Source organism: Falco cherrug, chromosome 19 (genome assembly GCF_023634085.1).
Source record: "Falco cherrug isolate bFalChe1 chromosome 19, bFalChe1.pri, whole genome shotgun sequence".
Classification (NCBI taxonomy): Eukaryota; Metazoa; Chordata; class Aves; order Falconiformes; family Falconidae; genus Falco; species Falco cherrug.
In genome coordinates, this window is record NC_073715.1 from 4121801 (window position 1) to 4355313 (window position 233513).

The 233513-nt window shown below is 56.1% G+C and overlaps 8 protein-coding genes and 2 long non-coding RNA genes across 29 annotated transcripts; 5 read left to right on the plus strand and 5 right to left on the minus strand.

Annotated features, from left to right (window-relative positions):
* The first annotated feature begins 59166 nt into the window (after positions 1-59166).
* Positions 59167-62030, plus strand: LOC114014946 (uncharacterized). Its single transcript, XR_003558667.2, has 3 exons — positions 59167-59205; positions 60441-60504; positions 60763-62030. It is a non-coding gene; the product is annotated as an uncharacterized LOC114014946 (long non-coding RNA).
* Positions 62031-64623: 2593 nt separating this feature from the next.
* Positions 64624-76090, plus strand: LOC106630927 (uncharacterized). 5 transcript variants are annotated; one of them, XR_008729907.1, is made up of 4 exons: positions 64624-64936; positions 66791-67729; positions 69348-73218; positions 74369-76090. It is a non-coding gene; the product is annotated as an uncharacterized LOC106630927 (long non-coding RNA). The 5 variants fall into 5 exon arrangements; XR_008729908.1 differs by having other exon boundaries at positions 64624-64816; XR_008729909.1 differs by lacking the exon at positions 64624-64936 and having other exon boundaries at positions 67468-67729; positions 69348-72155; positions 72856-73218.
* Positions 76091-77370: 1280 nt separating this feature from the next.
* GLI1 (GLI family zinc finger 1) lies at positions 77371-99305 on the minus strand. 2 transcript variants are annotated; one of them, XM_055696582.1, is made up of 13 exons: positions 99033-99305; positions 87776-87871; positions 87161-87327; positions 86891-86986; positions 85462-85657; positions 85058-85223; positions 84849-84947; positions 84582-84722; positions 83808-83957; positions 83144-83308; positions 82444-82692; positions 81984-82263; positions 77371-81628 (listed from the first exon to the last, which is right to left on the minus strand). In XM_055696582.1, exons 3-13 carry the CDS (start codon positions 87255-87257, stop codon positions 79356-79358), a joined length of 3912 nt encoding a protein of 1303 aa, XP_055552557.1. In that variant the 5' UTR covers positions 87258-87327; positions 87776-87871; positions 99033-99305; the 3' UTR covers positions 77371-79355. The 2 variants fall into 2 exon arrangements, with proteins under 2 accessions (XP_055552557.1, XP_055552556.1); XM_055696581.1 differs by having other exon boundaries at positions 84849-84950.
* A 5914-nt stretch (positions 99306-105219) lies between these two features.
* On the minus strand, positions 105220-108304 carry LOC102052757 (inhibin beta C chain-like). Its single transcript, XM_055696792.1, has 2 exons — positions 107926-108304; positions 105220-107071 (listed from the first exon to the last, which is right to left on the minus strand). The coding sequence occupies exons 1-2, from the start codon at positions 108224-108226 to the stop codon at positions 106311-106313; spliced, it is 1062 nt and encodes a 353-aa protein (XP_055552767.1). The 5' UTR covers positions 108227-108304; the 3' UTR covers positions 105220-106310.
* A 6921-nt stretch (positions 108305-115225) lies between these two features.
* Positions 115226-118689, minus strand: LOC102052930 (inhibin beta C chain-like). Its single transcript, XM_005435748.3, has 2 exons — positions 118164-118689; positions 115226-116582 (listed from the first exon to the last, which is right to left on the minus strand). Exons 1-2 carry the CDS (start codon positions 118507-118509, stop codon positions 115840-115842), a joined length of 1089 nt encoding a protein of 362 aa, XP_005435805.2. The 5' UTR covers positions 118510-118689; the 3' UTR covers positions 115226-115839.
* Positions 118690-119437: 748 nt separating this feature from the next.
* R3HDM2 (R3H domain containing 2) lies at positions 119438-181019 on the plus strand. 15 transcript variants are annotated; one of them, XM_055696623.1, is made up of 25 exons: positions 119441-119579; positions 146384-146503; positions 154323-154521; positions 155667-155708; positions 157435-157521; positions 159028-159154; positions 160258-160336; positions 161098-161157; positions 161829-161969; positions 162383-162491; positions 163679-163774; positions 165297-165328; positions 167855-168087; positions 171026-171243; positions 173320-173409; positions 174043-174285; positions 174907-175033; positions 175463-175698; positions 176121-176275; positions 176605-176705; positions 177447-177616; positions 177798-177942; positions 178030-178130; positions 178623-178707; positions 180319-181019. In XM_055696623.1, exons 2-25 carry the CDS (start codon positions 146406-146408, stop codon positions 180660-180662), a joined length of 3318 nt encoding a protein of 1105 aa, XP_055552598.1. In that variant the 5' UTR covers positions 119441-119579; positions 146384-146405; the 3' UTR covers positions 180663-181019. The 15 variants fall into 15 exon arrangements, 14 of the variants coding, with proteins under 14 accessions (XP_055552600.1, XP_055552598.1, XP_027656201.1 ...); XM_027800400.2 differs by lacking the exons at positions 119441-119579; positions 146384-146503 and adding exons at positions 120254-120378; positions 123406-123674; XM_027800403.2 differs by lacking the exons at positions 119441-119579; positions 146384-146503 and adding exons at positions 140398-142506; positions 142611-142669.
* Positions 181020-182092: 1073 nt separating this feature from the next.
* Positions 182093-186838, plus strand: STAC3 (SH3 and cysteine rich domain 3). The gene is given in 16 exon segments (XM_055696873.1): positions 182093-182212; positions 182980-183049; positions 183433-183691; positions 183839-183936; positions 184227-184302; positions 184389-184480; positions 184604-184670; positions 184949-184998; positions 185143-185246; positions 185755-185794; positions 185796-185807; positions 186034-186090; positions 186092-186130; positions 186132-186173; positions 186420-186473; positions 186475-186838. Coding segments are annotated over 15 exon segments (1104 nt in total). The 5' UTR covers positions 182093-182212; position 182980; the 3' UTR covers positions 186520-186838.
* A 14515-nt stretch (positions 186839-201353) lies between these two features.
* Positions 201354-208028, plus strand: NDUFA4L2 (NDUFA4 mitochondrial complex associated like 2). The gene is made up of 4 exons (XM_005435740.3): positions 201354-201459; positions 205469-205557; positions 207343-207403; positions 207654-208028. Exons 1-4 carry the CDS (start codon positions 201403-201405, stop codon positions 207708-207710), a joined length of 264 nt encoding a protein of 87 aa, XP_005435797.1. The 5' UTR covers positions 201354-201402; the 3' UTR covers positions 207711-208028.
* Positions 208029-208823: 795 nt separating this feature from the next.
* On the minus strand, positions 208824-213826 carry SHMT2 (serine hydroxymethyltransferase 2). The gene is made up of 12 exons (XM_055696749.1): positions 213702-213826; positions 212410-212607; positions 212227-212306; positions 211804-212004; positions 211639-211720; positions 211262-211384; positions 211014-211153; positions 210612-210777; positions 210440-210539; positions 210033-210188; positions 209416-209523; positions 208824-209239 (listed from the first exon to the last, which is right to left on the minus strand). Exons 1-12 carry the CDS (start codon positions 213723-213725, stop codon positions 209112-209114), a joined length of 1506 nt encoding a protein of 501 aa, XP_055552724.1. The 5' UTR covers positions 213726-213826; the 3' UTR covers positions 208824-209111.
* Positions 213827-214001: 175 nt separating this feature from the next.
* NXPH4 (neurexophilin 4) lies at positions 214002-229133 on the minus strand. The gene is made up of 2 exons (XM_055696828.1): positions 229010-229133; positions 214002-215635 (listed from the first exon to the last, which is right to left on the minus strand). Exons 1-2 carry the CDS (start codon positions 229055-229057, stop codon positions 214868-214870), a joined length of 816 nt encoding a protein of 271 aa, XP_055552803.1. The 5' UTR covers positions 229058-229133; the 3' UTR covers positions 214002-214867.
* Between the last annotated feature and the right edge of the window lie 4380 nt (positions 229134-233513).

Here is a 233513-nt window from a genome sequence, read left to right on the forward strand (position 1 = left end):
TCTTCTCATTTGACCACTGGAAAAGAGGGATCACATGGATGCAGCACTAATTCCAGGCACCAGCCTTGGTGATGTCATGGACACATCACAGTGGGGACTGCTCGTGGTCGGCCACCTCACAAAGGGGTCGGTGACACGGTTGCCCAGCCCCAGGCATAAAAAGGGCTCTGCTGGCTCAGACTGCCAGACAAGGCAGGTGAGCGACAGCTGCGAGGAGCAGGCACCGAGGGGAGGGCAAGGGGGCTGAGGCTGCCCACAGGAATGGAGTATGACTTCTCTTTTGTTGTTTCTCCTGGGAATTACAGCCAGACTCTTGGAAAAGGACGCAGCAAGAGCACGGCTCCTGTCCTTTCTCAGCTCATCACTCGGCGTGAGAGTTCTCAGCGTTCTACAGGACACATAAGACGATCCTGGCTTCTACCCCATCCTGGTTTTTGTGGGAGCCTCCCAACACCATAGGCAAAGGTAGCTTCACAATCCTCTCCCCTGCGTAGCCCAGGGCTGGCCACCAGCCCCGGGGATGTCCCGTCCCGTCCATGCCACAGCAGGCAGAACAGCAGCAGTGGTCCATGTCATGGTGGCTAAGGGACAGCCTTGGTCCAGGGCAGGTGTTGCCTGGCTGTCTGGGATTCATATGATAGACAGCCTTGGCACAAGGCTGGCCCTGTTCCAGGCAGGGAAGCTAGGGCTGCTCATGGTGATAGAGAGTGGCTGCTGAGGTCCTTGCTTCTCCTGTCCTTGACAGCCACACCTTGGATGAGAGCACTACCACACAATGGCACATTCCTGTGGTCTCCCACCACAGGGAGAGAGCTCTCAACACTGCAAAGGACAGATAAGACAGCCCTGCCCCCCTACGCCATCCCGGACCTGCAGGGAGTCCCCCCAAAACATGGGCAAAGGGGGCTCCACAAAATTCTCCCCTAGGAAGCTGAGGGCTGGGACACAAACAAGGCCCTGGCCCAGCACTGGTCATGTCAGGGCGATGTCACAGGGGGCCAACTGCTTATGCTGGTCAACCTTGCAAAGGGGATCGTGATACGGTTGGCCCCAGACGGCTATAAACAGGGCCGCACAAGACCAGAAATGGCAGAGGAGCAGATGGGCAAGAAAACGCTGAGAGGCTCCACAACACCAACAGTATCAATAGCCAGTCTTGACTACAGAGACAGTCACAAGATGCCCACAGAGGTGGGCAATGCGACTGTTGTGCCACCCCCCTTATCTCTACTCCATCCAGGTACCACGGGAAGATCAAAGGTGCCCACAGCCATGGATAACGGGAGCATCAGAAGACCCACCTTACCCGCACCCCGTCATCATCCAGCAGGCGACAAGAAGGTGCCCACAGCCATGGGCAAAAGGAGGGCTACAGCACCCACCCTGCCCTTATGCCACCCAGCTCCCACGGGCAGCTCAAAGGTGCCCACACACACGGATAACGGGAGCACCACAAAACCTGCTGTATCTGTACCCCGTCATGCTACAGACAGCCAGAAGGTGCCCGCGGCCAAGGGCAAAGAGAGAGCCGCACCGCCTGCACGATCCACAACCCACCCTGCTCCCACGGGCAGCTCAAAGGTGCCCGCAGCCAGGGGCAAAGGGGCCTCTGCAACAACCGCCACCTCTCTACCATGCCGGGGTCCCACAGGAAAACAGAAGCAACACGCAGCTGTGGACAAATGGATCCCTGCAACACACACGTTATCTCTATTCTGTCTTCATCCCACTGTCAACAAGAAGGTGCCCACAGCCATGGGCAAAAGGAGAGCTACAGCACCCACCCTGCCCTTATGCCACCCAGCTCCCACGGGCAGCTCAAAGGTGCCCACACACACGGACAACGGGAGAACCACAAAACCTGCTGTATCTGTACCCCGTCATGCTACAGACAGCCAGAAGGTGCCCGCGGCCAAGGGCAAAGAGAGAGCCGCACCGCCTGCACGATCCACAACCCACCCTGCTCCCACGGGCAGCTCAAAGGTGCCCGCAGCCAGGGACAAAGGGGCCTCTGCAGCAACGACCACCTCTCTACCATGCCGGGGCCCCACAGGAAATGGTAAGCAACACGAAGTCGTGGACAAGGCGACCTCGACAACACGCACTGTACCTGTTCCCTGTCTTCAACCCACAGACAACAGGAAGGTGCCCACAGCCATGGGCAAAAGGAGGGCTACAGCACCCACCCTGCCCTTATGCCACCCAGCTCCCACGGGCAGCTCAAAGGTGCCCGCACACACGGACAATGGGAGCACCACAAAACCTGCTGTATCTGTACCCCGTCATGCTACAGACAGCCAGAAGGTGCCCGCGGCCATGGGCAAAGGCAGAGCTCCAGCACCCACTCTATCCTCACCACGTACAGCTCCCACAGGCAGCTCAAAGGTGCCTGCAGCCGTGGACAAAGGGAGAGCTGCAAACCCCAGTGTTCCTCTACTCCATCCAGCTCCCACAGGCAGCTCGAATGTGACTGCAGACACGGACAACGGGACCACCAGAACACACATGGTATTTGTACCCCGTTGTCATCCAACAGCCAACAGGAAGGTGGCCACAGCCATGGGCAAAGAGGGCGCCGCACCACCTACCCGATCTACACCCCATCCAGTTCCCACAGGCAGCTCAAAGGTGCCTGCAGGATTGGGCAACCGAGCTTTGCAGCAACCACCACCTCTCTACCATGTCATGGTCCCACAAGCAGCTGGAAGGAACACAATACCACGGACAAGGGGACCTCTGCAACAGCCACTGTAGCTGTACCCTGTCATCATCCGACAGACAGCAAGAAGTACACACAAGAGCATCTGGAGTTCTAGATGAAATTCAATCATTCTTCTCTTTATTCCTTCCAAGTATTTTCGGATCCTTGGATGAGAGCACTACCACACAATGCACATTCCTGTGGTCTCCCACCACACGGAGAGAGCTCTCAACACTGCAAAGGGCACATAAGACAGCCCTGCCCCTCTACGCCATCCCAGACTTGCAGGGAGCCCCCCAAAACATGGGCAAAGGGGGCTCCACAAAATTCTCCCCTTCTCTTATTCCTTCCAAGGATTTTCGGATCCTTCTCTTTACCTGACGGAATCCTTACGTCACGGAATCCTGACGGAATTCTGTTACAGATACCGCTTTAATATTTTTTCCTGAAAACCAAGGTTGCCTGAGAAGACAGTCCAGGCTGTGGGACCTATGGCAATTTGGAAGGACAGCAACACAGAGAGAATTATTTGTCCATTTCTGTACCTCACAAGCACCAGGAATTAATGAATTCCCTATTTAGGGAATTAAGTTGTAAATGAAGGGTTAGACTGAAATAATTCAGGACATTTCCTTCAAAGACCGAAGTATTCCTTTAATAAATCGCTACTGGTTTATATTACCCGACACAAATGCATCTGGAGCTAGGTTCATTTTCCTCCAGTCCTGTCACAGGCACGTGTCGTTTGTCCTAAGAGAGGTCTCAGGACTAGTTTTTGAAAGGGAATCAGACAGCTGAGGTTATCTTTGTCCCAAAGAGTCACTCCCTAAGGGAACACACTGGAGAGACACCATAGTGGAACGACCTACTGCTGGCTGATCCCAGTAAAGCTTCCAACTTGCCAGCCAGCGAGAGGGCTGGAGGGGCACGGGAATCTGGGAGGGGACACGGCCAGGACAGCTGGCCCAGACTAGCCAAAGAGGTATTCCATTCCGTATGACGTCATGCTGAGTATATAAACACTGGGGGAAGAAGAAGGAAGGGGGGGACATTTGGCATTATGGCATTTGTCTTCCCGAGTAACCGTTAGGCGTGATGGAGCCCTGCTTTCCTGGGGATGGCCAAACACCCGCCTGCCCATGGGAAGCAGAGAATGAGTTCCTATTTTGCTTTGCTTTGCTTGCGTGTGTGCACGGCTTTTGCTTTACCTATCAAACTGTTCTTGCCTCAACCTTTGAGTTTTACATTCCTTTCCAATTCTCCTCCCCATCCCTCTGGCTGAGGGGGAGTGAGCAAGCGGCTGCGTGGTGCTTTGGTGCTTGGTTGCCAGCCGGGGTTAAACCACGACACACCCCCAAGTTCATGTACCAAGCAGGACGTCCCATGATATGGAACCTCCCTTTGGCTAGGTTGGGCCAGCTGTCCTGGCTGTGTCCCCTCCCAATGTTTTCTGCCCTCTTGCTGGCAGGGCTTGAGAAACTGAAAAGTCCTTGACTTAGTATAAATATTACCTAGCAACAACTAAAAACATCAGTGCGCTATCAACATTGTTCTCACGCCAGAGCCACAACGCAGCACTGCATTAGTTACTGAGAGGAAAATTAACTTTATCCCAGCTGAAAACAGGACACCCTCACAGTGGAAACGTGTTTCCTGAGGTTCAGAGGGAAACTCCTGTGGTTCAGCTGGCACCTGTTGCCTCATACCCTGTGAATTAAAGAGGATGCAACAGTGTGTAGCGAACCACACAGGTCCGTGTGTTTTCTTCCAGTGCCCAACTGAAGGGCAAGGCACAGGGCAGTGCCAGGCAAACACGTTGGTTCATTTCAGGGACAGACAACTGTCTTGCACTTCACGCAACACTGCCAGCCACTCCTGGGTGGACGGCTGGGCAGCGTGACAGGTCTTCAATGCCAAAGTTCTGAAAGATCACCTTCCCGGAAACTCCACAAACTTCTTTCTTCCAGAATAGCCTTCAAACCCACAAATCTCAGCAAGTACCACCCAAACTCTTCAACAGAGAGCAGTGAGTAGGACCTGCTGCTTCTAACCCCCCTTTAACCTCTGCTGAGCTGCTGTTCTTCACATCCTACAGCTACTTTATTTGCTTCCCCAGCACTACGGACTCTTGTTTTCTGTTTAGTTTTCATTCTTTATTCAGTTGTGTCTTCTCATTTGACCACTGGAAAAGAGGGATCACATGGATGCAGCACTAATTCCAGGCACCAGCCTTGGTGATGTCATGGACACATCACAGTGGGGACTGCTCGTGGTCGGCCACCTCACAAAGGGGTCGGTGACACGGTTGCCCAGCCCCAGGCATAAAAAGGGCTCTGCTGGCTCAGACTGCCAGACAAGGCAGGTGAGCGACAGCTGCGAGGAGCAGGCACCGGGGGGAGGGCAAGGGGGCTGAGGCTGCCCACAGGAATGGAGTATGACTTCTCTTTTGTTGTTTCTCCTGGGAATTACAGCCAGACTCTTGGAAAAGGACGCAGCAAGAGCACGGCTCCTGTCCTTTCTCAGCTCATCACTCGGCGTGAGAGTTCTCAGCGTTCTACAGGACACATAAGACGATCCTGGCTTCTACCCCATCCTGGTTTTTGTGGGAGCCTCCCAACACCATAGGCAAAGGTAGCTTCACAATCCTCTCCCCTGCGTAGCCCAGGGCTGGCCACCAGCCCCGGGGATGTCCCGTCCCGTCCATGCCACAGCAGGCAGAACAGCAGCAGTGGTCCATGTCATGGTGGCTAAGGGACAGCCTTGGTCCAGGGCAGGTGTTGCCTGGCTGTCTGGGATTCATATGATAGACAGCCTTGGCACAAGGCTGGCCCTGTTCCAGGCAGGGAAGCTAGGGCTGCTCATGGTGATAGAGAGTGGCTGCTGAGGTCCTTGCTTCTCCTGTCCTTGACAGCCACACCTTGGATGAGAGCACTACCACACAATGGCACATTCCTGTGGTCTCCCACCACAGGGAGAGAGCTCTCAACACTGCAAAGGACAGATAAGACAGCCCTGCCCCCCTACGCCATCCCGGACCTGCAGGGAGCCCCCCCAAAACATGGGCAAAGGGGGCTCCACAAAATTCTCCCCTAGGAAGCTGAGGGCTGGGACACAAACAAGGCCCTGGCCCAGCACTGGTCATGTCAGGGCGATGTCACAGGGGGCCAACTGCTTATGCTGGTCAACCTTGCAAAGGGGATCGTGATACGGTTGGCCCCAGACGGCTATAAACAGGGCCGCACAAGACCAGAAATGGCAGAGGAGCAGATGGGCAAGAAAACGCTGAGAGGCTCCACAACACCAACAGTATCAATAGCCAGTCTTGACTACAGAGACAGTCACAAGATGCCCACAGAGGTGGGCAATGCGACTGTTGTGCCACCCCCCTTATCTCTACTCCATCCAGGTACCACGGGAAGATCAAAGGTGCCCACAGCCATGGATAACGGGAGCATCAGAAGACCCACCTTACCCGCACCCCGTCATCATCCAGCAGGCGACAAGAAGGTGCCCACAGCCATGGGCAAAAGGAGAGCTACAGCACCCACCCTGCCCTTATGCCACCCAGCTCCCACGGGCAGCTCAAAGGTGCCCACACACACGGACAACGGGAGCACCACAAAACCTGCTGTATCTGTACCCCGTCATGCTACAGACAGCCAGAAGGTGCCCGCGGCCAAGGGCAAAGAGAGAGCCGCACCGCCTGCACGATCCACAACCCACCCTGCTCCCACGGGCAGCTCAAAGGTGCCCGCAGCCAGGGGCAAAGGGGCCTCTGCAACAACCGCCACCTCTCTACCATGCCGGGGTCCCACAGGAAAACAGAAGCAACATGCAGCTGTGGACAAATGGATCCCTGCAACACACACGTTATCTCTATTCTGTCTTCATCCCACTGTCAACAAGAAGGTGCCCACAGCCATGGGCAAAAGGAGAGCTACAGCACCCACCCTGCCCTTATGCCACCCAGCTCCCACGGGCAGCTCAAAGGTGCCCACACACACGGACAACGGGAGAACCACAAAACCTGCTGTATCTGTACCCCGTCATGCTACAGACAGCCAGAAGGTGCCCGCGGCCAAGGGCAAAGAGAGAGCCGCACCACCTGCACGATCCACAACCCACCCTGCTCCCACGGGCAGCTCAAAGGTGCCCGCAGCCAGGGACAAAGGGGCCTCTGCAGCAACGACCACCTCTCTACCATGCCGGGGCCCCACAGGAAATGGTAAGCAACACGAAGTCGTGGACAAGGCGACCTTGACAACACGCACTGTACCTGTTCCCTGTCTTCAACCCACAGACAGCCAGAAGGTGCCCGCGGCCATGGGCAAAGGCAGAGCTCCAGCACCCACTCTATCCTCACCACGTACAGCTCCCACAGGCAGCTCAAAGGTGCCTGCAGCCGTGGACAAAGGGAGAGCTGCAAAACCCAGTGTTCCTCTACTCCATCCAGCTCCCACAGGCAGCTCGAATGTGACTGCAGACACGGACAACGGGACCACCAGAACACACATGGTATTTGTACCCCGTTGTCATCCAACAGCCAACAGGAAGGTGGCCACAGCCATGGGCAAAGAGGGCGCCGCACCACCTACCCGATCTACACCCCATCCAGTTCCCACAGGCAGCTCAAAGGTGCCTGCAGGATTGGGCAACCGAGCTTTGCAGCAACCACCACCTCTCTACCATGTCATGGTCCCACAAGCAGCTGGAAGGAACACAATACCACGGACAAGGGGACCTCTGCAACAGCCACTGTAGCTGTACCCTGTCATCATCCGACAGACAGCAAGAAGTACACACAAGAGCATCTGGAGTTCTAGATGAAATTCAATCATTCTTCTCTTATTCCTTCCAAGTATTTTCGGATCCTTGGATGAGAGCACTACCACACAATGCACATTCCTGTGGTCTCCCACCACACGGAGAGAGCTCTCAACACTGCAAAGGGCACATAAGACAGCCCTGCCCCTCTACGCCATCCCAGACTTGCAGGGAGCCCCCCAAAACATGGGCAAAGGGGGCTCCACAAAATTCTCCCCTTGTCTTATTCCTTCCAAGGATTTTCGGATCCTTCTCTTTACCTGACGGAATCCTTACGTCACGGAATCCTGACGGAATTCTGTTACAGATACCGCTTTAATATTTTTTCCTGAAAACCAAGGTTGCCTGAGAAGACAGTCCAGGCTGTGGGACCTATGGCAATTTGGAAGGACAGCAACACAGAGAGAATTATTTGTCCATTTCTGTACCTCACAAGCACCAGGAATTAATGAATTCCCTATTTAGGGAATTAAGTTGTAAATGAAGGGTTAGACTGAAATAATTCAGGACATTTCCTTCAAAGACCGAAGTATTCCTTTAATAAATCGCTACTGGTTTATATTACCCGACACAAATGCATCTGGAGCTAGGTTCATTTTCCTCCAGTCCTGTCACAGGCACGTGTCGTTTGTCCTAAGAGAGGTCTCAGGACTAGTTTTTGAAAGGGAATCAGACAGCTGAGGTTATCTTTGTCCCAAAGAGTCACTCCCTAAGGGAACACACTGGAGAGACACCATAGTGGAACGACCTACTGCTGGCTGATCTCAGTAAAGCTTCCAACTTGCCAGCCAGCGAGAGGGCTGGAGGGGCACGGGAATCTGGGAGGGGACACGGCCAGGACAGCTGGCCCAGACTAGCCAAAGAGGTATTCCATTCCGTATGACGTCATGCTGAGTATATAAACACTGGGGGAAGAAGAAGGAAGGGGGGGACATTTGGCATTATGGCATTTGTCTTCCCGAGTAACCGTTAGGCGTGATGGAGCCCTGCTTTCCTGGGGATGGCCAAACACCTGCCTGCCCATGGGAAGCAGAGAATGAGTTCCTATTTTGCTTTGCTTTGCTTGCGTGTGTGCACGGCTTTTGCTTTACCTATCAAACTGTTCTTGCCTCAACCTTTGAGTTTTACATTCCTTTCCAATTCTCCTCCCCATCCCTCTGGCTGAGGGGGAGTGAGCAAGCGGCTGCGTGGTGCTTTGGTGCTTGGTTGCCAGCTGGGGTTAAACCACGACACACCCCCAAGTTCATGTACCAAGCAGGACGTCCCATGATATGGAACCTCCCTTTGGCTAGTTTGGGCCAGCTGTCCTGGCTGTGTCCCCTCCCAATGTTTTCTGCCCTCTTGCTGGCAGGGCTTGAGAAACTGAAAAGTCCTTGACTTAGTATAAATATTACCTAGCAACAACTAAAAACATCAGTGCGCTATCAACATTGTTCTCACGCCAGAGCCACAACACAGCACTGCATTAGTTACTGAGAGGAAAATTAACTTTATCCCAGCTGAAAACAGGACACCCTCACAGTGGAAAAGTGTTTCCTGAGGTTCAGAGGGGAAACTCCTGTGGTTCAGCTGGCACCTGTTGCCTCATACCCTGTGAATTAAAGAGGATGCAACAGTGTGTAGCGAACCACACAGGTCCGTGTGTTTTCTTCCAGTGCCCAACTGAAGGGCAAGGCACAGGGCAGTGCCAGGCAAACACGTTGGTTCATTTCAGGGACAGACAACTGTCTTGCACTTCACGCAACACTGCCAGCCACTCCTGGGTGGACGGCTGGGCAGCGTGACAGGTCTTCAATGCCAAAGTTCTGAAAGATCACCTTCCCGGAAACTCCACAAACTTCTTTCTTCCAGAATAGCCTTCAAACCCACAAATCTCAGCAAGTACCACCCAAACTCTTCAACAGAGAGCAGTGAGTAGGACCTGCTGCTTCTAACTCCCCTTTAACCTCTGCTGAGCTGCTGTTCTTCACATCCTACAGCTACTTTATTTGCTTCCCCAGCACTACGGACTCTTGTTTTCTGTTTAGTTTTCATTCTTTATTCAGTTGTGTCTTCTCATTTGACCACTGGAAAAGAGGGATCACATGGATGCAGCACTAATTCCAGGCACCAGCCTTGGTGATGTCATGGACACATCACAGTGGGGACTGCTCGTGGTCGGCCACCTCACAAAGGGGTCGGTGACACGGTTGCCCAGCCCCAGGCATAAAAAGGGCTCTGCTGGCTCAGACTGCCAGACAAGGCAGGTGAGCGACAGCTGCGAGGAGCAGGCACCGAGGGGAGGGCAAGGGGGCTGAGGCTGCCCACAGGAATGGAGTATGACTTCTCTTTTGTTGTTTCTCCTGGGAATTACAGCCAGACTCTTGGAAAAGGACGCAGCAAGAGCACGGCTCCTGTCCTTTCTCAGCTCATCACTCGGCGTGAGAGTTCTCAGCGTTCTACAGGACACATAAGACGATCCTGGCTTCTACCCCATCCTGGTTTTTGTGGGAGCCTCCCAACACCATAGGCAAAGGTAGCTTCACAATCCTCTCCCCTGCGTAGCCCAGGGCTGGCCACCAGCCCCGGGGATGTCCCGTCCCGTCCATGCCACAGCAGGCAGAACAGCAGCAGTGGTCCATGTCATGGTGGCTAAGGGACAGCCTTGGTCCAGGGCAGGTGTTGCCTGGCTGTCTGGGATTCATATGATAGACAGCCTTGGCACAAGGCTGGCCCTGTTCCAGGCAGGGAAGCTAGGGCTGCTCATGGTGATAGAGAGTGGCTGCTGAGGTCCTTGCTTCTCCTGTCCTTGACAGCCACACCTTGGATGAGAGCACTACCACACAATGGCACATTCCTGTGGTCTCCCACCACAGGGAGAGAGCTCTCAACACTGCAAAGGACAGATAAGACAGCTCTGCCCCCCTACGCCATCCCGGACCTGCAGGGAGTCCCCCCAAAACATGGGCAAAGGGGGCTCCACAAAATTCTCCCCTAGGAAGCTGAGGGCTGGGACACAAACAAGGCCCTGGCCCAGCACTGGTCATGTCAGGGCGATGTCACAGGGGGCCAACTGCTTATGCTGGTCAACCTTGCAAAGGGGATCGTGATACGGTTGGCCCCAGACAGCTATAAACAGGGCCGCACAAGACCAGAAATGGCAGAGGAGCAGATGGGCAAGAAAACGCTGAGAGGCTCCACAACACCAACAGTATCAATAGCCAGTCTTGACTACAGAGACAGTCACAAGATGCCCACAGAGGTGGGCAATGCGACTGTTGTGCCACCCCCCTGATCTCTACTCCATCCAGGTACCACGGGAAGATCAAAGGTGCCCACAGCCATGGATAACGGGAGCATCAGAAGACCCACCTTACCCGCACCCCGTCATCATCCAGCAGGCGACAAGAAGGTGCCCACAGCCATGGGCAAAAGGAGAGCTACAGCACCCACCCTGCCCTTATGCCACCCAGCTCCCACGGGCAGCTCAAAGGTGCCCACACACACGGACAACGGGAGCACCACAAAACCTGCTGTATCTGTACCCCGTCATGCTACAGACAGCCAGAAGGTGCCCGCGGCCAAGGGCAAAGAGAGAGCCACACCGCCTGCACGATCCACAACCCACCCTGCTCCCACGGGCAGCTCAAAGGTGCCCGCAGCCAGGGGCAAAGGGGCCTCTGCAACAACCGCCACCTCTCTACCATGCCGGGGTCCCACAGGAAATCGTAAGCAACACGCAGCTGTGGACAAATGGATCCCTGCAACACACACGTTATCTCTATTCTGTCTTCATCCCACTGTCAACAAGAAGGTGCCCACAGCCATGGGCAAAAGGAGAGCTACAGCACCCACCCTGCCCTTATGCCACCCAGCTCCCACGGGCAGCTCAAAGGTGCCCACACACACGGACAACGGGAGAACCACAAAACCTGCTGTATCTGTACCCCGTCATGCTACAGACAGCCAGAAGGTGCCCGCGGCCAAGGGCAAAGAGAGAGCCGCACCGCCTGCACGATCCACAACCCACCCTGCTCCCACGGGCAGCTCAAAGGTGCCCGCAGCCAGGGACAAAGGGGCCTCTGCAGCAACGACCACCTCTCTACCATGCCGGGGTCCCACAGGAAATGGTAAGCAACACGAAGTCGTGGACAAGGCGACCTCGACAACACGCACTGTACCTGTTCCCTGTCTTCAACCCACAGACAACAGGAAGGTGCCCACAGCCATGGGCAAAAGGAGGGCTACAGCACCCACCCTGCCCTTATGCCACCCAGCTCCCACGGGCAGCTCAAAGGTGCCCGCACACACGGACAATGGGAGCACCACAAAACCTGCTGTATCTGTGCCCCATCATGCTACAGACAGCAAGAAGGTGCCCGCGGCCATGGGCAAAGGCAGAGCTCCAGCACCCACTCTATCCTCACCACGTACAGCTCCCACAGGCAGCTCAAAGGTGCCTGCAGCCGTGGACAAAGGGAGAGCTGCAAAACCCAGTGTTCCTCTACTCCATCCAGCTCCCACAGGCAGCTCGAATGTGACTGCAGACACGGACAACGGGACCACCAGAACACACATGGTATTTGTACCCCGTTGTCATCCAACAGCCAACAGGAAGGTGGCCACAGCCATGGGCAAAGAGGGCGCCGCACCACCTACCCGATCTACACCCCATCCAGTTCCCACAGGCAGCTCAAAGGTGCCTGCAGGATTGGGCAACCGAGCTTTGCAGCAACCACCACCTCTCTACCATGTCATGGTCCCACAAGCAGCTGGAAGGAACACAATACCACGGACAAGGGGACCTCTGCAACAGCCACTGTAGCTGTACCCTGTCATCATCCGACAGACAGCAAGAAGTACACACAAGAGCATCTGGAGTTCTAGATGAAATTCAATCATTCTTCTCTTATTCCTTCCAAGTATTTTTGGATCCTTGGATGAGAGCACTACCACACAATGCACATTCCTGTGGTCTCCCACCACAGGGAGAGAGCTCTCAACACTGCAAAGGGCACATAAGACAGCCCTGCCCCTCTACGCCATCCCAGACTTGCAGGGAGCCCCCCAAAACATGGGCAAAGGGGGCTCCACAAAATTCTCCCCTTGTCTTATTCCTTCCAAGGATTTTCGGATCCTTCTCTTTACCTGACGGAATCCTTACGTCACGGAATCCTGACGGAATTCTGTTACAGATACCGCTTTAATATTTTTTCCTGAAAACCAAGGTTGCCTGAGAAGACAGTCCAGGCTGTGGGACCTATGGCAATTTGGAAGGACAGCAACACAGAGAGAATTATTTGTCCATTTCTGTACCTCACAAGCACCAGGAATTAATGAATTCCCTATTTAGGGAATTAAGTTGTAAATGAAGGGTTAGACTGAAATAATTCAGGACATTTCCTTCAAAGACCGAAGTATTCCTTTAATAAATCGCTACTGGTTTATATTACCCGACACAAATGCATCTGGAGCTAGGTTCATTTTCCTCCAGTCCTGTCACAGGCACGTGTCGTTTGTCCTAAGAGAGGTCTCAGGACTAGTTTTTGAAAGGGAATCAGACAGCTGAGGTTATCTTTGTCCCAAAGAGTCACTCCCTAAGGGAACACACTGGAGAGACACCATAGTGGAACGACCTACTGCTGGCTGATCTCAGTAAAGCTTCCAACTTGCCAGCCAGCGAGAGGGCTGGAGGGGCACGGGAATCTGGGAGGGGACACGGCCAGGACAGCTGGCCCAGACTAGCCAAAGAGGTATTCCATTCCGTATGACGTCATGCTGAGTATATAAACACTGGGGGAAGAAGAAGGAAGGGGGGGACATTTGGCATTATGGCGTTTGTCTTCCCGAGTAACCGTTAGGCGTGATGGAGCCCTGCTTTCCTGGGGATGGCCAAACACCTGCCTGCCCATGGGAAGCAGAGAATGAGTTCCTATTTTGCTTTGCTTTGCTTGCGTGTGTGCACGGCTTTTGCTTTACCTATCAAACTGTTCTTGCCTCAACCTTTGAGTTTTACATTCCTTTCCAATTCTCCTCCCCATCCCTCTGGCTGAGGGGGAGTGAGCAAGCGGCTGCGTGGTGCTTTGGTGCTTGGTTGCCAGCCGGGGTTAAACCACGACACACCCCCAAGTTCATGTACCAAGCAGGACGTCCCATGATATGGAACCTCCCTTTGGCTAGTTTGGGCCAGCTGTCCTGGCTGTGTCCCCTCCCAATGTTTTCTGCCCTCTTGCTGGCAGGGCTTGAGAAACTGAAAAGTCCTTGACTTAGTATAAATATTACCTAGCAACAACTAAAAACATCAGTGCGCTATCAACATTGTTCTCACGCCAGAGCCACAACGCAGCACTGCATTAGTTACTGAGAGGAAAATTAACTTTATCCCAGCTGAAAACAGGACACCCTCACAGTGGAAAAGTGTTTCCTGAGGTTCAGAGGGAAACTCCTGTGGTTCAGCTGGCACCTGTTGCCTCATACCCTGTGAATTAAAGAGGATGCAACAGTGTGTAGCGAACCACACAGGTCCGTGTGTTTTCTTCCAGTGCCCAACTGAAGGGCAAGGCACAGGGCAGTGCCAGGCAAACACGTTGGTTCATTTCAGGGACAGACAACTGTCTTGCACTTCACGCAACACTGCCAGCCACTCCTGGGTGGACGGCTGGGCAGCGTGACAGGTCTTCAATGCCAAAGTTCTGAAAGATCACCTTCCCGGAAACTCCACAAACTTCTTTCTTCCAGAATAGCCTTCAAACCCACAAATCTCAGCAAGTACCACCCAAACTCTTCAACAGAGAGCAGTGAGTAGGACCTGCTGCTTCTAACTCCCCTTTAACCTCTGCTGAGCTGCTGTTCTTCACATCCTACAGCTACTTTATTTGCTTCCCCAGCACTACGGACTCTTGTTTTCTGTTTAGTTTTCATTCTTTATTCAGTTGTGTCTTCTCATTTGACCACTGGAAAAGAGGGATCACATGGATGCAGCACTAATTCCAGGCACCAGCCTTGGTGATGTCATGGACACATCACAGTGGGGACTGCTCGTGGTCGGCCACCTCACAAAGGGGTCGGTGACACGGTTGCCCAGCCCCAGGCATAAAAAGGGCTCTGCTGGCTCAGACTGCCAGACAAGGCAGGTGAGCGACAGCTGCGAGGAGCAGGCACCGAGGGGAGGGCAAGGGGGCTGAGGCTGCCCACAGGAATGGAGTATGACTTCTCTTTTGTTGTTTCTCCTGGGAATTACAGCCAGACTCTTGGAAAAGGACGCAGCAAGAGCACGGCTCCTGTCCTTTCTCAGCTCATCACTCGGCGTGAGAGTTCTCAGCGTTCTACAGGACACATAAGACGATCCTGGCTTCTACCCCATCCTGGTTTTTGTGGGAGCCTCCCAACACCATAGGCAAAGGTAGCTTCACAATCCTCTCCCCTGCGTAGCCCAGGGCTGGCCACCAGCCCCGGGGATGTCCCGTCCCGTCCATGCCACAGCAGGCAGAACAGCAGCAGTGGTCCATGTCATGGTGGCTAAGGGACAGCCTTGGTCCAGGGCAGGTGTTGCCTGGCTGTCTGGGATTCATATGATAGACAGCCTTGGCACAAGGCTGGCCCTGTTCCAGGCAGGGAAGCTAGGGCTGCTCATGGTGATAGAGAGTGGCTGCTGAGGTCCTTGCTTCTCCTGTCCTTGACAGCCACACCTTGGATGAGAGCACTACCACACAATGGCACATTCCTGTGGTCTCCCACCACAGGGAGAGAGCTCTCAACACTGCAAAGGACAGATAAGACAGCCCTGCCCCCCTACGCCATCCCGGACCTGCAGGGAGCCCCCCCAAAACATGGGCAAAGGGGGCTCCACAAAATTCTCCCCTAGGAAGCTGAGGGCTGGGACACAAACAAGGCCCTGGCCCAGCACTGGTCATGTCAGGGCGATGTCACAGGGGGCCAACTGCTTATGCTGGTCAACCTTGCAAAGGGGATCGTGATACGGTTGGCCCCAGACGGCTATAAACAGGGCCGCACAAGACCAGAAATGGCAGAGGAGCAGATGGGCAAGAAAACGCTGAGAGGCTCCACAACACCAACAGTATCAATAGCCAGTCTTGACTACAGAGACAGTCACAAGATGCCCACAGAGGTGGGCAATGCGACTGTTGTGCCACCCCCCTTATCTCTACTCCATCCAGGTACCACGGGAAGATCAAAGGTGCCCACAGCCATGGATAACGGGAGCATCAGAAGACCCACCTTACCCGCACCCCGTCATCATCCAGCAGGCGACAAGAAGGTGCCCACAGCCATGGGCAAAAGGAGAGCTACAGCACCCACCCTGCCCTTATGCCACCCAGCTCCCACGGGCAGCTCAAAGGTGCCCACACACACGGACAACGGGAGCACCACAAAACCTGCTGTATCTGTACCCCGTCATGCTACAGACAGCCAGAAGGTGCCCGCGGCCAAGGGCAAAGAGAGAGCTGCACCGCCTGCACGATCCACAACCCACCCTGCTCCCACGGGCAGCTCAAAGGTGCCCGCAGCCAGGGGCAAAGGGGCCTCTGCAACAACCGCCACCTCTCTACCATGCCGGGGTCCCACAGGAAAACAGAAGCAACACGCAGCTGTGGACAAATGGATCCCTGCAACACACACGTTATCTCTATTCTGTCTTCATCCCACTGTCAACAAGAAGGTGCCCACAGCCATGGGCAAAAGGAGAGCTACAGCACCCACCCTGCCCTTATGCCACCCAGCTCCCACGGGCAGCTCAAAGGTGCCCACACACACGGACAACGGGAGCACCACAAAACCTGCTGTATCTGTACCCCGTCATGCTACAGACAGCCAGAAGGTGCCCGCGGCCAAGGGCAAAGAGAGAGCCGCACCGCCTGCACGATCCACAACCCACCCTGCTCCCACGGGCAGCTCAAAGGTGCCCGCAGCCAGGGGCAAAGGGGCCTCTGCAGCAACGACCACCTCTCTACCATGCCGGGGCCCCACAGGAAATGGTAAGCAACACGAAGTCGTGGACAAGGCGACCTCGACAACACGCACTGTACCTGTTCCCTGTCTTCAACCCACAGACAACAGGAAGGTGCCCACAGCCATGGGCAAAAGGAGGGCTACAGCACCCACCCTGCCCTTATGCCACCCAGCTCCCACGGGCAGCTCAAAGGTGCCCGCACACACGGACAATGGGAGCACCACAAAACCTGCTGTATCTGTACCCCGTCATGCTACAGACAGCCAGAAGGTGCCCGCGGCCATGGGCAAAGGCAGAGCTCCAGCACCCACTCTATCCTCACCACGTACAGCTCCCACAGGCAGCTCAAAGGTGCCTGCAGCCGTGGACAAAGGGAGAGCTGCAAACCCCAGTGTTCCTCTACTCCATCCAGCTCCCACAGGCAGCTCGAATGTGACTGCAGACACGAACAACGGGACCACCAGAACACACATGGTATTTGTACCCCGTTGTCATCCAACAGCCAACAGGAAGGTGGCCACAGCCATGGGCAAAGAGGGCGCCGCACCACCTACCCGATCTACACCCCATCCAGTTCCCACAGGCAGCTCAAAGGTGCCTGCAGGATTGGGCAACCGAGCTTTGCAGCAACCACCACCTCTCTACCATGTCATGGTCCCACAAGCAGCTGGAAGGAACACAATACCACGGACAAGGGGACCTCTGCAACAGCCACTGTAGCTGTACCCTGTCATCATCCGACAGACAGCAAGAAGTACACACAAGAGCATCTGGAGTTCTAGATGAAATTCAATCATTCTTCTCTTATTCCTTCCAAGTATTTTCGGATCCTTGGATGAGAGCACTACCACACAATGCACATTCCTGTGGTCTCCCACCACACGGAGAGAGCTCTCAACACTGCAAAGGGCACATAAGACAGCCCTGCCCCTCTACGCCATCCCAGACTTGCAGGGAGCCCCCCAAAACATGGGCAAAGGGGGCTCCACAAAATTCTCCCCTTCTCTTATTCCTTCCAAGGATTTTCGGATCCTTCTCTTTACCTGACGGAATCCTTACGTCACGGAATCCTGACGGAATTCTGTTACAGATACCACTTTAATATTTTTCCTGAAAACCAAGGTTGCCTGAGAAGACAGTCCAGGCTGTGGGACCTATGGCAATTTGGAAGGACAGCAACACAGAGAGAATTATTTGTCCATTTCTGTACCTCACAAGCACCAGGAATTAATGAATTCCCTATTTAGGGAATTAAGTTGTAAATGAAGGGTTAGACTGAAATAATTCAGGACATTTCCTTCAAAGACCGAAGTATTCCTTTAATAAATCGCTACTGGTTTATATTACCCGACACAAATGCATCTGGAGCTAGGTTCATTTTCCTCCAGTCCTGTCACAGGCACGTGTCGTTTGTCCTAAGAGAGGTCTCAGGACTAGTTTTTGAAAGGGAATCAGACAGCTGAGGTTATCTTTGTCCCAAAGAGTCACTCCCTAAGGGAACACACTGGAGAGACACCATAGTGGAACGACCTATTGCTGGCTGATCTCAGTAAAGCTTCCAACTTGCCAGCCAGCGAGAGGGCTGGAGGGGCACGGGAATCTGGGAGGGGACACGGCCAGGACAGCTGGCCCAGACTAGCCAAAGAGGTATTCCATTCCGTATGACGTCATGCTGAGTATATAAACACTGGGGGAAGAAGAAGGAAGGGGGGGACATTTGGCATTATGGCGTTTGTCTTCCCGAGTAACCGTTAGGCGTGATGGAGCCCTGCTTTCCTGGGGATGGCCAAACACCCGCCTGCCCATGGGAAGCAGTGAATGAGTTCCTATTTTGCTTTGCTTTGCTTGCGTGTGTGCACGGCTTTTGCTTTACCTATCAAACTGTTCTTGCCTCAACCTTTGAGTTTTACATTCCTTTCCAATTCTCCTCCCCATCCCTCTGGCTGAGGGGGAGTGAGCAAGCGGCTGCATGGTGCTTTGGTACTTGGTTGCCAGCCGGGGTTAAACCACGACACACCCCCAAGTTCATGTACCAAGCAGGACGTCCCATGATATGGAACCTCCCTTTGGCTAGGTTGGGCCAGCTGTCCTGGCTGTGTCCCCTCCCAATGTTTTCTGCCCTCTTGCTGGCAGGGCTTGAGAAACTGAAAAGCCCTTGATGTAGTATAAATATTACCTAGCAACAACTAAAAACATCAGTGCGCTATCAACATTGTTCTCACGCCAGAGCCACAACGCAGCACTGCATTAGTTACTGAGAGGAAAATTAACTTTATCCCAGCTGAAAACAGGACACCCTCACAGTGGAAACGTGTTTCCTGAGGTTCAGAGGGAAACTCCTGTGGTTCAGCTGGCACCTGTTGCCTCCTACCCTGTGAATTAAAGAGGATGCAACAGTGTGTAGCGAACCACACAGGTCCGTGTGTTTTCTTCCAGTGCCCAACTGAAGGGCAAGGCACAGGGCAGTGCCAGGCAAACACGTTGGTTCATTTCAGGGACAGACAACTGTCTTGCACTTCACGCAACACTGCCAGCCACTCCTGGGTGGACGGCTGGGCAGCGTGACAGGTCTTCAATGCCAAAGTTCTGAAAGATCACCTTCCCGGAAACTCCACAAACTTCTTTCTTCCAGAATAGCCTTCAAACCCACAAATCTCAGCAAGTACCACCCAAACTCTTCAACAGAGAGCAGTGAGTAGGACCTGCTGCTTCTAACTCCCCTTTAACCTCTGCTGAGCTGCTGTTCTTCACATCCTACAGCTACTTTATTTGCTTCCCCAGCACTACGGACTCTTGTTTTCTGTTTAGTTTTCATTCTTTATTCAGTTGTGTCTTCTCATTTGACCACTGGAAAAGAGGGATCACATGGATGCAGCACTAATTCCAGGCACCAGCCTTGGTGATGTCATGGACACATCACAGTGGGGACTGCTCGTGGTCGGCCACCTCACAAAGGGGTCGGTGACACGGTTGCCCAGCCCCAGGCATAAAAAGGGCTCTGCTGGCTCAGACTGCCAGACAAGGCAGGTGAGCGACAGCTGCGAGGAGCAGGCACCGAGGGGAGGGCAAGGGGGCTGAGGCTGCCCACAGGAATGGAGTATGACTTCTCTTTTGTTGTTTCTCCTGGGAATTACAGCCAGACTCTTGGAAAAGGACGCAGCAAGAGCACGGCTCCTGTCCTTTCTCAGCTCATCACTCGGCGTGAGAGTTCTCAGCGTTCTACAGGACACATAAGACGATCCTGGCTTCTACCCCATCCTGGTTTTTGTGGGAGCCTCCCAACACCATAGGCAAAGGTAGCTTCACAATCCTCTCCCCTGCGTAGCCCAGGGCTGGCCACCAGCCCCGGGGATGTCCCGTCCCGTCCATGCCACAGCAGGCAGAACAGCAGCAGTGGTCCATGTCATGGTGGCTAAGGGACAGCCTTGGTCCAGGGCAGGTGTTGCCTGGCTGTCTGGGATTCATATGATAGACAGCCTTGGCACAAGGCTGGCCCTGTTCCAGGCAGGGAAGCTAGGGCTGCTCATGGTGATAGAGAGTGGCTGCTGAGGTCCTTGCTTCTCCTGTCCTTGACAGCCACACCTTGGATGAGAGCACTACCACACAATGGCACATTCCTGTGGTCTCCCACCACAGGGAGAGAGCTCTCAACACTGCAAAGGACAGATAAGACAGCCCTGCCCCCCTACGCCATCCCGGACCTGCAGGGAGCCCCCCCAAAACATGGGCAAAGGGGGCTCCACAAAATTCTCCCCTAGGAAGCTGAGGGCTGGGACACAAACAAGGCCCTGGCCCAGCACTGGTCATGTCAGGGCGATGTCACAGGGGGCCAACTGCTTATGCTGGTCAACCTTGCAAAGGGGATCGTGATACGGTTGGCCCCAGACGGCTATAAACAGGGCCGCACAAGACCAGAAATGGCAGAGGAGCAGATGGGCAAGAAAACGCTGAGAGGCTCCACAACACCAACAGTATCAATAGCCAGTCTTGACTACAGAGACAGTCACAAGATGCCCACAGAGGTGGGCAATGCGACTGTTGTGCCACCCCCCTGATCTCTACTCCATCCAGGTACCACGGGAAGATCAAAGGTGCCCACAGCCATGGATAACGGGAGCATCAGAAGACCCACCTTACCCGCACCCCGTCATCATCCAGCAGGCGACAAGAAGGTGCCCACAGCCATGGGCAAAAGGAGAGCTACAGCACCCACCCTGCCCTTATGCCACCCAGCTCCCACGGGCAGCTCAAAGGTGCCCACACACACGGACAACGGGAGCACCACAAAACCTGCTGTATCTGTACCCCGTCATGCTACAGACAGCCAGAAGGTGCCCGCGGCCAAGGGCAAAGAGAGAGCCACACCGCCTGCACGATCCACAACCCACCCTGCTCCCACGGGCAGCTCAAAGGTGCCCGCAGCCAGGGGCAAAGGGGCCTCTGCAACAACCGCCACCTCTCTACCATGCCGGGGTCCCACAGGAAATCGTAAGCAACACGCAGCTGTGGACAAATGGATCCCTGCAACACACACGTTATCTCTATTCTGTCTTCATCCCACTGTCAACAAGAAGGTGCCCACAGCCATGGGCAAAAGGAGAGCTACAGCACCCACCCTGCCCTTATGCCACCCAGCTCCCACGGGCAGCTCAAAGGTGCCCACACACACGGACAACGGGAGCACCACAAAACCTGCTGTATCTGTACCCCGTCATGCTACAGACAGCCAGAAGGTGCCCGCAGCCAAGGGCAAAGAGAGAGCCGCACCGCCTGCACGATCCACAACCCACCCTGCTCCCACGGGCAGCTCAAAGGTGCCCGCAGCCAGGGGCAAAGGGGCCTCTGCAGCAACGACCACCTCTCTACCATGCCGGGGCCCCACAGGAAATGGTAAGCAACACGAAGTCGTGGACAAGGCGACCTCGACAACACGCACTGTACCTGTTCCCTGTCTTCAACCCACAGACAACAGGAAGGTGCCCACAGCCATGGGCAAAAGGAGGGCTACAGCACCCACCCTGCCCTTATGCCACCCAGCTCCCACGGGCAGCTCAAAGGTGCCCGCACACACGGACAATGGGAGCACCACAAAACCTGCTGTATCTGTACCCCGTCATGCTACAGACAGCAAGAAGGTGCCCGCGGCCATGGGCAAAGGCAGAGCTCCAGCACCCACTCTATCCTCACCACGTACAGCTCCCACAGGCAGCTCAAAGGTGCCTGCAGCCGTGGACAAAGGGAGAGCTGCAAACCCCAGTGTTCCTCTACTCCATCCAGCTCCCACAGGCAGCTCGAATGTGACTGCAGACACGGACAACGGGACCACCAGAACACACATGGTATTTGTACCCCGTTGTCATCCAACAGCCAACAGGAAGGTGGCCACAGCCATGGGCAAAGAGGGCGCCGCACCACCTACCCGATCTACACCCCATCCAGTTCCCACAGGCAGCTCAAAGGTGCCTGCAGGATTGGGCAACCGAGCTTTGCAGCAACCACCACCTCTCTACCATGTCATGGTCCCACAAGCAGCTGGAAGGAACACAATACCACGGACAAGGGGACCTCTGCAACAGCCACTGTAGCTGTACCCTGTCATCATCCGACAGACAGCAAGAAGTACACACAAGAGCATCTGGAGTTCTAGATGAAATTCAATCATTCTTCTCTTATTCCTTCCAAGTATTTTCGGATCCTTGGATGAGAGCACTACCACACAATGCACATTCCTGTGGTCTCCCACCACACGGAGAGAGCTTTCAACACTGCAAAGGGCACATAAGACAGCCCTGCCCCTCTACGCCATCCCAGACTTGCAGGGAGCCCCCCAAAACATGGGCAAAGGGGGCTCCACAAAATTCTCCCCTTCTCTTATTCCTTCCAAGGATTTTCGGATCCTTCTCTTTACCTGACGGAATCCTTACGTCACGGAATCCTGACGGAATTCTGTTACAGATACCGCTTTAATATTTTTCCTGAAAACCAAGGTTGCCTGAGAAGACAGTCCAGGCTGTGGGACCTATGGCAATTTGGAAGGACAGCAACACAGAGAGAATTATTTGTCCATTTCTGTACCTCACAAGCACCAGGAATTAATGAATTCCCTATTTAGGGAATTAAGTTGTAAATGAAGGGTTAGACTGAAATAATTCAGGACATTTCCTTCAAAGACCGAAGTATTCCTTTAATAAATCGCTACTGGTTTATATTACCCGACACAAATGCATCTGGAGCTAGGTTCATTTTCCTCCAGTCCTGTCACAGGCACGTGTCGTTTGTCCTAAGAGAGGTCTCAGGACTAGTTTTTGAAAGGGAATCAGACAGCTGAGGTTATCTTTGTCCCAAAGAGTCACTCCCTAAGGGAAAACACTGGAGAGACACCATAGTGGAACGACCTACTGCTGGCTGATCTCAGTAAAGCTTCCAACTTGCCAGCCAGCGAGAGGGCTGGAGGGGCACGGGAATCTGGGAGGGGACACGGCCAGGACAGCTGGCCCAGACTAGCCAAAGAGGTATTCCATTCCGTATGACGTCATGCTGAGTATATAAACACTGGGGGAAGAAGAAGGAAGGGGGGGACATTTGGCATTATGGCGTTTGTCTTCCCGAGTAACCGTTAGGCGTGATGGAGCCCTGCTTTCCTGGGGATGGCCAAACACCTGCCTGCCCATGGGAAGCAGTGAATGAGTTCCTATTTTGCTTTGCTTTGCTTGCGTGTGTGCACGGCTTTTGCTTTACCTATCAAACTGTTCTTGCCTCAACCTTTGAGTTTTACATTCCTTTCCAATTCTCCTCCCCATCCCTCTGGCTGAGGGGGAGTGAGCAAGCGGCTGCGTGGTGCTTTGGTGCTTGGTTGCCAGCTGGGGTTAAACCACGACACACCCCCAAGTTCATGTACCAAGCAGGACGTCCCATGATATGGAACCTCCCTTTGGCTAGGTTGGGCCAGCTGTCCTGGCTGTGTCCCCTCCCAATGTTTTCTGCCCTCTTGCTGGCAGGGCTTGAGAAACTGAAAAGTCCTTGACTTAGTATAAATATTACCTAGCAACAACTAAAAGCATCAGTGCGCTATCAACATTGTTCTCACGCCAGAGCCACAACGCAGCACTGCATTAGTTACTGAGAGGAAAATTAACTTTATCCCAGCTGAAAACAGGACACCCTCACAGTGGAAACGTGTTTCCTGAGGTTCAGAGGGAAACTCCTGTGGTTCAGCTGGCACCTGTTGCCTCATACCCTGTGAATTAAAGAGGATGCAACAGTGTGTAGCGAACCACACAGGTCCGTGTGTTTTCTTCCAGTGCCCAACTGAAGGGCAAGGCACAGGGCAGTGCCAGGCAAACACGTTGGTTCATTTCAGGGACAGACAACTGTCTTGCACTTCACGCAACACTGCCAGCCACTCCTGGGTGGACGGCTGGGCAGCGTGACAGGTCTTCAATGCCAAAGTTCTGAAAGATCACCTTCCCGGAAACTCCACAAACTTCTTTCTTCCAGAATAGCCTTCAAACCCACAAATCTCAGCAAGTACCACCCAAACTCTTCAACAGAGAGCAGTGAGTAGGACCTGCTGCTTCTAACTCCCCTTTAACCTCTGCTGAGCTGCTGTTCTTCAGATCCTACAGCTACTTTATTTGCTTCCCCAGCACTACGGACTCTTGTTTTCTGTTTAGTTTTCATTCTTTATTCAGTTGTGTCTTCTCATTTGACCACTGGAAAAGAGGGATCACATGGATGCAGCACTAATTCCAGGCACCAGCCTTGGTGATGTCATGGACACATCACAGTGGGGACTGCTCGTGGTCGGCCACCTCACAAAGGGGTCGGTGACACGGTTGCCCAGCCCCAGGCATAAAAAGGGCTCTGCTGGCTCAGACTGCCAGACAAGGCAGGTGAGCGACAGCTGCGAGGAGCAGGCACCGAGGGGAGGGCAAGGGGGCTGAGGCTGCCCACAGGAATGGAGTATGACTTCTCTTTTGTTGTTTCTCCTGGGAATTACAGCCAGACTCTTGGAAAAGGACGCAGCAAGAGCACGGCTCCTGTCCTTTCTCAGCTCATCACTCGGCGTGAGAGTTCTCAGCGTTCTACAGGACACATAAGACGATCCTGGCTTCTACCCCATCCTGGTTTTTGTGGGAGCCTCCCAACACCATAGGCAAAGGTAGCTTCACAATCCTCTCCCCTGCGTAGCCCAGGGCTGGCCACCAGCCCCGGGGATGTCCTGTCCTGTCCATGCCACAGCAGGCAGAACAGCAGCAGTGGTCCATGTCATGGTGGCTAAGGGACAGCCTTGGTCCAGGGCAGGTGTTGCCTGGCTGTCTGGGATTCATATGATAGACAGCCTTGGCACAAGGCTGGCCCTGTTCCAGGCAGGGAAGCTAGGGCTGCTCATGGTGATAGAGAGTGGCTGCTGAGGTCCTTGCTTCTCCTGTCCTTGACAGCCACACCTTGGATGAGAGCACTACCACACAATGGCACATTCCTGTGGTCTCCCACCACAGGGAGAGAGCTCTCAACACTGCAAAGGACAGATAAGACAGCCCTGCCCCCCTACGCCATCCCGGACCTGCAGGGAGCCCCCCCAAAACATGGGCAAAGGGGGCTCCACAAAATTCTCCCCTAGGAAGCTGAGAGCTGGGACACAAACAAGGCCCTGGCCCAGCACTGGTCATGTCAGGGCGATGTCACAGGGGGCCAACTGCTTATGCTGGTCAACCTTGCAAAGGGGATCGTGATACGGTTGGCCCCAGACGGCTATAAACAGGGCCGCACAAGACCAGAAATGGCAGAGGAGCAGATGGGCAAGAAAACGCTGAGAGGCTCCACAACACCAACAGTATCAATAGCCAGTCTTGACTACAGAGACAGTCACAAGATGCCCACAGAGGTGGGCAATGCGACTGTTGTGCCACCCCCCTTATCTCTACTCCATCCAGGTACCACGGGAAGATCAAAGGTGCCCACAGCCATGGATAACGGGAGCATCAGAAGACCCACCTTACCCGCACCCCGTCATCATCCAGCAGGCGACAAGAAGGTGCCCACAGCCATGGGCAAAAGGAGAGCTACAGCACCCACCCTGCCCTTATGCCACCCAGCTCCCACGGGCAGCTCAAAGGTGCCCCCACACACGGATAACGGGAGCACCACAAAACCTGCTGTATCTGTACCCCGTCATGCTACAGACAGCCAGAAGGTGCCCGCGGCCAAGGGCAAAGAGAGAGCCGCACCGCCTGCACGATCCACAACCCACCCTGCTCCCACGGGCAGCTCAAAGGTGCCCGCAGCCAGGGGCAAAGGGGCCTCTGCAACAACCGCCACCTCTCTACCATGCCGGGGTCCCACAGGAAAACAGAAGCAACACGCAGCTGTGGACAAATGGATCCCTGCAACACACACGTTATCTCTATTCTGTCTTCATCCCACTGTCAACAAGAAGGTGCCCACAGCCATGGGCAAAAGGAGAGCTACAGCACCCACCCTGCCCTTATGCCACCCAGCTCCCACGGGCAGCTCAAAGGTGCCCACACACACGGACAACGGGAGCACCACAAAACCTGCTGTATCTGTACCCCGTCATGCTACAGACAGCCAGAAGGTGCCCGCGGCCAAGGGCAAAGAGAGAGCCGCACCGCCTGCACGATCCACAACCCACCCTGCTCCCACGGGCAGCTCAAAGGTGCCCGCAGCCAGGGACAAAGGGGCCTCTGCAGCAACGACCACCTCTCTACCATGCCGGGGCCCCACAGGAAATGGTAAGCAACACGAAGTCGTGGACAAGGCGACCTCGACAACACGCACTGTACCTGTTCCCTGTCTTCAACCCACAGACAACAGGAAGGTGCCCACAGCCATGGGCAAAAGGAGGGCTACAGTACCCACCCTGCCCTTATGCCACCCAGCTCCCACGGGCAGCTCAAAGGTGCCCGCACACACGGACAATGGGAGCACCACAAAACCTGCTGTATCTGTACCCCGTCATGCTACAGACAGCCAGAAGGTGCCCGCGGCCATGGGCAAAGGCAGAGCTCCAGCACCCACTCTATCCTCACCACGTACAGCTCCCACAGGCAGCTCAAAGGTGCCTGCAGCCGTGGACAAAGGGAGAGCTGCAAACCCCAGTGTTCCTCTACTCCATCCAGCTCCCACAGGCAGCTCGAATGTGACTGCAGACACGGACAACGGGACCACCAGAACACACATGGTATTTGTACCCCGTTGTCATCCAACAGCCAACAGGAAGGTGGCCACAGCCATGGGCAAAGAGGGCGCCGCACCACCTACCCGATCTACACCCCATCCAGTTCCCACAGGCAGCTCAAAGGTGCCTGCAGGATTGGGCAACCGAGCTTTGCAGCAACCACCACCTCTCTACCATGTCATGGTCCCACAAGCAGCTGGAAGGAACACAATACCACGGACAAGGGGACCTCTGCAACAGCCACTGTAGCTGTACCTTGTCATCATCCAACAGACAGCAAGAAGTACACACAAGAGCATCTGGAGTTCTAGATGAAATTCAATCATTCTTCTCTTATTCCTTCCAAGTATTTTCGGATCCTTGGATGAGAGCACTACCACACAATGCACATTCCTGTGGTCTCCCACCACAGGGAGAGAGCTCTCAACACTGCAAAGGGCACATAAGACAGCCCTGCCCCTCTACGCCATCCCAGACTTGCAGGGAGCCCCCCAAAACATGGGCAAAGGGGGCTCCACAAAATTCTCCCCTTCTCTTATTCCTTCCAAGGATTTTCGGATCCTTCTCTTTACCTGACGGAATCCTTACGTCACGGAATCCTGACGGAATTCTGTTACAGATACCGCTTTAATATTTTTCCTGAAAACCAAGGTTGCCTGAGAAGACAGTCCAGGCTGTGGGACCTATGGCAATTTGGAAGGACAGCAACACAGAGAGAATTATTTGTCCATTTCTGTACCTCACAAGCACCAGGAATTAATGAATTCCCTATTTAGGGAATTAAGTTGTAAATGAAGGGTTAGACTGAAATAATTCAGGACATTTCCTTCAAAGACCGAAGTATTCCTTTAATAAATCGCTACTGGTTTATATTACCCGACACAAATGCATCTGGAGCTAGGTTCATTTTCCTCCAGTCCTGTCACAGGCACGTGTCGTTTGTCCTAAGAGAGGTCTCAGGACTAGTTTTTGAAAGGGAATCAGACAGCTGAGGTTATCTTTGTCCCAAAGAGTCACTCCCTAAGGGAACACACTGGAGAGACACCATAGTGGAACGACCTACTGCTGGCTGATCTCAGTAAAGCTTCCAACTTGCCAGCCAGCGAGAGGGCTGGAGGGGCACGGGAATCTGGGAGGGGACACGGCCAGGACAGCTGGCCCAGACTAGCCAAAGAGGTATTCCATTCCGTATGACGTCATGCTGAGTATATAAACACTGGGGGAAGAAGAAGGAAGGGGGGGACATTTGGCATTATGGCGTTTGTCTTCCCGAGTAACCGTTAGGCGTGATGGAGCCCTGCTTTCCTGGGGATGGCCAAACACCTGCCTGCCCATGGGAAGCAGAGAATGAGTTCCTATTTTGCTTTGCTTTGCTTGCGTGTGTGCACGGCTTTTGCTTTACCTATCAAACTGTTCTTGCCTCAACCTTTGAGTTTTACATTCCTTTCCAATTCTCCTCCCCATCCCTCTGGCTGAGGGGGAGTGAGCAAGCGGCTGCGTGGTGCTTTGGTGCTTGGTTGCCAGGCGGGGTTAAACCACGACACACCCCCAAGTTCATGTACCAAGCAGGACGTCCCATGATATGGAACCTCCCTTTGGCTAGGTTGGGCCAGCTGTCCTGGCTGTGTCCCCTCCCAATGTTTTCTGCCCTCTTGCTGGCAGGGCTTGAGAAACTGAAAAGTCCTTGACTTAGTATAAATATTACCTAGCAACAACTAAAAACATCAGTGCGCTATCAACATTGTTCTCACGCCAGAGCCACAACACAGCACTGCATTAGTTACTGAGAGGAAAATTAACTTTATCCCAGCTGAAAACAGGACACCCTCACAGTGGAAACGTGTTTCCTGAGGTTCAGAGGGAAACTCCTGTGGTTCAGCTGGCACCTGTTGCCTCATACCCTGTGAATTAAAGAGGATGCAACAGTGTGTAGCGAACCACACAGGTCCGTGTGTTTTCTTCCAGTGCCCAACTGAAGGGCAAGGCACAGGGCAGTGCCAGGCAAACACGTTGGTTCATTTCAGGGACAGACAACTGTCTTGCACTTCACGCAACACTGCCAGCCACTCCTGGGTGGACAGCTGGGCAGCGTGACAGGTCTTCAATGCCAAAGTTCTGAAAGATCACCTTCCCGGAAACTCCACAAACTTCTTTCTTCCAGAATAGCCTTCAAACCCACAAATCTCAGCAAGTACCACCCAAACTCTTCAACAGAGAGCAGTGAGTAGGACCTGCTGCTTCTAACTCCCCTTTAACCTCTGCTGAGCTGCTGTTCTTCAGATCCTACAGCTACTTTATTTGCTTCCCCAGCACTACGGACTCTTGTTTTCTGTTTAGTTTTCATTCTTTATTCAGTTGTGTCTTCTCATTTGACCACTGGAAAAGAGGGATCACATGGATGCAGCACTAATTCCAGGCACCAGCCTTGGTGATGTCATGGACACATCACAGTGGGGACTGCTCGTGGTCGGCCACCTCACAAAGGGGTCGGTGACACGGTTGCCCAGCCCCAGGCATAAAAAGGGCTCTGCTGGCTCAGACTGCCAGACAAGGCAGGTGAGCGACAGCTGCGAGGAGCAGGCACCGAGGGGAGGGCAAGGGGGCTGAGGCTGCCCACAGGAATGGAGTATGACTTCTCTTTTGTTGTTTCTCCTGGGAATTACAGCCAGACTCTTGGAAAAGGACGCAGCAAGAGCACGGCTCCTGTCCTTTCTCAGCTCATCACTCGGCGTGAGAGTTCTCAGCGTTCTACAGGACACATAAGACGATCCTGGCTTCTACCCCATCCTGGTTTTTGTGGGAGCCTCCCAACACCATAGGCAAAGGTAGCTTCACAATCCTCTCCCCTGCGTAGCCCAGGGCTGGCCACCAGCCCCGGGGATGTCCCGTCCCGTCCATGCCACAGCAGGCAGAACAGCAGCAGTGGTCCATGTCATGGTGGCTAAGGGACAGCCTTGGTCCAGGGCAGGTGTTGCCTGGCTGTCTGGGATTCATATGATAGACAGCCTTGGCACAAGGCTGGCCCTGTTCCAGGCAGGGAAGCTAGGGCTGCTCATGGTGATAGAGAGTGGCTGCTGAGGTCCTTGCTTCTCCTGTCCTTGACAGCCACACCTTGGATGAGAGCACTACCACACAATGGCACATTCCTGTGGTCTCCCACCACAGGGAGAGAGCTCTCAACACTGCAAAGGACAGATAAGACAGCCCTGCCCCCCTACGCCATCCCGGACCTGCAGGGAGCCCCCCCAAAACATGGGCAAAGGGGGCTCCACAAAATTCTCCCCTAGGAAGCTGAGGGCTGGGACACAAACAAGGCCCTGGCCCAGCACTGGTCATGTCAGGGCGATGTCACAGGGGGCCAACTGCTTATGCTGGTCAACCTTGCAAAGGGGATCGTGATACGGTTGGCCCCAGACGGCTATAAACAGGGCCGCACAAGACCAGAAATGGCAGAGGAGCAGATGGGCAAGAAAACGCTGAGAGGCTCCACAACACCAACAGTATCAATAGCCAGTCTTGACTACAGAGACAGTCACAAGATGCCCACAGAGGTGGGCAATGCGACTGTTGTGCCACCCCCCTTATCTCTACTCCATCCAGGTACCACGGGAAGATCAAAGGTGCCCACAGCCATGGATAACGGGAGCATCAGAAGACCCACCTTACCCGCACCCCGTCATCATCCAGCAGGCAACAAGAAGGTGCCCACAGCCATGGGCAAAAGGAGAGCTGCAGCACCCACCCTGCCCTTATGCCACCCAGCTCCCACGGGCAGCTCAAAGGTGCCCACACACACGGATAACGGGAGCACCACAAAACCTGCTGTATCTGTACCCCGTCATGCTACAGACAGCCAGAAGGTGCCCGCGGCAAAGGGCAAAGAGAGAGCCGCACCGCCTGCACGATCCACAACCCACCCTGCTCCCACGGGCAGCTCAAAGGTGCCCGCAGCCAGGGGCAAAGGGGCCTCTGCAACAACCGCCACCTCTCTACCATGCCGGGGTCCCACAGGAAAACAGAAGCAACACGCAGCTGTGGACAAATGGATCCCTGCAACACACACGTTATCTCTATTCTGTCTTCATCCCACTGTCAACAAGAAGGTGCCCACAGCCATGGGCAAAAGGAGAGCTACAGCACCCACCCTGCCCTTATGCCACCCAGCTCCCACGGGCAGCTCAAAGGTGCCCACACACACGGACAACGGGAGCACCACAAAACCTGCTGTATCTGTACCCCGTCATCCTACAGACAGCCAGAAGGTGCCCGCGGCCAAGGGCAAAGAGAGAGCCGCACCGCCTGCACGATCCACAACCCACCCTGCTCCCACGGGCAGCTCAAAGGTGCCCGCAGCCAGGGACAAAGGGGCCTCTGCAGCAACGACCACCTCTCTACCATGCCGGGGCCCCACAGGAAATGGTAAGCAACACGAAGTCGTGGACAAGGCGACCTCGACAACACGCACTGTACCTGTTCCCTGTCTTCAACCCACAGACAACAGGAAGGTGCCCACAGCCATGGGCAAAAGGAGGGCTACAGCACCCACCCTGCCCTTATGCCACCCAGCTCCCACGGGCAGCTCAAAGGTGCCCGCACACACGGACAATGGGAGCACCACAAAACCTGCTGTATCTGTACCCCGTCATGCTACAGACAGCCAGAAGGTGCCCGCAGCCATGGGCAAAGGCAGAGCTCCAGCACCCACTCTATCCTCACCACGTACAGCTCCCACAGGCAGCTCAAAGGTGCCTGCAGCCGTGGACAAAGGGAGAGCTGCAAACCCCAGTGTTCCTCTACTCCATCCAGCTCCCACAGGCAGCTCGAATGTGACTGCAGACACGGACAACGGGACCACCAGAACACACATGGTATTTGTACCCCGTTGTCATCCAACAGCCAACAGGAAGGTGGCCACAGCCATGGGCAAAGAGGGCGCCGCACCACCTACCCGATCTACACCCCATCCAGTTCCCACAGGCAGCTCAAAGGTGCCTGCAGGATTGGGCAACCGAGCTTTGCAGCAACCACCACCTCTCTACCATGTCATGGTCCCACAAGCAGCTGGAAGGAACACAATACCACGGACAAGGGGACCTCTGCAACAGCCACTGTAGCTGTACCTTGTCATCATCCAACAGACAGCAAGAAGTACACACAAGAGCATCTGGAGTTCTAGATGAAATTCAATCATTCTTCTCTTATTCCTTCCAAGTATTTTCGGATCCTTGGATGAGAGCACTACCACACAATGCACATTCCTGTGGTCTCCCACCACAGGGAGAGAGCTCTCAACACTGCAAAGGACAGATAAGACAGCCCTGCCCCCCTACGCCATCCCGGACCTGCAGGGAGCCCCCCCAAAACATGGGCAAAGGGGGCTCCACAAAATTCTCCCCTAGGAAGCTGAGGGCTGGGACACAAACAAGGCCCTGGCCCAGCACTGGTCATGTCAGGGCGATGTCACAGGGGGCCAACTGCTTATGCTGGTCAACCTTGCAAAGGGGATCGTGATACGGTTGGCCCCAGACGGCTATAAACAGGGCCGCACAAGACCAGAAATGGCAGAGGAGCAGATGGGCAAGAAAACGCTGAGAGGCTCCACAACACCAACAGTATCAATAGCCAGTCTTGACTACAGAGACAGTCACAAGATGCCCACAGAGGTGGGCAATGCGACTGTTGTGCCACCCCCCTTATCTCTACTCCATCCAGGTACCACGGGAAGATCAAAGGTGCCCACAGCCATGGATAACGGGAGCATCAGAAGACCCACCTTACCCGCACCCCGTCATCATCCAGCAGGCGACAAGAAGGTGCCCACAGCCATGGGCAAAAGGAGAGCTACAGCACCCACCCTGCCCTTATGCCACCCAGCTCCCACGGGCAGCTCAAAGGTGCCCACACACACGGACAATGGGAGCACCACAAAACCTGCTGTATCTGTACCCCGTCATGCTACAGACAGCCAGAAGGTGCCCGCGGCCAAGGGCAAAGAGAGAGCCGCACCGCCTGCACGATCCACAACCCACCCTGCTCCCACGGGCAGCTCAAAGGTGCCCGCAGCCAGGGACAAAGGGGCCTCTGCAGCAACGACCACCTCTCTACCATGCCGGGGCCCCACAGGAAATGGTAAGCAACACGAAGTCGTGGACAAGGCGACCTCGACAACACGCACTGTACCTGTTCCCTGTCTTCAACCCACAGACAACAGGAAGGTGCCCACAGCCATGGGCAAAAGGAGGGCTACAGCACCCACCCTGCCCTTATGCCACCCAGCTCCCACGGGCAGCTCAAAGGTGCCCGCACACACGGACAATGGGAGCACCACAAAACCTGCTGTATCTGTACCCCGTCATGCTACAGACAGCCAGAAGGTGCCCGCGGCCATGGGCAAAGGCAGAGCTCCAGCACCCACTCTATCCTCACCACGTACAGCTCCCACAGGCAGCTCAAAGGTGCCTGCAGCCGTGGACAAAGGGAGAGCTGCAAACCCCAGTGTTCCTCTACTCCATCCAGCTCCCACAGGCAGCTCGAATGTGACTGCAGACACGGACAACGGGACCACCAGAACACACATGGTATTTGTACCCCGTTGTCATCCAACAGCCAACAGGAAGGTGGCCACAGCCATGGGCAAAGAGGGCGCCGCACCACCTACCCGATCTACACCCCATCCAGTTCCCACAGGCAGCTCAAAGGTGCCTGCAGGATTGGGCAACCGAGCTTTGCAGCAACCACCACCTCTCTACCATGTCATGGTCCCACAAGCAGCTGGAAGGAACACAATACCACGGACAAGGGGACCTCTGCAACAGCCACTGTAGCTGTACCCTGTCATCATCCGACAGACAGCAAGAAGTACACACAAGAGCATCTGGAGTTCTAGATGAAATTCAATCATTCTTCTCTTATTCCTTCCAAGTATTATCAGATCCTTGGATGAGAGCACTACCACACAATGCACATTCCTGTGGTCTCCCACCACAGGGAGAGAGCTCTCAACACTGCAAAGGACAGATAAGACAGCCCTGCCCCCCTACGCCATCCCGGACCTGCAGGGAGCCCCCCCAAAACATGGGCAAAGGGGGCTCCACAAAATTCTCCCCTAGGAAGCTGAGGGCTGGGACACAAACAAGGCCCTGGCCCAGCACTGGTCATGTCAGGGCGATGTCACAGGGGGCCAACTGCTTATGCTGGTCAACCTTGCAAAGGGGATCGTGATACGGTTGGCCCCAGACGGCTATAAACAGGGCCGCACAAGACCAGAAATGGCAGAGGAGCAGATGGGCAAGAAAACGCTGAGAGGCTCCACAACACCAACAGTATCAATAGCCAGTCTTGACTACAGAGACAGTCACAAGATGCCCACAGAGGTGGGCAATGCGACTGTTGTGCCACCCCCCTTATCTCTACTCCATCCAGGTACCACGGGAAGATCAAAGGTGCCCACAGCCATGGATAACGGGAGCATCAGAAGACCCACCTTACCCGCACCCCGTCATCATCCAGCAGGCGACAAGAAGGTGCCCACAGCCATGGGCAAAAGGAGAGCTACAGCACCCACCCTGCCCTTATGCCACCCAGCTCCCACGGGCAGCTCAAAGGTGCCCACACACACGGACAACGGGAGCACCACAAAACCTGCTGTATCTGTACCCCGTCATGCTACAGACAGCCAGAAGGTGCCCGCGGCCAAGGGCAAAGAGAGAGCCGCACCGCCTGCACGATCCACAACCCACCCTGCTCCCACGGGCAGCTCAAAGGTGCCCGCAGCCAGGGGCAAAGGGGCCTCTGCAACAACCGCCACCTCTCTACCATGCCGGGGCCCCACAGGAAAACAGAAGCAACACGCAGCTGTGGACAAATGGATCCCTGCAACACACACGTTATCTCTATTCTGTCTTCATCCCACTGTCAACAAGAAGGTGCCCACAGCCATGGGCAAAAGGAGAGCTACAGCACCCACCCTGCCCTTATGCCACCCAGCTCCCACGGGCAGCTCAAAGGTGCCCACACACACGGACAACGGGAGCACCACAAAACCTGCTGTATCTGTACCCCGTCATCCTACAGACAGCCAGAAGGTGCCCGCGGCCAAGGGCAAAGAGAGAGCCGCACCGCCTGCACGATCCACAACCCACCCTGCTCCCACGGGCAGCTCAAAGGTGCCCGCAGCCAGGGACAAAGGGGCCTCTGCAGCAACGACCACCTCTCTACCATGCCGGGGCCCCACAGGAAATGGTAAGCAACACGAAGTCGTGGACAAGGCGACCTCGACAACACGCACTGTACCTGTTCCCTGTCTTCAACCCACAGACAACAGGAAGGTACCCACAGCCATGGGCAAAAGGAGGGCTACAGCACCCACCCTGCCCTTATGCCACCCAGCTCCCACGGGCAGCTCAAAGGTGCCCGCACACACGGACAATGGGAGCACCACAAAACCTGCTGTATCTGTACCCCGTCATGCTACAGACAGCCAGAAGGTGCCCGCGGCCATGGGCAAAGGCAGAGCTCCAGCACCCACTCTATCCTCACCACGTACAGCTCCCACAGGCAGCTCAAAGGTGCCTGCAGCCGTGGACAAAGGGAGAGCTGCAAACCCCAGTGTTCCTCTACTCCATCCAGCTCCCACAGGCAGCTCGAATGTGACTGCAGACACGGACAACGGGACCACCAGAACACACATGGTATTTGTACCCCGTTGTCATCCAACAGCCAACAGGAAGGTGGCCACAGCCATGGGCAAAGAGGGCGCCGCACCACCTACCCGATCTACACCCCATCCAGTTCCCACAGGCAGCTCAAAGGTGCCTGCAGGATTGGGCAACCGAGCTTTGCAGCAACCACCACCTCTCTACCATGTCATGGTCCCACAAGCAGCTGGAAGGAACACAATACCACGGACAAGGGGACCTCTGCAACAGCCACTGTAGCTGTACCTTGTCATCATCCAACAGACAGCAAGAAGTACACACAAGAGCATCTGGAGTTCTAGATGAAATTCAATCATTCTTCTCTTATTCCTTCCAAGTATTTTCGGATCCTTGGATGAGAGCACTACCACACAATGCACATTCCTGTGGTCTCCCACCACAGGGAGAGAGCTCTCAACACTGCAAAGGACAGATAAGACAGCCCTGCCCCCCTACGCCATCCCGGACCTGCAGGGAGCCCCCCCAAAACATGGGCAAAGGGGGCTCCACAAAATTCTCCCCTAGGAAGCTGAGGGCTGGGACACAAACAAGGCCCTGGCCCAGCACTGGTCATGTCAGGGCGATGTCACAGGGGGCCAACTGCTTATGCTGGTCAACCTTGCAAAGGGGATCGTGATACGGTTGGCCCCAGACGGCTATAAACAGGGCCGCACAAGACCAGAAATGGCAGAGGAGCAGATGGGCAAGAAAACGCTGAGAGGCTCCACAACACCAACAGTATCAATAGCCAGTCTTGACTACAGAGACAGTCACAAGATGCCCACAGAGGTGGGCAATGCGACTGTTGTGCCACCCCCCTTATCTCTACTCCATCCAGGTACCACGGGAAGATCAAAGGTGCCCACAGCCATGGATAACGGGAGCATCAGAAGACCCACCTTACCCGCACCCCGTCATCATCCAGCAGGCGACAAGAAGGTGCCCACAGCCATGGGCAAAAGGAGAGCTACAGCACCCACCCTGCCCTTATGCCACCCAGCTCCCATGGGCAGCTCAAAGGTGCCCACACACACGGACAACGGGAGCACCACAAAACCTGCTGTATCTGTACCCCGTCATGCTACAGACAGCCAGAAGGTGCCCGCGGCCAAGGGCAAAGAGAGAGCCGCACCGCCTGCACGATCCACAACCCACCCTGCTCCCACGGGCAGCTCAAAGGTGCCCGCAGCCAGGGGCAAAGGGGCCTCTGCAACAACCGCCACCTCTCTACCATGCCGGGGTCCCACAGGAAAACAGAAGCAACACGCAGCTGTGGACAAATGGATCCCTGCAACACACACGTTATCTCTATTCTGTCTTCATCCCACTGTCAACAAGAAGGTGCCCACAGCCATGGGCAAAAGGAGAGCTACAGCACCCACCCTGCCCTTATGCCACCCAGCTCCCACGGGCAGCTCAAAGGTGCCCACACACACGGACAACGGGAGCACCACAAAACCTGCTGTATCTGTACCCCGTCATCCTACAGACAGCCAGAAGGTGCCCGCGGCCAAGGGCAAAGAGAGAGCCGCACCGCCTGCACGATCCACAACCCACCCTGCTCCCACGGGCAGCTCAAAGGTGCCCGCAGCCAGGGACAAAGGGGCCTCTGCAGCAACGACCACCTCTCTACCATGCCGGGGCCCCACAGGAAATGGTAAGCAACACGAAGTCGTGGACAAGGCGACCTCGACAACACGCACTGTACCTGTTCCCTGTCTTCAACCCACAGACAACAGGAAGGTACCCACAGCCATGGGCAAAAGGAGGGCTACAGCACCCACCCTGCCCTTATGCCACCCAGCTCCCACGGGCAGCTCAAAGGTGCCCGCACACACGGACAATGGGAGCACCACAAAACCTGCTGTATCTGTACCCCGTCATGCTACAGACAGCCAGAAGGTGCCCGCGGCCAAGGGCAAAGAGAGAGCCGCACCGCCTGCACGATCCACAACCCACCCTGCTCCCACGGGCAGCTCAAAGGTGCCCGCAGCCAGGGACAAAGGGGCCTCTGCAGCAACGACCACCTCTCTACCATGCCGGGGCCCCACAGGAAATGGTAAGCAACACGAAGTCGTGGACAAGGCGACCTCGACAGCACGCACTGTACCTGTTCCCTGTCTTCAACCCACAGACAACAGGAAGGTGCCCACAGCCATGGGCAAAAGGAGGGCTACAGCACCCACCCTGCCCTTATGCCACCCAGCTCCCACGGGCAGCTCAAAGGTGCCCGCACACACGGACAATGGGAGCACCACAAAACCTGCTGTATCTGTACCCCGTCATGCTACAGACAGCCAGAAGGTGCCCGCAGCCATGGGCAAAGGCAGAGCTCCAGCACCCACTCTATCCTCACCACGTACAGCTCCCACAGGCAGCTCAAAGGTGCCTGCAGCCGTGGACAAAGGGAGAGCTGCAAACCCCAGTGTTCCTCTACTCCATCCAGCTCCCACAGGCAGCTCGAATGTGACTGCAGACACGGACAACGGGACCACCAGAACACACATGGTATTTGTACCCCGTTGTCATCCAACAGCCAACAGGAAGGTGGCCACAGCCATGGGCAAAGAGGGCGCCGCACCACCTACCCGATCTACACCCCATCCAGTTCCCACAGGCAGCTCAAAGGTGCCTGCAGGATTGGGCAACCGAGCTTTGCAGCAACCACCACCTCTCTACCATGTCATGGTCCCACAAGCAGCTGGAAGGAACACAATACCACGGACAAGGGGACCTCTGCAACAGCCACTGTAGCTGTACCTTGTCATCATCCAACAGACAGCAAGAAGTACACACAAGAGCATCTGGAGTTCTAGATGAAATTCAATCATTCTTCTCTTATTCCTTCCAAGTATTTTCGGATCCTTGGATGAGAGCACTACCACACAATGCACATTCCTGTGGTCTCCCACCACAGGGAGAGAGCTCTCAACACTGCAAAGGACAGATAAGACAGCCCTGCCCCCCTACGCCATCCCGGACCTGCAGGGAGCCCCCCCAAAACATGGGCAAAGGGGGCTCCACAAAATTCTCCCCTAGGAAGCTGAGGGCTGGGACACAAACAAGGCCCTGGCCCAGCACTGGTCATGTCAGGGCGATGTCACAGGGGGCCAACTGCTTATGCTGGTCAACCTTGCAAAGGGGATCGTGATACGGTTGGCCCCAGACGGCTATAAACAGGGCCGCACAAGACCAGAAATGGCAGAGGAGCAGATGGGCAAGTAAACGCTGAGAGGCTCCACAACACCAACAGTATCAATAGCCAGTCTTGACTACAGAGACAGTCACAAGATGCCCACAGAGGTGGGCAATGCGACTGTTGTGCCACCCCCCTTATCTCTACTCCATCCAGGTACCACGGGAAGATCAAAGGTGCCCACAGCCATGGATAACGGGAGCATCAGAAGACCCACCTTACCCGCACCCCGTCATCATCCAGCAGGCGACAAGAAGGTGCCCACAGCCATGGGCAAAAGGAGAGCTACAGCACCCACCCTGCCCTTATGCCACCCAGCTCCCACGGGCAGCTCAAAGGTGCCCACACACACGGACAACGGGAGCACCACAAAACCTGCTGTATCTGTACCCCGTCATGCTACAGACAGCCAGAAGGTGCCCGCGGCCAAGGGCAAAGAGAGAGCCGCACCGCCTGCACGATCCACAACCCACCCTGCTCCCACGGGCAGCTCAAAGGTGCCCGCAGCCAGGGACAAAGGGGCCTCTGCAGCAACGACCACCTCTCTACCATGCCGGGGCCCCACAGGAAATGGTAAGCAACACGAAGTCGTGGACAAGGCGACCTCGACAACACGCACTGTACCTGTTCCCTGTCTTCAACCCACAGAGAACAGGAAGGTGCCCACAGCCATGGGCAAAAGGAGGGCTACAGCACCCACCCTGCCCTTATGCCACCCAGCTCCCACGGGCAGCTCAAAGGTGCCCGCACACACGGACAATGGGAGCACCACAAAACCTGCTGTATCTGTACCCCGTCATGCTACAGACAGCCAGAAGGTGCCCGCGGCCATGGGCAAAGGCAGAGCTCCAGCACCCACTCTATCCTCACCACGTACAGCTCCCACAGGCAGCTCAAAGGTGCCTGCAGCCGTGGACAAAGGGAGAGCTGCAAAACCCAGTGTTCCTCTACTCCATCCAGCTCCCACAGGCAGCTCGAATGTGACTGCAGACACGGACAACGGGACCACCAGAACACACATGGTATTTGTACCCCGTTGTCATCCAACAGCCAACAGGAAGGTGGCCACAGCCATGGGCAAAGAGGGCGCCGCACCACCTACCCGATCTACACCCCATCCAGTTCCCACAGGCAGCTCAAAGGTGCCTGCAGGATTGGGCAACCGAGCTTTGCAGCAACCACCACCTCTCTACCATGTCATGGTCCCACAAGCAGCTGGAAGGAACACAATACCACGGACAAGGGGACCTCTGCAACAGCCACTGTAGCTGTACCCTGTCATCATCCGACAGACAGCAAGAAGTACACACAAGAGCATCTGGAGTTCTAGATGAAATTCAATCATTCTTCTCTTATTCCTTCCAAGTATTATCGGATCCTTGGATGAGAGCACTACCACACAATGCACATTCCTGTGGTCTCCCACCACAGGGAGAGAGCTCTCAACACTGCAAAGGACAGATAAGACAGCCCTGCCCCCCTACGCCATCCCGGACCTGCAGGGAGCCCCCCCAAAACATGGGCAAAGGGGGCTCCACAAAATTCTCCCCTAGGAAGCTGAGGGCTGGGACACAAACAAGGCCCTGGCCCAGCACTGGTCATGTCAGGGCGATGTCACAGGGGGCCAACTGCTTATGCTGGTCAACCTTGCAAAGGGGATCGTGATACGGTTGGCCCCAGACGGCTATAAACAGGGCCGCACAAGACCAGAAATGGCAGAGGAGCAGATGGGCAAGAAAACGCTGAGAGGCTCCACAACACCAACAGTATCAATAGCCAGTCTTGACTACAGAGACAGTCACAAGATGCCCACAGAGGTGGGCAATGCGACTGTTGTGCCACCCCCCTTATCTCTACTCCATCCAGGTACCACGGGAAGATCAAAGGTGCCCACAGCCATGGATAACGGGAGAATCAGAAGACCCACCTTACCCGCACCCCGTCATCATCCAGCAGGCGACAAGAAGGTGCCCACAGCCATGGGCAAAAGGAGAGCTACAGCACCCACCCTGCCCTTATGCCACCCAGCTCCCACGGGCAGCTCAAAGGTGCCCACACACACGGACAACGGGAGCACCACAAAACCTGCTGTATCTGTACCCCGTCATGCTACAGACAGCCAGAAGGTGCCCGCGGCCAAGGGCAAAGAGAGAGCCACACCGCCTGCACGATCCACAACCCACCCTGCTCCCACGGGCAGCTCAAAGGTGCCCGCAGCCAGGGGCAAAGGGGCCTCTGCAACAACCGCCACCTCTCTACCATGCCGGGGTCCCACAGGAAAACAGAAGCAACACGCAGCTGTGGACAAATGGATCCCTGCAACACACACGTTATCTCTATTCTGTCTTCATCCCACCGTCAACAAGAAGGTGCCCACAGCCATGGGCAAAAGGAGAGCTACAGCACCCACCCTGCCCTTATGCCACCCAGCTCCCACGGGCAGCTCAAAGGTGCCCACACACACGGACAATGGGAGCACCACAAAACCTGCTGTATCTGTACCCCGTCATGCTACAGACAGCCAGAAGGTGCCCGCGGCCAAGGGCAAAGAGAGAGCCGCACCGCCTGCACGATCCACAACCCACCCTGCTCCCACGGGCAGCTCAAAGGTGCCCGCAGCCAGGGACAAAGGGGCCTCTGCAGCAACGACCACCTCTCTACCATGCCGGGGCCCCACAGGAAATGGTAAGCAACACGAAGTCGTGGACAAGGCGACCTCGACAACACGCACTGTACCTGTTCCCTGTCTTCAACCCACAGACAACAGGAAGGTGCCCACAGCCATGGGCAAAAGGAGGGCTACAGCACCCACCCTGCCCTTATGCCACCCAGCTCCCACGGGCAGCTCAAAGGTGCCCGCACACACGGACAATGGGAGCACCACAAAACCTGCTGTATCTGTACCCCGTCATGCTACAGACAGCCAGAAGGTGCCCGCGGCCATGGGCAAAGGCAGAGCTCCAGCACCCACTCTATCCTCACCACGTACAGCTCCCACAGGCAGCTCAAAGGTGCCTGCAGCCGTGGACAAAGGGAGAGCTGCAAACCCCAGTGTTCCTCTACTCCATCCAGCTCCCACAGGCAGCTCGAATGTGACTGCAGACACGGACAACGGGACCACCAGAACACACATGGTATTTGTACCCCGTTGTCATCCAACAGCCAACAGGAAGGTGGCCACAGCCATGGGCAAAGAGGGCGCCGCACCACCTACCCGATCTACACCCCATCCAGTTCCCACAGGCAGCTCAAAGGTGCCTGCAGGATTGGGCAACCGAGCTTTGCAGCAACCACCACCTCTCTACCATGTCATGGTCCCACAAGCAGCTGGAAGGAACACAATACCACGGACAAGGGGACCTCTGCAACAGCCACTGTAGCTGTACCCTGTCATCATCCGACAGACAGCAAGAAGTACACACAAGAGCATCTGGAGTTCTAGATGAAATTCAATCATTCTTCTCTTATTCCTTCCAAGTATTATCGGATCCTTGGATGAGAGCACTACCACACAATGCACATTCCTGTGGTCTCCCACCACAGGGAGAGAGCTCTCAACACTGCAAAGGACAGATAAGACAGCCCTGCCCCCCTACGCCATCCCGGACCTGCAGGGAGCCCCCCCAAAACATGGGCAAAGGGGGCTCCACAAAATTCTCCCCTAGGAAGCTGAGGGCTGGGACACAAACAAGGCCCTGGCCCAGCACTGGTCATGTCAGGGCGATGTCACAGGGGGCCAACTGCTTATGCTGGTCAACCTTGCAAAGGGGATCGTGATACGGTTGGCCCCAGACGGCTATAAACAGGGCCGCACAAGACCAGAAATGGCAGAGGAGCAGATGGGCAAGAAAACGCTGAGAGGCTCCACAACACCAACAGTATCAATAGCCAGTCTTGACTACAGAGACAGTCACAAGATGCCCACAGAGGTGGGCAATGCGACTGTTGTGCCACCCCCCTTATCTCTACTCCATCCAGGTACCACGGGAAGATCAAAGGTGCCCACAGCCATGGATAACGGGAGCATCAGAAGACCCACCTTACCCGCACCCCGTCATCATCCAGCAGGCAACAAGAAGGTGCCCACAGCCATGGGCAAAAGGAGAGCTACAGCACCCACCCTGCCCTTATGCCACCCAGCTCCCACGGGCAGCTCAAAGGTGCCCACACACACGGACAACGGGAGCACCACAAAACCTGCTGTATCTGTACCCCGTCATGCTACAGACAGCCAGAAGGTGCCCGCGGCAAAGGGCAAAGAGAGAGCCGCACCGCCTGCACGATCCACAACCCACCCTGCTCCCACGGGCAGCTCAAAGGTGCCCGCAGCCAGGGGCAAAGGGGCCTCTGCAACAACCGCCACCTCTCTACCATGCCGGGGTCCCACAGGAAAACAGAAGCAACACGCAGCTGTGGACAAATGGATCCCTGCAACACACACGTTATCTCTATTCTGTCTTCATCCCACTGTCAACAAGAAGGTGCCCACAGCCATGGGCAAAAGGAGAGCTACAGCACCCACCCTGCCCTTATGCCACCCAGCTCCCACGGGCAGCTCAAAGGTGCCCACACACACGGACAACGGGAGCACCACAAAACCTGCTGTATCTGTACCCCGTCATCCTACAGACAGCCAGAAGGTGCCCGCGGCCAAGGGCAAAGAGAGAGCCGCACCGCCTGCACGATCCACAACCCACCCTGCTCCCACGGGCAGCTCAAAGGTGCCCGCAGCCAGGGACAAAGGGACCTCTGCAGCAACGACCACCTCTCTACCATGCCGGGGCCCCACAGGAAATGGTAAGCAACACGAAGTCGTGGACAAGGCGACCTCGACAACACGCACTGTACCTGTTCCCTGTCTTCAACCCACAGACAACAGGAAGGTACCCACAGCCATGGGCAAAAGGAGGGCTACAGCACCCACCCTGCCCTTATGCCACCCAGCTCCCACGGGCAGCTCAAAGGTGCCCGCACACACGGACAATGGGAGCACCACAAAACCTGCTGTATCTGTACCCCGTCATGCTACAGACAGCCAGAAGGTGCCCGCAGCCATGGGCAAAGGCAGAGCTCCAGCACCCACTCTATCCTCACCACGTACAGCTCCCACAGGCAGCTCAAAGGTGCCTGCAGCCGTGGACAAAGGGAGAGCTGCAAACCCCAGTGTTCCTCTACTCCATCCAGCTCCCACAGGCAGCTCGAATGTGACTGCAGACACGGACAACGGGACCACCAGAACACACATGGTATTTGTACCCCGTTGTCATCCAACAGCCAACAGGAAGGTGGCCACAGCCATGGGCAAAGAGGGCGCCGCACCACCTACCCGATCTACACCCCATCCAGTTCCCACAGGCAGCTCAAAGGTGCCTGCAGGATTGGGCAACCGAGCTTTGCAGCAACCACCACCTCTCTACCATGTCATGGTCCCACAAGCAGCTGGAAGGAACACAATACCACGGACAAGGGGACCTCTGCAACAGCCACTGTAGCTGTACCTTGTCATCATCCAACAGACAGCAAGAAGTACACACAAGAGCATCTGGAGTTCTAGATGAAATTCAATCATTCTTCTCTTATTCCTTCCAAGTATTTTCGGATCCTTGGATGAGAGCACTACCACACAATGCACATTCCTGTGGTCTCCCACCACAGGGAGAGAGCTCTCAACACTGCAAAGGACAGATAAGACAGCCCTGCCCCCCTACACCATCCCGGACCTGCAGGGAGCCCCCCCAAAACATGGGCAAAGGGGGCTCCACAAAATTCTCCCCTAGGAAGCTGAGGGCTGGGACACAAACAAGGCCCTGGCCCAGCACTGGTCATGTCAGGGCGATGTCACAGGGGGCCAACTGCTTATGCTGGTCAACCTTGCAAAGGGGATCGTGATACGGTTGGCCCCAGACGGCTATAAACAGGGCCGCACAAGACCAGAAATGGCAGAGGAGCAGATGGGCAAGAAAACGCTGAGAGGCTCCACAACACCAACAGTATCAATAGCCAGTCTTGACTACAGAGACAGTCACAAGATGCCCACAGAGGTGGGCAATGCGACTGTTGTGCCACCCCCCTTATCTCTACTCCATCCAGGTACCACGGGAAGATCAAAGGTGCCCACAGCCATGGATAACGGGAGCATCAGAAGACCCACCTTACCCGCACCCCGTCATCATCCAGCAGGCGACAAGAAGGTGCCCACAGCCATGGGCAAAAGGAGAGCTACAGCACCCACCCTGCCCTTATGCCACCCAGCTCCCACGGGCAGCTCAAAGGTGCCCACACACACGGACAACGGGAGCACCACAAAACCTGCTGTATCTGTACCCCGTCATGCTACAGACAGCCAGAAGGTGCCCGCGGCCAAGGGCAAAGAGAGAGCCGCACCGCCTGCACGATCCACAACCCACCCTGCTCCCACGGGCAGCTCAAAGGTGCCCGCAGCCAGGGACAAAGGGGCCTCTGCAGCAACGACCACCTCTCTACCATGCCGGGGCCCCACAGGAAATGGTAAGCAACACGAAGTCGTGGACAAGGCGACCTCGACAACACGCACTGTACCTGTTCCCTGTCTTCAACCCACAGACAACAGGAAGGTGCCCACAGCCATGGGCAAAAGGAGGGCTACAGCACCCACCCTGCCCTTATGCCACCCAGCTCCCACGGGCAGCTCAAAGGTGCCCGCACACACGGACAATGGGAGCACCACAAAACCTGCTGTATCTGTACCCCGTCATGCTACAGACAGCCAGAAGGTGCCCGCGGCCATGGGCAAAGGCAGAGCTCCAGCACCCACTCTATCCTCACCACGTACAGCTCCCACAGGCAGCTCAAAGGTGCCTGCAGCCGTGGACAAAGGGAGAGCTGCAAAACCCAGTGTTCCTCTACTCCATCCAGCTCCCACAGGCAGCTCGAATGTGACTGCAGACACGGACAACGGGACCACCAGAACACACATGGTATTTGTACCCCGTTGTCATCCAACAGCCAACAGGAAGGTGGCCACAGCCATGGGCAAAGAGGGCGCCGCACCACCTACCCGATCTACACCCCATCCAGTTCCCACAGGCAGCTCAAAGGTGCCTGCAGGATTGGGCAACCGAGCTTTGCAGCAACCACCACCTCTCTACCATGTCATGGTCCCACAAGCAGCTGGAAGGAACACAATACCACGGACAAGGGGACCTCTGCAACAGCCACTGTAGCTGTACCCTGTCATCATCCGACAGACAGCAAGAAGTACACACAAGAGCATCTGGAGTTCTAGATGAAATTCAATCATTCTTCTCTTATTCCTTCCAAGTATTATCAGATCCTTGGATGAGAGCACTACCACACAATGCACATTCCTGTGGTCTCCCACCACAGGGAGAGAGCTCTCAACACTGCAAAGGACAGATAAGACAGCCCTGCCCCCCTACGCCATCCCGGACCTGCAGGGAGCCCCCCCAAAACATGGGCAAAGGGGGCTCCACAAAATTCTCCCCTAGGAAGCTGAGGGCTGGGACACAAACAAGGCCCTGGCCCAGCACTGGTCATGTCAGGGCGATGTCACAGGGGGCCAACTGCTTATGCTGGTCAACCTTGCAAAGGGGATCGTGATACGGTTGGCCCCAGACGGCTATAAACAGGGCCGCACAAGACCAGAAATGGCAGAGGAGCAGATGGGCAAGAAAACGCTGAGAGGCTCCACAACACCAACAGTATCAATAGCCAGTCTTGACTACAGAGACAGTCACAAGATGCCCACAGAGGTGGGCAATGCGACTGTTGTGCCACCCCCCTTATCTCTACTCCATCCAGGTACCACGGGAAGATCAAAGGTGCCCACAGCCATGGATAACGGGAGCATCAGAAGACCCACCTTACCCGCACCCCGTCATCATCCAGCAGGCGACAAGAAGGTGCCCACAGCCATGGGCAAAAGGAGAGCTACAGCACCCACCCTGCCCTTATGCCACCCAGCTCCCACGGGCAGCTCAAAGGTGCCCACACACACGGACAATGGGAGCACCACAAAACCTGCTGTATCTGTACCCCGTCATGCTACAGACAGCCAGAAGGTGCCCGCGGCCAAGGGCAAAGAGAGAGCCGCACCGCCTGCACGATCCACAACCCACCCTGCTCCCACGGGCAGCTCAAAGGTGCCCGCAGCCAGGGGCAAAGGGGCCTCTGCAACAACCGCCACCTCTCTACCATGCCGGGGTCCCACAGGAAAACAGAAGCAACACGCAGCTGTGGACAAATGGATCCCTGCAACACACACGTTATCTCTATTCTGTCTTCATCCCACCGTCAACAAGAAGGTGCCCACAGCCATGGGCAAAAGGAGAGCTACAGCACCCACCCTGCCCTTATGCCACCCAGCTCCCACGGGCAGCTCAAAGGTGCCCACACACACGGACAACGGGAGCACCACAAAACCTGCTGTATCTGTACCCCGTCATGCTACAGACAGCCAGAAGGTGCCCGCGGCCAAGGGCAAAGAGAGAGCCGCACCGCCTGCACGATCCACAACCCACCCTGCTCCCACGGGCAGCTCAAAGGTGCCCGCAGCCAGGGACAAAGGGGCCTCTGCAGCAACGACCACCTCTCTACCATGCCGGGGCCCCACAGGAAATGGTAAGCAACACGAAGTCGTGGACAAGGCGACCTCGACAGCACGCACTGTACCTGTTCCCTGTCTTCAACCCACAGACAACAGGAAGGTACCCACAGCCATGGGCAAAAGGAGGGCTACAGCACCCACCCTGCCCTTATGCCACCCAGCTCCCACGGGCAGCTCAAAGGTGCCCGCACACACGGACAATGGGAGCACCACAAAACCTGCTGTATCTGTACCCCGTCATGCTACAGACAGCAAGAAGGTGCCCGCGGCCATGGGCAAAGGCAGAGCTCCAGCACCCACTCTATCCTCACCACGTACAGCTCCCACAGGCAGCTCAAAGGTGCCTGCAGCCGTGGACAAAGGGAGAGCTGCAAAACCCAGTGTTCCTCTACTCCATCCAGCTCCCACAGGCAGCTCGAATGTGACTGCAGACACGGACAACGGGACCACCAGAACACACATGGTATTTGTACCCCGTTGTCATCCAACAGCCAACAGGAAGGTGGCCACAGCCATGGGCAAAGAGGGCGCCGCACCACCTACCCGATCTACACCCCATCCAGTTCCCACAGGCAGCTCAAAGGTGCCTGCAGGATTGGGCAACCGAGCTTTGCAGCAACCACCACCTCTCTACCATGTCATGGTCCCACAAGCAGCTGGAAGGAACACAATACCACGGACAAGGGGACCTCTGCAACAGCCACTGTAGCTGTACCCTGTCATCATCCGACAGACAGCAAGAAGTACACACAAGAGCATCTGGAGTTCTAGATGAAATTCAATCATTCTTCTCTTATTCCTTCCAAGTATTTTCGGATCCTTGGATGAGAGCACTACCACACAATGCACATTCCTGTGGTCTCCCACCACACGGAGAGAGCTCTCAACACTGCAAAGGGCACATAAGACAGCCCTGCCCCTCTACGCCATCCCAGACTTGCAGGGAGCCCCCCAAAACATGGGCAAAGGGGGCTCCACAAAATTCTCCCCTTCTCTTATTCCTTCCAAGGATTTTCGGATCCTTCTCCTTACACTGAACAGAGGCATACTGAACAGCAGTACCTCATGCACAAGCTGGCCTTATTCCAACTTTGATACTTTTTAAAGATAATTGGACAGTGAAGTGCAAAGTTTTGCTCCTTAGAGGCAGGTGCCAAGAAACACCATTACCTTCATGGAATCCTGACAGAATTCTGTTACAGATACCGCTTTAATATTTTTCCTGAAAACCAAGGTTGCCTGAGAAGACAGTCCAGGCTGTGGGACCTATGGCAATTTGGAAGGACAGCAACACAGAGAGAATTATTTGTCCATTTCTGTACCTCACAAGCACCAGGAATTAATGAATTCCCTATTTAGGGAATTAAGTTGTAAATGAAGGGTTAGACTGAAATAATTCAGGACATTTCCTTCAAAGACCGAAGTATTCCTTTAATAAATCGCTACTGGTTTATATTACCTGACACAAATGCATCTGGAGCTAGATTTATTAACATGACATTAAAACAAGCAAAGTTCACAAAAGCTTAGCACTTTGGCAAGGTCTCGAAAAATCATTGGCTCAGGGGACCAGATGGGCTGCTTATCAGTTCTTAGAGGACCATTTCTTCCCATTTATCATCATGGAGCATGGCCATGGAGTCTACACTCCCTCCACCTTCCATGGTATGTTTCAGGGAGTTGCTGTGTCAGTGGATTCCTCACATGACTGTTGCAGCCGTGTCCCATCCTTAGAGCTCTTTGGTTTTATACTTTTTCTTTATAGGTGAACAGTGCTATGTTTTTCATATAACCCTTAATTTTCAGATGCAAACTTTAATTTTTCTAATAATTCCACACCTGGTCCCCCCCAAAAGGGTAGTGATACTCCCTGCTCACACAGACTGGCTCGCCTGTACTGGTAAAGCTCTGGGGCAATTGGGAACAAACCCTGCAGGACCCAGAATGGGGGAAGCTGGGGGTTCACGAAGCCACATGGAGAGCAGAGGTGGTACAGCAAAATGACCGCGCAGCAGGCAGAGTCTTGGGGAATGTGGCCACAGCTCCAGTGGGAAAGGGGAGTCTATGTCCACGGTGAGTTCTTTTTTATGTTCATGGCATAAACAGCCTTGGGGGGGAGCTGGCTTAAGATGGCACTTTAATTTACAATTATTAGCTTTGCAACTTCAGTGCCTTGCTTTTGACGGGTTTTACTTTTTATGTGCTAAAATGGTCAAAGGGTCCTGATACGGCAAAGTCCATATCCTTCATACGAGGAGATGTAAGACATATGCAGAACTCGGGGACCCAGATCAGTAAAGGGGAGTCAGAGGTCTCGGGAATACAGCCTATTAAACCCTGTTCCACAGGCAGTAACGTAACATTTGAGAACTGAATGGCAAGTCAGGAAGATCCTTTCATGCTATGGCGGGTTGCTTGTGTAAGGCTTTTATTGTCTGCTCACGATGCTGGAGTAAATTTCCGATAATAGGACCTATTCTTGTAGCTGGGAGAATATACTTGTTCTAAGAAATACTCAAAAAAGATCCCTACCTATACATTGTAGGAAGCTCATTAGTAACGGGAAAGAAACTCTACCAATATCCAGGATACTCAGGTTTTGATCAGTTTTAACAGTCTGGGAATTTTACTGCCTCTGCCATTCCTTTCAGCCGTGTTTTGTTTTTATTGTTCTGTCCTACGTGCAGATCTTCAGGGCCGTGCTGAGGATCCCCTCTGAGCAGGGATGGCACAAAGCCTTTTCCACGTGCCTCCCTCACCTGGCCGTGGTCTCCCTCTTTGTCAGCACCTCGTATTTTGCCTACCTGAAGCCCCCCTCCATCTCCTCCCCATCCCTGGACCTGGTGGTGTCAGTTCTGTACTCGGTGGTGCCTCCAGCAGTGAACCCCCTCATCTACAGCATGAGGAACCAGGACCTCAAGGACACATTGAAGAAGCTGATGCATTCACGTCTCTCTCAGCAGCAATGAACTGCCCGTGTTTATTCAAGATGCATTTCCAAGTCACCTCTGAAACTTTCTGTGTGTGCAGAGGTCTTTTTTTCTCTGTGACAATCTAGGTTGTCTTGCAATATCTGCATCCACTCCACATCCTTAAAAATAGGAACCAGCCTGTCTGACCCAGAGGCCTTTGTACGTGAGTCTTGTAGGACAGTGCAGCTCTTGTCCTTTGTCACATCTCTGTAATAAAAGGGGGTTTTCTCAGTGCCCATGCCTGGTGGTTGGGCTCTCCTTCCAAAGCTGAGCTCAGGAACAGGCTGCAGGAATTGCTCCCAGAAGACCATGCTGCTGGGCTTGGGTTCTCCATGGCTCAGGGGAGGAGGACATGGGGCAACGCGTTAGGGCATGGGCCTGTGTTGAGCCTTCACATGTGGGTGCCCAGTGCCAATGGGAATGGTGGGTGACCAGGAGGGATGTGACTGGGACCATCTCCCTGGGCAAGAGCAGATGTCTCTGTGTATGCCCCAGCTGGGGCAGGCTGCTGTGTCCCTGGTGCAGCAGGAGGTGCCTGGGGAGCCCCCAGGCCAGCAGCCTGGTGCTGGGGACAGGGATTGGCCCCGAGGGGCTGCCAGGAGTGGGCAATCAGGGTCCCTGTGAGAGAAGAGCAGCAGACAGAGGGAGGCAATGGCCTCTATGTCCTCATGCCATGGCTGGCACCAGCCCTGGGGCTGACTGGCAGGATGAGACCCCTCTCTGCCCACCAGCATCTCCTGTGCCTTTCAGAGAGGCTGTGGCTGTGGGGTGAGTGGCCAGAGCTCTGCAGCCCCCTTTGGGTGGGCAATTGCATGGGGCCAGCCCTGCATGGGCTGCTGTGTCTGCCTGGGCTGGGGAGTGGACAGGGGAGGTGGGCAGAGCTGGGCGGGGGCTGGGCTGGGAGAGGGAAACACCAGTGAGAGCTCATCTGTGTGGGTGTGCAGAGTGGGGGCACACAGCAGGGTGGTCCTGGTGCAGACCCAGGGGTCATGGTGAAGCAAGCAAGTTACCAACGGAGCAGGACTGAGGGGCCAGATCTGTGTCATGTTCCCTGCACACCATGGGGAAGCTGCCACAGGGAAATTTTTCCCATGAAGTCCCAAACACCGCTCATTTCCATAACTAGTCATGTACCCCAGCCACAATGAGGGACCTTTGCTGCATGGTCACCTCTGTTCTTCTCCATGACTCACAGATACCCAACTTCATCAGCCTTTTTTTAATATAAATGGAGCCACTTTCCTACTGACACTTGTTACACACAAGTCTCATAGCTCTTGCCACAGTTGGTAACTCAGCCAAGGCCGTGGTCAGACACCTCCAGCCAGATCAGGTGCTCTGGCCTTGTTTTGACAAATATTGAAACAGGCCATGGACTGAGATCCCACCAGCTGGCCTGTGCCGAGCGCTCCAGTCTGTCACTCTAAATGTTTTCTAAAATAAAACCCCAACTCTGTCAGCCTCTCCTCGTCCATAATGTACTCCAGGTTCCAAACATCCTTCTAGCCTCTGCACGACTTGTTTTGATGTATCAGGGTCTTTCTTGTGTAGTGGAGCCCATTCTAGGTGCAGCTGTCCTGATGTGGTCCTGTGGTGGGTTAACCTTGACCACCAGCAGCCAGCCCCCCAGCTGCTCATCCACTCCCCTGACTCAACAGGACAAGGGGAGAAAATAAAGCAGCAATGCTCATGGGTCAAGGTAAAGCAGAGAGATCAGTAACCGATCCTTGTCATTGCAAAAGATTTGTTGTCTTGCCAATAATTAATTCATTTCCAATTAAAAATGTTTTGAATTGTGAGATACTATGCAGGAGAAACAATGGGTGAGATAGTCTGGTTTATTCTGGGGGAATCAGTCTCCTTGATGATCACTGCACAGGTAAGCAAGGATGCCAAGAGTCCAGGAGCTTGTGGGCAAGTTCCCCAGACCAAACAGGCCACCCACTCTGATGCTCACCTGCACCTGGGACTCCCCAAAGAGGACAAGATGCTCAGGGAGGTGAAGACCAGTGCCAGCCTTGGTTGTAGTAACTGTGAAGTTGTGCTGTCCCTGATGCCCAGGCATGTGTGGATGGAGAGCAGCAGAGCACAGCCCAGGACAGGAGGGAAGGAGAACCTGGCCTGCTGAGGGCACTGGCAGGTGGGATCCCATGGGGGCAGGGCCCTGAGAGCATCCCTAGGCCTTCCTGGCCCTGACCAGCCTCACCTGGGGCCTCCACCCAAAGCTTTGTCCATGGCACCAGGAGGCCACTGAAGCCAGGCAGGAGATTCAGTCCCAGCACAACCTGTCCTGTAGGTGTGCAGGTCTCCAGGCACAACCATAGGCACAGCCTGGCCTGTCCATGGACCTTGTGGTTTGGAATATCAGGCTCACTTCCCAGCTTGATTCCTGATGGTGTGGCCAATGAAATTACAGCGTGGCCCTCCATGTTCTAGGACATTTCTGCTTCCTTACTTCACATTCCTTGTTCAATTGTTGGGAGGAGAGGAAGGAAAACAGGTGAGGCTTCTGGGTAATAGTGACAGAAATTTGGGAGCAAAACTCTAACTTTCAGCTCTTTTCTCGGATGCATTTAATCTTCCATAGGAACTGGAAAGTTCTGAGATTCCTCTACCTCCCTCACTTTTAGCTAAGAATTTGTGCAGATACTGGTTGGTCACCACCCATGAGATGATGAGGGTTTTCCCAAGGACAAACACCATGTGGGTCGTGAGACACTGGAGGAAGAGTTTTGAGATGGATCTAGCAATATTCTTCATAACGGGAGGGGTGAACTCCATGATGACCTCATTGCCTTTTCTCCACAGATGGTCTTAGCTCCTCTTTTTCCCCTCTAACTTGGTAGGGAACTTATGAGGAAGAAGTTGTGGTTTGCTTGTAGTTGCTTGTGTGTCAGGCAGGGAAGTCACTGCAAGTACCTTTATTTTGTTTAGTTAAAGAAGGACTCTAGCTCCTTGTTCACATAGTTGCTGGGTCACACTGGTGAGGGAGATAATGTAGTAGAAGTGGGGTGTCCACATTTCTTTGGGACAGCGTTATCACAAGGAAAAAAAGCAAAAAAAGAAAAAAAATCACTGAAAACCATTGACCACAATGAAAACTTGTGAAGTCTGAGCCATTAATGAATTAGATTATGAGTCATATGCTGAAGAACATGGGCACTCTGCAGCTTCTGGAAAAGAGAGTCATACAATTTCCAAGCTGCATCCTTAAGTTCCTGGATCTTCATGCTGCATATGAAAGGGGTTCACTACTGGAAACTCTGTATAGCACTGCCACAACGAGACTGAGGGATGGGCAGGAGACAAGAGGTGAACTTCAGGCTGGCAAACATGCCAGTGCTGAGATAGAGAAACTTCTGAGAGCTTCCAGAAACAGACCCTATAGCTCTGCAAAACAGAATGGCACCTGATATGAAGTTGGCATCTTAAGGCAGAGTCTGTACTATTGCTAATACCAGTTGTCACATATATGTAGATCAAAGTAGAAGGATTTCTACTGACTCACAAGAGACTTAGAAATATAGAAGTATTTCACATGAGATCCAGAAGGTCGACACCTTCTATGGATTTCAAGAAGTTTCAAATAAGATGACATCCTGGTTTTCTGACATACATCTATGGATAAAGAAGTTAATCTTCAGATGCCTTCCTCCTCTTCCTCTTTGAACGTACCTGTCCCTCTCACCTACCTAGTTTCTGCTTTGTCCTTCAGAGGTAAAATTTGACTGTCTTTCAGTACTCTCTCTAGTAATCCCTGTAGGCAACTCTTCAGTTACTGATAATGGACCTCATGGGGATCTGCTTGAACTAACCATAACACAGCAGAGAAGTGTATTTTTATATTTAGTAAATTGTATTTGTGTTCTTGTTGTCCCCCATCAGCCATCCCTTTTAAAAAAACCCTTTTCTATTCCTATTTACACATGGTTCTCTAAGGAAAGTGGGTAGTAATTGCTGCAATCTTCATCTGCAGAGCAGGTTAGAGAAGTCTGATGTCAAGTGATGTAAGTGCCATGGAGACAAGGAGAGAAATAGTGGGGCTGGAGGGGTGAGGAGCAAGGCTGTCCACGCAGTGTTTAGCTCCAGGGACTGATTTTCCTACCTGCCGGCACCTCCTCAGGGGACACTCTGCATCAAGAGCAATTGGGAAAGCCTCCTGTTTGTATTTCAAACATAAATTCCCTGCCTTCCTCTTTAACTACACTTCTGAAACTTATCTCATGAAGCATAGGAACCCTGAAGACCAGATGTCCCTGATGGAAAAGACATGGCTGGTCAGGGTGTTCTGCCTCGTCACGAGCCCAGGGTGTCTGTGGTGCTGTGGACTTCAGGTGTTCAGAGGAGACTGAAGAAACCTCTACAGATCACCAAGTCAGGAGCAAAGCCCACAGTCCCTGGAAGCATTACTGGGCCCCGCTAAGGGCCATGGCTGAGAAAGCCTCCCCGTGGCCTTGTTAGAGCCCATCCTTGGAGGCTGTGAGTGCAGGAAGGCAAAGGCGCTGTGCAGGCAGCTCTGCTGCTGAGCAAAGCCTTGGCTTGCTTTTGATGAAGCAGAAAGGCCAAGCCATGACCTGCAGCCTGTGGGAAGGTCGGTGCTGTCCCTCACACAGGGCTCAGGGCTCTTCCTGGGGACCATGGAAGGTGAGCATCCAATGCCCAGTGAAGGACAGCAATGGCACAGCAACTTCCAGCTTGCCCATGGGGCTGCAAGGAGGCAACGATGCCCCCGTGCCTTGGGGCCAACATGTCTTCTCATAACCTTCACTGGTAGAGACAGCTGCCGTAGCCAAGGGGACACAGACCTGGGTTCTGGTGGTGCGTTCCAGCCTTGCCAGCGCCGCCTGCCATCTCTATTTCAAGCTGTCCTACATGGTTGGAGCCCTGCCCCTGTTGCCCTGCAGGCTGTAGGCACCATCTCGCTGCCCTGCCTTGCTCTCACCCCAACACTGCCATACCTTCGCTGAGGTACCTCCACTCTCACCGGCTGTTCCTTGAAACACAAAGCCATGGGCTGATCCGGGCTACAGTGTGCAGCATTTGTAAGAGAGAGGCATGAGAAACGGTACAGGAACAGCCCTACAAACACCAAGTGAGTGAAGAAGGAGGAGGGGCAGTGAGGGAGAGGCTTGGTGGGCTCATGGAGGCCAATGGTCAGCCCACTGACCCCGACCTTCACAAGTCAGCACAGTGACAATGTTCCTTTAGGTGTCTGTAGGTTCTTTACATCAGCATTTTAGCACCACTGCCAGATGGGCCAACAGCTGTGATGCTCACCTGGATCTGAAACCCTGCGTCACCCCTGTCCAGCTTGGCTCTAGGAGCAAAGAAATGGTGGAGTCTCATCTCGCAGGGGCAGTGAGGCAGGAGAGCAGCAGAGTGCAGGTGCCAGGCCTCAGAGTGGCAGGCTGTGGCCAATGCTGGGAACTTTCACTGGGCAGTATCACTCAAGGGGAGAAGAATTCAGTGCAAGTGGTCGCAAGGAGGCCATGAGGCCCCAGGGCCAGAGGACAACTCGTCTTCTCATAGGCCTTGGTGGCAGAGACAATGGCTGTACGCAAGGGGACAAAGCCTTGGGTTTTCTTGATGACTTCCAGCCTTGCCTGTGCCCTTTGCCTTCCATCTCACGTTGTCCTACACTGTCCCACAGCTGCTGCTTTTTCCCGGCCGGCTGCAGGCACCCATCTGGCTTCCCCACTGTGCTCTCACCCTGCCCTTGCCACACATGCACTGATGTCTGTCCACCCTCACATGCTGTTCTTCAAACACACAGACATGGACTGATCTCATATTCCTTCTGGATGACGTCTCCCACCACAGCACAAGCCCTTGAGTGACATTTCCTCCTCCTGACCTCCAGTCTCCACTTTCCCAGCTGCACTGGGTGGCAGTGCTTCTCCCTCCTGCTCTTCCCTACCTCCAAGGAAAGCTCCACCACCTGGGAAACCACCCTTCAGGCAGGCATCCCGACCCATCACCCTCCTTGTGGCCTTTCCCCTGACCATGCCACGGCCTCACCGCGCTCTTCCAAGGCTGCGAGCCTTTCAGCTTCTCGCATAGACACGAGCAAGCGGTGTGCCTGCTGCGGTGCTGTCATGTTCTCAGGCAGCAGCGATGTGACAAGCAAGAAATAAGCCCCTTGGTGGAGTGAGCCCATGTCCTTAGGCAGAGGGGATCTCACAGCCCATGTGCCACCCAGGGGCCTTCTGCTGGCCTGCCCGAGACACAGGCAGACGGAGCTTAACGGCACGTGTGCCAGCCATGAGTCAGGGGCTGCCCTACGCGCTGTGTCAGACAGAGGTGACCTCACAGCCCCTTTCCCAGGCACATTGCTGCTGGTGGCCTGTCCCCTCCGCAGGCAGAACTGGCCTCACTGCCCCCGTCACAGCCATTGGCTTCCTGCTGGAATGTGAGTCCCTGAGACACAACTGACCACGAGACACCATCCTCAGCCGCCACCCTGCCCGTAGCCCAGCACCCAGCAGATGAAGGGAAGCTTCTCTCACCCAATTTATCTCCACTGATGTCCCACCAATGGTTTGAGTGCACAAGTGTTCCCCAGAGGAACTGCCTTATCTCACGTGGTGCATTGGTACGTAGCTCGAGGTTTGGCTCTCCGTTTATCCTTCTTGCTCCCGCTGTTCTGAACTGTGCCTTGTCAAGTGACTTCCAAAGCAGGCCCTCGAGCCTTTCAACAAGACAGTCAAATCTGGAGTCCCAAGGGAACTCTGTGCCAGCTCCGTCAGTACGACTGAACTCTCTGACGAAGTACACCGCCATACAGAAACGTAAGTGGGTTTATACCTCAGGCTCATTTACAATCTAGAAAAATAATACTGCCCGATTGGACGTGCTGGTTTAAGCGCCCAGCAGGCCTGGCTGCATAACCACGAGGGACCAACAATTCCTCCCCGGCTGTTGCCCAAGCAGCAGCACAGCACTCGGAAGCAGCGGGTACACGGAGCCTTGTGGGCCCTCGGCGAGTACAAAAGTGATCCCTCCGTAGTCAGCAGTCCGACTCACAAGCACAAGGCACACGTGGAAAAGTAACATCTAGACTGACCTTAAGTTTAGCTCCCCTTGATGTGTCAACGTACAATTCCGGAGGAACCTAGGTACAAAGGAAAAACAAAAGACCCCCATTTCACTGGGAAGCAAATCAAAAGGCCTCTTCCCCTCGGCTGCTCTGGCCCAGGAGCTGACTGTCACGACACAGGATCAGTGAGACACCTGAGCTGCCACCTCCCAACCCTGCCTGGTAGTTAAATGCTTGCCCTTTGCAATACTTTTTAGAGAAATCAGCAGTTGGGGGCGAGGGGTGGGGATTCCACCACCGGCTTTCTTTTCTTTCTCTTGCCCGCTCGCAGGGGCTGAAAAGGCTCCTGAGCCACCCCCCTGCGACAGCGTTACCGCAGGCCCCAAGGCAGCCTCTACGACCCGCGGGGGCCGGCAGCCCCAGCCCGCTGCCACGGCCCCGGCCAGCGGCTGGGGGAAAGACAAAGCCCCGCGCAGAGCAGCGGCGGCTGCAGTGGCTGCCCGGGCACCCGGAGGCAGCGGGTGGGAGGCAGGGCGCCGCGGGCCGACCCCTCTCCTGGGCCCCCCGCCCCGTACCCGAGTTGGCAGGGACCCCCCAGCCCCCTGACTCGACACCAGCCTGCCGGCCCAGCAATGGGAATGGACCCCCCACCCGTACCCGAGCCGGCAGAGCCCCCAAAGGCCCCCCGACTCGACGCTGGCCTCCTGGCCTAGCAAGGGGACCAGACCCCCCCCCCCCCCGACCCCATACCCGAGCTGGCAGGGCCCCCACTGGCCCCCTGATAGGCCTGCTGGCCTATCAAGGGGACCCACCCACCCCCTGCCCCGTTCCCAAATCGGCAGCTCTCCCAGTGTGCTGTCTCCATCACATTTTCTCTGCTTTTCTGGAGTGGTGGTGGTACAAGGAGAGAAATAGGCTGTGAGGCCTTGCAATGGCTTTAACGTGTGAAAGTACCTTGGGAGCCTGAACAGTAGTGGAATTACTTTGACATGTCCTGAAGGAAACTTGTTGGTTGGTTTGTTTTTTTAAGCATTGCTTTGTGTGAATGACATTTTAGCAGCCAGTTGTGGGTGGTGGAAATCTGCTTGGTGAGCTTCTCCCTGTAGAGGAATGAAGGCGGTGGGCTGATTAGCATTGATAACGTGCAGCTGTGGCCTTGCCTCAGAGGCAGTGGGTTGATTGACATGGACAATGTGCAGGTGTAGCTGGTTCCCGGCTAAGTGGTTAAATAGCCCTGTGGCTTGTGGGAGATGGTGTCAGATGTAGGAGGAGCAGTGTGGTCTGGCCTCTGGAGGAAGGTGATACAGCACTGATAGTAGAATATGACCAAAGGTAAGGTCTTGTTGTGGTCTACTAGTTTGATTGTGCTGCAACATCTCCCCAACCAAGAGTTTGGGGTAGAAATGAATGATTGCCTTCTGCTCTAAATGTGATACTGTTTGGGGAAGAAATACGCCTCGCTTTGACAAGGGAACAATTGGCTCTGTAGATGCCACAGTATTTACTTGTACAGGTTCTTGTGTGGCACAGGTCTGCTCTCACTGAACTCCGTGGTGAAGAGGCAATTTCCCCTGTCTCAACCCTACCCCACTGAGCCCTTCTCAGAGGCGGGTTTACTTCTTCAACAGCCTCTGAGCAGTGATAATCAAGGTGCCTTGCTTGCAAGTCTTTGCCTAGCAGACTGCATCACCACAGTCCTTGCCTTGAAGTTAACAGGATTAAGGACCCCTACAGAACCAACCAGGTGTCTGTGCGTGTTCCCCCAAACAATGAGAAGAGCAACCTGATCAGAATTGAAGGAGACCCACAGGCCAAAAAAGAGCTGCTGGAACTCAATTCCTGTATGGTGAGTGAGTAGGATGTGATGTTTGGGAGACTGCAGGGTTTGGGCTCTCGTGTTCCCTTGTAACCTTCTGGTGCGAGTGTGTGCCCCTTGCCCACCGAGCACTTGGATCTCATGACAAGTGCAAGTTCCTCTTCACCAGTATGCTGATGTTGAAGGGGGAAAGGTGGCGGGGGAAGAGGTAGGAGGCAGCTTTCAACCAATTTTAGGCTTAACTCCTGTGTTCCTGAGAATGGTTCTGGGCTTTGAGGGGTTTGCTTTTGGCTTTTTGCCTTAAGCACGTCCTCAGTCAGCGCTATCCGCGTGCGCTGAGCTGCTGCTTAGGGAACTGTGGTGATACAGACTGTGTGCGTGTCAACCATCCTGAAGGCCATAGCTGCATTCTACCCTAAAAAAGCTTTCCGTAATGCTATGCTTCTGTTAGGACGCAATTTTCTCAAATTCCCCCAACCTCAAGGTGATTTTCCCACACACCTGCAGGCAGCAGGACTAATGTCATCTCCTTTTGACTGCTTGGGCTTGGACTAAAATCCCTTCCCTGACTATTCTTTAGCTTTTACAGCCTTTGAGCCTTCCCTTGGGCCTGGCTGATAGTCCTTCGCCATTTCACCCTGTTCACAGCCAGCGTGAGTCTAGGTACCAACTATATCAAAGAATTTCAGTTACACGATAAACCTGCTTTTTTGTAAATTAATTTTAGCATTTTAATTGCTTTCAAAGGGAACTACAGGAAATCCTGTCCACATGGTGGCCTAGCATAAGCAATGATGGAAAGCTGCATCAGATGTGACCTCCCTGTCAGCTCAGTGTGCCTCAGACAGACTGCATTTGGCACTCCGTGGCATGCTGCGCAGCTCCAGAAATTAATGCTAGGGGAAAAAAATGGGCAAAAATAATAGTCATGTAGAAACACGAGTTGGGAAGAAATGCTATAAATTAGGTCTTTCTGTTGATTGAGGCAGTTGATCTTGCTTGTGGATCTTTGGGGTGTGAACTTGATGCTGAACAGCTCGTTTTTCATTTGACACGCCTTGAATTATTTTCAAAGAGATAGAAGAGAAGCTTATGAAATAGAATAGGTTATTGAGTCTTCCTAAAAGGCTCACAACAATTATGTATAAAGCCGAAGTGAAGGATGATGGAATAAAGTTCTGTGCTTTATAAGTAAATACAGCACACTTAAAACTGATCTCCGTGCAGGGTCCTAGTTATTTGTTTTTAAAATCCAAAGGAAGTTTAGGAAGTCTCAGCGGTTAGTAGTGTGGGAAATAAATGGCTCTTCCACGAAAAATTCCACATAAGCAAGGCTCTTTGAACAATTCTTTTTGAAATCGATTCTAACTACAGCCAGTGAGCGGTTTAATGTTGAAATGTATACTTGCTCTCCTATAAAGCAGTATTTCATTTGCATTTCAGTGCTGTTAGCCATGAAAAATTTGGGAAGAGCCCGAAGGAAACCTTTCATCCTGGGATACAGAAGGTAGGAGGTGACGACTTTTTTTTTTTTGTTTGGTTGTGGCTTTTTATTCTTTTCTGGAAAAAATAAGTCGTTACGTATAAATGCTAGTGGTTTGTTTCTTTCGGTGGCAGGATAATAATGAGGAGTAGGGTTACAGTTACAAAATCAGCTGTCTTTATCAGTTGAACTGGCTACTTTGAAATTAAACAAATACGCGAGTACATTACAGGGGAGTTTGTGCTGTCTTCAGTACCGGTGTGCTAAAGATATTGTTTACAGGATTTATTGGCTCTTGAAGACCAAGAGGTAAATGTAAACTTTTCACTCCTAGCACTCACTTGGTGATGTATAAGGACTTAGATATCAATTGCTTATTGCAGTAAAAAAATGTGATGTTTCTGTGCAACATCTGAGATCAAAAATCATTTTAAGCACCGGCATAATAATATATCATATTAATAGATGACCAACTTCGTAATATCATAAAAAATCGTAATCTGTGATCAAAAGTAAAGTATTAGGTATCTGCTACTTGAGCATGTAATGGAGCTGGTATGAAGTGTATATTCCTGTGTGTAGGACGTATACAAAAGATGTATATAAAAGTCCTTAGAGGAAACATTACTTTAGGTCTTTTGTTTGATTGTCTGTTTATCCTATAATATTTGGTTTTATTTCTCCGGGACCTGTGAATTTTAAATTTGGAGTCCTTCATGCTAAGGATGGGCAGCTTACAGATGGGGAAATGTTCGGCAATGGTGAGTTTTTCACCTTTTCCTTGGCTGAGGGTTGCATAAGATCTTGAGTACATAAGATCACTGCGAGTACAAACATTCAGAGTCCTGACCCTCTTAGAATTCATCTTGGGAGCCTTGAAGATTTGTATATCAATCAAATTGTTACACTGAATAAACTGTTTCTTTTTTTCTAGTGGGCATTCCCACAATGAAGTGGTGTGGAGCTGAAGGGGACTACGATTTAACGGTGATGGAGCCATTTGGACCGAGTCTTGAAGATGTCTTCAGTTTTTGTTCGAGGAAACTTAGTCTCGAGACAGTCCTGTTGCTCGCTGGCCAAATGGTAGGAAACTGCTTTGTTGATCTTGACGGCGCAGTATGTTGGAATATTAAGATACCTCGAGAGATCAGAACCAAATATGTTGTTTCTGTAATTTAGAGGTGAATAGGCCCGTATCATTAAAGGAAAGACTCAAAATTGCTTTTGTTTCTCTTAAATACAAAGTGCCCCATCTAAAGTGATTACAAAGTCTGAATTGATTTTTAAAAAGCAGATTGCGCTGTTTGCAAACCATCTGTTGCACTGCTCAAAGACAAAAGACGTTCGCCCGAGAAAGTTTTTGGAAACAAATGTCAAATAGACACAGGGAAAGAGCTGGAGAGGTTTATGTATTGTCTATCGAATTATGTTCTCTTTAATGCCCTTACATTTTACAATAAAAAGTTTCATTACCTCTTTTATTGTTAAGACAATGTTGCTAGTGTTTTTATAAGGAAAAAAAGTGTATGCCTAGTCTCTCGAGTGATTTTTTTTTTTCTTCTCTATCTAGACTAGTTGAATTGAATATGTTCACTCTAAGAAATTCATCCACCGAGATGTGAAGCCAGGCAACTTCCTAACGGGCCGTGGGAAGAGTTCCCTTATTGATTCCATTCCTATAATAAACTGTGCAGTCTGTTAGATAGACTGGCTGCAGTACCCAATTTTTTTTCACCAGGCGGCAGCACCGCCCCATGCAAACTAAGGGCAGCGCATGCGCAGACCCGGCTTAAAGCCTAGGGGCGGGGCTTCCGGTAATATAAGCGCATGCGCAGACGCTTTTCTGGCAAACTACGGGCAGCGCATGGCAGACTCGGCTTGACGCCAAAGGGGCGGGGTTCCCGGCGGCGCATGCATAGGACGCAATCCGCTTTGACGCCTGCGCAGAAGCCTTTCTGGCAAACCAAGGGCAGCGCATGTGCAGAATAGACTTGACGCCTAGGGGCGGGGCTTCCAAGTTGCCAATCGTGTGACTCCAGAAGCCGAGAGACACTGTAAGATGCTATTCTGCCATTCTTGGATGGATGCTTTCACAGCCTTTCCATCACCGTATGCCTGCTATGATATTCATGGGGACAAGGGACAGCTGAATTCACAGCGTTTTAAACACCACAAACTCTTGAAGAGTTTATAGGACACAAATCTATTACACTGGCAGATCAGACAAGCTCCTCTGTGTGTGTGTGTATATATATATATTATACTCGGTACTTTTGCGAGGCAAGTCCCTCTGAAATTGGGACAAGGACTCATTGATGCATTTCAGGAGCAAAGCAGCTGAGCGAACAGGCTTTTCCTACTAGAAATCAAGCAGCTGCTCTGGCAGAACTTTACTTTGGTTGCATCTTTAAATCCTAGGAGGCTGACAATGCGATGAGCTGGTTAGAGGAAAGAGCCTCTCTCCAGGGAAGGCTCCACTGACTTGACCCTTAAGCCTAAACTTGCGTTTTACTACGTTTGCTTTGTGCATGTTAATGCATACCCGATTCATAGATTTCAGGTGATTGATCAGTTACAAGTTGGAGTAAGTGGTCCTTGGCTACATAAACCTCTTCTCTGCATTTTATGTGTTATGACTTACTGTTGTACTTCAGTACAAACTGGGAACGATTCTGGTAGTGTTGCAATCTAACAGTAATGCTGTCCTGACTTTTCAGTCTGTGTGTCTTCAGAACCTTTGGTCACTGTAGAGTATGAGCAAATGCCTCTTGCTTGCTTGAAGCTGGTGCGTGAGATAACACTGCCAGTCCTGATGTGAGAGGAGAGTTCTGGGAACAGGGCGTGTTTAGGGATGTGAAGTCAGTACCATCAGATCTGGATTTTCCAACACCTGTCTCAACAACAAGATGTCTGGGACCTCTCAGACAACTGAATTTGCCAGAGGGGCTAGCAGGTACATTCAGCCTTGCGTCTTAATTCTGATTTCCTGAGCTGTGGCTTGTTTGGAGTGTCAAGATGGTGAGTTGGAAACACTTCAGATCTTTTTCATCAAGTGTTGTCTTCTAGCTCCTACGGTACTGGCTTGAGTAGTGTTCCCAGTTGTCAGTACTGCATGTTGTACCTGCGTGAGCACCTGATCTTCCGTGTCTGCCCACCAGTGCTGAAATACCTCTTCCTAGGCATCCGTCCTAACGCAGCCTCTCCCTCCACTCTCACCCACATACACATTTTTGGTCAGGCATCCCAGGGTGGAGGAACTGTCTTCTGTTAACTAGACTCATAACTCCTTTGCTGAAGTGCCCTCATGTGTTCCATCCTTTGATGCTCCACTACTCTACCAAGGAAAGTGTGGGCTTCTTTCAGACCTCGTTCCCTGCTTCTCCCAAGGTGTGTGCCATGTTGTCACATGAAGGGGGGGGTGGGGGAGCGGTATGCAATCCTCTCAGGTGTTTGTCTGTTAGCGCCCCAGGAAAGCAGAGACCCTTGTTCCTGACCAGTCTGTCAGCATCCCAATACAGGGACCCTTCACTGAAAAGTCCCACTGGATCGAAGGGTAATTCGACTGTAGCAGCATTAAGGGGACCCCTCAGCAGGTCTTCCTGCTTTGTTTGTGTTACCCACTGCTGGCAACTGCCAGCGCCCACAGAGGACTCACATCAACAGTTCACGGAATAACACTCTTTATTAATAGGAAATCGTGACAAATTAAGGTTCATGATTACCAGTGATAGGACCTGTCTGCAAAAACAAGCTTTGAATTATATACAACTAAAATACATACAACTAAATTATAATTGCTAATAACAGCTAGCGTGAGTTAGTTATTTAGCATGCATAAAACAAAGTTCTTACCCGATAGGTGTCCCTATGGGGAAGAAGACAGGTTCAGCCCATCAACGGATCCCAGAAGTTCTGATGGAGTCTTCCCTAATTTCTCCCTTCATCTGTCCACTTTTTATACTTCATAGTACATTGCATATTCATTCATCATACACAGGATTAGTTACAAGTTTCTTTCTTCTAATACCACCCTTTGGGCTCAGCTGCCCAGCCAGCTTTTAACCCAGTGCAGAGCACACTCATCCAAGCCATGAGCACCCAGTTTCTCCAGGAGAATACTGTGGGAGACTGTGTCAAAGGCTTTACTAAGGTCCAGGCAGGCAACACCCACAGCCTTTCCTTCATCCACTAGACAGGTCATCTTGTCATAGAAGATCAGATTCATCAAGCAGGACCTGCCTTTCCCACACTGTCTGGGTCTAATCCCCCAGTTGTTCTGCACATGCCGCATGATGGCACTCAGGATGATCTGTTCTATAACCTTCCCTGGGCTGAGGTGAGGCTGACAGGCCTGTAGTTCCTGGATCCTCCTTCCTGCCTTTCTTGAAGATGTGATCCTTCTCCAGCTTTCTCTGGCCTGTCCAGCTTCAGCCAAAGCAGCTCCTGTCCACAGCCAGTAAGTGCTCCACCTGCCCCTTCTTGCGCCCACACTACAAGGAGAGCAAGGCCAGGCAAAGACAATCCACACGAGCCCAAGGCAGGTGCAGTCAACGGCATCCACCACTGCGGCTCTGGGCAGCTCCCCTCCTGCTTCCCCATCGCCTGTCTCCTGGCAGCCCTCACCACCGGTTCCAACACAGCACAGCTCCCCTTTGTCCCCACTGCCAAGCTCCTGGCAGCCCTCACTGCTGGCTCCGACACAGCATGGCGTGGCACCCCCACCGCTCTGTGCCTCTCAGACCCCACCATCACTGCCACCCTCCTCGGGGCGTTCCCCAGGACCTGCCAGTTGATCATTTGGTTCCCCGCTCACCTTCCTCAGTGCAGCCGCAGCCCAGCAGTGCTCAGTGACTGCTCCACTCCTCACACGGGCCCCTCCATGGCCATCCAGGGCAGGACAGCACCAGACCCTCCAACAGCAGCCACCCCTTACAGGGGGTGTCTGTTGCCTCACTGCCTGCACCTGGGGCTCCCCCAGCCCTGGCCCACAGCTGCAGACCAGCAACAACAGGAGGCTATTGCCCAACCCCCACAGCACTTCATCTCCTCCTTTGGGCTCCTTCACAGCCCCTTGCCTGGTGTATATGAGTGCAAACACAGTCAGAAGGGCAAAGGAAACAGCAAGTGGTTATTCAGTTATGCTCCGAGTCCTGGGAGCAAGCGTGCTTGGGGGCTCGGGGGCTCGAACACTCCCCTTGCCCCAGGATATCTTGGCAGTTGCTCCTGGAGCCACACTCACCAGTCCGGTGGGGAACAGACAGTTGGCCAGTCAGCTCCTGGAGTGATGGGCTGCTGGGCAGAGGTGGAGGCTGCCAAAACTGAGAAGCAGAGTGCAGGGCACTGGAAGAGAGAAGGGAAATGGCAGTCGGCTGGGCAGGGAGGTGTAGCAAGAGGGCATGAGGTAGGGAACGGGACCGCAGAGAAGGATTGTGATAGGTGATACAAAGATCGGCAGAATCCAAACTCCCTTGCTTTCTAACTTCCCTCACCAAAGCGAGAAGCTAGGTGCAGCGGGGTTAGCAGTCCCACATAATAAAGCTCAGTAACAGCAGGCTGTTATTAAGCAAGGCATCCTTTATTGCAGCGCTGGGGATAGCTCCACCATAAGTGCTCCAACAATCTGGCAAGCTTTCAGAGACTATATACCGTAAAGTTATACATATCCATAAGATTTCCAATAACTCAGTTACATAAACATGAGATTTAAATGCCTGATCTGCATGCAGTCATCTTCCCTGGTGGTCTTTGGGTGGTCATCGGGGTCTTCAGATGAAGGTTTGTAGTCGTATTCACCGCATCCCCTGACTGACTGACTTCTGCGCAATCTCAGTTCTGCAGACCATGTCCTCCCAGGCTGTTGCCATTCTCTCGTAACTTTCTTATCTTTATGGACCTGCACACCTGTTATCCAGGCACCTCCTCCTCTTGTTGCAGATTATCTTAAGATCTTACTGAATCTTTTTATATTTTATGTTTACGTAACAGTTAGTTATAAGTACATTTTGATTCCAAGGAGTTAACCTTCATGATAGAAATATGTTAGCACTTATTAACTAAGGACATATGAATCGCTGTGCTGCTAGTTATCCAAGACTGTTGCTTGAAGTCCCTGTGATATAGACCATAATACCCTTAGTCTTTACTCTCTAGACCATAACCAGAACACCCAGGTTCTATTGTGCATAGGATGTGTTATCGAACAGATTGGCAAGGCCGATATCCAGCCTTCCAACTTGGCAACAAAACTAAATTTTAAGGTGCCTTGAAGTGAGCTGCCTTCATTATAATACTAAAAAAATCACACCCACAGGTCAAGAAGACCCTTGCCCAGGTGAAGACCCTTCCCCTGCACAAGCGTAGTAACAGAAAAGGATGACACAGCGAATATTACAATTCTATGCAAATTACTAACCAATCATTGTAATTGGGAGCGTATGACCTTGCAATTTTGTGTATAAATGTAATGGTAAAATCTACACAGCTGTGCTTGGTTTGTGGAGATGCCACTGAGCACCCAGTGCTACAATAAAGGAGCGCCTGCTTCTTAATGCTACAGTGGTGTTAAGAGGTTTGATTCCCAATTTTTGGTAACACTCTCACAGCCATCTGGAGCCCCTTTTGCTCAGCTAAGTTATCTAAAGTATTTAAAACATCTTCCTTGTTCTTCAGGCCTTAACCCTTTCACAGGGAGCCCAACAGCTGGAGAAAGCAGCAGTGTGGAGCGAGTGAGCGGCCCACGGACGCCGCGGGGAGGGGGGGGGGAGTGATGCGAGGGAAGCCCCGCGGGAGACACCCTCGAGTTTTGGAGGAGCGTGGGTAGCTCGGGTACGACTTAGGCAACGCCAGGGCCCCGGGCGGCCTGCCGGCCCATAGAGCGCGACTTCCGGAGGAGTGATGGGCCCTTCCGGTATCCTGGAGGACTGCCGGCCCATAGAGCGCGACTTCCGGAGGAGTGATGGGCCCTTCCGGTATCCTGGAGGACTGCCGGCCCATAGAGAGTGACTTCCGGAGGAGTACCTGGCACTCCCGGGGGCGTCCAGAAACGGGAGCTCCTGGACGGGGAGCGCGGCGGTACCTGTTGGTGCGGCGGACGCGGGCCTCCCGGGCCTCCTCGGCCTCCCGGGCCTCCTCCTCCGTGCGGCATGTCACTGCCTGCCGCTGCTGCTCGGTGGGTGCGAGGGGGTGTTAATGTGAGGCGTGACCGGGGACGGGACGGTACGCGACACTACACGACGACGCCGTCGTTTGGGTAGTTGCGTTATTTGCATCTTTAATAATTGCTATTTAATTTATTGCTTATTATAGGTTACGACAGTCTGTTCTCATGATTATTCTGATCAGTAGTTACCCCAAATTAGAACGGCAGGTACGGGTGCACAAATGCATGACTAGTTAGAAAAAAAAATACAAAAGGGGTCCCAAGTCTTATCGCTGGTGCAGCACTTAAATGGAATGCTCCTTGGGTGCAATTAATTCATTCCGTGTATTTTATCTTATTCTTGAATTAGATATTATTCAAATGGCTTAATTGATTAGTTTACTATTAGAAAACCCAGTGAATGCAAAGACTGCTCCATTTACTCCTGCAGCAGGAAAAACGGAAAAGGAGCGCTAAAACCAAACTGACACCAAAGGAAATGTTAATTACCACTCTAAATCATTATTTCAGGTTATGAATTGGAAACCTAATTAGAAGTGCATTTTTAATTACCATAATTACAATAAGAGATTATTACAATAAACTCCCAGTTAGTATTCTATTTCTACTTCATACCTGGAAAATTTTATTATGATAATACTGCTTGGGTATCGTTAATGCATAAATTTAACATTGCTGTTATTAATTAAATAATAGGCATTAACGATGCCCAGTTAGTGCTCTAAATGTTTTTAAAATTAAATTTAAACTTTTCATTAATCATATTCAATTTGCATTATTTTTATTTTAGCTCTACTTGGAAGTAATTAGTACAAATGACTAGTGTCCCCCCAAAAAAAGTCTGTTTAAATTTACGCAGTCATGACTTACTGTTAGTTTTCTAATTTTACTTTTACATTAAATCTTTTAATTTTATGTTAGTTCTGGTGGGGAATCATTACCACTTGGGATTTTTTTTTATATCTACATTTAAGCATTATTAATGATTCATTTATATTTCTCCTTATTTAAAAATCTAAAGCTTTGATTACTGTGTTTGGTTCTAAGTAGGAGTTGTCATTACCTCCAAACTTACGTATGGCTGTGTTATAATTTGAGCATTCAAGACTCCCAATTAGTTTCCAATTCGATTTTTTTAAAATCTAAAACTTTATTATTTTGGTTCCAATTGGAGTCATTAATGTCTGCAATTTCTTTAATCACTACGATGTTTAAATTCAGCTATTAATGACTTGCAATTAGTTTTCTATCTTTGTCACTTTAAAAGGATTTCTAAATTATTAATTGTTTTAATTAATACAGATTGGGACTAATTACTGCCTGGTTCATTAATAGCTGCAATTAAATTTAGCCATTACTGACTCCTAAATAATACTACTTTTATTTATTTACACTCTTAACATTATAATTGTTGCTTTACTAAGTGGATTAACTGGCACACATTTTTTTTCTAAATGTTAACCAGAGTTTTTTCTCTAAAGGTATTACTTCTGATCATGCTCTATCATTTATATTCTGTATTTTTGTAATTTTATTATACAAATTAGGAATAATTGCTGTCTGCAAAGTTTTAATAGCTAGAGTAGATCATAGGCGTTATTTACTCCCAAAGACTATTCTGTTTACTGTTATTTAATTTTTTATTCTAAATGTTTTAAAGTAAATAAGTAGTCAAAATAATAGAAACCAAGGACATTGACATTTCCAGGAAGGACAACTGGAACGCCTCGACACATCCAGAGAGTGGACAAATGCTATAGTCCAGCTCGGGCAACTTGACAGTTTGGCACTTCAGCTCCAAAGTTTGAAGCTCCACAGAGAACAACCCCTCTGAGCAAGCACCGCAGCCTTTAACCATCACCTGCTTGCCTCCAGCTCTGCCACCCCTTTTTTCTGGGAACTGCAAATTCCTAGGGGGATGAATACACATGCAACAGCTGCACAACAGCAACCCGCTGGCTGTGTGGCTGTGCCACCACCACCTGCTGCACCCGGCCATTGCTGCTATGCCTCAGGAGCCTTCAGCTGACACAGTGCTGCCCGAACACCTACAGCCCTGTCAACCACTGGCTTTGCCAACAGCGTGTCCAACAAAACCCACAATGCTGCTGATGCTGTGGCGACACGGCGGAAATGAACACTATCTGTGGCAAGGACAGACATATCACACCAGGTATGATACATAACACTGAAACACCGTGTCAGCTCACCTTTATTTCAAAGGAGGAACGCACATGCACGCACACAGCACAAAGGATTTTATTCTGAGACACACAGCTGTCCTGAGCATCTCCACAACTATCTCTTCACAGCAACATCATATCCATGATTTGGATTCCTCGTGGAAAACGAGGGAGCTCTGCACATTGTGGTGGGCCCTCACCTTCCAAACCTGCACACAGGAATAACACTCCACCCATCAAGTGACACCAAAAACTATAAAGCCTCTCAAAAGAATTTAGAATTCCACACTCACACAAACCAGTTACACTCACCTGCTTCATGGCCCAATCCTCCTCTGCTCTGACCATCTGCTTCAGTTCCACACACCCTTCAACAGTCAGACCCACAATCATCTCCCCATGATCATTCACTACACTATATATGGCAGGGCAGGGAAAAAACAACAGCTGAAAGAAAAAATTTAAAAAACCAAACAAACACTGGCTGGGTTTTATTGTTGAGGGGTGGGGGGCGTTAAATAAGGAAAATGCTATTTCAACTCTTACCTGCAAGGAAAAACAAAACCACACATACAAGGCTAGGCACACTCAAAAACCACAGCTGACACCGCATCCATTCAGCTGTCTGCCCAACCTGACAAGTGCTTGCTGCCACACGTGATGCTAGACACATTCACATAGGTTGCTGAACTTGTGCAGTACTACATTCTGGATAGGACTGAATGACAAAGCAGAATTAAATCCGGTAAGAACCTTTCTCTAAAATATCTCTAGTTGCAAAGTGAATACCGTAGATCAGCAGCAATAGTTCTATGTCACCCAGACTCCTAGTTTTTTCCATCTGACTCCCTTAACAGAAATAAGTCCCTAAAAATGCCAGGATGGAGGCTGGGGGGAAGGTAGCAGCAACAGAAACCATACCAAGCACTTTAAGTAACACTTAAGCTCAAACAAAAATAAATGGCAGAACACCTCAGGAGGAGCGTTAAGAGAGACAAATGAACCCGTGCAGAGCAATGCTGAAGTCCTTCTCCTAAGAGGACTATGCAGGTCAGAGAAGCCCCTTTGAAGGCCAGTGGTTTTGACAAGGCTACTTGTCACACAGGTTGATTCTGGTGCCTGGAAGGAAAATTGAGGGTATGGAGGGCACGTGAAGGGTATGAAGGGGTTCAGGCAGCTTATAGCAGTGCCTGCAGTGCAGAGACAAAAGGATGGCTGTGGGGCACGCTGACCAACAGAGGTTCTGCAGGGACTAGAGGGCATATGCAGGGCTCTGGATCATGAGAAGGCAAACAGAGGTCTCTGGGGTGCAAGATTCACAAATAGGCAGGTCCCCAAGCAACAAGAATGCTGGGCGGCATGGATCTGAGGGTGCAATGAATGTAAACATGGGGCTCTCAGGTGCTCCAAAAGACAAGCCCAGCTGTCCTGAAGAAGAGTAGATGAAAGTCAGAGTTCTGAAGAGATTGAGGGCAAACAAAGGGGTCTTGAGGGGGTCAAAAACAAGACCACTGGGATGTGCCAAAAGCAAGTGGAGAAGTTTTGAGAGGATTTAATGGTGCAAAAGGACAAATGAGTATCTTGATACTACCAAAGAGCCTGCAGTAACGAAAAGGCAAGCAGAATAATCATGGCAGTTAGAAGGAAATGGGCTTCTGAGGGAACAAGACAGCAAATAAAAAGATTGTGAGAAGCCCAGAAGCAAATGGATGGGTCTTGAGGGGAACAAATTGCAAGTCTTACCTCTGAGAAGTACAGTGTCCTTGAATTTTGTTCTGCAGACAGCTGTCCTGTGGGCATGGCATGCAACTTTGGGAATCCCTGCCCAAGCAGTCCTAACCTGCAACACCACGTGAGCACAACTGTTCTCGGCAAGTTGTGTGGTTTCATAACCTAAATGGCAAATGTGGAAAATGGCAAGTATTGCTCCAGGACAGCTTTAATGTTTTTTGCCTCTACAGAGGACAGGGAGAAAGACGCATCCCTCCTCAGCATCTTGCCCTGCGCCTGCCACTCCTCTCCAGTCACTGCCCACCTCAAGCATCCAGGGCAGTTGGTTCTCACCTGCATGGTCCTTCGTGTCCTGCCCCCAGCTCCTCCTCTCTGCCCCAACCCAGGAGTCCAGGCATCCTGACCTAGTGCTCATCTGGGAGGACCCAACCACCAGGTCAGGCAGAGCAGAAGTCAGGGAGAAGGGGGTCCTTCCAAAGTCCTGAGGGGTCAAGGTGGCCCTGGATGCCTGGGTCCCTCACCCATCTTGGGACACATGCACATGTGAGGAAGAGGAATATTTACGTTATCAGTATGTTAAAACTACAAAAAGCTGCAAACAGGTATGACACAATGCAAAAAGTGGGATGTGAGTGCAGATAGGGGAAGGTCCCAGGGCTGGAGAAAATGAACAAAGAATTGAAATAAATAGGAACCAAAAATCACTGAAAAGCAAGAAAATACTCTGACTGAGAAGACAAATAATAATAGTAATAAGAGTAATAACGACAATGATGATGTCAGTGGGGCTGCTATGGGGCACCCAGCCAAGTAAAATCATACCAGCAAGCTGAGGAGGTTGGGGAAAAAAAATACCCATTTTAGGGTATTTGGAGAAGAATGAGGACAGGGCAGTGTGGACAAGACCCCCCTGGTTTGGGGGTGCTGGGGGCTCAGAGGCAGCAGGACTTCCTGGCAGCCTCTGATTCAGGCCACTTCACTGCATCAACCCCCCAGCCAAAACAGGCTTTGACCTCACTTGAGGTCACAACCTCTGGCCCTGCTTCCAGACAACTAGAGGGGCACATGACAGATTCCCACCTCCCACAGCTTCGGTCCAAGGGGTGGTTATGGGAGACTTCAGAGGATTTTTTTCTTTCTTTTTTTTCCCCCCTTCTCTTGTAAAACTAGATGGGTTTGTCTCTTGTCACTCTGGGGGAGTCACCACATACTGTGTTGGCCTCTCACATTGCTACCATTAGTGCTACCATTATTATTATTATTATTATTATTCATTATTGTTTGTTCTTTCTCCCAAAAAAGCTTCCCCTTCCAAAAACAGGAAAAAAGAGAAGAGCAAGCAGACACTCCCCTGGACTTCTGGGCCTGAGGAGAGATGGGCACAGTCCCCACTTGGCACCAGGCTGGGGACAAAATGAGCCAAATCTGGCCGTGGCTGTTGGCAAACTTGACAGGGATGGGTTCAGTGGCACTCAGCAGTTTCTGACTGCACAGCTCCTGGACAGCCTCCTCTGCCTCCATGTGCTTGTCAATGCAGATGAAGCCTACCCTCCTTGAGACACCTCTGTGCAGGGAATCCAGGCAGCAGAACCCTGAGACTGCTGCACACACGCAGGAGCCAGGCATCCAGGAAATCCCCTCCACAGACCCTCCTGCAGGACCCAGGTATCTGAGGAACTCCCTCTCCTAGACACCCCACTGCCCACCCATGGGATCCAGGAACAGTTCCCCCCTCTATAGACCCTACTGAGGACCCAGGCATCTGGGCAGCCCCTCATCCCTGGGGGGAGACCCAGCCATCTGGACGCATCTGTGTCCTGGTTGATGAGGATGCAGGAGGCGGTGATATAGCAGTACTGGGAGAACAGCTGCTCGATTTCCTGCCCCATGTCTTGGGGAAGCCACTCATGTAGAGGTTGGCATCATGGATGGAGACCAAGCTAGGCTGGGCATAGGACACTGAGGGGGGACTATCAGCACTGAGGACCCAGGCATCACCACCTCCCACACGTGCACACACAGGTACACACGCCCCACCAGGGACCCCAGCATCCACACACACACACACTGAAGGACCCCCCTGGGGTCCACTTCTATGATCACCCCCCAAGAGACACTGGCATCTGTCCCCTGCAGGGGACCCACTGGTGTCTGGCACTTTGGTGATCTTGGTCTGCAGCTGAGGATGCTGATGGCCTTTTTGACGTCACCCACCCCAGTACAGTTGATGAAGCTGTAGCCCAGGCTCTGAGTTTGGGCCTGTAGGTCTGCTTACACCTGCCTCTGCAGCTGCAGCAGGCAACCATACACTTTGGGGAGAAACCTCAGACTAGAAGGTGAGCAGAAAAGCCAGGGAAAATCAAATAGGTCCTCCAGACAGACCTTGCCCTGCCTGGTAATGGTGCTGTGCAGTGCCACCTCTTCTTTCCCTGGTACTCTGTGGTGGTATTATTAGCAGCAGACATGAGGATCACAAGTGCCCCAGGCAACTTAGAGGAGCTCTCTTGCCCTGGCACTTGTCCACCACCAGCCAGAAGAAACTAGCCCAGGCTGCCAGCCAAGCTGCTCTGCCACTATCAGTTGTGGTGCCTGTGAAGACAGGGCCAGGCATTTATCTCCTTGTCCATGAATGACAGCCACCAGTACCATGCAACATGCTGTCTGAACGAAAATAACATGTTGATGCCTTCCCTGACAGCGACCCTACCCTGCAACTTCTTATGCCTCTGCCCCTGCTCCTTACATCCGCTTTGTACCCTCCCATTATTTCCTCTTTCCTCCATACACTGTTGATGAGCATTATTTGCTTCCACAGCTGGAAATCTATAGGCAAGACAACCCCAGGCCAGGAAGAAGACAAAGCAGCAACAAAAATCACAGAGCAGTATAAGAACACTCCTGAAGAAACTCTGTGCTAGATTGAAGGATAGGCCATGAGAAGAACCACAATAAGCACAGAAAAGAACAGCAGCCAGAAAAAACACAACAGTGTAGCACAGGTGTCCTGCAGCAGATAAAAGAAGGAAGGAGGGGCAGAGAGTGCTGCTCATAAGAAAATCGTTAGCAAGATGGCTAACCCAAAAGACCTAGGCCATGAAGATCACGATGCAGGTGGCAAAACATGAGCCCAGACAGCCAGGCAAGACAGGTCAGCAAGTACTTCCCACCAGAGAAAGGCCAGCAGAGCTGAGAGGGCAGTCATCAAGAGACAGAAAAACTTCAGCCTAGATGACCACAGTAGAGACATCAGTACAGGCAGGTAGGAAAGCGTTATAGTGTGCTGTCTTAGAGACCAGCCAGCAAAACAAAGGTGACCGGTGGGAAGAATGATGGACAGAAGAGTCTACAAACCTGGAATGCCACAGTGCACCACTCTACACAACAGAGCACACTTGATCTGTGCAAGGTGTGGGTTGCTTTGAAAGGAACACAGAGGGCTTCGGGGCACACTGAAGGCCACAGAAAGCATGGGCCCCCATGCAAAGACAGCCTAGCAACCTGAGGCAACCAGAGCCAAGACAGCTGGCAAGAAAACTATGGCACAAAAGCACACCACAGTAATTGCATGCATGGAGAGCATGGCAAGACATCTGATACATGCAGAAGGGATTGCTGATTTCAGCTGGTGCTCATGAGGTGACTGTTGTAATGGCACAATGATGGATGTATCGTGCATTTCAAGCAGTAGGAATAAGGTGAGTAAGAGCTTGGAAGTCAGAACGCCCATAGGCAAGACAGATGAAGCCAAATGGGTGCCATGGATGGCAAAGAGGAGCAAAGGAAGGCCAGAGCCATCCTGTCAGGCTTACCCTTCCCACCTACCTCCACACGCCTCTCTCCTGTCAGGCTCCTGCCTTGCTTACCCCCATTATAGCTCTACAGACTCCATCCCCAGAAGGCGCTCCCAAGAGCTGTCTTGCCCACCCACCCTCAGCTCTGCCTCCATGGCAGCTTCTCCAAAGCCTTCCCATCAACTGCAGCCTTCCTGTCTGCGTTCCCTGCAGTGTTCCCCCACTGCACATCCACAGTCCCAGTGCCCATGTCACCAAGTGTTGGACTTGTTTAGCCCCACTGAGCCTGCCGCAGCACTCACTCTCCCCTGCTGAGCCTCACTCTGTCCTCAGCACCACGTGTGCTTCTTTACTGAGAAGAGACTCTGTGACAAGGCTGCATCAGCTCTACCATAAGTGCTGTAACAGCAGGAGGGAAAAAATCAGGCACAGCTTGGCGATCTGGCCAGGAACATAGCACATGCCCCTGCTCCCTCCATCCTACCTGCCTGTTCCTGTCTGCCTGGACACACACAAGACTTGACACAAATCAGACCACAGTCACAAACTCAGCTTTTCTTATGAATTGTGCTTCTCTTTTGTTACATCCTTTGTATGATTACAGTTCCAGCTCTGGGAGTGTTGTATTTTGTCCCTTCCCAGGAACAATAATCCTGGAGTGACCAGTGAAAATGCTGTTACCCGTTCCCCAAGAAGGAAAGGAAAAGGGTCACTTATCACTGCTAATAAACGAGACCTGCCTCCCACCTCCCTTCTCAGGGTTACAGACCTCTGCTTGCCGCTGCAGACCCCCAGGTCCAGGCACAGCGGCACCCCCCTTCGCTGGTGCTGCGCCCCCGCCCCAGCTGAGCCACTTCGCCTCCCCCGCACCGTGGCACGTCCAGCCCCGCACCGGGTGTCGGAGGAGGCTTTTCTCCGCTTCTTCAGTGCTTCACCCGCCCATCACCGCAGAGCCGCGCCCCAGCGATGCCGGCAGAGACCTCAGGCGCTGCCCAGCCCGGAGAGCAGCGCAAAACGGCGGCGGAGCGGCAGGCGCCAGCCCTTCTCCAGCCGGCCGGCGGCTGAGATGCTGCGGTGGGCTGCGGCCGGGCAGGGGCTGCGGGATGGGCACGGGGCTGCGGCCGGGCAGGGGCTGCGGCCGGGCAGGGGGCTGCGGGATGGGCACGGGGCTGCGGCCGGGCAGGGGGCTGCGGCCGGGCAGGGGCTGCGGGATGGGCACGGGGCTGCGGCCGGGCAGGGGCTGCGGGCCGGGCAGGGGGCTGCGGGCCGGGCAGGGGCTGCGGGATGGGCACGGGGCTGCGGGATGGGCACGGGGCTGCGGCCGGGCAGGGGGCTGCGGGCCGGGCAGGGGCTGCGGGATGGGCACGGGGCTGCGGGATGGGCACGGGGCTGCGGCCGGGCAGGGGCTGCGGGATGGGCACGGGGCTGCGGGATGGGCACGGGGCTGCGGCCGGGCAGGGGCTGCGGGATGGGCACGGGGCTGCGGCCGGGCAGGGGGCTGCGGGCCGGGCAGGGGCTGCGGGATGGGCACGGGGCTGCGGGATGGGCACGGGGCTGCGGCCGGGCAGGGGCTGCGGGATGGGCACGGGGCTGCGGGATGGGCACGGGGCTGCGGCCGGGCAGGGGGCTGCGGGCCGGGCAGGGGGCTGCGGGATGGGCACGCTGCGGACCGGGCAGGGGGCTGCGGACTGAGTACGGGGCTGCGGGCAGCACGGCAGGGCTGCGGACCGGGCAGGGGGCTGCGGACCGAGTACGGGGCTGCGGGCAGCACGGCAGGGCTGCGGACCGGGCAGGGGGCTGCGGACCGAGTACGGGGCTGCGGGCAGCACGGCAGGGCTGCGGACCGGGCAGGGGGCTGCGGACCGAGTACGGGGCTGCGGGCAGCACGGCAGGGCTGCGGACCGGGCAGGGGGCTGCGGACCGAGTACGGGGCTGCGGGCAGCACGGCAGGGCTGCGGACCGGGCAGGGGGCTGCGGACCGAGTACGGGGCTGCGGGCAGCACGGCAGGGCTGCGGACCGGGCAGGGGGCTGCGGACCGAGTACGGGGCTGCGGGCAGCACGGCAGGGCTGCGGACCGGGCACGGTGTTGCGGGCTGAGCAGGGGACTGTGGGCTGGGCACGGGGCTGCGGGCTGTAGACCCAGGCAGCCCCCCCGGCGGGGCTCTGGCCGTCTGCTTGCTGCGGGCTGACGCCGAGCCGTCGCCATGGAAACTCCGGTTCTCGGTGTGGGCCCGGGAGGGTGCGCAGGGATGCTCGTAACCCCCCGGGAAACGGACCCGCAGGCCACAGGGTTGGGGGGAAACCCTGGAGCCCCCGAGCACTCCCCGCGGGTCTGAAGTGTGACCCTGCAGGCTGGGCGCCCCTGGCCACCCCGAGGAAGCCCCCCGCGGTCGGGAAGGGCCCAGAGCCCGCAGCCCCCGAGGACCCACCCTGGCAGCAAAGTCCCGGAAAGCCCCTGAGACACCGACAGGACATCTTCAGACCCTGCAGGAAACCCAGTCAGTCTGAGAACTGGCCCAGGAACCAGGAAAGATGCTCTTGAGCATGACTCGGAGGTTTTGGGAAAGCCCAGACAAACTGCAGGAGCCCTGGAGTAACTGGGAACACCCCAGCATGTCTGGAGCAGCCCAGCCATCCACTCAGAGGCCTGGAGAACAGCCCCAGCAATGTACTAAGCCTAGAAAGAGCCCTGGAGCATCCCCAGAGACACCACGATGCCCTACACCATCCAATGTAAAGATGTATAGGTTTGAAATGCCCAGTGCTGAACTGAGGACACTGTAGAAGCAGGAAGACAAGCGCTCAGAAACAGTCAACAGCCCCAGAGACCCTACCAAGAACCCTCAGCACTCAGGGCAGCCCTAGAGGTACCAAGGGGGTGCCTCAATGCCCAAGGAAAAGCCTGGAGTAGCTCCCAGAGATGCCAAGATGGTCTGAGAGAAAAGCACCAGTTCCAAGCATAGCCCCAGAGCCAGTGAGCCATACCTTAAGATTATGCCATACCTTGAGACTATGCCTCCGCGTGCACCTGGGTCTCGCTGTGCTTCTGCCAGCGCTTTTGTTCAGTGCTGCCAGGTCTGCCATACAGTGACTGCACTGCCCTGGCCTCCACCAACCCCTGCCATGGGAGCAACGTGGCTGCCTATGCAGTATGTGCTATGGATGGGTTGCCAACCCAACGACGGGGTGCTTCTGCAGGGCCAGGCATAAGTGGATCTTGGTACCAGATGAGGGAACGAGAGAGGGGGCAGGGGAGGGGGCTGTACAGCTCCTGGCACAAGGGTGCAGCTTGGAGCCCATCTGCAGGGATAAAAAACCGCACAGCTCACACTCCCCTGAGAAAGGGTTTAATGGGGAGGGGAGGCACTGCTGTTTCTTTCCAACAAAAGAAAAGCTGGGGCAACACCCACAGGGAAGACATACACATATGCACACTATGTACAGAGTGACACGAGCAGTGCCAGGCACCCCAAGCCCCCTGCCAGCATCCCTGTGGTGGAGAATTGCCTCCCCCTTCATCCTCCTTGAGCAAGATGGGGGAGGGGGGGAGCTTGCCAAGCAAGGAGTGATTGCAGTCCTGACAGAGACTGGGACTAGGGGGAGAGTGGCAACCAAGGGATGGGGCCTGCCCACGGGATTGGGGAGGGTGGAACTCTTTGGTTTCGCCATTTAAGACTGTGCAGCGCCGCCCTGTCCAGAGGGCCGAGGGCCACATGAGGCAGGGAGAGGTTCCAGGCACTGGAGTGGAAGGGCTCAGTAAAACCAGTTCCCCCCACAAGAGGTGACCTGAAGTGCCTGATCAGGGTTGTGGCTGTCTGGGACCTAGCAAGGTCTCTCCCCTGAAGGAACCTGACACAGACTGGAGAAGGGGAGACTCCAGGGTGTTTCTCCCCAACTTCCTCCCCTGCACCAGGCATAACTCTGCATGTGAAGGGATTTCACACCTCTGCCCAGATGTGGTTTGCCCCCCCCAGTTGCTGACATGCCCACCTTAGGCTGGTACCTCCTAGTTATGACAGGGAGTTGAGGAAATGGCTCTCCCCTGCCAGAGTGCTCAACATGGAGCTCATGTCACCCACAGCCATGTTGGCACCACCAGATGCAGGAAGCAGGAGGCCACCAGCAGGGCTTGCGGGCCCAGGCAGCAGCGCAGGTGTCTCTGGATCTTCCACAATGGCAGCAAAGTCAAGGTGCGTATTCTCCAAGTCCAAGGAGTCCAGGCTGTTGGCCACCTGCTCTCCTGAATCCAGGTAGCAATATGAGCTGCCTTTGAGTCCTTCCAAGCTCCCACCATAATGCCCGGGACCCCCACAGCTTGCCGCCATTTGGCCCAGCAGCTTATGCCCACCTTTGCCCACCTGCAAATGCATGCTCTGGCCTGGGTAACACAGCAGGGCATTACTGGGCCCCTCAGGTGTGGGACGGGCAGGGGGCAAGCGAAGCACGCGCCGGGAGCTGGCTTCCACTCCCTCGTAGGAATGACTTGGCTGAGCCAGGTTGCCCACATAGTTCAGACTGTTTTGGTGACCAGGTGGTTTAGGGCCACCAGGTGGGTGAGGCACCATCTCTGGGTTGAAGCATGGGGCGTTTAGGAGGTGCTGGGTCTCTGCCAGACCCTGCGGGTGATCTGGTTTGGTTTGGTAACCAGAGTATTTGGGGCTGAGATACAGTGGTGCCTGCACAGCTTGGCACTGCCCAGGTTCACTGCCCAGCCCCATGCCAGCCTCCCCTCCCTTGGAGGTTAGTTGGTCTCCCCACATCAAAGCCTGCTGGGCCTGCACATAGCTACGGACCATCACTTCTTTGGTCTGCATGGTGGGGGTCTGGGCTCTTCTAGTGCCCGGGCTCAACATGCCCATGTAACTAACAGGTGCCTGTTCCTCAGACTGGTAGCCACCAGACCCTACATTCATGGCTTGGCCGAATGATGCAGGACACTGCACGGGCCCAGCAAGCTTGGCATTCTGGCAGGGAGCAAGTGCTGGGGCAGGTACTGGGTAATGCTGCTCAGATTTGATCTGTAGTCGGTTAAGCCAGTGCCCCCCAGAAAACCCACCGTCCTGGCACGAGCTCACAAGTTTGGGTTGGTGCCCACAAGAACTGGGTAGTGGGTAGTCAGTACTTTGATGGTGACAGTGTGGCCCCGACATGGCAGCAGCAGAAGCACTGACACTTGGCTGCCCAGAACTCATCTCCAGATTGCTTTGGGGAGGTTCATCCCAAGGAGCTGGCATAGTCCCGTTGCCAGCATGCATACTTGTGAAGTGCTGGTTCATCTGGCACTGAGGGAGGGAGAACTCGGACTGAAGCAACCCCTCCTCCATGTCCCCATGCCCTCCTGTGTTCAGCTGCATACCCGCTGTGGTCTGGTGAGCACTGCTATAGAGGCCTTCACATTGCAGCTCCACACCGGTCCCCTGGCAAGGGAAGCTTTCCTCAGGGTAGTTCAAGTACTGTTCCATCTCTAGCAAGCCAGACTCCACGCCTGCACCAGGGCCTTCTATGCTCACGCTCTCCAGGAAGACATTTTCACTGATGCTGGGTGGGCGCGAGGAGAAGACATGGTGCTGAAGGTTAGCATCAGAACCACCCAAGGGCTGCAGAGCAGTTCTGCCTGCTCCTGGCACATTCACGTTACCCATGCTCTTAAAACGATGCACCTTGGGCACAGCATGAGGGTTGGCTGCAGTCCGGGCAGGATCGCTGGCCCGCCGCACACCATTCCGGGGCACGAGGTGAGGGGGAATGCTGCCTGCATAGCCCGTGTAGTCATTGGAACTGTGCCTTCGCAGCAAACCATTTGCAAGGAAGCGGGGTTTGACTGGCCCAAGGTAGTCCCCAGGTAAGCTGCCGTGGCCACCCATGCCCACCCGCTCCACGCTGGGCAGTGGGGTTGGGGGTGGGCCACCTGTGGCTGCAGCGTATTTGGCCTTGAGACAGTAGCGCTGGGCTGGGGTAAGGCTGCCCACACCTGGCAGTCCTCCGGAGTGGCTGGCATCACTGGAGCGTCGCGACTCGTCCGGAGAGATGGGGTCATAGCCGTCTGCCAGGCTTGCCGCGCCAGGCAGTGCCCCTGCCTCACCACCCAGGCATGGCCCAGCCAGGTACGGGGACACCAGGGAGGAGCGCCGGCTCACAGTGTAGGCTGAGCTTATAGTACTGGTGGCACTGCTTCGGCGCTCGTTCAGTGGCATGCCCATCTCTGCTGCTGACAGCTCCGCAATGCGCCGGTGCGAGGCAGCTGGCGGTGGCAGGGGGATCCCAGGCACCTCCCCAGGCAGGCCTGAAGAAAGAAAAGGAGTTACACCGGGGCACTCAGGACACAGCATGGCACCAGTAGTCAGAGGAACAGGCAGCCACCTCCAGTACCAGGATGCAGCCTCTTCCATGGTTAGTGCCTGTTAGGACAGGAAGCAGATTCAAGCAGTGGCAACAAAGAGGGGGCAGAAGATCATTTAGAATCATTTAGGTTGGAAAAGACCTTTTAAGATCATCGAGTCCAAAGATGGGGCACAGCCCAGATGTGGGGGTCCACCACTAGTGAAAAGAAGGTGTGGAAACCTCTACAGCAAGAGACCAGATCTCTCTTGCCCATGGGACTGACCCCGCATCCAGGTGGGAGGGAACCACAGTCTCACCGGCTCCAGGGATGGCTGGCAAATTCAGGCCCTTGGTAGCCGATGGCTTCCTCATCTGCTTCAGTTTATCAATGCGAAGATTTTCTAGCTTGTGGAGGGCCATGAGACCCGAGGTGCCCATAGGCTCACCGGGCACCACATCCTCCAGTGTGGACAGATCCTCGTAGCTCCCACCTGCGTTACCCGCCATCTCCACTCCACTGTCATTGTTGGTGGTGCTGCCAAGTGGGGAGTGGTCACTGCTGCAGGACGACTGCCCACCTGGGCTGGGCTGCGGCTTCTAGGGGGTACCCAAAACATTAACCAAGGAAAAGGGGGTCAGATATCCACTATACACTTAATGCAACCTGTGAGCCCACACCCTGCCAAAGGTACCTGGAGATGACTCCCCTACCATGCAAACTGACTCCTCCAACAGGCCTGCCAGGCTGCCCTCTGCCATCACCCCTCCATTCCTTACCAAGGCCAAGTCGGGCACCAAGAGCTTGCCGTCATCCTTCCGGGCATCCATGGGGCCATTTGTGTCTTTCTCCTGCTTCATGTCTAGGGGGCCACTGGGGGTGGGCAGTGCACGGCCTGGCACCACATCCCCCCGGTGCTTCTTGGTGACATGGGCATCAGGGCCGTGCACCGTCTTCACATGTTTGCGCAGGGAACTGGGGTCTGTGTAGCGCTTGGTGCAGCCTGGAATCTTGCACACATAGGGCTTCTGTCAGGGAGAAAAGGTAGGCATGGTGGAGGGAGGGTGTTAGCTCTGACTAGAGACCCCTCCCAACAAAGCACCAGCTGGGCGTGAAATAAATCCCCCTCCCCTCCCTCTCAAGTGGGCCTGAGAACTGAGGGAACTGAGGGTGGGAAGGGATCAAAGAGGCTGAGTCCTCTTGGAGGGGGCATGTTAGGTGCTACAGCAGGGCCCTGGTGGAGGTTCTAGGGAGCCAGAGGGGAACGCAAGGAGTGGGGCAGGGTGTAAAGGGACCCTGGTGGGAATGCAGGTGACTGAGGAAGGGAGCAGGGTGCCATACTTTATTAGAGCAGGCAAGGAGGGAGTCGGAGCACACAGAAAAAAACCCAGGGATGCAGGGAGTTTTCAGAGTATGGGCCTACTCAGAAGGCAAACAGGGAGCCCAAAGGGGCGCAAATTGCCCCAAATAGGTCTGTACCTCATTGGAGTGAGTGCGGTTTTGATGCTTGGCCCGGTCAGAAGCATTGGAGAAGGCCTTGTTGCAACCCTCGTGTTCACACACGTAGGGTTTTTCACCCGTGTGTGAGCGCAGATGCGTCTTGAGGTTCTCCAGGCGTGAGTAGGCTTTGTTACAGCCTTCGAACTGTGCAAGCAAGCAGGGTGAAACATGCCACACACCTTCAACAGACCCTGTACCACATCATCCCCACACTACACATCCACTGCACATCTGCCATGGACATGCATCACACCTCCCAACCAACGCACAACACAACTGCCCTCCTTCAGGTGCATGTCCTCACACCACTACACAGCCCTTCGCCCTTCTGGCCAGCATCTCGGCACCTCACTATGCACTGGCCACATGGCTGTGCTGTACCCAGCCTGCTACACACCTCTTTACCCCACGTGCATCTCTGCCATGCCACCGATCACATGGTCTCAAGCTTGCCACCCACGAACCCCACTCTATCACGCACTACTGTGCTCCCGATCACCCTGTCTGTCCCACCTCTTTTTCCCCACCACATGTCCCTCAATGCCACATTCAAGCCGGGCCAGCTCACACCCTGTCCTGAGCTCTGCCCGGTGCGAGGCACCACAGCTTAGCCGAGGCTTCTCAGAGGCTCATGCCAGCTCACCGTGCATTTGTGGGGTTTCTCGCCTGTGTGACGTCGCATGTGCACCACCAACATGTACTGAGCCTTGAAGGGCCTCTGCTCTCGGGAACATGCTGCCCAGTGGCACACAAACTCCTTCTTCTCCCCATGGATATGCTCATTGTTGATGTGCTGAGGAGAGAGGGGCATCACTGGTAGCATTGGGGAGGGTGCTAAGTGTCAGGGAGATACAGGTGTTTTAAAAGAATATCATGGGAAAAATGGACATAGAGGGATTAGGATGGTGGGTAGAGACACCAGAGGTCAGGGGAAAACAGAGCGGTCAGACAGAGTCTAGAGGAGGCAGGGGATACAGGAGATGGCTGGGGGCTACTTTGTGAAGACCAAGAGAAGACATAGGAGTCAAAGTGGTCTGAGGGGTGGTCAAGGGGACATAGAAGAGCTGGAGTGTCTGGAGGGAGAAAAAGAGATAAGGAGGAAGTCTGGATGCACCAGTGGTTCAGGAGAGCTGCCCCAGGGGTGAGGAAGGCCAGACTGGGTGTTCGCCTAGGGACATGGTATAGGAGGGTCACAAAGAACTTGCTCACAAGAAGTTGAGGTTGCACGTCCCTCCCTTCCTAGGGGCAACTTCCAACACTGTGCACCTGTATGGCGAGTTCTTAGGTCCAGGGGCAGGGAGCAGTCCCGTATAGGACAGTCTTCAAGTAAGAGTCGTGGGTTGACACAAGGGGATATCAGCCAGCAGCCTGAGGGCAGGTTCTGAGACTGGGTGCACCCAGGCAGGACCTAACTCACATGCACCAGCTGCTCCTGCGTATCAAACTCCTTAGCACAGCCGTCCCAGTAGCAATTCGTTTCATACACGGTCTCAGACTCAGGTTTCCCGTCCTCCTTCTCCAGATCTTCCCGAACATCGAGCATCCCCAGCAAGGGGTCCTGGAGGATCACAGCCAGATAAGCACTCCCAGGTACAACCCTTCGTGCTCCCTGTTAGTGGGAGCGGTGCCAGGGAGGAGCGCAGAGCCCCGGGGAAGCAGAGGGGTCTCAAGGCCTGGGGAATACCTGGGTGCCTGTGGAAGCTGGGCTGGAGATATCGCCCTCGGACCTCTTCTCTGGGTATTTGACAGTCAGAGGGCTGCTCAGGCTCCACTCCAACTTCAGCTGCTACCGAGCCAGGCACGGGGAAAGTGGAAAGCAGTCAGCACTGAGATGCCCGCTGGACCACCACTTTTATGGGATGCACCGCTTACATGGATGCAAGGCCCCCTTACCTGGCAGTGTTTGAGGGTCCCACAAGCTGGGGCATGGTGGCGGAGCCCTGGGCGGGTGGACAGGTGCTCATGGGAGCTACATGGTGGTGGTGGGGGGGGTGTGTGGCTGTACAGGTGGCCTTGGCCCTTCTGCTGACCTGATGGACTCTGGAATCCCAGTGATGGACTGCAGACAGCAAGAGGGATGAGCAGATGACACCATCAAAGGACAGAAATTCAGGTCTTCTAAGCCAGGGATCCCAGGTATCTGAACTCCCAGACACTCCTTCCCTAACCCACCATCCCACTCTGCTCCTGCCTTCCCTAGCCCTCACCCCAGGCACTCCCGAATTTAGGAATCGGCATTCAGGCTCCCAGACTGACAGGCTGCATGCCTGCCAGCGAGGCTGAAGTCTGGTGCCCACCTGATGGTGCTGATGGAGAGGTGGCCATAGGAGCCACTGGCAGAGGCACAGCGGGAGTTGATGAAGGCAACGAGGGAGTTGGGTGAGGTGCGGATTACCGTCTGCAGGTCAATGCTGGAGTCTGACAGGGGTGAGATGGACAGTGCCCGCTTTTTGCCCAGTTTGCCTGCACCACGGGGCGTTGAGAACCGTGAGCCTGGGATGGCAGCAGAGAGCAGAGGGCACTCCTCTCAGCATGGGTCTTAGGAGGCTGAAAAAACCCCCAGGGACACAAGCCTGATGCTTTGGAGCCTGGAGAAGTACCCTGAGTGTGCCTGTTAGCTTCTGCTATAGATAGGAATAGAATAGAATAGAGTCATTTCAGTTGGAAGGGACCTACAATGATCATCTAGTCCAACTGTCTGACCAGTTCAGGGCTGACCAGAAGTTAAAGCATGTTATTAAGGGCATTGTCCAACTGCCTATTAAATGCTGACAGGCTTGGAGCACCAACCACCCATCTAGAAAGACTGTTCCAATGTTTGACCACCTTCTCAGTAAAGAAATACTTTCTAATGTCCAGCCTGAACCTCCTCTGGCACAGCTCTGAACCATTCCCACACGCGCTATCACTGGATCCCAGGGAGACGTGATCAGCACCTCCCTCTCCACTTGCTCTCCTCAGGAAGCTGCAGAGAGCAATGAGGTAGCCCCTCAGCCCCCTTTTCTCCAAACTAAACAAACCCACAGCCCTTAGCTGCTCCTTATAGAACATACCTTCCAGCCCTTCACCAGCTTTGTTGCCCTCCTCTGGATGCATTCGAGTCCCTTCACATCCTTCTTAAAAGACGGGGCCCAGAACTGCACATAGTACTCAAGGTGAGGCTGCACCAGTGCTGAACACAGCAGGATGATCACCTCTTTGACCAGCTGGCTATGCTGCCTTTGATGTGCCCCAGTATGTGGTTTGCCCTCTTGGTGCCAAGGCTAATTGCTGGCTCCTGTTGAGCCTGCTGCCCACCTGCACCCCCTGGATCCCTTTCTGCAGGGCTGCTCTCCAGCCATTCCTCTCCCAATTCATACTTGTTGCTGGCTTTGGACCATGGCAAGGCTTAAAAATGTCCTCCCTCCCTACCACAGCCATCAGTGTTCCTAGGGGGTACCTGAACCCCTTGACACATGTGTACTCCCTGCTACAGCTGATATCATTCCAAGAAAAGCATCTGAACCCCTTGGTCACAGTCAACACAAATCCTCCCGTTCACAGAGGCATCACTGTTCCAGGAAAGACACCTGAAGCCCCACTAGTCTCGCTCTCATCATAGGTGTCACTGCCTGACCCCCTCAGCTCACACACCTGCACCCCTAACACAGCACCATCCCCAGGAGATGCCTAAAGCCCTTGTAGAACCCCTGCCTGCCCCATGCCCTCCCAAGACTGGGGACTTACCGTCACCACTGCCTGGGTGCTCAGTTCCTGGCACCAACCCATAACCACGGTGACCGCTCATGAGGTTTGACTGATGGCATAAGGGAAAGTCAAGTCCTGGCAGAGGGGAGAAGACAGGAAGATGTTTTAGGGTGGGTGGCACAAGCGGGAGAGGAAATCCCCAGAGCGTCCCCAAACCCAAGGACTGAATTCGAATTGGGTGCCCCTCACACCCACCGCGGGCACTGCTCAGCCCCCAGCACTGGCCAGGACGAGGAGGCTACGACAGACCTTGTGGCCCTGGGGCACCCGGGGCTGGTCCGTGGGGGGGGCGCAGGCAGCAGTGCTCAGCATAGCCGGTGGCCGGGGGGCTGACGGGGTTGAACATGTCGCGGCGGGGCCTGGCCAGGCTCAGGAACACATCTGGTCCTCGCCGAGGGGCTGGAGCCGGCCGGGGTCTGAGGAGGACAAGAGTGGGCTGGGACGGCCCCTGGACCCCCGCGCCCAGTGCTGTCCCGGGGCCGCCAGGGGGCGCCGCAGCAAAACGCAGCCGCGGGGCCGCCCGGGCCGCCCCCGTGGGCGCGGAGGTTACCCCGGGCCCCGCCCGGCGCTTCCCTCCACCCACGTCCCGCATCCCACGTTCCGCCTGGCGCTTCCCGCATCCCACGTCCACCCACGTCCCGCAAGCTCCCGCCCCACCTGGTGCTTCCCTCATCCCACGTCCACCCACGTCCCGCATCCCACGTTCCGCCTGGCGCTTCCCGCATCCCACGTCCACCCACATCCCGCAACCCACGTCCTGCCTGGCGCTTCCCGCATCCCGCGTCCACCCACATCCCGCATCCCACGTCCACCCACATCCCGCATCCCACGTCCCGCAAGCTCCCACTGTGGCCGCGCACCCACCTGCCCAGGGTGCACAGCCCCCTGTGCTGCCGCCTCACTGCGGTGCCCAGCGCAGACCTCGGCCCTGAGCCACGGCAAAGGGATGTCCCGGGGGTGCTGCCAAGGCAAGAAGGGCAGGTGACAAAGGGGGAAACCCTGTCGTCATCCCCATTTTGGGGCACAGACACAAACAACGAGGGTCTTAGGCACAGGAACTGGGCTAGAGGACACCTGACTCAGCAGCAGCCACTGATGAACATCTCCACATACCCAAACACTCTGGGGACCCCTGCCCTTCCATGGTGGTGGCCCCTGGCATTTTTCCTTGCCCTCTCCCACACGCATACATCATGGTGCTCCCTTCCCATCAGTGGCCCCTCTTGCCCTAAGGGCTCCCACTTTCTCCCCAGAGCTGGGGGCCATTCCCTACCTGGGACACGGGCCCATGCGTACCTGGAAGGGAGAAGGGGCTGGTGCAAGAGGAGATGTCTGCAGAGCCAGGGGGCAGCCCCCCCTCCCCCCCATCCCTCTCCTCCCTTACTAACCTTACAGAGACATAAACCATGCAGAAAATTGCATGCCTCCAGTGGGCTAGGCGGGGGCAGGAGGTACAAGCTATGGCAGCTCTGTGTGTCACCACAGCCACCTAGCCAAACACTGAGGCCATCTGGCACCCCCTCCAAAGCAAGTACATCTGTCCCCATGCCCCCAGTGCCTGGCAGGCCCCCAGGCGCCTTATGGCACCAGCAGAGGGGAGTTAACACACCCTAAGCACACAGACCGCAGTACAGATAACAGCATTGCCCAGCTCAAGGCCACCTCTGATAGCCTGGCACAAGCGGTGACACTGCTGCAGGGCACCCTGTGGTCACCCATCACAAGCATCCCTTGATACTGACTTAGCAAGGTGCCCTTGTGCTTGGTGCTGTACTAAGAGGGTCCTGTCGCAGCAAGGCAAGAGTCCCAAGCACACTGCAGTGTCTGTTGCAGGGGGAATGAATACACACATGTGCGCCCAGACACCCACACAAATATCCACACTCAATCCACATACACAGATGAAAAAAATTATGAGCTCTAACTGCCAAAAGGGGGAAACTAAGGCATAGACAGTTAGAACCATTCTTGGTCAAAGGACCCAAGCTGGCACCCTGCTCTGCTCTCCTCATGGGTCCTTGCAGCATCTGCAGGTCCCACCCAGTCCTGCCTTGCCCATGGGTCCCCACCCTGCCTGCAGGCCAAAACCCTGCCCTGTCCCGCCCACACATCCCACCCCTGCCCACAGGGCTCAGCCCAGCCCTCTATCGCATCCCTGCCTGCAGGTTCCTGCCCTGTGCCTAGGTCTCATTTCCACCTGCCACTCTGCTTGGTCCTGCCCATGGTCAGATCTCCAACCGTGGCTGTGCTTTTGACCTCTACACCCAGGTCCTGGCCCACAGCTCCATCCCCACCCATGGTCACTGTCCTGCCCCAAGACCCCTGAGGGCTTACATATGAAGCACTGAGGCTCTGGAAGAAGAAATAACCACATGGTGAGGGACAGGGACATGCGGGTGGCGCTAGGCACACGGCATCCTGCCCCATCACCCTCCCTCTCTGACAGACCAAGGGAATCGCCCCAAACAAGGGGTCTGGGGGAGTGGGAGCCCCTCACCCTGCTGGGAAAGTGCTGGGTTGAGTTTGGAGCACGGAGGGATGAGGGGGGCAGCAATTCTTCCGCATGAGTTGCCCCTTTGAAAGCTTGTCGTGGGGCTTTGTGAGAGTGTCAGCCAGGAAGAATGGAGCAGGGGGGGCAGCAGGGCAGGCAAAGGGGGAGGGAGGTACCCGGGAAGGTGGCAGCGCTGGGGACAGGCAAGGGAAAGAGAGATGAGTAGGAAACGGGGGGGTGGGGGGGTGGAGGGGGGGGGGTGGGGGGCTCTTACCTGCCCGCTGGACCAGCTGCAACATCTAACAAAGAGAGGGTTTGCAAATCCCTCACAAAAGTTTGTCTAGTTGTGGAGTCAACCACAGCACTCCCCTAGCCCTCTGCACACAGCTATTCATATGTGTGCCCGCACACACACAGATGCATGAACATACATTTGCACATATCTGGAGAGGCACAAGGGCAGCTGGGAGCTGCTGGAGTTCAGCAAAGCCAAAGCCCCCTGCCTCCCCCTCCCAAAAACCATCAACTGAGCTCCCCCAGGCTGCCCCAGAGCCACAGTCCTAGCCCACCAGCTCCTTGCTCTATGTAAGAGCGGCAGGTTGCTGGCGTGCAGGGCAGTTACCATACACGGCCACCCCAGCCCAACGGAGAGCGGGGCTGTGCCCATCTGGACAGATGCACCCAGATGCTGCAGCAGCAATGGGATGAGGGGCTCTGCCCTGAGGCCAGCTGGTTCCCACCAGCCTACAGCTCCCCGCCACAACCAGGACTTGCTGCCCTGAGCTCGAAGCAGATGAGGCACCATCTGTGGGGCATCTACCGCTTCCAGGAAAAGGGTTAATTCACCCATAGGCTTTGTGATGTCCCCCTTTACCTTGCCGACTGTTAGCCCTGTTCAACTTGCTATGCACAGCTGTGCCAGCCCCTGCCATGCCTGCTGCCTCCCATACCCCTGCACATACGTACATGTGCACACACATTCACAGAGCGCATGCACACACTCCTGCAGAGTGACAACCATACAAACTCCATGTGCATGCACACAGTACCTCTGTAACATGCTGCGCGCACACACACTTATGCACACCAGAGAACACACGTGTCCAATGGAACATGTGGAAAGCTGCATGTACATGCATACAACACACATACACACATGCACACAACACATGCACATACACAGGTTTACATAAACGTGCATGGAGCATGCGTGGCCTCACAGAGCGCACACGCATGCATGGTGTACCATCACACACAGGGAACACACAAGTACATAGCACAAGGAACATTATCCCTGCCTCACAACTCCCCAGCCTCGCACACCACCTCCCTAGCTGGGGCGATATTCCTTCTGCGTCCCCTCCAGCACCCACCACGCAGGAATGGGGGCAGCTCAGTGGGGCTCTGGTTCCCACCACCCCCACTCCCCGGCCACCTAGGCACAGCAGGAGGGTCAGGGTCCTGCTCTGCCAAGGCAGCCTCTCCTTCCTGGGTCCAGGCAGAAGGGAGGACTTTGGCGAGCAGATGCAGCCTGGCGAAGGCTGACTCTCCCCCTGGGGCAGCCTGGGGGCAGGCGGGTGCCAGGCGGGCACGATGGCAGTGACAGGGCTCTTCCTGACACCCCCCCCCACCCCACCCCCCACGTCCCCCCTTGCTGAGCACCAGCACGGTGGCAGGGTGGCGATGCAAGGCAGAAAGTGCCCAGGGCCCACAGGTCCCAGCTGCAGGATGCTCCCCCCAGCCCGTGGGGTCCGCAGGGTCTCCCCAGGCCCTGATGGCCCCCGAGCAGGGAGGCTGGAGGGGGCCGGGGACGCTGGGAGCCAATGGGAACCGGCCCGCGGCTCCCCCACCGCCGCGCTGCCTCCCCCGCCTGCCGCACACCGCCTCGGCCCACCCAAGTCGCAGCCTATGGGCATAAATTTGAGAGCCAGGCGCAGCCGGGATTGAGGGGAATCTTCCCTCGCTCTCCTCCTGCCAAGAAACTCAAACTGAAACACATTCCTCCTCCTCTCTGCCAAGAAAACAAGGAGCGCAGCCAGCGGCAGGAGCAGTTGAAGCAGGGCTGGCTCCAGACGCCGAAACGCCGCGCAGGAGGGGGTCAGGACTGGCCATCCCCCTCCCCCCTCAGCTCCCTGCCTTTTATTTCCTGCAAACACATCTAAAATCTTGTCATCTGGCTCCAGTTTCCTAAGGACACTGGGGAACGGTGCGGCGGGGGAAGGGAAGGAGAGGGAGAAGGTGCAAAAGGCGGAGAGGGAACGGAGATGTAGGGAGCTTGTAGCGCGGGGCAGTCAGGATGCCTGCACGGATGGGTGATGGAGCAGAGACGGCGGGCGGGAAAGAGACACATGTAGGCACTGACGGGGGAACCGCACGCTGTTAGCAGACCTGGCTGCAAGAGGAGGAGGCGGTGGGCTGCACCCCACCGCACCCTGCGCCAGGGCAGACGCCCACCCCAGCTCCTGCCCTGCGCCAGGAACGCTGCCTGCTCCCAGCTCCCCACCAGCCCCCGGGCTGGCCAGCCCACACCAGTGGGTGCCGTGCGCTGCAGCAGGGTGGCCACCATCCAGCCCAGCACACTGGGGGGTGATGGGGGTCCCTGTCCGCACCTCGGCTTTGTCCCCATCATCTTTCCCTGCCCCAGGCTCAGCCCCGGCAGGGTTAACCGCCCCGGAGTCCCACTGTGGAGGAATGTGATGTCAGGGCAGGATTAGCCCGTGCAGCCGAGATCCCAGCCGATAGACCAGCAGCACTGAGCTGTGTGTGGCACAATCCATCAACCCGCCCAGCACAGCCCCCAGCGTGGGGGGCCTGGGGGAGGGCTCTGTGTGTGCATGCGTGGGGACATCTGTGTTTCCGTAAGCGTGTGTGCATGTGAAGGCACAAGTTCGCATGTTTGCATGTGTGGAGAGGGGTTTGTGTTTATGGGCAAGTATGTTTTTGGAGGGGTGCTTGTCTGTGTACTCACCAATGTGTTTGCATGCATGCTTGCATATGTGCTTCTGCATGTCTACATATGTGTGGAATGTGCCCATGTGCATGTCTACATGTGCATGTTGGGAGCTAAGGGGGAGCCACTACATGTTTGGAGGCCCCATCACCCCAAACCCTTACTCACTGGGGGAGCAGGGGAGGGCCAGAGCAGAGAGAAGAGGCAGACAGGGAGCAGGGTCCAGCAGTCCAGCAGGGGTTAAGGTGGGGAGACACCCCAGAAGGCCTCAACTTTGTATCTTTCCACCCCCTCAGGAAAGGTGGGCTCTAGCCCTGGGTAGGCAAACACTTTCGCCTGCCAGGGGCACAGAGCCCTGCCAGCAGCCCTGCAGCCCTCACCTCAGCCATCTTGTGACCCAAGGTCAGCCATAGACCCAATTGGTTTAACCCTACAGGGCCTTAGGAAAAACACTGATCTGGCTTAAGATCTGCCTTCCCACACCGGGGCAGCGGTTCAGGCGGCGCCACGGCCAGGGCAATCCTGCGACGCAACAGGAACCCAGCGGAGGGCCAGGCTGAGCCGCAGCAGCAAGCAGCAAGGCTGGAAGCGTGCTGCCAGGGAGCCAGTGCTCCCTCTTGCCCGTGGCAGTCCCGCACCAAAAGGACACATCCTGGCTGCCTCCCAGGGCAGACAGGGTCCTGCAGCATCAGCGCACTCCTCCCCGGCTATGATGTCTCTTGCATGCTGTACAGCCTCCCCAGGTGCCACGGCTAGCACCCGCCGGGGTCGAGGGGAAGGCCGCTGGCAGTGGGGCAAAGACATTCTCCCCCCTGGAAGAAGCCCCTTTTCCCTGCCCTGGGACCAAGTCGGGGCCAGGCCAGTCAACACTGGGGAGCTGCTTCCTCTAACCCCACACACTTTCTCATCCCTGCCTGCAGCAGAGCTGACGTGCAGCCCTCCCGCCTCGCTGCCTTGCTATGCATCTGACCCCACTGTTAGGCCAGGCCTTTAGGGCGAGCCCAAGCTCCTCTGCATGGGGCAGCTAATCTGCCCAGGACTGCGGCTGCCACAAAGCACATTGCTTCAGGTTCAGGGGGTCTGAAAGGGGATGATTCAGGGTCACGATCCCATACTGGCGTGGGCTGCCAAGCTCGTTCCAAGGTGGTCCCTTGCCTGGAAAAGATGAGGCAGAGAAGAACCAGCTTCGGGAGAAGTTTACACATGCGTGGAGGGGAAGGGGCAGAGACATCCCTGCCAGGGCAGATTCTGGACATCTTCTACTCGGTTCTCCCTCCCTCCCTTCTCCAGCCCCAGCTGCCACCTTCAGAAAACGTAACACATCCTCATTCCCCACTTCATGCCAAAATTCGTCTCTGCTCTTCGCACCACTTCCAGTAAGGACCAGAGGTCCCTCCCCAGCCCACCCAACCCTCCAGCAGCACAGCCTTATGCAAGCCACAGTACACCACCACCCATACACCACATCTCAGAAGGGGGCAAAACAATCCAGCCCCTCGCTCCCACATGCATCCACACCCACTCATGACCATGCACTGACATGCCTCTAGACACGTTAACACATGCTAACACACGTGTGCTCTGGGAGGAGAGGAAGGCAGGCCAGCCTGGGGTGCAGCCCTGGCTGCCCGGTCTCCAGTGCACCCTGGGGCAGAGACAGCCCATGGAGGAGGGCTGCAGGGTGGGACCTCACAGCTTCACGCTCCCTGTGCCTGTTCCCCCTCTAAAGCAGGGACCGCCAGCCCTCAACCACAAGCTGAGCCACTCAGGAAGCCATGGCAAGCCGGGCAGGCAGGAGTGGTCGTGCTTGATAGGTGGTCCCTGGGCAGGCAGGCAATTGTCACGGGCTTGCATGTTGTTTGCTTTGGCCCCCAGCACAGACTACCCCTGCAAATTGCTCACATAAAGCCACTTCCCTAGCCCCTACCTTCATTGGGCTGGAGTCTGGGTGGGAGCAAGGTTTTGGGGTGAAGGTAAGGGTGGGTGCACACATGGCAGCAGCTGCTATACAGAATTTTTATGCTTCCTCTTTCCCTCCCAGTGCTGGAGGGAAACACCAAAATTGAACATGTGGGACCCATAAAAGCCCGGCTCTGAGTCACAGCTGTGGGAGCCCCTGCCAGGCACTGCTCCTTCCCATGGCATCAAGGCATCACCCCCAACCCATCAGCGTGTATTACATGGAGGGACACCCCCAGAACAGGGGCTGCAATGCAGGAAATCCTGCCATCCTGAGGGACTGAAGGTAGGACATGGCAGGCAGTGGGCTGCAGTGTCGTCATCTGTGCTCCCACTGCAGTCAGGGTAGTTCAGACTGAGCCTGTTCCCACCCCAACAGCTCCATCCTGCAGGATTCCTCAGAAGATGGGAACAGGAGGATATGCAGGACCTGGCAGAGACGTCAGCAGTCATTAAAGGATTAGATATACGATAGCAATCCCTTTTAATCTGTCTCTCGACATGCTGAGCAAGGAGCATGGAGCAAGGTAAGCACAGCACACGGGGATTTAGGAAGCATAAATTGCTCCTCCTTTGGGACAGGAAACCCCTCTGTCTATTAAGAGGTGGCGGTGGGAGTGCCTGTGGGCTGTTCCCAAAAGTCTCCGGTGATCCCTTGCCTGCTGGGACACATTTGTCTCTCCTGAGGTATCTGCCACTGGTGGAGGTGGGTGGCACAGATGCCTGCTTTCCTGTTCCTTGACTAGAGAGAGACCTGCTCCATCCGTAGACACAGCAGCCCCACCACTTAGAGCCATGTTCTCTGCCACCAGAGATCCGCTCCCCCTAGATCAGGGGTGGGAGTCTGACAGTGGGGTTGCACCACATCTGGAACATCCCCCCCCTCCCCGCCCCAGCCTTAAACCCAGATGCAGCAGAGCTGAAACCTGACTCTGTTTTTGCTGCTTGTTCCCACTCGGAGGCAGCTATTTTATCAGCTGTTCACCTTGTTATTCTGCAGCTTCTGAAGGGTTTTGATGTGCCACAGGGATTGGGGTGGGTACACTTGCTGTGTTCCTGTGAAAATTTCGGTAGAAGAATCCCCCCGGTCTCGCCAAGTTAGCATCACTGCTAGTGATGCCAGTTTAGCATCACTGGGATTGCTAAACACCAGGAGAAGATATCAAGAGAAACTGAGGCACACAGAGAGACTCTAGTACCACAGATGTGAGACACTGACCAGGCAGATAATTGTGCACACATGCATACAGGTGTGTACACACACACGCAAACAGGCCCCTCTGTATACATGTCCACAGGTGTACACATACATACACGATCCTGGGGGACACTCTGGGTGTAGGATAGCTCTTCCTTCTGACCAACTGCCAAACACTCTACCAGCATGTCAGCACAGACGGACAAGAACAGGCCCAGTGGCCTGTAGAAGGAAGGAAAGACAACACCACAAATACCCTTTTGTCACACATGGGTACACGCATGTATAGGTGTTCATGTTTCTGTGCAGATGTGAATGTGTATACAGGAGAGTGCATGTATGTGCAGGTGGAGCGGTGGGAAGAATGGTATTCCCCAAGGACTACGGGCTGGCCAGCCTTCCAGCACTGCAGCTGGAGTCCTGAGCTGTGGCACATCACTAACAGCATCCCCTAGTTGCACTGGAAGAAGGGCCATCATGTCTTCCAGCCCATCTGCCCAACCACCCTTCACACCTCCTGGACAGTGAGCCGCAAATCCCCCTCCAAGCCCGAGCTCAACACCCGCCTCTTCTCCGGCTGCCCTGACATGACAGCACATGTGACAAGGTGTCCGCACTGACTCACTCCCCTGGATGGAAACTTCCCTACTCCAGGGAGATTCTCGCAGCTCAGCCAGCTCCAGTGCCACCAGGGGAACACAGTACTGAGTTTCTTCCACCACCTCCCACTAGACCAGCCACGGGGACCTGGCAAACTTCAGTTCCCAGCCTGTTCCTCATTTTGTGCTTGTTTTTGTGATAGAAAAGACCCTGGAACATGGCAGAGATAAGGATGCCCCCACAAGTATCCAGTGATTTGGCTACAAGCAGATGCCCGGGCAAGTCCACTCACAAGCATTACTGGGAGCTCATGCATGCACACAGTGGCAGCTGGGCTGGCAGATGCATAAGGGTACACACTGAATGGTCTCAGGTCAGTCTCCTCTGAGGTGCTGTGATCCTTGGTAGTAGGGGAATTTGGGGATCCTACCAGGCACAAGTAGTTTTGGTGTGGATCTGCTCCAGGGTCTCAATTTCCAGCAGACCCCCTTGCCCTCCAAGACCCTTGAGAGTAACAGTAGCCTTCACTGCACTGGGAAAATGCTCAAGGGAGGACATGGATAAACCCAGCTTGCACTATGCAGAGACATGTGCATCAATAAACCAGCTTCAAACAACCACAACAGCATGGAGGAGGAGACAGTAGGTACCTTTGCCATCCCGTCTCCCACAGAGGCAGCTTCTGCCTCAGCAGGACACAGCAAACCTAGCCACACTGCGAAGCTTTCCTAGGTCTGAATTTCTGAAGGAGAAACTTCATCCAGCTGCTTCCTCTTCCCTTCCCCCCAGCCCACCGCTGCACCAAAACCCAATGCCCATCCTCAGGATGCTGCACCCATCAGTTCAGGCTGGCCACACGTAGCCTGCACACCAGAGTGGGGAAAAACACAGGTACCCGGGTGTCCAACAGCATCTGCTGGGCCCCCACAGCCCCTCCAGGGCTGCACACAGGACCCTGGCTGTGCCTGGAGTATCTACTAGTTTCCCAGACCCTAAACACAGTGCTGCAAATGCTGCAGCCATCCAGCCCCACTCAGACCCAGCTGTCTGCCTCTCACCCTCACAGGAGAGGTGCAGTCACTGCAGTGCTGGGTGCCCCATTCTGGTTAGGGATCATCTGGACTTCACGTGTGCATGTGTGTGGATGGCCTGGCCCAGGGCACCATGACATGGAGAGGGTAATTCCCCAGAGAGACACCTCCTCTGCCTTTAGCCTTCCTGCACTCTCGGGTCACTGAGGGCTTGGTGCAGCTTGTGGGTGCTGGTCAGACCCCAAAAAGGGTGGCCTTATGCCCGCATAGGCTCAGTTAGCTCATGCTCGGTTGCAAGCTGGGCTGACCAAGTCTCACAATGCCATTGCTCAGGCGCTTCTCATGCTGGCGCTGCTCATCTGTGCCGTGCCTGACCGTGGCCAGCCTGCTCTGCCGGCCCTAGATTCCTCACGCCAGCCAGGGAATGATGCAGAGTCAACGCCTGAACCCAATGGTCCTGGAAGCTTCAGAAAGGCAGCCAAAGGGTCGGCATCCAGTGGGGCACAGGACACACTTAGAACCATCTGCCAGAAAGGTCAAGCCTGGTGTCAGCTGCAGGAGGACTCACGACTGAGCTGCCTCACCCACCCCACCTGCCCCCAGCCTCAGTTCTCTGAGCACTAAAGCCAGCAGCAGTCCTCGTGCCAAGTGTGCAGGAGGACTGATGGACACTCAGAACCAGCACAGGCAAGGACTCAAGGTGCTCCACGAGTGATGTGAAAAAGCAGCTCTGCCTTCCCCTCAAAACCAGAGAGGTCTGATAAACTCATCTAGGCTCCCTTTCCCACAAACAGCTGGACCAGGTGAGCTTTCAAAGACCCCTTCCAACCTGGGCCACTCTATGGCTCTATGACTCTAGGTTTCCCAGGGTGGGACACTTCCTTGGCAGCCTCTGCTACAGCCCACGTGGGCAGTGAAGAAGCAGCCCCAGGGCCTGCGGGATGACGGCTGGGAAGCCAAGGTGCACCAGGACCCGAGCATTTTGCCGTGGTTTCTGGGAGGCTCCTTGAGGTGCACAGAATCTCCCTGTGCCTCACTGCTGCCAGACGCTTGCCCTGGCAGGCTGTCAGGGGAGCAGGGGGACCCATTGTCCCAGCACCAAACCCTCCTCCCCTCGGAGCCTTGCCCAGAGCCCCAGAATCGGTGGGGAGGGAGGGATGCAGCCGGCCACTCTGGCTGCGGGGTGCACGGGCTGGGCCAGCCAGCTCCATGCCCTGCCAGGAGTATGCCACGACTGGTCCAGGACAAGGGAGCTCAGGATGGGATGGCCAGGAGCTTGCACCTGGGTGGGTGGCACTGCCCACCGCCCACGTGTGCCCGGGGACGCTCCTGCAGCTGCTGCGTCACTCGGGACAGGGCAGCAACTTCCACCCGGTCGCTGCTCCCGGTCCCACACCCGCCACCCGGGCAGCAGCGCGGCAGGGGCTGCCGGCCCTGGAGCGCGGAGCCCCCCTGCTCCGGCCCGGCCCTCCCATCCTCGGGCTGCGAGGGGCTTCACTGGGCCGAGCCCCCCCCCCACCCCGCCACCCGGCGCACGAAGCGCGGCGGGAGCGTGAGGGCGTGGGAGTGGGTGTGAGCGCGCGCGTACGTGCGGCGGAGCGCGGCGGGGCCGGGGCGCGCTGCCCGCCTCGCGCTGCCGGGCCCCCCCGAGCGCGCCCGCCCCAGGCGGCCCCCACCGCCCCGCGTGGGCCGGCCCCGCGCCCCGGAGGGCCCCGCGCCGGTAGCCCCGGTCGAGGTCCCGGCGGCGCCGACGGGACGCGGCAGCGGGACGGGGCCCGGCAGAGGGTCTGGCGCCATCCCAGCCCCCCCCCCCCCCCCTTCCCGGGGGAGCGGGGGGGCCCCGGGTGCCCCCAACCTCTGCCCGCGGCCCCGACTCGCCCGACGGCTCCTACCTCCGGGTGGCTCCGCGCGGCCCCGGGCGGGGCGGCGGGTCCCGCGGCTCCGCGCTCTCCCTCCCCCCGGCTGCAGCTGCGGCTCGGTCCGGGCGAGAAGCGGCACATCCAGCGGGACCCTGGCGGGCGGGGCGGGACGGCGCGGCGCCCCCCGCGCTTCCCCGGCCCGCCCCGGGCGCCCGGAGAAAGTTGCCCGAGCCCCGCGGGGGCGGCGCGTCCCGGCAGAACTGGCGGGGCGGCGGGTCCCGCTCCGCCAACTTGGGCGGCGGCGGCGGCGGCGCCGAGCGCGTTCGGGACGGAGACCCCGGCCGGGAGCGCCGCCGGCTCCAGCCACTCCGAAAACCCGGGATGGATCCTGCACGCGCGGGACACGCGCGCCCGCCGCGGCCCTGCCCGCGCGCGGGGCCGGCGCGCACCCCACGCGCGCGGTGCGTGGCGCACGCATAGGTCCCGCACGCGGGCCGCTGGCGCACACGCGCACCCCCGGCCGTGCACAGGGCTGCGCGGGTACCCGCACGCCTTCGCGTCCACGCAGGCAGCGCTTACATGCCGCGTGCGGGCAGAGGTGGGGGCACACGTGCGTGAGCACAGACACGGGGCGCGGGCAGCGGCCACGCGCACGGAGACCCCTGCACACCCGGCGTGCATCGTGCGTGGAAGCAGGCGCACGGGCATCATCGGTGCACATGTAAACAGCCACGCGCATGCACACACACGCACGCGCCCCACATGCACCTGTGTGTGGAGCACGAGCACCAGATGACAAGGGACGTGCAGCCACCAGCCAAGGTGCCTCGCACCCAGCACAGGGACCGAGGGGCCTGCACCCGCCATCGCCCCGGCAGGGGGAGGCCAAGGCTGCCAGGGCAGGTGTCCAGGGGCAGCTGAGGAGACATCGCAGGGCTGACACCTCCCAGCAGGGGCCCAGCACCCCACACCGCCCAGACGCCGCAGGGGGTCTGGCCAAGCCTGTGCCTCGGGCATTGCTGAGCAGAGCCCACCCACCCCAGGACTGGGACCGGAGGGAGCACCCAGCAAGAGGGACCCCATCTCCCTCGAGAGACCCCTGGCAGGGACGCAGGGGGTTGGTGGCTTCAGCCAGTCCTTCTGCCCAGGGCGCTGCTGAGGAACCCCCGAGCTGGTGTGTGGTTTGGGGGGGGGGTGTGTGCTGCTGCCGGGAGAGGGGATTGCCACCAACAGGGAACTCAGAACGTCGCCCCTGGTCTGGAAGGGCCACGTGGAGTGGTCTTGCAGGAGCTGGTGGCCCTGACACTGTGGGGCGGGATTCTGCCACCTGGGTCCCCACCTTTCCCCGGGGCACTGCTGCCACACGGGTGGGAGCGCAGCCGGCTGGGGGGAGTCAACGCCAGCAGCGAACCACGAATCCCCCTGGGACACCCCAGGGTGCCCAGAACCCCCCTCCCCCCCAACATCCCGTCAGGTCCCCGGCCAGACCCCACACGTGCTGCCAGCGCGCCGGGGACAGGGGCTGTGGGAGTGGGGTGTGGGGCCGGGGGCTGTGGGACCAGGGGAGTGCGGGGCCGGGCCCCCGGACCGGGGGTGCAGGACTTGGGGGTGCGGGGACGCGGCGGTCCGCGGCGGTCCGCGGAGCAGCGCCCCCTGGTGGCCACGGGCGGAGCCGCCTCCCCGCCGCACGCGCTCCCAGCCGGGCGCCGGCTCGGCCCCGGGGTCCGGTGGGGCCGCGCTCCCCCTCGCCCCACGGGCCGGTCGGGCCCTTCCCCCGCGCCGCGGGCCCGGGCATGGAGGGGACATCACTGTCCTCGCACCGCCCTCCCTTGAACCCACGGGGAGACCGCAGGGGTTTGGGTGCTGCCTCCTCACAAGAGAGCTGGAGCAGGGGGGGCTCCCTGGCCCCGGCGGGGAGGGCGCCAGCCTGGGGGCTGCTGTGGCCCCTGCGTGGAAGTGCACAGGGTTCTGCGAGTGGGGCAGCGGGGCTGGGGGCTCTTCCTCCAGCCAGGGACACGCACCCATCTTCACCCCCTTTGCAAGGCCGGAGCCGGGGTGCTCCCAGGCCTGCTGTGCCCCCTCACCACCCTGCCCACCAGGTCCCACCGCAATGGGGCAGTCAGACAGAGGTGAGGACCGGGTCTTTCTCCCCAGGGCAGCTGCAACCCATGTGTCTGCCCAAGGAGCCAGAGGTGCTGGGCACAAGCCACCCCTAGGGTGATCTTGCCCGCCATGGGCATGCTCTGCAGCCCCTTCCTTCCCTCTAAACTAGCCCTCCCTTTGCATGTGATCCCATTCAGCTGCTTAAGGAGATGAGCCCTCTCATTTCCACCTGGAAATCATCCTGCCTCCCCATCCTGCAAGCCACTGAGGCATCCAGCAATCCTCCTGGGGCTGCCCTGATGGGTTCCCCTGATGCCTCCTTGTTCAGCCACAATGTCTGTGGCTCAGAAAGCTTTCTCCCACCCCGAAAGCTTCCCTGGCTGCTTGCCCCTTGGCCCATAGCCTGACTGCTGTCCCAGCAGTTTTCCTAGCCATCTCACCACCTCCTACCTTTAGCCTCCTACTTGCCACCTAGATGTTTCTCCACTCCATCAACTGTTCCAGGGCTACCAGTGGTGGAGGTGGCGAGGATAGCAAGCACTGCAGGGCCTGAGACCATCTCAAGGGCCTGACAGTGATTGTCATTTGCATACAGCCTGGTGCCCCTCAGCTGCCACCACAGCTGTACATCCCTGTGAGGGTAAAGTCAAGTCCTGTGTTGCGTTTGTATCATTGTACAGAAGGCAAGCAGAGCACTGGGGCTGTAGCAGCTCTGGAAGCGGATTGCAAAGCATTCTGGTCCCTTCCCCAAATGGGTCCTATACTCCAGTCTGCACAGCCAGTCCCCCTTCCCTGGAACAGCCTAGCCTCACCCAGCTCACAGGGTCTGCAGGTAGCCAGGTCCTGTCACATGTGAAGGGAAAGCAGGGCAGTGGCAGTACCTGCACTGAGGGAAGCAGGAGGCAATGAGGGTGTCCGAGCGAGAACAGAAGATGAGGCCTGGGAGCTCCAGGGGTGGGAGGGGCGGGGGGTTAAAGGAAATTTCTCACCCAGCAGCACTGCTTTTCCTTGTTTGTTTTTACAATGAAGGTCAGTTCCCTACAGTGACTAAATGTAGGGGAAGAGCCAGTGTGGCCCCAGGTGCAAGCAGCTATTTCAGGGAAAGTGGCCTTTGCCCATTTGTACCTAGCCAGAACGTGACAGCATGTGTCAATGCCAACAGGGCACAGTGGGGAGGCAGGATGACCTCCCCAAGACCTACTTAGGCCTGGGGACCCTGCTCTCTCCTGCAGCTCTGTCCCTGCCCCATTTTCCCTAGTCCTCGCTCCCTGACTTCTGGGAAAGGGAATCTGAAGCCACGAACCCCCTGCCTGGGCAGCCCACGAAGGAGCCCTGAGCCCGAGACTGTGGCCTCCCAGACCCTTGCAGCCCTGAGCAGACAGGGCAGCAGGACCACCAGGGCTGGAGTGGGGCTGGACCAGGAGTAGGGCTTAGCAAAGGGCTGTTCCTGGGGGCTCCTGTGGGACGAGAGCCTGCTAGGAGGGAGCTCATGCCCCACCTTGTGCATGCCCACCTCCCCAGGTGACCCCAGACACACTTTTTGTGGGGGCATGCACATTCTCACCCTGCCCTGGTGCTCAGCTGCTCCCAGCTCCCAGTGGCGCCACCCTGCTCTCTAGGATGCTGCTGCACGTCTAGTATGAGCTTCAAAGGTGACGGGAGCTGCGCCACACATCTAGCCTGACCTCCGAGCCTCTTAGCAGGATTACCCCCACTGTGGGCGCTCTGCCTTCCTTGGCATTAGCCTGTCCTCCCAGTGCCCCTGTGTGCCATCATGCACTGCAGGTGTCCAGTGCACCACAGGAGCTGCTTTACGGCGCCACAGGTCTGGGAAACACCATCTCCACAGATGTGCGGGACCCCCAGAGCAGGGGGACAACATGGGGTGTAATCCCATACTGTAATGTGTGAGAGAGATTTCAGGAGGCAGCTCAGCTCCTGGCCGTGGCCGTGGCCTGCCAAAGACTGTTCCCTGCCTCCGTTCCTGTCCCCACTGCCCCAGCCTGAGTCTCATTCCTTTCCCTGCCAGCCACCCCCAACCCAGCGACAGGTGGGGAGGTGTCTGTACCCTGGCGAGGCCCCAGCACACAGGGTAGGGGGGCGGCACAGTTCCCCCATCCTTCACAGGAGGGGAGAACAGTGAGCTGTGTCCTGGGATGCCCCCTGGGCCGCTGCAGTGGATCCAGTCCCACAGCTTCAGCCCCAAGGCAGGGCCAAGGTAGCGGGCGCAGGTGAGAGGGGTTGCCTGCCTGCCCGTTTTGTAAGAGGCATAAGCGGCTCAGCAGATTTACCCCTGAGTGTGACCTCAGCTAAGCTGCTGGGAAAGGCCAGCCTGGGTACCAGGCACAGTGTGGGGCCAACCCCACTGCCCGCACCGCCATAGACCAGCCAGGCCTCCCTCCCAGGGTCTGGGGACTTGTCCCAAGACCACCCACCTCTTCCCAAGGGGCCATCTGCATGGCCAGACAGGCCCAGGTCCATTTTGCCACCAGCTTTGAGTCCCCTGGGCGCAAACAATGCTTGGGCAGTTCCCCCTGCAACAGCTCTCAACCTCCGGACCCCCAGCCCTGCCACATCCCCTGCCCCACGGTTAATCTTGGCCTCCTGTTTAGGAAAGTTAAATTGGCTCAGAGCAGGGCCAGATGATCACCCAGATTAAAGACTTAACATTACCACCACAGCCAGCTCAGCATCTTGGCTCTGGGCTGGTGGGTCAGCGTGTCAGTGTGTCAGTGAGTCAGCACATCACGCACACGCATGTGGACAACCTCCCACACACACACATGGAAACATACATTCACTGCAACAGGGAAGATGCTGCATTGTTGGCAAAGGAAAACACGGTATCTGGTGTCTTTGTGGGATACCTCCCTGCCTGCCCCACCTCCCCCAGTTGCATTGGCTAGACAAGAGTGCCAACGCGGGGGAGAGTAGGAGCAGGGCGACTATAAAGACACTGTGCACATCCCTGTGCATTTACCTGAAATCCACAGCTGCAACTCCCGGCATGTGTATGGCAACACACACTCTGGGGGGCACAGACACGGACAAGGTGTCCTGTTGTGTCAGCAACGCACGTGCTGGGGCTGTGCGAGTGCCCAGAAGGCTGACACATCCTGCAGGCTGTTCCCCACAGGCGGAGATATTTTGGGGAGCGTGGGTGATGGCCACGCTGCCCCTGCCACGTGGGGGGATGCCCTCTGTGGCGGCCTGATGAAAGCTGCCCTTTGTCCACTTGCAGGGTGCAGCACAGGGCCAAGCTGGGAAAGCAAGTGGGTTTGTCCCCAGATAAAACAGCCCCAAACTGAGCTTTGAGCAGATGCTTGCGCAACAAGGACCCAGGCCAGCCATGTGGGATCTCAGAGGGATGAGCAGGGGGCATTGCCTCCAACTCCAGAAGAATCTCACCCCAAATTACACAGGCGATTCCCCATCACCCACCACCTCATTCATTGCCAGAGTCTGTGGGGTTGAGGCTGGGGTCATCAGGTGGTGTTTAGGGGAGCATATGAGAGAGGATTAGGGAGATCAGCGAGACATGATTAGGGTATAATCTGGCATTTGCAGTAGGGGCACAGCCTTTGGGGGTGGGCTCTGGCTCACTGTTCGAGATCACCCACCTGGGGCCAGAGCCCCTAGAGCTGTGCTATTTTGAGCTCCATTTGGGAACTGATCCAGGTGGAGAACAGCATCTTCACAGAACAGCTATGCCCCCCAGCCATGCCTGCCCTGCTGGGAAACAGCTTCTTTGATGCTCATATTATGGGCCACCCCGCTCCAGCCCCCAGTGAGGTAGTACCCAGCTCCCAGCCCAATCCCTGGGTTGCCCATCCATAGGGAAGAGCCCCCTGTATAGCCCTACTCGCACAGGGTCTCAGCGTGCAACACCCCACAGCACCCAGGGACCCCCAGAAACACCGCAGCTCCCCGACCCCCCGGCAGAGCAGTCCTGCCCGCAGCTGCTAATGGCTTGCTGCTCCAGCCCCAGAGCCCAGCATCCTCCCAGCCAGAGCCCGAGGGGCCTGGGCCAGGAGTAGGACCTTCTGGCCCCAAGCAGGACCATTTCCCCCACCCCATCCACACAGGCAGTGCCAGGAGAAAGCAATCAGAGCCTGGATTTTGCATTTCCACCCATTTATTGGCAAAGCCACACCAAAGTATTAAAATAAATTAAAAACACAGGTCATGTGTGTGCATTGCATACATGAGTATCAGGAAGGCAGAGGCAGAGTGAGATCTTCAGTAGAGAGGTGGGTAGACAGGACGGAGCACCAGGGAGTCCCAAGAGCTGCAGAAACCTCTACCATAAGAGTAGTAATAGCTGCAAAGTTAGAGGTACAAAAAAATCTGTACCTTTAGTATGGTCTTAAAGGCAAATTCTGAGTCAGACCTCCTTGTAAGGAGGCACCGGGCTGGAAGAGAGCTGACTGCTGGGATGGGCAGCAGGGAAGAAAAGCACAAAACCCAGGGCAATGAAAGGGGAAATACACAGGACCTGGCCAGGAAGCAAAATCATCCTCCACAGCTCCATGCTCTCCTGGAAACAGAGGGCTGTGCCTAGTCATTGCGGTTTTCAGGCTCTCGACAGTCATACCCTTCATCCACATCTTCCAGGCCTGTTATTTGTGCCTCATTCCATCTGTTCCCAACAATAGGTCCAGATTTGATGCAGGAAGATTTGTTGCACTAGGGGAGAAAAGCAGGACTGGCTCTTGTTCTCCAGTTTCACAGCTGGAGGAAACGGACCCATTCCTGCATCCCACTCTGCTCTCAAGGAGGCCGAGTCCCAAATTGTCACCAGACACTCTGAATGTGAACAAAGCAGGGCTGCCTCACCCCACACAGAGGGGAAACACGACCACCAGAAACGTGGTATCAGCTTGGGACCAGAGGGATGCTGCCACTCAGGGCAGGGATGCCCAGAGTCACCAACCACCCACAGCTCAGATTCAGGCAGTCTGATGTGGCCTTGGCTCTGCCCCGTGTGTCCTCAGCGACGCCTGCCCCAAGTGCTCTTCTCTGGAGACAAACCCTGCTCCCTCTGATGACACCCTCTCCCTCCCTCACTCCCACCCTTTCCGAAGGATCCGTTGCACCACAGTCTGACTCCAGCTCAAGGGAGCTCTCCAGCTCTTCCCTCCACCCCCCACCGACCCCCCAGATAAACAGCCCTGGAGAATGGGGGCACCCAGCACAGCTCCCCCAACCCTAGCTACAGCCACAGGCATCAACAATCATGTCAGGGATATCAGTCTTGACAATGTTGCTATTGCGATCAAAGTAAAGGACAGAGAGTGGCCGGCGTCGTGTGGGCACACAGCAAGAGTGCCCTGATGCCTGGATGTTGTTAGCTTTGACAAGGTTGAAGACAGCTGTGTGGAAAGAAGAGGCCATCCCGGGGCTGCCTGCCACATGTAGAGGGCACTGGCCCACACAGTAGTTTATCTGGTAGCCCTCAGGCTTAATGATCCAGTCGTTCCAACCAATGTCACGGAAATCCACATAGTAGTCCTTGCGGCAGCAGAGGTTGGAGTTCTGGCTGCAGCGGAGGCTGCGCTTGGCCACATGGTGCCCTGTCTCCCGTACCCTTGCCTTGGCCACCAGGAAGGGCTGGTGGGACCAGCTGGCATTGGCTATTGCCATAATATCACCCTCATCCCCATGGCTTTCCAGTTCCAGCCGCAAGGTCCTGTGCTCTCCCCCAAAGAAACTCTGCAGGGCAGGCATGAGGGTGAAGGCACGCCAGCCACTGCCCTTAGCGCTCAGGCGCCTCTCACTCAGCAGCGTGCGATTGCCCCCCACCAAATCGCCTTCCCCACCAGCAAGGAAGATTCTCAGGGTGAGGCTGGCTACCAGGTCTCGGGGGACTCGAAGGTAGAGCCAAAGCTGAGCCTGCAGGATATGAACGTCCTGGTCTTGTGTACGGCTGAACTGGAACTGCAGCCGCAAGCCAGAGGGAGATGTGGGTTCTGAGGGGAGAAAAGGATGAGATGAATGCTACAGGATGCTAGGGAAGGTGAGGCTGCACTACCTTCCTGCACATGGAGCCCAATCTCTTTCAGCTTCCTCTCAGGAAAGACCTACAAACTTCCCTCCCTCCACAGAGCCCTCAGTCTGTCCCCCTCCCTTCCATGGAATGCTACCCAAAGCGAGGTGGAGCTGGAACGGGGGACTGTCCCACCCTGCCTGGTGGAACGGGCACAGAACAGGGCAGGGAGCACCTGCTGTCACCTGGCTTGCCTAGCCCTTTCCCTTTGCTGCACCCTGTGAGGCTGGAGAGTATTTCCAGCCTGCACCCACCCTGCCTCCCCCTCCCCTGCAAACTAGCCCTTGCAGCTCCCAGGTCCAGCTACTGCGAGCCCCAGGCACCCAGGGCTGCCCCCATCCTTCCTGCAGGCACCGCAGCACTTCAGGTGGGGGGGGCTCAACTGGCCAATGCCGAAAGAGGGGCCACCTCTCCTCCAGAGCTGAGCCTTCCAGCATCAGCAGCACCCGGAGGTCACCAGTGTGCAGCAAGTGCATTAATTAATGATTTAATCACCGTCCTCGCGGCTCCAGGCACCTTCAGCCCGCTGGGAGAAGGGGATGGCCAAGGCCCTGGGGGTGCTGCAGCACCCCGGGGTTCAGGGGCTGCACATCCTCACGGGTACCACAGCCCAGGGCAGGCAGACCCTACCCCAGGGGCTAGCACGACGGCAGCTCGCCCGGGGTCTCCCGCGGTCCAGCACCGGGCACAGCCCAATTCACCGGGACCCCGGCCGTCGGGGGCCGCGTGGGTGACCACGGGGCTCGCGGCCGGCCGCTGGCGTTCCCACGCACCCACCTGGCTCCGCGAAGCTGATGATCTCGTAGCCCTGCTCGACCTCGTCGTCGGGGCCCCGGCGGGCACCGCCCGCCTGCAGCCGCCGCAGGGCGCGGGCTACGGCAGCGCGGGGCACGGCGTGGGCGAGCCGGGGCCGCTCACGGAGCCGCAGCTTCTCCAGCAGCTGCCGCTTGGCCGCCTCCTCCAGCAGCCGCCGCTCCGCGCCCCCCGCGCAGGCCGAGCAGCGCGGCTCCGCCGCCGCGCACAGCACCGCCGCCGCCGCCACCAGCAGCAGCCACGGGCCCGCGCCGCGCGCCGCCATCGGCACCGACGGGACGCACCGGGCCGGCACCGGGAGCAGCGCGGCCCGCCCGCCCGCTTTGGGCACCTGCGGCCGGGGGCGGGCCCGGCGCCCCCCCGCTATTGGCCGGCTCACCTGCCTGTCCCGTCCCGTCGGGCCGCGGCCGGGGCCGGGGCGGGGGATTACCGGGATTAGCCCCCCCCCGCAGCGGGGGCGGGTGGCAGACGGCGGCGTCCCGCTGTCGCGGGGGAGGGGGCTCCCACAAGCAGCCGGGCGCAGTCGTCGACCCCCGTTCCCAGCTCCGTGCGAGGCCGTCGGGTCCCCGCGGGAGGGGTTATCGAGCGGGGCTGCGCATCTGCATCCAGCCCCGGCCCGGCCCGCGGAGGGCACTGTGGGGGCTATGCGCGAGTGGGGGGGGGGGGGGGGGGGGCGCACACGGGAGTCTGTGCATAGGAGGGTTCGTAGGGGCGTGCACAAATAGTGCGACATGCAGAGGTGTGTGCCCAAGGGACTTGCACACGTGTGTGTGCATGGGCTCTGCCCGCCTGCAGCTCACCTCAGCATCTGCCCAGGGGTGCGGAGGGACCCAGGTACCGTGGAGGATGCAGGGCACTGAGCACCTCTGCCTGGTCCAAAACCCTCAGGAAGCAAAGGGCTGGGGCAAATCCTGGCTGGGTGCAAGGGGCGATCCCAGAGCACCCTGCCGGATGGATCCCGGCCTCACCTGCCTGCCCACCGAGCCTACAGTCTGGCCCCCGCAGTGCCACTGCCCCCCGGGCACCCCCTTCGCCATCCCAGCAGGGCCAGTCTCATTTGTTGCTGACAGAGGACCCAGTAGGGATCAGGGGCAGTGACCAGGGTGACCCCTGCAGCCCCCTGGGGACTGTTCACGTCTCTGGGCTTTTGTCACTCCTACCATGTGATGAGTTTGGGGAGTCTCAGCCTTTGGACTGCCTGGTCCAGCATCACCCCCAGGCGGGGCTGAGCAGGGCCAGCGAAGGTGTATACTATGCCCTCTCGTCCCCACAAATTAAAATGGATGTTTGTATGTACTGAGCGCTCATGAAGTGGCAGCCAGTGTCACGTCAACTTGAAGATGTTCTTTGGATGCTTGGCCCCATATGCCACACTTAGAGCAGGGCGCACAGTCTGAGCCAGGGCATGGTCCTGTAGAAATCTCTCCAAAGTGGCGCAAGGCGCCACGTTGTTGGGAGAGCAGGAGAAAGCACAGTGCTCTTGTGCCAGAGCAGGGAACCCACTGAGTGCGGTGGGAACCTGAAGCCCAGCCAGCCCTTCAGGCACGTCCTGTGCCCACCATGCCATGCAGCGCTGACTCCAAGGTCTTGACCACAAGGAGCGCCTGCCTCTGGCCAACCACAAAGGTGACATGTAAATAGAGTGGGCTGTCTGGGAAAAAGCACCCACCAGAGATGATGCAACCACAATGCAAGGGGCAAAGTTCTCAGCTGGCTGGGCCTGCTGGCAGCTCCCAGAATAGCCCAGGAATGTCAACAGGGAGGAAAGAGTGGGCACAGCCTGGCCTGGGAGCACAGCTCCCACAGGGGCTGTGAGCCCCAGCTGCAGGCAGTGCTGCCTGGGCACCAGCAGGACTGAGCAGATGGCACTTTCATCCAGGCACAGGTGCACGGTGCATGCTCACAGTGCACACGCCCTCACTTGCACAGATGCTCAGTGGTACACACACATCTGCACACTCCCTTGCAAACTCATGTTCAGTCCCTCATCTCAAATATTTGGTTACATGTTCTGTTTAAGGACATGCCCACACATGCACCGCATGCCCATTCCCCGGCTTTTTATTCCATGTTCCCGTACTGGAAGTGGAGCGTTTCCCTTCTGGCTCTCGGAGCAGGTTAAATTCCCCACGGGGCAGGGCTGCTCCCGCCTTCAATCCAAGGAGGGAGCCAGGTCCCCCTGCCTGACACTCTCCCCACAATGCAGCAAGCTGGAGGGAGTCTGAAGCTGCATCACTGAGTGGCACGGGCCCAGGTACCAGGCCAGGGGGGGTCTTCAAAACCCCCATTTCACCACCACCTCCTGACAGCCACACCACAGCTTCACACATGCAGGAAAGGGAAACAGTCATGATGCTGTGCTGAATTCCTCTTTCCCTGCTGGATCCACAGAACCAGGATCAGGGCTGCAGCACAGCATGAAACAGGAGGCAGGCAAAAAGGGTGAATTACTTTAACCCACCACCCTTTCCAGGCAGGGGGGCAGGGTCTCCCCAAAGAGATTAATCCCTTTGAACCTGCCTGGATCCTTCTGCACTGGCTAGCAACCCACAGCTGCCCCCATGAACCCCCATTTCACCTCCAGCTTAGCAAGAGCATCCTATCTGCCCGTCCCCTTGCACCGCAGCTGCACACCGCCCGCCCACTACTCTGCCCCAGCAGATCTAGGGCAGGGGTCAGCGTGGAGCTGTGAGTGGTTCTTGCACCCATTGCATAAGTGTGTTGTTGATTAAGCAGTTCCCAGAAAGCAAAGCCCAGAGACTGGCCTGACCAAAATACCCCCCTGGGTCCCCCCAGGCCCGCCACTTGCTGCACACATGGCTTCTGGGCCTCTGACCTCGTGTCCGGTGGGGCAAGTGTGGCACCTGACGACCTAACCTAGAGGTGCCAACGAACCGGATTAAGCAGGGACCCCCCCAAGAGCTCATGCACCAGCACGTGAGCACGGCTCCTGCCAGAACACCTGTTTCTGCAGGGCTCTGCTGCCCATGGCAGCCAAGAAGTGCGAAAGCAGCCGGGACCCCAGCCCGGGGGGCCACGGCACGGGCCAGCCTCTGGCGCTGAGAAGCTTCGTCCCCACAGGCCCCTCTTCCCTGGAGCAAGCACAGACTGGAGGGGTGCCCGGGGGGGCTCAGGGGAACAGCATGGCCGGGCTGGAGCCAGTGCCAAAGCCCCCCGTGGTGGCAATGCCGGGGGCAGCCCGTGCCCCTGGGCCGGGGGCCCAGCACGGAGAGGGAGGCCGGGTGGAGGGCTGGCGGGGCCGGGCAGCCGGGGGCAGGCCGTGGGAAGGGAACGCAGCCAGGGCTCAGGGCCAGGGGGGGAAGGTCGGTGGCCCCGCTTCCCTCGGCGACCGAGCTCCTCACCCCGCTGCGGCCGGCCGAGCTGCCCGCCCCGCGCCCGCCACGGGAAGAGGGGCGAAGGGGCAGCCGCCTCAGCGCCCTGCCGACAGCCCTGGCGCGTTCCCACAGCCCCGGCCCGGCCCCGCTCCCCCGGCGCGTTCCCGCAGCCCCGGCGCGTTCCCGCTCCCCCGGCGCGTTCCTGCAGCCCCGGCGGGTTCCCGCTCCCCCGGCGCGTTCCCGCTGCCCCAGTGCGCTCCTGCAGTCCCAGCGCGTTCCCGCTCCCCCGGCGCATTCCCGCTCCCCCGGCGCGTTCCTGCAGTCCCAGCGCGTTCCCGCTCCCCCGGCGCGTTCCCGCTCCCCCGGCGCGTTCCTGCAGCCCCAGCGCGTTCCCGCTCCCCCGGCGCGTTCCCGCTGCCCCGGAGCGGCCCCGAGCGGCGGTGCCGCTGTCGACCCGCGGGCGCCGCCTGGCGGCGCAGTACGAAACCGCTCCCGGTCCGGCGGGCTGCTCTGGGGCCGCGCAGCTCCGCCGTGGGACGGCCCCTCGGGCTGGGGCGATCAGCGCCTGCGGTGCTGCCGGCGGCCCCCGCACGGGCGCTCAGCGGGGGCTGGCAGGGGGTCCTGGCACCCCGCGCCAGCCGAGCCGAGGATGCCCGGTGCCTCTGAGCCGGAGGCTGCTGGCTGGAAACTGCCCCTGGAGCTGAAAATTAAAAATTAAACCTTTTCAAGGCAACAGCGGGGGCTTTCAGGAATTCCCACCCCTCCCCTGGGAGCCAGGCCCTGCCAAGGGACACCCTGGCACGGCGCGCGGGGACCTTTGCTTCAGCGCCTGTTGATCCTGGCAAAGGCTCCTTCCAGCAGCGGCCGCACATCTCTGTCCCCGGCCGGAGCGCAGCCAAGGGGACAGCACCGCGTGCAGCCCTGTGTCCCGTCTGTGTCACAGCCCGAGCACCGGGTCGAAGCCACCTGCACTGCATCTCCTGTGCTGGGCCAGGCTGGGGGGGCTGGGGGGGCTGGCTCTCTGCCAGGCTTACTGGTCCCAGCAGGACCAGTACAGCAGTATCTCATGGCAGCTGCCTGAGACATCCCCCCGAAGCCCCCTGAGTGAACAGGGGACCGCAGCAGGAGGGTGGTGTCACAGCAGGGGGAGAGGGGACATCGTCATGTGAAGGATGATCCCTTCCCTCTCTTTGCCCACCAGGGAAGGAGGAGCGGGTACCTGGTGGGAAGCTGCTCCCTGCCGCGCTCTGGTTTTCTGCTCTCCCTGAAGCACCTGGTGTGGTGCTCTGCCCCACGCTTGTACCGCGGCTACTGTCGTGGATGAGGGAGAAGACCTGCAAGATAAAGCAGGGCTGTGACGAAGCCACAGGGCCATAAATATGCAGCCCAGGCCACCACTGTGGGGGCTGAACAGCTACTTGCGTGTGCTGGGGGGCCCTACCTGCCATGGGCCCCCACCTTGTGCCAGCCCCACAGCAGGTGGGCAGAGCGGGGGTCTTTCCTGGCTGCGGGGATTACCCTTCCCTGATGGCACCCTCCTCACCCTGCGGTGTTCCCCGGCTGGGGGTGCCACTGTGGGATTCTTGAACCTCAGTCGCCCTTGCCCCATGCTGTGCATGGGGAGGGGGCTGCAGGCTGCACCCAGGTGTCCCATTTACCATGGGAGTGGGACAAGCCACATGTGTGGAGGGGAGAGCCCGTGTCCCTGTGTTGTGGGACCCTGGAACCTGCTCATCTGGGGAACCTCTGACCTGAAGGCACTGGAGAAGGCACGTTTTCAGGTGGTTGGCAAACCCGCAGGACAATGTGTTCTGCCCTAATCTCAGCTTTTGGGGACAGGGAGGGGCCTCAGAGCCCAGGACCCCTCTTTGAGGAGCTGCTGCTAACCCAGGCACCCCAAATCGGCAGGACCTTCATGTCTATCGGGATGCAGCTGCACTGTGGGGCTTGGGCTGGCTGTAAAAGGCAACATGGTGACAACTCCTAGGTCCAGGGTGGTCTGGGGTGGGAGATGCCCCCCACGCCTGTGCCTGAGAGCAGGGGGCAGTGTCCCCACAGGGCTGGCAGGCAGAGCCTGCTGTGTGTTCTGTGGTGTCCAGAGATGCGTGTGCAGCCCAGCAAAGGGCAGAGCCGGGGTCTGGGGAGCAGGTGGTGGAGCAAGGGGCAAGGCACCCATGCCCTGCAGGGGCTGTGCAGCAGCCACAGGCAGCCAGCCCCACTCTGCTCTGAGCCTGGTGAGGAACAGGGTAGAGCCTGGCAGGAGTGCGCGGGGCCGAGAAGAGCAACTGGGGGCATCCCAGCCCTGCTCAAGGGCTTGTGGCACCTACAGATGCCTCAGCTCAGGGTCCCTGGCATCTGCAGGGCCACAAGGCCCAGCCAACATCTCTGCCCCTTCACTTGGCCCCATTCTGCCCATGCCCGCTGCAGCATAGAGAGCTCAGCACTGGCCCCAGGAAAGCTGTTTGTTCAATAAATACAGACAGCGAAAAGAGGAGTTGGAAAAAGAAGGGAAAAAAAACAGAAAAAGCCAAACACCAAACCCTCTTTGGGTTTGCGCAAGTGACCTTGAGTCCCAGACAGTATTGATCCCCGAGTCTTCCACCTTGCCTGTGCAGCAGCTGGGTCAGCGGGAACCCTCCAGCTCTGAGTCCTAGAGGCACTGGTGCCTGGAATCCCGCATTTCAGCAGGGTGGGTGCTGCAACCTGATGGGGAGATGCAAGTCCCCATTCCAGCAAGGCTCGGAGGGAGCACCTGCCTCAGAACACATGCCATGTAGGCAAGCACTGTCTCCTGCTACTGGTTGTTCCATCCCCTGCTCAAGGTGTTGCAGGTCCTCAGGGGCACTGTGCATCCCGGCTCTGCTCCAGCCAGAGCTGCTCATGGTTCTGACCACCCCAGCCTGACCCTGGAGTGGGACAGCAGATGCAAAGCCATCCTTCAGGTCAGACAGGGAGAGGGCCTGACACCACCACCCTCCCTCCTCCCCTCTTCCCACCCGGTTCAGCTCTGTCTTCAGCCTCTGGGGTAGGGTCATCAGTGCTTCCAGGGTGGACCACAGGACTACAGCCACCCAGTTCCACCCCAGCCAGCTGCATGGACCTTGGGGGACTGCCCCAGGAGTTCCCCTCCTGAATGTCCCTCTCCCACCCCCAGCACCCTCTCCCCGCTTTCTCAGCCCTCACACATGGGATAACACGTGGGAAGCAGTGGAGAAACCCTAACATGGGGTTACGTAATGGGGCTGATGTGTCAGAGCTGCCCTTTGCCCCCAGCTCTCACGGCACTGACATATCCCGCTTTGCCACCAGGCAGGCTGGCGAGGGGCAGAGGAGGGGGCAGCTGCCCTGGGCCATGGGCCAGAGATTGGCTGAGAGGTTGTTCCGCAGTGAGGGAGCTGGGATGGGGTTGTAGGCAAGGGTGGGTGTCCTGGGCACCGTGGCTTTGGTGGTCTTGCCTGGCAGTCTCCATCTGCTATAAAAGGCAGAAGAGTTGCTCAGTTTTGTCCTGGCTTGGGACAAGAATAGCCAAATACAGATGATCTTGGTGGAATGGAAAATTTGGCTCAACTAAGGAATGGTGCCCTCTCCAGCAGGAATCAGAAGCCCCCTGTGTCCGGGGGCTCCCATACCATGCCCTAGATCTGGTTGAGACAAGGCAAGGGTTCTGCATCACCCTGGGAAAGGCAGCCAAGGTGCAGAGAGCACAAGAGCTGTGGGAGCCAGCAGTATTGCAGCCTTCGGGCACAATGTGTCCCGGCAGTGGATGCCCAGCCCTGTGGCCTGGGTTTTGTAAATAAGTCATTGGTTAGAAGATGACTGTGCTAAGGCACATCCACCACCCTGCACCTTGGGGAGAGGTGGAAGATGTGCTGGCTAATGACAGGGCATACATATGTGTACACATACATGTGCACATGCTGTGGCTGGGAGTCTTTTATTGAATACCAGATAGCTGGGAAGCTTGAAGAAGGAGACACTTTCCTCCCACTGGGATCGATTTCCCCTTCCTTACTCCACTCAATCTCACGTCCAGCTGAGGAGTGGGGCCCCGTGGACAGACCCCTCCCCTCTGGCCTAGCCATCCCCCAGCATCTTTTCAGCTTCTACCTCCCCCAGCAGCCTGAGGTGGCTGCTGCTGGGACCCGTTACCTGAAGAGCACATGTTCATGTTGCAGCACTGAGGGCTGCACCATGGCCTTGGACTGGGACCAGCAGCAGGGCGAGCCAGGGCTGCCCTCAGCCACTGGGCAGTCGTGCTCTGCAGAGTCCTGCATGTAGAAGGGTCTGGTGTCCATCAGGAGCCGGTCTCAGAGGCTATGGCTCATGGGCAGGGAGGAACCCATGGGCAGATCTGAAGGGGGAAAAGAGCCTTGTGGGAGGTGAGGGAGGAGAGGATTTACAGGTTCAGCATCACCCTTGACACTTCAGCCTCAGGAGGAGAAAACACAGCAGCTCGCCAGGTCTCACACTGCCAGAGAGGGGCTGGGAGGAGGGCAGCCCTGCGCAGCACAGGTCCTGCCCTCCTGCCTCCTCAGGCCGCCAGTCAGGTACAGCCACAGGCATCGACAATCATGTCGGGGATGTCGGTCTTGACGATGTTGCTGTCCCGGTCATAGTATAGCAGAGAGAGGGGGCGACGCTGTGTGGGCACGCAGCACGAGTCCACGGCTGCGTCTGCATTGTTGGCTTTGATGAGGTTGACAACAGCAGTGTGGAAGGAGGCGGCGAGGCCAGGGATGCCAGCCATGTGCAGGGGGCAGAGCCCCGCACAATAGTTCATGTGATATCCCTCCGGCTGGATGATCCAGTCCTCCCAGCCGATCTCCTTGAAGTCCACGAAGAATTCCTGGCGGCAGCACATCTGAGAGTCTCCACTGCAATCAATGCCACGCCGCTGGACCCGGTGGGGCGTCCTGGCCCGGGCCTGGGCTGCCACAAATGGCCAGTGAGAATCACTGTGGCCAGCCAGGAGGGGAGACCCCCAGTCCTCTGCCACCTCCAGCTCCACAGTGAGCCTCTGGCTGCCTCGAACGAAGAGGCTCTGGACAGCTCGGCTCACGTCTAGCGTGGCCCAGCCAGCCCTCTGCACCTCCATCTGTGTCTCACTGGCCATGGTCATGTTCAGCCCCGTCAGGTCTGGCTGCAAGAGTCTGACGGTGACAGGATGCGTCCCGGGGCCAGGGACTGCCCAGAAGAGGTAGAGGGTAGCGTGCAGAATCTCGGTGCTCCCAGCCAGCTCCTGGGCGAAGTGGAAATGCAGGCGAGCGCTGCGGGAGGTGGAGGACCCTGTGCACAGAGCCAAAAGCAGAGTCAGAAGGTGAAGAGAGGAGGGGGGCTCCCCCCAGCTGAGGGCCACTGAGTTGGAGCAAATGGGAGGTATATCCAAACCAGGGAGCAGGGTGCAGTACACACAGGGGTGCAGGGGTCCCCACTTCCCTGCACAGTTGCTGCTCCTCCTTCTTATGCTGCTCTGAAGCAGCAGCATCTGGGCCCGGTGCTGAATGCAGCAACCTGGCTTGGTTCCACCTCCTCTGGCCTGATAGCACCCTTGTCAGTGAAGGTGCTGGAGGATTTTGGAGTAGGTTAGTTGGCTCCGTCAACCAGCTTTGGGTTTAAGGCAGTCACGCTGATTTGCACCTCCAGGGTTACCTCTGCTCTCCATGGCTGGAACCACTGCCTGAAATTGCTCCAGCACATCCCACCCTTGTTGCTGCTGAGGCTGCAGAGCTGCCTCTTCTCCTCATGAAGGAAGGAGACAGGGACCTCAGCCGACAGGGACCATGAGAGCAGTGCTGGGCTCCCTGGCACAGCTCTGCCCGTGAGGACACAACCCTCCTCCTCTGTGGTCTGGCACAGCGCAGTGGGGCTCAGACTAGGCTCAGCCCCGTGGCTCATACCGGCTCTTCTGCTTCTAGCAGATGCTCCACCAAGCCAGGAGACAACTCCCCATTGTCCTCATGTACAGGGACGCAATGTGCAGCAGAGGAGCATTGTTCCCAGAGGTCTTGGAAGACATGGCAAGCCCTTGCTATGCCACAGCAGCCATGCAAAGGGGAGTGTGTGCCCCCTCCACCTCAACAAGCAGCAGCTTGGGCTGGGCAAAGCACGGGTGCGGAAGGATGCTCTGCAGGACGGAGCAGTGATTCTGCTTCCTTCCAAAGAAGGCTGCATTTGCCTGGGGGAAGTGGGGGGATACAGGACCCTGCTTTTCCAGTGTTACTTGTCAGGAAGCCTGAGCAGTTTGGGGGAGCCCTCTTCTCCCTGGAACGCAGCTGGTTCTGGAGTGAAATGTGGCTGCTCAATGTTTTGGGTAGGAAGTGGAGATGTAGCTGAGTGCAGGGAGCAGATGGGCTTTGAGGGACCTCAGTGCGCACACTGCGAGCTGATAGGGAATCTAGGCTTAAAACTGTGTTTTGGAAAACACGGTCATCTGACCCCTCTACCTCTAGCACAAGTGGGGAGGGTTCAATAGAAATGGGCAGCAAATTCAGGTGGTGTGGCAGTCCGTCCCTGCTCCTGCACCCATCTCCTCATCCCAGCATGTCCCATATGTAAATAAGAGGAGCTCCAGAGACTCATTAGTGCTTCCACTGCCCCGTGGCAAGGGGAGGCTGGTTGACGTAAGCTCGGGACATGGATACAGAGCCTCTCATTGCCAGTCCTTCCAGCAGCAGTGTGCCCACCGGCCTGTTGCATAGCTTGGCATTGCTTGCAGGAGCGTGATGCCCCTGTGCAGAGCCTTCAAAGTACCTGTGCAAAGGGGGAAACCTCTTACCACCTCCCCACAAGCAAGACCTTCCTTCCCTTGGTGCCCCCCACCTCAGGGCCCAGCCCACGGTGCCCATGGAATGTGGGCTCTGTACACACCTGACTCAGCAAAGCTCAAGATCTCGTATTCCTGCAGACCCAACCCAAGACGCAGGTGTGGGTCGCTGCCACCACGGGGCATCCCTGGGGAGAAGGCCATGTCCACGCGCTGCGCATGCATCCTGCGGAGAGCGGTCAGCAGGACCCCCTTGGAGGTGGGCTGGGTGATGTTGGGCCTGTCTGGCAAGCGGAGCTTGGAGAGGATGCTCTGCTTTGCTAGTGCGATGAGGACGTCCCGCTGCGTGGTGGGGGTCAGGGCCGCCAGCCCGCAGGCTGGGCACCACACTCCCTCGGGAGCCGCCATCCTCAGAAGGCTCAAAAGCAGGAATGCCACCGCGGCTGTCATCTCCGTGCTAGGAGGTGACAGCTTGGGGGTCTCACAGTGTTCCTCCGACTGTCCGCTAAGCCAAAGAAGGCAAAGCGGGGCAGCAGCGGTGCCGCCGGAGAGCGGAGCGCGGCGGCGGGATGGTGGTGCCGGAGCCGGGAGCACCGAGCGGGGAAGGGCTCGTTCCCCTGACGTGGCCACAAATATTGGCTGATCGCGGGCGAGATAAACGCCCCCCCCCCCCCCCCCCCCCGCCGCCGCCGTGATCCCGCGGGAGCCTCTCCCGCCACGGGGCAGCCGCTTGCGCGGCTCGTTCCGGGTTAAGGTGGACCCGGACGGGTGACGCTCCCGGTCGGGGGGCTCGGAGCTCGGCTGCCCCCTCGGCAGGGGCTGCGCGGGTGCTGGGGCTCGGCTCCGGGCAACCTGCTCCGGCCGAGGGAGAACACCCCGGTCCCACCCCGTCGCCCACCCCAGGCAGATGGCAGGGGGTCCCCGCGCACGGCGTGGGGCGACGGGGAGGGGTGCCCGTGGCACAGTGTGGACCCCCCCTTGGCGCGGTGCAGCGAACCCCCGGGGGGCGGGAGGCGGACCCCGGCCACGGCCGGCGTCATGCGGTCGGGGGGGCGGGGCCACGGTGTGACGACTGGCTCCGCCCCCGGTCTAGCTCCGTCCCCGCCGGGAGGCCGCAACTCTGCTGCCCGCCGCGCCCTCCGCCGCGCCAGGGGGCGCTGTCGCCGCCCGCCCGCCTCCCACGGCGCCGCGTCCTGCAGGTTGCTACGACAACGGGCGCGCGGCGGGCGCGGGAAAGAGACGCGATGCGCACGGAGCGGTGACGCAGCGCGCACGCCCGGCGGGGGAGGGGCCCACCGCTTCTTGCCCCCCCCTCCCCCCCCCCCCTTTTTTTTTTTTCCGTTTCTTTCCCCTTTTCTCCCCGTTCCGGCAACCCCCCCCCCCCTCCCCGTCCTGTCCCCCCGCCCGCCCGCCGTCCCCGCCGCCCCGCCCGGGCGGCCCGCGCTGTCCCAGGCCCGGCCCGGGGTGGTGGCGGCGGCGGCGGCGGCCCCGCGGCGCAGGGCCCGGCGCGGCCCGGCCCGGTAAGTGCGCGCCGCCAGCGGGGACCGGGCTCGGGCGGGGGGGGCCGGGCCTGGGGCTCGGGGGCGGCCGGCGATGCCACCTGGGACCCGGCTGCGGCGCCCTCCCCGCGTCTCCGCTCCTTCCTCGTCCCCGCGGGGGCCACGGTCCGGCGCCGGTGTGTCCCCGGGGGGTCGGTGGGGCGGGCCCGGCGGCGGCGTGGGGCTGCCTCCGGCGGGGCCCGGCTGGGTCTCTGCCGCCTCCGGGCGCTGCCGGCCGTGGTGGCAGCGGGGCACCTGGCCGCGGCAGCTGGCGGAGCACATGGCAGCGGGGCGCTGGGGCATCGTGCGGCCCTGCCGGCCGCGCTGGGTGCCCGGGGCCGAGGGGCCGAGGCGGGAGGGGAGCGGCAGGTGGGGGACGAGGCCTCGTGGCCCTGGTGGCCCGGCAGCCGTTCCACCGCCCGGCAAGCGCAGCGGGGTTTTCTGGCATCCTCAGAAACAAGGTCTTTCCTTCGGAACGCTGTTCTGGAAACATTTCGGGCTTCTGGGACCCTGCTGCGTGTAACAGGCCTGGGAATGCTGGAGGGCTCGTTGTCTCGTGGCTTGGCTGGAGGGATTTCGGGATTTTGGAGGGTCTGCGCAGGGCACTGAGGGGGTACCTGGGAGCGCGGGTTTGTTACTTTTTTTGAACTCGGTGTTCTCTGCCCCGTGACACGTTTAAATCCTCTTTTTTGGGTACCTGTAGATGTTTGGCCTCTCTGCCCGAGTGTCAGAGTTGCCACTGACTTCTGCCAGTGCAGTGTTCTGGCAACAGGTTTCACAGGTAAGTTGATATTGCTTAAAGTTTTCCTCTGGTGTGTTTGGAATGGTCTGGTAGAGGTTGTCCTGAGTTCCTGATACAGTGTGTAAACAGATGGAGCTGGTGGATTGTTGCTTCTCTTCTGCTGCTCATCGTGTGAACCTTTTTTAATCCCTGCCCTTATTTCCTTTCAAATTTGATCTAGATTGTTGCTTTCATTGATGGCAACCTTTTCTGATTTCCAGTCATCCTCCTTTCTGGCCTCTTCCTTTTTGTTTTGAGATGGGCAAGAAAGCTGAGCTCAGGCCTAGGCTGCTGCACTGGCCTCTGGCTTTATAAAGGGCTCGATGATGCTCTGCCTTTCAGAAACTGCTAGGAGGGTGTTTGTCTTTCAGAAAAGCACTGCAGATCTGGGCGAGTGCTGTGCAAAGGCTGTGCCAGCTTTTTAAATGGTGGGCAAGGCTCTAGCCAGTTTGTAACTGGCTCATTGAAGGTGTTCTGCAGACCCCAATGGCTTTCTGCCATTTCTTTTATTATTGATTGCTCTTAAGTGAGCAGCTGTTCCAGCTGTTAGGCCACAGAGGACCTGAACTTGTTGGTGAAGTCCTTATTTGCTTCTCTTCTATCTAGGGCCTGTACATCTGCAGCTGTGTCCTTTTGACTTACTCCAGCTTACTTGTCCTGCACAGGGGTTGGTGTAAGATCCCCCTTATCTGTCCCAGTATCTGCCCTTTTCTGCCGTGTCTTCACCTGTTGCCCATGCCTCAGGTTGACTGTTCACTGTGGTGTGAGTGTACTATACATTGGTGAGCCTGTACTACAGTTAGCCTACCTCCCAGAAACAATGAAGGTGCAGTGTTCGGGACATCGGGGCTGGCTGTACAGAAGACTCATTTTAGATGTTGCCTTGCATTTTAATTTGCACATAAGGTTTATGTTCTTGTTCTTTTCTGCCCTTCAGCAGTGCTACACACAGTAGCTCCTTGCACTGTGAAGTGTTCCTTGTAAGGCAGCTCTCTGCTGCTAATAAAAAAATAATAAAAATAAAAAGTGGGAAGCAGTGTCACCAGTATCCTTGCAGTGCATTCCTGAACATTTTGACTTGTGACTTCTTGGGACTTTAAAATTCTCTCACATTGGTTTCCAGTTTTGTATCTCAGCTAAAAGGTGCTATGGGTGGTTGTCTGACCTGTTTGCATTTTTTGTCCGAGATCTGTCTGTGATGGTTTCACGTAGTGTAACTGTGCCCAAAAATAGGTGTTAGATTTTTCAGAGGGGGGAATTGATTCCTGTTCCTGGGAGCTGATTTACCAGCTTGCAGATACTATCAAGCCCCCTACTCAGTACACCTGTTTATTCTGAATAACCTGTTGCTTGTAGGTGTCATCTTAACATAGAGACTGATCACCTCAGAAATGCATTAGCTTTTCTCCTGAGCACTTAAAGGTGAGCTCAACTGCTTCAGCTCTGCTCATTCTTTATATACTTTTGTGATGCTTCAGTGTTGACAAAAGATGTCTGGAAAACAGAGGTGTATTTCTAGCCATATATGCTGATAATGTAGCTGGAGTGGTAAGGGAACAAGCTTCACCGCAAGGAACGCTAAGCAAGCTTCTGGCAGAAGTGCCAGCTTTCCAGGGCTGGCTTTATTTTTGTAGAGCTCAAGGATGCCACTGTAATTGTGAGTACAAAGAAGCCTTGAGTTTATTATAAGTTCTGATGCTTTTGCACCCTTTGTTCATGCAAAGCGATCCATTAGAATCTGAATCCCTCTGCTGAAGAGGATGCAGATGCAATGTGAGCTGGAAATGCAGAGTTGCTGTTAATTCTGCCTGTGTTGCTCGGTAGGTGTAGGTTACTGACTGCCTTTATTTTTGGAGCAAAGTCAAAATTTAAAAAGTGTAAGGAACGCAAAGGGATGGGGAAGGGAAGTGTTGGAAAGAGGACTTGATAAAGGGAGATAGCCTACTTGGGGAGCTGGAAATACTGCCAAGCTTTGGCGCCTGTTTTATCACCAAACAAAGGACAGGCTGAAGAGTTATGCCCTAACAGTAGGGAAGGGTGGTGTGGGGGGAGAAGCTCTTTGGTATGGTGTTGTGGCTGCTTGTTCAAGACTTGTGGAGCAGCAGAGCTGTCCTTACCTGCCAACTGTGCCAAGAAGGCTGTCTGGTGTTACAAAGAACAGATACTGTAGAAGAGAGTGTGCTGTAGGCCACAGGTATCCCAAATCATTGGTGTGCACAGGAGTTGTTTTCTCCTGTCTGCATGGGGAGCAGTAGGAATATGTTGTGGGACCTGGTTTGCTTGTCAGAAAGCAGATGAGCACATGCCTGTTTACAAATGAAAACAGTGCCCTTGCTAATTCAAAATATCTTTCGGTGCTCCTTTTTCTGCTAGCAGCGTGCAGAGAAGTTCCGTATGTGGCTGGTCTCAGTTTGGTTTTCTTCGCTGGTACTTGTTGAGAATCTTGTATCATCTCTTGCCTTGACCTGTTCTCCACCTCCCTTTGAGAACTGGGACCTGATTCCCCATGGATACTTCAAATAGTTCTGATTCCTTGTGCTCCAGTCTTTTCATTCTTTTTTATTTCTATCTTGTTTGTTACCTGTAGCCTATTAAGGCTGACTGACGTAACCTCTGTGTCCTTGAATTTGTGCTGGAAATTCTCTATTAAATCATACTAGGTATGCTTGCCATAACCTTCCTTCCTGATTAAATGGCAATTCAATAGTTCAGCAGTTCACAGATGATTTGCTGAATTTTTTTTTTTTTTCTTTTAAATAATGTTCTCTTAGGGTCTCCCTTCTCCCTCCACAGCTCTGTATTTTCAAAGAGCTGTTAAACTTGGTAAAGATTTCCCCCTCCTTGTTCCTGTTTCTTTGGAATGCAAGGGCAGATTGTGTCTGCATAGAAAACTTTGGAAACTTATTCCTGTCTGTGTGTGTATATTTACAAATATGAGGGTTTGTTTTGTGTTTTTTTTTTTTAATGGAACAAACTGGATGGTGAGGAAAGACATTGGACTGATTTTCTTCTTCTCTGTCCACCAAGATGACAGTGTGATGTTTGATGGCAGCTTCACTGGATAGTAAGCCATTACTCCAGACTCCAGGGATTGCACAAGTGAGGATGGATCTCAACAGGTTGCTTGCAATGATGGTGCTTTGCTGGAGACACCACCTTGCTTTTGAGGAGCCGGATTAAGACTCCCAAATCAACTCCTGCCAGTCCTGAAGGAGAAGCAGCACTTGGATGTGGTCCTTCTCTTATCTCTCCCTCTGCTGATGAGTGGGGACTGACTGGGGACTGGTGCCCTAGAGGTGAGTAGGATATAGAGCTCACTGACCCCTTAGTTAGCAGGCATTGCAGTTTTCGCTGAGTGGTTCCTAAGGGACAACTTGAGCTACCTTCTCAAGGTCAATGAAACCTGGAATAATTTAACAATATTGGATGATAGTTCGTAGCATTGTCCTCCTCTTTGGCTCTTAGCTTTGTTTGCTTAGACCTTCCTAGGATCATAACTGAGAAGTTATGTTCTGTGGTGTAGCTGTGTTTCTCTCCGTTCAGAGGTATATATAATGCTAGTTAGTCAAGTGCTGCTTTGAGCTGCAGCCATCTGACTTGTGAGGGTCAAGTCTCCAGGCTGGTAGTCCGTTCAGCAGAGTGGAATTAAAGGAACTAGTCGTCTCATATTTCTTCTCTCTGTCTTTGTTGTTTGTTGCTGTTTTGGGACAAGATCTGCAGTCTCCCAGGGTACTAGTCTTTGGGCTGGAAGAAGCAGATGCTTCTAAATCTAGCTGTTCAGCTTCCCGGAATGTAATGCTACTTACAGCAGACTGTGGCCTCTTACATCCTGTGAGTTGCAACACTGGAATTTCTTAGATACCTGTGGATTGTCTCTTGCTGAGATGCTGGAGGAAGCTGGTCTGTTTGCGCACCACTCGTGGTGGTGGTGCTTCTTGGGGTTCCAGACACAATCTGATACAGCCAGGCATCATGCTTGCATAAAACTAGCTCTGTTTTTCAGGTTCCAGCATTACTTAGGGCCTTTCTCAGCAGCCTGCTGTGTGGAGTGCAGAACTATGTGCAATGCTGACAGTTGAAGTTAATCCCTTATTGGAGCAAATACAGTATTTCTTTCTCTAAGTGGTTGCTCCAGCTCCTGACAGACTCACTACTAGGGGAATATTTTAGAATTGGTAATGCTGGCGGGCTTAAGTTTTTGAGTTTTTCTTGTGGCTGAGAGCAGCACCAGGGTGTTCTGAGTGCAGTTCTCTGCATCACATCTAACTAGAAACATGGTGTAGCTGATTTAAACAGTGTGGTGCTGCATGTGGCTTTTTGGCTTCTGTGATCGGTAGGAGCTAAAGCCAGCAAACAAGGTTTAGTGTAGTGTACTATGTATGTCCAAAGCTGCGCTGACTCAACTAGTATCAGGTGTTACGTTATCCCTTGAGTAAAACCGTTGCAACTTTGCATGTCTTGTTCTAGTTAAGTAAAAGCTAAGGCCTGGGAATAAACTAGCACCTTCTCAAGTAAGATGGATGTATAAGGAAGCAAGTCCCAGAGAACTTGTCAAACTATGTGCAGCCACTCTCTCTGTGGCTGGGAAACTGTTACTTAAGGACCTGGGACTCTGCTGTTGCCTGGAGTAGTTAGTGTTGGGAGGAGAGGTGGGGCAGCATGGCTTAATTTCACAGAAACTGAGGAAATTTTTGTTGTTCTTGCTTTGTCCCTGTTGTAGTTGTCACAGGTTGTCTGTAGCAGGCTTTAGGAGGGGGTGGAAGGAATAAAGGGGCCCAGTCAACTGAACTGAACGGGAAGGAAATTGCTATACTGATGCCAAGGAATTGGCTCTGGGAGAAGCAGACCCTCTTGCTTAGTACTGGCCTACGGATCAGAGCAGTGGAGAATGTCCATGTCAAATCCATTCTTCCAGCTGTTCTGCAGTACCTCTTCTTCTGCCTGTATATTTCATCCTCTTGTCAGAGCGCAGATGCATCCAATTCCCCTTATAGTGGTGATGCCATTTGTGTTGCTAAATTTAAGATTGTGTCAGTGCTGCTATTCTAAAACCCCATTTTCCGGGGGAAGGTGTATAAATCACCCATTTAAGAAAATAATAATTTTTTAAAAAAATATATATCTGTAGGAGTGGAGTGGTCAGGGGCTTAGCTTCGTTTCAGTGCTTAAATTCTTTTAGAATTGCGGAATGGTTTGGATTGGAAGGGACCTTCATCATCTCATCCACCCCCCTGCCACGGGCAGGGACGTAGAACCGTAGAATCATTTCGGTTGGAAAGACCTTTGAGATCATCACATCCAACCGTTGATCCAGGACTGCCAAGTCCATCACTACACCGTGTTGCTAAGCACTGCATCTTTTCTGTGGTTTTTTTAAACGTTTCCAGGGGCAGTGATTCCACCTCCTCCCGGGGCAGCCTGTTCCAATGCTTGGGCACCCTTTCAGTGAGGACATTAACATCCAATCTAAACCAGCTTAAGGCCATTTCCTCTTGTCCTGTCGCTAGTTATTTGGGAGAAGAGACCGACCCCCCACCTGCCTACAGCTTCATTTCAGGCAGTTGTGGAGAGTGAGAAGATCCCCCCTGAGTCTCCTCCTCCCCAGACTAAACAACCCCAGTTCCCCCAGCCATCTTTCCCTAGATCAGGTTACTCAGAGCCCTCCCTGTCCCATCTGACTTCAAGTGCTTCCAGGGATGGGGCATCCACAGCTTCTCTGGCCTACCTGTTCCAGTATCTCGCCACCCTCATTGTAAAAAAAATTCTTATAGCCAATCTAAATCTGCTCTCTTTCGGTTTAAACCCTTGTCCTGTCACTGCTGGCCACAGTAAAAGGGCTTTATCTTTCTTATAAGCCTGCTATTAATTAGTGAAAGGCCACAACATGGTCTTCTCAGAGCCTTCTCCTCTCCAGGATGAACCCCAACTCTCTCAGCCTGTCTTCAGGTGTTGTCTTAATCTCTACCCTCCAATTATTTGTAAATGCGGCGTGTGAACAAAGCTTTCTCTGATTACAGTGGAGCCTGGATTTCCCCCACTATCTTCTAGAGTTCTGATCTACCTATTTTAACTTTTCTTTCTTGTCTTCCTTTGTATGGGAGATGCTGGTGGATGAAAATAATTAGTGTATGGGAGAAATGTTAACTATAAGTACTTTTGTCATTGCATAATTACTACCTAGAATCAGGTGGAGGAACGGAGAGTGCTTTCATGCCAAAATGGGCAGAGCTGTCTGAGAAGTGTGAAGAATGCATGCAGGTAGTCCCAGCACCAAAGATTGCAAGTGTATATATGCATGTATGCAGGGTACTTCATCTCATTCTATTGTTTAATAGTAAACTTCAACTAGATGAGTACTCATTCGATCATTTTTTAATATTTCCTTTTTTTAAGGAGGAGGTGACTGCCAAAGAGGCTATACAGCAGGATGTGTTATCAAAACATCCAGGACAGATTTTGGAACTGCTTTTCCCCCTGCCTTAGTTGCTTCTCAGGTACAGCAGGTTTTGGTGTTGCTCAGCAAGCTGCTGTTTTCCGAGTAATTCGGAGGAGGAAGTCCAGTGTAACGGCAGGAAATGCAGCTTGGCACCTGAGTGCTGAAGGCTTTTCAAGGGGCTGTTATTTGGCTGAAGATACTTTCTTAATAAAATGATCTTGCCAGTGTTCTGTGCCCCTGGTACTTCCTTGGTGTGCCTATGTCGAGTTGTGTTTCTTGCCTTAAATTCTTCATAAACATACTTCCATGGCCTGATCCAAAGCCCCCAGCAGAGACTGAAACCCACATCTAAATGATCTGATGCCTGTTGAAATTGTGATGGACTGTGACTGCAGGGTCAGAAAACTTAACAACTTGTTTGTCAGCCCCTAGAGTGACCAAAAGGCAGAAGACATTTGTGTCTCTCTGCTTGCTGACATAGCCCTGGCAGGAAAGTGTAATGCTGGGAGGAAACAGACTGTATGGGCCAAATGAATTTAGCTTCCACCTTGGTCTGAATCTTTTTTTAATGCTGTATTTTGGAAGTGCCTGCAGCTGTAGGTGGTGGTGTATCTTAGACTTGGAGAGGTCAGAGAAACAAGTGGCAATGCTGACTGATGCTGCTGGGTCTGTGGCAAGGGGATGTGGCACTTCAGCTGATACTGTGATTGCATCTCACTAACTGAGGCTGAAGCATCACCCTTAAATAGGTAGAATAGTTAATATTGGGTTTGGATGCTTTTTCAGCTTATGTCGGTACTAGTTAGTAATAATAACCCGTTGTCCTTCTCCCAGTTCCTTTCATCTAAGGATCTTGGTTCCTTAGGACCAGCAGTTGCCCTGGGAATCCACTATGTGTAACACTTCTGTACCATTAAGGAGTTTGTACCATGGCATGGAAGCGACTGGGCTTGACAAGAGCCCAGACTTTTTCACCACCTCTGCCTGAATGAACTGTTATCAAGGATTCCTCTTTCTGGTGCCAGATATGACTGAAAGGCTGACTTTGCCTCTCTAGTGCCTTTTTTCCCAGGACTGTTGCTGCTTTTTACAGTATAAATTTCTGGAAGTTAATGCTAGTAAAATAGGTACTGCTCTATTTAGAGTTATTAGATTATTTTGTTGCTGTATGTTTTTAGCTTATTGCAGAGATGCCGCAAGCCCTGGATATCTAGGTGCTTCATGTTTGGATGCTCTTTGTTTTGGTGGACTTCAGAGATTAATGCAACATCTCAGCACCTCCAGCTGGTGGTGGCATGGTCACCTCACTCCTGCTAGAGAACATTGCTCTGGGGAGAAGGCGTGGTGGTGGAAAGAAGTTTAGAGCTGGTACAATTTGTGGGGTACCTTCCTCATTGCAATGGAATACAGAAGGAGGGTTGATGACCAGGTAGACTCTTTCCAGCAAGCAGCTGGGTTTATGTCGCTGCATTTGTCTTTAATTCTAGCTGATCCTTCCCAGCACTTTAAATAAGGTGAAAAAGGGTGTTTGCAATATTTTGGGCGTTTGGTTTTGGGGTTTTTTTTTTTGTGTTAATGCCTAAAGGCTTGTTCTCTGGCTTATCTATGGGATGATTTGGCTGTGAATTACAGGTAATTAGTGCCACCTTTTAACTTCCTCTAGCAAGAAGTCTTGCTTTGTGTATCTGTCCATTAAGATACCCCATCTCTGAAGACCAAGCATGGTGACTATGGAAAATCAGCTAAGAGACTTTACTATCACCCCTATATTCAGCAGTCATCCGACACTCAAAATACATTTCACTTGTTTAATGTGCAAAAGTGCTGGTGAAAGAGATGCTGCTACTCACCCAATGTTACAGAACAATACCACTTACAAGGTCCCCAACAATGCTGCTTTCCCCATACACCATTGCAGAGACCTGGGCAACTTCCTGAAGGGTCTTGTAATTTGGTTCATTAATGCCTAGATCCATTGATGACCTAGTATATAGCCTATTTCTTTTTTCTTTCTGGATAACTGCTTTAGGATCACTCAGAAATTAGCTGACAACATGAAAGTGCAGATACCTAAATGAACTGCGTGCTTTTCAACTGGTTCCATAAACATAGCGCAGGTAGAGCTGCGGCAACACCGATCTCTGGAGGCTTTGGTGAGAGTAAAGGCAGATACCATCCAGTCTCCCTGAGCAGTAGAGGGAGGTGGCCTCCAATAAGCTCTTGCATCTGCTGCTCAACTGCTTCATTAAATCCAAGTTCAATACAGAAGCAGAACAACATATATATCTGCTCCCGGTAGAAGCTTCCCAACAGCTTGGTTTCGGGTGACAGGTTGAATTGATGAATCAGTGTAATGTCTTCCTTCTGAATCATGTCACAAGAACTTTATAGCTGGGACCTTCCTGCCTTCCCTTCCTTGTCTGTGAGAAGTACCTGTGGAGCCGCGCTGCTGTTAGCTCTGGGTGATCTCGGTGGCCTGCTGAACACGTGAGATACACCGTCAGCGTGTGTTTTGATTTTAGCACTTTAGTTTCTGCCCTTTTTTGTCGTCTTACCGATTTGATTATTACCGTGTCTTTATAAAATGGAAGAGTACTGCTGGTGTTGAGAAAGGGAATGGGACTCTTTATCCTGCGTTTTGTTCAGTGTGTGGCCAGGACATCCTGGTAGTCTGAACCATGGGTGCAACAAACTATTTCTCCTCCAGGAGAAATTGCTTTGGAGGGGGGGGGAGGGAAGCTTGAAATCTTGCAAGGAAAGGGCCTGTGTAAGCAGAGGATGCCTCGTTGTGAGTCAGACTGTGTGTATGTCTGATAATGGAAACCAAAATTTACTGTTAATGGGTAACATCTTCAAAAGCATCCCAAACCCGTTTCCAGTTGATGCTGAATTTTAATTTGGCACCTTGGCCTCTTTTGAAAACAAAGATGTCAGAGATGCTCCTGCAGGTAACAGGTGCCAAACTCTGAATCTTGGAAACTTTTTGGGAATCCCACTGGCTGCCCATATCAATCACTGAGTACTGGAAGGCTCTTGTTAGTTTGGCCTGAATGCGAATGCCTCTGGAAAACTATAACCAAAGTGACTACTGACAGTGAGCACTTGCACAGACCTTATCGCTGCTATGGATGCTACAGAATTATACCCATCACTTCATACTCTTCTCACATACATCCATTTGGAGAAATAGTGTCAGGCAGTGCAGGCAGAACGTGTAACAGCAGTGGACAAAATAAACAGGATGTGGTGATGCTGTGGTGAGGCCAGAACCTGGCCGGAGGAGGGAGATCCTTTCTAAATCACCTACATGACTTTAAAAACTCTTCCTCAACTCTTTTAGCTGCTGCTTTAGATGTATCTTTAAAAATACAGCTATCCCTGGAACTGGAATGGTGGTACCAGGTGGCTTCAGGTGGGGAAAAGAGAAATGAGGACAAAAAGACTGTTGGTGTTTGCCAGGCAGCTGCATGGCAGTGAGTTAAGCCAGGTCTGCTGGGCTTTGTAGCACACAAGGGACTGGAAGCTCAAGGTGCTTGGGAAACTGAGGCACTAGGTGGACTTAGGACAGAAAGGTGCCTCTCACAAGGAAATCAAGGGCAGTGAGAGGCTTTTAATGAAGACTTAGATCTTCTCTCTGTCTCACGCAGTGTCAGCACTTAGGTAAGTGACTGCATATGGAGTGTGCATGTATGGGGGCAGGAGAGAAATGCTAGTAGAGGTCATATGCCCACTGTGTTATATGAAGTAAAATTTAATGTGTGGGCAATCCAGAGAGAAGCGTGTTGTTTCTCAGCAGCTTCTCTGGCCTATGTGCTCCCTGTCATGGCACACAAGGCAAATGCGTGCTGCAGGGATCCTGTAGAGATCCAAAAAACTTTGATGGCCAGAGCTGCTTGGAGAAGTGCTGGGACATAGAACAAGGAACGTGACAAAGTTCTGGGCGGCCCTCCCTGTCAGAGCCACAGCAGGGGCTAATAATAAAGCTGGTTTGGTCTTACCCCTGTCCCTTCCCATCCCCACTCATGACTGTACACTGAGGGATTTAGAAGGGGAGTTTGCAACACCAATATGTTAATCCATTCTACCCCACTGGGAGTAGGTGCATGTAATCCCTGTTTTACAGGCAAATGATCTGAAGAACAGGGAGAAGTTGTTGTTTGGCTGATCATAGCATCAGAACGCAGAGCTGAGCTAGGGTGAGGACCCAGGAGGCCTGCACTTCCCTGGCTTACAGGCCAGTGCCCTGTTGTGAACAGGCAGAAGGGTTTGTCACTCGGATGTGTTGTGCTGCTGAAGTCCTGATTCCATGGGACAGGTTTTTTAATTTGCTGAGTGGCCGTATGTATCAGTTAGTTTTGATCAGAGCTAGTGGTTGTTCTGGGAAAAAGGCCTTGGATGCCTGAACGAAGGAGTTGTTCTGGAGGCCAGCACAGAAGGTGCCTCTGAGAAACATGTTTTTTAAGTGATAGACAGCATGAGACAGATAGACAGTGCAGTCTGTAAGAAAGCCCTATGTTTCTTGTGGCTATTGGGCAGGAGGTGATCTGCAGTAATTGTATACTTTTAAGGTTTTTACTGGAAGTATGATTAATCCATTCACACAATGGAGCAATTTAATAAAACTGTGCATAGATTTCTCTCTCTCTACCCCCCCCATCCTTTTTTTTAAGAGCTGGAGGTGACATTTGAAAGGATAGTGGGATGTAGTTGAGGACCATAGCTAGTTTCCCTCCCCCTTCAAATAGATCCCACTCTCCTCCGTCTTTTTTTGAACCTTCTCTTGATTTCTGAGTCCTAGTAAATCCAGCTGCAAGACAACACGACCTAGTTCCCGGATTGAAGCAAAGGTGAGGTGTACTTCTGCAGACGTTTTTGTGTCTGAGTGTGGGCAGCAGCAGGAGGACAGGCTGATGATTCCCTGCCTGTCTGTCGGTGCTGGGATTCCCCTGCATGTGTGTTGTCAATGGGGCGCATGCAGATTTATGATTTTGTATAAGCCCAGTTTCATTATGTATTGGGAGCACAGGCTGTCTTTCTGTACTGCAGGCTGAGTCACTGCTGCCTCCCAGTGAATTTCGGTGATGATTATTGAGTGTGGGCAGATGCAGCCTACTCTTTGTAGCAGCTGGCTTGTATTTTTTTTAATGAAGTTTTAAAATTTTTGTATTGCTTTGACATCTTTTTCTTTGAGAAACTAATTTCTGCTGAGCTGAGTTTAGACACAAGAGCCACTTCATTACAGATGGTGTTTGCTGTATTTGAAAGACTGACCTCTTTGGGAGGCTTTAGGCATACGGTCTATTGGGAAATAGGATCCTGTCCTGCCTGTTTCCCCATGTCCAAAGCAAAACGAACAGGTGCTTTTAGCCCACTCTTACTACTGTGATTTGACCTTGGGAGGGAAAGGGGAGCACATGGACAGAAAAAAAAATGAAGATCCAGAACACCGGGGGAATGCAGGGAGGAGGTGCTTGTGTTCTGCTTCCGTAAGTGGGTGCATTTAGTCCAACCTCAAAACTGCTTTCTCACTTTAAAATTACAGTAGCCCACAAGCCAGGGGGCTGCCCATCCCCATGTCTCCCCCACATCAGTTTCGAACCAAGGCTGGGAGTGCTATTCTTTGGCTTCATTTAAACAGGGACCTGGGGTTTGCAGAAGGAGCCCGCCTCGTTGGCGCTGGCTGGATGTACGTAAAACCCTCCGTGCTGTGTGCATTTCAGACGTGGACTTGCCAGCACATAGCTCCCTGAAACTGGGAAAGTGGTACTGGCAAAATTGTCAGCTTTCACACGTGATGTATCTGTGGGGCTTCAGCAGCCGAAGCAGCATGGCTTTGCTGTGCTGGTACAGCGAAAGCAGCTCTGCCCTCCTGCCTGATGCTGTGTCTGTATTGGAAAAACTGCGCTTCATCTGATAGAGCTGCTGCTTATGGGAACAAGCCCCTTAGATAATGAAACCGCTGGCCTGTAACAACTGAGGGTTGTACCAACATAATTATATGAATAAATGAACTCTTTAAGTGAGCAGCAGCACTGGTGAGCCTAGCTTCTTAACGATCAATGTCTTGGATGGGTTTTGTGCTAAGGATTGATCTCGAGATTCTCTCCTGCCACTAGCGGGAGCATTAACAGGTTCTCTTTTATCTGGTCACTTAACAGAAGGCTTTCTTTTGAGGTTTCAGCGGTTCTGTGAGAGTACCCCCACAGTGGCTGCTGAGTGGAAATGTTAGTTAGACAAGAGGTGCAGATGAATTACGTCAGCATGATTGTATAAGCCTTGATTTATTTATTTTATTTTATACCCACCCCACCCCCCAAGTATCCTGCTAACAACGTGTCCTGATCAAGCTGATCAATTCAACCTTGGCTGAGGAACCTTTGATACCGGCATGGCATGTGCCTGGAGTTAAAAACTTCCTGGAACTGAAACCTATAGCACTGCCATACCCTCTGCCTCCCTAAGCCACAGGCTGTTTCTTAAGCTTGTTCTCTGTGATAATTTTAGTTTGTATCCAATAGACTAGTAAAATGCAGAGTGATTTTTTTTTTTTTTTTTTTTTTTTTTGAGAGAGAGAGAGGAAGCAGCTTTGTAACAACTTGTTCAGGAATAGTGTGGGTAGCTATTGCAGAGAGAAACCCTTGAGCAGTATCAGTAGCTAAAAGTAATCCAGGAAAATTTTCCATTGAGGGTGCAGGAGTGGAGGTGGGAGGAGAAGTTGCTACCTGCTGTGACCTCAAGCAAGCAATACTTTAATCAGGGGCTGAGACATAAATGGCTTTTTAACATTGAAAGTCCATTGTACATGGGATTGGCTTCAGGTGCCCATTATGAGCTTTTCAATATGTTCAACAAACAAAACTTTGAAATCAGAAATTCTGAGGGTGTTGGGAGATTTTTCTTTTCTGAACTGCAATTCTGATAATGTATATGAAATTACTAGGTCCCAAGATGGTGGTTGGACTACTTTCATTACATTTTCTTCTAGTACTGTAACATTACATGTTTTCCAGAAATAGCAGCTGGCTGTAAGACAGCATCACCCACTCTGCGGATAACTCACGGCCACTCGGTGCCAGGCGGGCAAGTTCTGTTTAATCCACGGTGTCTGGTAGCAGGCTGACACCAGCCAGTGTGTGACCCCTGCCTGTGGAACATGTAAATAGGACCGTGACAGCCTCAAGTTTGAGGCAAGGTAGGGAAAAATCCTAAAATCGGACCTAATGTGGCAGTTTGGGGTTTGCTTTGTAAATGCAGGTGCGTGTTGTGCAGCGATGCTGGCTCTTGCTGGCTGCCTGCAGCTGGGGTAGGCAGGAGGCTTCACAGGGTGCCCGGTGTTCGTTCTTCCACTCGGCTCCCTCCCTTGGGGGGGAGGGGGGGCTGCTGATGGAGAAACTGGTCGATGGAAGCATGGGCTTTTCAGCTGTAGCACAAGTTTGTGTTTCTTATTCTCTCCCTTTAAAGTCTCTTGTCAGCATCTTCTGAGCAGCAGTTCACATTGCACGTTAAATGTGGTCGTGTAGTTAAAAGTACGTTAGTAGCCAAGTAAGGTAACAGGACCATGTGAAAACACAGCAAGGCAATGTGCTCTGTTTTAGGCAAGTTTTCCATTAAAATTGCCCTTCAGAGAAGCAGACTGATGTTACCTTACAGTGCTCCAGTGATTAAGGCTAACACAGTTTTGTTCACCTTTGCTCAAATTTAGGGCAGAATACATTTTGGGAGATCTTTGCTGAAACCAAAGGAACCGCTTGTCTGGTTTCCTCTTTAAAACTGAGGTTCCTTACAAACAGGCAGCAGGTCTGTCTATTGAGCTTCCTCTCAGCAGCTTTTTTTTCTTTTTTTTTTTTTTTGTGTTTATTCCCTCACATCTTCAATAGTTTTTTTTATATTTGGGGGGAGGCCTCAAAATATTTATGGAAAGCTTCTTCTGTGTACAGAGATACTGAGTTTTGAATTAACTGTACATGACAGTATTTTTTTCTTATTAAAAATATACTTTATATTTTCTTATTAGCAGCAGTTTCCTGTCTTACAAGTACTTGGGAAACTGATATTGTTCTTCACAAGGAAGCAGGGAGGGATTGGTGTCTTTCTGGTGTTATTTTTTGAAGCTGCGAGGAGGGAAAAAGGCAGCCATCTGTCAAAGTATTTTTCACAGGTTCTGCAAAACCTGGAGAGACCATCTTTTTCGTTAGAGCAGTCCAATGGCAAACTGGGATAAAGGGCCTGTATCCATGACCAGGGCTTCTTCGTAATTAATAGTAAATGTGAAATGTGTTGGGCTCTGCAGCCTACACAAGGAGGAACTCTTGGATCTGATAATGACCTTTCTAACTTTACTTACATGACTTTGCTGTGTCCTAATTCCCACCATGAAAATACAGGTGATGCCTGTGTTGCAGGCTTGTTCAGGCAATTGAATATTTTAGGTTAGCACAAAGTTTGTTTGTCTTGGGGTTTTTTAACATGCAGTTATTAGTGCAGGAGGGGCAATAACAGGTTTTGGAGCTCTTTGTGCTTGTTGCCTAACGGGGCGGTGGTGATCTTTATATAGTGTATTTATATATTTTTGTATATTACATATTTTGTGGGATGTAAATGTCAGGACAGTTGGCCAGCAACTGATGTTATGAATGATGAGTGGAAGTGTTTGGACATAAGGTAGCTGGATTTAGAAGAGAACAGTTGAATAGAGAAAAAGGCTTTTAACTTTCCCATTAGAAATAGTCAGTGCTTGCTTCACCTTCAGCCCCGCAATAGAAAACGGATCGTACCAAGGAGGTTCTTGAAGCTCAGCTTCCATTATCTGGGCTTCACGTGTGCTCCCCACCTGAGCAGGACAGGCAGGTGACGGACTATACCTGACCCTGGGCACCAGGCAGCTGGTGCCCGTGCTGCTGCAGTCGCTGCCGCACTTGCCAGGAGGGTGGGCAGGACACGCTCGCTGTACGTACTCCCACCCACGTACTTCCTGCAAGCTCTTCAGCGTGGAGGCTGTTTCTCTTTTTTCGGGTATATGCCTTGCTGCAGGGCGCTGATCCAGAAGGGGTAGCCCTGGTTGCTGTTGCCATATTAATAATGATAATTGTTTTGGATTTCCAGTTTAAAGGGTAAGCAAATAAACATCTGCTGGGCTTAATATGTAGAGCTAGGCTGCTACAGCATCCACAAGCTGCCCAGTTTGTTGACACACATGCTTTAGTTCATGCCACCTCTCGCTGCTTTTCTCTGCTTCCCCTCCATTTCTCTGGCATCGGCGCATGTTCTATTTTTAAACTGTGCTGTGCTCTGTATTGCGGCATTTCTCTTCCTGAATTATTTATCGGTGTTTGGAGCTGAATGGAGTGTGCTACGTTTTTTCCACTGCTCATTACTGCCCACGTGTCTGTCTTGAGCCATTGACAGTTTTGGTTCATGACAAATCACGCCAGCCTGGGCTTGGAGAGGGGATGGAGGGGACGATGGGGCTTGGTCACAGCCTGTGCCAGTGCAGGATCGTTCAAATCTGTGTTTAATGTTCTCCTTGCTGGGGCAGACAGGGAGTGGATGGTTGCCATGATAACACATCCTCAGCTGAGCCACATTTGAATGGAAGGTCCCTTTTTAAAAAAGAAAAGAAAAGAAAATTTCTTTTTTACTGCCTGGAGACTGACTTCAGCCTGGGAGGAAGAAACCTCCGTGCATGTGTGTGTGCATGCACATGCAGAGGAGAAGACAACGTCAGAGGCTGTGGGCATGGCTGAGGTTGACTCAAAGCTCCTTGGGGGGGGTGGTGTTTAATTTCTAGTTAGTATAAAATTGTCATTTCTTTTAAATTTAAAACCCTTCTCTGTTCCTCCCTGCCACGTCCAGTGCAGGCACCGTTATCCATCAGAGATGGCAGCACATCCTTTAAAAGGAATGGGTGGGCAAGATGTTTCATCTCAGAAAGGTTTTTCCAGCTATTCACTGAACTTCATTTGCCCCTTCCCCTTTCTTCCTTAAGAGCGTCTCAGTATTTATATTTTCTCCTGCCATCTCTGTCTTTTTTTTTTTTTTTTTTTCCCTCCCGTCTTCTTCTGGCTCTCCTGTATTCTTTTGCCTTTGTTTTGTCCCTCTGAGATGATGGATTTAGCTGCTCTGCATCCCTGCTGCTTCTGGACTTGCTTCCTGATGGAGCTGGGGAGACTGCTGTCCCTCCAGCCGCCAGGAGGAGGGAAACTGGCCGGAGGGAAGAGCTGCCGCCTGGCTTTCCTGCTCGGGGAGGTGCCAGGGAGAGCAGGGACAGCAGCTCTGCCTGCCTCCCCTTGCAGAGGTGGTCCAGAAATGTCTGCAAGTCGAAAATTCACCCGGTGCCATGCTCAGCTCACGCTGGGATGTCTTGCTGGCATGGAGCAAGTGTGTGCTTTCCTGTGTGCTGACTCATTCGGGACATGAGGATTACTGTGTCTTTATGTCCTTGGCACAGAGTGGGGGGAGAGCTGAAGGGGGATAGAATTTAGGGGGTGAGGTGGTCCCAGGAACAGTTGAGCAAGGGACTGGGCAGTGGATGTTTTTAAATGCTGAAGTGCAGCAGGTGCAGCTGCTATGAGCACTGTGGCTTTGAGCGCGCTGTGAAAGTGCAGCTGTGATTACTGCTAAGCTAAATGCTTTAGTCCAACGAAACACAAATCTAGGGCAGTGTGCTTTTTTTTTCTACTAGGCTCCGAAGTGAAGTACTAATTCTCCTTACAATCTAATTTCCAAATTCTTCTCTTTTAGGCCAAGTAAGCTTCTTAAAGCATTCTTGTATCATTTCTCTTCATTTCGGGAGCTCCCCCCCTGTCCTCACATTGGTTTTGGGTCCCGGGTGTGTAAGAGTAGCAGGTGCCTTTACTTTGTGTCATGCAACACTTGGAGTGACACTGATTCCCAGCAGCAGGGTGAGCTGAGGACAGGGTGGGACAGGGCTTGACTCTTGGGTCTTGCTTCTTTGGGCATAAGCCAAATTTGTCTCTTTTCTGGTAGTAGAAGCCATTCAAAGTTCCTGATGGCCTGGGTTTCTCTGCCCTCCTCAGAATTTCATCCACCTCAACAACTCTTGACTTTTGAAAGTGGAGTCTTCACTGTGCAGGTACTATTTTATTTTTTTTCCTTCAATCTACCCTTTGTCTGTTTGCTGTGGCCTCTTCTGAGGAGACCTTGGGCCAGGTAAGAAAAACATGCTAATTGTAGGACTTGCATGGAGAGATCTTTCAGGTGGTCATGGTCTTGATGAGGAATCCTGGCTGTTCTCCCTCTTTTCTATTTGTGTTCCCAATGGAAAAGGATGAGTAAGACCAGACTATCCTCCCTTCAGCCCCAGCTGTGGGGATTCTGCTGGTCTCCTGCTTTCAGCTTTTCCATGGGTGCCTGCTCTCATTCTGGATGTTCATGGGGCTTTTTCTCTGGGGACATGTTAGGGTAGGTAGCTCCCAGCAGCATGGTGCTGCAGTTCTCATCCTTCCTGCTTCCTGATGCCAAGCACAAAGAAGTCTTTCTGCTGCATGTGCACTCCTGCAAAACAAAACGAGCCTGTGGCCTGGAGAACTGAAGAGAGATTTTTGACTTGCCATGTGTGGTGGTTATTATTAAGAGTGTTCCTTAGCTCAGATACTTGGCGTATACCTGGCAGCACCCTGAAGTTGAGTCACATTAGGCAGCAAAATCTCCCCTGCAGTCTGCAGGCTCATGATGTCCTTGGACGTGTATTCTCTCTGGAGAGTGTGTTTCTACCTGTGCACTTTAGTAATTAACAATAGCTTGCAGCCTGCTGCAGGATGCAGTGAGCAAGGTCAGTTCCAGCCCAAAGAACAGGCCATGATGGAGTTCTCTAGCTGCTTGAGGATTGCTTTCTCTTCCTCATCCCCAGAGATGCTATGGTAGCTGAGGCCAGCAGAAGTGAGAGCCTTGGTGTTTGACATGCCTGCAACAAGGAGTCTGTCCCAGATTCGTGTTTGCATTTCTCCCCCTTTTCTAAGAGGAGAGGCGAGTTTTCTGGTTTGGGTGGATAAATTAATGCATGTAAGTCTATTGGTAACGCTCTTCCGTCTTTCCAGCCACTGTAGATGTCTGCTGCAGGCTGCCTGGTATGTGCCTGTCATGTGGGGGAGCCCAGTCCAGGGCCGGTGATGGGGGTTTGTTTGTACCGGTGCCGTTCCACCAGTTTGAAGTCGCAAGTGTTGACTTCTTTTTTTCTCCCCTTCTGATGGGATTATATCCACTACGGAATTGACATGTCTTCTCTCAACAGAAGCTGGGCTGGGCAAATTAGAGCCTAGGCTCATTTGATACATCTGCCAGGGAAGGAGGAAATGTGTCTTGTCGCTTTTTTTCTTTGTTTGCTCTGCGATACCACTGTGTTAGGCCTAGGCAGCTTCCTTGCAGGCTGGGAGCACAGACAATACCTAGAGCTGCTGCATCTTTCCTGTGCCCCGCTTTCACTGACCTAGTTTCATTGTGTGCGTGCACACATGCGTGATGCCTAAGCGAATGGCTCTCAGGTGTGAAAGGCAGGAGCCCTCTCTGTAGAGCTTTGTCCAGGCTGCTGGTGGGGCTGACTCACTCCTCTTCCTCCTCCTCCCCCTGCCCAGGATTTACTGTCTACCCATCTAAGGAGAAAGATGCAGCTTAGGAAATCCTCTCATGTGTGCTCCCTGAAGATGAAATGCTGCCGACTCATAGTGATAATGGGCAGTGGTTTTTGAAAGAGCTGGACAAGCCTGCAGGAGGTGGCATCTATGCTGTTTAGGGCAGGTGCTTGTGTCCTAGGGCTGGAAGGTTTTCTCACTAGAAATTGTCCTTGCTGAGCCACCTGCCAGGCATCTAAGTGCTAGAGACCAGGTTTGCAGGCTCAGGTTATGGAGTATCTTTTCCTTCTGCTATAATGTTAGTGTTAAGAACTGACAGTGATGTTTCGACAGAGGGTCCTAAACTGATTGTATGTTCTTGCTTGCTTAACGTGCTCTGCCAGCCAGGCATCTGAAAATGGGAAGATCTGGTAAAAGGGAAGAGCAGCATCTAAACTTCCCTCCTTTTATAGTACTTATCTTGCCACTGCAGGGCTCTGGAGTAGAGGGCACCAGCAACTGTCCTTAAGGATCCTGAGTTGAAATGCAGCAGACTACAGAGGCTCCTTAGCAAAATAAAGCTCTGCGTGTTTCACTAGGTGTTGTGGAGATTTTAAGGTGCTCTCTGTGTGGAGCAAAGATCCTTGACCTGGGCAAGGCATGCTGGAGCACTGCTCCTGGACCTGAACTCCTCTGTCTCTTTCTGTTGCTTCTTCATTTGCAAAGTAGCTGCCAGAGCTTCTTCAGGGCGCACAACTCCAGGTTTGAAACTCCAGGGGCCTGCCTGGGTGCCAGGAAAAAACAAACCCAAAATAGATGGAAAAACCCTTATGCCGAGTTGTTAACCTAATCTCTATGAGATAATCTTGTAGCTTTGCTGAGTTCAGCTGCTGCATGTGCTCGGAGTGAGTCCCTGCTTTCTGCCAGGGGGACGTGAATGCCCAGGCTGACTTTGCTGAGCAATCTGTGGAGCTGTTGCGAACGCAGTCACTTGCCACCTCTCGGGGGTCTCTGTGCAGTGGACTGAGAAACTGTCATAGCAGAGCCCATGAGCTCAGCTCAAGGCCCTCATCCTACATGTTTGCTCTGCTCTGACAGTAGTGACTGTTTCTCAGAGAGCTTGGGAGATCATGCTGCAGTTTCCTTGGGCAGGCCTTCATTTTAAAAGTTATCTGCAGAATGGGGAGGGGAGAACTTGAAGTGGCCAGAAATTGGAGGCATAAAAGGAACTTGCAAGGAAGGCAGATCCAGTTCACCTTCTGATGGGGAAGTTTCACGTAACATCCATGAAGCCTTTGCATTCAGCCAATGTGGGGGTCAATTAATTGTGGCCCTCCACTTGAAAACACTGGCATAGCGTTGCAAGTGGCATTCATCTTGTTACTCCCTACCTGTCATTCCTTTCTCTCCAGTTCTTTAGCCATGGGACCCCCTCCTCAAATCAGTACTGGTGCAGACAGAAGCAAGGAGCTGTTTATTGCTGCCAGGATCACAGCAGCCTCAGCAGGGAGAGGAGGACAGCTGGCCAGGAGCATTCACCTGCTTTCTGCATGGGGAAGACATTCTTGATTCAGAAGGCTTTGAAGCAGGTTAAGACAGAAGCCCGTGCATACGTTTAAGTCCTTTGCAGAGCAGGGCTGCTTTACAAACTTGAACCTCAGTTTGTCATGGAGCTGAAACGTATCCGGTTTCTGTTGTCTGTCTCCTAGCTTTAAAACCTTTATTGGACCGCTTCTTTTGCGGTAGCAATGGATCATTTAGAAGAAACTGCATCAACTTGGCAAAAGTGGTAAATCCAAGTCCTGAAGAGGCTTTACAAGCACAGCACTACACTATTCGCAATGGATGCGGTCAAAGCTGTGTTTCTCAACCTTTTCGCAACTGTCTCCCTTCAGCCTTTCCATCTCCTTGAGGCCAACGTTTACCCTGCCTTCTCATCTTCACCTCCTTTCTCTTCAAAGCTTTTGTCTGCAGACAGCTGCTCTGTAAGCCCTGCTGCCCCTTGCTCTGCTGCCAGCCCCAGCACTGCCAGAGCTCAGCCTGAGCAAGGAGCCTCCTCAAGAGCAGCTGCTGACTGAGCTGATCATGTTTGAAGTCAGCACTGGCCCCGCAAGAGTGTGTTCTCTTCAATTCTGGCTGCACCTTGCCTGGGATGGGCTCCTGCCCAGCAGGAACCATGGGCGCTGAAGGAGAGTGAAGCTTGCCTGCTGTTCACCAGCATTTAGAGTTGTAGTTGGAAGATCTCTGTAATCCAACAAGAAGCAACTTCTGAGCCTGGTGAGGGACAGGATGTGCTTGTGATCGATCACGGAGGCTGCCTGTGCATGAAGCTCAGCCAGGCTGCCTTGGGCGCTTCAGAGAAAGCTTTAGGATATGGAGAGGAGACTTTGTCACAGGCTGTGTGCCTGTAGAGTTGCCAGGTCTGGGATGGAAAACACCCTTCTGGGGAAAATTTAAGCAGTTGAGAGGTTTAAAACTTCTCTGAGGCCATTTGCATTTCTTGTTTCCTGTCTCTGTATTTAATCGCTAATAAATGAGCAAGAAAAAAAATAACCAAATTGAAATGAAATCATAAACGAACTGACCCCTTGGAAACATGACAGCAACAATGACAGGAGCGAAACAAGGCTGCCTGTGACCTACCTTGGCATTTGTAGGGCATTCCACAGAGTGTAGTCCATGCACTTGAATTCTTCTGGAAGATGCTGTTGTTTACTGTGGTATCTCATCTTTGCTTCTACATTTACTTTGTGTTGCTCCAGTGCCGTGCCTGGCAGGGGAAGGATGCTGTGTCTTTAAAGCCTTCTCAGGGCTGTGCAGAGGCAGTTCCATTGAAGTATTTGAATGAGAGCAGGAGGGGGGGTGTGCATGTGGCTATTGGCAGAGCTTTCTATGACATCCCTCTGAACAGCTGGGCTCTGCTTTGCTTCAGAGCCGCTTGTCAGAGCAATTAGCTTGCTGTAGCAGCAGCAAAGATCTCTAGCATTTTATTCAGGGTTGAGAGCTGGCGGTGCCTTTTAAGAAGCAATATTATCTTGGCAAAATTCCTCTTGAACTGGTTGTGGCAATGAAGTCTCCATTGAAATCGGGAAACAGATGACCTGCTGAGAGTGCAAAACCACCACGGTGAGTTTATTTTTAGAATAAGTCTTCAATTATTTTGGGCTTGAGAAAGATTGACCAGAGACTTTTCTTTTCCTTTCCCTATACCCCCACTATGCAAAATACAGTATAGGTATAAATGCGAGCGAGTGTTTCAGGGATGGGGACCTGACATCATTCCTCTCTGGTAAGTGACAGGATTTCTGCTGCTTGATGGGGTTAATTTAAAATGGTGCTCTACTAAAATGAATATGTTGCTCTGTGATCTCATTCAAGACGTGAAAGTGTGAGATGAGCTTTCTCCTTCCTCTTTTTGTGATGCCGGGGATGCACCTAAGGGAGACAGGGGAATCCCCGATAAGCATACTGTACTCTTCCATGTCATTAAGGAGTTCCCCGTGACAGTCTCATGGGTCCTCCTTGTGTCTTTGCTTGGTGTTTATGCAGCTTGGTCCTTATGCAGCTTGGTCCTGGGTAGTTTCTGTTTATTTTGCAAATACAAAATACTCCCTGCTTTTCTGTTGGGTTATGCATTAAAGGGTATACTTCTTTGAAGCTGGCTAGTTGATGAGAAATGTTGACTAGCTAATTGGCTATGTGCCATGTGATGTTTTCAGGTTAGCTTATGCAGTTTGGCATTCCATAGAGCTATATTAACCCCATTTTTTAATTATTCTAAACTTATCACTGAATTGGGTTTGGTTTTAATGGAATCGGGACTTTGGATTGCCTTTACCTCCTTCTCACACACATTCATCATCCAGTCTTGCCTAAAAACAAGGTACTGGAACTGATGCTCCCTTCATTTGAGGTTTAGTGCTAGGAGCTGTTAATCTTGGGTTTGAGGTGTTAGCTGGTTGCTGCAGGATCTTCATTCAGGTGCATTGGACCTGGTTCCCTTCCCCTTCATGTCTTTAAAATGCTTATTTAAACTGGAAGCATCACCTGTGTCTTGAGGCTCTGTAAACAGCAGCCACAGCTGCTGCAGTGAACGGTGAGCACTTCAGCAGGTGAAGGCTGAGTTCGTCTTGCTGAAAGCTGTGGGAAAGTGGGGAGGGGGATACCATACCCACTTCAGACTGCCCCTTCACTGCCCAAGTCCAACTTTTGCAGCTGGCAGCCAAAAGATGAAGTTGGTGCATTTTTTTTTTCTTTTAATCATCATTCCCTGCCTTGGTCAATGGTCAAATCAGTTTCTGGATCCCACCTGGAAAACAGCCACAGTGTCTTGTATTTGCTGTGTGCCCCTTTGGCTACTTAGTGTGTCAAGTGGCTCGGTGTCTTCTGCCAGCATGGTGAGAAGCAGGAACATCAGCTCTAAAACAGAAAGAGGGATATAGATAGCAGCCCTACTTTTTGCCTTCCTTTCAGGGAGGTTTGCCAGGAGCTGGAATGCTTTGGGTCTGATTAAAGTTTGAGGAATTGCTTTGCCAGCTCAGGTCAGCTCAGGAATGGTAAGCTGGACTGGGGAATACCTTGCTCCCTCAGCCAGCTTTTTAATGTTTGTGCTCATGCTTCGACTGGCACCAGCACAGCGCAAGCGAAATGTGCCAGCAAGAGGGTAAAAGCTGTTCTTAATGTGCTTTTTTCCTGAGCCTGGTTGCTACCTCTGTATCTGCCAGTGTCTCCTCCCTGATGTGTTATTTCGTTACAGATGGGTTGAGGTGGAAGGAATTCTGCTCGGGGGGCTCTGAAAGAATTAAGATGTTTGTTGGTGGGAACTGTGCCAGGGTTTTCCTCTGAGCCATGGAAGGGTTAACAAAAGTTCCTGTTCAATGCTGTCCTATTGCATCTTGACACTGTAGAAAGTAGGTGGATAATTCCTTGCTAGCTTTTCAGGAAACCCCTGTGGTGGACAGCCCTCATTAATTGTTGCTGGGAAACTGCTTTGACGTCACAGAGCAGTTCCCTGGTCTTTGGATGAATACAGGAATAGCTCGTGATGGGGAAGGGAAAACTGATGTGAAATGGAGAAGGGAACTCTCTGACGGAGAGGTTCTCATCTCGGGTTTATCTTTTCTTTCTCCCACCATTCTGCTTAGGGACCCTCAGAGGAACTGTCCACAAAAATTTCCAGCGCTGTGTTTGGACCGAACTTAAGCCCTTCTTTCTCAAGAACCGTTTATAGTGATGGCTTCTGTGATCCTTTCGCTTCTTAACTATTGGCTGGTTTGGTGTTTTTTCTCCCCTAGATTTTGTAAGCAAGGGGTGAGAGGGTTCTCACTTGGCTTCTGCAGCCCCTAAAATAAAAGGGAAAGAGAACAGCATTGCTGTTCTGTTGGTTTGGTTTTAATGTCAAACAAACAATAACCTTTTAGACCAACAGAGGGGAGAGCAGGAGGACTGAAGATGGCTGCTCTTGCTGTGAACTTCAGGCTAAGAGAACTTTTAAGCCTGACCTGTTTAAACCCATTTTCTTTAGTATCATTTGAACTCCCCTTCTTTGCAAGCCCTCCAGTGGGTTTTGTGCAATAGGTTCCTTTCTCCTACTGTTGTCCTGTCTGTCCAACCTGTCAGCTTCTTGGAGGCATGTAGAGCTGTGGGCATCTAAACTGTAGCAGGAATTCTCTGCATCTCCTTTTCCATGCCTGCAAAATAGGTGTAAGCAAAGTTTACCCATCCAGTTCAAGTGCTTAAGAGATTTTTGTACCCAGAAGTGCTGTAAAGCGGCAAAGAATGTACTGGGCTGCTGGTCGAGCCAGCAAGGGCACCAAGGGGCTTGAAGTGCAAGTGAGCTGGCTTGCAGAGAGCTGATATCAAGGTGCCTTAGTGATGAGACAGACAATGCACCACTGTTGATGCTGAACAGGCACTGCAAACAGAACTCCATTCTCCTTTGCTTGTCAGGTTTCTTGAGCATAAAAGCTATTCCAATGCACGGTGCCATAACAGTCAATAACAGATGCATTATTTTAAATTGATTTCTAATGATTTGTCGTGGTTGCTCACTTGCATCTTCATGTGATACCTCCATCCACACACCATTTCCTCCTCGGGATGCATATAAAAAGGAAACATGCATCAAAAGTCAAGCAGTAAGCCTAGTCGGGGTGGGGAGGAGGCTTTCAGCGGGATCTGGGATCTTTACAGCCTCTGGCTTTGGTGCTGAACTGCATTATCTTCCCCAGGAGATCTCCAGCATGCCTGAATCCAATGATTGCCTTCTTTCTGTCATCAACTTTTCACAGCAGAAATGAGATGGGAGCTCTGATCTTGCATAGCATGTAGGTTGCTTTGGGAGCAAAACAAAAGGACCTGAATATGCAGGCAGTCAAGCTGGATTCTCTGAACACATCGGTCAACTCTACGTGGAAGTTTCCTGTCAGGCATATGGCAACTCTTCCTGCTGCTTCTACGCTCAATCAGCAGTTTTCATGTATAGGGGAGAAAAAGCAACACAGTCTTCCTTTGTCATTTTGCTGGTTTCCTTTGGTTGTGAGCCCCCGAATCCCACAGCTGACTCGTGATGGCAGCTGACTGGATGGTGCAGTGGATGTTGCCACCTTTATATTCCTGGCAAATGAACAGAATCTGTTACTTCACTGACATGTCATTCATCCCCTCCATGTTGGTTCATGTGGCAAGGATGTTTCCATGTATGACACCTGGGGGTGGCAGGACATGCTGGGTATGCTGGGATACCCTCTTAATTGTAGTAGGCATCCTTCCTTGGTTTGATACTTACTCCCATTCTGAAGGATCAGGGCTCAGTTAGGAATGGAAGTTACCTCATTTGCTACTGAAATTCAGCCACCTCTGATGTGAAAGCTACCAATTTAAGTCCCACAAAAAGAACAATATGGCCTTTGGGGCAAGAAGCAAAGACCTGTCTTGAGTGGGAATATCTGCAGTCTGGAGGGGGAAGGAAATTAATTGGTCTGCTTTGAATTTTTATATGCAGAGACAAGTGCAAATGTTCTACTATGAGCTTTTCTTTCCTTCTACAAGAGGCTGGATCTCAACACAACAGGCACCAGCTTAAAAACTACAGAATCTCCTGCAGAGCACGTGGAGTCATTGGGTAGGTAGCTGGGCATATTTGTTTCAGGCATTGGTTCAACAGCATCTTCTGTTTTCTTCCCTTGCAAGGAAGAACAAACACCTCTTCCACTCCTAAAAGGAATTCTGCCTTGCATGTGCTGCCCAGGGCACTGCATTGCTTAACTTTTAAGATCTGATGAAGTTTCTGTCTTAGGCCCAGATGTCGTTCTTCCCATCCTGTATGAGGAGGGCCTTGTTCTTGTGTTGATGATGAAATGAAAAGTAATCATGACTTGAGTTGAAGTGGTGTTTTCCCGATTGTCTGGTGCAGTGGAACTCACATGGTGGAACCCTCCTCCTGCCTGGAGTCCGTCTGTGTGGCAGGCAATTACCTCTGCTGTGTGCTCCCTTCACAACAGCTGCTCTGCCTCGTGTCTTTTCATTTAAGTGGTGCTTTTTGTTTTATCTTCTGCTGAAATACTAATTTTCAGTGAAAACTATTCCATTGTGTCTAGGCAAGATGTGTTGTTTTAATAGCAATTCTCAGACTGCAGTAATGTAGATGTTTACCCATCCCCAGGGTGCTGTGGTCCCAAAAGCTTTGACTAGGGAGGCCCTGCTGCATTGCTGTCGCTACCATGCCTGCCTAGGGGCTGCGGTGCTGGTGTTCCTTGGATGAACCAAGATCCTTAGATAGAGCAGGTAGTTCACAAAGGTGAGGGAAGATAACCTGCCCCAAGGAGGTGGCAGTCTGCTCGTGAGAACGCGTGCGGTTTGTCAAATGAGTCTTCAACATTGACTCATCCTTCCCAAGGCAGTGCTGGAAAGGCCCCAGTACGAGGTACTACAGCGGTACTACAGCGCGTGTCCTGCCCGCCGCCTTCCAAGGGGCTGGACTTGCTGTTACAGTAGAGGTCTGGATGGAAACCCTGAGCTGCATTCAGGAGGAAATGGCAAGCTGTTAATGCTGTTGGTTTTGAAGCCCATGGGCAAACCATGCTGTATCTTTTTTATTCTCTCTTCCCTCAGATGCCAGCACACCTTTATTGTTCTGGCATGTTTGACTCCTGTGTATCACATGAAGATGACTTTGGCAGTCATGGCACCACTTGTGTCACACTCTTGGAGTACGGTGATAGCGTTGACGCCTATCCTGATTTCAGTGCTTGTGTTGATTGAGGGAGGTAACAAATTAACTGATTCCCACCCCCCGCTCCCCAAAATTGTCTTGTGGTTTGACATGTTCTACATAATGAAGTCCACACACGTACCACATAACTGAGTACTGCTGCCGTGGTGGTAATTCAAATGTTTGCTGTAAACGGCACAACAGTCAGTAGGTTGTTAACAGGGCTGACTGCACCTGTACTAGTGAACAGCCTTTTTAAAAGTATGTAAAATGAAGAAGAGCTCTAGGATTACATTGCTTACTCAGGCTCCAGTTCCTACCCTGAGCCAGAGATGCAGAGGCACACCGTGGCCACTACAGCTAGGCCGTTGCAGACACTGGCCTCTTCCTAGGGGTTATGGTTGGTGGAACGGGCCCGGTAGCCCCTGAGCTTAAGCCCCTCAAACCCCAAGTGGGCAGCGGCTGAGAGGTGCAGAGACGGGTCCCTCTGAAAGGGTTCTTGTAGCAGCCCTGCCATACAGCACAGGTGTTGGTGAACACAAGGAGAGCCACTAGCGCCTTAAGCTGCGGCAGGCATTTGCCCAGCAAATGTGAAGTAGAGCTTGATATGGTGGCTTTCCTCAGTGGTGGATGAAGGCGGTTTAACTGATGTTGTCTTACCCTCCTTGGAATTCTTTGGAAGGAACATGTTGGAGGCCTCCTGATGCTGCGCAGAATTAACTTAGAGGGCTTTCTATCTCACCTGCATTTCCTGTCTCCTTGTTCATGTACGGTGATTTCCCCTCTTTCCACCTGAAGTCGAGCCCTTCTATCAGCATCATAATTTCACCTCTTTGATGTAATGTGGGGGTGGAGATTAAGATTTGAAGCAATGACTAAGCACTGGGAGCCTATGCACTGTGCAGTCAAATACAGCTGGCCTTCTGTTGGGGGGGGCGGGTTTGCTAGGTTTTGTAGGAACTGTACGGTAGTGAGAAATTCAATCCCTGTCTTCAGCTGCTAATAAAAAAAAAGCAATGGAGAGAATTCAGGAGAGGTTGCTTCGTTGTCTGAGACAGTTGCAGCTTATGAGTGTTTCTGAGTAAGGTTTCAGGACTTTGTCACTGAACTGGGTGCTTGTTCTAGCTAGAGCTGTTGCTTCTGATAGGGAGCTGGTTTCTCCAACAGGAGGAAAGGGGAGCATGCTCAAAAGGCTTTTTTACCTGTTTATTCTCAAGATGAAGCTGCAGACTTTTTATGAGATGCTGAGGATGCCCCAGTCAGCAGTGTGGCTGCAGGCAGCTTACGTTTTGCAGAGCAGATTGGGAGCCCGAACGGAGCCTGGGAGGAAGATGTTTCAGGAGCTACATGGCCTTTGTTGGTCCTACTAGCAAAGCCTTTCACTACAGCCTCTTGTTGCATCTGGTAGGTGTCCTTTAATATAGCAAAAATTTTACCAGCTGCTATGCCCTGGCAGAAAAGGAGAAGACAAAAGCCTCTCTGAAGATATCTCAGTATAGAGAGAGAACACTGTGCTGCCTGACTTAGTAGAACTGAGGAGGCTTTAATGCCTTGAATTTGCAACACCCTCTCCACCTCACCGCCTCCACTTTTTCCTGTGAAAACCTTTTTCCACAGCAGACGCTGTGCTCTGGAAGGGGAGCGAGGAGGGGGAATCTAAATCACCCCCCAAACTTGTCTGGTTGCTCCTAGTGATAGAGCCTGTTGCCATGGAACTGTGATTCCCATTGGTTGACCTGGAAGCCAATGAGCAAATTGTTCGTGAGAACATCATCATTTAACCTTGCAGGAGGTACTTAATCAGTGATATATGATGCTAATACTAAAGCCTTACACAGAGGGGTGAAGTGAAACACGCAGATGCTGGGAAAAGGCCACTGCTTTCCCCTTTCCCTCTTAAGAGGCTGTTTTGTTGGTTTTAATTACCAGTTGCACCAGCAAACCTCCTTGGGCTGGGCCAGCACTTCCCACCCAGTTCTCCTCCCAGTGCTCAGAACTGACTTTGGTTGTCCATCAGAGCAGTGTGGTGGGGACCGTCCTGCCTGCCAGTGAATCACCAGCCTTGGGATGTTTATTTCTGAGCCCTCGGAGCACTTTAACTCTGCTCGTCATGTGATTGGATGTATTTTGTTTCTAAGTATGCTCTCTTTATATTTTATAACCAGCCTGAGGATGGAGAGAGCTGCTGCTGTTATGGCTGTATCAGGGTTTCTCCTTGGCAGTGAGGCTCTGCAGCTTCTTTGTAGTGAAAACTCTGTTCCATTAACATTGATGACCTGGGCCAAGTCTGATAAGATTTTTACTCTGCCCTGTTGAGTGCCTTTTGGCATGCGTCTTGGAAAGCAAAAAAAGAATTGGTTAATAACCAAGGGAGGAGATGGTAGGGAAGTGAGTTGAGATTCTTGTCTTTGAAGAAAACTGTGAAGCCTGGTGAAGAAGGCTGTAAGCATGCAAACTTGCTCCTGTGGTCAGGGCTTGGACAGGGATGGAGAAACTGCAGCCCGCTCACACTTGTTGCCTTTCTGCCTGAAAACTGAGAGGTAGCGTTAAGCTTGCAGGGTGGGATGAGCTACCTCAGATACCTCTATCCTACGGCAACAGAAGAGCGTGCATGTAGGCAGCTACAGCCAAGCAGCCATATGTCTCCTTTGCACCCTCATTTAGCTCACAGGAGTGTGTCTGTACTCTGAGAAACAAGGGCAGGAGGAGAGTGTATTTAGCAGTAGGCTTCCTGCCTTTCCCAGGTTTGCTAGCTGTAAATGCAGAAGTTTCTTGCTTTTATTCCCTGCCTAAGCAGAGGCAGCTGCTGCCTGCATTGTCATGGCTCGGCAGCTGCAAATTGTATGTCCCAAGAAGGCGGCAGGGGTGGAATTTGATGCTCCTCTTTCAGGTGAAGAGGAGGATGTGAGTCCATCCTGGCCACCTCTTCACCTGGCCCTTGGCCAGCACACACAACGCCTTCACACTGCCACTGCCTTGACTGGCCTGTTTACTTTGCCAGCCTCCAGACCTGAACCAAAAAGTCAATGGCAGCTCACCCACATCCTGTTGCTCCGTTACTCTCTTTTTCTGACACAGATTTTGTGGCTTCTCTAATGTTGCATCTATGTAATCTTCTCATCTCCCTGGCAAGGCACAGCTCAATCCCACCCACCCCACCAAGTCCTCTGAACTTCCACTTTCTCTGCAAGCCGCTGTCTGTCACAGCAGATCATGTCTGCCACCCCCTCGCTGCATCCCACGTCTGTCCTGGGGGAGCAAGGCTGATTCATTCATACGGAAAGGAAACCTCCTCTCGAAAGCATTGCTATTGAGAAGCACTAGCAGTGCACATATCTGCTTTAAATTTTAGGTGCAGGGAAATATCCTGGAGGACTGCTGTCAGGGGTGGAGGCTTTATCAGGAGGGGCAGCCTACAAATGTCAATTCATTGGCTCAGAGTTGTCTTTTCTGCAAGAAGGAGAGGGGAAAAATTATCGTATTCCCCTTGTTGTGATGCCGAAAAATTATCATTGTGGTGCCGAAGTTACATTGCAGTATGATGAGAAAAGATCCTGTTAACCCTTCTTAAATCTGACTGAGGTGCTTGGCTTGTTGGGGTAAAAACTTGTTACAGGGTGGCCGCTGCAAAGAGAATGAGCTGTACAAAACCTGCTCCTTTGTTTTAGTGCAGAAATTCCCCCTTTAGATGTGTCATGCGTGCGTTTCAGGTGCCACCTCCTGCCTCCCTTGCCCAAATCTGCTACAGATCCTCCTGACATGTTCACAAGCTGGCTGCAAGGCTGGAGCAGTTTCCTGCAGCGTGGAATATTTTGGGGAGGAGGGAGGCAGAGTTTACCAACTTCACCCCATGCATAGTACAGACTCCCACTAAGTAGGCTTGTGTGCAAGTCAAGCAAGTGCTCCTTCTTCCTTTTCTGACCTAGTTCCTGGCAGAGGCATTGCAGCAGAGCACACCTCCCTCCCATGGGGCTCACCGCCCCATGCCACACGCTGGCTCCAAACCTGGGAGCTCGGTCGTGGTTCCTGTTGGCGGCTGCTGGATGCCCAGCCTGCCGGGATGGCAGTCCTTTGCAGCTGGAGGACAGATGCCTCAGTGATTCCCAAGGGAAGCTGGTTCCTGGAGGGATGCTCCAGGAGGCTCCTGCCCCTGGCATCACGGTGGTGCTCACACTGTCCTGTGGGATTGTGCCAGGAAGGGGGGGGAGCAGCAAGTGATGCGTGCAGTGATCAGCATTCACAACAGCAGACTGAGGTGCTCTCACCCTCTCCTCCACCTGGCATTTGAGGCCGCATACATGCTTGGAGATTGTTAGAAGCTTGAAGGGAGAGGTTTTTGCAGAATCGTCTTGCAAGGCTAAAGTCGGCGCCAGGCTGCTCTCTGGTGCCTCTTTGTAACCAGCCATCGGCGGCAGCTGTTTTCTGCCAGGAGCCACCAGTTTGGCTGGGGACAGCCTGCCTGGTACAGCGTGACGGTGCTGGGCTGAAGGAGCCTGGCTCAGCACCACAGCGGGCACGGGGCTCTTGCCCAGTGGTGTGTGTTCAGTATTGCCCCTCGGGTGAGAAGAGCCTGCTGGCCCCTTGTGTGCTCACCTTAACGCTTCAGGTGTGCTACATAGGAAGTTACTTACGGAATTAACAGTGGGTTTCTTGTAACCTTCCTAATCCAGAGTGAACATGCATGAACAGTGGCTGGGATCTTCCAGTGGTTCCTTTTAGTGAGAAATCACTTGTTTTCATACAGTGCTGGGCCTGTATCTGCTTACTTATCTCAACCCTTTGCATCCACAGTCACTCTGCTATGGGTACATGTGTCTGTCTTGAAACTTACTGGTTCCTGTGCCTAAACCGGACAGTGCGGCCCTGTCAGCTTCATTTGTGCCACCTTTTTTTGCTTTTCCTGCACCCTTTTTCTGTGAATTACTGGGGTCAACAGGAATATTTCCCACACAACCTCAAGGTGCCGCTTACTCATCGAGGCCTTGGATTAAGTAACTCTTTCCTTTCCTGGTTCTCCCATCTGTGACTCTGAACTGACAGCATTGTGTCTTACTGCTCAGGGAAAGCTCATCGCAAGTCTAGAACAGGTGATGGTAGGTGTGCAGGAAAGGTAAGGTGATGATAGCTTCCTCCTTCGGTCAGTAAGCATCCCGTCCTCTCTCTTTGATCCAGTGCAGTGCTGACATCTCCAGGCACACTTGCTGCATGGTACCATGGTTTCTCTGGCTGCAGCCCTGCCACAGGGGTTTGCCTGTAACGCACAGCATTTCCCATTCACAACAGGGCATCTGCCCTGGGTGCCTTTAAAAGTTTGTTATAAATCCCTGTAAGGATCCATGCACTAGAAGCAGTTGATTGCGTTCTCTCGCTTTCTGTATCTGGAACTGATTCCAGTAATTGCGGTAAGAGTCAAATACATGCTTTATGTTCAGCAGCCCCACAAATTAAAGGGGAATGAAGTTGAATTAGTTAATGAATATTAGTAGTTCCCATACAGAGCCAAGAGTCGATAAATCTCTGTGAGATCTGACTTTTTTTGGCCATGTTTTGCCAAAGTAATTAATAAAACAAGCTAAACATCCTCTGTGTTTTCCAGTGCCCAGACCTTTTGTTTGAGCCTCTCTGAAATTTAGGCTTCCCCTTTTCTTTTTGGAAACTTGTCTCGATGGGCCTGCCTTTTATTCAGCCTTTATCCAGCCTCCTCATCTGTCACCAGGATGAACACTGGGTTCTGCGCAGGCAGCGTCTCTGCAAGCGTGCTGCTCAGTACCAGAATCCCTCTGTGGTCCTACATGAGCTGGTTTAGCCCTCACTTAAGCTCAAATAAGCCTGCTCCGAGTTAGCTGAGAGGGCCGACGTTTCTATTCTAGGCAATCAGTTTGGAATTAACACTTAACTTGATGAACGGGTGTGTGACGTGTTCATTGCTTGCATTTAAGACTGTCAGCAGACTGAGGCGCATGTTGCTGCCCTGTCTAGATTCCGCTCTAATTCGGAGGTGGTTTCAGGGTCTTTGTGGGCTGCCTGTGTTCTCGCTAGTCAAAAGGAAGCAATTAAGCGCAACTTTGTCGGGAAGCATTTTTTTTGTTTTGATCTGTAATTTGAGTGTTATTGTTTGACTGCCACTTTTCCTGAAGTATCTAACCATGGGCAGCTAGAAAGAAGGTATCGGGGGTTACCTTATTTCACAGGAAGAACCAGAGCAATGTCTGGGATCCGAGGCTGTTTTCTCACTGGAATTTTGACTCCTTGCAAGGAGGACTGAGCTGGGATTTGGGGGGAAAAATCAGGGGGGTTGGGTGGGGTTTTTTTTGTTTTGGTTTGGGGTTTTTTGTCCTGGGGCAGAGCATGCATCCTTTGGTAGCTTATTTCACCTGCTGGATGTTTGCTAGTGTTAGGACTACCCTCATGAAGAAGTTAGAGGGCAGAGTGCCTGCACTGGAGATCTCTGTGTAACTTGGGAGGCTTTGTTCAGCCCTGCTAGTGTCTCCAGAGTCCTGGTGAGAATCACCGATCTTCTGCAAGGTCCCCTTGAGCCAGGTGCTGCAGGGGGCTGCATCCAAGGGGATGAGTGGGTCAGCTGTTAGTGGAATGCTTAGTTTGAGGTCTTTGTGCACAAGATGAGTTACAAGAAAGTTACAATCTATATGTGCAAGAGTTTATGTTCCAGATCAAAACTTTTCTCCACCCCCTGACTTCCTTCTACCCGTTCTGTCACCTCGTCTGGCAGGTGCCCGTTGCTACGTTGCAGGGCTCTGAAGATGTCAAACAGCAACACAGCACAGGAATCTCTGGAAATAATGAAGGAGTCTGAAAAAAAGGTGGTTGAGGAATCCGTGAACAAAACCAAATATGTATCCAGGTCACCAAGCAAGGAGGAGGTGGAGAAGGACGGTGGGGAGGATGTCAGCGTGCGCCAGGAATCTCAGGTAGGTGTGCAGAGAAGTGGGTAGTCCCTCCTGCCAGCTTGCAGAGCTGGACCCTCTCGTACTTGCAAACACAAGCTAGTTGCTAACCCTTCTGAAAGGGGCCTAAGCCTGTGCTCCCACCTCCCAAGGGGATAACCATGCCGTACAGACTGTGTTGTTCACAGGGTGCTCTCTTTAGCTAATTCCGTTCTGCTCAGAGTGGTGTAATTTAGATATTCTTTGAGTCTGAGAGAAAATGAGACTGATGTGCTCCTGGGGGCACCTGTGCTCAGTCCCTAGGTTCTGGTCCCATGGCTGTTACCTTGCTCTTACTCCTTTCTTTGACCCAAGGATCAGTTAGTGACATAATTGTTAAGTGAAGGCATCCTAGGGAGAGCTTAATTTCAAGAATGGAGCCTGGCTGTTGCTCTGCTGCTGTTAAAAATGCCCAAATAGGAAGTGAATGTTTTGGGATTTCGTTTCAGCAAGGAAAAAAAAAATCTGGGCAAGCATCATTTGGACAGTGCTGGGACTCATTCCTGCTGCTCTGCTCTCCTGTCGCATGTGCTTTTGGCTTAGTGTTGAGCTTGAAGTGCCCACCCTCAACAACAACCTGCTGAGTGCTTCTGCATTTAAAGCTGGTGGCTGTTGCCAGATTTGTTCAACCACGGCATGAGCAGACACTAGTGTTGCTCAGAGCCTGACTTTAGTCGCTTTGTAATGTGGGATGGGGAAAGGTTTCCTAGAAGGTAGGGTTAAGAGATGACTCTGTGTCTTAAATCAGAGCAGCACTGCATCTGTTATGATCCACTGTGTTAGAACCTTCCTCGTGTCCCAGGAATGCTAGACTTCTAGTTTTCCCATTTAGAAGCATGTCATGCACCTCCACCTGCAAGCCCTGTGATCCCACGGTCGTACTGCTTCTGCCAGAAACAGGAACTGGGTCTAATCCGCATGAAGTTTCTTAAGCAGTTTTTGCCCACCTGGGGCCTGACGGGACAGCTCGCCAGGACTTCCTATTCGCACGTGCTTCCATTGCTGTCGGGTAGAGATTTTCTTCGGAGTTACTTTACAGGCTCGGTGCTGTGCTGCCTTGCATGGCAAATACCATTTACAGTGTGCACATTCAGATTAAGCTTCCTGCCTGCTCTTTGCTTTCTCCACAGAGACGAACTTCAAGTCATGGACATGCCAGAAAAAGAGCCAAGGTATGACCTCTTCTGACATCCTGTTCTTCTGGCCATTCCAAGCTGAGTTGTTATCCCAGCCTTAGGACGGTTGAGAAGTCTTTCCTGTCTCCAGAAGCAACATGCAGGGCGTGATGGTTCAAGGACAGTAACTTTCCATGCACTGGAGTACGAGTGCTCCTTTTTAACGCACGCTTACCCATGAGGGAACTGTTTGCTGCTGCTAACTGCCATACCTGTCCTCCCCCCAGCACACAAAACACCAGAAATGAAATTTGGAGGTGTTGCTGGAGGGGACAGCACAGTGCACTGGCCTGTTACACCCTCCAGTTAAAAACCAGAGTCAGGTATAACTGTCTGGTTTCATGTAAAGCCCATTTTTTCAGGGGATGCCACGTTATCTGCCATAACAATGGCACATATGCTTGTTAACGAATCCAAAACTTTTGCTAGTAACAAGCACCAGGACACCACTGTTCTAGAATGTTGTTTGTAGGCAAAATCTTGGGGTAAAAACGCAGCCATTGTGTGATGGGGTTTTTATTATTATTTCTATTTTTACCTTTCTTAGTCTTAGCTCCAGGTTTTCTTTGCAAATTTTGATAATAACTACCAAAAGTTGCCACACCTGGAAAATTCATGGCTGTTATAGAAATATAGCGTAATTCAGGAGTCCGTCTAGTCCCACAAGGATCCATTTGGTTTGAATGAAACTTTGACTCAAAACAGGGCCAGCTGTGACGTCTGACTAGGTTGCTCAGGGTTTGATTTTAAAACTGTGATTGGGAGGATGAAGGTCCATCGTTCTGTGTCCCCCTTGGTTTTTTTTTTTCCTCTTTCACAAAAGTTCAAACCCAGATGAAGAAGGCAGGTTCAGCCCTGAGGTATGGAAGCTGGGGGAGACCAGTTAAATTTGTAACAGGGGTTCCGCCTGGGTTTGGGTTTGATTGAAGGTAATGTATGAAAGAGATGTGCTGCTTATGAGCTACAGAGAATTCAGAAAAAATATTCTAATGGTTCTATTTGGTCTTAAAGGCCAGGACTCTGTGTAGTACCCGAACAGGCTGTGATTCCAGTTCCTGCCCTGTCCATACCTAGGGCATAATGTGTTTGTGCACCTCAGGTCTTTCGCCATATTGTTGATGCTGCCTGGGATCTCATATGACTAGTTGATTTTTTTATTTTTTTTTCCTGTTTGTCACCCAAGTGAGTCAACTTGCCAAGAGTCCTAAAAGTGTAGGTTTTATTTTAAGCATTTTCCCTAAGCACTACTACATCACCCAAAATAACCAAAGGTATCAGGTCAGAGAGACAAGGTGTAAATGGGATGACACCCTTTTAGTTAAGAACAGTAACAATCTTCACATCCTAACAAAACAATAAAATGATTGGTTTCAGCTATATCCTTTGTTAATGGTTTTAATTGTGGCCAGGAGGGAAGAGGGTGGAATTGCTCTGGCTGAAGAGGTCAAAAAGTGCATGAATTAAGGCAATGAACTTTCTCACCTAAAATGTGGTTAGTTCAAATCTTAATCAAAGGCTGAAGGAATAAAATAACTGATTTGCTCTAGGACTCTAGGCCTTTGTATATTACTGTTTTCTGCAAGAAGCTGGCTTGGTAGTCCTCCTTTTCAGCAGTGTAATTAACAGTGACTGCATGAGTGGCTTGGTAATGCAGCAGCGTCTACTTAAGTGTGTGCAGTTTGACTGGGGTGTCTTAACTGTACTCTTTCTTTTCCTTCTCCAGTCTAATTCAAAGCTTAAACTGGTTAGGAGTTTGGCTGTATGTGAAGAATCGTCTAGTCCCTTTGTAGACGGGCTGCTGGAGACCCAGGTAAGCCTAGAATGAGACAAGCTATGGCACATGGAAGCCCAGAAAATCCACGTCTTGCTAAAAGTAATGTTCTGTCCTGGAATTGTGCCCAAGAATTCCCGCAAGAGGCTGCTTTTGAAGGAAATGGTCATGCCTGTGAGCGCTGCTCTTATGTGTGCGGTCACAACCCTTCTCTTACGAGGAATCATCTGCATCAACTCGCTGGGCACCCACGACTACTCAAGCTGGGCAGGCTTATGCCCCTAGAAATGGAACGGCACTTTGCCTTCACAAAGCCCCTGGGGTTTTGGCCACGTTTGGGGCAAGTTTTTATGCAAACAGCCAGCTCACAGAGAAGCGATACATAGGCTCTGCAGGGATAATCCCCCATCTGTGGGCTGTGACAGAGAAGCTGAAGTTTGAAGGTGGGAAGCAGTCAGGGAGGCACAGAGAACCTGTCTGCCCCGGCAAGAGCAGATGGGTTGAGCTTTCTCTGCCCACACAAGCTTTAGAAACACAGAATGGTGCTGTGTATGCTAGCTACAGCCCATCTTTGTTGAGCTGGTGTAGTACTGTACCATGCAGAGTCACCAGCTTGGGTCTGGGGTGCTAGCTGAGAGACCTCAACACTGCTTCCCATTGACGAGGACAAACCTGGCCTGTGCCAGGGCTGAGTGCTGCCCAGACCTCCATGCCCTTGTGAGTAGGGTACCTGGCCTCTAAGCCTTCCTTCTGCTGAGGCTCCCGGCTCCAGAGGCTGCTCTCCTGTCTTTTGTTTGGGTGTCACTTAGTACAGTAGGGTCACTAGGAGGACTTTTAAACCATAAGCTTGTATTATGGTGCCATGGAACTGTACTAGCATAAAGGCAGAAGGGTGGGGAAAGGCCTGTGGTCTCATAGTCGGTTTTAGCTTGAATTTTAGCAGCGCATCATCTGACGTTTGACAATCCTACAGGTGTTTTAATGTTTCTTCCCATGGAGCAGAGTGAATCCTCAGGCCATGCTGGGCAGTTGCAACTCAAGAGAGGAGATGAAAAGACACATCAGAAAGCCCTGTGTGGCACACGGACCACTCATCACACCACACAGGCTTTTTGCTGTGTATTGTTTTCTCCTCATGTCCTTTCTCTTCCCAGGTTAGACAGTAGAGTCTTACTGAAACGGTGCAGGACCTACCTCACCTTAGGCACTCCTGAGTCCAGAATGTAACAGCATTTTATCAGCTTCAAATAGGGAAGCATGTGAGTTAGATTCCGAGGTGATCCAGGCGAGGCAGGTTTCCAGCAGTGACAAATGTTGAGAGTCTCCTCAGAGCCTGCTGAAGGCTTCTGGCTGGGAGGAGGGTGGGGAGAGAAACTGCTTTGTCTGCTCTCGGAACGGGGTCTCGTATGAAATGTCTCTGAGACCTGTGACCTGAATCCCCTGCCTTTCCACGGTGCCTCTCTTGGCTGCCAACATCTCCAGCCACGGCAGCAATTCCAGAGAGTGTCCAAGTGACTCAGACCAGCCTCGTTTGTTTTGTTCCAGGACATCATTCAGTTGCACATTAGCTGCCCCTCTGACAAGGAAGAGGAAAAGTCCACGAAAGATGGGGCTGAGAAAGAAGAAAAAGACAAGAATAAAGAAAAGGCACCAAGGAAAATGCTGTCTCGAGGTCAGGTGCTCATTTGAACAGGGCAGGTCCTGTCTTGCTGCCTTTGAGGGTTCTGCTGGCCAGTGGTACAGTTGGAAGCAGAGGGGTTATCTCTGCTGGTGACTGCTCAGGAATGTGTCGGTTTTATATCATCTTTTCTGGAGCAGAGCATGGGGGGGATGGGGGGTGGGGATGGCCTCTAGATTGGCATGTACCCCAGTAGACTTGCAGGCTTCCTGCATGGTTTATAGTGATCTGGTGGCTTTTAAAATGTCCAAGTGCAAACCCAAGAAGACCCACTGTATAGACTTTAACTTTCAGTTTAGATTTGATTTTAAAAAACCTGCCATAGGTGGCAAGATGTGAGGTTGCAAGGAGATGAGTTGAGTTGCTGTTGTATGATCCTACGTTTATGATTTTGGGGCATAGAAGCAGCTAAAAGGTACACATTTAATCTGCTGAGCAAATTGCATCTGAATCCTTGTACAGACAGGAACTCTGCAGCAGTGCAGATTCAGTTACTGGTTTTTCTGTGATGACTTTTAAATTAAAAAGGATGTGGGGAGAGGGGAGGAACGGGGCCAGTGGGGCTCTCCAGTTAAATAGCTTGCAGGATCAAAGGTGCAGAAGTTGCTTGTACAAAAGTACGGTATACTACACTAGCAGGGGCCTCCTGTACCAGCGTGGAATATCCAGAGTGTGCTCCGAGTGGTTGGTTCTAGGGGCAAGGTTTCCTTCCATGAACTGATCAGGTCTCCCTCTCTGGCATCCTCCTGACGGGCCCTTGTGCTCCTAGTGCCATGTGTGTAGCGTACTGACCCTCCTGCTGCCCACAGGGAAAAGGGTATACGGGGGATACAGTCCCTATTTTACAGATTGAGAAACTTGACCTAGAGGTTGCATTCAGAGCCCAGGTCGTACGGGTGGCAGGCTGTGCAGTTCTGTGACAAGGTGGGCTTTTCTTCCTCTCTTCCTGTCGTGAAGAGTCGATGCTGAGAATGAAACTGGGTTTCCTCTGGCAGCAGTGTGGGGATGTCATCCTCATGCATGTAGCAAGACACACCCCTTCAGTCTGCTCTGTTGCAGTGTTTTGTTAATTTGCTCTGCTGCTGTTGTTGTTTCAGATTCCAGCCAGGAATATACAGACTCCACTGGAATAGATTTGCATGAATTTTTAGTAAATACACTGAAAAAAAACCCACGGTAGGTCCCTAGGCAGTAAAACTACTTGCTGATGGAGTTAAGGGAGGGAGTACCTGGCGACTGATGCTGCTTTGATTGACTCTTAAACTTGTGGTGTTTGTGTGCATGTGTGTACGTATGTGTTCATGTGCCTTGGGAGGAGGGGGGACTACAGCAACGAGAGAAAGTACCTGAAAGTGTGTTTTACTTTTTGAAATTGAGTGTGCTACTAGGGCTGGGGCAGTGTCGAAACAAAAAGCACAACTGTAATTTTATATACTGCAGTCAATCAAAACATGTAATTGTGTGTTACAGAGAGAGAAAAAGAGGGAAAATAATTTGTTTGAATGCAAGCAGGAAGGAATCTTGATTGCTTTAAAACCCTTTCTATAAATGATTGTCAAATACCAGCCTCTAAAGGAACTGCTGCTGTGTCAGTAACAAATGTAATCAAGCCAAACCCTGGGATAGGAATAGCAAAGCTGGAGTCTCTACCAGTGAAGCTTCCAGCAGAGCAGAGATTCAATATTACCAAAAACCAAGCACTGTTAGCAAAACAACAACTTTAAACTGAAAAAAACCTGGCAATTAATTTACTATATATGAAAAAATGTGGAGTTTTTCAGTTCATTCCTGTGGAGGATGTTTGAAGCCTGGTTAATAATGTTGCTTGCTCCAGGTTTTTGTGACTTTTCTCTGTTGCAGGGAGGGTGGTACCGAGCAGAGAAAGCTGTGTTTCACTGTCTCTGAAAGCGGCCTTTTCTTTTTTCCTTCCTTGACAGGGACAGAATGATGCTACTAAAGTTAGAACAGGAGATTCTGGAATTTATTACTGATAACAAGTAAGTGATCATCAAGTTTGTGTCAAGCAAAAGAGGTTTGTAACGTACATCTAGGAGCTTGGGTACCCAAGGGAGAAGGGAGTCTTTTTGGACACACTGGTTAGGAAGCCCATTCTCAACTTCATCCTCCACCCGCTTTTGTCCCTACAGAAGGTTCCTGACTGTCATATTGGTCGAGTATCAATTGCTTTAACACCATAATCCTCCTGTGAAGGCGATCAGTGCCATTGTGCTGCTCTTCCTAGCATAAACTGGGGTGGAGAAACCAGGAGCAGGATTCACATCCCAGAATGTGAGATAGACTAGGCAGAGCTTACAAACTGCTTTACCTAATAGGATCAGGGAAGTCGCAGTGCAAGTACTAATTCTGGCTCCTGGGCTCCTGTTCCTGCTTTAAAACAAACACGGATTTCTGCACAAGCTGGTCTTGTTTCAGGAAGGGCCTGTTCAGCTTGAGCCCTTGAATCAGCCCAGCTCTGTCTAGCAGAGCAGTGTAAGCCCATGATCACACTCAGTGTGAGAAGCAGCACTTGAGTCAGGACTGACTGCTCGGGATTGGTGGCATGGTCTGATCTAGTTAAGGCATCTCTGACCCTGTTCTCTCTTTTGGTGTCAGATTATCATTGTCTGTTTCAAGGTCTTCCCAATTCTAATGCTTTCTCCCTCCTCAGCAATCAGTTTAAGAAGTTCCCTCAGATGACCTCATACCATAGGATGCTGCTGCACCGGGTAGCTGCCTACTTTGGCATGGACCATAACGTTGACCAAACCGGGAAGGCGGTCATTATCAACAAGACCAGTAACACACGAATGTAAGGGGGAGGGAGGGAGGGAGGGAGAACAACTGGGCTGGCATCCCCTTCCCATTCCTGCATGGTGCTACGTGACTCCCAGACACCCACAGACACAGAGCGCTGGCATGGTCCAGAGCAGGGTGGATTCCACACCACGGTTTTTTGCCTGCATGAGAAGGGCAGGTCCCCTCTCTAGAAGAGAAGAATCCTTTACTTCCAGTCCTAAGCATATGTATTTGCAACCCTTCCTAGCTCTCTTTAGTTCTCAGAGAAGGGGCAGGAGCTCTTGTTGCCATCAGACAGAGGAGAGATTGAACAGAACAAACATCTTTGCACACCCTCTCACTCCCTGCAAAGCAACAGCAGAGATTTTAGAAAGACAGTTCTAGGCCTATTTTTGCCCTTCTAACAAGGTCTGGTTCTTCCTGCAGCCCTGAGCAGAGGTTCTCTGAGCACATCAAAGATGAGAAGAATGCAGAGTTCCCGCAGAGATTTATTCTAAAACGAGATGATACCAGCATGGACCGAGATGATAATCAGGTAAGGGCTGGCAGTGGGCTATATGCATACTTTGTGAAAGTCAAGTGTGACTTTTCTAAGATGAGAACAACTCTAAATTTCTCTTGGGTTTCCTGCAGTAACCTTTAATAGAAGCTTCCACCCCACCCAAGCAGCAGCATCTAGATATATCATGAAAACTTCACAGAATACTGTGGAAATACATGAAGAATTTGTGTGGATTCTATGGGGGGTACTTTTCTGTACCCTGAATATCGACTGGTGGCTGGGCCAGGCTTTAAGGTGAAGCCTTTTGCTAAGGTTTCCTTGGAAATGCCCCAGAGCTGAGTGTTGCCAAGCATCTCTCCCACCCCTCCCCGGGGCTTGCAGCGAGTCAAGCTGTGAAGTCATCAGGACCTCGCAGTGCTGCTGGAAGGAAACCATCGGCAAAATGAAACGCTTTGAGCTCAGCAGCATTGCCAGTCATCGGAGCTAAAATCCCTCCTGAATCTCTGGCTGCCTTTGGGCTGTCACAGGTGGCACCACACCCGTAACACAGAGCTAGCTTGTTCATCTGGGGCTGTTTTCCCAGCCTGTGTCAGACAGAATCTTGAACATCAAAAACGGGGCAAGAGACAGGAGACCTCTTCACCAGGGATCTCATGCTCTTTGCTCTTGTAGCTCCCATCTTTACATCACCCCAGCATACCACTGTCCCTTGCTTTGGGTCATGTTTCTGAACTTAAGTCGTCAGGATGGGGAGCTGGTCGTTGCAATCAGTATCAGTTTCTGGTTTCCCCGTGGTGGCACTCTGCAGGTGATGCAGCTACCCATGAAGCACAGAATCCATGACTGAGCAGGAGTTTGCTGTGTTGGCATGTGCTCCAAAGAGTGGCCTTTAGCTTTTGACCCCTGGGAACAGATTGTCTTTCAGAAGCACATGGTGATATTCCTGATCTGTCCTTTCCGAATCAGACAGAGTTCAGGCAGAGTGGTTGTGCTTGATTCAGGAGGTGGAGTGCACTAAGACCTCCAGGATGTTCATCCCTAGACATAGGTGTCCCGAAGGTAGGTTCAAAGGCAGAGGCTGTGTCATTGCATCCAGGCATCATGCACACACTCCGTAATCCACATCCACTTACACTGCTACGTAAAAATATCAGCAGCTGACTGCGCCCCCTGCTCCCATTGGCAACTGCTGACCCGCTGAGATGTGTTTGTCCCTTCAGATGAGACTCCCCTTGCAGGATGGGAGAAGGAGCAAATCTATAGAAGAGCGAGAGGAAGAGTATCAGCGGGTCAGGGAGCGGATATTTGCACGAGAGGTAAGCTTGGATGACTCACTTGCCAGGTACCCTCCTGGAACTTTGTGGCAGAAGGTGTCCTTGAGTATACTCAGAGGTCAGATCTCGTCATTGCCTTTTCTGCAAATTTCCCAGTATTCTTGGTATCTACCACTGAATTCCAGCTCCTAACAAAGATGTCTAAGACACTGAGATAGAGAGACCACACCTCCACTCACCAGTCTGCTCCTTCCCTAAATTGCTTGTTTCAGGGGGGCAATAGACGTGGGGACTGACAGGAGGCAGTTTTGCTCCTTGCTGCCCAGCAAGATTATAAGCTTGTGCAGTGGCATTTCTGGGATGAATAGCAAATCGGTCGATGAACCCGAAAGGAGCAGCAGCTGTCTCCCCCAGCTTCTCTCCAGTGCTGCAGCTTCAACCTCCTGACCAAGCAGTGCTGGCCTTGGAGTATCAGGCAGGGCTCTGTGCCTTTACAAGATGAATCTGGGCAGTACGTTTGTCTTTCTTACAAAGTGTCCAGCTTGGTTATTGCTTCCTTGAGATCTCTGCTCCCTACGTGGAACTCCTCTAAGCCGGAGCTGTGTTCCTTGCTCACGTCTGGCTCAGAGAGGCTGCTGTGCTCTGCTGTGTTGAGTACTGTCTGCCAGCTGGAGGCAGCTCTCCATGCTATGCCAGGTGGCAAATGATGGAATCAGGGACAATTCCAAGTGCCCATCTGCCGTGGATCATGTTCAAAGTCCAGCTCCTTGCCTGCTGCTTTTGAGCGTCTTGGGGACGACACCTTTCATTTGTCCTAATGGGAATTGCCATGTGCCTGCCCAAGGAGGACGTTAAGGCAGCCACTGACCTGAGTCCCTAGTCAAGTCACCAAGCTTCAGCTGATGACTCTCCAGCCAGTTGTGATCATGGACTTGTCTTACATGCACAGGCCCAAGGCCATCCAGACACGTTAGTAAGCAGTTCTGCCTGTAGACCCGGACTAGAGCAGGTGCTGCCCCATGTTAGCGCAACGCTGAGTGGGCTCGTACTTACCCTTGCTCTGTGTTCATGGGCTGAGCCAGCGCTGTGCGTCTGACTTCCAGAGGCAGGGGTGACTGTCACAGGGTGGGCTGGGCTGGCTTTGAGCCCCCTGCCTATTTTTTCATGGCTCTGATAATTGTGCCTGCATTTAGCAAACAAGGACCCTTGTATGTCTGGCCTTGATGGTTCCATTGACAAAGCTACTGTCAAGCCTGCCTTAGAGCAATGAAGCAGGGAGCTGAGGACTCAGATTTGCAAACTCTTGAAAAAGAGCAGGTTTGCAGGTGTCAGGAGCAGTTCCTAATGGGCCTGGATGGAGAACCAAATGGGACTGCTGTGCAGAAGGCTCAGCAAGACTCCTGAGTGACCATGTAACTGATGCGCAACACAGACTGTGTCTGAGTCCCATACTGTTAGTGCTTTTCTCCTCTTTGCTTTGAAATTGCCTGCGTTTGTTGCTTTCGAAGTTACTAAGTCTCCCTTTTCTTTCCTTCCCATCTTCATGTCCTTTCCGTGCTTCCAGACTGGCCAGAATGGATATCTCACTGACAGCAGGTTAGTACTGTCGAGCACACACTGTTTGTATCTCTGGCTTTCTCTACAGAGGACTGCATGACTCTATAATGATGCTTTTTTTCTGATGTTAACCGACAGAATCTCCAAAGAAGGCTTTTCTTCTAGTTCTCACAAACGGAGACAGATTTTTAGGTATCTCTGTGTGACTTACATTGTACATTGTCCTGCTGAGTAAGTTTGCCCCATGCATGGCTGCTTGTGAAGTTACTCCAGTTGTATTTTTTGCAACATCAATTTCTGAGTCCTTTTTTGCTGATTCATCAACTGAAATGGAGGGGCGGAAGGTGGGAATGGCAGGGAGGAGTGGGGAAGCCAGAGGTTTCCAGAAGTTTTCAAGCCAGTCTCTTGTTTCCCAAGGGTAGGAAAGGCCCTGCTCTTACAGTGACAGGATCAGCATCCAGATAAGGTGGGGTTGTCCCTAATCCCTGATTATAAAGGCTGGATTACTTAATGGTGGCAATGAAGCATCTCGGGCTTCCATTTCAACTAGAGTATGCTGCAGAGGGCACTGGGAACATGTTTGAGCAGCATTTTCTTATTAAGTAGTTTTCCTGTGGATTAAAGGGCTGGAAGGATGGAGTTAGCCTGACAAGTTGCTTCGCGCATACCCCTGCTGCAGGAGGGGGCTGAAGGTTTGAGAATAAAGAATGCCCACTGCCGTCTTGTTTGATAGCCAAAGCTCTAGAGATGAAGCATCTCCAGATGTGTATGAACAGGACAGCAGGATCTAAGCAAGTGTAGGAACAGCTTTGCCCCTCTCCTCAGTCCATCACGTGGCTCAGGCTGTCCTTGGAGGGACACAGTCATGGAAAATTGCGTGTCCTTAGTGCAGTTACGGGGACTGTGTCCTGGCATCTGCATGTGGCAGTGGTGTTCAAGGCAGGGGTTATTATTTTCAGATCAGCCATGGGGCTGTAGTAAAACTCACCCAGCAAGTGGCCAAAAAACCATTGCTGATGCGATTGCAGCTTCAGGAGCTGAGTTGCAGCCAGGGCTGCACTAGGAGCTTCTCTGACTGTTGTGCCCAGTCCCTAAAGAGCTTGGTTAACCTGCTGTCTTTGTTTTGTGGTTCCTGTAGTGGGGGGAAGGAGGATATGTGGGCTTCGGGACCACTTTGAGCTCTGAATGGAGATAGACAAGCTCTATCTCCATAGACAAGAGGAGGCTGGGGTTCCCTCGGTGGTGCTGGAGGTGATGTCTGTGTGAACTCCAGAGACTTGGTGCCCTCAAAGGCCTGACGTTCAGAGCTGTACGGCTGCCTGTTTCACTCGCTTGGAAGTCCTGTATTAATGCTGCTGAAGCACAGATCTGATTGCAGAGAGCTCTCTACTGGTGGAGGCACTTGGAAACAGTCCGTAGTAAGGCTGATGGAGAGAAGGGCATGGCTGAAGTTGCTAGGGCAGTGCTCTCTGAGAGCCAGGGTGTGGTAGCATGCCTAGAGTTTGGAGAGCATTTGTAGGAAAAGCAGCGCCATTATGCTGCTGGGTTAGCAGTAGTCAGCTTGATAGGGGGGTCTGAGTTCTCAGGGAACCCAGGTTTGCAGCTGAGTCAGAACAGAAGCCGTGACATGCCCCTTCTCCACACAAACACTGCCCCTTCCTCTCTGAACATCCCCAGGAGCAGCCTTCAGAGTTTAGGTTGGAGGGAGCCCAAGAGCTTGACAGTGGTGCTTGTTAGGGCAACTGTAATTTGGCATTTGAGGCTGCACAGTCCAATTCCTTCACCTCTTTAGGGATATAACCATCGTACCGGTTTTCCAAGAGATGTATTTTCTTCGGCTCTCGCATGCTTCCAGCAGCCCAGGTTATCACCTCAGAAGTTCCTTCCAAGCCTGTCTTTTCCCCTCCACAACTGTGTGGAGGTGCTGCCAGGCTCAGCCTGTGGCGCTACATGAGCATCCATCCCTTCCAGTATTGCCTTCCTCACCATTCTTCCCCAGTGAAGGCCCAGGAACCCGTTACTGCACTTACGGTCCTTAGCTGGCCTGATAAACCAGGCTCACTGCTCAGGACGTTTTACTGATACTCAGTAAAGTCCTGCTGTGGCCAGACCTGGCCTGAGGCGGAGGGAGGGTGGTCAGTGGGAGCACGGCTCTGAGCGCAGCAATATCCCAGCATGTAGCTGTTCCAGCTGGGCAGAAAGCCTTACCAGGGCTGGTATGGAGCTGGTATGGAGTGGTCTCGCAAGATCTCAGTCAGCCTTGTCTCAAGGCCTCTGTTAAAAGCTTCCTGTTGTGAGGCAAGGGTTTTAGCAAGGGGTCATGCTCTGACCCTGCTGGCATCTCTTGCAGACTGGGATCTGGCTAGGGAAAAGGGCCAGGAGCCAGCGCTCAGCGCATGCCAAGGAAGATCAGCAGTGTCTGAGCCTCCACGGTGCATGCCCAGGGAAGCTGTGGCCCAGGGAGGGTGCTGAGTGCTGACGTGCTGGGCTTGCCTCCCCGGCGAGGCAGGTCCTGCCGCTGCCCCTTCCCACTGGAGGTGGCTCTAACTCCTCTGGTCTCTGCAGGGGCAACCGGGACAGTTTGAACCGGGCCTCAGGCAGCCGCCAGAGCAGCACAGAGAGCGAGATAAAGTCGCTGGAGCCTCGGCCGTGGAGCAGCACAGATTCAGATGGCTCCATCCGCAACCTGCGACCACCTGTTACCAAAGCCAGCAGCTTCAGTGGCATCTCCATCCTGACACGGGGGGACAGCATCGGGAGTAGCAAAGGCAGCACTGCCAGCAGACCGTCCCGCGCAGGTACTGTACTGTTTCCCCTGCACACCTTCTGCCAAAGGACACCTAGCAGCTGTAGCCTTCGCGCTGGGGAACTGGGGCTCATGGTGCTCTGGTCAGTGATTCTGGTTAACATGGGACACGGTTGGCATCATCTGAATGTGTTTGGTACCTCGGCAGGGATACGCCAGTTGGTTCATCGTCTGCTTTTTCAATAGTCACTGTCATGTTTTCCTTCCCTTTAGTAGTCACCCAAGTTAAAGGATGTAGTTTAGTCCCATACCCTGGAATTCAAGCTACCAGTTTTCTGTTGTTTTCTTTCCCCTGCTGTACTCCAGGTTATGTTGCTGTTCCTTTCTGCTCCCCAGAATCACTCACAGCCTAAGGAGACTTAGTCAGGGTGAACCATTTGGCACTTTTCCTTGCTTTCCGATAAAGGAGGTCCAGGGAAGGGTGTCACCAATTAGTCTGTCTCATCAGACACAGTCTACCTCCTCAGACAAAGACCACATTAATTGGTATCTGCCTACGATGTTCTCTCAAAATGATTCACTATACTCCTGAGAGCAAACATAACAGGGAGCAGGGCCTGCAGCTCCTCAAGAGCTGTTGAATACAGCTCAAGGTTTCCGGAGCACCAAAGGGAATAAGGATCACAAGTCTCTTTGCCCGCTTGAGGCGAGTTCTTCCTTTTCCATCGAGGCTATACAAAGGGTAGCCCAGGCATGGAGAGTGTTCTTGTGGGGCATCACTGGTAATCTGTTACTGACAACAGCTTCCCGAGGGGATGTGTGCTGCACTTGGCAGGGCACCGGCCCTCCTACCAGTGGGGAGCAGAGTCCTTTGTTTTCAACCGACTGCTTGTGAAAGGCATTTGTGAAAGAGGCAGCACAGGTCTTTGCTCTCATTTTAATGGTCCGGTGATAACTGAGGAGCCATATGGTAGCTGGTTGCAATTGCTGTGCGGTATCAAATGAGCAAAATCCAGTGTTGTCTCCCTGTCTTGCTTCCTCCGTTCTCGCTGGAAGGCAGCAGGTCCCCAAATGCTTGAGAGCTGTCGTTTCACTGCGGGGGCAGGGGGGGGGGAGGCAGGTTAGTGCTTGTGGGCGATTAGACTGCTGCACAAGAATCCTTTCAAATAAAAGGGATGGCCCTAAAAAGGCAGCCAGGCTGCTGTTCTAGCACCCAGGCTAACTTTGAAAACCACACATTCATCTTGCAGTTTGAAGGTGCCTACATCATCTCTTGGGACCCTATTTCCATTGTGCTCAGGGCTACACTTACTCTGATTATTGCAACCACCTCCGGGACTGATTCATCAGCTGATGGGAGCACTTATTTGAAGATCTGTCCCAGCCATGTGCAAAGCAGAGCAAGAGAAGATCTGCTGCTTTTTTTTTTTTTTTTTTTTTTTTTTTTTTTTCCTCTTTCTGTATTTTTCCTCCAGGTCTCCCTTGGGAACAGAAACCTATTGCTCTCCAGGCTTTATATAATGGCAAACGATTAGAAATGTCAGTGGGGGGTGGGATGAGCAAAGGAATTTTCACTTGGGGGGGGGGGGGGCACCCAAAACACCACCCTCCATATCCTCATATTTATTCTGTGGGGGAGGAAGTGCTTAGGACTCTGGGGCTCTTTTCCCATCTCGGCATTCACCCCCTGGGCAGCTGTCAGCAAAATATTTCCTTCCTTGCACCATGTCTTAGCAGAATGCCTGAAGATTAGCTGTTGAAATACAGTAGATCAGAGTCAGAATTAGTTAAATAGCAGCTACTGGGCATCAAGAAATAGTTTCACAACTGGAAGCAAGACAGAAATACTGAGGAGAGCCCTTCCCAGCTGGGTGTCCTGCAGCATACATTGTACTCCTTCCTAATGGTTTTTCCTACCATGGGAAGGAATTCCTTTCAACCTGCCACCCAATAGCCCTTTGCTCAAAAGATGTGTGTGTGCTGGGTCTATGTAGCCATGAAAAGGGATTCCCTCACTCCCTTCTCCATTCTGGACAAGCACTCAAAGCAATCACGGTGGTGTATCGGTGTCCGAGCAGGGGCCATGCCTAGCTGCAGAACTGAGCAGTGACTGGGAACAGCTCTCCAGCTTCTTTCTGCAGACTGGTTTATGGTACTGAGCTGACATGAGTGTATCTGGCAGCTTCCTCTTTCTGTAGTCTCTGCCTCATGCTGGGGTGGAGAGCCCTCCACCAGGCAGGTGCTGCTGTTGATGGCCAGATTCCTTTTCCCAGCAGAAGGCCCATGGCATTTATAGAAGGCCCTGACTTTGTGTCTGGTGCTTTCCCGACAAGACGGAGGGATCATCCCTCCAAAGAATCAACTGCAACACAGATAAGTTTTACTCCCCTGTGCCCGTCCTGCCAGCACCTGCACCAAGCGTGCCCTGTCCCATGGGCAGAGGCCGGCCACGCTCATCGTATGAGCCTGGCACTGGCCCTTTACTGTCCTGCAGTTCTGAGTAGCATTGAAGGTTTACAAGAAGAGCAGCGATCTGAGAGCTGTACGTGGGGACCGCCGTGTAGGCTGTCCGCTTGGAGTGAGAGTGCTAGGCTGGGGTCAGGGAAGAGAGCATGCTCTTGGGAATAACAGCTGTGCACTTCATGGCCGTAGTCTGGGACAGGAATTGTACCCTGGTCTTCCCTGTGTGGGGCAGGGTGTGTGTGGGTCAGGAGGAGAAGATGCTGTGAGCAGCTGCGGGGGATCGGTGTGTGTACTTGGACACAGAGAGGAGAGAGGTGCAATCACCTGGAGTCCTGAGGGTGTCAACACCTTGGTTTGCTGTGAAGCAGAGACAAACTAGTGGCTTAGCCTGCAGCCTGCTCGCCCTGTCCCCTGTGGAAGCTTCCCGTGTGGACAGCAGAGAACGCAGTCTGGCTGCAGTACAGGAGATAGTGACAGGATCTACCCCCCGCCCTCCCCATCTATGAATCGGTGTTTTTCTCTCCCAGGTACCAACCCTGCCGTGCCTTTCTCTGTTCAAGGTTTGGTACTAGGTGCCCCTGAAGCATGCAGCCAGTCCCCTTCTTCACAGCCCAGCCGTGGCCTCTTACCCTGCACAGCCCAGCAGCCTCAACCACAGCCACCCCAACAGCCACCACCACAGCCCCAAGGACTTCCACCTGCAGCCCAGCAGCAGCCAGCCATGAGTAACCACATGATATCCCAGGTGAGTTGCTGCACGCTATCCAGGGCTCGGTACGTTCCTTGGGCATGCGGTGGGAGGTAGAAGCAGAGCCAGCATACACCCAGGGTGCCCTGGACTCACACTTGCCCAGTGGGCTTTGGGTGTCCTCGCACTTGCTGCCTGTCATGGATTGATAGTCGCTCCATGCTATTGAGAGCAGGAGGAGGTTGGAGCCTTGCTGTGCCTAATCATGATGCTCTGTGACATCTCAACTTGTCAGCCTCTGCTGTATCCACTCGGGCCAGCAGCCCTCCTGGCCAGGGCTCTGTAGCCCTTTGCTGAGTGGCAGGGTTATGTTCTGGAACCAGTTGCCCTCCTGGTGAGGGACCGTCACAACCAGTAGTTGAGTTTGAGCTCCCCAGTGCTGAAATGCTGTGGCTGGCCACCTGATGTCCTGGAGAGAGGCAGACCTGGAGCTGTGCCTGGGTGTATTCTCCAGACCTTCCTCGGGCCAGTCCACAGCCTGCAGGGCTGTTTCTGAGGACAGAGCCCTCCGAAAAGCACTCGTGGCTCTCCTTCCTACGTACATTTTTGTGCTCCTGAGGCTGTCACAGCCCAAGAGCTGCCCCTGTATCACCGCAGGACTGGGGAAGGGGTGCGAGCCAGCCCTGGTGAGTGCATTTGGAGAGCATATCTGCCTCACATTCAGCAGGTGCAGAGCTGGGTAGTGTGCATGGGAAGTGTCTGCAGAAGCCTCCCATCCTGTCCTGTTCAGAGCAACATGTCAGTGCTGGACCTCCACCTGCCTATGAGTTTTGTAGGGATCCTTTCTGGTCCATCATCTCCTACTTAGGATGTCTCCTACAGCAAAGAACTGCAGGTTATGCTAGAGGTTTTCAAGGTGCAACTAGACAGCGAGGGTGCTAGATAACCTTATCTAGGCTGCCTTTCCCATGAAAGATTGGACCAGGTGATCTTGTGAGGTCCCTTCCAACCTGGACTGTTCTATGATTCTAAATGTTTTCAGTGAGCTGGGATGGGAGGAGGAAACAAGCCTTCTCAAACAGCTTTTACTGCAGATAATACGGAACAGCTCCTTGCTGTGTGTTGCCGTCTGTATGAAGAATGGGGGGGGAGTTTGTAAGTTCTTGGGCCCTGGACTGGCTTCTGTAGATCCATTTGCAGAAGATCCTGAGACTCAAGGGAAACAGTTCTACAGACGAGGTGTCTCCCTAAGGTAGCCGGGGTCCAGCACTAAGGCTAGCAGGAGCATCTGTCCGGAGCTGTAGCAAGTGTGGGGACAGAACGCAGTGCCCTGGGCGGGAGGTTTGAACGCACAGCAGGCTTCTGGAGCTTGTGTGGGACCACTGTGTCTTGCTGGGGTTTTATTTTCCATCTTATACTCTTTGTCTGTTCTAATGGTTTAGGTCCTGGAAAAACTTTTTTCACGTGTCCTGACTATTGGTGAAAGGTCTGAAAATGCACTGTCCCCCCTGTGAGTGCACCTTCTGTTTCACCAAAGGTCAAATCAAATGATCAAAAAACCAGTCCGGTGCTGACCGTTACAGGTTTGGTGCCCAAAGCACAGTACATGGTGCTTGAGTTAGGAGTCGGCAGGTCCTCCCAGTGACAAAGTGAGAGGGGCCCCTACAGAAGGCAAGAGTGAAGAAAAGGACATGATCTGTGGGGAAGGCCAAGAAGGACTGCGGAGAGAGCTGGGAGTCGGTGCTAGACACGAGCGGGCAGTGGAGTGGGAGAGACTCGAAGGTTGTGCTGGGGGGCAAGTGGCTCTCCTGCTGCTGTTGGCCGTAGCTGGCCTTTGTGAACTTGTGTCACTGTTCGTGCCAGGCAAGAGCTGCTTTGGGGACATGGTCGGCCTTCCCAGCTTCCACAAAGCAACTGGCCGGGCTGTATGTCTTCACAGAGAGATGAATGCTCCCCCCTTCTGGTCTCCGTGCTTTCCAACCCTCTGCAATGCCCCCCTCTGTGTGTTTGCAGTTGGCTCAGTTGACTAACCTTGTTGTTCCTTCTTTCTCTCCTTCCTCCTATCTTCCTTCCCCCTCCCCCTGCCCTTTTCCCACCCAAATCTCTCTCCACTCCCTTCTCTGCTGGTCTTAGCCGGTCCCAGCGCTGCAGCCTGCTCAGTATTCTCCAAGCTCCTGCCCCCAAGTCCTCTTGCCAGTCTCTCCACCCCAGCAGTACAACTTGGTATAAACCCCATTTCCTCTTCTGCACTGTCTCTGTTGTACTCATGTGCTGTGTTTTGTGTTGTATGAGCTTTTGCTAATCAGGTATGTCGCAGACACTGCACCCCAGTGGGTTGGGGATTCATGGAGGCTCTGTGCTGCAGTGGGGTCAAGGCAGTGGGATGCCTGAGGCTGTGGGACCCGCCAGGGCTGGGCACTGCTGGAGTGACTGGTCTTGGGTAGAGCCTGGGAAAGCAAGCGGCGAGCCCAGAGCTCCCCTAGAAAGCAACGCTTGTGCCCAGCACTGGGGTCCAGGGGCCACAGCTGCCCTGTGGTCTCAGTCAGCCCCTGTGTTGTCTCTGCCGGGTCTTTTGGGAACGGCGCGCCCCATGGGACGTGGCCTCTGGGCTGGGGCTGCCTCTGCCTGTGTGGGGCCCCACGTGTCACGAGAGTCTGCTGAGCATTCAGCCCCCCCCAGCAGCTCGCATGCCCCTGCCCCTGTCCTGCAGAACGCTCTTCGTCTGTGGCTTTTTTCTGGGGACCCTTCTTGGGCGAGCTCCTCCACAGAGTAGGGAGAAGGGGTCTGCAGTCTACTCAGCAGAGCTATGTCCTACATGCTGTCCTCCTCCATCCTTCCCACTTATCCCCGATGCAGGCCGAGGAACTCAGTAGCCCCTTTGGGCAGATCAGCCTCAGCCGGCAGGGCTCTACGGAAGCACCGGATCCTTCCTCTGCTATGTTCCAGTCATCCCTCATCTCCCAGCATCCTCAGCAGACGGGATTCATCATGGCAACCCCTGGGCAGCCCATCCCCACCTCCAACTACTCCGCCTCAGGGCACACAGCCCCCACACAGCAGGTGCTGCAGCCCCAGGGCTACATTCAGCCTCCCCAGCAAGTAAGGACATGCGCAAGCCTGGAGGGGATGTGCGCCTCAGCACAAAGCCGTTGGCCAGGGGCTGCTGGGGAGCAGTCCAGAGAGCAGTTCCTTGGGAGTGGGTCCCCTCTCTTTTTCTGCTGCTCATTTGTGATGAATCAATACACAGGGGTCCAAGCTCTGGCTGGGCACAGGCCCTTGCTAGGTAGGCACAGGATGATCTCTGTCCCTTTGTCCCTCTGAGCTCACAAGGCGCTTACCCGGGGACCCCTCTGGCCGTTCCTGACTCATAGTGTTGGGGGAGGGACAGTGACCAGATTCAGGGCTGACACCTCTAAGCTCTCTTTGGGGTCCTGCAGGGCATTATGACCTCTAGGATTGTTCCCCTGAGCTGTGATGAGAATAATGCGTACTGTGCTCTTGCACTACTGTGCTGGGAAAGGCTTGGATGTGGAGGCTGGGAGGAGCGGGAAGGGGCTGCGATTCCCTGACCAGCTATCATCTGGCCAGAGCCAAAGCCCTGGTTGGTTTCCTTCTGCAGAAGCCAGGCCAGGTGAGAGAGAAAACTGGTCCTGGGGGACCAGCTTTCTTGGTCCCACTCCCTCCTGTGTTCTCATCACCATGTTTTCTTGATTCTGATAGATTCAGGTTTCTTACTACCCTCCTGGGCAGTACCCGAACTCCAGCCAGCAATACCGATCTCTCAGTCACCCAGTGGCCTACAGCTCCCAGCGCACTCAGCAGCTCCCCCAGCAGTCCCAGCAGCCTGGTAAGGGGGTGTAGAAGGGGGGAGGGGGCATGTTTCCCTTTCCTGCCACTCTCCTTGGCTCTGAAGGATCTCCCATGCACCGTGTGGGGGGCCAGGCTGCTCTTCCCTGTCTCCCACTCTTTGATGGGCTTGCTGACTGTAGAGTGTCTCTTGACTGTGCAAAGGAAACTTGAAACTTGGCCTGGCTGCAAAGGTTGTTCTAGGCTTTTCCCTCCCTCTCAGCGTGTAGCATGCACCGAGGTGCTGCAAGGTGGATTTAAAGCCAGGAGTTTCCTTCGCATCTTTTTACATCTGCTGTGAGGGAAGCCCGTTTCCCACCCTTTAGCAAGAGATGGGGGCAAAGCAGGATTTGAGCCCTCATATGCCAAGTCTCAGGCTGTCTTCTGTGGCCAGCTGGGAAGCCACTCCATTTAAACCCTGTTCTGACAGGTTTACAGCCAATGATGTCCAACCAGCAGCAAACATACCAAGGTGTAATGGGAGTACAGCAGGCACAGCCCCCCGGGCTCCTCAACAGCCAGAGGAACAGCATGGGGGGCCAGATGCAGAGTATGATGGGAGTGCAGCAGGCGCAGCCCCCTGGTCTTCTCAGCAGCCAGAGGAGCAGTATGGGGAGCCAGATGCAAGGCCTGATGGTCCAGTACACTCCACTGCCTTCGTACCAGGTAGGCATCAGTTGTTCTCTGAAGAAGGGCTGCTGGGGAGGGGGCCTCAGCTGCAGAAACCTCGCAGGAGGTGCCCTGTTCCTGTGCCTGAGTGATGGAGCCGGAGGTGGAGACTTGCTCACTTTTTGAAGATAGTGCATGCTTGCCAGCGTGGGGAGCGCACGTCCACGTTTGATTCTGTGTGGGACATGTCTTGAGAAGGAGGACTGAGTGCGGCTGGTCCCTTTGCTATTGTGTTCACAGAGAAGCTGGGAGAGGCAGCCCTTGTCTGGGCAGGGTTGCTCTGGGCTGCAGTAGACAATTGTCTGGCATCTCTTCTACCTTGTACGGACCTTGCTGGTGTCTCCTTGGGGCCAGTTCTCCCTGCTCCTGCTGTATCTTACCTGTCATTCCATAGGGCTGCTGCTTTCCTCCCTGCACAGGTTCCGGTGGCCAACGAGTCCCAGAGTGTGGTCCAGCAACCCTTCCAGCAGCCAGTGCTTGTGCCAGCTAGCCAGTCTGTCCAGGGGGGGCTTCAGGCTGGAGGTGTACCCATCTACTACAGCGTCATCCCAACTGCCCAGCAGAACGGCACCAGGTAAAGCTTCTGTATCTTTGGCCTGCCCTGGGGAGAAGGGAGTCCTGCTGCCCTACTGACAGGGCATAGCATCCTATTCCTGCTGCTAGAGGAGGTGGCCGAGCACCGCAGATGCTGGTCATCTCTTGAGTTTGCTCAGTCCTAGCTCCCGTAGTCAGTGCTTCCTGGACACAGCTGTCCTGCAGCACGCAGTGCTTCCTCTGCCCCTCCAGAGGCAGCTGTGTTTCCAGCCATCTCAAGTACTGAGGGAGCTGGTGATTGCTTGCACAGATGGGCAGGCTGTTCCTCCCCATCCCCAGCACCTCACCAGAGCACTCTCTGCTTCACAGCCCTTCGGTGGGGTTCCTTCAGCCTCCTGGCTCTGAACAGTATCAGATGCCACAGTCCCCATCACCCTGCAGCCCACCACAGATGCAGCAGCAGTATTCAGGTAAGAGGGGCCACCGGTCAGGGTTGGCACTGATTCTGCACAGATGGGATCAGGTTTTGTAGGGACTGCAGTGAACAGAACTGCCAATTCAGAGCCAAGGCTGGCAGCTCCTGTGCAGTGGGTTTCCTTAGTCTTACCCATCCCACAGCTTACTGGGAATTACCAGGACATGGCACAGCGACTTCGCTCCATGCTGATGCTGGCCTGTGCCTGGCATCTCCTGGCCAAGGTGGGCAGGCAGTGTTAGGAGCAGGGAGAGGGAGCTGCCTTGGGCTGCAGACTCCCTCTGCCGGCTTGGTGTCACCAGGGCTGCTCGTGGGACCAGGGAACCTGTGGATGAGAGGAGCGTCAGGATTCCTGCATCCTGTCCCAGCTGCAGGGAAGTGAGCTGGGGCCTGGTGAATTGGTGCAAGAGCTGGAGCCAGGGTACTCGAGCTCTGCGCCCAGCTCTGTGATTAGACCCTTGGCCCGAAGTTTTGCTGTGATGCTCAGAGAGGTCACCCGAGTTGCCTTCAGCTTGTTCCCTCTGCTCACATTTCTCCTGGATTAAAAGTCATCACTCTCTGATACGAGCTGTGATTGTTATCAGAGAGGGATCCCAGCCAGGTCTTGGTGGGACCTTTTTTCAGCCCAGATGGGCAGGCAGGAGTGGCAGAGGAGAGAGTACAGAAGGGGTGTCGTAGGGAAGAGTGCAGAGTTGCACACAGCCTGGCCAATATTGCTGCTGTCATCTCTCCCCAGGGGTGTCTCCATCAGGCCCTGGCGTGGTTGTGATGCAGCTGAATGTACCCAATGGCCCCCAGGCCCCCCAGAACCCCTCCGTGGTGCAGTGGAGCCACTGTAAGTACTACAGCCTGGACCAGCGGGGGCAGAAGCCAGGAGACCTGTACAACCCCGACACCAGTGCTCAGGTATTGAGAGGACTGGGAAGGTGGCAGCTCATCTTTTGGGAGCAGCCAGACAGGAGAGAGAGGACACCAGCGTCCGAGCTGTCTGAATGGGCTGGGAGATGGGGTGGGTCACCCATGGTGGTGAGTCAGGTGTGGGACCAGTCACAAGCACTGGGGCTGTCTAACACTCTCCCTCCCCCAGGCCAGCACCCAGCTGAACAGCCCCATCACATCCCCCACCCAGTCCCCAACGCCGTCTCCCGTCACCAACCTCAACAGTGTCTGCACGGGGCTGAGCCCTCTCCCTGTCCTCACGCAGTTCCCCCGGCCCATGGGCCCAGCGCAAGGTAAGGGAAGGGAGCGGGCACAGCACGGGGCTGGGTCTTCCCGGCCGTTTCTCCAGACCCCTACAAACACTTGCTTCTTTCTTACAGGTGATGGGCGCTACTCGTTGCTGGGCCAGCCGCTGCAGTATAATCTGTCTATCTGTCCCCCACCACTGCTCCACAACCAGCCCAACTACAATGCACACCAGGTAAAATGGGCCCAAACCCCTCTCTGCCCACCCTTTCACTGTCCTCAGAGCAGAGCAAGACCCACCCCCCTGCCCCTGGAAGAAGCGGGTCTCACACACTGCCCTGCGGATGCCCCTCGGTTGGGCAGCAGGCTGCCTGCCCCCGCTCTTGCCATCCCCGCAGCAGAGCTGCCATGGTAAATGGATTTCCCTGGAGCCTGGCACTGGGCTCAGATTTCATCCTGCTCCCAGCTTTACCCAGAAGCAGTGTCAGCCCCGAGTCCTTTGAGTGTCCTGGAACCGTGGCTGTGCCTTGATCTCATCTAAGTCACCCAAGCATGGTGTCACCTCAAAGGTGCCAGTGTGTGCAAGGTTCATCCGGGTGTCCTCATTCCCCTTTGCAGCCATGGCCCAGTCATGTTTGGTCTTGGCCCCTGCTCCCAGGATGCTCTGTGGGCATGGTGAGGCCGCAGGGTCTCCTCAGGTGACACACAACCATTTCTATTCTTTAAGGGGCAGACTGGAATGAAACATGGAAACCGGAGCAAGAGACAGGCCCTCAAGTCTGCATCCACTGACCTTGGGACAAGTGATGTAGGCAAGTGACCCTCCTCAAGCAGTTCCCCCTTTGCCCTCTGACTAGTCCCCACTGCCCGGGGGCAGCTGGCATTGGCAGAGACTCCAGGTGCCATCTCTGCCCACAGCAGCATCCCACAGAACCCATTGCTGGGGGTGGCTGTGGAGAGCAGTTCCTGCCTGCCACTGCCTCCCACACACACACAGCCCCCCCGCAGCCCACGAGGCCTGGCTGGGGCCGGGGGGGGGGGAGGCATGCAGCAGAGCCAGTCCCAGTGAGCTGCACCCATCAGGAGGTGGGGGGACAGGGGTTGCTCAGGACCCCAGTAAACACTGCCTGCTCTGAGCAAAGCTGCTGAGGAAGAGTGGGGAGAAATTTTTGGAGAGTCGGTGATGAGCAGTAGGACACCTGGACCCTGTTCCTGCCTCTGTGAGGGTTGAAATGATTGAGCGGGTGGAGCTGGCAGAACTCGTGCATTTTTATTCCTCTTTCTCAGCAGAAAGGGAGTGTCCAGACCCCTGAGATCTTGTTCCCACCATTGCATTCCCAAGTCACTCTTCCCTCTCATGCTTCCATTTCCCAGGGGGGCCAGGAGCTGCAGAGCCCTCAACTTTATAAAGGGCCTTGGGATCTTCCAGGGGTGGCTGCGAGGGCTGAAATCCCCAGCGGATTCTCTCTCTCAAAGGGGAAGGGACTCCCTGTTCCTCACCCTGGGGGGGTCTCTACTTGGTCATCCGGGCCGGAGAGAGAGGCACAAGTCTGGCTGCTCTCCACAGCAATACAGGGCTTGCTAGCTGGGCGTGAGCCAGGCATCCTGGAAGCGAGGCAGTCTTCACTGGCTCTCTGGAGGCTTGTCCCCCATGTCACCAACAACAGCAGCTGGTTGCAGGGGTCCCTTTAAGAGCTGCTTCCGAGAGAGCTGCCCCCCTCCTTGTGGCTGGCATGTTCATTACGATGCCGCGTTAATATTAGCAAAGAATCCGTTCAGGCAGCCCTCTGCTAAGCCCCAAAGCCGGGGCTGGAGGCAGGAGGCAGCAGAAGTGTTTGGGTACCACGGAGCAGAGGCAAAGAGGTTGGCATGACGCTAACCTGGGCACACAAGGCCCACAGGGCAGCGTCACATTCGGGATCTGCACAAGTCCTCTGTGAGCACAGCCTGTCTTTCTCCCTCCCAGGGACAGAAGGCAGGAGAGCTGGGTTAGTTCCTGGTCCTGGTACCCAAGGATCAGGATAGGAAGATGGGGCAGAACACCTGGGAAAGCCCTAAAAAGCCAAGCCCGGCCAAAGGAAGCAAGGAGGGCTTTGTGCCACTGGAGCCGTGGGCAAATGGGAAATACCAGTCTCCTCTTGAAGCAGGCCGTGTGGGGACCGGGATGTGGCCAACAGAAAGGACCAGGATGGGGCACTGTAGGGAGCAGAATGGTAGGGGCAGTTTGAGGGGGAAGAAGTGACTGGCTTAAAAAAATAGATTCATAATGTGGGGACAGCTTTGCAAAGCGCTGCTTCCACAGGCAAAGTAGAGGTGACCTGCTCCAACCCCAGAGCTAGCGAGGAGCCCACGCGTCAGCTCTCACTGTGCCGTTGCCACCCAAGAATCTGCTGCCGCTGACACGTGCTGTCTTTCCACTGCAGTACTGGGTCGAGTTCTGGAAGTGACAGACCTGCCCGAGGGCATCACGCGGACAGAGGCTGACAAGCTCTTCACCCAGCTTGCCATGGCTGGTGCCAAAATCCAGTGGCTGAAAGAGACTCAGGGGCGCCGTGGAGATGGAGGCGGCGGGGACAACAATGGGACTCCAGAGAACGGCAGGCACAGTGACCTTGCTGCCTTATACACCATCGTGGCCGTGTTCCCCAGCCCGCTGGCTGCCCAGAATGCCTCCCTCCGCCTCAATAACTCCCTCAGCCGCTTCAAGCTGCGTGTGGCCAAAAAGAACTATGACTTGCGGGTGCTGGAGCGTGCCAGCTCACAGTAGGGCTCACACATGGGCACAGAGCACACTGGACTGCGGGCACTTCCCTCTGCCTTCTCTTTTCCTTTCTGCCCTCCCTTCCTCTCGCCTTCCCTCCTGGATATATTTATATGGACATAATTAAGAGACAAGAAATTGATTTTTTTTTTATTATTATTATTTTTGGAGTGATGCCCATGCCCGCCCACCTTACCCTGTGTATATTGTTTTGTTAAGCACTGTGTTGAACCGCACATACAGGTGTTGATTGGTATGTTCACTGCACATTTTATTTAATCAGGTTATTATTTGGGGGGTATTTTTTTGTTTTATTTTATTTGGGGGGTTGTTTTTAAATAAAAGAAGAAAACTTGTCCATCACTTTAATGCTGCTTTCCCGTTCTCTGCCAATACCAGTGGTAGAGGCTGTGTGTGCCGTCTCTTCGGGGTGAGATGACAGCCAGGGATCAGAAGGGGCACTCACAGGAGGATGTGTTCCTGCCCCGATCCTGCACCCGTGCTTGGCACCTATGAGGGCTGTCAGCTCGCGGCATGCCAAGGCTGGGAGCTACAGCTGGGCCAGGAGCAATGGGCACTTTGACCTGGGGCTGGTTGCCCCACTTGGCTATTCGTGGCCTCTTTCCCCAGCTGCTGGCCCCGTGCAGCTGTGCAATGGCAAGAACAGGGGGGCAGGGTCCCCAGCTGTATCCCCTGCCAGGAAGCAACATCTTCCCCCTGATGCCAGGGGAGCAGCACTGAAGTTGATAGGTGCAGGTATCACTGTGTCCTGCGCTGTGGGTACAGGAGTCGGGCTGGCACCGTGCTCGCCGTGGTGTTGCGCACAGCAGCTGCAGCCTCTTGCAGCATCTGGATGCTACACCTTCAAGGGCAGGTGCAAGCGGAGGAAGCCTGCTCCTGGTGGAGCCTGGAAGGGGTGTGAGCTCCAGCCCCAGGCCTGGTGCAAACTCCTGCCCGCTGCCACCCACAGCCTGGCAAGGTCGTGGGTGCAGGGACTCTGGCGCTGGGGTGCCGGTCCAGTTCTGGGGACCTGCAACCTGCTGCAGGGCAGCGTGATAGCAGTGGGGTCCCCTGCTCTGTCTCAGCAGGGAGCAGACCAGCAGGATTTGTGGCTAGAGGGTATGGGGCTGAGCTGCCGTATGAGAGACCCCAACCACACCGCTGCCGCTCTTCCTCTCCCAGCTGCAGGGGTCTCAAATGCAAAAGCAAGCAAGACATCAGGGCTGGAGCACTCGCTGTGCCCCGGCCCCGCTGCTGCCCCATGCCAGGGGGTGGGTGGCCCCTGGCACGCCCAGCAACCACTAACGCAAATAGCCGGTGGCTCCTCTCCACCCGCTCCCCTCCTTGGGCTCCAATTTCTCGGCGTCAGCCTCCGCCAGCGCTCAGCTGTCTGTTCCCCTCCGGCCTGTCACTCCCGCCCGCCAGGGGACTGGGGCAGCTGCCCCCTTCCCTGCGCACCCGGCACGGAGGGCTGGGGGCTCCGCCGCCAACGGGGCCCCAACATCGGCCACACTTGGCGGGGTTTTTCATCGCAGGGCGAGAGCTCCAAACACAGCGTAAGTGTGTTCCCGTACGCGGCTCCCCCCTCATCGTGGCTGCTGACCCCCGTGGGCCCCTGCTCCACCCACGCTGCTGCAGGACCCCAGGGCTCTTTGCACCCCTTGCCCCAGGACTCCCCAGCTCTTCCCTGCTGGTCATCCTAATTGGTTTCCACAGGGACATGGGGGGGTGGGGGGTGGCGGGGGCTTCATGTTAGGTGTCCCCAAAACCAGTGATGTCTGTGTAGAAGGACTGTGGGGATGGCTGACAGTCAGAGCTGGCGTGTTTGGGGGATGCAGGAGCAGATCCTGCCCCCATGGTAGCATGGCGCTTCTGTGGAGAAGAAAGCAGGGCTGCACGGTGATGCCAGGCAGCGTCAAAGGCATGTTTGTCCTAAGGGGCCAAGAGTGGCACCGTTTGCAGTTTAATGGTTGAGATGGAGAAGTCTAGACAGAGACGGACACGTGTAGGTAGCCCAGGGTCTGGCTGGCAGCACTTGGCACCACATCCACCACGAGCACGCAGCAGTGCTGTGCACGTTGGGCTGGGAGCCTGCCACCCCCAGCCTGCGCAGCAGGGCCCGGGGGGTACCCCAGGGCTCCAGGACATGACCCCCGCGGGACTGGCCCTTACTGGGGCGGGAGGTGGTGCTGCTGGGGCAGAGGGAAGCACTGGCTTGGAAGATGCTTCCCATCCAGCAAGTTCTGGCTGTTCCTTTCCCCCACTGGGCACCTGCAGCGGGAACAGCCCCAGCCAAAGTGATGTCTCTCTTCTCCCCTTGTAGCATGACAGAGAAGGAAGTGCCAGAGCCACCAGCAGCTTCACCCACTTCAGGTGGGAAACCCAGGAGCCGGGTAAGTGGGTGCCCACAGGGCAGCAACTTTCTGGCATTGCCTCAGCCCCAGGAGTCTTTGTGGGGCCCGGGGATGCCTGGTGGGCTCCTGACCCAGCAGGGCACTGGGTGGCCATTTCCCAGCTTGGCTTTTCCCCAGGGTACCCACAGCCACAACGGTGCTCAGGAGTCACAGTTTCTCCTGTTGTGGTGACCTCATGGCACCGGGAGGAAGGTCCCTGTCCTCACAGCATTTCTGACCCAAGGTGCCTGGGGTCTCTTCCCACTTGGGGACAAAGGAGTGTCTGGGTCAGAGCGAAGGGGCAGGGGGCGAGGCACCAGCTTCTCTGCCTGCCTCACCCCACATGCCTGCCGTGTGCAATGCATCCTCTCCTGCCCCGGCAGCTACAGAAGCTGAAGCAACTTTTCCAGCGAAAACCCAAGGAGGAGACAACGCCAGAGCCGCAGCCCAATGGGGAGCTGGTCAGCCCTTCAGGGGGACCCATCTACTACATCTATGAGGAGGAGGAAGAGGAGGAAGAGGAGGAGGAGCCTGAGCCCCCTCCAGAGCCCCAGAAACTTGTCAATGACAAACCCCACAAGTTCAAGGATCATTACTACAAAAAGCCCAAGTTTTGTGATGTTTGTGCCCGCATGATTGTCCGTGAGTCCTGAGGGGGCTGGGGCTGGGGGCCATGGCCAGGGTGAGTGCTGGGGGACAAGGCTGGAGAGGACTTCAGCCCAGCCGTCCCCACAGCTGCAGTGTCACATTGCCTCTCCTTTCTGCCCCTCTTCCCCCACACACCGCCAGTCAACAACAAATTTGGCCTGAGGTGCAAGAACTGCAAAACCAACATCCACCACCACTGCCAGTCCTACGTGGAGATGCAGCGCTGCTTTGGCAAAATCGTGAGTGTTCCCACCAGCCCTGGGCTTGGGGCACCCCCTCGCAGGGAAGACCAAAGCACCATGGCAGGGAGTGGCCGGCTCGGTCCTTGTGGCCATGACCCAGGCACAATGGCCCACCTCCCTTCCTGGCTCTGAGGGGGGACCGCAGAGCGGGGACCGCAGAGGCATCACCTGCCTGCTGCATGGTCACCTTCTGGGTCCCCAGCATCCACCCGCTCCCCCTCAGCTCTCACAGGAGGGCCCAAGGGTCTGGGTGGAGGCTGATGCTCTGACCTCCTTTTTCCCTCCAGCCCCCAGGGTTTCGCCGGGCATACAGCTCACCCCTCTACAGTGACCAGCAATACGCCTGCGTGAAGGACCTGCTCTGTAAGTACTGTCCCCACGCTGGAGTGCCCCATCTCCTTGCATCCTGGAGCTGAACCCCTCTCACCATCCCTGTGCCCCTGCAGCAGACAACAGGAGCGACCCCGTGTTCGAGACCCTGCGGACGGGTGTCATTATGGCCAACAAGGAACGCAAGAAAGGGCAGGATGACAAGAAAAACGTGAGTGCAGGGTTGGCCTGTCGCTCCAAATGCCCAATGGTCCCAGCACCACAGCCTACACCCCATTGCCACCCCCCACCTCCCTGCCTGCTCTGCACCCCCTGACAGCTCTCTGCCTTGCAGCCTTTGGCTGCTATGATGGATGAGGAGCCAGAGGCCACGAAGCCAGAAGGAGGCAAAACTGAGGGCGGTGAGTGCTGCGACTGCAGCGGGGCTGTCTGCACACAGAGAGGCAGGGAACTGGGGGAGCTGAGCCTCAGCCATGAGCATGGGGCAGGGAGGGAGCCTGATGGGGAGGGAGTCCACCAGGATGGGGTTTACTCTGCAGAAATGGGGAAACTTCAGTTCAGTCTCCATCTTCTCTGCTTCCCCTTGTTGACCTGGTCACAGGAGATCCTTGGGAAGAGGCTGGTTGTGGGGCAGGGAGGCAGCACCAGGAGAGATGTAACCCCCCTCCTCCATTTCCAGGCACCTCTGAAGGGGACAAGAAGACTGAGAAGAGCGCAGCAGATGACAAGGTATCCGTCATCCTCACCCTACATGCCAACACCCCCCGGCCTTGGAGCAGTGTAGGCAGAGGCTGCAGGGATCTCCTTGCTGGGCTCCCTGGAGCTGTCCTCAGCCTCTCTGGGGCCCTGAACCCCTCTCTCCTCCTCCCTCAGAACAAGAAGCCACAGCCAGGGATGCGTGGTGGCTATCTGCAGTCTCACTATTTTGTGGCACTTTACCGCTTCAAAGCTCTGGAGAAAGATGACCTAGATTTCCCGTAAGTTCCCAGCCACATTATGGGCATAGGAGTGATGAGGGGAAGGATGTGGCATGTCCGTTGCAGAGGGGGACAAGTCTTCTCCTTAACAGTGAAGTCTTACGGCCAGGAGGGGTCTCTGAATGAATGAATGAGGGCAGAAATTAGGGCTACGCTGGCTGTGGTTTGGGTTTTGTGGCTTTTCTGCTTGCCCCAGTGTGCTACACATTGAGCAGGGGTCCCAGCTCTCTGAGCCAGCTCTCCCAGCTCCCGGGTGTTGGGCACAAGCCTCATTTCCAAGACTGCTGGTGTCTGTCTTGATGTGGTTTCTTGCACCCCAGACCTGAGGCTGAGCTGGTCATGTCTGTCCCCCGGCTTGTGGGCTGCGTGCATTCCTTGACCTTCCCAGACACAGGGATCTAGGAGCTGGTGCTGTGGGAAGAGTAATTTTCCTTGCCAGCCTCAAGGTGTACTATGGTGAGGGGGGTACCTGTCCCCCCTCACACTGAGCCCTTCTCTCCCTTTGCAGGCCAGGGGAGAAGATCACGGTGATTGACGATTCCAATGAGGGAGTGGTGGCGGGTAAGGCTGGTGTCCTGCAAGCGCGGAGGGGAAAGATGCAGAGCTTAAAGCAAAGGGAGAGGTCAGCTGGGAGTGCAAATCGCACCCTGAGGGGGACATGGCCCCCTAGACCTCCTGTGTCCTCATGCCAGCCCATGACCTGCAGACTGTTTGTCATGGGGGAGTCTGGGGATCATATGGATTGGCTCCAATCCCCACCTCGCACCCATCCACTGATTTCTTTCAGGGGAAGATCGGTGAAAAAGTTGGCTACTTCCCTCCTAACTTCATCATCCGGGTGCGGCGCAGGTGAGCGGGTGCACAAGGTGACACGCTCCTTCGTGGGGCAACCGGGAGATCGGGCAGATCACGCTGAAGAAGGATCAGGTGAGACTGGACTATGTGGTGGTCACAGCCCGTGGTCCTCAGCCCCCACCCATCACGGCTGCCCCGCTGCACCCCGCAGCTGCTCCCTGCCATGGCCCGCATCCATCCCCATACTGCCCACTGCCCCCAGCCCCTCGGACGAGACCAGCTTTGCCCAGCCCCCCCCCACCTTCCCCCCTGGGGGTTGCTGCTGTCCCCCTGCTCTGTGGGGCCCTGGGGTCTCACCTGCCCCCCTCTCGCCCCCAGATCGTGGTGCAGAAGGGTGAAGAGGTGAATGGTTACGTGAAAGTCTACACCGGCCCGCAAAGTGGGGCTCTTCCTGTGGGATTTCCTGCAGGAGATCTGAGTGGGGCAGCATCTTAGGGCCCCCCAGCCCAGGGGGGACGATGGACCTTGGGTGCAGGGAGCTGCCGGAGCTGGGCAGGGATGGGGATGAGGATGGTGGGCACCTCCATCCCTGATGCCTGCAGCAATGGGGTCTCCGGTGGGGACTGTCTCTGCCAGGACCAGGGCAGGCTGAGAGTGTGGGGGATGCCTCTTCGGCTGTTTCCCCATGGGGTTTTTGGTGGCCTCAGAGAAACTGGATGCAAGGAGGGGGCACCCCTAGACTCGCTTTGGAGCCACCTAGCCCTCCCCCCCGCCAGAGGTGGTGGGTGCTGGGTGCCTCGGGGGTGTCAGTGTGGTCCTGTCCCACTGCTCCGGGCTGTGTAATCCTGAGTTTTGGCAATACATGTCTGCTCCCCAACCCAGAGCTCTCCCTGGTTTGGATTTAGGGGGGTGGGGGGGCGCACTGGGGGGCTGCCGGTGGGCCCCGGCTGGTGCTTTCCTGCTCCCTGCGACACCCAGTGCAGCACACCCCCAGTGCCCTGCGCGTGTGCACACACACCATCCACCCTCCCCGACCCCCCCACGCCAACACGGTACCCAGGACCCCGCGTGGGCCCCCCACAGCCAAAGGCTGTTCCGAGCACGTCGGAGCCCAGCGGGTCCCGGGGGGGGGGGGGCCGCGGTCGGCGGGAGTGGCAGGAGGCAGGACCCCCCACCGGCCCCGCAGGCCCCGGGGGGGACGCGACGGGACTGGGGCCGCCCCGCGGTGCCGAGCGCTGGCGCGGGGCCCGGCGGGGGCCCGAATAGGGGCTGCAGGCGACAGGTGACAGGGCCCGGGGGACAGGACGAGTCCTTGGAGCTCGGGGGGGCGGCGAGCACCGAGCCAGTAACAGGTGCCCGGGCGGGCAGCGCGGCGGGGGAAACGGGCGCCCCGGGGGCGGGGGGGGCACCTCGCCGGCCCCGCTGCCTCGGCCGGGGGGCTCCGGGGGGCTCGGGGGCCTCGGGCCGCAGGGGCGGCTGGCACCGGCTGCCCGTGACGTCCCGGAGCCGTGACGCCGGCGGTAACCACGGCGACGGGGGCCGGTACCGTCCGTCGCCATAGCGACAGGGTAGCGTGGGGACGGGGCGGCCCGGCGGGGACCGCCCGGTAACGGCAGCTGCCGCAGCGAGGTCGCGGTCGCCGCGGACCCCGCCGGAGCGGGCCGGGCCGGGCCGGGGCGGGCCGGGGCGCCGCGGGGCTCTGAGCACCGGCCTCGCTGTGCCCGGGCGGCCCCCCGGAGCCGCCGCCGGCCGGGCGGGGGCGCTGCTGGCGCGCCACATGCAAAGATATGCAAATGACCCAGCGGGCGCAGGGAAGCCGCGGCGCCCCCTGGCGGGCGGCTCGTGGGGCAGCGCCCAGCCGGTGCCCGGGGGGAGCCCCCCCACCGGCTCGCGCCACCCCCGGTGCGGGGTGTGAGTGCGGTGCTCCCCCCCGCTCCCCCTGCGGCGCTTCACGGTGGGCCGGGGGGTCGCTGCCCGCCCTCCACCGGCACCCGCGGCCGCACCGACCGTGTCACGCACCGTGAATATTCATGTCTGGGCCCTCGCTGGCGGGGCGGGGGGGACACACGACGTTCAAGGGCAAAGCCGCCCCCCCCCCCTACCCCTGACCCCCGGGAGGGCGTCGTGGTGCTGCCGGCCCCCTCCCGGGGCGCACAGCGGTCCCACAGCCCAGCCCCGGATGGGCTGCCCCGGGGGGGACCACCGTGGGGGGGACCATGGGGAGGGGTCTCCGTGCTCCCCCAGGCCCGACCCAGCTGCTGCCTCCCAATCTCCGCTGCCTGCGGAATAATCAGGAGATACAAACGCACGGAGGGGGCTGCGCTGGCAGGGACCAGGGACGTGCTGCTGCTGGGGGCGGGGGGAGCGATGGGGAGCTGGGTGCTGGGGGCGGGCTCTGCCTCCCCCCGCGGCTTCGGGGGGGCTCTGCCTCCCACCTTTGGCCAGGTGGGCTGTGCCGGGGCTGCTGCTGCTGCTGCCCAGAGCCAGAGCAGCTCCTGTCCCTGCATCCCCTCACCCGGGGCTTGCTGCCAGCTCACCGGGGACTTGGAGGCCCTGGGCGCCAGTCACCTGCCAGTCCCGAGCCGCCTGCTTGGCCTGAGTTAACCTCTGCCAGGTCCCGCTGCCCCGCGAGGGGCTGGGGGCTGGGGGCTGCAGGGTCTCTGGCCCCAGAGGTGTCCTAGAGGCTGCTACTGGATGGGGGGGGGGCAGCGGCGCAGATGCCTGGTCCCCACCTCGGGGGTCCTCACCCAGTCCCAGCATCTCAAGCAGCAGCTGGGACATGTGCTGCTCCGGGCAGCAGAGAATAATGGAAATTGGGGAATGAGGGGCTGGGGAGGGGGGGCGGGGGGGAGGAACGACAACACACAGCTCCCAGGACTGTTTCCTCCCTGCTCACTCATGTCCCTGCCTCCTGTCAGACAGCTTTTAAATGCTGAACCATTAAAATTTTCCACCTCATTTGCAGCTCCTCATATGGTTAATTTTACTGGGACTGTCTATTTAATTTATTTGCAGAGCCCTGCGGGGGGGGGGGGGGGGGGGGGGGGGGAAGAAGGGGGGGGGGGGCTGGAAGCTGATTTGCTGCAACTGAGAAGTAGGGAGGGGAAGGGGGAAACCACCCAGGGAAGGGAGGAGGGCTCCAGCTAATTTAACAGCTGAAAAGAACAACTTAATTAGAGTCATCTGGAAAATTGGGGTAAAACCCCTTTCATCAGCCTCCCATCCCTAGACCCCTTCCCTGCCAGCACTCATGGACTTCTCGGCGGCTGTGCAGGGCTAGCACATGCTTTTGGATAGGGAGGGAGTGTTGGGCCCCAGCCCTACCAAGCAGATGGCCTTCATTACATGCGGGATCTAATTGGATTGATCAGCAGTTAATAGGAAATTAAGAGGTGAATCCCATCCCCCCTCCCAGCTAGACCGTGTGCATCCTGGCTGCCCAGGTGCTCCCTGGCAGCCCCCTCCGGCCGTGTGCAGCCCCGTCCCCCCCGCTGCCCTCCTTCCCCAGAGGGTGCAAGTGAGATGTGAGGGGCAAGCAGAGGTTGGGGGGAGACGTTTGCACCTGATGAGCAACGGGGTTGAGAGTGCCACCGCCTTCCTGCATGGGGGAGGATGGCTGGTGCTGGGTGGCCTCATGCTGCACCCTCTCCTGGTGTGGGGCACAGGTGCAACACATGCTCCAGAGGTCCTGTGCCAGCTGTACGGTGGGCTGAGCAGAAGTTTAGGGGTCGGTCTTGCTCGTGATTTTCCCATTCCTGGTGCCCACAGCCTGGCTGTGACCCAGCTGTTTCGCAGAGAGGGGCTGTGACTCTGCCAGCACGGGGACGCTCAGCATCTCCCTGCTAAATCCTCTACAGCCCCTTTCTGCAAAGGGGTCTGCCCCCTACCCCACCCTATACGTGTGGGGTATGTACATAGAGGGAATGTCAGAGTGGAGGAGCCACCCTGACCTGCCAGATTAATCACCTCAATTCTCGCTGCATCTTGTGAAAGGTCAGGAGTCTTTGCAAGGCCCAGAAATTAATTGAAATACCACTGGTCTTGTGCTGGATCCATACATCATCCCAGGAGAGCAGCACTGGCATGGAGGGGACGGGAGCACCTGCCCCTTCTCTGGGCCCCAGGTGAGGACAGTGAGCCCCCGGGGGTGCAGTGGGAGGTGGAGGTGGCTGGGTGCTGCACCCCAGCCTGCCCACCTCTTGCCCTCACAGATGAGGCCCCCCTATCCAGCCTGGCCCCAGGATGCTCCTGTCTGCGTGGCTCTGCCTGAATCATCTCCTCTGGCTTGGCAGATGCAGTGCTCAGAGATTGTTCTCCATCTCGAGACAGGGAAATAAATGCGTTAAACTAAACTAAACTGTCTCCGCTCCCCACCTGCCCCCCCAGCTATAAATCAGCATAAATGCAATTTACATATTCATGGTATTTATCCAATAACTGTCCTGTCCCAGATTAAACGTGCCCTGGGGATCGCTGGGGCTCCTTATCTGTGCCAGGGTGCTCCCGGGAAGGAGCAGCTCTGCTTGGGGATTCAAGCTGGGGGGGGGGGGGGGGGAGGGGGCTGTGCTCCTCATCCTCCTCCATCTCTCCTGCTCCAGGCGCGTCCTGGGAGGGGAGCTTGGAGAGGGAAATCCAGGGCTCCACAGCACTCCTGCCCAGAGCTCCCTTCCTTCTGGTGCTCTGCCATCACCATTTCCCACCTGCCCAATGCCATTGCCTGTGCTCTCTCCTTGTGCCCCCTCCTTCCTTCCCCACCCTCCCTTCAGTCCCAGCAATGCTGCCAGGGGAGCCCCAGGGTCCCCACACAGCTCCCTGCACTTTCAGTCTCACCCCATCCCCAAGCACCAGCATGGGCAAGGAGAGAGGGCCCAATCCTGCACTAGTACCAGGGCAGGGGCCACACATCTTCCTGCTTGGCTGCGAGGGAAGAGTGTGAGGGGAGCCAGCAAGCTTTGGGGGTAGGTGTCCCCGACTCTGTGGTGCCCCTGCAGTGAGGGCCCCCTGGCTGCGCTGTGCATGGGGCACACACACATCTCCTGCTTTGACAGGTCCTTGTCAGCAGTAATGACCAGCTCTGAGCGAGTCCAGCTGGGCCCCAGGGCTCAGTGCTGAGCTCGTTAGGGGGGATTTAATGAAGGCAGGAGGCAGGCACTGCCTCTGGCTGTTTGTCACACTGTCTCTGGCCTCACAGCCTGCCTAGACCTCTAGCCATGCTGCGCGGTCCCCCAGAGCATGGCACAGCACTGTGCCCTCCACAGCCCCCCAGCTCATCCCTCTGCTTCTCTCTGCCCCAGGCACAGCTGGGGGTGCTGGGAGCACAGGCCCTTGCTCTGGCACCCATCCCAGCAGCGTGAGAGCTGATGGGACCAGCATCCTGCCCCTGGGGCTGTCCTCACATTCAGGCTGCACCCCTCGGAGACAGGGACCCGTACTGGGGTTTGCATTTCCTTCCCCAGCCCAGGGATCAGCGTATGGTGCCATGAACAGCCCATCGCTCGGCCAAGGGAGCAGAGGTGAGAGTGTGGGGGTGCAGCTGGGCAGTGCCCCCCTTCTGCCCCTGCTCCAGGCTGCCCCAGCCTCTCCAGTGCTGCAGAGGAGGAACAGTGATGCTCAGGGATGCTTGGGGGTGCAGAGGAGTCTGGGGCCCTTGGCTGTGGGGTGGGAGTAAGAGGCACAAGGCAAGCCAGATTTCAGGGGGCAGCAGAGCCAGGAGGGGCAAAGGAAGCTGCAGCCAGGGTGCAGGGGCACAGGGTGCTGGTGTCTGTCCCAGCCGCGGACTGGGCTGCTCCCAGGGGCAAGTTCCCGGCTGTGCAGCACATCCCTGGGGGCTGCGTGGTGCTGGGTGGGACAGGGCTGGTCTCTGAGCATGGGGGGTATGTGGGGTGCCACTGCTGGCGTGGGGGGCTCAGCCGTGTATCACAGGCAGCAGTGGGTGACCCAGCCTTCTGTGGGGTTGAGCTTTGTGTCTGGGGGTCCCATGTGCAGTTTGCGCTGTCTTTGCTCTGAGGCAGCCAGGAATCCTTCTTGGCTCAACAACAAGCTTCGTAAACAGGAGCCTGCGGGCAGTGTTAATGACTTAAATATTTGGCAAAGGAGGAGGCCACAGGCAGAATCTGAAAGAGTTGCGGGGGAGGGGGGGGATGGAACGGGACGGGGGGAGGGGGACGGACTCGACACAAGGGGATGGGGATGGGGACTGTGCTGTCACCTGCCCCTTCTGAGCAGGGCAGACCCCAGGCAACTGGGGATGGTCGCATTCTGCTGGGTGCTGCTGGCCTGTCCCAGCCAGGCCAATGCTGGGATGCTTACCTGCTCCCAGCACAAGGCAGCTCAGCCTCCAGATCAGACCTCCATCTGCATTTAAAAGGCAGCTGGTGAAGAAGGGCCCCCAGGGACCCCCTGCCACTGCCTGTCACTGCCTTGCTCTGAGCCTGCAAACCAGCAGCTCCAGCCCCCAGGCTGGTGAGATCCCCCTCCTCTCCCTGGCACCTGTCTTTGCCCATCGCTGATGCTCGTTACCTCTGTGGTCCAGCAACATCCCACATGGGCACTGACCAGGGGCAGGGAGAAGCTCTGGGGGAGAGGCCTGGGGAGGAGCAGCTTTGGCTCCAGCGTGGGCAGTGTTCTGGTGAGGGCAGGAGAAGGATGCTGGCCAGCACAGGGATCCTGCGTGGGGGCTGTGTTGTCAGAGGGACCAGGTGTTCCAGAGCAATCTCTGCTCTACCTGCTGCCCCCACCCTGGCTCCTGACCTCCAGACAGTGGGGTCCGCCCTCCCAAATCATTAACTGTGGATGAAACACCCCAAAGCCTGGCTGGGGAGTGACAACTGTGTGCAGCGTCTGTCCCCACAGCCCCTGTGATGTGAACTAAATCCATCCTAATTAGCACTGATTTGCATGGGGAAATGAAAATTAATCTAGCCTGAGTTTCTTGGAATTAGTGATTCTAGTTGGGCACATGAGAAAGTGGCAGACGTCTGGGAGGGTAGGACTTGGTATGGCAGAAAGCTGTCTGCCCCCATCCTCCCCCTCTCAAGCCCTGTTTTGGGGCCCCTTGCTCAGCACCACCTGCCAGCATACTTGTGGTGCAGCAGCGCTGTACAGCCCCAGGCTGCTGGTGAGTGCCTGCATGACTGGGCTCCAACGCCTGCGTTCTGCCCGAGTGCCCCTCCTGGGTGGCACGGGGACATCAGTGCACCCCACTCCCCTGACCCCACCAACCCAGGTGTCTCTAGCTGCAGGATGCAGAAAAAAGCACTTCTCTGACCCAGACGACCCATCCCACAGGTTGTTTCTGGGCATGGAAGGACGAGGGAGGGAAGACGCCAGCTCTGGCACCTCTGGGGTGGGAGATGCTGCAAAGCCATCAGGCTGCTGGGGTGGGACAGGTGTGTGGTGCACTTAGGTATTTGCGTGCCTCCGTTCACACTGCTGCCTGTATTCCCACACAGGTCTCTGTGTGTCCCTGCAAGCCTGTTCCTGCTCATTCTCCCATGTGTGACACCTTGTTTGTGCCGACATGTGTGTCACCCCATGCATGCGACCCCCCCCCCCCCCCCCATGCACGCCAGGCAGGAGCACATGCAGGAGCACATTCGCATTCCGGCAGCAGGGGCCCAGCAGGGAGCGGGCGCAGGGGGGAGTGCCCTGGCTGTGCCCCCTTTGGAGACCTCTGGCCCCAGCTGTCTCATGGCACCAGTGCTGCCTGGCCCAGGGGTGGCACCGTGGCTCATTGTTATGGGGTCTGTGGCAATGCGGTGAGCAGAATTATCATCATGCTCATGCAAAATTAACGAGGAGAAAACAGCTGGGCAAGAGCTTTGTCCGCCGGGGCTGGGGGGTGGCACAGTGTGGGCAGGTTGGTGCTGGCCACAGGACGGGGTCTGGTGCCTGTCACTTCTTCACAGATCACCCCTCCTTGGTGTGATACATCCAGCCCCAAAATCTGGCCATGCCTCCGGGATTGCGCCTCCCCACCTTGGCAGGAGGACCCAGCCCTTGGGCAGGTGTGTGTCTCCCCTGTGCCCCATCACTGCCTCTGGGGCAGGTCTGGATGTGGTGACTCCCCCCAGCTGGCCCTGGGGATTTCAGCTGGGCTGACAGGAGCAAGACCTCCAGCTCCTGCAGCTGCATTTGCAAATCAACCACGAGCTCAGGGGCTGCTGGTGCTGGTGGTGGCAGGCGCTACCTGTCCTGTCTACCTGGGGACAGCGACAGGGACGCCCCGGGAGAGGTGCAAGGACACAGCAAACCCTGCTGCAAAGGGATGGGGCTGTACTCCCCCCCCTTCCTTCCTCCCTTCTCTAGCTGTTGAAGGGGGGGGGGTGTGTGTTGCTTTTTTGTAGAGCTGTTATTGCCCCCCCCTCACAGGGCTGTAAACACTCAATTAAGCACGAGCGCATGGTCCTGCCTTCCCTGTCGCTGCTGGTAATTATGTAGGTTTTTCGGTGTCAGGCACTGCGGGGAAGCGCGATTACAGCTAATTGGAGCGGCTCTCCCCAGCCCAGGCCCTTCTGCAGCTGCTGGAGCTGCCGCGTGACAGCAGCTCCGCGCCCCCCCGGATCTGCACCCGCAGGATGCTGGGGTCCCTCCTGCCACCTCATCCCATCCTTTTGGTGCTGCAGGTTTGGGCAAAGAACCCGCTGGGCACCTTCCTGCCCTGTTCTGCATCTGGCTGGGTTTGTGCCCCCCTCCACAACGTTGCAGGGACCTGTTTGGGCCCCCCAGGCCCCCCCAGCCTCCCCAGAGGCTGCAGCAGGATGAGGTGGATGCACCGTGGGCTGGCATCAGCCTGGCCCCGATCGACAGCACAGGGCTGAGCGTACCCAGCGGCTGCGGTGCACCAAAGTGGGGAACCCCTGGGGAGCCAGGGAAGGGGCAGCATGGGCCCTGCCAGAGCTGGGGTCTGGCAAGGGGACTGGGGGGTGGGGGGCACAAGGACCTGCTGCCACCTGTCCCAGGGGAGATGCATCAGGAGTGCAGCGTCTGCCATTGATTTCTTATTATGGAGTTCAGCAAGAAAAATGAGGCGCTGGGGCTGCAGAGCAGCAGCCGTGATTTGTTGCCTTCTTGCTGTGTCCTGGCGGGGATGGGAATTGATTTTGGAGTCTCTGGCATCAGTCAGCAGGTCTGGGGGTGGGAGATGGGGAGCTGGAGAGGGGGTGGCTGCTGGGGGCTCGGCGTGGCCCCCCAGGACGTGGGAGGGGGGACCCGGACCTGCCTGTGGCGCGCAGCATGCTCCCTGGCCCAGGAGGCTCCGCTCCGAGTCTGGAGCCACGGGGCACCGGGATCTGCAGTGCGTCCCCGGGAGGCTGGGGTCGAGGTGCTTTGGGGGGGGCGGGGGGCCGTGTGCCACACACACCCCCCCCAGGGCCCCGCACGGTGGTGGGCGGCAGCACGGCGGGAGCCACGCGCTGCCAGGTGCCAGCAGCGGGGACCGCTCGGTCCCTGTCGCTGTCCTTGTCCCTGTCCCGACCCCGGCCCCGGCCGCGGCCCCGCCGGCCCGACCCACGCTGCGGCCACGAGGGGGCGCCACCGGCCTCCCGGAGGCTCCGGGGCGGCCCCACGCGGGACCGCGGCCCCTCGCGCACGTGCAGCCGCGTGCCGGGCGGGGGGCGGGGCTGCCCGCGCTCACCTGCGCAAACTCTGCCGGCGGGGGGGCGGCGTGGGGCTGCCGGTGGCAGCGGGTCCGGTCCTGCAGCTGCTGGCCCCAGCAGGGATGGCCCCAGCAGGGATGTCTTCAGTGTGTGCATGTGTGTCTCATCCCTGTGTGCATGTCTTACCCGTGCGTGCATGTCTCATCCGTGTGCACGCATCTCACCTGTGCGTGCATGTCTCATCCATGTGCATGTGTGTCTCATCTGTGTCTCGTCTGTGTGCACACGTTTCATCTGTGTGTGCGTGTCTCAGTGTGTGCACATGTCCCAACCAGGTGCTTGAATGTTGCCGCCGTGTGCACACGTGTTTCAGATGTGTGTGCGTCTCAGACATGTGCACGTCTCAGGTGTGTGTGCATGTCTCAGCCATGCGCATGTCTCAGATGTGCACTTGCACGTCTCTGACATGCATGTCTCAGGTGTGTGTACATCAGCCACATGCATGCATGTCTCATCCACGTGCATACATCCGTGTGTGCATGTCTCATCCATGCGCATGCCTGTCTCATCTGTACACACGTCTCATTTGTGTGCACACGTCTCATCTGTGTGTGCACATGTCCCAGCCAGGTGCTTGAATGTTGTCGCCGTGTGCACACGTGTTTCAGATGTGTGTGCGTCTCAGACATGTGCACGTCTCAGGTGTGTGTGCATGTCTCAGCCATGCGCATGTCTCAGATGTGCACTTGCACGTCTCTGACATGCATGTCTCAGGTGTGTGTACATCAGCCACATGCATGCATGTCTCATCCACGTGCATACATCCGTGTGTGCATGTCTCATCCATGCGCATGCCTGTCTCATCTGTACACACGTCTCATTTGTGTGCACACGTCTCATCTGTGTGTGCACATGTCCCAGCCAGGTGCTTGAATGTTGTCGCCGTGTGCACACGTGTTTCAGATGTGTGTGCGTCTCAGACATGTGCACGTCTCAGGTGTGTGTGCATGTCTCAGCCATGCGCATGTCTCAGATGTGCACTTGCACGTCTCTGACATGCATGTCTCAGGTGTGTGTACATCAGCCACATGCATGCATGTCTCATCCACGTGCATACATCCGTGTGTGCATGTCTCATCCATGTGCATGCCTGTCTCATCTGTACACACGTCTCATTTGTGTGCACACGTCTCATCTGTGTGTGCACATGTCCCAGCCAGGTGCTTGAATGTTGTCGCCGTGTGCACACGTGTTTCAGATGCGTGTGCATCTCAGACATGTGCACGTCTCAGGTGTGTGTGCATGTCTCAGCCATGCGCATGTGTCTCAGATGTGCGCTTGCACGTCTCTGACATGCATGTCTCAGGTGTGTGTACATCAGCCATGTGCATGCATGTCTCAGCCACGTGCATACATCTCAGCCGTGTGCGTGCATGTCTCAGCCGTGTGCGTGTGTCTCAGCCATGTGTTCCTGTACCAGGTGCAGCGCGGTCCCCACCAGTATCTTTGTCACAATGAGGGAAGAGGCTATTATGTTTATTAAATTGTATCAAGGCAGCATTACAGCAATTGGCAGCTGGTGACCCCGGTTATTTATAAAACAGACTTTGGAAATCGCAGCTCTGGGCTTGGGCTTTTCTTCAGAGAATTATGAAAAAAAAAAAAAAAAAATCAATATTGCGGGCCGGGGCCAAGTCGGTGGTTAATTGCAGGGTTGGTTTCAGGAAACGCCTCCTGGTGCAACAGCAGCCATGGACGAGCTGACCTGCGCACCCCGGCGCCCCAGAAGCCCCAGCCAGGGCTCCCGTCCAGTCGCGGGGCTGTGGTGGGGACATCCCTCCCCCGCTAGGACCCCGCGTGCTGCCCAGGTTGGTGGCCCTGTGGCCACGGAAGGTTCCCTGAGCCGGTGGCGACAAGGAAGGCCGGCGTCTCACATCTCGTGCACCTTTTGCAGCATTACCCGGGGGGTGTCAGAGTCTCAGGGTATTAGGCTGGTGTCCCCCCCGCCCTATCCTGCAGCAGCTGTGGGTCAGAGATCTGTTCCCCTGATGCTCATCACCCAGTGCCCTGTGATTAATGGGGGGAATTAGGATGATAATAGCCGTTTAAATGAAGGTGCCGGTTACAAATGACATGTGCCCGTGCTGTGTGATGGATGGATGGTGCCAGGACCAGCCCCCGGGTGCTAGTAGGCAGGCGTGCTCAGAAGCACATTACAGCCAGGCAGGAGCAAGGAGGGGACTGTGATGTCATAGAGATCAGTGACATCATGGGGCGGGCATGACATCACGAGCTAGCTCAAGGTGAGGGAGGTGGGAGAGTCTCGGCACTGCGTGGTGGTCTCTCAGGGAGGAACGGATGCGGTTGATCTGCCACTGTCTGGCTGTGCAAGTCATCACAAAATGTCACGTTAATGCTGACATGATGCCATTCATGGAGCTTCTGGTGTTGCCCAGCCTCAGCAGCCCCTGCAGGGCTACTCATGCCCCCCAGTGTGGCTGTGCCCGGGCCGGGGCGAGGGGGCCGGGGGCAGCTGGGTCCCCCCAGGATCCAGCCCCTTCACGCCGTGCTAGGGCTCATCCCGCCACATGGCTCTGTGGGACTATGAAATATATCCCGTTAATTCACCATTTAATTATTGGCTGTTTGTTTATTGTTTGTTTGCTTTAGTTGGTATGAATTTTTTATGATGGTTTCCATTGCGCCCCACCAAAAGCCAGTGAGATTTACAGCTTCGGCATGAGCAGAGCCTTAACTAGGGAAAGGTCCCCGTTAGCAGCGAGGGGTGACCCTGTGTCACCGTCAAGAGGAGGGTTTGGAGGGCTCCTTCCAGGGCTGGGGGGGGGGGCACAACCAGTGGGGTGGCTGTGGGGCCAGGGAGGCTGTGGGGAGGCCACGAACTGTGCGACAGTGCCCATGCAGTGGGGGGTTGTGTGGAGCTGGGAGGGAGGTTGAGCGGCTGGGGGGGCTGGGGGGGGCTGGGGGAGCTGAGTGCTGAGGCTGGGAGCCAGAGGAAGCACCATGCTCAGGTGCAGGCACGTTCAGCCCCAAGCCACAGCATCTCCCATTAATGAAGCACTTCATCACCGTGGCGTTGCGGGGGGGGGGGGGGGCACCCAATTCGGAATGATAAATTCCCCGCGACGGCCCTGCGCTCGCTCGCAGCAGCCGTGATTCTCCTTCATCTTGAATAATATTTTTGGAGTGGTTGTAAAATAACCCGCCACAGCAGCTGCAAGTGGAGACACCAAGGCCCAGCGGCTCTCTCCAGCCCCCCCACCCATTTGTCTTTTCAGTTCCCCACCCTGCGAGGGCAGCTCCGCATAGCTCTCATATGGGGCCAGGGGCTGCACCGGCACACGTGTGACTGCGCACCTAGCCATGCGTGTTTGTGTGCATGCACGTGTGCAAGCATGTGTCTGCTTACAAAGGTGTGTATACACCCGTGAGCCATGCACATCTGTCAGGACGTGCACGCGCGTGTGTGTGTGTATGTGTACAGGTATGTGTAGCTGTGCAGGCAGGGGCATGTGTCCATGCACACACGTGTGTGAGTGCAGAGCTGCCTAGATGCGCACGTACGTGTAGCTCCGCATTTACAGGTGTCTTTCCACGCACGTGCATGTGCATGCTGCTTGAGGTCAGCTGCTGTAATTCTTTTCGCTCTAGGAAGTATTTGTGGGCTGTCTTGTTCTTCCCCAAAAGCGCTGACCCATCAGATCTGCATGGTGCCAGTCAGGGGCAACCATGAAAGAGAAGAATCTCCCGCAGTATCTATTTGCTGGGCTTTATCGTGGCTGCCTCAGGGGGCAGGGGAGTGGGTGGGAGGATGGGAGCACGCTGGAGCCCTCCCCAGCACTGTGCAAGGTTGAACCCCTCGCAATGGCTGCTCTCGTGGGGCTGCGAGCATCCTACCCAGGAGGGCTCTGGAGCAGTAGGGCATGCGCCATAATCACCATGGAAGAGGGAAGCACAGTGTAGAATTAAACTGTCTCTTAATTACAATCATTAATGAGCATGGAGGCAGCTGGGCTTTGTGGGCAGGGAATCCCGCTGCATCTCTAGGGGAAGTCCTGGGCTTGTCTGCAGGGAGTTAGGAGCTTGCATTGGGCCAGGGTGCAGAGATGCAGGCTGCTCCAAAGCAGACCTGGCTGTGGTGGGACTGGCATCCCCCAGGCGTCCTGGGCCCCTAATGCGGCTGGGTGCCCTCTGAGCATCCCTGCTCAGTGCTCCAGTGCTGCGCTCCAGGGGGGTCATGGCCCTGCACTCGAGTCCCACTACTTACACACGTGTGCACACGCACATACCCTGTGACCACCCCTGCACACCCATGCTGTGACCCTACACATACCACCCCCCCATGCACCTCGCTACTGTCCCTGTGCCGCAGCCGCCGTTGGCAGAGGAACACGGCGAAGGACACATGCGTGCCTGTGCGGAGGGCAGGATGCACTCTGTCTTGGGGAGTGGCACTTAATCAATCCCATTTCAAAACTCTAATTATATCAACAAAGGCCTCAACACGGCGCTACTGGCTGCAACTCAGGCCTTGTTTATTTATTTCCACACACTCCAGAGAAATTTCTCCCCTTTGTCCTTTCACACTTTGCTGAAAGAAATGCGGAGAGGATGGAGCGGCGCCTGCAGGGCTGCACTGTGCGGGTCAGAGGGTGCTGAGGTGGGGAGGGATGCTGGACAGCCAGGCAGCGGGGCAGCGGCAGAGCGGGGGCTCCCTGGGGTGCTCCAAGCCAAACCTGCAAAGCAGGGGGCTGACAGGCCAGTGGGGAAAAGAATTGGCCCAGGGCTGGCGTGCATGTGTGTGTGTGCATGTGTAGGGGTGTTTGTGTGCAAGTGCCTGCCACCATGCCAGCATGTATGTTGTCTACCCATGTATGCGTGTGCCGTGCATGTACGCACCTGCACGAGCCAGGACTGGGGGGGCACGGGCTTTTAGCCATGAGCCCTCAGTGGAAGGGGCGTGCAACAGGGGCTGCCTGTGCCCTTCAGGTGTGTGACGCTGCCACCATCGCATGCCTCCTCATCATGCTCTGCCCGCCTCAGATACAGGCTGCGCTGGCTCTTGCCACGGCCGCAGCGCGACCAGCCCCCACGCCTCGGTCAGGGTCGGGGAGGGCCAGTCCCTGCCCAGTTCCAGCCTGCTGCTGGCGGCTGCCCGCTCAGTCCATCTCCCCAGTCTTTTGTTAAGAGCCAGTGGATACAAATAGCTGGTTTCCATATGCACAGCAGCATCTGTTACTGCCAGGGAGATTTGCATTGCTAAATGCAAATTGGGTGTTATGTCATTTATCATAAATGGGAGGGTGGAGGGGGGCGCTGAGGGGAGGCAGCAAACACCGGCAAAGTTGTCATAACAAATCACACGACTCATCGTTCGCCCTGGCAGGAAGGTGCGGAGCAACCTGTGAAGGATTTGCACGTGAACGGAAAGGGCTGGCCCCTTGTACAGCGAGGGAAACTGAGGCACAAATGTGGCCTGGGGTGCAGCAGCAAACCCATTAACCCAGTCATCAGGGCTCACTGCGGGAGAGGCTGGAAGGGGCAGAGTGCAGCCCGGGCTCAGACCCCCATCCTCAGCCTCCTTTTCCCCTTCCAGCTTGTGTCCCTGGATGGGGATCCCCACACCGTCCCGCCCCGTCCCTCCCAGCCCTGTCGCAAACGCCTCCCTCGCGTCTCCTGCCCACCCTCCATCCTCGGACAGCACTCGAGAGCCTGCCATCGCAGCGGGACCTTCCCACACCCTCGCCATGAAGGGCCCCCTGCTCGGAAGCATGTTCTCCCGGCACGTCAAGCGGCACCCCGGAGTGAGTCACCCCACACCCTCTCCCTCCAGGGACCCCCGTTCCTCCCCATCTCTCTGCCCCTCTTCTCCTCCCAGGGACCCCCTGCAGCCCCCGTCCTGGGCTCACCCTTGCGCTTCCCTCACCACATGCCTCAGGGACCCTGTGCTTCTCCACATCCTTCTCCTTCCTTCCCACCCCCCCCATTCCTCCAGCCCTCCTCTGCCCTTTGCGCCCTTTGCCAGCCCCCTCTTCCTCCCACTCCCCAAACCCTTTCCCAGCCTCCCAGTCCAGCTCCCCTGCCCTCCCGGTCCCTTCCCAGGTTGTCCCTGCTTGCCAGCTTCTCCTTCACACTGTCCTCCCAGCTCTTGCAGCATCTTCCAGGTAAGCTGGGTAGTCCCGGTGGTCCCCAGCCCTCCTTTGCTGAGGAGAGGTGAGACCACCCTGTGCTGGCTGACCCGCTCCCACCATCCAGACTGCTGAGGGGCCAGAGCTCCTTCGCTGAGCCAGGCTGGGCTTGGGGCACATCGACTCTTAAACACACCCAGGCTTACTTGCCCTGGCGGGCACGCCTAGTCTGGGGCTCCGTGTCCTCCCCCCACTGTACCCTGCTCCGGGGGCTTCTTTGAGGGAGGGGGGACTGAAATCAAGCCCCCTCCTCACTGGCCCTGGCAGCCCTACGTTTGAAGCCCCAACTCCCATCCTTTCAGTTCAGATCTGTCCCTGTCCCCTGCCGTCAAAATTTCAGGCTGAGGGTTTTGTGGCTTAAACCCTCATAAACTACAGACCGTCCAAGACGGTGGCAGCTGGGCAAGTATGCCCGCTCTGCCAGAACGGGCTTCTTTGGCTGCCAGGATGGGTTCCCTCCCGCAGCAGGGACCTGGCCCTTGCCAGAGGGTCCCCAGCCCCCCGCTTGCCTATCCCCCCCCACCCAGTGCCCTCCCTGGGGTGCTGGCAGGGGCTGGTGGCCTGGGGAGGGTTAACGAGCTGCAAGCTGGAAGTCACGTAAGCTGTTGGCAGTTGGGTTTGGGGAGGGTAAAGCAGCCAGGCTGGAAAGGATGATGAGCCATGGCTGAGCATCCCGACGCCTGGCTTGGCGGCAGGCTCGGGCAGGGGAGTGGAGTCCAGGGCTGGAGCGGGAGAACCTGGGGCTGGGCTCTTCGGGGCAGCCGGGACACGGGGGTGCTTTGCGTGTCCTCGGTGAGAGCGGCTGGATGGACGGCACCAGCCAAGGCTCCTGCACGCTCTTCGTGGCACTGCGGTGTGTTTCTGTGTGCAGAATGGAGGGATATGGGGCTTTTCTGTTTGTGTCTGCCATGGTGGTGTGACTTAGGCGGCACAGAGAGGCCCCCAAACAGTGTGTGTAAAGGTGGGTGGAGTGGGGTGGTCCTGGGTGCCTGTACGTGAAGTGCCCAGCGTGTGCCTGGCGTCATTAAGCAGGATTACTGCCGGCAGAGGTTGCTGGGGCAATTTTTGACATGTCATCCACTACATGTGATCAGCTGCAGCTCGTGCCGGGCAGGTACATCAGCACTTTCACCTGGCAAGAGACTCTCCCACCGCAGCATGCCCAGCTGCCTGCCCGCCTGGCAGTGATTAATGTCCCAGGCATGCCGGTGGAGCACCGTGGCAGTGAAGCACAGGAGGTTTGGAAGGGCAAGAGCCCACCGGCATGGCAGTCCAGGGCTGCACAGCTCAGCGGGTGCCTTTGGGCGCTGGGCAGAACCCACCACTGCGTCCCACTGCCCATTCCCCTCCATGCATGGTCCTGCCGTGGGATGCTCATCCAAACCCTGGCATGAGGTACTCATTCCACCCCCTCCAGGCACAGGACCCCTTGCCTCACCCAGCATCTTCATGTGTTTGTTTTCTCCTTCCTGCTGTTTTTGTTGCCAGAGCAGTAGGAAAGGGGCCAGATCCCCACCCCGGCAGAGCTGGCACCGGCTCATTACTGGTCACTTGGAAGTGCTGGGTGATGGCTGGGGCTGCAGCCAGCCTGGTGGCACCAGCCGTGCCTGGCTGGGGGGCTTGGCCTTGCTGCCGGCAGAGATGGGGGTCCCAGGGAGCAGGGGAATGCCTGCCTCATGCCAAACAGGTCCCCACAGTTGGGGTGAGAGGGCAGACACTGCACACACTCAAGCAGCGTTTTAACTCCCCGTATGCTTCAGGTCGAGCTCTCAATAAGTCTTGTTTATTTTTGTGCACGTCTTGGGGGGGGGATCAGGCCCCACTGCCTGCACTTGCAGCTCTGAGCCCCTCGCCTGCTGCATGAGCGGTTGCCCCAGCTCCCCCTACCCTTAATTCTTCCCAGGCATTAATTACCCAGAAGGTGTCAGCAGCAGATGGTGAGACGAACCCATCGCCCCGAATCTCCTCCAACGGACACTGCAATTCCCAGTGCTGTGGAGTTCGTCTTGATTAGCCGGCGCGGTTGGGTAGCGGCTACTGCCAGATCCTCCTGGCACCCAGCCGCACACGGCGCAAAAGATCATTATCTGCTGATGCCTCTAACCTCCCAAATTGGCGTTGGCATCTGCCGGGTGCTTGATCAGCCGGTGTGAGTGCGGAGCGCTGCTTGGTTTGGCCATGGGTGCTGCCAAGCAGGAGCTGGGCCGTGCTGGGAGCACTGGGAGAGGATGCAGAGGGGTGTCTATGTTGGGGACCAAAGGCTGGGCGGGGAGTGCCTGGGGAAGGGACACATCTGACTGCTCAGGTGTCTTCCCTACAAGACCCGCTCTGTGTGCAGGTCATCAAGGTGCTTGGCACAGAACAGAGGGGTTTGGACAGACCCTTTTCTTCATGGTTTAGAGTCGCCCCCCCAGACCCCCCCAGTCTCATCCAAGTGGGGAAACTGAGTCACCGTGCAGTGGGTGGTTGGGTGGGGGTTTGGAGACACGTGCTAAGAGCTCAAGCTGCCAAGCAAAATTGCAAATATAACCCAGGCGCTCAGGTGCTGGCAATGCAAACTGCACGGCACGCACGGCTCTTGCAGCACCACCAGCCCCCGCTCCCCGCTAATGGGCACGGCGAGGCGCCGGCCGTGTTTGCCTTCCCAGGGGCGCGGGCTGGTGGGAGGTTCATTACGCTCAGACCGTCTTCCCCAGCGCGGGGGCTGCGGCAATTTGGGGGAGGTCAAAGCAGCCTCGTCTCGGCTCCGATTGAGGCCATGTCCCCCCGGGCACTGGGGGATTGGCAGCACGATGCAGGGGAGAGCGGAGATGAGAACATGGAGCTGGTCGCGGTGCAAAGGCCTGAGGAGGGGCCCTGTGGGCATGGAGGGGGGCGAAGGGACCTCCTGCTCGCAGGAATGCCCACTGCGGGGCTGGGGCAGCCCCTGGGGAGGGGGACAGGGGATCTCTGAGTGCCTTCCCCGCCGCCACTGCACTGTCACTGCGTCCCCAAAACCTGCTGTGGACCCAGCTGCTCAGCCACCAGCATGATGTCTGTCCCCAGTATGTCCCAGTTGTCCCTGCTGTAGGCACGGGGGAAGATGAACTGAACCCTCCTCATCTCATGCTTCACCGGGAGGTGGTGGGGAAGGGGTGCAGGGCCAGGGGGTGCAGCTGTGGGGGGCAGTGAGCCTGCCATGGGGGGCACCCTGGCTGGGGCCAACCCTGCCCAGGGCTGCAGCGCTGCACCGGGCAGGGACCGAGAGCCGTGGGGAGGAATCGTTAGCCGAGGCTCAGCCCCTGACCAGGGGCACCACGCATGCCAGGACCGGGCCCCCCTGCCCTCACCCGTGGCCACACCAGCCAGCACCGGCGCTGGGCAGCAGCAGGCAGAGGGGAAGTGATTTCTCATTCCAAATCCAATTCCTCTCCAACACGAGCCGATTTTTCTCTCCCTCTTTTAATTCAGTCACTCAAGCTGACAGCTACACTGTGTACCGCAGCCCAGCTACAGGATTGCTCTGCCATATTTCCCCTGTAAATCTCCCGGTGTGTCAGCTCTCCCTTTCACTCTCCAGTCAGCCTGATAAATATTCATTTTATTGGGGTATTTTTCATTTCTCTCTCTCTCTCTCTCTCTCCAGCTCATTCCCCTCATTGGCTTCATCAGTGTTGGCCTGGGCAGTGCTGTCCTGTACCTGCTGAGGCTGGCCCTGTACAGCCCAGACGTCAGGTATGGGTCGGGGTGCCCCTGGGCACCCCTCGGGCACTTGGCCCGCGCCCCCGGAGCCGAGGGGGCTGATGTCCAGGTGCGGCGGGTGGGCACTATGGTGCATAAGGTACCTGGGTGCACTCCGACACCTTCCTGGCAAACCTGGGTGCAGAGGCACCCGGAGGGGGTGAGGGAGGGTGCAGAGGTGCCGGGAGGGGGTGAGGGAACCTGGGGCACCATCTGCCCTCTCCTTGCTTGGGGGGGACAAGGGCCCCTTCAGTCCGCTGCTCTGGGCGCCGCACCAGCTGCTGTGGAACTGGGGGCTGGCAGGAGAGGATACGGGACGGCGGCGGGAGCGGGATGGATGGGTGGATGGGGAGGCAGATAAAAGCAGTATGTGACTGATGGAGAGGGGGAAAGACAGTGTGGGGAGGGATGGATTGATAGAGGAATGGGAAACCAGTGGGATGGATGGATGGAGAAGGAATGGGAAGAGAGAAGGAGGGATAGACAGACACAAAAGCGGTGTGCAAGGATGAATGGAGAGGGAGAGAAGGGAGAAGGAGACAAGGTGTGGGGATGGATTGATGAGGAATAGAGGCTGGATGGATTGGCACAGGACAGACAGGCATGCTGTGGCGCACGAGACTATTTTTTTTTCCTTGTAGCTCAGTGGCCCACAGTCCCTGCAGCCCCACGCTGTCTAATGCCTATCTAATATTTGTTTGCTCCCGGTAAAACGCTCATTGATTTAATTTGACGCCAGCTGCCCAGGGTACTTAGCTCAGCAATTAGCAGATCCAGGCACCTTGTCTTTGATGGTGGAAGCGCAGGGGTGTGCATGTGGGGGGTGGGGTGGGGGTGGGGGGGTTGGATAAAGCAACAGCAGCACCCCCACAGCACATTAATGCTATTAAACAGCTCCAGGGGTCTGCATTTGCAGCACAGCTCCTCTCCAGCCCTCAACGTGCGCACACACGCGCGCACGCACGCATCTTCCCAGATGGAAAATTCTGCTCTTGGCCAACACTAGTGGATTGCAGGGGGACGGGAGAGGGGGAGACGTGAGCTGCTCTCTCCAGGGACCCATCCCACGGCTTTGCTGGCCGTCCACAACCCCTCCTGGGACAGGACGGGACGTGTCCTCTTTGGGAAGGTTTTAGCTGAGCACCACCAGCCACCCCGTGCAGTTGCCTTGCACACTCACAAGCATCGCATGCTCACAAGTGCTGCAGTATCCGTGCTCACTCACAGCAGGTGGGCACAACAGGGCAGGCAGCAGCTCCCCCCGCTGCCCCCCAAACCGGGAATGAAGGCTGGGGGCTTTTGGGAAGGGGGGGCAGTCAGAGCAGCCAAGGCCAGAAGGGAGCCCCCCAGGCAGGAGTGCAGCAAGGCAGTGCCTGCAGAGTTGCCAGCTGGGGGCTGTGTGGTTGGGGGCGGGGGGGGGAGCAGGCAGACGTGCACCCCTGCACGTACGGCCGGTGCAGCAGCCTGTGTGCCAGCCCTGTGCTGGGGCGGCAGCCAGGCTGCAGTTCGGGTGAGTCAGGCTGTGGCAGGGATGCTCCAGGAGCACCCCCCAGGGAGCGTGCCTGCCCCTGCCCCCCCAGCTCCTCACCCCAGGGGGCTTGGAGGGACCCGATCAGAGCCCCCTGACCTGCCAACCGCAGCAGCACTGGGGTGTGTGGGTACAGTGGATTATTTCTGCAGAGTCGGGGCTGGGGGCAGAGTCAGGGTAAAAGGGGGGGAGGGCAGGGCCGTCTCCCCCACCCTCCTTACAGGTGCTGATGGCCCCATCACCCCTTGCAGCTGGGATCGAAAAAATAATCCTGAACCCTGGAATAAGCTGAGCCCCACGGACCAGTATAAAGTGAGCACTGGGCAAATCGGGGACCTGGCACTCTGGGGTGGGGGAATGGTCACACTTAGGGCAAGGCATCACGTTTTCTTCGTGGAAGCGGGGAGGTGGTGTCAGCCCTGGGGCAGTGGTGCGTGAGCCCTCCAGCTCCTTGTGCTCAGCTCTGGGAGGGGAACACCGGCCCCCCACCCCACAGCCAAGGCCAGGCTGCAGGGGCAGCTACAGGGGATGCGACACCCTCTCATGTCCTTCATTTCTCCAGTTTCTGGCAGTTTCCACTGACTACAAGAACCTCAAGAAGGACCGTCCCAGTTTCTGAGCTGACCCTGGGATGTGCTGGGGTAGGGGAGAGCGCACCCACCCCCAGCAGCACCATCACGGCCACCACCAGCCTTCCCAGCTCTCACCTGTCCCGCGGCTCTGCAGCAGTCACAGTGCACACAGGTCTGCTTCCCCAGCACCCCCAAACGTGGGGCTGTGCTCCTGCCCGCAATAAACTACATCACTCTGGGAGCAACATGACCGCTGCCACCAGCCCATGCGCCTTCCCGCCCTGCCTGGCATGTCACTCTCGCCATTGTGTCCCACCTGCATTAAACTTTGTCGGATGTTAATAAATTACTGGGGGCTGGGCGGGGGGCAGCAAAATGCATTATACATGCAGTTTCCCAGGCCCATAAAGATCGGAGACATTCAACACCCCCCTCCAAAGGTTGGGGTGGGGGCTCACATCCCGCTGGAAGTGCTGGTTCATGGCCTCTTGGTGCCGCGTTTCCTCTCTCCCACGCTCCGGGGCCCCAGGGGGCTGCCCAGGGACCACCCCATCCCAACGTCCCAACCCAGCCCCCCCCGGGGATGGAAAAGCCGTGTGGGGTGGAGGGGGTCACACACATGCACAAGGATACATGTGCATGTCCTACATGCGTGTGCAGCCCCGGCTGCCCCCGGGGGTTTGTGCCACAGGGCAGGGAGCTGGCCCTTGCCAGCGGCGGGGGGGGCCCTGCCCAGCGCTGTTTGTTCGGCTGAGGCCATGTCAGGGAACTCACGGCCAGGAAATACGGAGCAGATGACCCAGGACAGCAGATGACCCAGGACAGCGGGACGTGCTGGGGAATAGGTGGCTGCTGGCCTGCCCAGAGCTGGGCTACCTCCAGCCAGGCAGGGGGGTCTCGCTCATGGCTCTGCACCCTGCAGCAGGAGGAGAGCAGGGGGGGCAGCCTTGGCCACAGACCCCTCCCCACAGACCCCCACCATACCCGTCTTGCCTCGGGGGCAGGGGTTACACTGAGCAAGACCCAGCAGTCCGTGCTCCACATCCACCCACAGCACCCTGGCACAGTGCTATGGGGTCCCGGGGACGCTGTCCCCCCACAACACTTTGTCACCAACCCCTCCCTCCCCAGCTCAGCACCCACACAGCTCCGCACCAGCAGACCTACCCCCACTTTTATTACTGACCTCCCCCTGTAGAAAAGTGCAAGACTTGCCTGGACAGAGGGGACAAGGCTGGAGCGAGGATGGGTCCCTCCATCAGGGTCTGGGTGGGGGTGTCTCTGTACCCTAACACTGACAGCAGGATGGGGGTGGGCCCAGGGAGGGAGTACCCAATGCCAACGGTGCTGGTGGGGGATGAGGGGGAATGGGGAATGCAGAGGGTGGGTTTAAGCCTCCCCTCGCCCCTCGGTAGTCCCAGCCTGGCAGGAGGGGTGAGAGCCCCCGCTCAGTGGTCGCTGAAGCCAGGCATGGGGAAGGCACGAGCGAAGGTCTCCACACGCTGGCGCAGGTCAGCCAAGCGGCGCTGTGTCTCCGCGTCCTGCAGCAGGAAGGTCTTGAACTCCTGGAGCTTGCCTGGGGGCAGGGGGGGAGACGGTGTGAAGGGTGGGGGGACATTACAGCAGCCCCGTCCCTGCCCGGGCAAGGGGGGCAGGCTGGCACCAACTTGGGGCACGGCCCCCGCACCCCAAACAGAGAGGTGCCAGCTGGCACCCAGGAAGGCGGGAGATGGGGGCCCCCCGCTCACTCACTGGTTTTGCTCTTGATGTCCAGGGCCAGCATGATGCCCTCATCGATGAAAGCCACGACTTTCTGGAAATCCTCCTCACGGAAGTGGCGGGAGGTCAATGCAGGGGCACCTGGGGGGGGATGGAGCCCATCAGGGCCAGGAGCTGCTCGGGGGCACCACTTGCAGAAGCCAGTTCCACAAAGGGGCTCCCCAAGCCCAGCCCCCATGGGGTCCTGTGCCCCTCTCTGAGCCAGAAACTGGCTCCAAATTCCCATGGTGAGTCCTCAGAGAGGGGTGAATCTGAGGGGGGATGCCCCGGGGTGGAAGCCGGGGACTCACAGAATGGTTTGGGTTGGAAGGGACCTTAAGGATCCCCTAGTTCCAACCCCGCTGCCATGGGAACACCTTCCACTAGAGCAGGTGGCTTCAGGCCCCATCCAACCTGGCCTTGACCACTCGCGGGGACAGGGCATCCACAGCTTCTCTGGGCAACCTGTGCCAGCGCCTCACCACCCTCACAGCGAAGAATTTCTTCCTCATATCTAACCTAAGTCCACCCTCTTTCAGTTTAAAGCTGTTACCCCTTGGTCTATCACCACGTGCCCTTGCAGACCCCCCTGAGCAGGCTCTGTCCCTCACCCAGGCGCAGCCCCCCTGGCGTGAGCGCACTCTTGTCCCCCGGGCACGTGTTCTTGTTGGCAGTGATGGAGACGAGCTCCAGCACCCGCTCAGCTCGTGCACCGTCAATGCCCTTGGGCCGCAAGTCCACCAGCACCAGGTGGTTGTCGGTGCCACCTGGGGAGCAAGGGAAAGGAGTGAGGAGTGACAGCCATCCCTGAGCACCCCCGGCCACCTTCTCCGCTCTGCGGCACTGCCCCCGTTCGGCCTCCCAAGCCCTGTTCTGCCTTCCACCCCTCCCTCTGCCACCCAACCCGCCCAACGCTCCCCAATGCTGCCTAAGGGCACCGAGACCAAGCGGTGCCACTTGTGACCTACCACAGCCTCATCCCTCCTTACCCCCAGAAGGGCAGGGAAGGAGGCATTACCTGACACCAGGGTGTACCCACGCTGGAGCAGGGCTTGTGCCATGGCTTTGGAGTTCTTCAGCACCTGCTGGCAGTACTGGCGGAAAGCTGGTGAACTGGCCTGGGAGAGGAGAACACATCAGCATGGGGCCTGGGTCACCCCCAGCCCCGAGCTCACCGCCCCGGCACAGACCTCCTTGAGGGTCACAGCCACGGCGGCAATGGCGTGGTTATGGGGGCCCCCTTGCAGGGAGGGGAAGACAGCAAAGTTGATCCTGTCCTCCAAGTCGTAGTGTATCTCCTTGCCCGTCTTCTTATCCACCGAGCGCACGCCCTTGCGGTAGAAGATCAGTCCCGACCTGGCAGTGGGAGAGAGCTGGTACCGCTCCTCCTACCTGCCCGCTGTTGCCCCATGGCAGGGGCTCAGCCCCCTCCCCGCAATACAGGGCAGCACCAACGGCGCTACCACCCTCCTGCAGGTCCCTCTTGCTCAGCTCTGGCTCCAGCCAAAGCATGAAATGCAGCCTCTGCTTCGTGGTCGCTCACCATGGGCAAGTGTCCTCCCAGGGGAGGGGGTGGCAGGACGCAGCCTCACCTGACGCCACGTAGTGTCTTGTGTGTAGTGCTGGTGACCACGTCTGCGTACTCGAAGGGCGAAGGGATGACCTTGGCTGCCATCAGCCCGCTGACGTGCGCTATGTCTGCAAGCAAGTACGCCTTCACTTCCTCACACACCTGGGGACATGGGGAGTTATGGGCTGTCCCTGTCCCCACGGCCACGAGTGGGGTGCAACTGCCCTTATGCTGTGGCAGGCACCCAGGACGGAGACGCTGCCCCTGTACCTTCTTCATGCGAGCGTAGTCAACGAGGCGAGCGTATGCACTAGTGCCGGCAATGATGAGACGAGGGCGGAAGAGCCGTGCCGTCACCTCCAGTTGGTTGTAGTCAATCAGTCCCGTGGCTGGCTACGAGGGACGGACAGACAGACGGCTTGCTGAGGCACATGCACTTCCCTGCCCCCACCCCAGCTCTGAGCACAGGGTGTTTGGCTGAGTCACAGGCAGCACCCAAGCACCCTGCGGCACTGGGACACGGCCGTGACACTGGGAGGGTAGGGCAGGGGACGGCAGAGCAGCTTGGGCACCACAGTGACACCACCAGCACAGCCTGGCCAGCCGATCCCCCCTCTTCCCCCAGGAACCCGCCCCCCTTGGCTCACGTCAAGTTTGTAGGGCATTGACTCGAAGAAGATGGATGTTGCTGAGATTCTCTTGACGTCCGACATGTACCCATGTGTGAGGCTGCAGGGGAGGGCAGAGGTGCAGGATCAGGCTGGGCCCCCCAAGAGGCAGCAGGCTCCAGGCCACCCCACCCCACTACATACTGGCCCCCATCGGGCAGGTCCAGCCCCATCAGGCGGTCGTGGGGCTGCAGCAGGGCGGTGTAGGCTGCTAAGTTGGCTGGAGACCCTGAGTAGGGCTGAACGTTGACGCCCCAGCGGGCCGGATCCAGGTCGAACGCCTCCAGAGCCCGCTGCTCGCACAAGAGCTCGATCTGGTCCACCACTTCAGCTCCCCCATAGTACCTGTGGAAGGGAGGTTGTCGGGGGGGGCCTTCCCCTGACCAGCCCCACAGCTGCCCACCATGCCCCACAGGAGACCTCGGTGGAGAGGAGAGCCTTCCCTTGAAGCACCCACTCCTGCCCCGGGGCTCCCCTTCACCTTCTCTGCAGCTGAATCCAGGCCACGGCAGGACCCCCGATGCCACCAGTGCCCTCCCACCCCCAGAGCCTGCTTCCCCCCATTACCTCTTGCCAGGGTACCCCTCCGAGTACTTGTTGTTGAGGCAGGAGCCCAGGGCTTCCAGTGCCGCCCGGCTGCAGAAATTCTGGAGGAAAAAGGGGCTCAGAGATGGGACAGCAGAGCTCCCACCTGAGCAGGGCCCCCCCGGGACTGTCACCGCCCCCTGCGCCAAGGACCCTGTACCCCACCTCAGAGGCGATGAGCTCCAGCCCCCGGCACTGCCGATCCTTCTCCTTCTGGACCAGGGTCCACATCTCTGGGTCACTCTCAGCCAGACTCTCCTGTCCCGTCCAGCTGGGCACGTGCCCAGTGGCAGCCACCGCAGCAGTGCCATGCTGCGCCTGCTGGCTGCTGGTAGCCACACGGCCACCGTATCGCTGCAGGGCCTGCGCAGGAGATGGGGGGAGGGGGCTGACAGGCTGCGACCCCACAGAGGCGTGTGCCAGGCCCCCTTACCCCCCAAAGTGCCCTGGACCAGCAGGTGACAGTGCCAGCAGCAAGACCCTGGTGTTCTGTCTCCAGCCACTGGTGCCACCCTGCAGGGTGAGCACGCAGGGACCCCAGGGTCCCCATAAGGCACATGGAGACCCCCCCAAGGCCTCCCGGGCCCACGGCCGCAGCAGGAGCATCTTGCTGAGGGCCGATGCCGAAGCAGGAGGAACGACAGCCAGGCCCGCTGCGGGTGCAGAGCACGCGTGCGGCAGAGCAGCGCTCGGGGGGGACAGCCAGATGCTCAGCCCCCCGCCGAGACCCCCACGTTGTGCACAGTGCTGCAGGGGGGTGTGCAATGGGGAACCCCTCCAACAACCCCTCCGCAGCACCATGCACAAGGCTGGGGGGGGGGGAGGTGAGCCCTCACTGCGCCCCTCAGCCCGGGGTCCCGGAAAGTGAACTGTGCCCCCCCTCTTAGACCCGGTGCCGGTGCCCGGTGCCGGGTGATGTAACCGCCGTGGCCTCATTGCATCACCCGTGGGCGCCGGGCAGGGGGCAAGGCCGGCGGTGGCTGCCCCGGCCCGGGGACTTTGGGACAGACGCAAAGTCCGCGCAGGCCGGACCGGGGGTGCCGCAGCCCGGCGGGGGGGGGGGGGGGGGGGGGGGCGGGACCAGGCGCCGCTGCCCCGACACCCGCCGAGCAGGAGCTGCCCCCCGCGGCTGCAATGGGGCGCTGGGGCGGGAGGGGGGTCGGGACAATCGGGTACGCACAGCGCGACCCCCCCGGCACCGGGACACCCCCCGCGGGTAGCCGGATCGCCCCCGGGCACCGCGACACCCCCTGGGCACGGGGACACAGGCGGGGACCGGGACCCCCTGCGGGCATCGGGACCCGTGCGGGCACCGGGAGCCCCCCCCGGGTGCTGGGGCCCGCTGCGGGCACCGGCATTCCCTGTGCAACGGGACCTGCCCGGGCACCGGCACCCCGCCAGGCACGGGCACGGGCACCCCGCGGGCACCGGGACCCCCGCCGGGCTCCCAGACTCACCCTGCCCAGGCGGAGCAGCCACATCGCGGTCCGCGCTGCAGGCGGGTCCCGGCCGGGTCCCGGTGCCCGGGTCCCGGTGCCGGCCCCGGTCCCGGCCCGCCCCGCCCCCGGCGCGCGCTGCTGGGGCGGGGCCAAAGGGCTGCCGGCACCGCGGGGCCCGACGGGAAACTGGAGGTGCAGCCCCCGCCGCGGGGCGCCCCGGTCCTGGCGCCGTCCGCACCTCCGTCCCCCTTCCCCTTCCGCTCCTCCCCCCGCCATCCCGGTGGGCTCCGCCGCGGGGGTACGGGATCAGCACACTCCAGCGCTTCTGCATGCTTTTTCCCAATGTTTTTCTTTATTTTCCACTTTTTTTCCATTTTAATTTTCTTAAAAAAATATGAAGAAGCCCCTGCCCAGAGCCGGGGGAGGCGCGGCCCCGCACGGGCCCGGCCGGCTCGGCGACAGCCCCCCCGGGTCCCGGCCCGTGGCGTGGCACCTCTTCAGGGCACGGCGGGTCTGGGCAGGGCCCCCCGGGGCGAGGGGTGTCCCCCGGGGCACCAGGGGCTCGGCTTGGTGCCCCAGCGCTGCTGCAGCCTGGGAGGGGGGGTGGGGGGCTGGGGGGAGGCTCCAAAGTACCCGGACGGGTGCCCTCGCGCACGCGCAGACCGGTGTGCACACACGTGTTCACACGCACATGCATGCACGTCCCCGACGGCTGCAGAAAAACAAAAGCCCCCCCCCCCCCCCAGCGTGCGGGGTGAAGCCTGAGCTCTCCCGTGCACCGGCACAAGGCAACCCCCCCCTGCTACCACCGCCCCTGCGCCCACCGCGGAGGTGCTGCGTGCCTAGCTGGTGCCATCGCATGGGGCTGTACCCCCCAGCTTGCCCCCACGCTCCCAGGGACCCCAGCCCAGCCTACAGCGGGGGGGCAGGCTCTGCACCAGCACCCCCCACCCTGCTGCAGGGGTGGGAGCGCAGGCGCGCGGTGGGGCTGAGACTCCCTGCAGCAGCTGTGCCCCGGGTGGGCTGTCCCTTGCCCCACTCCTGTGCCCGGGGAGGTGCTGCAGTGACGAAGGGGGGACTGGTGCGGGGGTGATGGGGTGCACCATGCAGCTGGGATGGGGTGCAGGAGCCCCCAGCCTCCATCTACCTCCAGCTCTGGCACCCGCCGCCCCTTCCTGCGGCCATCAGCCGAAGTAGGGGTTGTCGTGCTGGAAGTTGTAGTCAGGGCAGACCTTCTGGACCAGCTTGTAGTCGATGCTGAGGAAGGAGATGAAGATGCAGATGACCTTGAAGGGCTTGGCGCAGAGCCAGGCGGCGTGGCTCTGCGTGTGCTCGGTGAAGCACACCTTGGAGGGGTCATACAGGCAGGGCTTGTTCTTCCGTGCCCGGTTGGTTTTCTCGTACTCCACGTGGCAGTTGAGGGCCTTGGCTGGGCGCCCCTCAGGCAAGGTGCTCTGCTGGGGTGGTGGGTGGGGGAGTGGCGGTGGGGCTGGCACCAGCACCTCGAAGCCCACCGCCTTGGAGGGGGGCACGATACTGACCGAGACATTGCCCAGGCTGGAGGAGTTGTGGCGGAAATAGACGCTGAAGGTCCCGTTGATGTGGTCAACAATCTTTCCCGTCACCAGCAGGCTGAACTTCAGCGTCTTGATGTTGAAGTAGAAATCACCCCAGCCAAAGATCTTCTTGGTGCGGCCAGACTTGAGCGAGGGCTTGCGCCGGGCGCGGGGGCCCAGCAGCTCCCCAGCTGTTTGGTTCTTCTGCCAGTCCCAGGGGCTCCGCACAGCACCCGAGGGTGTTCCTGCGCCCCGGGGGGGCTCAGCTGGAATCAGCCGCCTGGGGTCGAGCATGGGGGGCTTCAGGGTGCCATAAGGGACATCCTTGAGGAGGCCGGAGGTGCCCAGCTCCAGGTACCCCAAGGTCTTGGCAATGTGGCCCCCAGCACACACCATCTGGGGGAAAGAGGGCAGAGACTGCATGAGCTGTGTCTGCTACCCCTCACTCATCCTCCTGTCTGCTGCCCTTTCTGCTGCCCCTGGCTCCTGACTCATCTTCCTGCCTGCTGGCCCTTGTGCATCCTCCTGCCTGCCACCCCTGGCTCATCCTGCCTGCTGCCCTGGCTCATTCTCCTGCCTCTGCTCCTGGCTCTTCCTCCTGCCTGTCCCCATGCCCCGCTCTGTGTCCATGTACCCCTCCTGCGCCCCTCCATCCCATCCGTGGCCATGCACCCCTCCGGGCCCATACGCCCCTTTAGTACCGCGCCTCCCCCCCGTCCACTATGCCCCCAGCCATGCCCAGAACCGAGCATGGCTGCACCCTGCCCACGCCACCCCCAACCCCTGCTCAGCTTCGCACAGGCCTGTCCCAGACACACCCCGGAGCCAGGGCTGCTTCTCCAGCATCATCCATGTCCCCGTGACAAGGAGAAGCAGGACACTGGACAATTCATGACTGCCTGCCCCACCACAGCTGAGACCTATTAAAATGGAGGGGGGTGGCAGGCAGCAGCGTGTGCAGAGATGGGGAGGCATCAGAGCCCCGCGCCGCCTGCCAGGGAAGCCTAATTGCATTACCCAGTGCCTCTGATCTGCAGCTGAAATTACAGAGACCCCTGCCAGGCTGCACGGCAGCCGCTCCGCCCTCCAGGATAATTACACCGGGTGGACACAGCTGAAGAGTGGGGTGCATTGTGTGCAGAGGAGGGGCACACAAGGAATGAGCAGGGACCCCTTGCTCTGCTGGAGGGGGAGGGGATGGGGTAATTTTCTGCATTCTGGCAAGGGAGGGAATTTGCAGCAAAAGCAGAAAAATGGGCAAGCAGAGGGAAGGAAAATGCCAGGCAGCTGCAAGGTCCCTGCGTCGGCATGGGGACACCCCCTTGTGCAACACAGAGCCAGGAGCCTTCGGCAACAGCTCTCACAGGGTGGGGAGAGCCAGCTCCTCTCCTGCTGGGGTAAATCGAGGCAGGGAGCTGTGATGGAGACTTGCTGCCTTGTCTCTCCAACCTGGGCGAGCTGTGAATCCAGTTAAGGAAGCACTGATGGGCACTGGCACACCAGGACTCTGGAGACGCACCCAGTCCGGGACCCATCTCCTGCCAGGTGCCAGCTGGGAAGGGACCATAGTGTCTGCTTCCCGAGGTTCCCCACCGCCATGGCTCTGCCGGTCCAGCTGCCGGCACCAACATTGCGTGGCTCAGCAGTGGCGAGCAGAGCCAGCTGGCACCTCTTCAGCCCTGGGACCCTGTCTGACGTGTCCCATGTCCCTCCCTTGCCTAAGCCCGCCTGCCCCCCCGCTTCCCCATCTCTCAGCTTGGCTTGCTCCTGGCTCTGCACCCTGGTGCCCGGTGTGCCCCTGCCTGCCCTGCCAGCTGCTCCCGGCACGCAGGATGCTGCTCCGTCAGCCCCGGCCTCGTCAATCACTGTCGCCCGCGAGCTGGCAGGTGCTCAGGCTGCTCTGGCAGTTTTTGCTCTGGACGACCTGTTTCCAGACGGGGACGCGGGAGGAGGGGAGTGGGGAAGGGAGGGTGGCGAGCAGAGCAGAGGCGCCAGCTGGAAGGGCCTGGGGGGAGCCTGGGGGTGTGGTGCTCCCATAGGAAACTGAGGTAAGCCTCAGTGCTGAATCCGACCCTGTGGGGCTGGAGGCAGGGCAGGAGGCACAAGGGTTGGCTCCTGCTTGCCACTGCTTGGGTCTCATCCTGACACCAGCCACCTTACAGCACTGTCAGAATGACTCGAAGCTGTTTCCCCCTCAGAGCGCAGTGCACTCATCCCATGACCCCCATCAGAGAGGGGTGAGTCCCCCGAGCCCACTCCCCTGTGGCCAGGCAGGTCTGTGTGCGGGGATTGGTCTGTGCTGGATGGAGCAGCACTGTGGAGGGCTGCCCCGGCCGCAGACCCCCACACTTGTTCCGTTCTCCACTGCTGAGCTGGAGTCTCTGGCCAGGCTGCGCGCTGCTGTCTGCAGGATCTATTGCCTTATCCCCCTAATGCTGCGTGCGCCGGGATCAGCCTGTAAATCTGCTCTGGCATGTGCTCGCTCTCGCCAGCACCGCACCGGCAGGGGAGGCAGCCGGGGCAGGGGCAGCGAGGGCAGAGAAGGCAGCGGGGGCAGGGGAGGCAGCCACGGCAGGGGCAGCGGGGGCAGAGAAGGCAGCGGGGGCAGGGGAGGCAGCCGGGGCAGGGGCAGCGGGGGCAGGGGAGGCAGCCCCGGCAGGGAGGCAGCCCCGGGCAGGGAGATGGCCAGGGCAGGGAGGCAGCGGGGGCAGGGGAGGCAGCCGTGGCAGGGAGGCAGCCGGGGCAGGGAGATAGCCAAGGCAGGGAGGCAGCAGGGGCAGGGAGATAGCCAAGGCAGGGAGGCAGCAGGGGCAGGGGAGGCAACCCAGCTGCTGCCGGCACTGGCCATTCTGCCCCGGGGCTCTGCTCGGGAACCGGCCGGTCCGGTCCGGGCTGCCTGGCCCCGAGTCTGTGGGCAGGGGAGGAAGATTTGTGGAGACTCAACCCAGCCCAGGGAGTGGGGAGAGGGGGCTCTGCGGTGCGGAGCTGCGGCTGAGCATCCCCGCAGCCCCCCGCTCCGGTCTGGCCGTCCCCCAGCTCCCTCCCCAATCTCTCTTTGAGCGCGGCTGCTGCCTTCGCCCTTATCTATATTTCAACGCAGCTTCAAAGCCGGGTGTCTTCACCAGCCAGCGAGAGAGGGAGCGAGCGCGGCAGGACCGCGAGATGAAGAGATAAATGGGGGAGGGGGAGAGGGGCAGCCCCCCAGCACCCCCAGCTCCAGCCGGGGGAGCGGTGTTTTGCGGGCCGGGGGACGGTGGCCCCGGCGAGCCCGGCGTTCCCCCTCTGCCCCAGCTCTGCTCCATCATTAATCCCACTCGTACATATTCATTAGCCCAGGAGACCCCGCGTCCTGCCGTGGGGAGGCTGTGGGCCTCCCCCCCTCCCGAGGAGCGCGGGCGGGCGAGGGGCAGCGGTAAGGCTGGAGCTGGGAGCCCCCCGGAGCCGCCTGCACCCTCGGAGGGGGGACAAGGAGCAGCGCAGCGCCTGCAGCCCGCGCGGAACGTGCGCATACGCTGCCCAAGCCCCCACCAGCCCGGGAAAGATTTCTGGAGGTTTCTCAGCTCTGCGCTGGCTTTCCATCTCAGCTAGGGCTGAGAGCCAGGACGGCTGGTTCCCCCAGCAGTGCTACGTGAGCCACTGCGGCCCTCCTCCCTCTGCCTCAGTTTCCCTTTCCCATTCACCCTCCTTCCACGATCCCCTGCTAGCAGTGACGGAGATGCAAAGGGAATGGGGATGCGATGGGAAGAGGCTGTGATGGGGAAGTGATGGAGACCAGAGATGCAGTAGGGACAGACAGGCAGTGGTGGGGGGATGCAGTGGGGAACACAAGGACGTACTGGGGAAGGAGGCATCGACAACGGCTCCCTGCATTACTGGAGGCTGTGGGTTCCCAGGCCTGGCTTGTGTGGGAGGATGGGGCAGGATGGGGCCAGGGGCTGTGGGGCACAGGCAGGGCAAGGCAGGGCACTCCTGGGGGTGTGCAAGGAGAAACGTGTCCCCCAGCCCCTCAGGGTAAGGGACTAGGCTGGCAGCATCCCACCCACCCCCAGGAGCTGCTGGGGGAACGGGGGATGAAAGGGAATTGCAGAGCAGGGCAGCAACTCTCGATGCAGACAGGGCTATTGATTGCAGCACAAGTGCAGGCCGGGGCCATGGGGGAGATCCTCGCTACCAGCAGCCCCTGGTGCAGCCCCCAGAGGACGGCTTCCCCGGGCCAGTCGGGGGTCTTGGAGCCCATGGGCCATGGCCACAGCAAGCCTCTTCCACAACAGCGCTGAGGGGAGTCAAGGTCACCCCCCCTGCACCCTGCCAGCACTGTCAGCATTCAGGGCAGGTCCCGCTCACACCTTGGGTTAAATATTAATGTTTCTGCTTGTGAGTGGTTGGGGTGCAGCACGCACACGCGTGCACGTGAGCCTCTTGGACCTGCTTCACTCGGGGGTGTCACAGTGCCTCCTGTCCCTGCAAGGGTGTGTGCAGAGCCCCCTCCCTCCCTGGCCGCACCAGGATCTGTCCCCTGTGCCAGAGGAGGGCCATGCCTGGCTCCACTGCACACTGGGCTCTGGCTGTGATGCACCATTCATGTGTGCTTGTCTGGTACGCTTGTTTTTTATTGTTACACATGCATGCGCTGCTGCATCCACACATTACCCCAAGACAACAATACATGTTTTTGCCGCTCTCAAGCCCCTTGTGCACTTTTCTGTGCGTGTGTGTGGCTGTGCAGGGCTGCCATGCGTCTGCAGGCACCCGTGTGTCACTCCACGTGTGCACAAGCAGCCAGGCAAGGATGCAGGAAGGGCTGGGGGCGGCTGCAGAGGGACTGGGAAGGCTCTCAGTGCCGGCATCAATTTGGCTTGTCAGGACCAGCAGTGATGGCCACTCACATCCCATTTGCTGGTGGGGCCAAGTGCCGTCAGCTGCTCCCCTGAGACCCACGGTCACCTTGGCGGAGGGAAGTGGATCAGCATGGGGAGGGGCAGGGTGGACCAGCTGCCCCAATGCGATGTGATGAGCTGCCAGCACCCTGAGAACAAGGCCATGACTGATGGGTGGGGTACCATCTCAAGGCAAAAGAGCCCCTGCCTGCACCAGGAGCAGAGTACCCATGACAAGCCTCACCAAAGGCCCTGTCCCTACAGCCAGACTGTCCCCTGCACCCAGCTCCAAGCTGTCCCCCCACCTCGGGAGCTAGTGGCAAAGCAGGTGCTGATCTGCTGATGGGGGTCTCCAGCTCTTCCCATGGGCACAGGGTCAAGCTGGTCTCTCCCCTGTCACCCCGCTGCCTTCGTTAGTGCAAGGAGATTAATTGGAGGTGGTGAGCGACAATCCCCACAGGCCCGCTCCCCCCGGCGCAGTGCAGCCCGGGGCGGTGTGGCATTTCCAAAGGTTAGCAGCAAACAAGGTGCCTCTGACAGCTCCCATTTATCTCGCTGGCGCCGCGCGGGTGCTAATGCGGTGGCAGGGTGACGCGGTGCAGCGGTGGGCTCTGCTGGGCTGTGAGGAGGGACCCAAGCCCACGCCTGAGGCGTGCAACACACGTCTGAACACCTGTGGATGGGTGAGAGCACACAGTGAGTGTGCACCCTGGGACGAATGCAGTCCTGTGCCTCCCGTGCACGTGCCCCAGTGCACGTCGGGGGGGCAGAAGCATTGGCAAGTGTAGATGAGGCTGGTGGGTGGCAGGCTGTTAATGGAAGTCCCCACGAGGCAAATCTGTGGTGATGATTCCTTGGTGCCAGGGTAACGATTTAACCTGCTGTTGGGCACACCTGGGCTGGGTCTGGGGTGCTGGTGGAGCTGGGAGGAGCCCAGGGGCCACAGACCAGAAGCGCAAGGTGAGACCCAGTCTGGCTGCCCAGCCCTGCCTGGGGAGGCTGCAACTGAGGATGCTGCTCCTCCAGTGGAGAGGACTCAAGGGCAAAAGGACGGGGCTGCAGGACGGGGAGAGGGCAGGTAAAGGGGGCCTGGGGAGAGCAGCAGTGCGCAGCCCAGCAGGGGTTACAGGGTTAGGGCTGCAGGTCCTGGGCAGGCACAGGGTGTCCCACAGCCAGACCCCTCCCTGCTGACACATGGGCCATCCTCTCCTCACTTTGCAACCCCTCAGTGTCACTCAGCCCCCTCCTCCTGCCCCCCCCCCCCCCCCCCCCCCCCCGGACTTCACATGCAGCCGCTGTCCCAGCACAAAGGGACAGGATGGACGTGGCAGGGCGAAAGGGCACTATGCTCCAAGGGATGCTGAACCTGCCCCAGTTCCAGGCACCAAGGGGTCGAGCAGGTGACAGACAGGGACAAGTCAGGATGCACTCATGCACAGCCACCCTGCCACACACACACACACACAGAGTCACAGTGATGGCCAGACAAATCCTGCCCTGAAGGTGAGCTCAGCATGACCACCTGAAGGCCTCCTCAGTCTTTCCTCTGCCTCTTCCATGCTGCCACTGCCACAGCTGCCAGCAGTTTACATGCACCCAAACCCAGCACAGCAGGCAGGCGGCTGCAGAACCCTCAGCACCAGGGTGGGCAAATGCAGCACCAGGCAAACCCAGCACCAGCACCTCCTTGGCAGGAGCAGAGCCCAGACAAGCTTGCCAAAGCCAGACCCACCACTGGGTGATTACAGCACCGTGGGCCTGCTGAAGCTGCTGGTGCCCACCCTGCACACGCAGCCCATGGTGGCAGCAGGACCCCCGGGAGCCACGCTGTGGTCCTGCTCCCGGTGACACCCATGCCTGAAGTGATGCTCAGGTGACGGCCGGTGTCGCCTCATGTGGGAGCATGACCTCTGCGGGGCCAGGAGAAATCAGCTTCCCCCAGACACACTTGCCTTCACCCCCTAAACAGACACCTCACTCCTTGCAGATGGAAAAAATATGCAAATGCTGCGGCTTTATTAACGCGCTCGGCACGCGCTGGCTAATAAATATTTCATAGCCCGAGTAGGACTTTTTTTTTTCCTCCTTCTTTCTTTCGTTTTGGTTCCTTTTCCCTGTCACTCGTTTCCTGCCTTTTCTTTTCTCAGCCGTTGTTTTATTTATTTATTACTTTTAAGGGCTTCATGGTGAGACAGGAGCTGGTAGGTGGCTGGGGGGGGAGCAGGGAAAAATGTACATCCCCAGTCTCTCCCCCCACGGGTGAAAAAGAAAAGTGCTGTTAAGAGCAAAGGAAAAAATATAATAGAAGGGAGGAGACAGCACCAGGCAAAGGATTCAGGGCTTGTGTGACTCATTGGACTCAAGGAAGAAAAGAGAATGAATGAGAAAATGAGGAGATAAACGGAGCGGGAAGGGGGTGAGGGGTGTGCAGGCGGGTGTGTACAAGCCAGCGGCGAGGGGGCACGGGGGTGGCGGGAGGGACAGGGACGCGTGAGCTGATGGGCTCGGAGGAAATTGAATCCTGCTCACCCAGGCAGCGCATTGCCAGCATCCCCTGGAGCCAGCCGCAGCCCAGCCTGCCTGAGACGCCCAGCTCGGCTTGGCCAGCGGGACCTGGCACCACACGGCGGGGGTGGGGGGGGGGCGGAAGGGGCTGGGGGTCAGTGAGGAGAGGGGCTGCTCCCAGCCAGCGCAGTGCTGCATGCTCCCGTGCGGTGCCAGGGCTGTGGCTCCCTCGGCTGAGCCCCTCGCGCTTGGGAGACACGGGCACGCAGTTACATGGATAGCGTGTGGGGAAATGGAGGCAGAGCCGGCAGGGACTAGTCCCAGGCACCCAGGGGTGCCCAGCTAGGATGCTCACATCCCCCCTTCTCAGCCCTTGTGGCTCTGCCTCAGTTTCCCCACGGTGGAGCAGGCTGCAGGGTTCTCTCCACCCCTCCAGAGCTGTCCTGGTTCTTTGGTGAGCGAGGTCTTCCTGGGGGGTGCAGAGCTTCCCCTGAGCCCCCCCCAAACCAGAGGGACCCCGGGGCCCTCAGGGATGCAGCCCCTACCTTCTGCCCAGCTGCCTCTCCTCCCCCCTGGCCCACCCCCACCCCCTTGCCTCACCATTTCACTTTATTATTGCAATAAATGTAGCCATAAAAGTGGCAGGTATCGGCGTGTGAGGAGATCGCTTCTCCTGAGCTATGGAAATGTAATTTCGAGTGTGCCCGGGAAATTTTATAAGATCGTATCAGGCGGGATCATAAATTGCATTTCCAGCCCCCCTTCCCCCCTGCACCACCACCCCCCCACCCCCCCACCCCCATGACACAGGGCTGGTGCGAAGGTCACCACAGAGAGGAGCAAATGCGGGGCTGTCCCCTCAGTGGAGACCCCGTCCCTGTGCCCCCCTCAGCACTGCACCCACTGTGCTACCCCCATCTCCCCCCAGCACATTCCCAGGGCCAGCCAGGATTTATTCTACCCAGCAGGAGAAGGAAGGGAGGAGCAGCGGCATGGACGTGGCTGTCCCCTGCACCACCCCCCCCCCCCGGCAGCAGAGGCTGATTAAAACCCTCCAAGAGACCCAGGGGTGCAGGGGACCCTCAAGGGCATCACTGAGGCCGCAGCTCCTCTTGGGCTGTGCTGTCCTGGGGTCACAAGGACTGCACCCCGCTGCAGCCGGGCACCGGCTACTGCCAGGAGCAGGGGATGACGGGTCCCTGCAGCCAATCGCCCTCTGGAAGCCCCTCACAATCTCTGGGGGCAGGATTTGGCCCCCGGTTGCATGCACCACCCTTCCTGGGGTCTGGGTCCCCAGCAGGCACCAGGCAAAGTGGTGCAAAGCATCACTCTGCTGAGGAACCGAGGACAGAGGCTCTGCTGCTCAGTGCTGGGGGGACAGGAGAAGGAATTAAGAGGGTCTTTCCCACTGTGACACCCACCGAGCCCAGCCCAGCTGCTGGGTGAGCCACAGGGGCTGGACCTGGACGGGGTCTGCACCGCTGGTGGCACTGGGCTGAGCAACATGCCACGCGCTGGGCGTGCAGCAGTCAGCCCCTGTCCGAGCAACAGGGTCTGATGGGGATTTATTTGGGGAGGGGAAAATTAATCCCACTGCGAGCACAGGGCCCTGCAGGCTCTTTGCAGCTGATCATTTCTGCAGGCTGGGCACTCATTTCCACAATGACTTTCCTTTTGCAACAGCGATCAGGAAAAAAGGCGGCGGGGGGGGGTGGTGGGGGGTGGAGAACACGGGCACAGGGACGTGATTATTTCTTTAGTAGCAATCCAAGCGGCTGGAGAGGAAGCTTCATCTTTCCTGGGCCATTTACCTTCAGCGCCCGAGCGCGAAGGCTGAGCCAGGCAGCTCTTCAGAGATGCTGGAGCTCGGCCAGGGCAGGCAGGGGGGTGGGAGGCTCCAGCTGCCGGGGTCTCAGCTCGGCATTGCCCCACTGCTGGGCTTACCGGCTGCTGGGACTTTGGCTCCCCGGGAGGAAGAGCTGTGGATGCGGGGTGGGGGGCAAAAGTCATTAATCTGGGAGCGTTAATTGGCATGGGTGTGATTAGCAGTGGGGCTGACGGGCGCTCAGCTCAGGGCTGCTGTCACAGATGGAAGCGCCCGCTTCAGCGGCTGCCTCACCGTCCCAGCTCGTGCCACCCCCTGCCAGCCCCCCTGCAGAAAACTGGCAATTAAAAACAAGGGAGGGGAGCAAGGGGAAGCAATAAGGCAGGCCCCAGATCTCAGCCAGAACACTACAGTGGAAGAGCAGGAGTGGGTCTGGCCGGGGGGCACCCTTTGGTGCCCCCCCCCTCCCCAGCCACTGCTCCTCCCCCCTCGATGGGAAGCTGAGCCGCGCCATGCTCCAGGCTCCAGCCTTATTGAATCTCTCAGCTCAGGGTGCAAAGGGCACCACAGGGAAGAGTTATTAAAAAAAGGGAAATGAGTCGCTTGGAAACCTTCTTTCGGAATAACTGTGTGTGTTTGTTTGGCGATAGATTAGCTCAGCCATGCTGAGCACACAGCACCCGCTGCAACAACGGTCAGCTCGGGAGACCAGCAGGAACCGGGAGAGGGGGGACGCATGGAGCTGCTCCCCTGGCCCCAGCAGCCGCTGGCTGGGCAGCGTCCTGCTCTGTGCCCGGAGGGACCCCTGGCCAGACGGGGGCTTGCAGGGCTGCACCGGCACCCAAACCCCATTTACCCCCCGCCCTGGTCCCAAATGGGGTATACGTCTCCAAGCCATGAAACAGTTAAATTCTCCCCATTAATGGGAGCTAGGGGGTGGGGTGAATAGGGGTGTCCTTGCACCAAAAGGGCAGCATCTGCTTAAGAGCAAAGCCATCTGTCAGCCAACAACCTGGCAGACGTGTGACAGCTCTTGGGTGACAGCAAGGGAAAGGGAATGAAGCAGGGCGAGTTTCCCGGAGGCTGGCATCCCACGCCACCAGCCTCCTGCTGGCATGGCCACCGGCGCTGCAAGGCAGGCTTTTCCCGGGAAGGGTTAATCCAGGAAGGAAAACCTGCCAGCAACACTCCAGGTGCTTTGCAGACACCCGCTATCTCACCTCCCCACCTGCTAGGAAGGAGGGAAACCGAGGCAAGGTGCTGGGGAGGCACATCCCTGCGAAGGCACAGGCAGGCAGCGGGGCTGGAGCAGGGATGAGGGAAGACACGCGGTGTCCTGGCTCCAGCGCCAAGCCACAACACCCCGCTCTCCTCCCGGGCACCCGGGTCGCTCCTGCCTGCGCTGGGGACAGTGGCACACTGCCCCTTCCACCACTGGCTCTTGTTCAGCACCTGGGGTGGATCAGGCCATCACCTGGGCATCGGGGACCACAAGGCTGAGGTGACATCTCTCTCCCAGGAAGGCCAGCAGGTTGCTGGCTAGGAATTGCCCTTCCTCTGCAAAATTCCAGCTGCCCCTCCGAGCCCAAGGATGGCAGCTGGATGTGCCGCAGAGCTACAGCCAGCCAGGGGCCTGTCCCATTGCTCCTGGCTGCACCTGGGGGGCTGGATGGGACCCAAACCAGCAGGAAGCCAGGCTAGACCCTACTCTGAGGGACCCCTAAGATTTAATGCTCAGTGCACAGAAAAAAAAAATATAATTCATAAATATAAACCAGCAGCCTGAGGAAGGCAGGGGCAGGGAGATCACCTGCAGGGAGCACTGGGCAGCATCTCTCCCGCCCGCCCAGGCGCTGCCATCCCGAGCCCAGGTGCATGGGGAGGAGAAGACAAATCCCAGGCAGCAGCAGCCATGAAGGGTAGGGGGTCGGGGGGGAGGTGATTTGCACACACACAGCGGAGATGGGCACCCACTGGGCTGGGAGAGCTTGTCCACCCCAGCAGGGAGATGCACACTGGCACACACCCCCAGCAGGGACAATCAGCACACACAGCAGTGGGGAGACACCCCGGGGGTCTGTCCTTCCTGCAGCAGTGATGCTCTCCCAAACATCCCCCCTCAGGAGCGAATGCTCGCCTGCCCGCGGGAGGTAGCCACATCTGCCTCTTCACCCACCGTTCCCACCACAACCCCAGTGGGACCGGCAGTGGGGAGCTCAGGTCCCGTGCAGCAACTGGGGCTGGGGGGGAGCTGGCAGGGCCCCCCCCACCCCTCAGGCTGCCTTCTGCCCTCCCAGAGAGGCCGGGAAAGTTTCTCCCCAACAGGCCCGGAGGACTAGGGTGCAGCTCCATCTCCCTCCCCCTGCGACCCAGCTGGGCACATGGCTGTGCAGAGCCTGCCCCCCCCTGCAACCCCGTCCCCACGCCAGGAAGCCCACGGACCACCGGCCAGTGCCCACAGACCACCGGCCAGTGCCGGGCCCGCACTGCAGAGGGGTTGGGGCTCACTGTCCCCCGCCAGCATCTCCCGGGGTTATTGCCCACACACATGGCAGGAGGCTCCCGCACCCAAGTACCCACCCTGTGCCCCGGGATGGGCCCACTCCCCCCAGCTGTGAGCCCCCTCCTCACCGCCCAGCGTGGCTGCCTGTGCAGTCAGGGAGGGGGACAGGGGCAGCGCCCTGCTCCTGATTTCATCAAAACAAAACCATTTGTCTTGAAGCAGCTCCAGCACCGACAGATGCTCTGCGTTAGATGGACACGGGGAGGGGGGGGGTCACGCAGAGCCACCCCCACACACAGACACACGCTCGCACACACATCTAGCCATCTATATACATACAGAGAGGAGCGTGCCAGAGAGAGACAAGTTGCAGGAGCCTTTGCCTGGGGGGTAGGGTTGTGCGGGGGGGTGGGGGGGGGTGGGGGGTGTCCCTGATGTGCATCCAATTCCCGAGAGGGAATTGACTCGTTTGATTTTATTCATGAAACAGAAAGTAAAAATGGAGTGTCAGGAAATCAGATCTGCCGTGTGATGAGCCTGCCCCCCCCCCCAGCAGAACTGTATGGCGGGGGGGTGGGGTGGCACAAATCCCCCCATTCATGACCACCACAGATGCTGACGCCAGAGGCAGCTGTAGCCCCCAAATAGGGCAGCTCCGGCTGGGTGGGGAAAGCCTTGCTGGGCTCCAGGGGGAAGGTGGCAGAGGCAGGGGACCCAGAGAGGCAAGTGGCCTTGGGAAGCATCAGGCATCAGGGGCCATCGGGGGGGGGGGGGGGGCTCTGCGGGTGGGGAGGGTGTCTCCGCATCTACAGCCGCTCCTCGACCTCCACTGACAGGCGAAGGGGCAAGAACAGGCAAAGCCCCCCCCGCCCCCCCCCCCCAGCTCAGCGAGGCCAAGCCTGTCCCTGGGGCAAATGCCCAGTGTGCCGCCCCCGCCGGCTGAGGGGGCACCCCAGCGAGGTGGGGGGACGGAGCTGGAGGGGAGCTGCCCCCCAGCAGAGGCAAAGGCCACGCCGGCGCTGGAGCTGAGCCCACACCAAGTCAGGACAGGGATGAGGCATCACCTCTGCAGGTGGTTTCGGCGCTCACACCCTGCTCGGAGCCGGGGGAACCTTGGCTGCCCGCCCCGGCCCTGCTCGGGGTGCGGCTGCCCCCCCCGCCGGGGCACCCTCCTGCCTCCCCTCGCTCGCCCCACCGCAGGCCCGTCCCGCTGCTCCCCCTCCGCAGGTGCGATGCAGGTGCGGGACAAGCGCCCCCCCCGCCCCCGCCCCCGCGCGGCCGCCCCCACGCTCACGCGCGGCTCAGTCTCGCGCGTCTCGCTGCCCTCCCCCCCCCCTTCCCCCCCCCCCCCCCCCCCCACGGGCACTTGCCAGACGGCGCCTTCCGCGCTCTGCTCCGGGGGGGCGCTGCTTGGAACCGGGGGCTGCACCGGCGGCGGGACACCACGCTGCCCCCCCCCCCCCCCAGCCCCACGGGTCCCCAACTCCGCCCGGCGCCGGAGCGCGGCGCCCCGCACCCCCCGCGCAGGGTCCGGAACAGCCCCCGAGCCCTCTCCAACTTGGGGCGAGCGGGACCCCCCCGCTGTGCGATCCCTGCCCGCTGCCCCCCCACCCCCGCGCCATACAACTCTCCCATTCACCCCCCTGCAAACGCGTCCCCCCCATGACGGCACGACCCCCTCCTCGCGACTGCACAAGCCCCCCCCCCCGGTTGTCCGCTATCTCCGTGTCTGCCTGAGCCCCCGCGCGACTGCACGATCCCCCCCTCGGCCACCGAACTGCATATTTCCCCGTTAGCCGCACGCCCCCCCTTCCCCCCCCCCGCAAGACCCCTTGCCAGGACTGCACACCCCCCCCCCGCGGAACGGCACGGATCCCCCCGGAATTGTAGCACCCTCCCAATAATTGCTCGACCACCCCCCCCCCCCGCCCCTGGAACTGCAACCCCCCCTCCGGGAACTGCAGCCCCCCACCCCCCCCCCCCCCCTCGAGCCGCGCACCCCCCGGCGGCAGCGGCAACTTTGCTGCCCGCGGGCGGGGCGCGCCCGGTGCCCCCCGTACCTGCAGCAGCAGCCAGGGCCCGAGCAGGGGCAGGCGGCGGCGGAGCATCGCGGGGCTCCCGGGATGGAGGGAGCACGGCGGCGGGCGGCGGGCGGCGGCGAGGGGAGGCAGGAAGAAAGTTGGAGACTTGCTGGGGCCGGGCGGCGCCTCCGCGGCGCCCCGCCAATCCCGGCCCGCCGCCCCCGCGGGGGGGGCACCGGGCGGCGGGCGGCGGGCACCGGGCAGCGGGCGGGGGCGGCTCCGGGGGGCGTCCCGGCGAGCCTGCGTCCAGCCCCTGGCCGCACCGGGGCGGCTCCGGGCCAGCCCTGTGCCCGGGGAGGGGCCAGAGCTGGGGCTGCCCCCCCTCTCCCTGGAGACCCCAGCACCCCGGGATGCTCCTGGTCCTGCCCCCCCTCTCCTGGGAAACCCCAGCACCCCGGGATGCCCCCAGTCCTGCCCCCCCCCTCCCAGGAGACCCCAGCACCCCGGGATGCCCCCAGTCCTGCCCCCCCCTCTCCCAGGAGACCCCAGCACCCCGGGATGCCCCCAGTCCCGCTCCCCCTCTCCCAGGAGACCCCAGTCCCGCTCCTGTCCAGGGGGATGTGCTTGCACCTGGCAGGGACAGTCCTGCCCATGTCCATCCTGCCCATCTGCACCTGGGGAGGGGAGGGGGTCCCCTGCGTCTGCCCCTCCCCCCAAAGACTCCAGCAAAGAAGGGGGAGCATGGTACCAGAGGGTCTCTGAGGGGCAGCCCCCAGGCTCTGCGCTCACACCGAGGTGCTCACACACAGGCACCCCTGCCTTGCACACCCAGGAGCGTGCAAACACCCCCAGTGCCTGCACCACGTCTCAAGCTGGACACGCAACCTGCCGTCACCTGCATGTACACATGTGTGCACGCACATGCACACATGTGTGCTTATCCCTCCAGCCCAGTGCTGGCTCCTCTCAGAGGGGTCTGCCAGGTGTTCTCATACCCCACCCCCCCCAGCCCCCCCAGCTCAGCAGGGGTCCCTCCCCAACACTAACCCTTTATTGATATTACTATTATTGTTACTGTTATTACTATTATTATCTAGTCACCTTCCCCGGGAAGCTGCCGGCAGGGGCTTTGGTATTAGCAGGGCTGGGGGCAAGCACAGGATGGGGGAACATTGCAGAACCGCGCATACGTGTGGAGACAGAATGAATAAAAGGTAAAGGAGAAATAAGCAACAGAAAGGGAGAGGGAGAGAAATGAAGGGAGACGGGAGAGAAAGGGAAGGGAAAGGCAAGGGCAGTGCCGATGCGGAGCAGGGGATCCAGGAGTGCTGGCACCATGGGACCCCAGCCAGCCCCATCACAGCCGCATACAATCCCCACAGCAGCCCCACAGCAGCTCTAGGCAGCACAGTGCCCGCCTGGACCAGCACCCAACACCCAGCACCTTGCACTCAGGGTCTGCAGCGGGGATGCAGGGGACCCCCCCTCCAGGGAAGATCCCTCAGCCCAACTCTTGCTGCTCCCCTGGTGCCAGTGCTACTGGCGGGTGTGTGAGCTGCTGCCAGCCCTGCAGCCCCTGCTCCTGCTCCTGCCCTTCTCCTCACTGCCCACACTGCCGGGAGCCTCTGTGCCCCTCTCCCTGCCCACCCGACATCCCACAAAAATCCCCCCCCCGGGAGCCAGGTGCTGCCCCCTCATCCAACTGCTGCATTTACCCCAGGCCTGCAGAAGGGATGGGGTAGCTGAACCCTGGCTGGGGGCTGCGGGGGGCCAGCCTTGCCGGCACGGCCCATGGGCCTCCATACCAGCTACCCCTGCACCGCCAGCGCATTGCCACAGCCAACGCCTGGGGGTCCTGGTGTCCCTGAGGGTCTCACCAGGGAGCAATGGGACGCTGGGGTCTGCGAGAGGTCCGGTTGCCCTGGGAAGACCCTTTGCACACAATTAATTAACAGCTCACTGGCCTAAGAGCTGGGAGGGCAGAGGCAATGGCATGGGAAATAAGTGAAGGTTTTAAAAAATAATAAAGATTGAAGGAAAAAAAGCAAAAAAGAGGGAGGGAGGGAGAAGGGAAAGGGAGAAAAAAACCTCTAGAGGAGATATAAGAAACTGATAAGTGAACAAAGAGCCGGTATTGAAATAGATCTGAGGGCCGCGCTGCGCTCGGGCTGCGCCGGATCCCTTTGCAGCGGGTTTGGGGCTTTTCAAAGGCAGCAGCTGTGTCCTCAGCTCGGCACCCGCGGGGGGCCGGTGCCACGCTGGGTGCTGGCAAAGAGGGTGCTGAGGGTTGACATGCTTGGCCGAGTCACGGGCTGGGGGTGTCATGGGGTCCTGTGATGGTGCTGGGGTCCCTTCATGACCCTGGTCCTGCTGCTGTAGCTGGGCACACGGCACGGCCAGGGCGGTGTGGCTGCCGGCACGAGGGCCTGACGCCCCAAGCACGGGCCGGCCCTCGCCCCCACTCCGCTCAGCCCAAGCCCACCGGGGTGGCCATGAGCCCCTGGCTGCCCAGCCCTGCTCTCCAGCCCCTGCTGCTCTCTGAGGGGCACAGGTGGTCCCCCCAAGTCCCCTGTCCTCAGCACCCAGTGCTGCCCTGGCTGTCCCTGCCGGCTGCAGCTGGGGGGCCATGTGGAAGGACCACGGTTGGGGTGAGGGGCAGTGGGGACACTAGGGAGGGGACAGACATCAGGCAAGTGGCCCCCGTGTGCCCCCCACTCCTCCCGCTGCCCCCAGCCCTCACTGAGCCAGTGAGCAGGCCCAGACCCCCCCACAGCAGGCTGTGTGGGACCTGTGCCCCAGCTCTGCCCGTTGCAGGGCTGCACATGGGGGGAGCACGGAGCGGTGCGTGCACTCGGGGGGTACACGGGGGGCACACGGGGGGCGCATGACGGCATGCAGGGCAGTGTGTGCATGGGGGGCACATGGACTGCACATGGAGTGGTGCATGCACCTGGGGGGGTACATAGGGTGCACACAGACTGGTGCGTGCACAATGGGGGCACATGGGGTGCACATGGAGCCGTGTGTGTGCCTGGGGGGCACACGGAGCGGTGTGTGCACACAGGGGGGCACACGGGGGGGGCACACGAAGCAGTGAGGGCACGTGGGCAGGCACATGATGGGGCACACGGAGCAGAGGGGGCACATGGGGGACACACATGGGGTCACACGGGGGTTCGCCTGCAGCCCCCCCGCTCGGTTCACGAGGGCGGCGGCACCACCTGGTGGCGGCTTCTGGGACCGCGCGCGCCGCCGGTGCTCGGTGCTCAGTGCCCTGTGCTCAGTGCCCGATGCTCGGTGCCCAGTGCCCGCCCGGTGCCCCATTCCCAGCGCCCAGTGCTCCATGCTCAGTGCCCAGTGCCCTGTGCTCAGTGCCGAGTGTCCAGCACCTGGTGCCTGGTGCTGAATGCCTGGGGCCGGGTGCCCAGTGCTCAGTGCCCGGTGCCCAGTGTTCAATGCCCGATGCCCAGTGCCCAGTGCTGAATGCCTGGGGCCGGGTGCCCAGTGCTCAGTGCCCGGTGTCCAGTGTTCAATGCCCGATGCCCAGTGCCCAGTGCTGAATGCCTGGGGCCGGGTGCCCAGTGCTCAGTGCCCGGTGCCCAGTGTTCAATGCCCGATGCCCAGTGCCCAGTGCTGAATGCCTGGGGCCGGGTGCCCAGTACTCAGTGCCCGGTGCCCAGTGTTCAATGCCCGATGCCCAGTGCCCAGTGCTGAATGCCTGGGGCCGGGTGCCCAGTGCTCAGTGCCCGGTGTCCAGTGTTCAATGCCCGATGCCCAGTGCCCAGTGCTGAATGCCTGGGGCCGGGTGCCCAGTGCTCAGTGCCCGGTGCCCAGTGTTCAATGCCCGATGCCCAGTGCCCAGTGCTGAATGCCTGGGGCCGGGTGCCCAGTGCTCAGTGCCCGGTGCCCAGTGTTCAATGCCCGATGCCCAGTGCCCAGTGCTGAATGCCTGGGGCCGGGTGCCCAGTGCTCAGTGCCCGGTGTCCAGTGTTCAATGCCCGATGCCCAGTGCCCAGCGCTGAATGCCTGGGGCCGGGTGCCCAGTGCTCAGTGCCCGGTGCCCAGTGCTGAATGCCTGGGGCTGGGTGCCCAGTGCTCAGTGCCCGGTGCCCAGTGTTCAATGCCCGGTGTCCAGTGCCCAGTACTGAATGCCTGGGGCTGGGTGCCCAGTGCCCGGTGCCCAGTGTTCAATGCCCGGTGTCCAGTGCCCAGTGCTGAATGCCTGGGGCCGGGTGCCCAGTGCCCGGTGCCCAGTGTTCAATGCCCGATGCCCAGTGCCCAGTGCTGAATGCCTGGGGCTGGGTGCCCAGTGCTCAGTGCCCGGTGCCCAGTGTTCAATGCCCGATGCCCAGTGCTGAATGCCTGGGGCTGGGTGCCCAGTGCTCAGTGCCCAGTGCCCAGTGTTCAATGCCCGATGCCCAGTGCCCAGTGCTGAATGCCTGGGGCTGGGTGCCCAGTGCTCAGTGCCCGGTGCCCAGTGTTCAATGCCCGATGCCCGGTGCCCAGTGCTGAATGCCTGGGGCTGGGTGCCCAGTGCTCAGTG

Excerpts from the sequence above, each read along its gene's own strand:
- GLI1 (XM_055696581.1), bottom strand. The coding sequence starts at position 87,257 with ATGTTCAACCCCGTCAGCCCCCCGGCCACCGGCTATGCTGAGCACTGC. Across the intron at positions 82,264-82,443 it reads TGGTGCCCGACTTGGCCTTG|AAGCCGCAGCCCAGCCCAGG; the intron begins GTAAGGAATGGA and ends GGTACCCCCTAG. Across the intron at positions 81,629-81,983 it reads GCCAGCCATCCCTGGAGCCG|GCCTGCCTGGGGAGGTGCCT; the intron begins GTGAGACTGTGG and ends TTCTTTCTTCAG.
- LOC102052757 (XM_055696792.1), bottom strand. The coding sequence starts at position 108,226 with ATGGCGGCGCGCGGCGCGGGCCCGTGGCTGCTGCTGGTGGCGGCGGCG. Across the intron at positions 107,072-107,925 it reads CATCAGCTTCGCGGAGCCAG|AACCCACATCTCCCTCTGGC; the intron begins GTGGGTGCGTGG and ends TTCTCCCCTCAG.
- LOC102052930 (XM_005435748.3), bottom strand. The coding sequence starts at position 118,509 with ATGACAGCCGCGGTGGCATTCCTGCTTTTGAGCCTTCTGAGGATGGCG. Across the intron at positions 116,583-118,163 it reads CTTGAGCTTTGCTGAGTCAG|GGTCCTCCACCTCCCGCAGC; the intron begins GTGTGTACAGAG and ends CTCTGTGCACAG.
- R3HDM2 (XM_055696623.1), top strand. The coding sequence starts at position 146,406 with ATGAGCTTTTCTTTCCTTCTACAAGAGGCTGGATCTCAACACAACAGG. Across the intron at positions 162,492-163,678 it reads TGGACCGAGATGATAATCAG|ATGAGACTCCCCTTGCAGGA; the intron begins GTAAGGGCTGGC and ends TTGTCCCTTCAG. Across the intron at positions 178,708-180,318 it reads CCTTGGGACAAGTGATGTAG|TACTGGGTCGAGTTCTGGAA; the intron begins GCAAGTGACCCT and ends TTTCCACTGCAG.
- NDUFA4L2 (XM_005435740.3), top strand. The coding sequence starts at position 201,403 with ATGAAGGGCCCCCTGCTCGGAAGCATGTTCTCCCGGCACGTCAAGCGG. Across the intron at positions 201,460-205,468 it reads ACGTCAAGCGGCACCCCGGA|CTCATTCCCCTCATTGGCTT; the intron begins GTGAGTCACCCC and ends CTCTCTCTCCAG. Across the intron at positions 205,558-207,342 it reads CTGTACAGCCCAGACGTCAG|CTGGGATCGAAAAAATAATC; the intron begins GTATGGGTCGGG and ends CACCCCTTGCAG.
- SHMT2 (XM_055696749.1), bottom strand. The coding sequence starts at position 213,725 with ATGTGGCTGCTCCGCCTGGGCAGG. Across the intron at positions 211,385-211,638 it reads CAATGCCCTACAAACTTGAC|CCAGCCACGGGACTGATTGA; the intron begins GTGAGCCAAGGG and ends CGTCCCTCGTAG. Across the intron at positions 210,778-211,013 it reads AAGACACTACGTGGCGTCAG|GTCGGGACTGATCTTCTACC; the intron begins GTGAGGCTGCGT and ends TCCCACTGCCAG.
- NXPH4 (XM_055696828.1), bottom strand. The coding sequence starts at position 229,057 with ATGCTCCGCCGCCGCCTGCCCCTGCTCGGGCCCTGGCTGCTGCTGCAG. Across the intron at positions 215,636-229,009 it reads GGCCCTGGCTGCTGCTGCAG|ATGGTGTGTGCTGGGGGCCA; the intron begins GTACGGGGGGCA and ends TCTTTCCCCCAG.